The sequence below is a fragment of the Bos mutus genome, chromosome 21 (genome assembly GCF_027580195.1).
Source record: "Bos mutus isolate GX-2022 chromosome 21, NWIPB_WYAK_1.1, whole genome shotgun sequence".
NCBI classification, from domain to species: Eukaryota; Metazoa; Chordata; class Mammalia; order Artiodactyla; family Bovidae; genus Bos; species Bos mutus.
The window spans coordinates 60084151-60372508 of record NC_091637.1 but is presented as its reverse complement, the minus strand read 5'-3'; the positions used below and the strand labels follow the sequence as shown (position 1 = coordinate 60372508).

The 288358-nt window shown below is 41.5% G+C and overlaps 4 protein-coding genes and 2 pseudogenes across 10 annotated transcripts; 3 read left to right on the top strand and 3 right to left on the bottom strand.

The window, feature by feature from the left end:
• Positions 1-6812: 6812 nt before the first annotated feature.
• PAPOLA (poly(A) polymerase alpha) lies at positions 6813-56018 on the bottom strand. Of its 4 annotated transcripts, none has more exons than XM_070357914.1 (22): positions 55796-56018; positions 44094-44279; positions 43625-43691; positions 41035-41116; positions 39180-39289; positions 38676-38729; positions 35798-35909; positions 35104-35193; positions 34875-35013; positions 32951-33023; positions 31494-31614; positions 30458-30542; positions 25868-25921; positions 25218-25337; positions 23989-24098; positions 21453-21574; positions 18341-18483; positions 15914-16014; positions 15498-15718; positions 11741-11803; positions 9809-9883; positions 6813-7784 (listed from the first exon to the last, which is right to left on the bottom strand). In XM_070357914.1, the coding sequence occupies exons 1-22, from the start codon at positions 55801-55803 to the stop codon at positions 7689-7691; spliced, it is 2232 nt and encodes a 743-aa protein (XP_070214015.1). In that variant the 5' UTR covers positions 55804-56018; the 3' UTR covers positions 6813-7688. The 4 variants fall into 4 exon arrangements, with proteins under 4 accessions (XP_070214015.1, XP_005903732.1, XP_070214016.1 ...); XM_005903670.3 differs by having other exon boundaries at positions 44094-44267; positions 55796-56017; XM_070357915.1 differs by lacking the exon at positions 11741-11803.
• A 15540-nt stretch (positions 56019-71558) lies between these two features.
• On the bottom strand, positions 71559-139378 carry AK7 (adenylate kinase 7). The gene is made up of 18 exons (XM_005903673.2): positions 139221-139378; positions 131390-131578; positions 123703-123811; positions 114772-114866; positions 106912-107022; positions 102590-102670; positions 101951-102039; positions 99862-99952; positions 98094-98171; positions 96454-96603; positions 93327-93455; positions 91996-92128; positions 84188-84316; positions 83886-83954; positions 79666-79863; positions 74881-75101; positions 72524-72682; positions 71559-71984 (listed from the first exon to the last, which is right to left on the bottom strand). Exons 1-18 carry the CDS (start codon positions 139323-139325, stop codon positions 71946-71948), a joined length of 2175 nt encoding a protein of 724 aa, XP_005903735.1. The 5' UTR covers positions 139326-139378; the 3' UTR covers positions 71559-71945.
• Positions 78652-79652, top strand: LOC102280994 (small ribosomal subunit protein eS19-like; annotated as a pseudogene).
• Positions 126195-129247, top strand: LOC102281284 (large ribosomal subunit protein P1-like; annotated as a pseudogene).
• Positions 139379-142659: 3281 nt separating the features above from the next.
• GSKIP (GSK3B interacting protein) lies at positions 142660-165272 on the bottom strand. Of its 4 annotated transcripts, XM_070357909.1 has the most exons (4): positions 164478-164493; positions 154510-154664; positions 149084-149342; positions 142660-144549 (listed from the first exon to the last, which is right to left on the bottom strand). In XM_070357909.1, exons 3-4 carry the CDS (start codon positions 149339-149341, stop codon positions 144388-144390), a joined length of 420 nt encoding a protein of 139 aa, XP_070214010.1. In that variant the 5' UTR covers position 149342; positions 154510-154664; positions 164478-164493; the 3' UTR covers positions 142660-144387. The 4 variants fall into 4 exon arrangements, with proteins under 4 accessions (XP_070214010.1, XP_070214012.1, XP_070214009.1 ...); XM_070357911.1 differs by lacking the exons at positions 154510-154664; positions 164478-164493 and adding an exon at positions 165151-165272; XM_070357908.1 differs by lacking the exon at positions 154510-154664 and having other exon boundaries at positions 164478-164579.
• ATG2B (autophagy related 2B) lies at positions 164718-245948 on the top strand. Its single transcript, XM_070357913.1, is given in 42 exon segments — positions 164718-165313; positions 173145-173307; positions 176643-176795; positions 177490-177592; positions 180946-181108; positions 181897-182076; positions 187474-187570; positions 188066-188251; positions 189246-189400; positions 189491-189596; positions 190306-190567; positions 191806-191956; positions 192658-192750; positions 192889-193077; positions 195097-195370; positions 196859-196961; positions 201158-201353; positions 201643-201785; positions 206754-206911; positions 207302-207474; positions 207932-208082; positions 209281-209480; positions 210043-210123; positions 211328-211434; positions 211591-211683; positions 212232-212302; positions 213200-213279; positions 213538-213708; positions 216262-216403; positions 218636-218838; positions 219591-219817; positions 220648-220756; positions 221678-221872; positions 223702-223803; positions 231432-231510; positions 232586-232793; positions 235741-235810; positions 236111-236193; positions 236804-236925; positions 237514-237668; positions 238322-238471; positions 241004-245948. Coding segments are annotated over 42 exon segments (6240 nt in total). The 5' UTR covers positions 164718-165151; the 3' UTR covers positions 241235-245948.
• Positions 245949-288358: the final 42410 nt, after the last annotated feature.

The following is a 288358-nucleotide window of genomic DNA, read 5'->3' as shown; positions in this document are numbered from 1 at the left end:
CCTGGAGAATCCCTTAGCAGAGGAGCCTGGCAGGCCATATTCCATGAGGCCTTGCAAAGAGCTGGGTCAGAGAGAATTTGAAAACATTACTGAATAGACAAGAGGAAAGGGGACATTATTTTAAGTTTCTGACCTCACCTTATTATAGATTTACTTCCCCTTTATCTCAACTGCATTATCCTTTTTAAAAACTACACTGTTAGCCATTTCAAAGGTCTAAGCTATTTCAAACTCTTCTGGAAATACAGTAAAATTTTCAACCTCTCCCACAGCCTGTTTGCTTAACAACAATCAAATCCAAAACTCTTCATAAAAGTACTACAAGGCTGGGACTTCCCTGGTGGTCCAGCGTTTAAGCATCCACCCTCCACAGTGGCAGACGTAAGTTCAATCCCTGGTCGGGAAACTGAGATCCCGCATGCCACAGAGCGACTAAGCCCGCGGGACTCCAACTAGAGAGCCTGTGTGTTTCAACTACTGAGCTGGCGCACTCCAGAGCCCGTGCTGTGACAAAAGACCCCAAGTAACAAAATGATGGGACAAAGACCCAGTGCAGCCAAACAAGTGAAAATGAAAAACAAGAGTTCTGAATTTAAAATTTTTTTAAAGTCTTGGCCAGACTACAAGGCCAAGAAGCTGTTGATGGCAAACACTAGGATTCCCCATAGCTCGCCTTTCTTCTAGCCACCATAGCGTCTATTTTATAGATTTCAGTTTACAGGGCTGTGATCAGAACCAACCCTGGGAAGTCTGGCCAATGAACCTTCTTGGGAGATCCAGGGGACACCAAGAACAAACCTGGCGATGAGAGAACAGGCTCTCAGACACCCTGTGGCTCAAGGAAGGCTCGCTGTATCAAGGGCCCTGCAAACACCCATCGTATTTCCTCCCAAATCAAAAGCAAGTCCAACAGAACAAACATGCAGGAATCCATTGTGAAGGAAGTACAGATAGGTCAGAACCTGCTTCTAAAGATAACAGTAAGATTACTGAAGATCACTTAGAGGGGTGGGGTGGGAGGTGGGAGGGAGGGGACATATGTATATTTATGGCTGATCCATGATGATGTATGGCAGAAATCAACACAATAATTGTAATTATCTAATTAAAAATAAATTTAAAAAAAAGAAAAAGATGGCTGCAGATTAAGGGAATCACTGTGAGCCCAATCTAAAATTTTAACTACTGCCTTGCAAAGGCAAGGATGAAAGAGGGACTCCTCCCTCCGTGGAAGTGGATGAGCCTGTCATGAGTACAACGAACTAGATGCCCCGTTAGGTTCCTTCTCTGAGATCTTATCAACACATTGAAAAAAAAATGAAAGCCTTGTGATAGATACACATACTTCGAATTCAACCGTTGACTGGCACAGGCAAAAACCATACTTGCAAAATTAACTTTTTCAAAAATTTTCATTGTCAAGAAACTAAACTATCCACATTTTGGGTTATTTATTTAACAAGACAAAGGCCACAACAATACAAAAGATAAGTCTGTCCAAAACAGTCACATATTCAGGAAAACTAAAACAGAAGACATGTAACCTAGGATGATTTCAAAAACCAGCAGCAGAATCTCTATCTTTAAAGGAGTGTTATAGAGTAACAAAAATTCTCATGGACTCTCAAGGAGACCACACAAAACAGAAAACAGCATAACCAAATACCACTCACTCAAACTTACTAGAAGTGATAGATGAAAGATATATACAATTATAATCACTATGACCAAGATACTTAACATCCCATAACCAATACTTAATGCAGCCAGTGCTTATTCTCAAGACCATCAGAGACTTGACTCCCTTAAGACTTCAAGGACTTAGGCTTTCTGTAAGAACCTTAACATTTTCTAAATAAAACCTAATTTTACTAAATCAGATTAGAATGAATTATGAGTGCTTTTAAGAGTTTGCAAAGATAATTATTTTATAGTTGGGAAGTGTGTAACATTCACAAATATATTTGTCCTGAACATGCCACAAACATAGATTAAAAATGGAAATGTGAAACCAAGTCTAAATTAAAGAGCTGCAGTAACCTAGGAGTACACTAACGCTCCTTCTAATAGTCTTGGCATAGGGTCCAGGCACGGTCGGCTCGCCGCTGGGGGCGGCTTTCTTGGCTGTGAAGGCAGATCATGCCCTCTGTCACTCATGGGGAGTAGTTCTGCCCAACTGTCTCTTCTCGACAACTTTATCATCAATCTCTTTATTAACAGCTCCACTGCAGTCAGAAAACGCAAACAAGGACCAGTCTTCATGCCAGATTTCTGGAAATCACATAGCACCAGGCAGCACACAGTGTGAAAGTTTGTAAGGAGGGTGTTGTGCCAAGAGAAAGACAGCATCCATGAGGAATAAGCACAAAGCTGGGACATTTTACATTATTATATTAAAATACACTACCCACTTTCTTATGCCTAAAATCCTGAAAAGAACCTACTCAATATCCACATTTGTGTACAGGGACTGGAAAGGGGCACAGTAGTGATGTAAGATCACTTTACTTCCCAGAGATAACTTTGCTATTCTGCCTTTCCATAAAATTGATAACCCCTTATATATCATGATTAGAAAACATACAGGGCTGAGACAAATGTCTGCAATGACCTGAATGAAACTCATAAAACTGACATTTTTGAACTTAAAACACGTATTTGGGGACGGAAATCTGCTGAATCAAAAAATAGCACTAATTAACGGAAGTGTTGCTAAACAGCTTATTTGTAAGAGACTTTATATATACATTTTTTTAACTGGGTCATAATCACATGATTAATATGAAATTTAACACACCCAAGTTAAGTAAAAACTGAGTATAATGTCTGGTAGTTCTAAATACTGAGATGCATGGTACTTAGACTAAGTGATACTTCATCACTGCAAGTATTAATTACATGACACTCAGCCCACGACATAAACCCACCAAAGATCAGGATTTACCTTTAATGATTTTCCCTTTTAATCTGTTTTACATTTCAATCTATTGACAAAATTGTTTGAAAAATATTCTAGATCTATAAGTAAAACAAATTTTTATGTTTTTAAGATTCTGATACTACAACTGAATTTACACTGTTCTAAATAATGCATTTTGCTATAGTGTGTCTTAGGTAAATTGTCTTAGGGCTGTGATGTTTGTGCTCAGGTAGAAAAGGACCTGAGTGTTAAGTTCAAGGCAGGGTCAATCAGCTCTGGGGCTTCTAGAACTGTTTATTCTGTAAAGTTGAAACAAAACCAACAAACTCTTTCCCTGGTCAATTCTGGGACCCATTAAGAAAAACTGTGAAAGACTTAACATAAATCCATTCTTCCCACTAAAAAATAAAAATAACACGTGTAAACAAAAACTCTAAGCTGGGTGGCAAGGAGGAAACTATTTTTGATAAGGCATTATCTTGTACCTTGGGAATATCATAGTAAAAAATATAAAGCTTTGATTGGAGCACACACACCGACTGTTCTGTTCTTCATTTCACCTATTAGTGAAATTTGAAGAGATCCAAAACAGGAAAAAAGTGACTACATAGCCTTATTTACATTATTGTAAAGTATGACTATTTTCAACATCAACATTTTAAGTATTAGGTGGCTAAACTCGATGAACTCTAAACAAAACTGTGCCCACTGTAGATGTGGTCTGCAGCTATCTGAAAACATGAAGCATTTAAAAAGATGACCAAAGTACAATTACAGTCACAAGCTTTCACACAAATGTGAGCTTTCTGAAACAGGAACTTGTGCACAACCGCAACTCTACCCGTTCAAGCAATGTCCTACGAACTGAGACGGGACTAGGAAAGGAACAATGTACTTAAAATTCCATCCCTTTCAGCAAATGTGTATGGTCTGATCAGCTGTAATGAATTTCCCAGAACATTAAGACAAAAGCATGTCTCTAAGGAAGAAAAGCTGAAGTTGAAATGACTTTCCAAGTATTTGAAATCATTTCTAGAATTAAGTACATAAAATCACTTCTGCAATACACGGCTCAGAACTACTGATGCCATCGTTCTTGGTGCCAGAAGCTACATAAAATGTCACAAGAATTTTTAAACTGACAAGTACGGAGAAAGGATGAATAAATTGATTTTACAAATGAGAAACATATCACACATAATTAAACAGACCACTTGTCTCTGTATGACTGAAGGTCATGTTCATTACAGAACACACAATTCCCCCCCTCCCCCCGCCCCCGAAGTTCAGGTCTGCAATTGAGACAGCATCCGTTTGTGATTTTGGTTTGAAGAAAAGCTAATAGAAAAGAAATAAAGTGGAGAAGTTTTTTAAAAAAGCAAAACATACAATTCAGGGTAAAAGGCAATTAATTTTCCTTGTACTATTCTTTTATTTTAAAATAGGCCAAAGTATATCCAAAGGACTGTTCAATGCCTTTTTAGGTAAACAGTTTATCTTTTTGCTTAAGTGCACTGAAGTGCACTAACAGTTAATATTTCCAGGGCTTGGTCTAAAGTTTGTGTATATTAATGATTTATCCTTTCATATATCAATTACTACTTGGAGCTGCTGATCATTTATTGCCACCTTGAGTGCAGCCAGAATTAATACTATGCAGAGCTCTAAAACATTTTTCTGTGTGGAGAAAAAAAACAGAGGTATTAATTAGAAAAATACAAACTTTATTCCAGAATATACTCAGAACCACAAAACACATTTTCAATGATCATTTTACTAATTCAGCAAGATGCATGAAATGTCAAAAGGCTATGTGGGTGATAAAACTCACAAAGTTGCGATATCCAGTTCCATGTTAGGTGTCTTATCAAAGTAGGTATGGTAAGCTCTATTCTGTAGGTGTTAACAATGGAGTCAAGGGTAATTTTTAACAAGTTTCTCTTTTACTGAATAGACCCAAAAGTTAAATGTTCCTTAATAAAAGGTTATTCCACACTGCATTTATTATTTTTACATATAGTAAAGGTATTAGAATCTGGAGTTTCAGGGATGAAAATATGCACAACTGCACATCCTTGAAATAATTTAACATAAGGATGTCAATCCCTCCACTCAAAGCATCTAAGATAACCATACCCAAAAGCTGACCATCACATGCACACAGAATTCATTCCTAATCCATAAATTATGTATGCCTTGTTGACCATTTAAAGATTTACGAAAAGTAGAATCTGATCTGCGTTTAATAAAATGAGAAACGCAGGCTCCTCAATTCACTGAATAACAACAGTGCCACCTGCTGACATTGGAGATAAAGCAGCAGCTGCTCCGAAAACCACCAGCTTTGAAAGGAAGCACAGCAGCGGCACGTACACTGCTGACTACATGGAATAAATACAAAGAAAAGAGATGGTGTCTGTACAAACGGAGACAGTATTTTGGAGGATGGGTCAGCTGAAAATTAATTATCAAGTACTATATTCATGTTTTCCTCCCTAATGATCAATTATATGAAAAACAAATACCTGATGTGAGATGTCAATTATTAGGCTGCTACTAATGGCAAAAATTAATCAGATATAGAGCTTTCTAAAAGTAACCAAAATTAAATTCTTCAGCAAATCTTCATTTAGAGCTATACTCTAACTTACAAGTAGCAATAATGGTATCACTGAAAAAACAAAAAAATAGTCAGTCAAAAGAAACCAGCCAACTGTGGGATTGTGCTGTTTTTTTTTTTTTTTATTGTGTTTTCAATGGAGAAATACATCATCTGTTTACAAAATAGCTCTTGAAAAATACAAGGAGTACAGATACTATAAAACAAAGCAAACTCCAGTCATGAGACACTACGTACATCATGCGAAAGCAACAGTCTGATCTCCAGGTTATGAAAACTAGAATTAAAAAGTCACTACACAGAAAAGGTCCAAGTTCCCAGCTTGGCAAAACTTGGGTGCAGTTACATGAAACGTTTAATAAACTGAATTCTTTTTCCCCAATGTGTAAACAAAATGACAAGACTAAATCTGTGCCTGGCAATTTCGATCTAACTCTGAAGCTACACAAAACACACAGACACCTTGTAGACTTCACCTGTTAGTCTGACCATCTTATCTTCTTAGGCGGTGGGAGGAAGGGCAAGCTGACTGTGCAGAGCAAAGATGCGGGAAGTAGGAATACTGTATACTAGACATTACAAAGTATGGTGAAAAGAAAGCCTCAATTAATGCATAGCCTAAGGGGGAAAAGACTACACTCCAACTTTGGAAAATTAATTTAGAGGGAACGGGGAAGAGTTTAAGTAATTGCAGTTTAACATGAAAAATGCACATGTGATAGAATGGAGCACAATGGAGGATCATAAAACATGCTCACCAGAAAAATGTTAGGTTTGTTTTGTCCAGATTCAGAAAGAATAAGTTTATCAACATCTGGCTTCCCTCGTATATTTGTGAAGATGAATGCTCTGCGGCGTAATTATGAGGAATTATCTACTGATAGGATAAAACAAAATGGAAAAAGGAGTAGAGAGCTGACTAGACGTCAAGTGCTTGCTAGAAATGATTTTTAAATATTTCTGCATGTAAAATTTACTGACAAGTTTTGGTCAACCATTTAAAAATAAAAATTAGTTTAAAATTCTTGGAGAAAATGCGTTTTTGCCCACGTTTAATATTGAAGATCAACTCTACTATAGACAGGAGTTCTGTGGAGTGTACAAAATTCCTCATATTCAGAGATCAAACGGCCATCCAAGATAGATACCATGTTTCACAGGCATTATTTGTAGTCACCCTAAAGTTTCAGCCATGGGACCAAAATTTAGTGTTCTGTGCCATACAGCCACAGAGTCACTGGTTTCACATCATGGCTTAAGAAAATACTGGCATTTTGTTTATGAAAGAAGTCCTACCTTACACATACAAGCAAAAGGGGTGGGGGAGGGAAGAAGAGGGAGGGAGCAAAAAGCTTGGTTTCAAAGACAACAGATTGAAGGCAAAAGAATATGGAGCTTTAAAAAGCTCAAAGAAAAATATTCGCTGGCTGATCGCTGATTTGTATGCACTCTAAACAATTCTATAAATAAAACCCAATATCATTTCTTAATCATGACCCCATCAAAACGAAGTATTTCCTAATTATTCTTTCAATGTCAAATATATACCCTAGTGTTGACATTTCATTTTTAAAGGTTACAGCTACCTCAGAGGACTGACCTAGATGTACTCTTATCCTTTCTCTGAAGCATAACAGTACATCACTGCGCAACGGCATCTGATTTGAAGACTAATGGTAAAGGAAATGCTTCAGGAAAAAATGAAAATCCATCAAGCTGAAAATCTAAAATTATTTCTACTTTCTAATAATAATAATAAAAAATACATAAAAGTGCATCATCAGAATAAAGAATTCTTATGCCAGTTTGTATTGCAAATTTTCCAAACAATGCAGCAAACATAAACCCAGTTCAGATGTCAATTATGAATACAAATATAGCTTGAGGTTGTTTTTTTTTTTTAAAGGCAGTAATTTTTTGAAATAGTTAATGCAACTGTTGCTAACACAATAATAATAGTACTCCTGGCTTCACATACTAACCTGGACTTCCGATCAAGTGCTGATTAGCCCAGTAAGGGAGGTCACAAAAAAACCCTCAATCCACTTTCAGTCACGTCTAGTCTTGCACCCTCCGTTCTCCTTTTTTAGCATTTGAAGACAACAGGTTGAGTTGGCAGACACTGTTTCTGGACCCCTGAGGTTGTTTTTACCGATTCAATCTCAGTTTTATTGAATTCTTGATAACAGGAATAGGGTTTGCAGGGAGAGCAGGGATATCAGAAAGGTCTGTACTGGATGTTTTCTGAGAATAAAAGCAAAGAACACAACACTGTTCAAAGTACTGTAACTTATCAATGAGATTGATTTTTCACTGCTCTACTTCCTAAGAAATGGAGAGGACCTTCTCATAAGAATTAAAATCTTAAAAACACTCTAAAATGTTGTTAAAATGGAGCACAAAAAAACATGACTATTACTACAAAATTGTTTTAACACTTGTAGAAATTTTCAAATAAGGAACAATATTTTGCTAACATTTTAAGCAATATACAAAAACTAAGTAAGTTCAAAAACAGCTTTAATAAACACAGTCCTCCAAACAATAACCTATCATACACTTATTAAGTTCATGTTAAGTTAGAGCACTAACAGTCATATATTAACTGGCACTGGAGCACCACCATGTGGAAGAATACTTAAAGTTCACTTTACACACAGGAGCAGCAGTAGCAGTTAACAGTGAATGTATTATTTTCTGACTCTGTCAATTAAAATTTAAATCTACTGAGCAACAATTTGATTTATTCAAAATTTAGGGTGGCTTTATTATGTTAAAAACAATTACTCACAAAGCCTTTTTTAACAACAACAACAAAAAAAGATGGCATTTTTAATTGTTTTATTATGGAAAATTCCAAACATACACAGAAGTAGAGCCTTATATAATGAATGCTCGTGTATTCATTACCGACTTCATCAAAGCCAATCCACTGTTCTCCCACCTTTACTCCCAGATTATTCTGAAGCAAATCCCAGAGAGCCTATCATTTCTTCTGTAAATATTTCAAGTTTATCTCAAAGATTCATTGTTAGACACAGTCACAACATTAATACCTCCCTTCTATCACCAAATAAAGAGATTAAAAAAAATTTTTTTAATCGACATAACTTTTTATATTATATATATAACCTGGTGATTTTTCTCTCAATGGTTCTAGGGATCTTTTCATTACAAAGAAAATTCTAATTCCTTATAAAAATATCTAAAAGGCAAACACCCAAGGGTATGAATCACTAGAGGAATGAAGTCAACAAAACAAACTATGAAAACAGTTCCCTAGAGATTAATGTGGCTAACCTAAATGCATGCAGTCACAATCACAGAACTGAATTTTGATAAATAAGTTTGTCTGTGTATCAGTATCAAGTACAACACTTCCTAATGTTGTTGGAATTACTCCACGCCACCCCACAAAATTTTTACTAGCTAAAGGCTATGAAAATAAAACATTTCAGAAAGTAATCATAGCATTTATATATCAAGAAGAACTATGAAGGTTAACAGCCAACAAAAACTCATCTTAAAATTATCACATTAAAATAACTCTGAGCCACAAAGCAGCGTAGTTCCACTGTCTCGTCAGTCCCGCAGCGTCACTGGCAGTAGCTTTGTGGAAGTTAACCAGTTTAATGTCTACTTAAAGGAAGTATTTACTTTATGTCAGAGCCTGACTTAGACTTTGGAGTATATTCAGTTTGAAAGGATTCGAGAAGAAAACAATTAATTATTTCACAAACAAAATGAAGGTTCACAAATTAATGAAAAGAGTCCAAGTGTCTACTGTACACAAGGGACTGTCACAGCAGAATTTCTAGGACAAATGAAAAAATAGCTTTAAAGAACTATGCATTACACTAAATAATTAACTGAAAAGCAGAGGTGAAAAGTGAAGCAGAAACACATTTTGAAAATAAAACATTTGAAAAGCAATCCATGAAGAAGGATTTTAAGTTCTAATTTAAAGTTCACTCTCTGACTTATAACAAAACCTCCAGGTGAAGACGGCATATTGTGCAGTGAGGATTTAAATGATCTGCAATGTCAAATAATATAAAAAGGGGATGAGTTAGCATCCTGACTGTGCAAAAGAATGGTTTCATCACAACCAGTGCTCCACCTCTGAATACTATAAATATATTTGTAGGTGAGCACTTACTTTCAGAAAGATAATTTCAATAAACTTCTGATGTGGTCACTTTAATTCATTATACGACACTAATCTTAACAACATTTATAAAGTTCCCCTTGCTTTTTGCACTTAGTACCTGAGAGGCCAACAGAGAAGTCGCTGTCTGAATGGTTTCTGATTGAGTTGTACTTGTCTCTGTATCAAGTTGTTCCTGTGAGACAAAGAGGACGGGGGAGGAAAGAGACTTAAAAAAATGACAAAAGAACATAACTGGGTTTGGTGGTTAATAAAAAAGACAAATTGGAAGACAGGAGGGATCAAGAGAAAGATGTGACTACATTACAAAACCATCTATCACATCAAATGGTTAATCATCAAAAGAAAAAAACAAACCTCATAGGTTATTTATTTAACCATTTCAGATACACATGAATTTCTATTTGCCTACGTAAACTTTATAAGGCATGGTCAAAATATCTCATGACTTTCCAACCAACTTCAACCTGGACATTTTAAACAAGCACTCATTAAAGACACATATATGCATATTATGAAATGTTGCCTGGACAATAATTAACAGAGTATAAACCCAAGCTCAGCTTAAGCTATGTGAATAAAATAAAACCAATTCAGTATTATTAAATTAAATTACCCAGAAGCACAAAACTGTTCTAAGGCCTTTAATTAAAAGAAGAAAATGTCTCTAAAACAGTCCTCCTTCCTTTTGGTTTCTATTCCCCTTCTCAATAACCAATGCACTGATTCTATTTGAAAATCATCAGAAAATACAGGGTGAACTGTGTCACTCCACTGCCCTAGCCTTTTTCAAAGCAGTGCACAAAAAATAACAGAGATATGCACATGTAAGTGAAAATAAACATACAAAAATGTGAATTTTCTGTAAAATATATACAATAATAAAACTACAAAACACCAAATTTCTCCTGTGACACTGAAAACGTTAACACCGGAGTAGAAATGGGAGAGCGCAGTCTCTCTGCAGCATAACCTCAGCAACACATACTGACTTTAAAACATCTGTTTCTCCCAGGAATTCCTTTCATTAATTTATCCTAATAAAATGAACAGAAATGGATGGCAGGTATTTAGCTACAGTCAACACTGTAGAAAAGGGCCAAGTTCCCTTTTTTAACAGAAACAATTGCTAACAATAGGCAACTAGTTGAATAAAATAAGGTTTAAAGCCTTAAAATAGCATTCAATGCAGCTATAAGTAGTATCTGCAGATGACGCAATGGCATAACTATTTTTCTGCTTTACAGAGTGAGTAAAGATTTGAAAGCAGAAGGCACTGGTATATGTAGGCACAAACAAAACCTATAGACACCAAAATAATATTTGCTAACATATCGATCTGGATAATATGCGGGTAAGGAGGAAGATTTGCAGTTTTTCTACAACTAGGAGAAAAAAGTTAAAAGCCTCCAGTACACTTCAATTTCTGAAAAAAATTATATTCAAAATCTAATACTTGGCTACACCAGTCTTTCCCATCCCATCTACCTTGATTCAAGCCCCCTGCATCCCAGGTTCTAGCCAGAGCTGTGTGCCAAAAACTGGCTCTGTAAATATACCACACTCTCACCTCAAGAGTGAGATGCCCTTCTCATCTTGTACTACCCTAAACCCTATGAATCCTTCAAGGATCACTCCAAATACTGTGTTCTCCCTTCTGTGATGTCTTTATTATTTCTGCAGTCTTGCCTCTCATCACCATCACCTGCTTTCATTTTAATGTAATCAACCACATCTACCTCTTACCTTCTCTACTTAAATACAAGTTCCAATACAGGCAGGAACATCTCACTATTCTATTCCATTTAGTGCCCACCAGATACCCCCACATCTAGGAGGACTTCATACACTTGAGGAATTCAATTTCGATGCCATAAATGAGTATTAAAAAGGAACAAACACATCTCTAAACACAATACTGAAAACAACCTAAAGCCTATAGAACAAAATACAGTGCAGTACTCTGAAGACATTTCTATCGCATCTTCTGTACTCTTAACTGTTTATGAATTCTGAGGCTAAATTAGTATACCTTTGTTTCTGTTTTATCATGTCCACTCAAAGCAAGACAGTTAGCATCTTCACTTGTTTCATCCTGTTTTTAAAAAAAAAAAGCTTTATTCTCTAAAATGAAAATTTAGATTGTTCTTTGCCAATGACTTATAAAAATTTTTAAAGTATAAAATAATTAACCTGTAAGATCAAGTTTGTCCTTAAAATAGATTACTGGTTTGCTTAAATTTTTTTTTCATGTTAACAAATTAGGCTTTAAAAAGAACATGAGGAACACTGTCATTGTTAATCAGTCATCGACAGAAGTATATTCCCCAAACTATGGAGTTCATAAAACACTTTACTTGTAAGGAAGAGAAAAAAGAGCTCACTGATCAAACATAGGAACTTGGAATACTATCACCTCCTTTTTGGGAGATTCATATATATTAGTACATAAAAGGTTCTGAGAAGCTCTAGAAAGACTATCTCTTTTTAACTTTCCCAAACTTAATTTAACCACAGAATCCCCTTGGCTTAGTGTTTAACATATTGGAGGAGGCCTGAAAAATATTCTCTTCAGGTCTTTTTTTCCTCCCTAATTTACTGTAATTCTATTTAAAACAATTTATTTTTGGTAAAGAGGAGAAATGAGAAACCAAAAATGGCTGTACTTTCTCACTCCTGTAGTGAGTGACTTGGAATAAACATCACTTTCCTAAGAAAAACAATTTTGACCCTAACTTCTCTGCTCTCCTTAGTAGGCAGAAATAAAATTTATTTGTAAATGTGGCTTTAAAACAAGACATAAGAAACACAGCTAACTTACAAAGTAGAAAGGATTTAACACCAGTATCAACCCATTCCCTTGAGGACTTTATTTGTATCCTGCAAACATACAAACTTAAAAAATAGTAACTTAAGTCACAACTGGGAAAATTTCAATACCTGACTGGCTATGTGACACTATAGAATTATTATTACTTTCAGTAAATATAAGATAGGTGTATACATATATATGTATACATACATATACACACACATTATCAGTATATTTACCAATATAAAATCACACACAAATATTTACGATTGAAATGACATTCTTGGGATTTGCTTCATAACAATGGGAAAAAGAGTAGATTTGTAGATGAAACAAGACTGGCCCTGAGTTGTTGACTGTTAAAAGCTTAAGTAACGCAAACATAGCTTGTTCATTACAATTTCGTATATGTTTGAAATTTTCCATAACATAAAAAAATTATGTATATACATATATACACACATATATACACACAAAGCATTTAGCCATAGAATCCAGGTGATAAGGCAAACTTTTTCTATATTTATTTTACATTTCTACCAAAAAGATTTAGCATATGATAAAAATTAAGCAAAAAGCAAAACTAAATTACCTGACGATACCTAAAATATCTGTACACGTGTTAGTATATTATTGAGTAGGCCAGTGTTTGATTCCGGTTTACTCAAACCTCTAATACTAAGGACTCATTAACAAATAATGAAACACCTAGTAGGAGACCTTCAAAAATCAAAGCATTTGTAACAGACTTTTTCACCTTTAGCACCATGACATTTAGGCCTGAGTTCTAATCCTTACTCTGACTTTCATTAGTTTTATAAATGGGAAAGTTATTGAACCTCAAGCTCCTCTTCTGGGAAAGGAGATGATCTATGAGAAAACCTAAAATTCTAAGATCCATTCATTATCTTAAAATTCTACTTCTGTTAGTCAACTCCAAGAAGTTGTCCTAAGTAAGATGCAAACTGTGAGAAAATACATAGAACAAAAAATTATAAGGGGGACAGGGCAGCGATGAATCTGTATTTCTAAAGATACTTAAAAAAAATCAATCAAGGATCTTAGGATCTTACTTACAGAGTTGAATAAACAAAAACTACTAAAAAAAATCAATGACACAATCACAGGCATTTGAGTGCTCACTAGATATCTGACTGCTCATCTTTTTCTAGGTAGACTTTTTTTCCTTATACTTTCTTTCCTGTAATTATTACCTTTTAGATACATGATTTTAAAAATACTAATGAAATAATATGACTGAAGTCTGAGTTTTGCATCTAAATAATCCAAGTACAGGCGAAATGGAAAGCGAAAAGAATTAAGGGTACAGGGACTGTCTGAATTCACTACACCTGAAATTGCATGATGGGTACTCTTGTATATATTTGAAGTCTTATTTAAAAATTAAATGATCTCTTGTGTGTATTTATATTTTTCTATATGAAGTTAAAAAATTCTATATTCCTATTGCCTCTCTAAACTAGACGTGAAACAAGAGTATTTCCTACCAAGGTAAGCACAAATGGAATTTTAAGTATTGTGCTGATACATATTTTGGAACTCTTACAGGGAAAGGAATTAGGCCATTAACATGAAGCAACAGAATGATAGGTATCTAGAGTTATGCTTACACATACCTTACAGGCACAAAGAAACATGAATTGTGAAATGCTTTGACAACTCCAAACAAGCACCACTAGACAGAAAGTGGTATTACGTCAAAACTACATTCTTAGGTTGCTGCACAACAGTATCAGGTAGAACCGGGGTCTTTAATAAAAACATTAGTAGGTCTAATTCTTGGAGAGTCTAAATCAGTATATTTGGAGGAAGCCCTAAAATCTGTATTTTAAAAAGCAAAATCAAAACAACAAAATCTGAAAAACTGAGGCTGAAAATCAACTTGCCTTGAGATAATTACAGAGACAGATGTGTTTCAGAATACATGGTACCAAACATGATATACTATACCCATTTTTCATTCTCATTTAGCATTGTCAGAGTGACAAAATTCATTAAATTATTCATATTTAGTTAACAGTGACTGTTTCCAAAAAATCTAAACCAAAAGGATTCAGATGAAGCTTGGAATAACACTTTTAGAGACAATAATCTTTCACCATTAAAAATCAAATCACTATGTAAGAGCCCTCCTTTCTTGCCACCGTTCTAAAGAAACTTTCATGTAACGAGGAGGTTCCTAAATAACAAGTTATCAGCCAAAAATCTTAACAAAATTGTTGTCTTGGGCTGTCATCTCTGGGACGATGGTGAATGCCTCATTAACAGGAAAACACAGTAATAGTGATTCCAGGAAACAATGAAAGTATGTTACAAGGTTACTTCTATTTTAAGATAAACACCAAAATCAATGTACACTTTTAGCAGTTTTCCTAAAACTATCTGAGACTTTGACGAGGTAAACCAACCACTATGAAAAGTGGAAGTACTATTAGAAAATTTCCTAAAGGGCTGGAGGATATAATCACAATCATTCAAGGTACCAAAACTAATCTAATATGGCAACTTATGGCCAGGCATTCAGTAAGAATTCCCTGAGAACCTCTCAGTGACCCTTTGATACCAAGTACAGTGCAGAAGCTCCAAAACTCCACCTGGAATACAGAATACAGAAGCAGAAAATTGTCTGCAAAGGGGCTGCTGAAGAACTGGTACATGTGAAAGACACAGTCATCAGAGAGCAATATGTGAAGATGACATGCAAACCCAGGCTCAGGTGCGTCATAGCCTAGGCATGCCGCAGAAGTTTAAACAGGAAACACAGCTTTATGCAAGAGTTAGTTACTGAAAAGAGTGGGAAAGCGTAAAAGAGCAAACTACAGCACTGAAGCACCATCTAAAATGACCGAAAAGCTTTCCTCCTCGCTGCTTCTAAATCTGGGCTCACAAGGTTTTCTCCCACTGGATATTAAAACAGGCAAGGTAGTTATTCTCAAGACTGACTAAATATAGATACCTCTTCTGTTTTGGTTTTCTTGGGGCTCTCTTCTTTATGAGGTGAGGATGTCCTCTTGACTCCTACTATAGGATTAGGTATCTTTGCTGCTGCATTTCCTGAAGGTCTTGGTGGTGGGTTTACCAGACGTGTTGAGGAAACAACTCTGGAGACCGTAGGCTTTGGTGGTGATGAAATGGCTGGTTGTGTGGCAGTTTGAGGAATGCTTTCACTCGATGTACCTAAGTAGTAAGTATATAAATACACAAGCGCTAAATTACAGAACACCAAGTTACAAGTTTTTTATTTTAAGTCTACAAGGGAAAAAAAAAATGGTATTAAAAAACTAAATTCAAACTACTTAACAAAGCCATTTTTCAAAATGAAGGCCAAAACCAAATATAATGTAAGTATTTCCTTATCTGGCATCTCCTTACCCCCTGAGCTTTCACTGGAATTTACTTGTGGCAGAGAAACTTCAGTAGCCTGTATGTTGGTCACAGATGCTGCTGTTACAGCTGGAGCAGGACTGTTTCTGCTAAAAATGGGGAACAAAAATTAAAAAGTGAAAAAGAGCAAATAGAGATAAATAAAACTCTAACAAAATCTAATATGTGAAGTTATTTTTAAAGTAAATGATTGATTCTTTTATTTCTCATACATATGTATACATCAGTAACTAACTTTGACCAAATATAATCAACAATCAAAAGCACAGAAACATTTTAATGCAGTGCTGCTCAACAGAATTTCTGTAACTATGATCTATGTCTACCCTAACCAGTATGGTAACCACTATACACAGGCAGCTACTCTGCACTGAAATACAGCAAATGGGAAACAAAATATTTGATTTCATTTAACATTAATTAAAGTGGCACATACAGCCAATGACTACCATATTAGAAGAGCTAAAAAAAAGACCTGTTCTTGTTTGATTTAGGGTAACTGACTTAAATGATTTGGGGTATAAAAAAATGCCATCAAAAGCTGTAAAACAAGAAAATGGTCTGAGAAATAAGATTCGATGTGCAAAACCTAAGGGTTCATGAAATCCTAAAAGGCCATCCAGTGGTCCAGATAAACAACAAAAGATCTCAAAACCCAATCTCTCCTTCAGTGTTCCGGATCCCACTCACCCTTTGTCTCAGGAAACTCAAATCACCCCCCTCCTTCACTCTCCTATCTCTAACTTTTCTCTCTCAAATAAATCCTGTATCTCTTGTGGTTATTCACTCTCCTTCCACTACAACTTACACTCTCCAACTGCTGAATGCCACGTCAAGGTGGGCAAAACTAGAGGACTTGGATTTTTGATGCTTACAAGACATGCACAAGCAGCGAGAGCAGTCAGCTTATTAAAGTTTTGAGCTCTCTGGTACATGGGAGGACATGAAGTCAAGGGAGTGGGTGATGCCACACCCTCAAAGCGAATACGGAGAAGGCACACAGGACCAAAAGAGAGCCCTGAAAAGGCACAAGCATCTAATGATTAAACAGAAAAGAAAAACAGAACCACCACAGATGCAAGAGAAAACCTGAAATAAAACAGCAAAGGACAGTACATAATAAATAGTTGAGCAAAGATCTATTTTACATACATGTGAAAAAACTCAAAGTACACAAAGGTTTTTATACAACTTCTGAAATTCTTACTAAAATTTTTGCTTCTTCACTCAAAAAACAAAACAAAAAAAAACAGATGAAACCATTAAAAATACAAATGTGGAAGTTAATGCTGTACGAATGCAGAATTGCTTTAAAACTGTAAGATTTAAGGACCAGGTTAATGCCCAAAGACTTCAGATTATGTATGACTGGCCTAAAAACACATCACACATTCAAAGCCAAAGAGAAAAAAACTAAATCCCCATCATCTATTGCACCTTGGCATTTTCTATTTCATGCTAATCCAAAAATTCACCCCAATCTGCATCTTTGCCACTGGCTATTATTTAACAATATACCTTAACAATTTAATTATTAAAACTCCTCTTTTCAAAAAAATAATATATAACATGCATTTAGAACAGTGTTCCTGGTTTAAGTATCAACTCACTAAACAAAGTGATCAATGTAACCATCACAATTTAAAATACCAGCAGCCCCCTCAAAATCTACAATAAACAGCTCCCTTTGAAAATACAGTAGTATAGCCATTAAAAAAAAATCTGCAATGATACACTATGAAGATTCACAGAAGTTAAACATAAATATGGCTTTTTCGCTCTAATTTTTGCCACCACAGCCATGTTTTTTCTTCAAGATAAAAATGTTCAGCTGCTTTGTGAAAGATGCTCAGTCATGTCTGACCCTTTGCGACCCCATGGACTATACAGTCCATGGAATTCTCCAGGCCAGAATACTGGAGTGGGCAGCCGTTCTGTTCTCCAAGGGGATCTTCCCAACCCAGGGATCGAACCCAGGTCTCCCGCATTGCAGGCAGATTCTTTACCAGCTAAGCCAAGAGGGAAGCCCCAAAATACTGGAGTTGGCAGCCATTCCCTTCTCTAAGGGGATCTTCCCGATCCAGGAATTGAACCGGGGTCTCCTGCATTGCGGAGGATTCTTTACCAACTGAGCTATCAGGGAAGCTGCTTTACATGCTCTTAAAGAGACAATTCTTCAAAAGAAATTTCCACTAAAAAAAGCGCACACAAATCTTCTCTGGAAGATCTCCAGTATTTTCAGATATTTACCCCCTGCTACATAGGTGATAAGCATCTCCAGGACAGAAATGTGATTGCGTCCCTCTTTCTGGTTCTCCTTAGCACACCGTGTAGTTCACCACAGGCAGTAGGTATTTCAACTTAAGAAACTGGTTATTCTAACAGCCACTCCACTTCCTTTCCCTTTTTCCTTACCCCTGAGAGCTGCCAGAACTGTTCAACGGACTGGTCTTCATAGCACTAGTAGGTGAAGGCACAGACATGCTGTTGTCACTGTCCATAGACAAGTCGAGGCTGCTATCATTCAGAGGTGTCAACTTGACGCCTTCTGTTGAATGCTGCAATTAATACAGTATTTAGTCAATTATACCTTTATGTTATCCAGATCTCTGAAACAGGAACATCTTTTACTTAACAGATAAATGACTTCTACTGAAAAGCACAAATCAATAAGGTTAGGATAACCAGAAGTGTCATGCCAAAATATAAAAGGCAGATTTGGGACACATACTTTCTGACTTCTTGGGGTCCTCGATTTAACTACAGTTCCTTGGGGGGTGGGGGGGAGGAGGAATGATATATATTAAACATACACACCATGTAAGACACACCTCAAATTAAAAAGGACTTTAATATGAAAATACAGGTAACTTAAGTCATAGGACTATAAACACACACACGTCAACAGTAAAAGATGATAGCAACAATGAATATCTCTGGTTAGTGGGATTAGAAGTAATTTTTTGTTTATAGAGTTCAAATTGTTCTACAACAAAGATAAAAAATGTGTTGATTCTTTAAAAAATTATCAAGTAGTACAGTTCAGTGCCTATTCCTAGTTATTTGTACAAGCCTCTCTGAAAAGCAAGAGATTGCCAAAGCTCTATCTGCAACTTAGGATTTTAACATGGTATATTTAATAGTATAAATTATCCTGTTAAAATAAAACCAAAAATAGTTTCCTGAAAACGTAATGACCACATGTAAATCCAAATGTTGGTCCTGACTCTTAACAAAGTACTCAAAAACAGTTACTCATTGCAGGAAAACCAAAAGCTAAAAAGCTATAAACAGTACTAAGGGATAAAAGTTGATTTTAAATTAACTTAAAGTTTCTGTTTCTGCAATCAGCACTATTATAACATCAAATTCATTTCATTTTTTTTCAGAACACTTTTAGTTTGTGTTCACTCACCTACAGAAACATTTTAATGGAAGTAATTTGCATTATTAAAAAAAACCCATACCCCATATGTATGTACGTGCCTGTGTGTGTGTACAATGCATGTATACCACTCCAATTCCCAAATGACAAGATAACCTAGAGTGAATGCCTCAGAGATACCACTTGTGTATATTACAGATCAATAATGACCAAGTGGGGAAGATGAGATTTAACCATCATCAAAGAAATACCAACCAGACACTTAGTATTTGTAATATAATCTGGATAAATGGTCACAAAATTGAAAGCACCCCGAAAAAGCAGGTCACAAAAGAGTAGGTATCATTAAAAACCTCTTAAAAAATGCACATGATCTGTGGTTACATACATGCACTAAGAGTCTGTATAGATATACACTAAAATATTGAGACAGGTGAAATCGGCAGTGAGATTATGGTTAAACTCTATGTGATACAATTTTTGGACAAAATAAATGTCTGATCACTAATGATACATTTTATAATCTAGAAGATTTTATCTAGGTACTATCTTAAGTAATAGAATAAAAAATTAATTTACTTTAATTACAATCTAGTTGTTCCAAATATAACACTGCCATGTAAACAGGAATTCTAAAAGTCTTTAATCTGAATTAAAGGTTTTAATTCAGTTTTTAAAGGTTCAGGAAAACCTAATTACCTCCTTTATAAATATTTCTATTTCACTAAAATGGCTAAGCATGGAAGAACATAATCTAATTATGCACATTCATTTCTAAAAACACATAAAATGTTTATATATTTTCGTATGCAGTAAACACACATGCAAGTATAGTTGCTTAAACCCATTAATAATGTGACACCAAGGTACAATCAGAAGACAAACTTTTATTTTAAAAATAAAATAATTTAATGATAAATTATACGCTAATTTTATGAAAAAAATAATAAGCTCAATAATAGGAAATACATTTTGTCATGTTCTAGATTTGATAATTCATGAGAAGTAATAAATAAGTGTGTAGAAAGGCTTTAATATAATGCTATTTTAAAAAATGAAATATACTTTTATGCATTTTACACCTAAAAAAATAGTACCTCTATGTTATGAATGATGATGATGGTGGTGGTAACAGAAACAAATCTGAGGATTACTAGTTTTACAGGTTTAGGTACATTTTATCCTCACAGATTACATAATAAGGTAGGTAAAATTACCACAGTTCTAAGGCAAATCAAGAACATGATATTTATACACAACTTGCCCAAGTCTCACAGCTAGGAGGCAGTGGAACCTGAACTTGAACTGTGTGTAACTTCATTCCTTTCTTCCCAATCCCAGGCCCAGATAATAAACCACCATCCAGAACGCAACAGTCCTTATCCTCTAACACATCCTTTTATTTTGTATTGTATCTTAAAAAATATATTGCAAACCTATATATATATATATGTGAATATCTGTACTTTTAACCCAATATATGTACCTCGAGCTCACGTATTTTCACTGCTGTATTTCATTTTAAAAATAAGACACTTTGGAAACCACTTAAAGTAAAAACGTTATTTCTGCACTAAAATTTTAATAACTATAATAAATCCAAATAAGAAAAACATGGCTAACAAAAGTTATCCAACAGGAAGCATCAACAACAGAAGAACGTACTACAAAACATTACATCTGGTTACCACTGCCAGTCATCTTATAATAACTTCTAATTTTTAAATAATACACACGTGTAATTCTTATAAAATAAAATCATTTTCATTTAAAAAGTCATATAATTTACTTGATCTACATATTATGTAATTTAACTTTCTTTACTTTTCAAAGGAAAGTACATACTAATGTGTGATGTTAAATTGATAAGAAGAAGAGATTTCTGAAGAGAACACAAATATATATATAAAATAATGCTGTGAAGTACTTCAACTAATCTGAAGTCTAAAGGAAGTTATGTGAAAGAAACTGATTAGGAGCAAAGTTTCACGTAACGTAATTTCCCCATATAAGAGATTTTCAAAATGCTGTGATCTATATTTCAAATACAACTTACTGACTGAGCCTAAATTCTGAAATACTGATAGGCTGGACACATAAAACACTGATTAGTAATGCCTTCTAAGTACTTTCTAAATTTACCTTTTTCTTTTTCTGAAGCACATGACTAGGCAGTAGTTGATGGAGTTGCTTTCTTTTTACATGCATCGCAGCAATTTTCATGTCCACCTCAAACATCTTGCTGTTTATTGCTTGCCTATAAACTATACAAATTAGGAAATTGTTACAAGCAAAAGAACATGCAATAAAGGCAGTTAAACTCATTCAGGAGAAGCTATTCTCAAGTAGGAACCCGTTCTTCGTTAATACTGCCTATCAGTAAAATTATCTGGTCAAAATGTCATCTCTGATCTGACATAATTCATTGCCTGAGCAAACTCTAATAAATGTCTTTTACCACAAGGTATACATAATGAATAAAAAGAGACTATATTAATTCTTCCAGTGTATTAACTCTTAGAGTAATAAGAGTTAACTCCTCAAGGAGTGACAATTGGGGAAAAGGGGTTTCTTAAATTCATACTTATTTATGCTGCTGCTGCTGCTGCTAAGTCGCTTAAGTCGTGTCCGACTCTGTGCAACCCCAGAGACGACAGCCCACCAGGCTCCCCCATCCCTGGGATTCTATTTATGCTAGTAATATATAAAATTCTAGACCAAGTATGTAACAACTGCAACAAAACAAAAGTCAGAAGGTACCCAAATGGAAAATATCATATGTTCTTGACATGGGGAATATAGCAGGAAATAAGAGACCAAAAAACCCTCAAACTTCATTCTAGTGGAGAATAAAATGTAATGTATATTTCATATCAGATGGGTGATAAGTGCTATGGAGGAAAAAACTGAGTAGGGGAAGAAGACAGGAAGCTTAGCAGGCAAACAGATTACATGTGAGTGGAGACTCACATCAAAGTTGGTAAATAAGCTCAGAGTACCCTGTGGGATCCTTTCTAGGAAGCGCAAACACTAAGAACAAAAGGTCCTGAGCATGCTTGGGATGTTTGAGGAATGACAAAAAGGCCATGGGGAGAAGGGAAAGTAGAAGATCCATAAGCCCTTATCTGTAATCCTAAAGTCCCCAAAGACAAATTCTGATCTGAACTATTTGTACCTATACTGTATGTAAATATTATATAGAAATATTACTGTCTTTGACTATAGAATGTTGCTCCCCACTGGAAATATTATTACTTTATTACTTTCCTGACCTCAAGACACATGGATAAAGGATTCTGAACTTATTATAAGTTTTATATATAAAGAAATTATATATATGTGTACACAATTACAAAGAAATGAGGTCAAAGTCATAATGGGAAGACTAGGTCACATAAAGGCTTGCAAACCACAGTAAGGATATGGACTGATTCAGAGGGAGATGGGTACGCTTTTAGTAGGTGAGACATGATTTAGCTTAGTATCATCTGGATGCTGACTGAGAACAGATGAAGGGCAGAATAAGAAAATTACAACAATGGCAGTGATCCAAAAGACCAGTGATAAGAGGCTTGGGTAAAAGCAGGAGAAATAGCAAATAGTACCAAGAATCTCAATGTACTCTGAAAATAGGGACAAGATTTTTTTTTTTAATAGATTAATACCAAGTATGGGGAAAACAGGATTCAAAGACTGTAAGATTTCTAACTTGAGCAACTGTAAATTCACAGCTGCCAGATCTCATTTCTCACCTGAGATTAAAAAGATTTAATGCTAAAGGAGACAAGGGCAAGAACTTGAGCTTTCAACATGTTACATTTGTTTTGTCAGAAAATCCCACAAAGTATTCCATTAAAATGTTTCAAGATACAGGACAACCAAATATTTCTTTCCCCAATATTTCTTTAATATGCTATAAAATCTTGATGGAGCATAAGTACAAAGTGTGATAAGCAGTTCAACAAGGTATAATGCACAAAATAAATTTTCTAGTCCAAGTATCTCTACATGATTTGTTACTTCTGTAGAGCCTTAGCTTCTGCTAACTACTTCTAGTAGTAAGGTTTTAGTTAAACCATACTACCTTGTATCTCAGGTCAATCCAAAATGTAACTCATACTGCATTCCCTAGTCATGAACTGGAGAAGGAAACGGCAACCACTCCAGTATTCTTGCCTAGAGATTCCTCATGGGCAGAGCCTAGAGGGCTATAGGCCATGGGGCCGAAGAGTCGGACACAATTGAGCAACTAAGCACATTCATGAATTAAAACTTGAGTCTATAATTCACAGGATAAATAACCTCATTTCACCAAAGTTTAGCTCCAAAATTTTCTAAGGTTCAGGACTATTAAGGCAATCAGACACAGACTCAGTCTTTTAAGAGAATCAAATACCCAGGCTATTTCTAATTTCATAAAGTAATCACACACAACTTAAATTTAAAGTGGTTCAACTGTTTAATTTTAGGTATACCACAAAAGAAAAAAATTATTTAATATATTAGACATTACTGAAACTAATACCTAATCCAAAAATATTAAGGTTATTTTGATGATCACTGTAAAATATTCCCAAGTAATTACAAATTCCCAAGTTATTACAAATTCTACTATGGTATACATGAAGATGATTCAAATATGCAAGTATATGTTTTGATTATCCAAGGAGAAATATACCTGTATCTGTGAAAGACTGAATATCATAGGTGAGATCAACACTGAGATTTTCAGAGTTTTCTGTTTTTTTAAACACTAACCCAATCACCCACATCGTGCGAAATTCTTCCCTGTAAAATAAAGAGTATTATAATAATTTATAAGGATTTCATGAAAACAGTTATCAATGTGCTTCACAACCCAATGTACATGGAAAAACTCAGAATACAAATACACAAGCAAACTAAGTTATAAACCAAATTCCATCAAAACTCAAATTCCTCCTCTACATCTGCCCTCTGTATTTCTACTGTTTTATAAAAAACTGGAGTCCTACGACAAATATCCTCTTCATTATCTATGTACTAACAGAAAGTGTTTTTAATGATCAAAAGTACCAAAGGCACTTCCAAGAAAGTTACATAAATTAATGACAGTTTAGAAAAATCTGAAACAAAACTAGTCTAGATATAAAAATTTAACTAGACCTTAATATGTAATTCCTGAAACTTTTAAAACTCAACTGAAAAGGTAGCATGAAGTCTGACCACAGCATAACAAGAATAATAATGGGTGATTCAGCTACTTTTGAACATTTAATGATACATCTATTGAACGGATCGGTCTTTTTAATGATTAAGATTGCAGCAACAAAAAAAATGTATAAAAAACTCAAATGGCAACTCTTTTACATGAATGCAAAAGAAATTCATCTATAAAAACAGTAATAGCTATTCTATTACACCACCAACTTAAGTGATCTATTTACCAATATTTTTCAATCTTTAGTACTATACCTTGAAAAAAAAGCTATTAAAACTTCCCTCGCCCACCAAATAAAGTGGTTATAGGCAAAGCAGAATTTCATATGCTTAATAAAACTGCAACAATCAAACTGGAAATTGACCTATAAAAGATTCTTAAAATAAAGTGGGGCAGCTTTTAGTAACTTATGTTTTTAAATTCCCAGAATCCACCACAAAGCAAATTTTTGCAAGGTCAAATCAAAGCATTTTCTCTTTGTAAAAAAAATAAAAAAGCAAAGATTGATGTTTGATACAGCAGCTATTCTAAAAACCACTCTACAAAAAGGGGAGAAGGTATATTGCTAAAGTGAAGAATTGGAACTCACTGGTCTGACCCTGATGTGCTCAAAAGAATAGTGACTCGAGTTATTAAAAACTGCCTATAAAACTTCCATGAGCAAAAGCTGAAAAGATGGGGAATCCAGATTTTAAAGAATTGCTTACTTGTCGGGATTTTCTTTGGGTGCTGGAAATGACTGGGGATTCACATGAGCCAGTGTAATAAACTCATTCTTCTCCAAACTTCCAACCAGGATTCGGATTTTTGATTCCACCAAGCCCACCCTGAACAAATGTCACTCATTATTAATGAAAATTATTTTTTAATTAAAAAATAAAACAAAATGCACAAAGTCAAGTATGTTTGTATAAAGCTATAATATGAAGATAACTTGAATACACGAGGGCAGTTCAACTGTCTCAACTCCCATAGATAAAATTAAAACCTTATGTTCTAGCTCAAAAATAATGAAGTAAAAACCGCAAGAAGCAAATCAAGTCACATTTCAAACAAGGAAGGTTACAAAAGACATCCCCAGAAATATTTACAGACAAAAATCAGTAAACTAAAAGAAAGCACTTTAAATACAGTTAAGAAATAATACATGGATCTCTATAAGAAAAAAAAAAAAGTTGTATACGGATCTCCAAATTTCTATACTTCCATTAAAACTTCCATTTAAGTAGTAAAGCTGTATTTATGAACAAAATCAAACTTGATGTTTTAAGGACTTCCATCTCCTACTGTGTTCTGGGGCTATCTGATTCGTTCTGAAGTATTTTTTTTGTTTTGTAAAGTCTAATCTTTTACTCACCATTCTAGGCGTTGTTTTTCAGTTGGTGCACTTGCTAGAAGTACAATATAATGCCTTTGAAGATAAAGACAACATGCTATTTATTTCATTTAAGTGCTTTGTGCTGGATATTAACACCATAATGTAATAAGCTTCGTGACACTTATAGATCAATTCAGCAAGAGAGAATTGCAATTTCAGTTTGCACATAAAATCATAAACACTAAATTCCACAAGTTTAGCAACTACTGGGCAAGTTTAATTCTTCTGTAAAAGAAAGTAATTTTACGAAAAATTACCCCCAAAGCAGCTTAATTCAAAAACATTGACTAAACATCACTGATAATTTGGTTCAATGATTCTAGTGGAGTGCCTTATCTTTAAAGAGCCACCTCACTAAAATATAACCCATTAAAGCAAAATTGCTTTGATGGAAATAAAGCACCAAGGCTTTAGCCACAAAAGCAGGATCACTAAATATACACACACTACATCAATAATTTCAAAAATAGTATCCAATACATTATGCTTTTTAATTCAAATTAAAAGGTAGCAAAAAGTAAACAATACTTAAGTCATGCCTCATCATTTTCTTCAAACAACACTATGAATTTCTATAACAAAGAAGCAGACATCATTAACATGAGAGTAACAAAGTAATATGATTTCTATGTGGAATTCAATACCATTCAAATTGGAACAAAATCAAGTTTTCATTTCAGAAAACATGATCATGACCAAGTATCTATTTTCAAATGTTTTTGAAACAAACTATTTAAATCTAAAGTATAACTCAACTTCATAAGACTGAAAAAAAAAAAATTCAATACAATGTACTTTTCTACAAAATCCATTAAAATGGTGACAGAAGTTAAACTTCTCACCAGAAACTTTACCTCAAAAAGCAAACTGACATCATTACTGAATCCAGATACTAGTTGGAAAAGTCAAGAGTATGACCACAATTTTAAATAAACTTGATGTAGAAACTTAAGGTTAACAGAGATAATACACATAAATATGAAAACATGCAGAGAGAAAAGTAAATATGCAGTCCAACTCCAGAGACCAATACTTTCTTTCCTTCACCAGTTTAATTTGTTCAGCAATTATTTAGAGCAAACCAAACATACGAAACACACACAGATGGCCCAAATAAATAGAAGTCAAAAGTCACATAAAAGCACTAAAAGCTCATGCATTTTACGTATACAGAAAATTCTCTTAGGGCCCTACATGCTCTTGTAAGTCAAACAAAACCCTAATAAGCTCAGTAACCTGAGTTCCAGTTTCCTGGGAGTTTGAGAATGGACAACAAACTTTATGGAGGGGGGCGGGGGTGGCGGGGAGGCAGGGGTATGGAGAAAAATTGAAAAGTATAACAACTTGTAACAGGAGAAGACAAAGTATAAAAAGCAGGCATGCACACAAAAACTCAAGAAGACAAAGTTGTCCGGGTTCACCTATTAGGACAAAACTCAGATCTCCAAATCACTCTAGCACCACACTAGTGAAACAGACGCTCTTAATGACCATCTGAGTCTTTAACAAAAGCTTAAATGATACAGTGTTTTCTATTTATGGCAAAATATAAATTCACTTGAACATAATCTTGTTGGCAATTAAAAGTTTAAAGTTCTAAAGCTTAGAGAGTTCAACTTTGGTTCTTACTGAAAGCCAATGGGCCAGGGCAGGGGAGGGGTCTACTCTGCACATGGTTTACAATAAAGGCATCTGTTTAAATATAGCTGAAAGTGTTAAACCACCAACAAGTATGTACGCTGAAGTTAAATGTTCTTGACTCAGCCACATTTAAGCAAATATGAAGTGGGAGATATAAAACACAGTAATAGAAATAATCTGCCATTAATAAGTTTCCTATCAGAGCACAGAGACTAAAAATAGCTCTAAACTTAGACTATATTTAATTTTGTTGCTGCTTCAAAAAATACTATCCTCTATTTCACAATGTCATGATTGTGCTTCAGGTACTACAATGGAAAAATGCAAAAATGATTAACTTTTCCCCAGATTTAAAGATTATCAGTTTTCAATTAAAACCTAACTATAAAAACCTACCACATACTGAATTAAAACCTCTTTAAAAACACTTAATTTAGTTGTTCTTATTACCTCACAACTATTCATCCCCCCAAAAGCATTTTTTTAGGTAGGTTTCCTGGCCATTTCATCACATGAACATTTTCCCTGGGTAGGTAACAACTCCAGACATTATACCGAAAATCTAATTTATCTCTTTAGCAAAAATCCTTGCAGTTCCATCTTCAAGTAACTCAGGTTCAAGAAATTATAGAGTTCATTGCTCTTAAAGCTTTTAACACGTTCTGAGGCTAAATTATTCTATACATACAGACTCCTTGAAATGATAAATCATTAGTCTTATTCTTGAGAACATTTAGTTTTTTTCCCCTAATACCTTTCCTTCCTTGTTTCCTAAGGAAACTGAACATCTGAAGTAAGTCTTCACACTTCCTATGTCAATAGTGATTTACTTTACTGCTGGTTACTTATGTCAGCTTGAGTATCTTTACCGGTAGAACATGAAAAGTATTTTCTTAAGACTGTAAAATTCCACAAGGCAATGTTATCCCTTTTCCACAAGCTTTCTAAGACAAATGAAAATTTCCTTCCTGGTTTTCTCCCTTCCAAGAAAGGTAGGCAGGTAGACCACAGATGACTTACAATCCTATACATAACAAACACAACACTTTCAGGATATACTTGAATAAGCTTAACCAACTTTGACAAGAAAAAACTAAGCGGTTCAATTCAGTTGAACAGCTAATCTTTGGAGTATTTCATATAATATAGTAAAAGAAAAATTCAAACCTGGGAATACTCAGTCTAATGATAACAATTACCAATTTTTTAAGAGGAAAATTTTTGAGAAAAATTAAGACATAAGTGAATTTGGTATAGGTAAAATCAGCTGCTTGTTGTCATTTTTTCAAATCTTTTTTCCCAGGGCTCACAGCTGAAATTATCTGATACAATTTCCTCTATTTGTTGCTACATCCTCATTTCTATGTTTCAAGTTGCTTTTAATAACCTAAAATAATTTGTTCCAAGAGAATTCAGTGAAGACTATCAGTCAACAGACCACACCTTACATGTACTACTTGGCACACGTTTTGAAGGATAACCTTAAAGTTTTAAAAGAAAGATTAAACAAGTGTCAAAACACACACACACACACACACACACCCTTCCAAGTTCTAGTAATACAAATTTAAATAGATGACAATATCAAGATTTGTTCAGCTTCAACACTAACCTTTCTTAAAGTGAAAAAAGAGAAAGAAACCACTTAAGTACGTACTTAGAAGAACTTCATTCTACCCACTTCTCATTCCTACAAGAAAATGGGACAAAAAGAAGAATCTATCTAGCTTCATCTTGGAGTTTCAGGGATTAAGAGATGCTGATACTTCTACAAGATCAGTTTCTTTATTCTCTTTACAAGTAATCATGTGCTCTCTCATGCCAGTTTTTAAAGTATCAAAATATGTTTATTAGTTTAAATGTTCAAAGGTACTTGCTCAACAGTGGTTAAAATAAAAAACGATGCAAACTTGTCCGCCAAATGGAAAAGCACAACTTATGGGGAATAGTAAACAAGAACATTCAATGTTACGCTATTTAAAACTTTTACTGACAATGCAGTGCTCCCAGAACACAACAATTAAGCTGGCTCCGTTATTGCTTTTTCATGCAAAAGATACAGAAACAAAACACAGAGACATCATGAAGGTCATCATTCTTATTTTTAATTGGGGAAATAGCATAAAGCAATCTTGCTTAGGTTATTACAAAACACAATCCAACATAAGATCAAATGGTCAGGAAAGTTTCAGGCATTAAAGAAAAAAAATTTTTTTAAGTGGGACTTTGGCAAGTTTTCAGCTCAGGGCAAATAAAAGTGCAAGTCCATTTTTTTTTTAAAGTCAGATTTATTATAACTTACAGTTTTCATCAAAACCAACACAATCAGGCTATTAACCTATACTGAAGTATTAAATCATTATATTAAAACCATTAGTAAAAAATATGACACCCACTGAGAGTCCATGAAAATATTTGTAGAAATACTTGAGGGGCTTTATGAACAGTAAGGGGAAATGGTAGGCCAATCATGTGCTGTAACGACTGCAAACATTTTGCTGACTACATATATTGACATATTATTAGCTCTGCCTGTGTTATAGAAAATCTTAAGAATAAGCTTCCAGAACTGGATGAAAATAATTACTTAGAAGAGAATATTAACTACAGATTTTAACAGTTCACTCCTTTGCCAAATTATACAGATTTAGAGTTTTGGTGATGACTAGCAAACCCTCAGAACTGATGTTGCTACAAATGCAGAAATTCGGTTACATCAGGCAGCAAAACTGTAGGGACTACACTGTACCTTGACAAAATAATAGTATGTTTTCTAAAACAGTATGCCCTTTGTAACAAGAAGAAAACTTGTATACATGTTTAAAGCAAAATTCAAACTACATTAGTCTAGCAAGAGATGTCACATATGCTACCATTAAAATCAATATTTAAGAGAGCAACATGTCCGACATGCCTTAAAATACATACTTGTACTTTTGAAAGAAGTTTGGAGCTTCAAAAAGTTTGGACCACTCTGCCTTACTCAGCAAAATTTCATCTGTGATAGCAAGACCTAAATTAAAAACATATTAAAATATTTGCATGCTTCAGTCTAAGAATCTAGAATTTTAAAGATCTTTTAAATATACCACATGCATTCATTATAATCCTAAAATCATAATTTTAACAGCAATTTTAGTCTACAGACTCTACAGCATAAAGATTCTTACATACGTCCACTCTTTTCAAAAACAAAAAAAGCTGGAGAACTTGAGATTCAGGTTTCTGGAAAATTGCCATTACTTTAAAATGCCATGCTCATAGAATGCCTCTCTCCTAAAACTGAAGCACTTGAGTTACCCAAGAAAAAAAAAATTTTTTTCCATAGACTTTCCTGCCCTTCTAAAAAAATTTCCTGTAAAAGGACAGTAACATCTTCCCATGAAGAGCCCCTTTAGACTACAAAAACAACTTTACAAATCTGAGTTTGAAGTTGGTAGTCATACAGCTGATTCTATTTCCTTGACTTGTGTCAAATTAAATAATCCAGTTCAAGCTACTTCCCTCAAAGATCATTTACCATAGCTACTCCTTCAAATTAGCAATACTCATAGGATTCAGAAGTTTAGAGGTTATTCTAAAACAGTGGGCAGTGTGGCCAAAATCCTACTCAAAGCTTTTTCCAAGTATACAGCCTGCTAAAAGCCTCTCATGTCAATCAATGGAGAGAAACTGATACTATTTAAAATTTCACATGGCAATAGTATGGCACTAAATCATAAAAGGCCCAGCTAAGGACACAGCTTTAAATGTTAAATCTTCCAATATATAATTAAGAATAAATTGCTTAAAAGAAATTAAACTGAGTTTTTCAAGTTAATTCTCAAATATAATCTGTAATTAATAACACCAGAATCCACTTTGGTGAATGCTTTCTTCCATTTAATTGAATACCCGATTACTGGGTGAACAATGGTATGTAAATCCTTCCTGTATAAAGGAGAGCATAAGGATAAACACTTACCTTGTTTAAACTCCTCAACCATGACCATCCGTGTTGAAACGGACACATTGTACGTGGAGTTCTGTTGTGGGTATGCTGGTGTAATTATAGGCATAAGATGGTACCTATCACTGGGGTTTACCTACATACAACAACAGCCAATCAGTTTCTTCAAGTACATAGTCAACAGATACTTGGACTTTTTACCCCTTGTTAAACTGAACCAATGATTAAATTTTATTTCATTCATAGCTGGAGTTGAGAAAGAAAAACCATGTAAAGAGACTTTTTTTTTAAGGAATTCTTTACAGAAACTGTGACTTGGTCTTAACTAATGGGTTGTTTCAATCATTTGGGCATGACTACTCTGGTGACTGTACTAGAAACAGTGAGCCTGTTGAGCAAAATAAAGGTTCTAACTGGCACCTACTGATGTTTAGTTTTTCTTTTGTCAACAACAGAAATAGGGATGCACACACAATTACATTTTTGAGAAACGTCACATTACAGCATGTTCTGTGTAAAATGAATTTTAAACAAGCTGGAAACTTAAGTCTTTAATATACCCTTAACTTATCAGGAGTAGCTTATTAACACAGGGTACAACTACATTATCCATGTTGGTATCATTTTAAAAGATAACAAAACAATTTAATAACTATTAATCTTAATCCATATAACTAATGACGAAAGTGGCATTTTTAAACAGAAAAAATTGTAAATTCATATCCTTCCCAAATTAAATTGTCTTGAGGTTTGGAAAACCTGAAAATATACAACCTGATGTCATTAACAAGGCTTAAAACTGAAAATATTTTTGATACTATAATGAAAAAATAAACAGTGTAGATAAATAGAATTTTATAAACCTAGAAAGCCTTACAAACCTAAATTTCTTTTATCCATTAATAAAGTGCATGTTGTTAACATTTAAACTGAGTTAGCAGTGAAGGTCATAACTTCCAAAAAAGCAGAATGGAGGCTCCTCTTCAGCCCAACCATGCTTTTGTAATCTGATTTCGCCAAACCAATTTTTACAATTATATCATAGTAATTGAAGTGATATTGCTTAGACGTTATCTGTCATGATTAAACATTAAGCAACAGTTTTCCTACAATAACCCAATTTTAACAGAATATTTAGATCGAACAAAAAAAAATACAGGGATTTTTAGTATCCTTTTATTATTATTTTTTTAAGCACAAATGCCCACACAACTTTGACTTACAAGGTAGTTCTATATATAAATTGTTAGTGACTTTGATATTATAAACTACGTACAATTAAATGTGGTTCCAGGGTACATAATTATGCTTCTCACACCAGAGGACAATTCTAGTTGAGATTAAAAAGAAAGTGTGATACGAACATGTCCACTCATACGTAACAGAATGGGAAGTCTCCCTCAGTTTATGCAGATGACTTCTACTTGTTATTGCACAGTGCGAATTTGTAGGGGAAAAAATAATACACTAACCCTTGGGTCCCATACAGGCAAATTAAGATTGCATTCTTCAGGCTGTTTCAATAGGACTGGATTTGGCCATTCCCTGTTTAAAAAGATTGTAGCACTTGATAAGACTATTGGATATTACCATCTACACGTATTTTGCTAAACATACAGCATTTGTGAATGTGATTCTTCTTCATTCATTTTGCATTCTTGGTATATATAACTTTTTACTCCTCTGTCGACGTTAAGACTACTTGGATTAATTTTTTTCTATGAAATTAACTCCAACCACCTGGTAGCTTTCTCAGACTTAAGTCAAACATCTTCTCTACCTCTCAAAGAACGGATAAAGCACTATTCAAATTAAAAAGTACCACCCCAAGACAATCTCATGTGTTTATCTCAAAGTTGAACAGGATAGAATCTCCCATGAAAAGACAAAAATCCTATCTTTATGCTAGCTCCAAAGACAACCCAGGATGAAAAGCTAATTCGTTATAGGCAAAGGAGTATGAATAATTATAATCTCTATCTCATGACTTAAAGTTTATTAACATGAATATGAGTAATGATGTGAACACACTGTTTTAAAGATGTGTCCTGTTGAGTTAGCTACTTCAGTCTTTATATAAGAGAAAACAAAAAAACTGGAAAACATTTGGCACCTTTAGTATCAAGATTGTTGTTGTTGTTCATTCACTAAGTGGTGCCTGACTCTGCAAACCCATGGACTACACCACACAGTATCAAGACTAGCTTCTTAAAAATATTATTTGCTATGTACGTGCAGCATTAAGAGAAATTCTGACATTTTTCTCACCAATTTTGGTTATATATAATTAAATGCTATCAAATCCATAAATTACAGGGTGTGTTCTGAAAAGTGTGACAAAGCTCTAATTATAAATTATCTCTGAATAATTCTAATTTTTATAAAACTTACTAAAACACCATTTTAGAGGGACAAGGTAGAGAAGTTGACACAAATAGGGAAGACAAAGCTTTCAGATCAATTTGATTAAAAACCAAGAACTCTAACCTGTTGGGTCAAAGCAACTAATATGAAATAGCAATCTTTTATCTTACCTAAATAATGGCTGACAAATGTGACCAAGCTTAAATGAGGAAGAGCTTTAAAAAAACCTTTCCTGGGTTAATAATTTCAAAGGGATAATCAACTGCTTTTCAAGCACTTATAGTTACCCTTAAAAGCCATATAAACATTTATATCTTTAATATTCTACCAAAGATAAATGGGCAGCTAAAAGCAAAACAAACAACCATGAGAAACTAACGGTCTACAGATTTAGAAGAATTCAAAGAGTAAATGTGGAGAAGGCAATGGCACCCCACTCCAGTACTCTTGCCCGGAAAATCCCATGGGAGGAGGAGCCTGGTAGGCTGCAGTCCATGGGGTCGCGAAGAGTCGGACACGACTGAGCGACTTCACTTTCACTTTTCACTTTCATGCACTGGAGAAGGAAATGGCAACCCACTCCAGTGTTCTTGCCTGGAGAATCCCAGGGACGGGGGAGCCTGGTGGGCTGCCGTCTATGGGGTCACACAGAGTCGGACACGACTGAAGTGACTTAACAACAAACAACAAAGAGTAAACGAGGTGGGAAGTTTTATCCAAAGTAACTAATATCCCAACCTATCAACTCACTGGATTTTAGCAAACATTACAGCTAAAATTCAGAGTTTATTTGGAGAGTAGGTTTACACATGAAGTACAAACAGGACCTGCCTTACTACCCTGGGAAAGCTGGCAAAAGGAACAGAATTAGGCTTGTCACTTTATATGCAACACGATCTCCCCAAGGCTATCTACACTGCTACATCGTGAACTTAAATTTGAATCTGAGACCAGCTGCAGAAATGTCATAGAAATAAGACTAAACTTCAGTGTCTACAATCAATTTTATTTTAATATAATCTAAACACATACCATTTAGAAAATACCAAGAAAAATTTATGTACAAGAGTTGATGCTATTGCATTTGGATAAAGCTGGCAAGTTCTTGCTACTAGCATAGCCCAGGAAACACCACCGAGGAAACCTAATATATTGGAATAGATGTTGTGGCCTGTTGATAGGGAAAAGCAAAAAGGAAAAGTTAGTGTTGAACCAAAGCTTAAACATGTTTAATAAGCTAGCCAACAAATTCTGAACTCACGTTTGGCCCACAGTTTGATAGCTCTCAGGGTTAACCTGAAGTTGTCAATGTTTGGTACTAGATGTAAAATTTCATCGGTTACCCTGCAACCTGATTAATAGGAGTAAAAAGAAAAAAAAAAAATCATATCATCAAAGGTTTAATGAGAGTATTTCTTTTAAATTTTCTGAGACTAATGTCAAATTAAATAAAAATCTGCTTCTAAAATCAGTAATGTTAATAAAGAGGCACTACAAGCACTACCCTAAACCAAAGAATCTGAACTGTACTCCGCTTCATCGCAAACTTTCAACCCAGAATTAAAATGTCTTCCAGTTCAGACACACTGAGTAGAGCATGATCCACTTAAGTTTCTCAGAACTGTTCTTTAAGAGCACTGTTAACAAGCAATGTTAAAATAAGTGTTCAAATGCAGCAATAGATGAAAATGTTATGAAGGTTATTGGGATCAAATGTCAGACAGTATTTAAAAGTTCCAGAGAGCAAAGAAATAATAGTGCAAGACATCGATGAGCACAACAAATTACTAGATATCTCACTGCAGTCTAACGATTAAGTAAAAAGCTCGTTTTATATGACTCACTACAGATAATCTATAGGGCTATTAAAAGCTTCATTACAAAACCTGAGTTGAAAGCCATTTCATATTTGACCAAAACTGCTATTATGTAAAAGGAAGTAGGCTTTTACATACCGTTAAGACTTCTGATACATCTTATATCTAAATTTTTAAGCAGACTGTCATCTCTTAAGTCCAAGTCTTCTGGAATAGTCTGCAGTGCTAATCTTGCAAACAAAATATCAATCTAAAACAAAAACAAAGTTTAAGGATAAATGGAAAGAGGCAGGTAGCAGCACTCTTAGACTCTGTTAATGATGGCAAAATTGGTCAGGTTATGAGCTTTCAGAGGAATATATTGTGGATGAATCTTCTCAAAACTCAATAATCGATAAATGACCTACATATTCTTAAGGACACAAAAGAAATGTGGTATTTTCATCCAGTTAGTCATTTGACAGGAAAAATGTCACTATGCAATGTTTTGTGACAAGAACTTGGACCATCTTGTTTTGCCAAAATGATGTATGATGATACTCTTTAATATTTTTTATTGTTTGTGTGTCAATGTTTGAGTTGAGGTTTACTATGTTAAAATTCTTGTGAACACTTCAAATAAAGTTTTTTTCTTATTAAAAAAAATAAATAAATAAAAGACTTTCTCATGAAAAAAAAAAAAAAAACAAACAAAGTTTAACATTCCATATCTGTCAAACTGTTTTTTGAACTTTTAATTTTATACAGGAATATAGTTGATTAACAATGTTGTATTAGTTTCAGCTGTACAGCAAAGTATTCAGTTATACATATGCATGTACTACTCTTTTCCAAACCAGTTTAAAGACATTTCTTTTAAAAAGAAAACACTTAATACTCCTTAAAACCAGAATCTTTTCATCAGCTGTTAACATGATAATTCCAAAAGTTCAAACAAAATTCTTACCATAGGTATTTTAACCAGATCTTAAAACATGGTAATACTAAACTGAACTTTTATAAATAGTTACTTGCCATTTTAATCATACTTACTAAGTTAAATTCACTGTCCTTGCTAAATGCATACATACTGGATTACTTAGATAACTGGTTTAAGTTTCCATCCATTAATACATGAACTGTGTATTGATTATATGCTGAAAGGTTCCCAAATATAAGGCTAATATGATTAACTGTGGCCCAAATAAACATGTCAGGAAGCTTCTTGTATTTATGAACTTATGTATTTATAATATTAGTCTATTTCTCCAACTTAGTTTTGACTAACAGAAACAAAAACTGGCTAATTTTGAGGTCTATTCATAGAATGCTACTGACAAAATTGGTTTTTTTCTCCTTTTTTCAAGGAAAGATGGAAGCAAAAGAAAATTTGGCAAAGATTTGGTAATTATTCCTGAGGGCATGATTTCATGGTTCCAAACTCTGCTGCTAGAGAAACAAGTCTTTTTATAAGACTACTTTAAAAAGAGCTCACTGTGAAAAATCATTTAAACATGCACCTACCTATAAGATCAGGAAAAAAACTACACAAATCAAGTTTTTGGTATAGTCTAAATTTTCCAATGATACAGATACCAAAATATAGTATCTCCCCCAATTTAGACAGAAATAATAAAGACTACAGACTTCCCTGGTGACTCAGGCGGTAAAGTGTCTGCCTACAACGGGGGAGACCGAGATTCAGTCCCTGTAAGATCCTCTGGAAAAGGAAATGGCAATCCACTTCAGTACTCTTGCTTGGAAAATCCCATGGACGGATGAGCGTGGTAGGCTACAGTCCATGGGGTCGCAAAGAGTCGGACACGACTGAGCGACTTCACTTTCACTTTCAATAAAGACTACAGGCTCAGAGGAGGGAAAAATGTAAACTCAAAAAGCAACTCACTGGTAACAAACACATGAAATATTTCAACTAACCATTTGACTTTTGTCTCCATTCTGAAAAATTTACACAATGAGGCGGGTCTCCACCAAAAAAAAAAAATCTTGGGAAAACAAGGAATCACCTACGTTACAGGTTGTTTTTTATATTTAATAAACTGACAGTAAGTATGGCTCAGCTGGTAAAGAATCCGCCTGCAACGCAGGAGACCTGGGTTTGACTCCTGGGTCGGGAAGATCCCCTGGAGAAGGGGAAGGCTACCCACTCCAGTATTCTGGCCTGGAGAATTCCATGGACTGTATAGTCCATTGGGTTGCAAAGAGTCGGACACGACTGAGCGACTTTCACTTGAGTAAATCAAAACTGCCTGAACTTGATAATCCTTTACCAAATTTAACATTTTATGTCAACTTATTAGTCATATATATTAGGCACCGTATGCAGCAATTACAGAAACCACTTTTTCAAAAATGAAGTATTATCTTTCTAGTTTGTAAAACTTGAAAACCACAGTTACTGTCAGTGATGCTCCAGCACCATCATGTGTGCGGAAGTAACGTGACAAATACTGAAGTTGCTGCACTGTCAGCTTTGCTGCAGCTGCTGTCACAACACACGCTGAAAACAGCAAAGAAAACGGCACACCACCTCAAGAACCTAAGCTCAGGTATCCTTCTCTATCAGAAAACATTTCAGCACACATAACACCAGGTCACAATTTTCTCTCAACTTCTTACATATTTCACTTAAATGAAAGTCAAGGAAAAGTTCTATTTGCAAAAACACACTGTTATATTGCTTTCAGTTCAGTTCAGGAGCTCAGTCATGGCTCTGTGACCCATGGACTGCCTTAGTGAGATTAAAAGTACATAGAATCTGCATATGGAAAACCTATCAAGGAAACTGTTCTGCAGCAGCATTTCAAAGTCAGTACATTTTTGTCTGTATTTTAACTTCTAGTTTCACAAGTCTCTTTTTTTAAAAAAGACTAAAAAGAACAGGTTACCATTTCCATTAAAAAAATTCTTATTAATATCACACCATCTCACCAATTACAAAACTCTGAAATAAATCAAGTTTTTAACCTGTATCTATCAAAATTACAATAGTAAGAACTGTCTATTTGAACCTTACCTCTATCCCATCAAAACACAGTTTGATAACTGGTACAAATGCCTCTTCAACAGCCTGTGAGAAAATTAAGTAAGTTTAGTGTCTCTGAAACTATACATTAGAATTATACTAGTTTTAGTACACTTAAATAAATGCAATACTTAAAACTGTTTAAATATAATTTACCATAATGACTGACACAAACTAGGTTCTCAATAAATACTTTAAGACACTAGAATCCTAAATCAGACAAGCCTTGGTTCAAACCCTTGATCTCTGCTACTATGATATATGATGGTGGCCAAGTTGCTTAGCCTCATTTCCTACTCTGTACATGAGATTACAGATTTATAACTTTTAGACTGCTGTAAAGAATAAAATACAAGCATGTATTATCTTAAGCTTAAAAAGGTCTGGCAAATTACAAGAGTTCAATAAAGTTGATGGCTACACCATAAAAAACTCACGCAACTGACTAAACTGACTTTTTTAACTCCTCCCCTTTCACCCAGAACATTTACGTACTCTTAAATCTTTTACTTCTTCCTGTAATTTCAACTTATCATAGAATGAGGTGAAAAAATCACTTCGATCAACATGTCTTGGTGCAACACACAATGCATCAATATCAGCACCTAGAAAAAAAATTAAGCCCCAACTACTAATTAGTATTACAAGAAAATTATTTTGCACCTTATCATGGCAGTATTTGACAGTAATGAGCCTCTAAACTGCACCCCTTTCCTTAAAAAAACAAAAAGAAAAGCTACCAGTCAGTATAATAAAAACATGACCTTAATTGATGGGATATATTTTTTCCTAAAGCAACTTCTATTTGCAGTGGCCCAGGTCAACTGGGAGTCAAAGAAACCTGACTCAGATGGGAACTTTTATGGTAAGAGAAGGAATTAGTCAAGAATACATCCAATATCTTGTTGTCACTAGTCACAGCCATGTTCATCAGGGAAACAAAAAGCATACAGTTCCTGTCTGTACATTATGACTGCTGCTTCCAGGCTCCTACCTGCACCTAAACGGGACCTATACACTGCAAGAAGCACCATCGGCAAGAATACAAAAAGGCAGACCATGGTAAGATGGTTGCTATTAATTTAGGACTTGATAGAAGGCCAGCATTGAGTACTTAAGGAAGCACAAAAAAAGATGATCAAAACCAGTAACTGGGGTCATAAACAGAGGAGATCAATATGAAATCAGGTCAACATGGTCATTTTCCTAAAAGACTCAATACCTGAGGCACTAACTCTGAAGGCAGGACATCTGGCGTATTCATGAAGGGAGAAAAGAACGTAAAATTCACAGGACACATCCAAAGCAAATGCACTGCTTCCAGCACAGAGTAGCAGGAGATGGGGAGAAGGAATAATGCCACAATACAGAGAATACTAGACTGGCAGATAACTTTTTCCAAAAGTCTTTACTGAATTTGTTACCATACTGTTTCTATTTTATGCTTTGGTCTTTTTGGCCAGGATGCAGGTGAGATCTTAGCTCCGGCATCCCCTGCACTGGAAAGCCAAGTCTTAGACACTGGACCACCAGGGACTGTCCCCTGCCAGATAGTTTTAACAGAGGGTAGTGGCTAATGGTTGAAAACTACAGCCTCAGACTGCCAGAGTTAGAATCCTAGCTCTGCCAGGAGATGGCTGGAAGCAATTGTTCAAGTTGTATTGTCTCTTTAAGTCTCAGACTCCTATCTGTTACATAAGAATATTGAAGAATAAATAAGATCATTAAGACCAAAAGCTTACTAACTACGCTCAGTTTAAAAAAAAAAAAAAAAAGACCTCAATAATATTCTCCCCAACAGGGGGGAAAACCTACAAATGTGACTAAGAAAATATTATTAGTGATTGATACTGACTGAAGATAATTTTTTTGGTTTTTTCCTTAAGTATATTCCATGACTTTGTAATAAAAAGGACAAGGAAAGACATGGATTTCCCCCCCCAAAACTTTAATTCATTTTTGTTCTGATTTCCAAACTGATATTCTTCAGGTACATCAAATGATATACAGAGCAGCACTGCCCCAAATCACTCCCCAGTGGCAAAACCTGTACTTTATGTGCACTTTCTAATATGATAGCCACTAACCACATGTGGTTATTCAACAATGAAAATATGGCTAATTCTACTAAGAAACAGAAATTTATTTTACTCAATACTACATTGAAGAGTACAGGTATAGAAGGCATCACTTTATATCATTCTTCTTATCAAATTTAGGCTTCCTGAAGTACTTCCATACAAACCTAAGTTGTATAATACACCATAAGTAACTGAGATGGATGTGCTGTTACAATTTTTTTTTTAATTTTAAAAGTATTCTTTCTCAAGATAATTAAAACAGTATTTACCTTTTGTATGTACTCCTAATCTATAAGATCCAAATGTAAAAATTTTCCCACCAACATTTTCAATTACAGATTGTGGAAGATTCTGTTGAAGCAAACAAAAAATTAGTTATTTTGCCAGTGGAGCACAAAGGTAACTATTTCAAGTAACACTGTACATTAGACAAAAAAAAAAAACACTTTCCATGCAAATTTATACACAAGGTAAATGAACTATAAGCTCTATAAAATACCAGGCCTTCACAGATCAACCTAACTTGAAATTTAAGCAATTTTCAACTTTTAATCAGTGCTAATATTTTGCCACATTTTTGGAAACTGAATTATAACTTATGTAACTTCTTTATAGAAGATGGTGGTCGAGGAGATCATGTGATTCCACAGAAGCAATGTTAGAATCACATATTTTAATCATGACAAGGTGTGCATTAAATCATGAATGTGAGAATACAACAGTACATTAGACTATAAAATTTTACTGTATCAAGAGTGACTTTAAAGTCAATAATGCTACTCTTAATAGTTCAGTAGGATGATTTAATAGTTTAGTGGGATGATTCTGAGAAAAACGAAACTTACTGATTTTCATTTTCCTGACCCTGGCACTACCACACTATGGAGAATACTTAACTGCCCTTGGGGATAAAGATAATGTCTCAACATACACACACACAAAATCTTCATGTGTGCTAGGTCATTGTTTCTCTTTACTTTCTAATTCCTCAGTTCAGTTCAGTCGCTCAAGTGAAGTCTTATTCAGTAGCAGAACATAAAAAAGACAACTCTTCCCCACCACCCTTTCAAAAGCAAAGTAACCAAATTGTTACTTCATACTCCAAAAATCCTAAACACAAACTGTAACAGGCTCAGGGACTCTCTTGTTCCTTAATTAATACAACATCACAGAAAAACAATTGAAAACCTTTTTTTTTAAGTGTCAGAATACAGGATGGCAAATAAATCAAACTAAGTGAAAATTCAAATTTTATATAAATTTTCCCCAAAATATTTATAAATTAATTGTAAGTAATACATTAAAAATTCTCTACTGATTTAACTGGAGATATTTTTGGTTGTCACAATTTGGGGAGACCGGACAGAAGCAGTGCATTCAGTTGGAAGAGTGCTACTTTTAACATCTTCCAGCATAATCCCCAGAAAAGAACTATATAAGGAATTCCCTGGTCATCCAGTGGTATAGACTCTGCAAGGGCACAGGTTCAATCCTGGGTTGGGAACTAAGATCCAAAGAGAGAACTATGTGGTTCAACTGTATCAACAGTGTCAATATGAAGAAATTCTGCATCAAGTCTTAAAACCAACAAAAGAAATGGCCCCTAGGAAAAGAGACATGAAAGATCAAACCTGTAAAGCCTAACCTCTCAAGTCCCATTCTCTAACCAATTTACTACTGACAGCCTACAGAGAAAAGGACACAAGTGTGACTAGGAATGAGCATTATTTCACCAAGTGAAAGTCACTCAGTCACGTCCAACTCTTTGTGACCTCACAGACTATATACAGTCCATGGAATTTTCCAGGCCAGAATACTGGAGTAGGTAGTCTTTCCCTTCTCCAGAGAATCTTCTCAAGCCAGGGACTGAACCCAGGTCTCCCACATTGCAGGCGGATTCTTCACCAGCAGAGCCACCAGGCAAGCCCATGAAATTAATTTCATTAATCCAAATAATTTTTCTTACCCTCAGGAAAATGAGGAAGAAGAATTATATCAAGAATTATCAGTTAATGAAACTAACAAGGTACTCAAATTACTGAAACAAAACTATCAATGAGTTGGAACTCTTGTTTCACATTAAATAAATCTTAAGTTTTGGCCTTGTCTACGGTTTTCAACTTAAAGGTCTAATAAAAACCCATTAAAGCAAAGCTGTGTTTTCTACACAATGACGAATCACAAAGTTCAATAAATGAGTAAAAATACTTAAACCTGCACATCCTTTGCTTTAGCTCAAAAGGAAGTTCTTTTCAAAATACATTTTTACCAAAACTCTATCAATGACAAATAGTACACACAGAATCCTCAATTTTGAATAATCCAGCTGCTAAAGTTTTAGTCAAGTTCTTGAAATATATATACATTTCCTTTACCAGAAGTCTAGTCATTGATTCAACAGTTGTATTATTTATTATGAAATATTAGAAACTCAAGGAATGTTATTATAAAAAACTAAATAAACTAAATATTCAGTTTGAGTTTAGTAACTGAAGGCCTAAAAATGCTTACTGTTGCAGAATTCCTTAAAAGGTAACAAGAGTCTTGAATATTTAATATACATATTTAATACATTTTTTTAAAGCACCTTTTGGGGGAAATAATATTTCTGACATGTGTAAGTAATCACAGAATTTCAGCTTTGAAGTGTTCAACCAAAATGTATTTATGAAATCACTGAATTTAATCCAGTTTTTCCTGTTTTCAAAATAGCTAGACACCAACTATAAATTCTACTGTCAACAGTCTAAAACAAAAGATTCTAAACATTCAAGACTCTAAATTCACTCAGTAAGAATAGATAAGATAACTGCCATGTTCAGCTGATAAATTTCTTCCCATACAATTAAGTCACCTTACCTTGCTTTCACTGATTTCTCGTATCCACTCTTTTACCAGGTTATTTAATTTTCCCAAAATTAAAATCCTGTTGATAGAGGATATCAGTCAAGTATCAAGTTGTTTGTTATTCCAGATCACTTTTAATATGTGGCTTCCTAAATTTTGACCAGTTTTTAAGTTATCAGAAAGAAAGTTTACATGTAGCTACCTGTAGGCACTGTTACACTGGACAAGACAATCTTTCGGCTAAGCAAGGCATTCCTCTTTCTGACAATGCTTTAGTACTATACTAACCAAAATTACTGCAAATCATAATAAAGGAAACAGACCTTTATATAGATGGAAAGTTTTTTTGAGGTATCATTCTTGTTTGAAACAGATATATACTGGGGCGAAAAATTCTCTCAGTAAAGAATTCCTCAAATTAACCTACTATGTCAATAAAAAATTGTCCCTTAAAAGAAAACATAAACATACACACACTGACCTGCGCTGCAGTTCCTCTTCCTCTTCAAAAACCCCGAAGGGCTTCAGAGTCTCCACCAGCTTCTGTGTGAGCAGGCAGTCAGTCTCCTTGGGGGCTGCTAAGCTGATGGGAGAAGTAATGCCATAGTGCTTCTGTGGCGGCTGTGTTTGCTGTGATCCCTGTGTTGTAACTGGACTGCAAACAGAACTGGATAAAATTACTGCCAAAAAATTTCCACAATTTGAAACAAATCAGCATAACTAGAAAAAATGCATTTCTACAGAGTTGATTCACTCCAAAAACATGTTTTAAAACAAAAAGTAATGCAAAAACTAAATGACCAAGAAGAAAACTTTAGTTCTCCTCCCACTTCAAGGATTTTAACTTTGCTACTATCTAAACATCTAAATAAATTATGAATATCCGATCAAATACATTGCTAGAGAAACTGCAATCAAGGATACAGTGAACTTCTGAGAAATTTCACTTCGTGAAAAGAAGCCAAATCTGTTAAATTGTTATTTCTAAAGAGATGAGATAAATACAAAAAGTTTTACCAACACAAGAGATTCACCAAGTGGAACTTAACATCTGACTAGCAATGAATAAAACTCATAGATAATGAGGCAAATAACAGAAAAGTTACTTGGAGGGGGAGAACTATAGTCACACTAAACTAGATTTACACTTTAACAATGATTAGTCAAATGTTTTTCTGTTTTAAGAGAAATTCTAGATTTTTACAAACCAACAGGGTTTTAACATAACTAGTGAAAAGGTCCAGTATGTTCTAAATGGTTTAGGAAATTAACCTGACTCAATTTTTCTGTGTGAAAGCAATTCTTGTTTTTGTTCCCCTCCCTTTATAAGTCAATGGACAGGGATTCTAAAGTAGCACAATTATTAACTAAAAACTGCCTGGTCAAATAATGTACAAAACCAGGTAAGGAGAAAAAGCTAACATTTGAATCAGGTATTTACCCTAAATTCTGTTCTTTAAGAAATAACTTATTTTATATACACAGACATCTCTATTTCTTTCCAAGTTCTAAATATATATATATGTACATATATATATTTAAATTTAAGTGCAATAGCCTACTAGAGCAATAAGGTGCAGGAATCCTATGCGGCTAAGTCCCATTATGCATTTATTCACTACTGTCCTGGGTTCTGGTTTATACTAGGTGGGACCCTGTCTTATACTGTCTTCTGATATCAACATAATACCTAAGAATGCCAGGAAACCCACAGTGTTTATTAATTAGTCAATAGGCTGTACAGCATTTACAAGTTATGCATTGTCTCAATTCTAATTCAGATCTTACAGTAACATTTGCTGAATAAATATGAATCAGATTTATCTCTTATAGCAATTAATTTATGTCAGATCACTTCCTCCTAGTAACTTTAATATAAACTCCACTGCTACACAAGACTATGATGTCAATTCAGAGCTGGGGCTCCACGTGAGCACCAAGCACTGTTAAAAGACTAAATATCTCATATTATGATTAAAATATAGAAGTTAACCTAAGTGGAAATACATTTATAGTATCTTGGTTAATACATATTTTTGTCAATCAACAAATAGCTATCCTCAGGTTCCATAAAACTGACATAAAAAAGGTAGCCCTCAAAACTGCCCAACCATTTCTTCCCACCATGCTCTAATAGATTCCAGATAAATTACATACTAAGTGTAAAAAAATACACTTACCACATATCTTAGCATAATTAAATTCTCGTGCATTGTTCATTGCTTCATATGAGTTTCTCCAAGTAAACTACAGCCCTTCATGACCACCCCAGGATTATAAATATTTTATAAATGATTTTAATGTAAGTAAAGCCAGAAAAGAAAACAAATATAAAGTTCATTCTAGCCAGATTTGGTTCAAGCAAGTAATGAGAGCTTTCAAGTCAAGTATAAACTGAATTCATATTTTCCTAACTTAAACCTCTACTGATTTTTTTTTTTTTTTTTTTGAGCAAGTAATAGTTCATCTGCACTCTTCTTTTCTCAAGGGGCTAAATTCATTACCAGTTGAGTTTGAATATCACCAAAATATGGGTGCCCATTCTCTGTGGCATTAAGCTTTCTTGGCAGACTCATTTTTTTCTTTCTCAATATTCAGGTTCTTCATTGTCACACAAAAAACAATGCTAGGAAAGTCCACTGTCTATTTCAATTATATTGCCAAAAATACTGGATATAGGCTCAGATTTTTAAATTCACACCAAGTAAGCTCAGACTTCTAAATTCACACCAAGTTTGCTTACTTTAATTGGGGGGAAAAATGTTGACGTCTACATTAGTTTCCTTATTAACATTCTGATGGGGAAACAAATCATACCCCAGCTGTAAATGTTTATTCAAAATGTAGTCACATCATAGAAGATAAACCACATTTATTTGACTCATCTAATGCAACAAAGAACATATATATCACCTATCTCTATATGTGTACATACTTAATACAAGTTATATATAGAATATGTACTAACTCAAGAACATGCATGAAAGAAATAAAAATAAATCACAACCAAATGAAAGGAAAGAAATAAATACATGTTCTGAAAGGTACAAGACACCTATGCCTCCAATAAAAATAGCTTAAGCTTAGCCTAAGTAGCTAGACTAGGAATTTTAGGATGCCAGATTCTCTGAACGTCTGAAATGTAGAAACATTAGCTATGATTGAATAGAAGAAGTCAAATTTTTCCATTTAATTTTAACATTAGAAATTAAGGAGAGGGACAAAATTTAAGGATCTTTTTTGCTGTCTTGTTTCTAACAAAGATAATATACACATTCTAATATTGGGTAATTTGAAAAGTTCTCCTTTACAGAATTTCTCCTGGAACCATACACCAGACAGCTAGCTATCAATCCCAAGAATGCAAAAGCTCTTCCTGAAATTCTTGAGCACAGGAGCCACCTGTCCATGGTCCATCACTTTTTAGAGACATTTTTACCAATATGCAGTTTTCTTCCCACTTAACTATTTAAAAAAAATAACTTCTACAATTATATAAAACAATAAGGAAAAAAACTAGATACAGAGCCAGGGTATTTGTGATCCATTAAAATGTCTTTCTGGTTTTCCATTTAAATATCAAGAATCCTTGTGCTTTTCCTGAATAACTGGTTCACTTTCATCTCATGAACATATTTGTGTCTACCTTTAGGCTACTGCGGAGACGGCAATGGCACCCCACTCCAGTACTTTTGCCTGGAAAATCCCATGGATGGTGGAGCCTGGTAGGCTGCAGTCCATGGGGTCGCTAAGAGTCGGACACGACTGAGCAACTTCGCTTTCACTTTTCACTTCATGCATTGGAGAAGGAAAGGGCAACCCACTCCAGTGTTCTTGCCTGGAGAATCCCAGTGACGGGGGAGCCTGGTGGCTGCCGTCTATGGGGTCACACAGAGTCGGACATGACTGAAGCGACTTAGCATTAGGCTACTGCCTGAATTCTTACAGCAAAACTGATGGTCATCCTGCAAGTTCTCTGCAAAAATCCAAAAATCACTGTACTTCTTTAAGAACTATTTTAGTACCCTAATTTCTAGTTTTATACCTCTGCCCTGATCCATCCTCTTCATCCACCTTTAATGTAAACATCTTGCCAGCTTTCAAAATATGACTAAAGCCTTTTTAAATCTTAATCCTTTCTGGATCAGAGCAAGACAGAAATTGTGCCCTACCCTTCAAAATTACAAAGGGCTCTCCCAGTGGCTCAGTGGTAAAGAATCTGCCTGCCAATGAAGAAGATGAGAGTTTGATCCCTGGATCAGGAAGATCCCCTGGAGGAGAAAATGGCAACCCACTCCAGTATTCTTGCTTAGAAAGTCCCAAGGACAGAGGAGCCAAGGTGGGCTAGTCCACCGGGTCACAAGGAGTTGGATAGGACTGAGTGAGTGAGCTCACATGCACAAAATTACAAAGGGCAGCCCAACACTCCTTCCCCCATTCTACTGTTTTGGGGGTCAGGAGGGAGGAAGAGAGCATAATACTAAATATTTTCAGAGTTCTCTCTTATAACATACGGGCATTTTCTTTATAATATTTAAAATAATTTACATCAAGGCAAAGCTTGCAAATGACACATGCCCACCTTTATTTTTTTCTTGTTTTTAAACTTCAACAACATTTTATGTAACAACTCCATTCCAATACTTGTTCTGACTCTTGGCATCTTGGTCCCACTTCTTCTATTCCCTGACTATGCCAGTCTGCCATACACACTGCCTACCAAACATTACCCTCCTAAATCAGGGCTTCCTTAAAAACCACATGACTTCTGGTGTAAAGGCATTCAAAACTGGGTCCACAAAATCTGCTCTCAACCCAAAAGCAATCTGATAAAGAGAAAGCAGGCCTGATTTCCCTTCTACTAGTTACGCTGCTCTGATTTCACCTCTGCCATTAGTTGTGTCACTTTTATTAAGTTGTACCTCTGTGGAGTCATTAAAGCTCTTCTCTGCTTTGGATGGCAAACTAAAAACTTAAATACTGTAACACATTTATGTCAAAGAGGACCAGTGTAATGCTCTGTGATTAGAAAATTAAATACAAATCATGATTTACAGCTTTAGAGCACTGGTAAAGCATTCAAGGTTATCTATCAAACTTCATTAATCCAATTTTCCTAAAAGCACTTTTTCCTCATTTATTTTTTCCAAAAAACTATATTACTAGGCTGAAATTTACTGAATTAGGATCCCAAATATGTATGAGAGACAATACTAAAACCAGGAATACAAAGATAGTCTCTATCCTTAGTGACAATCTCAAATTTGGTCAGGGATTCAGATCTTTAAACAACAGATGGGTGCAAAGTAAAAGCTTACAATAAATAGTACAGAAAGAATCAAGGCTATGCCAAAGGAAAAGGATAAGGAGGTGTGCACTCTCAACAACTGGAGAACTGGAAAAAAGCAGTCTCAGCAGATAACACACTAACCGAAAGGACAACAAATCACCAGGTGTTTTCGGAAATGGTTAATATTTAACGGCTTTCATCTCAATTTAAACAAAGCTCAAGCTACTGATGGATCCCTGCCTCCTCATATGGGACATTTGGAACTGGAGACCCATCATATTAACAGGGCCAACTGCCTCAAAATGTAGATACTAGTCAACAGAAAACACTCAATTCTTGTTAGTTTTAGTCAGTAAAGTTAAAACTGAAAGCTTAACTTACCTTCCTTGAAAATAATCAGATAAATCACAATAACATGATATATATATCTTTATATATAATCTTTAGGTGTAAATTATATAATTTGCTGTTTAAAGGCCTTAACGTAAACATAATGTGTCCACTCGAGCAGGATAAAAGGACACTGAACAAAGTAAGAATATGCGATCTCTGTAAAATATCTGAATGTGCACTAAATATTAATTCTTAGCAGAAATAATACAATCTACTCTTTCACAAAAAGTTTAAAATATATTTAAATTTTACTAGTACCTTAACAGTCAAGCTTACAGTATTTGCTAACACATTATTCTAAATGGCTGTATCACCTTCAGCCTGTGTAAGAAGTACTAAATATAGTTAGAACCTAACTACAATCTTAAAATATATAGTCCAGGTGGCTCATCCAGCCAATATTTAGTAAGCATCAGAGCACCTACAGATGAAGCAATAGTTCACCCTCAGGGGGAACAAATTATGATGAATTCCAAGGTCAAACTTTGGAAATAAACGGTTGATTATACAGAGAAAAGCACTCATTACTGAATTGTAACAAAGGCCAGGTATTTCCCCCTCTTTCCTAAGGGCACTTCTAACTGTCCCTTTGCCGTCTAAAAGGGGCTAGAAGTAAAAACAACAAAAATGGCCAAATCACAGCATTCCTGCATCAGTATTTGTCAAGCATAATTTGAAAATGAGGGAAATGTAACTAGAGAATCTAAAAAAATTTTAAAGTGTATCAGAAAAAAATATTCAACAATGTATTATATCATAGTATTACATAGTAACTCCAGGATACCCAATTTAGATGCTAATAACCAAAATGACAGGAACACTATTCTTAAGTAAAACCTTAAAAACTACAAAGACTGTAAAATACAAGAATCTGGTTTCTGAAATATAGAGGGAATAGAAATTTGAGAGACAATTCTGTAACAGAAGAGGAATAAAGATTATCTATTTTAAACTTCTACATTTTCTTCTTCCTCAAATCCTTAAGTTTTCAAATCAAAATGCTATAAAATTCTGCAGACCTGCAATCCAAAGACTGAACAAGTATTTTTCGAGAACCCGATCTTGAAACTTAAGTATACTTAAGACACATCAACAGATGCCAATTGAGTTGAGGAAACACCAAAAACGTACACAGATGCTACAGTTCTAGGATGAGGATGAAACATGGAACCCAGAGTCGAATTTGGTTCCAATCTACAACTTAGGGAGCTTCCCCTGTGGCTCAGCTGGTTAAGAATCCGCCTGCAATGCGGGAGACCTAGGTTCGATCCCTGGATTGGGAAGATCCCCTGGAGAAGGGAACAGCTACCCACTCCAATATTCTGGCCTGGAGAATTCAATGGACCACAGGGTCACAATCAGACATGACTGAGCAACTGCCACATTCATTCATTCATTCATTCAAGAACTAATATCTCCTGCAATGGGGCTGTTTCATGAGTCAGAAACTGAGACTGTACAGTCATTTAAAAGCTGAAGTATCAGGATGATGAACATACCAAATAAAAGACAAGTCTCTTCCACCAACCAAAAGTGAAAAATAGCTGGGACTCCAACTGGCCTCATTTTGCCTAAAGTTAGCTTTTATAAACTTGCCTACATGCAACTGAAGGTGAAATTTAATTGTAATGTTAACTTGAAGTAGTTCAGCTGCCAAGAAATGGAATATTCTGATAAAACATTTTAAAAGATGTTTTCAAGCTAGAAGGCTTAAGGGGTGGTGGTGGAGGGCAGTCAGAGAGTAGGAAGTGAATAGGCTTATAAATTTACCCAGATCCAATACTTTCCCTCCCAATTTCTCCATCAAAATAGCATGAATTGAAAACATGTTTACAGTAAAATACCACATGGGCTTTCCCATGGCTCAGTGGTAAAGAATCCACCTGCAATGCGGGAGACGCAAGCTTGATTCCTGGTGCGAGATCCTCTGGAGAAGGGAATGGCTACCCACTCCATTATTCTTGCCTCGGAAATCCCATGGACAGATGAGCCTGACAGGCTGCAGTCCATGGGGTCATAAAGAGTCGACATAACCGAGTGACTAAACAACAATTACATTTCAAAACCATAACCAGCATTATTAAGCAGTAACCAGCTCATTACAAAACCTCTAAATCTTAAAATCTGGTAATCAAAAACTCTCAGACGTCACCCTTCTTAAAGATTACCTAATACACTGTTTTTCATTGACAACAAAAAACGTCTCTATATCAGGTGTGTCCATTCCTCCAGACAGTTCAAAACCCACCAGAGATGCCGCGCTGACACCACCATTGCCAACAGCAGCCTGGGACAGCTGTCAGCTGTTACTATACATCCGCAGTTCTCAAACTTTTGGGTCTTAGGACTCTCTTACAACTCATGAAGACTCAAATAAGCTCAAGTTTACGTGGATTACGTCTGTCGCTGTTTAGTGCATTAGAGATTGCAACGGAAATTTTAAATGCCAATTCATTTAAGTGACAAGAGATCTATCATATGCCAACGTAAATGATTTTTTAAAAAATAACTGTTTCCTAAAACCAAAGATTTAGTGAGTATAACACTATTCTACATTTTTGTAAATCTCTTTAATTCTGGTTTAATCAAAAACAGCTGGATTCTCATATCTGCTTCTCCATGCAATCCTTTTTGATAAATTGTTTTCGTAGATGCACAAGAAGAAAATGGATTTACACCACTGTAAGTGGAAAGAAAGAGTATTTTAAGTCTTTTCAAATAACTGTGGATATTCTTCTTTAATACTACACCAAAATGCCCCAAGTGGTAATTTCTTAAAGCCTAGTTACAATATGAAAGCAGAAACCACAGCAAAAAAACCCTTTGTATTCGAGTATTAAAATCCATTGGTCCATCCTGCACTTACACCTGCCTTCCAAATGTTGACACATTTTTAAAAAACCACAGTATTTTTAAAGTGTTCATTAATATCACCATCAAATCAGAAATATTTTTAATTATTGGAGGCTGACAAGTTCACAATGGCAGAAACAAGCATTACAAAATTCTAAGTTTTGCTTGAAAGCTCAAATTTTATCACTGACTACATTGTCAGTTGTTTTCCCTAAAGACAGACTCCATTTTTCAATCAAATGCTAAGCTGTCAAGTACGAACATCATGGTTCATCACTTGTTCTTTGAGGTATAAACAGAACTCCATACGAAAAGCACTAGCTTAGCTCACAAATCAACCAGGTGAGCTCTTCACAAAACCACCATCCTTCTTTCTAGCAGTTTAATGTGTACTTTCCATTTTATCACAACATATTTAAAAGACAAATTCAAGGGCCAAGAGTCGTAGTAAAATTAAAATTTTTACTGCTTCATCAAGGACTTTTTTTTTTTTCAAACTGTGTGTCTGTGTGCATGGGTGCAGTGAAATAACATAACGACAACTAGAAGGATACGGCACCTCTGCCTCAATTCTTCCTAAAGCACAATCATCATTACAGCACCGGTGCAAATATCAACAGACTAAAAAAGACATAACACCTCAACCCTGTGAACAGTTTGGATTTTATGTACTCTCTAAGGATCAAAGACCCCCAACGTCCAGACTTCCATAGGTCACACTCTGAAAACCACTGCTACACAATATTACTATCCACCAAATGGTCCCAGTTCTAGCTCTTATCGCTACAGGAAACTACTCCAATTCCCCTCTTTTTGGTGACAACTCCAAGTATCTGGAAGAAAAGCTATTGTCTCCCGCAAACTCTTGCTAAATATCTCTTCCAATAAAATCCTAAAAATGTGGCATGAATATTAAATCATTGATAATGTTTATTCTCCTTGAAGTCTTTTTCATTACCAGTGATAGCCAGAAGTGAGCTGAAAAATAAATAAAGATCTGACCAGCACAGAATAAGGCAGAAATTGGAATATAGTTCCCATACGGTATTATACTTTATATTAATGCAGTGGCTCTCAACAAGATTTTGGTCCCCAGGGTACACCTGGCAACATTTGGACACATTTGTGGTTGTCATTACCAGAATATGGGGAGTGGGAATCCTGAAATCTAGAGGTCAGGGATATTGTTAGACACCCTACAATACACATGACAGAATTATCAGCCTAAAATATCAATAGTACCAAGATGAGAAATACTGTGTTAATGGATCTAAAGACTATCAAAAATCTTGGAAACTTCATCACCATGGCTCTTAAACCATGTCAGCTTTTCAAAATTATATGTGCAATTAGGTATGCTTTGGGACAATATATGGGAGACTTGTTCACAATGTTTTCTAATGATTTTCTAATGACCTAACTTCAATAATCTGTTTTGATTTTATCCATTCTGACAACTTATCTATGGTCTATACCTTAACCCCATCCCCCATACAATTTTAACAGCCATACTGAACATGTAACTGGAAGTCAAACACAATACAGTTTGAAAATCACAATTCAAAACATGAAATAAAATTAGTGACACCAAAACATGAAAAACAAAGCAAATTAATGGGGGGTAGGGAGCCTATTTAACTTGGCTGTCTTTGGCCTTTCCAGTTTATTTCAAAAGGGCTATAGTACACTTAGGGTTAAAAATAAAAGAGGGACAGCTAATGAATATCTGTCCACATTTCAAGAAACACACTAGAAAGGCAATATCCATGTGTGGGAATCTGCTGCCTTCACTGTGTCTCCCATTTTAAACATTTGAACTAACTTCCCAAGAATCTGAAGCACTTAGGTCTTTAAAAGAAATGTATACTTCCCTTCCCCAATGTTGGGAAAAAGTAGGTATAAAAGAAATATCAATTTCTAAAATAATTTCATTAAACCACTTTAAGAACACATTTCGTATTACTGGTCAATGTTTAATACTGACATGATGGATTATCAGAAAGAGAAGTCCTTTTTCAAAAACAGCAGTAAAATGTGAGCTAACACAGAGTCACATGGCATTATTGCAAACATTAAGGTTGACTTTAATAGCTGAATTGAAAAATGCCACAAAAATCCTGCTAAGACTCGGTTCTCCTAGTGACCCTTTTTATCGTTCCATAAAAGGAAGAAATCAATTAACAGGGACCTTGCAGATTACAAGACTCTAGGTCTATATATTTAATTAAAACTAACAAATATTCTCATTACAGAAATAATATGCGATGAGCCTCTTAACAAAATGACTGGAATGGGTGAGAAGGAGCGTGAAATTCTTTTCTAAAATATCGTGTAAAGTACGACAGGTGTGTTTAATGCCTGTTTCAAAGTTAGAGCCTCACCTGTAAAGAGAGACACACACGTATACGTACATAAATAAAACTGTAAAACTATAATCACATATATTTGCAGAAAAGTTGATTTTACTAAAAACAAAACCTGAGGCGCTACAGTAGGTGTCAGAAACCCTAAAATTTCTCTTCTGCCTTGAAGCAAAATTTCAAGGGTCGATTACATGCCTGGGGGCTACAACGAAGAGAACGCCTCAGCCCTTCGTTTCTTACCCTTGAATCTTCAAAAATGGAAGAAATGCAGTCTCACTATTTAGGCCTCTGCACTGCTGTGTATATACGCAGGGAAAAAAGGCTGTAATCTTTCTATCAACAATGAGTTCTCAAATTACATCCCAGTCTTTCAAAGAGAAAAAGAGAACTTAAAAAAAAAAAAAAAAACAAAACTCTACAAGGGAAAGAAAGTAAAGGATGTAGGCCTAGTAGGATTAAAAGCCGAAGACGAACTACATAAGAAAAAGTCTACCATCAGAAAAACAAAAAGTTATATCACTGCAGATGGAGAGAAACGGAAGCAGGAAGAACTCCGGCGACCCTATCAAAACAAAACCGGGAGAGCAATACGTAACGCAACGCCTTTCGATGGGGGCGCCCGGGAAAATACCCCTTTTCCGGGGACTGGAAGACTGGAGGGTATTGGACCGGGTGGAGGGGAGAGAGGTTCCAAACAGCAGGGCTCGACGCTCAAAACTGGGTTGGTTGGTTTGTTTTTTAACTCGTGTTCATGCAAGCTGGGACGTGGAAGTGGGTTAACACTGGCGCACGACGTGGGCCAACTTGGAAACGGTGAGGAGACGTAGGCCGGGAAGAGAAGCAGCGGAATGAGCCCGCCAGGCGCCGGGGTGGGGGCGGGGGGGCCAAGCCCGAACCCCGAGTGCAGACCCCGCAAGGAGCAGGGCCTTCCGCCCGGGCCGCTGGCCACCGGGTTTTTTTTTCTTTTTTTCCCTCTCGCCTCCTTTCTATTATCGGACCAAGCGCGAGCAGTCGAGTTAAAGAGGTTCCTCCGGCCCTTTCCGGAAGGGGAAGGCCCCCGGCCCGACAGCCGCCAAAGCCAGGAAAGGAGGTGGGGGTGGGAAGCGGGAACGGAGCACAAGGGGGAAGTGAGGCGGCGGGCGGGAGAGAGGAAACAGGAAGAGCCCCAGTCCTGCCGGCCTCCCCCGCGGGGCGAGGACCCGGCTCCCGCGACCCCTCCCCCTCCCCCGACGCCCCCCAAGGCCCAGTCGGCAAGCGAGAGAAAACAGAATACAAATCACTTACAACGGCATCGTCTCCTGCGCCGGCACCGCCCAGTCACTTCCCCCCCGCAACCGCCGCCACTGCCGCCCTGGGCATGATCCACTGAGGCGGGAGGGAGGGGGGCGGGGGCCTGCCTTAGCCCTGGGTCCTACCCCACTCCCGCACCCGCTCCCGCCGCTTTAAGCGCTTCTCCTCCTTCCCCTTAGTCCTAACATGGCGCCCGAGCGCTACCACAGCAACGTTCTAGAATCGGTGACGTCACCACGCACGCCGGGCGCGCGCATGCGCGCAGCAGCCGCTCGACGCCGCGAAGCCTCACGGGAAGGGTAGTTTAATAGCCCGCTGGCGCCCCAGCGACTTCCGGCTGGCGCCCTAGAAACTTCCGCCCGGATCCCTTTCCGCGATTGCAGTCCGGGTGAGGGACAGGGTGAGAAAGGCGAGGAGTTTTTTCTCTGAGCGACGGAGGGGAGCGGGTGTCCCCTCTTGCCGGGCCGGTCTCGTCGCCTATGCGGCCCGGACTGCGCGCGCCAGGGCCCGGAGAGGGGCGTCGCTTCTGGTGCATTGTGAGGTCGCCCAGGTCTCGCCGCCCGAGGTCGCGCTGCTACTCGGACCGGTCGGTGGAGGCGCTTGGAGGGGCCCGAGGCGCCCGCGCGGGCCCATCACCTGCCCCGGGTGCCAGTCGAGCGCGGGGCTCCGCACGGTGTCACTAAATTGTAACAAGTCACTCAGCCTGTCCTTACTTTTCTGAAGAGTGAGTGTCTGCCTGCTTCCCAGGGGACTGGCGCCTGTTGAATGCGGTAATGGACGAGGGGTGCTTGGCATAGCCAGCAACAGAGAGGGGCGCAGGGTCACCGCTAGGACTCTCCTGCCCTGATAGACTCAGTTTAACTCTGCGTGGGGCCTTGGAGTTGTTCTGCCCACTCATGTGTACGCAGGCGCTCGAGAAATAACTGTTGAGTGAATAGAAGTTTGAAGGCTAGGACTCAGATGACCGCGGCTTCGGGAACACGAGCTCATTTTTTTTTTTTTTGACAGCTGGGCCCTGGAACTCACTAATAAAGCTGTCACTCAGTAGAAACGTAGGTGGCCGTAATCCTTGGAATGATAGCAAAGGCCTTTTCGCCTCCAGTTTCCCCAAGGCTATGTTTTTTTCAACCCATCTGTCCCTAAGCGGTCACTACTAATCTCCAGCCAAAGTTTCAGAAAGAATGCCCCAGACTGACTGGACTCTGATTCTCCTTCCTTCGAATTTAGAACGCATTCCAGAGGGTCACACAGAGCTTAATGGAGGGCAGGGGAGCAGTCAAATAGGGGAAATTAAAGTTCTAAAGAGCAGTCAAATAGGTAAAATTAAAGTTCTGAATTCTTTAAACATGTTAATATGCCCTTGTAAATTCTCAGGAAGTCTAACCAAAGATTTCCCTTTTTTTCACCAAACGTTGAGTGGGATTGGAAAACCACAAGGGTCTAAAACCCACATTGTCCAATAGGGTAGCTGTTTGTCACAGGTGGCTTGCAAACATGTGAAATGAGGCTAGTCCGTTTAAGATATGGTGTAAGTACAAATCACATGTGATGTCAAGAGATAATAGTATGAACAGAAGAATGTGAAATACCTCACAGTTTTTTATATCTTGATTTAAATAGAATGCATTAAAAATATGAAAATTCCAACTGTTTCTTTTTCATTTTTAAAATGTGACTACTAGGAACTTTGCTGGTGGTCCAGTGGGTAAGACTTTGTTCACAGTGCAAGAGGGCCTGGATTCCATCCCTGGCCAGGGAACTAGACCCCACATGCCTCAACTAAAGAGTGCATGAAACAAGTGACAGCTAAAGATCCTGCATGTACAACTAAGCTCCAGTGCAGCCAAATAAACAAACTGTGACTGCTACAAAAATATAAATTACATATGTGGCCCTCAATTGTACTGAGTAACAGTAGCCTGGAGACAGACTTGTGTTTTATTCCAGTTCTACTTGTTAGGCCTTAGCTCTTGTGGCTTTAGTTGGGGGCCCAGTAATAGACTTGTCTTTAAATTTTTTGAAAATCTAAGCTCCAGTGAAATTAATAACATGTTTATAAGTTGCTCATAAAAATGGGCACTGATGATGGTCAAATACTGACCCACTTAACCTTACATTCTGAATGAGTGGGAGCAGATAAATATGTGAATGTATAAGGGAATTATAGAATAAGAATAAAAATAGATCAGTTCAACTTTAGATACTGTGGTCAAACAGTCTTTCAGAGGAGACAACTGTTGACTTGAAAAAGATGCACACCGTGAGAGTTAAGTTTTATTTGGGGCCAAATGAGAACTGCAGCCCAGGAGACAGCACCTCAGATAGCTTGAAGAAACTGCTCCAAAGGGGTAGTGCGGGAAGGTCAATATATGTGATTTTGGTGAAGGAGGAGTTTACACAATCAAGCACTTAATCTTACGAAAGGTTTTCTGTTAGTCAGGAGGAGCTGATGTCACCAGGAGGGGATTTAGTACTTTTCTAGATATGAGGAGATGCAAGGATTGGGATCATGAAATCAGTTCCTGAAAATAACGTTCTACAGACCTGTTCCACCAGTTTCCCTGGAGCACGAAATGCCTCATTCTCCACCCTGAACTCCCTTCAGATCCTGTTGGAGGTCAAGAGCTACAGCAGCAAAGGGTTCAGTCCTGCAGAGGCAGCCGGCAAGTGCTTCTGGCAAGGGCCAATTTATAGTTGACATAATCTTTGACCTGAGACCTGTAGCCTTTCTGAAAGATTGGGATCTTTTTGTGAATGGGGAAGCCTTTGAAAGTTATAAAATGGGCAGGAGATTGTTGTTCAGTGGCCAAGTCATTTCCAACGCTTTGTGACCCTACGGACTGCAGCACAGCAGCCTCCCCGGGCCTTCACTGTTTCCCAGTTTGCTCAAATTCATTTCCATTAAGCGAGAGATGCTGTCAAACCGTCCCACTCTCTGCCACCTTTTGCCCCCAATCTTTCCCAGCAACCAGGCTCTTTTCCAATTAATCCAATTTGAGAGAGATTTAGGCATTGTGGTTAATCCTGGTTTAGAGGTAGCAGGGCAGGAATAAAACAAAGATAATTATGAAGGTTCTAGGAAGGGGACAGAACAAATGAAATAGGAAACAAGATAACTGAGCCAGGAAATAAGATTATGAGAACGGTTTGATATGGGTTGATTTTGATGTGCCTTTGGGACCTTCAGAAAAGTCTGAAGCTATTGAAAACACTCCAGGAATTGAGATGTAAAGGCTGGAGACAGATTATAAACTCTGAAAACAACTGATGGTGTCTTGGAATCCTATTTCAGTTCTGGAATGGCTTTGCCTCACCGGGCCACTACAATCTAATCCAGCTCATATTTCACAAGTGAGTAATGAGCTAGGTGGTCACAAATCCTCAATTAAGGATGTAGTTTGAGCCATGAAAAGTGGAGAGTGAGATAAAGCCAATTATCAGTGTTTTGGTTAAGACAATATCTGTATAGTGTTAGCCTTGCCTTGCATGTCCTTGGAGCTCCAGCCCACTACCTCCAGCTGCTGCCGAAACTGCTTTATTGTAACAGCCTGCCCCACGGCCTGCTTTCCACCAGCTGCTAAGAAGAGGGGGAGATGTTTTTCTACCTGAATCTTAAGTATCATTCAAATTGCATTTTCCACACAGTGTCCTGGTGGGAAGATTCCCAGACTGGTTCTTTTAGGTACATCGGTTCAGTTCAGTTCAGTTGCTCAGTCGTGTCCAACTCTGCGACCCCATGAATAGCAGCACGCCAGGTCTCCCTGTCCATCGCCAACTCCCGGAGTTCACTCAAACTCACGTCCATTGAGTCAGTGATGCCATCCAGCCATCTCATCCTGGGTTGTCCCCTTTTCCTCCTGCCACCAGCATCAGTCTTTTCCAATGAGTCAACTCTTTGCATGAGATGGCCAAAGTATTGTAGTTTCAGTTTTAGCATCATTCCTTCCAAAGAACACCCAGGACTGATCTCCTTTAGAATGGACTTGTTGGATCTCCTTGCAGTCCAAGGGACTCTCAAGAGTCTTCTCCAAAACCACACTTCAAAAGCATCGATTCTTCGGCCCTCAGCTTTCTTCACAGTCCAACTCTCACATGCATACATGACCACAGGAAAAACCATAGCCTTGACTAGACGGACCTTTGTTGCCAAAGTAATGTCTCTGCTTTTGAATATGCTATCTAGGTTGGTCATAACTTTCCTTCCAAGGAGTAAGCGTCTTTTAATTTCATAGCTGCAGTTACCATCTGCAGTGATTTTGGAGCCCCCCAAAATAAAGTCTGACTGTTTCCACTGTTTCCCCATCTATTTCCCATGGAGTGATGGGACCAGATACCATGATCTTCGTTTTCTGAATGTTGAGCTTTAAGCCAACTTGTTCACTTTCCACTTTCACTTTCATCAAGAGGCTTTTGAGTTCCTCTTCACTTTCTGCCATAAGGGTGGTGTCATCTGCATATCTCAGGTTATTGATATTTCTCCCGGCAATCTTGATTCCAGCTTGTGCTTCTTCCAGCCCAGCATTTCTCATAATGTACTCTGCATCTAAGTTAAATAAGCAGGGTGACAATATACAGCCTTGACGTACTCCTTTTCCTATTTGGAACCAGTCTGTTGTTCCATGTCCAGTTCTAACTGTTGCTTCCTGACCTGCATATAGGTTTCTCAAGAGGCAGATCAGGTGTTCTGGTAGTCCCATCTCTTTCAGAATTTTCCACAGTTTATTGTGATCCACACAGTCAAAGGCTTTGGCATAGTCAATAAAGCAGAAATAGATGTTTTTCTGGAACTCTCTTCTTTTTTGATGATCCAGCGGATGTTGGCAATTTGATCTCTGGTTCCTCGGCCTTTTCTAAAACCAGCTTTCACATCTGGAAGTTCACGGTTCACATATTGCTGAAGCCTGGCTTGGAGAATTTTGAGCATTACTTTACTAGCGTGTGAGATGAATGCAATTGTGTGGTAGTTTGAGCATTCTTTGGCATTGCCTTTCTTTGGGATTGGAAAGAAAACTGACCTTTTCCAGTCCTGTGGCCACTGCTGAGTTTTCCAAATTTGCTGGCATATTGAGTGCAGCACTTTCACAGCATCATCTTTCAGGATTTGAAATAGCTCAACTGGAATTCCATCACCTCCACTAGCTTTGTTCATAGTGATGCTTTCTAAGGCCCACCTGACTTCACATTCCAGGATGTCTGGCTCTAGGTGAGTGATCATACCATCGTGATTATCTTGGTCATGAAGATCTTTTTTGTACAGTTCTTCTGTGTATTCTTGCCATCTCTTCTTAATATCTTCTGTTTCTGTTAGGTCCATACCATTTCTGTCCTTTATCGAGCCCATCTTTGCATGAAATGTTCCCTTGGTATCTCTGATTTTCTTGAAGAGATCTCTAGTTTTCCCCATTCTGTTGTTTTCCTCTATTTCTTTGCATTGATCGCTAAGGAAGGCTTTCTTATCTCTTCTTGCTATTCTTTGGAACTCTGCATTCAGATGCTTATATCTTTCCTTTTCTCCTTTGCTTTTCGCTTCTCTTCTTTTCACAGCTATTTGTAAGGCCTCCCCAGACAGCCATTTTGCTTTTTTGCATTTCTTTTCCATGGGGATGGTCTTGATCCCTGTCTCCTGTACAATGTCACGAACCTCATTCCATAGTTCATCAGGCACTCTATCATATCTAGTCCCTTAAATCTATTTCTCACTTCCACTGTATAATCGTAAGGGATTTGATTTAGGTCTTACCTGAATGGTCTAGTGGTTTTCCCTACTTTCTTCAATTTAAGTCTGAATTTGGCAATAAGGAGCTCATATCTGAGCCACTATGTACGTATGATCTTAGGTACATAGTGCATGCAAATAAAAAAATAGAGGAAGTTTTAAAAATATTTATTTAATTGGTGGTCCTAATGGTAAAGAACTAGCCTGCCGATGCAGGAGACTTAAGAGATGTGGGTTTGATCCCTGGGTCAGGAAGGTCCCCTGGAGAAGTAAATGGCAACCCACTCCAGTATTCTTGCCCGGAGACTCCTGTGGACAGTAGGGCCTTACGAGCTACAGGCGGTAGGGTTGCAAAGAGTCGGAGTCTTAGCCATTGGACCACCAGGTAAGTCCCATGCACAGAAAATATTTTTTAATTTCTTCACCTATTGAGGACTACCTGGTTTGTGTTTCTGTGTTATTTAGGAGGTGATCATTGGAGACACTGTGTGATACAGAGATTTTTAAAATCCAAATAATAAACTATAATGACTCATTTGGCTACTACTGGTGTATACTTTTTACAATTTCAATCAAAAGGCAGATTTATGAGTCACTAAAGTCAAAATAATAGCAAGCACTTCCATCTAATAGTGCTGTACTCTTGAGCTATCTTTTCATTAAATTCTCACTCCCCTTTTAGATGTTGATGTTTTGAAGAATGTGTCTTCTGTCATTTGCATAAAAGGAAGGACTTCCAGGAAAGACAGAGGATGGTCACATCACAGGTCTTGTCTGAGTCCCTTGGCCACCAAGCGTGGGTTCTTGGCTTTGAGCAAGAAAGAGTTCAAGAGTAAGCCACAGTAAAGTGAAAACAGGTCTATCCAGGGAGGATAGACACTGCATAGAGTGTGGGCCCTGTCAGGAGGCAAGAGCAGCAGGGGAGTATGGGGGTTGTCAGTTTTTGTAGGGGTGGGTAACTTCATAGGCTAATGAGTAGGAGGAGTATTCCAGCTATTTGGGGGAAGAGGTGAGGATTTTCAGGAATTGGGCCACCGCCCACTTTTTGACCTTCTGTGGTCGTCCTTGGCAAGTCATGGCACCTGGGGTATGTCATTTAGCGTGCTGATGTGCTATAGTGAACATATACTGAGGTCAAACTCAGGTGGAAGTCCGATCTTCTGCCTTCTCGGACCTGAAGTGAAGTCGCTCAGCCGTGTCCAGCTCTTTGCAACCCTGTGGACTATAGCCTCCCAAGCTCTGTCCATGGATTTTCCAAGCAAGAGTACTGGAAAGGGGTGCCATCTTCTTCTCCAGGGGATCTTCCCTACCCAGGGATCAAACCCAGGTCTCCCGCATTGTAGGCAGACGCTTTAATCTGAGCCACTAGGGAAGTCTTGGACCTAGTTGATTCTAATCAGGTTATGTTGTGGGCTGTGTCATAGGTCATTCTTTTAAAAGTTTCGCCCTGCCCGCTTCCTGTCTCAGAACTGCAGTAGCACTTTAATTAGAACTGGCCCAAACTTGTGCTTCCTCTAGTCTCTGCCTCTCTCTCAATAGTTCAGTCATCCTTTAGGCTCAAAACAAGTCAGTTTCCTGATTTCTTCCTTTTCCTCACTGCCCATACCCAATCCAACCTCAAGTCCTACTGGTTCCACCTCTCAAATCCACCTGACATCCAGACTCTACTCCTCTGCCATCACCCTAATCCCTGGTAGTATGCTGCTAATGCTAAGTCGCTTCAGTCGTGTCCGACTCTGTGCGACCCCATAGATGGCAGCCCAGCAGGCTCTGCCATCCCTGGGATTCTCCAGGCAAGAACACTGGAGTGGGTTGCCATTCCCTTCTCCAACGCACAAAAGTGAAAAGTAAAAGTGAAGTCACTCAGTCGTGTCCGACTCTCCGCAACCCCATGGGCTGCAGCTCCCCAGGCTCCTCCGTCCATGGGATTTTCCAGGCAAGAGTACTGGAGTGGGGTGCCATTGCCTTCTCCCTGGTGGTATAGTGGATAAGAATTCGCCTGCCAATGCAGGGGGCGTGGGTTCAATCCCTGCTTCGGGAAGACTCCCCATGTCGCAGGGCAACTAAAGCTTGTGTACCACAGCTACTGAGCCCTCATGCTGCAGCTGCTGAAATCCATGTGCCTAGAGCCTGTAGTCCACAGCAAGAGAAGCCACTGCAATAAGTAGCCCTCACTCCACAACTGGAGAGCAGCCCCTCCCCGCTGAGAGAAAAGCCCTCACAGCGACAGAGATCCAGCACGGTCAAAAAAGAAAGCAAGCAGGTGTGCTTAACCCCAAAACCAAACAGGCTTGCTTAGCAACAAGACCAGGCTGCAGATGCAGGAGACATGCCCCAGAACAAGGAAACAGTGGTGGCAGGAGCCCCACGTCCTACCCACTGAGCTCAGTAAGTTAATGATCCCTAAGATACACTCCCTGCACACATGAAAAGGATATTTTGTAGACCTAGCTTTGTTGTTTGTAGGAACAACAACAAAAAAACCTCCCCTGCCCAACCTGGAGGATACTGACTAAAAAAGATGTACAACTTCAGAATTGAGAGTTAAGTTTTATTGGGGACAAAATGAGGACCGCAGCCCAGGAGGCAGCATCTCAGACAGTTCTGAGAGACTGCTCCAAAGCGGCAGTGGGGGAAGGCCAATATATAAGGATTTGGTGAAGGGGGAGTTCAGTACCATGAAGCACTCAATTTACAAAAGGTTTTTTTGTTAGTCATGAGGACCTGATGTCCCCGTGAAGGGATTTAGTGCTTCCCTAGATATGAGGAGACTGAGGATTCAGATCATAAAGTCTGTTCCTAAAAACATCCACCTATCTAAAGGCCTGTCCCACCAGAGTCCCTGGAGCACAGAGTGCCTCACTCTACCCTGAACTCCCTCAGGGGTTGTTAAGGATCAACAGCTATAGCAGCATGGGGTTCAATCTCCTTAGAGGCTGATGGGAAATGGCTTTGTTGTTCAGTCTTGACAGTGCTCTTGGTAAGTGCCAATTTGTAGCTGACAAAGAGGAACTAATGATGGAAGCATGATGTCTACTCAAGAATGATGAAAGTTCCATGATCATGTTGACAATGCTCTCTTTAATCTCTAAAGATAATTTATAACTGGTGTCTCAAAATTGCAAATCTTCAGCCCTTGTAGTTCTGATCTATAACTGGCTTTTTTTTTTTTTTTTTTTTGGCCAACTGTCAAAAAAAAAAAATGACAGAAAAGTTTTTCTTCCTCTTCCCACTTTTCCCTTGATTAGAAAGTGTAGCCCTGTAGCCTCACTGTAGAGATTGCTGGAGTGCAGCAGTCTCTCGCCTGCCTGCTTGTAAGCCTCAGTTCAGTTCAGTCTCTCAGTCGTGTCCAATTCTTTGCCATCCCATGAATCGCGGCACGCCAGGCCTCCCTGTCCATCACCAACTCCCAGAGTTTACCCAAACTCATGTCCATCGAGTCAGTGACGCCATCCAGCCATCTCATCCTCTGTCGTCCCCTTCTCCTCCTGCCCCCAATCCCTCCCAGCATCATGGTCTTTTCCAATGAGTCAACTCTTCGAGTGAGGTGGCCAAAGTATTGAAGTTTCAGCTCCAGCACGAGTCCTGCCAATGAACATCCAGGACTGATCTCCTTTAGGATGGACTGACTGGATCTCCTTGCAGTCCAGGGGACTCTCAAGAGTCTTCTCCAACACCACAGTTCAAAAGCATCAATTCTTTGGCACTCAGCTTTCTTTATAGTCCAACTCTCATCCATACATGACTACTAGAAAAACCATAGCCTTGACTAGACGGATTTTTGTTGGCAAAGTACTGCCTCTGCTTTTTAATATGCTGTCCAGGTTGGTCATAGCTTTTCTTCCAAGGAGCAAGCATCTAATTTCATGGCTGCAGTCACCATCTGCAGTGATTTTGGAGCCCAAAAAAAATAAAGGCTGACACTATTTCCACTGTTTCCCCATCTATTTGCCACGAAGTGATGGGACTGGATGCCATGATCTTAGTTTTCTGAATGTTGAGCTTTAAGCCAACTTTTTCACACTCCTCTCACTTTTATTAAGAGGCTCTTTAGTTCTTCTTCACTTTCTGCCATAAGAGTGGTGTCATCTGCATATCTGAGGTTATTGATATTTCTCCCAGCAATCTTGATTCCAGCTTGTGCTTCATCCAGCCCAGCATTTCTCATGATATACTCTGCATCTAAGTTAAATAGGCACAGTGACAATATACAGCCTACATACTCCTTTTCCTATTTGGAAGCAGTCTGTTGTTCCATGTCCAGTTCTAACTGTTGCTTCCTGACCTACATACAGATTTCTCAAGAGGCAGGTCAGGTTGTCTGGTACTCCCATCTCTTTCAGAATTTTCCACAGTTTGTGGTGAGTCACACAGTCAAAGGCTTTGGTGTAGTCAATAAAGCAGAAATAGAGGTTTTTCTCGAACTCTCTTGCTTTTTCGATAATCCAGCAGATATTGGCAATTTGATCTCTGCCTTTCCAGCTTGAACATCTGGAATTTCACAGTTTATGTATTGTTGAAGCCTGGCTTGGAGAATTTTGAGCATTACTTTATTAGCGTGTACTGCTGCTGCTGCTAAGTCACTTCAGTCGTGTCCGACTCTGTGCAACCCCATAGACAGCAGCCCACTAGGCTCATCTGTCCCTGGGATTCTCCAGGCAAGAACACTGGAGTGGGTTGCCATTTCCTTCTCCATTACTAGTGTGTGAGATGAGTGCAATTGTGCGGTAGATTGAGCATTCTTTGGCATTGCCTTTCTTAGGGACTGGAATGAAAACTGACCTTTTCCAGCCCTGTGGCCACTGCTAAGTTTTCCAAATTTGCTGGCATATTGAGTGCAGCACTTTCACAGCTTCATCTTTTAGGATTTGAAATAGCTCAACTGGAATTCCATCACCTCCACTAGCTTTGTTCATAGTGATGCTTCCTAAGGCCCACTTGACTTCACATTCCAGAATGTCTGACTCTAGATGAGTGATCACACCATCGTGATTATCTTGGTCATGAAGATCTTTTTTGTACAGTTCTTCTGTGTATTCTTGCCACCTCTTAGTATCTTCTGCTTCTGTTAGGTCCATACCATTTTTGTCCTTTATTGAGCCCATCTTTGCATGAAATGTTCCCTTGGTAGCTCTCATTTTCTTGAAGAGATCTCTAGTCTTTCCCATTCTGTTGTTTGCCTCTATTTCTTTGCGTTGATCACTGAGGAAGGCTTTCTTATCTCTCCTTGATATTCTTTGGAACTCTGCATTCAGATGGGTATATCTTTCCTTTTCTCCTTTGCTTTTGGCTTCTTTTCACACCTATTTGTAAGGCCTCCTCAGACAGCCATTTTGCTTTTTTGCACTTCTTTTTCTTGGGGATGGTCTTGCTCCCTGTCTCCTGTACAGTATCACAGACCTCCGTCCATAGTTCATCAGGTTCTCTATCAGATCTAGTCCCTTAAATATTTCTCACTTCCACTGTATAATCATAAGGGATTTGATTTAGGTCATCCCTGAATGGTCTAGTGGTTTCCCCTACTTTCTTCAATTTAAGTCTGAATTTGGCAACAAAGAGTTCATGATCTGAGCCACAGTCAGCTCCTGGTCTTGTTTTTGCTGACTGTATAGAGCTTCTCCATCTTTGGCTGCAAAGAATATAATCAGTATGATTTCGGTGTTGACCATCTGGTGATGTCCATGTATAGAGTCTCTCTTGTGTTGTTCAAGAGAGTGTTTGCTAGGACTAGCGCGTTCTCTTGGCAGAACTCTATTAGCCTTTGCCCTGCTTCATTCTATATTCCAAGGCCAAATTTGCCTGTTACTCCAGGTATCTCTTGACTTCCTACTTTTCTTTCCAGTCCCCTATAATGAAAAGGACATCTTTTTTGGATGTTAGTTCTAGAAGGTCTTGTAGGTCTTCATAGAACCGTTCAACTTCAGCTTCTTCAGCATTACTGGTTGGGGCATAGACTTGGATTACTGTGATATTGAATGGTTTGCCTTGGAAACGAACAGAGATCATTCTGTCGTTTTTGAGATTGCATCCAAGTACTGCATTTTGGACTCTCTTGTTGACTATGATGGCTACCCCATTTCTTTTAAGGGATTCTTGCCCATAGTAGTAGATGTAATGGTCATCTGAATTAAATTCACCCATTCCAGTCCATTTTAGTTTGGTAATTCCTAAAATGTCGACATTCATTCTTACCATCTCCTATTTGACCACTTGCAATTTACCTTGATTCATGGACCTAACATTCCAGGTTCTCTTTAGTTACTTAGTATTTTCAATTAAAATAAGGATCAAAAATAGTGCAGTGAATTTGCAGCAACATGGTTAGACCTAGAAATTGTCATAGTGAAGTAAGTCGGACAGAGAAAGAGAAATATTGTATGACATCCCTTATACGTGGAATCTAAAAAGAAATGATACAAATGAACTTACAAAACAGAAAGAGATGCAAAGGCTTAGAAAATGAACTTATGACTGCCAGGGGGAGGGAATAGTTAGGGAGTTTGGGAAGATCATGCACAAACTGTTATATTCAGAATGAATAACCAACAAGGACCTACTGTATAGCACATGGAACTTTACTCAGTATTATGTGCCAGCTTGGATGGAAGCAGGGTTTGGGGGAGAATGGATACATGTATCTGTATGGCTAAGTCCTATCGACATTCACCCGAAACTGCCACAAGGTTGTTTATCGGCTATAGTCCAATACAAATCAAAAAGTTTAAAAAATAAATAAAATTAAAGAGTAAGAAAAAAAAGTGAATAATAAAAATGGGGACAAAACAGTGCAGTGAAGTAAAAGAAAAGTTGGTAAGTTGGATATCATCAAAATTAAAAGTTTTGTGCATTAAAGGGCATTATCAAGGGAGTGAAAAGACAAGCCACAGAATGGGAAGAAATATTTGCCAATCACATAGCTGATAAGGGTGTTCTATCTAGAATACATAAAGAACTTTTAACAATTCAGTAACAAAAAGATAAACAACCCAAATAAAAAGTGAGCAAAAGGTTCAAATATAGATTTCTCCCAAGGACATACACAAATGGTCATCAAGCGCATGAAAACGTACTTAGTCACAATGTGACACTACTACCCACCTGCTAGTCTGGTAGTTCCCCCAATAAGTCAAACAGAATTACCTTATGACTGTATTTCTACAGCTAGCTTTCTACCGAAAATTGACAACAGGGGTTCAAACAGGAACTTGTGTTCAAATGTTCACAGCAGCTCTATTCACAGCAGCCAAAAGGTGGAAACAACCCAACTGTCCATCAAGGCATGAATGATTAAACAAAATACAGTCTATGTGTAGAGTATAGACACCACTATAGAAAGGAATGAAATACTGATACATACTACAACATGGATGAAGCTTGGAAACATGCTAAGTGAAAGAGGCCAGACACAAAAGGCCACACATTTCATGATTCTCCAGAGTAGACAAATCCATAGAGACAGATTCATGTTTGCTAGAAGCTTGTGGCGAGGGGATGATGCAGAGTGATGGCTGGTGCAGGGCTTCCGCTTGGGGTGATGGAAAAGCTCTGCCGCTAGATGGTGGCGATGAGTGGACAATGTCACAGATTTACGCAGTACCACTGAATTGTACACTTCAGGATGGTTGCAATGATAAATTTATGCTGTGTGTATTTTGCCTCACAAAAACATAGTGTAAAAAGTGTAGTGCAGTTATATTCAGATTTTATTATTTAAAGAAATGATACATGTCATTAAAATAAACGTAGGCGTGCTGCGGTCCATGGGGTCGCAAAGAGTCGAACACGACTGAGCAACTGAAATGAATTGAACTGAACTGAAATCGATTTCTCATCCAGTGTAGTTATGGGAATTACGGGATTTTTAGAGCTGGCAAGGGTCACCGGGATTATTTATGCCTTCATGCAAAGATGGGCTCGATAAAGGACAGAAATGGTATGGACCTAACAGAAGCAGAAGATATTAAGAAGAGATGGCAAGAATACACAGAAGAACTGTACAAAAAAGATCTTCACAACCCAGATAATCACGATGGTGTGATCACTCACCTAGAGCCAGACATCCTGGAATGTGAAGTCAAGTGGGCCTTAGGAAGTATCACTATGAACAAAGCTAGTGGAGGTGATGGAATTCCAGTTGAGCTCTTTCAAATCCTGTAAGATGATGCTGTGAAAGTGCTGCACTCAATATGCCAGCAAATTTGGAAAACTCAGCAGTGGCCACAGGACTGGAAAAGGTCAGTTTTCTTTCCAATCCCAAAGAAAGGCAATGCCAAAGAATGCTCAAACTACTGCACAATTGCACTCATCTCACACGCTAGTAAAGTAATGCTCAAAATTCTCCAAGCCAGGCTTCAGCAGTATGTGAACCGTGAACTTCCTGATGTTCAAGCTGGTTTTAGAAAAGGCCGAGGAACCAGAGATCAAATTGCCAACATCCGCTGGATCATGGAAAAAGAAGAGAGTTCCAGAAAAACATCTATTTCTGCTTTGTTGACTATGCCAAAGCCTTTGACTGTGTGGATCACAATAAACTGTGGAAAATTCTGAAAGAGATGGGAGTACCAGACAACCTGATCTGCCTCTTGAGAAATCTGTATGCAGGTCAGGAAGCAACAGTTAGAACTAGACATGGAACAACAGACTGGTTCCAAATAGGAAAAGGAGTACGTCAAGGCTGTATATTGTCACCCTGTTTATTTAACTTATATGCAGAGTACATCATGAGAAACGCTGGACTGGAAGAAACACAAGCTGGAATCAAGATTGCTGGGAGAAATATCAATAACCTCAGATATGCAGATGACACCACCCTTATGGCAGAAAGTGAGGAGGAACTAAAAAGCCTCTTGATGAAAGTGAAAGTGGAGAGTGAAAAAGTTGGCTTAAAGCTCAACATTCAGAAAACGAAGATCATGGCATCTGGTCCCATCACTTCATGGGAAATAGATGGGGAAACAGTGGAAACAGAGTCAGCCTTTATTTTTTTGGGCTCCAAAATCACCGCAGACGGTGACTGCAGCCATGAAATTAAAAGACGCTTACTCCTTGGAAGGAAAGTTATGACCAACCTAGATAGCATATTCAGAAGCAGAGACATTACTTTGGTAACAAAGGTTCGTCTAGTCAAGGCTATGGTTTTTCCTGTGGTCATGTATGGATGTGAGAGTTGGACTGTGAAGAAGGCTGAGCACCGAAGAATTGATGCTTTTGAACTGTGGTGTTGAAGAAGACTCTTGAGAGTCCCTTGGACTGCAAGGAGATCCAACCAGTCCATTCTGAAGGAGATCAGCCCTGGGATTTCTTTGGAAGGAATGATGCTAAAGCTGAAACTCCAGTACTTTGGCCACCTCATGCGAAGAGTTGACTCATTGGAAAAGACTCTGATGCTGGGAGGGATTAGGGGCAGGAGGAGAAGGGGACGACAGAGGATGAGATGGCTGGATGGCATCACTGACTCGTTGGACGTGAGTCTGGGTGATCTCCGGGAGTTGGTGATGGACAGGGAGGCCTGGCGTGCTGTGATTCATGGAGTCGCAAAGAGTTGGACACAACTGAGCGACTGAACTGAACTGATATGGTAAAGTTATTTTGTTAAGAATATTCAGCTACTTTCTAATTATCACAGATGTTAAAAATTATTCATCCTGTTACATGAATTTTTATACCAAGAAGTTTATAATTGTCTCTGCCTCACAGGTTGGGTGCTGATCTTAAACTCAGAAACCACCTTGCAGAAACCAACACTGTTTGACTTCCTGTGATTCAAAAAGCAAAAACTGTTCTGATATATTTTCATTTCTAACACCATTGGTGCAGGGGCCATAACAAGTCACATAAAATCATTAGCTCACATGTTGGAATAATATGTAGTCTGACTTTCTTCATGCTGTAAATTGAGTTACTTTGAACATTATCATGCAGAATACTCCGATGAAGAGTGAAATAGTAAATCAGCATTTATCCCATGAGCTATACACAGATACACCTTAACAATTTACCTCTCAAATGTGGTTTTAATTAGGCTTCCCAGGCGTCACTAGAGATAAAGAATCTGCGTGCCAATGAAGGAGACACAGGGGACACGGGTTTGGTCTCTGGTTTGGGAAGATCCCCTGGAAGAGGAAATGGCAACCCATTCCAGCATTCTTGCCTGGAGAATCCCATGGACAGAGGAGCCTGGCGGGTCACACAGTCCATAGGGTCACACAGACACGACAAAGCAAGTTAGCACGCAAGGTTTTAATGAAGTAGTGACTCATTACCATAGGGCTTTTTATGATTTTACTTAATAAAATATTTGATTGCAGGAAGAAAGAAAAGAATTTCCCCAAAACTAGAAAAGCATTTTTTTTTAAAGCAGTTTTTCAAATTACTATGTTAAACTCATCTTGAGCTCGGCAAAGCACATGACATGATATCTTCATAGTTTTACTGCGTTTCAGGATTATTCTTGAAAAGATATTCTGCCTATAATTGAAAAAAAAAAAGTCAGCAATTTAAAATGTATTATTTTTTAGAATTAATAGTACATTAGTTTGTACTATAAAAGTGAAAATTCATTGTACTTAAAAATGGAAGTTGAACAAGGAAATGACAACCCTCTCCAGTATTTTCTGCTGGGAAATCTCATGGACAGAGGAGACTGGAGGACTGCAAGTCCATGGGGTTGCATAAGAGTTGGAAGCAACTAAATAAGAAATAGTCCTCATTATTAACATAGTTTCCATTACTTTAATTCTAGACATTTAATAATAAAACAAACCAACACTTAAAAACATAAAAATGCAAATATATAAACTTTTTACTTTCAAATGAGTAATAAAAGTCTTATAAACTATGATGAAACTTATTATAAACTATTATAAACTATGATGAAGGTATTAAAGGCTATTTCCAAAATAACCAGATACACAATTTTTCTGTCTCAATTGGTTTTTCATTTATATTTGGGCATATTTTATTTTCAAATTGATATTTAAAAAAAAAAAGACACTTAAATCTCTTACCAGAAAATCAACAGGATCATCAGGTCTGACCTTACAACACTCATTCAGACCCTGCATAAGTGTTGGCATAACATAGGTCATTAAATAGTTTCTCAAGGGAATAGACTGGGCCTCCAATAATTCTCTTTCTTCTCTTTTCACTTCCTCTAGTCGTTTATTCTACAAATAGAACATTGTGGGTAGGGTAAATAGACAGAAAAAGAAGAACAGTTTCATACAACTCACCCCAGAGTCCACTAGAAGTAGCAATGTTCATTACGTTATGATAAAGATGGTGTTTCCAATCGGCAGAGAAAAGATGTAAATGGTGTTTTAACAAGTGCATGGTCACTTAGAAAATAATAAACTGGATACCTATCTCACTTCTTACACTGAAATAATTTCTAGCTGCCCAGATCAAGCAAAGTGAGAGAAAGAAAAGAAGGAAGGAAGGATCATAGAATTGTAGAAGTCTAATAGAAAGTCTAGAAGGTATTGGTCTGGTGGGCTTGTGTTTATGCCTTGCTCAGCATCCGGTCCCTCTCTCTCAGGACTAATAATTCCAGATTTCCTTTGAGAAATCTCCCTTTTCAGCCTAGGGGATTGGGTGGGGCTTAAGCACATCAGTCCAGCCTACTCCTGGACATTAGTTAAACAAAAGACAGCAAAAGACATTACACAGACAAAGATATAAAATATACATTGCTTTAGGCTTCCCTGGGGGCTTAGTGGTAAAGAATCTGCCCACCAATGCAGGAGACACTGGTTTGATCCCTACTTCCAGAAGATCCTTTGGAGGAGGGCAAGGCAACCCACTCCAGTCTTCTTGCCTGGAGAATCCCATGGACAGAGGGGAAATAAGTGCAAAGAGTACAAACCATAAGTGCAAATTCATTTTTGAATGAATGTGGCCATGCTGCACAACATGCGGGATCTTAGTTCCCCCACCAGGGATTGAACCCATGCCCCCTGCAATGGACGCTGGAAGTCTCAACCTCTGGGCTGCCACGGAAGTCCCAAAGGGGGAAATTTAAATGTATAGAAAGGGATATGACACGTTATGCTGAGGGGCAGGTATTGAACTTTAAATATGGTGCCCAGGAAAGATCTTATTAGACAGACTTACTTTGACAAAGACTAAAGGCTTCATTTCGGAGAAGGCAATGGCACCCCACTCCAGTACTCCTGCCTGGAAAATCCCATGGACGGAGGAGCCTGGTGGGCTGCAGTCCATGGGGTCGGTGAGGGTTGGACAGACATGACTGAGCGACTTCCCTTTCACTTTTCACTTTCATGCATTGGAGAAGGAAATGGCAACCCACTCCAGTGTTCTTGCCTGGAGAATCCCAGGGACGGGGGAGCCTGGTGGGCTGCTGTCTATGGGATCACACAGAGTTGGACACGACTGAAGTGACTTAGCAGCAGCAGCAGAAAAGGCTTCATTTAGCAAAGACTCAAAAGCAAGGAGGAAGTGAATCACACAGGTGGCAAGTTGTTTAAATGACCTTAGAAGGAGCCAGGTCACAGAGGACCCTGGGGCCCACAATAAGGAGTTTGTACTTTCATCTAATGATGATGAACAGTCTGTGAAGACTTTAAACAGAGAATGGCCGCGGTGGGTCTATATTTTAGATGGACCGCCAGGCATCAGCAGGGGGGCAGACTGGAGATGGAGGGGGTGGAGCTGGGGAGACAAAAAGAAGGCACCACGTGAGTCTAGCACCCTGGTCAGCAGAAGTGGAGCCCTGTGGGTGGATCTGCGTGTGGTTTTTGGAGGCAGAATAGATAAGAAGACTCAGTGGTGAGAAGGAGGGTGAAATGAGGCTGACCACCCAAGTTAGATGGGTAAATGGAGGGAAACCAAACGAAATCCCCAGATTGACAATGCCGCCAAATGGTACACTTTTGCAGCAGTACTGTTCATACTACATCAGTGGCTCATTGGTATTTTTTTTAACTTTTTTTTTTTTGGCAGTGCTGGGCCTTTGTTTCTGTGTGTGGGCTCCAGGGCCTCGGGCTCAGTGATTGTGGTGGACGGGCTGAGTTGCTCCATGGCACGTGGAATCTTCCGGGACCAGGGGTCAAACTTTGTGTCCCCTGCATTGACAGGCAGATTCTTAACCACTGGCCCACCAGGGAAGTCCCAGCTGTTTTTACTTAGCAAAAGACCAAGGGCATGTTCTTTTAAATGGTACATAGGAAATGAATTTTTTTTAAATGATATATATGAGAAAATAAACAACAACAACAAACAACAACAAAATCGTTTGGGTTATTTCCACGACATTTCTCTATTAGGATGGGAAGCGCTACAGGCCCGGATGGCTTTGCCAGCGCCGCACCCCGCACCCCCACCCCACACACGGGCACACACTCACCCATTCCTCCCAGCGGGCGATCTTCTCAGCAGTCTCCACGGCCTCCTTGTGCTCTCTCTCTGCCTCCTCCATGGCCTCCCTGGCCAGCCGTTCCTCAGCAGCCTTCCGCTCCTCTTCCGCCTTTTCTTCATCCGTTAAGCCATAATTTCGAGGCTCCCCGACCTCCTTGATGAGCTGTTTGATGGCAAGTCTGTTCTGAGCATCTTCAAGTCTTCCTACATCTTTAATTATTAGGAGAGAGAAAGAGACCCACACAGACTTTTTCATAGTCTGGTCCCTGCTCACAATCTATCCTGAGACCAGACTCAGGAAAAGTCTTCATTACTGTAATCCTGTGATGGCGAATTGTGTAAATTACTATATGGGGGTTTCCTTTTTGAGTTTACCAGCACAGTCTAGAATTTCTGGCCTGACTGGCAAATATCAAACTGGTCTCTGAGAGTTACGGGGAGCAAGCCTGGGGCTCAGGTCTCTGAGCTGTGACACCTGCCTCTGATTTGAGTGGATGGATGGGGGTGTGGACCTCCTCAAAGGAGTGAGTTCTCCACCCTGGGAGGCATTTAAGCAAGACTAGGGCACTTCACTCAGGGGGATTTCCGCAAAAGGAAGTCCTGCACCTGGATGTGGGCGGAGAGGGGGCTGAGTGACCTCCAGGTTTCTTTGGTCTTCTGTTTCTGAGAATCAGTGATGCTGGGATACATTTTCAATTCATTTTTTTTTTTAAATTAACTTTTTCAGTTTGCCTGATTGAATCAGAAAAAGTCCAAACTCCAGAATATGTGACTGATGTTAACAAGAAGACCAGAAGGAGAATGAGAAAAAAGAGGAGGAGGGGGAGAAGGGGATCTGGGAGGGGAAGGGGAGAGTGGGGAAGGCTTGCTGACAACAGGAAGTTCCTCCCTGCACAATTCACTGAATAGTAAATTCTACACCAGTCTCGGGGCTTGCTTGGAAGGTCTCTGCACAGAAGGGTGAGCAGTAGGTGCATTTGAGAGCTAAGCGCCTCCAGCCCTTCCTCGGGAGTAACTGCTCACCAGCCGCCAAGCACAGCCACTGCTGCACTCCCCGCCCCCCGTGTTTGGACTGTAGAACCTTGACCTAGGCTAGAAGCACTGCCAGGTTCCAACATGGGACGAGGGGAAGAACGGAGCCAAGTACATTGGTCGGTGGGTGGAAACAAGCCCATCAAGAAGCAAGACCAAACCAAAAGACACACACACACACACACAAAAACTCACTTCCTGGTTGCCTGAGCTCTGACATTTCAATGCATTTCTCCTTGGCTCCCCTAGTAGAGCATTACACCCCTGATGTACTTGAAAGATAGAACACTGCTGCCTCCAGGAGTACTTCTGCCCTGACCTTGGGAAGGATGAATGGAGGATTAGCTGGGGCGTGCGCACCTGACCCAACCATGACCTCCCATCTGCTCGTCTAAGTATGTACAATTAGGATGGAAAGAGACACATCTAGCTACGGGCTTGGCTCCCAGTGTTAACATGGAAACTTCAGGGCTGTGAGGCAGCCTTCATTTACCACGTGGGCCAGAGAAAGGAGAGAGACCTGGTTCAAAGAGCAAAAGAGAAAAAAGATGCGGAGCGGACATCCCTGGCAATTCAGCGGTTAAGACTCCTCACTTCCAATGCTGGGGGCTCAGGTTCAATCCCTGGTCAGGGAACTAAGATGCTGCATGGTGTGGCCAAAAAAATAAATAACTAAAGGGCAGAAAGAGATGCTGAGAGAGAAGTGGGGTACAGAGGTGCAGCGACAGGACGCAGGTGCCAGCATCCTTCCAGGGCCCCATTCAAGACCCTCCAGAGTCTGGGCGCGTTCCTGACCTTGACGCCCTCCCCTATGCCCATCGCTGGGATACATTACACCCCTTTGCTTTTCCCTTGTCTCTGGTTGTGAGTGTGAAGATGAGGCCAAAAGTGACGGGCACGGAATGAGGCAGAAGACAGTGATCACTCACTCATTCATTCCACCTCATCATTTCTGCCTTGTTTCTCCCTGGGGCTCTCCTCATCATTCCATAAATAGTTTTTGGGGTTTTACTGAAAAAGATGACAATCACTACTTTTATGAAGTTTGCTCACCACTCCTTCCAAGTTCTCTGGGTAAATCGTGTAAACTACTTCCCGTATTAGTAGGTGTAGAATCCTTAGCTTCTACCTATAGAACTTGGTGTGCAACGTACACAGGCCTGTCCAGATGAAGACAAAATCCAATCACTTCTGAGGGTGCAAAACAGAGCAGAATTTGCAGACTGATAAATGTATTCTCATTTCATAATACACATCACTTTCTGCCTTACTGTTGTACTAATAATAAGATTAACTACCAGCTGTTGAACTTCGCCAATGTGCCAGACACTTCCTATCTCTAATCCCCACCATTAGTCACAAGCCAGGGATTATTTTCCTATTTCACAGATGAGAATACTGAGGCAGAGCTAGAAACTGGAATCAGCTCTCCTGCTGACAGTTTCTGTCAGCTCTAAGCCTCCCAGTACTCCAGGACTGGGATGTGTCCCAGCTGGTTTGAAGGGATGGAGAGAGGCCTTGGGAGGCCCCAAAGGTCAACCTGGGCACTAAGCTGCCATCAGATTAGCAATTTTTTTCAGCAAACCCGGAGGAAGCAGAGGTGTCAGGATCCAGAAAACCAGAAAGGAAGTTCAGTGGTTCACTGAGCCAAGAGGAGGAGAAACCAGCCACAACAGAAAGGATCTGGAGGTAGCAATGATGAGGCTGTGGTGAGGCTGATGAGACAGCATGCTCACTGCATGCTTGCTGGGTGCTCAGTTCTGAGTTAAGTGTTTACAGGAAACAGGAGGAATGCGATGAAGAGCTATTTGATTTCTGAGTAGCTAAGAGTGAGTTAATGCCTAGACAGCATACCAAAAAGCAGAGACATTACTTTGCCAACAAAGATCTGTCTAGTCAAAGCTATGGTTTTTCCAGTAGTCATGTATGGACTAAGAGTTGGACCATAAAGAAGACTGAGAGGTGAAGAACTGATGCTTCTGAATTGTGGTGTTGGAGAAGACTCTTGAGAGTCCCTTGGATAGCAAGGAGATCAAACCACTCAATCCTGAAGGAAATCAACCCTGAATATTCATTGGAAGGTCTGATGGTAAAGCTGAAGTTCCATTACTTCGGCCACTTGAAGCAAAGAGCTGACTCACTGGAAAGACCTTGATGCTGGGAAAGATTGAAGGCAGGAGGAGAAAGGGGCAGCAGAGGATAAGATGGTTAGATAGCATCACCAACTCAATGAACATGCTGCTGCTGCTACTAAGTCGCTTCAGTTGTGTCCAACTCTGTGTGACCCCACAGATGGCAGCCCACCAGGCTCCCCTGTCTCTGGGATTCTCCAGGCAAGAACACTGGAGTGGGTTGCCATTTCCTTCTCCAATGCATGAAAGGAAAAGTGAAAGTGAAGCTGCTTAGTCATTCCGACTCTTAGCGCTCCATGGACTGCAGCCTACCAGGCTCCTCCGTCCATGGGATTTTCCAGGCAGGAGTACCGGAGTGGGTTGCCATTGCCTTCTCCGCAATAAACATGAGTTTGAGCAAACTCCGGGAGATTGTGAAGCCTGGCGTGCTGCAGTCCATGGGGTCACAAGAGTCAGACACAACTTAGTGATGAAACAACAACAGCAACCAGGGGTGAGTTGGCCAGTCTAAAGGCCAGGAGGGGCTTTGTGAAGAACACCAGTGCAATGCTATGGGAACAGAAGGCAGCTCCCAAGGATGCTGGGGAAATGGCCCAATGCAGCTGGCAGCAAACCATGTAACTTTAAGTACCCTTAAAAAATGCCAATTTGGGGACTTCCTGATGTTCCAGTGGCTAAGACTCCTCACTCCCAATGTAGGGGGGCCTGGGTTTGATCCCTGGTCAGGGAGCTAGATCTCACATGCCACAACGAAGACCCAGCATAGCCAAATGAATAAATCAAATATTTTTTAAAAATCCCCTTTCCCTGGCTAGCAGTGCAGAGGGCGCATCGTGCCTGGAGTTACTGTAAAAGACGTGAAGCCGCAGAAGTGCATCAGAACTCCAGCAGCCTTCCTTAAGAGGTCCGGGAAGCTGAAAGTCCCTGAATGGGTGGACACGGTCAAGCTGGCCAAACATAAAGAGCTTGCTCCCTACAATGAGAAGTGGTTCTACATGAGCAGCTGCCACAGCCCGGCACCTGTACCTCCGGGCTGGCACCGGGGTTGGCTCTGAAACCCAGATCTGTCGGGGGTGGGGGGGGGGGAGCATCAGAGAATGCTGTCATGCCCGGCTACTTCGGCAGAGGCTCCAAGAGTGTGGCCCGCCGGGTCCTCCAAGCCCTGGAGAGACTGAAATTGGTGGAACAGGACCAGGATGGGGGCCACAAACTGACCTCGTGGACACAGAGACCGGGACAGAATCACACACAGGTGGCAGCTGCCAACAAGAAGCTTTACAACAAACGATACCGGGTTAATCAATTGCCTCATTCGTTAAAATAAAAATAAAAGCCAATTTGGTAAAATAAATAATGCCATTTGGCATTCAACTTCGTAATACATCCACGTTTTCGTACAACATTAACACTCCCCACCCCCCACCCACTCCACTAAATCCTCAAGTAGACAACTCCCCTGTCTTTTCTTGTGACGTCCTGGGCCCTAGACACACACTTGTACTGTCCTCCGCTCCCCCAGCCCTATGACAGGCATGCCCCAGGCTGGCTGGGGGTGCAGACACTGGGCAGTGGTGCTCCACGTTCACTTTATCCTTGAGTTTATTTCGTACCTATATGGATTGGGTGGATTTCAAGTTCGTCGAAATAGTTGAGGACAGTCTCGTCTTCGGTGTTGACGTCCCGGTAGTTGCTCAGAGCCCGGAGGAACCGGTCCTGGCTGTAGTGGGTCCCTGTCACGATGCTCTCGGGGAGGTTTATCACCCGCTCCTTGAGGAACTCGTCGGACGCATCCAGTGAACACACGAACTCTGGAGAGAAGGAGCTTGTGAGTTCACACAGGGGTCCTGGAGCCGGCAAGCAGGTGCTGGCAGACCCGCCACTGCTCAACCCAGACGTCTGGTTACCAGCTGGGAAATCCTGTTGCCACAGAGGGCCTGGCCAATTGGCCTTCTTGCTGCCTCTGGTGGAGGACAGATACAAATCACCATGTTTCCAGAGACCACCCCCCCAGTGAAGCCCATGCGCACGTGCTCAGTCGCTCAGTCGTGTCCGACTCTTTGTGACCCCATGGACTGTAGCCCACGAGGCTCCTCTGTCCATGGGATTTCCTAGGCAAGAATACTGGAGTTGAAGGAGGAAACAGACAGAGCTGGACTCCATCTTAGGCCAGGCTGAGAACATTAGGCTACACGCATGGTCACCCTCCCACTGCACTCTGAACTTTGTGCCCGGTGTCTATAGAAACGGCATACCAATGGGAAACCAGACCCCCTGGATAAAAGAGCCTCAGGACTTGGACTTGGACTCTCCGTTGCCTAAAAGAATACACTAATTATCTCTGTAACAGAACAAAGTCGTAAATTCCATTATGTTTATTGGGATATGACCACAGTCCTATTGATAAATGTCTACTGTTTATCTAGTCTTGTGACACATGATGGAGAAGGCAATGGCACCCCACTCCAGTCCTCTTGCCTGGAAAATCCCTTGGACGGAGGAGCCTGGAAGACTGCAGTCCATGGGGTCGCTAACGGTCCGGCACGACTGAGCGACTTCACTTTCACTCTTCACTTTTCACGCATTGGAGAAGGAAACGGCAACCCACTCCAGTGTTCTTGCCTGGAGAATCCCAGGGACGGGGGAGCCTGGTGGGCTGCCGTCTATGGGGTCGCACAGAGTCGGACACGACTGAAGTGACTTAGCAGCAGTAGCAGTGACACGTGAATCATTGGTTAACTTTGATCGTATCTCTTTTTTACCTTGTCCAGACTAGTTTCAAGGAATTTGGGGAGGTGGGTTTGAGCAAGTACATGTAGGGTATATAAGGTTTTCACAAAAACTGGTACGGGTCCTTGGCTAAGAGGAGACTCTGCCTTGGGCCCGCTGGCGTAATAAACTGCACTCCACTATCTGCATTGTCCTTCTGAGTGAGTTTGTTTCCTGGAACGCGTGGCTACAACAGAGTGGGTTGCCATTTCCTCCTCCGGGGGACCTCTCCCACCCAGGGAGCGGCTCCCGCACTGGGCACACTCTTCACCTCTAAGTCACGTGGGAGGCCCAATTAATGGGCATCTTGTAAAATCTATTGTTTTTCTTTCCCTTCCTCCGTTTCTTCCTTTCTGCTTTCCTTCCTTCCCTCTTTTCAATAAAAACAGCAAAAATTGGGAATTCCCTTGAAGTCCAGTGGTTAGGACTCCACACTTCTCCTGCCAAGAGACAGGTTCAATCTCTGGTCAAGGAACTAAGATCCTACAAGCCATGTGGCATGGCCAAAAATTAAAAAGCAGAAATTGTCAATCCAAATCTCTAATAACCCTGTGATACATCTGTTGTCAGCTGCCCAGTCAATTGTCACCTTGATACATTTCCAGCACAATATCACCATTTCCCAAAGAGACTCACAGCTATGAGCAAAATGCTCTGATGGCCAATTTGCCAAATTAATATAAACAGGGACTTCCCTGGGACTTTAATTTTTCATAGATCAACCTATTTGCTCACTTCATGCTATGAAACATCTATGTTCAGTATAACACAGTCAGTGCTTATCGAATATTTGACACATGGATCATTATTAATGACAGTGAGCATTTCATCCACCCCTCAGTGCACACTTCACGTATGCAAGCCAACCGCCCCTTTTATGTAACTTACATACCAAGTCAGTATTTCTCCTGCCTTTACTCATCCCAGGGCCAGGGCCAGGACCAGGCAGCTAGAGACCAAAGCCCACTGCAACTACTCATACTAGTCAATCCCCTGCCTTTCCCACAGTAATCTCAAGAGAGGCTGAGTCCTAGACTTTCCCCTGCCTCCTGACCAACCCTGGTGCTTCTCCCAGTGGCCCTGGATGGTTCCCACACTCCCTTCTCTGGGGAAATATGAGGAATAAATTCTTCTTTCAATGGCATTAGCCTCTCATGTCTCTGTCATTTCCATTAATTAAAATCTCACAGTTCAAATGAGACAATGATCTGATTTTTTTCAGGAAGAGAGAAACTAATGACAATTTCTTTTTAAAAAGGGGGAGGGGGCTAATTGAAAAGAACAGACTAGACATTCCAAAGAGATTTCATCATGGATGTGTTTGGACCCTACCCGGCAGAGAGCAGCCCCGTGGATCAGGACTAAGAACTGCATATCTTTTTACCTCTTGTGTTTCCATTTTCTTATCTTAGGGAGGGGTTTCATTCGCTCTGGTTTTTGGAGGCAGTGGCATGAGAAGATATGAATCTGAATTCAAGCCCTCACATTTACCAGCGAAGAGGGCTTGGATCAGTCTCTGGACTTCAGGCTCGGGATCCGGTAAACAAGGGAGTAATTCCTGCCTCCCAAGCTCATGGAGAAGCTCAATAAGCTCCCCTCTCGTATCCTTCCTGTTACGTGGCAGATGGTGGGTTGAGCTGAATTTTATCCAGCTGCCTCAGGGAGAACAGGAGGATTTACCATGGGGTTTAGAATGAATGCCTATCGCCCAGAAGTGCTAAAGTCTCATAAACTGGACAGATGGGCTTATTTAGACCAGTCGACTTTACTTTTTAACCTTTCTGGAGGCAAGTACAGAAATTAATGGGAAACCTAAGAGAACCCATTCCTCTGGCATTTTGTGATCCTGCCTCAGGCAAACAGTATATATCCATCCTTGAGGATGACTGCTCCCTGATGTCTCTGCTTCCAGAAGCTTCATCACAAGCTGTGCCTGGGCCAGGAGGAGGAAAGGAGTATAGCTGTGAATTGTCTCTCTCGGGGACTTTGACACAGTGAGCAGCCTCTTCCAAGCTACCTCCCTGGGCTAAGAAAATAGCTATTCTTATATTTATCATATGACCGGAACTTGGTTAAACCTCATGCAAACTGACTTAAAAAAAAAAAAGAAGAAGAAGGAAAAAACTTTTAAAGTTGATGGCGGAGTCACAAGAAATGCCTGCTAGGTACTCAGCAAATCCTTTTTCATGGGACACATTGTTGATACTTCTCTTTCAAGGGTATGTTGTGAGAGCTCTGGGTAAATACCTAAAAGGATAAACTTGTGGTGGTTAGGGACCCGAGCTGCTTCTTCCTGCCCAGTCTCGATTCTGGATTCTGGATGTCTTCCAGAAAAGACAATGGCATGGCCAGGACCTAAAGCAGAGCAGGAAGGAAGGGCAGTGACCCAGTCCCTGGCGGTCTCACCAACTGACAACTCTCCCCAGGACACTGTAGAGCACAGGGAATAGAGGCAATATTTTGTAATAACTACAAATGGAGCACAATTTTAAAACATTGTTAAATCAAAAAAAAAAAAGAAAAAATTTTTTAAAAAGTGAATCAGAACTTCCCTGATGGTCTGGTGGTTAAGACTTCACCTTCCACTGCAGGGGGTGAGGGTTTGATCCCTAAGATCCCATATGCCTCATGGCTGAAAAACCAAAACGCAAAACAGAAGCAATGTTGTAACACAGTCAATAAAGACTTTTAAAAAAATTGTGAATCACTATGCTGTATTATGCTATATACCTGAAATTTATATAATGTTGTAAATCAACTATATCTCAAGTTTTAAAAAAGTACAGAAAAACAAAAAAGAAAGGAAGTCAGGGCACCAACAGATTGGCTAACTTTTCTGCTCTGTCACAGAAGGGAACAGCAGATATGAATGTTCTCATAGGGACTCTATCCATTACCCCCAGTGCATTCTTTAGGTTGGAATTTGATATTAAGGATATTGCTTTACTTTTTTCCTGATACAAACAAACCTACTTTATCAACATAAAAAATGTTGTTGTGGTACAAAAGAGATATCAAATGACGTTCCTTTAAATATGACCTTGGAGAAGTAGCTTAAACTTACCAGGTATGATTAGTTTATCATAGGGAAACATTTTGCCTCTGCCTTCTTCTTCCTCCTCCTCATCCTCTTCTAGTAAAACAAAATATACATCATTGAATTCATTACATATTATTATGAAGGACAGCTCAAAAATGTAAATGTTTTAACTGAGTCACTCATGAAAACTAGCTGTAACGAGGAAAGCTTGTATTTTAGATATAGTCCCTCTGATTTTTTTAATTGTGACCGTTATTACTCTGAACAATAAAGTTGCAACTTATCTGAATGTAAACATTCAAAACAAAAGGAACACCCACACTTACGGCTGAACAGGTCTTTGGCCTGATCATAGGTCTTTGGGAATCCATCCAAAATGTAACCTTGATTCCTGCAAGGCATGGATTTTAGCTTTTCTTTCATAAATCTAATAATATATTGATCTTCCAGGCGACCTGATAAAAAGAAAAAAAAAATTACCATGCAGTCATATTCTACATATACAGGTTACATTCTAAAGTGACCTCAAAAATTCTTGTGTCGTCAAAATTACTACTGAAAAACTCTTATCTTTGCATTACAGTGAAAAATATGTGGTTCTGTATTTAAACCATGACACATGAATTCTAACGCCCTGTAAAGTAGGAGAAACTAAGGAACTCGTCTGCAAGAAAGAGTGGAGGCAAATGCTGATGTGTGCACTTTCAGATTTGTTTTTTTAACCGTGGTCACAACTTTTGGATGAAGTTGAAAGAGCAGTTAAGTGGAGAAATCCAGAGTGTTCTCCCTGACTGGCGGGGTTTACTCAATTCTATTTTGATATTATACTTCTATGCTTTGATACATAATAAAAAATGCTTCCATTGTGAGAATTCAGTGGGATGGTATTCATGCATCCTGCTGCCACATGATTTATTAATAGCACACGCCCAATAAATATTTGCTGCTTTTGAATAAAAATCAAGCTTGATCCTGACCCTTAAAGGCACCAGCCCTCTGCTCCCTGTCTCTTCCAGTCGGCATTTCAGACCTTGACCCCACTGGACAGTTTTCTCTCCAGCCTTGAATGTGGGATTCCTGCAGTTGCTTGGGGAGGCAAAGGAGGGAGGAGTTTGTCCAAAAACTGTCACAGTGTTTCCAAGACAGTATGATGTAACTTCTCTAAAATATTCATCTATCCTTCCATTGTTAACTGTTGAACAGCTATCACTTCTAAAAAACAGCCCTGCCTTTATATGGCTTAATATATACATTATGGTAATGCAAGTTTTGGAGAAGGAAATGGCAACCCACTCCAGTGTTCTTGCCTGGAGAATCCCAGGGATGGAGGAGCTTGATGGGCTAGAGCCCATGGGGTCCCAAGAGTCAGACAGGACTGAGCAACTAAACAACAATGCAAGTTTGGGGAGTTTAGAAACTGATCTCTGAAACTCTTCCTGGTGCTGCTGCTGCTAAGTCGCTTCAGTCATGTCTGACTCTGTGCGACCCCATAGATGACAGCCCACCAGGCTCCCCCATCCCTGGGATTCTCCGGGCAAGAACACTGGAGTGGGTTGCCATTTCCTTCTCCAATGCATGAAAGTGAAAAGTGAAAGGGAAGTCGCTCAGTTGTGTCCAACTCTTAGCGGACCCCATGGACTGCAGCCCACCTGGCTCCTCTGTCCGTGGGAGTTTCCAGGCAAGAGTACTGGAGTGGGTTGCCATTGCCTTCTCCGGAAACTCTTCCTAGGGCAGCACTATACTTTCAGCTTATCAGTGGATGTATAATATAAAATAATTTGAAGCCTTTTTTATTATTCAATGACAACGAGATGATCTAATGAAAACAGCTCTCCTTTCTTCCACCTTTCATTGTCACACAAATCATTAGGTGGTAATTGATTCAGAAAATAATCGCGTCTTTCAGAAACTTAAATATTATGGCAGAGACAAAAAGATAAAGATGTTATTTAACATAATGAAATTCCTCAAAGTGATTTGACATTCCTTTTCAGTAAGGTTCACAGTGCTGTCAAGAAATAAAGCCACATTTTAAAAATGTCAAGGATCCACTGATATCCAAAGATGAGTTTTATTTAAACAGTATTTCCAATTCTCAAAAGCTTCCCTGATAAGGAAAGGCACATACTCAGAAATCTAGCTTCAGCCTCCTCTGTGGCATCCCTTGGTTTATTTCAGGCAATGAGCTTGGCCATTTGTTCTGTTTGTTTCAGAACTAAGCGTTCAATATGCCAGAAGGGGGCTTGAGCAGCAGTTTATTTTATCTTTATTTTCTGCACTGGGTCTTCGTTGCTGCACGTGGGCTTTCTCTAGCTGCGGCGAACGGGGACTGCTCTTCGCCGTGGTGCACGGGCTTCTCACTGCGGCGGCTTCTCGTGGTGCGGAGCACGCAGTCCAGGCATGTGGGCCTCAGTAGCTGTGGCACACGGGCTCAGTAGTTGCGGTGCTCAGGCTTAGTTGCCCCAAGGCATGTGGCATTTTCCTGGACCGGGGATCAAACCTGCGCACTCTGCACTGGCAGGTGGATTCTTATCCACTGTGCCACCGGGGAAGCCCTGAGCGGCAGTTTATGATAACCATGGAATGTGAGTACACAAAGGGCCAAGTCCAGGTGCCTTTCTCTAGAGAACTGTGACCTCCTGGAGATACAGCCATGACCTTGGCTGGCCCGGGGCATTTTGGAAGGTGACAGTTACTTCTGCTTTAAAATAAATGAGCACAGCCCTGCTGGACAGGCCTTAAAACACCACACAGCTTCATTGTTTTCTGTTTTTGTTAAATTTTAAGTCTGCCTTTCAAATAACAGTAATATTTAAATGCTAATATTAACCCATAATTATAACTGCTAAAGACAGTTTAAACATAGATAGCGGGGAGACTTCCCTGGTGGGCCCGTGGTTAAGAGAGACTGCAATTCCATTGCAGGAGTCGCCAGGTAGTTCCCTAGTTGGGGAACTAAAATCCTGCATGCCACGCAGTGCAGCCAAAATACAGGAAAAAGAAAAAAAAGGTTCAACAAGGTCTTTAAAATAATCCATGCATAACAGGGTTCAATTCCTGGGTCGGGAAGATCCCCTGGAGGAGGGCATGGCCACCCACTAAAGTATTCTTGCCTGGAGGAAGCTATGGACAGAGGAGCCTAGTGGGTCACAAAGATTTGGACACGACTGAAGTGTCTTAGCATGCATGCACAGTAGAGACACTACAAAGTTGATACATTTACATATTTTTCTCACCCTGTCCCCAACTTTTTAATTTCAAACCCACAGAAAAGTTAAAAGGCCAGTCTGCCGATCACCTGGAATCCCACCAACCAGATTCAACAAATCCACAATGCAAAAAGGATCTAGAACTAGTTAGTGAATTCTGTGGTTTAAACAAGTCCTTATTTTGGCTGCATAGTCAGGGATCAACGGGAGTGGAATCACGAATTGATAAGAATTCGGAGGTGCCTCCCTGCAGGACTGTGAGTTCTGTCTTGCTGGAGTTCTTAGACTCAAATGATGACACACTGGGTCAGGTGAGGACTTCTGCCTCTTCATGCTATGAAATTTCCAGAGGTTTGCACCATGGGTTCACAGGTCTTCTTTTGTTTAAACGTAACCTGGGTCTGTGTTCTAGTTTCAGGTAAATGTGAATAGGAAGGAGTTTTGAACAAGCTTGAAGAAAAAAGCACTTTCCTGGGGTTACGGGGGACTGACTGGACTATTGCCATCTTGTCAGAAGTGAGCGGGTGGGTGGGCTGTGACAGCGGGGAGGGTGGGCCTGTGACAGCGGGGAGGGTTGCCTCCCTCCCTGTGCATGCTAAGTCGCTTCAGTCCGACTCTTTGCAACCCTTTGCACTGGAGCCCATCAGGCTCCACTGTCCATGAGATTCTCCAGGCAAGAATACTGGAGTAGGTTGCCACTCCCTTCTCCAGGGGATCTTCCCGACCCAAGGATCGAACCCATGTCTCTTATGTCTCTGGCACTGGCAGGCGGGTTCTTTACCACTAGCACCAACTGGAGACCCTGGCTACTAATCCAGTTGGCCTCTCCTGCATGCTGGGATAGATTGAAGGCAAAAGGAGAAGGGGGTGGCAGAGGATGAGACGGTTTGATAGCATCACTGACTCAGTGAGTGATAAATGTGAGCAAACGCTGGGAGATAGCAGAGGACAGAGGAGCCTGGTGTGCTGCAGTCCATAGGGTTGCAAAGAGTCAGACGTGACTTAGCGACTGAATGGCAACAACAGCATCAGTGGGAAGAACAGAATCTCCTGCCAAGGACAGGCCCTTCTTGAACTTTGGTGACGCAATGACTGCTCTCAACCATAATTCTTGTTCTGTGTGGTCACCCCCACCGGGACATGAAAAGAGTCCAGTCAGTACTTCATGTCACCCTGTTTACACAAAGTTATTGGATAAGACTTTCGGGTCTTTGCAAAGACCAACTATATGATCCTGTCAATAAACATTGTCCCGTGTCTGTCTGGTTCTGGCCTTAGACCCCAGGCTTACAGCGTATGTACACATGACCACGGTCACCTGTGGATTCCTACAAACCCCAGGCCCCACCCTTCCAAGTGGCCTTGCCAGACTTCCTCCACAGGTGTCCTCACAATGGAATGTCTTGTTTTGCTTTCTTCCTCTCCCCTGAATGGTAAGAGCCGGGACACTGCAAGACTCTGAAACCAAGATAGGGATTCCCCACTGTCACAGGCGAGGCAAAGAAGGTGAAAGTGAAAGTCGCTCATTTGTGTCCGACTCTTTGCGACCCCATGGACTATTCAGTCCATGGAATTCTCCAGGCCAGAATACTGGCGTGGGTGGCCATTCCCTTCTCCAGGGAATCTTCCCAACCCAGAGATCGAACCCAGGTGTCCCACTTGCAGGCGGATTCTATACCAGCTGAGCCACAAGGGAAGTCCAAGAATACTGGAGTGGGTAGCCTATCCTTTCTTCAGGCGATCTTCCCGACCCAGGAATCGAACCAGGGTCTCATGCATTGCAGGAGGATTCTTAACCAACTGGGCTACAAAGGAAACAGGCGAGGCAAGGGCAGTGTCATATCTTAAAGTGTTGACCTGTGTTTTCTGCCCTTCACCTCTGGGATTTTAAATTCCATTTCCTCCACACCCAGCCCAGCCAGAGCAAAAATTCAGACTCAGATAACCAGCTGGTATAAGTGAATGCTCAGTGTTGTTCAGTTGCTAAGTTGTCTCCAACTCTTTGGGACCCCGTGAACGGTGGCACACCAGTCCTTCACTGTCTCCCAGAGTTTGCTTAAACCCGTGTCCATCGAGTCGGTGATGCCATCCAACCATCTCATCCTCTGTCGTCCCCTTCTCCTCCTGCCCTGAATCTTTCCCAGCATCAGGGTCTTTTCCAAGAGGTTGGCTCTTTGCATCAGGTGGCCAAAGTGCTGGAGCTTCAGCACCAGTCTTTCCAATGAGTGTTTAGGGTTATTTCCTTTACCTCTGGGAAATCTCTCTGGGATTCTGACTTTCATTTCCTCCCCATCTGGCCTGAAAGTGAAAGTGAAGTCGCTCAGTCGTGTCCGACTCTTTGCGACCCGGTGGACTGTAGCCCACCAGGCTTCTCCGTCCATGGGATTTTCCAGGCAAGAATACTGGAGTGGGTTGCCATTTCCTTCTCCAGGGGATCTTCCCGACCCAGGGATCAAACCCAGGTCTCCCACATTGCAGGCAGACGCTTTAACCTCTGAGCCACCTAGGTGTGGCCCCACCTGGCCTACATCAAAGCAAAAACCCAGACTCAGAAAGCTAGCTGGTTTAAGTGAACCCTCAGTGTATGCAGAAAAAAGCATATTCTCCGCCCTATAGACTGGACTGGAGTGGCCTGGGGGCAGGCCAGGAGGAGGTGGAGGGTTAAAACAGAGTTGGGAGGAGGGTGAGGAGTCCCGAAGATAAATAGCTAGTAAGAAGAGCATCTGGAGGGACAGTACGGGGAGTGTCAGAAGACCAGAGACAGACGGCAGCCCAGAGCTGTGCCCCAGGGGAAGGCGGTGGGCGGTCCTCAAGGGGAGAGCCCTTTTGCACCTTTGTCCTCCTTCCTGCAACACAGGAGACGCAGGTTCGATCCCTGGGTCAGGAAGATCCCCTGGAGAAGGAAATGGCAACCCACTCCAGTATTCTTGCCTGGAAAATCCCATGGACCGAGAAGCCGGCTGGCTGCAGTCCATGGGGTTGCAAGAGTTGGACATGACTTACTGACTAAACAACCACCACCTCGTTCCCTAATCCCCACTTGCTCCAGCCCAACCTTGGGGGATCAGAAACTGCCACCAGCAAGGTGGAAGGAGTCAGTAAGAGGAAAGAAACCAAAGGCGCTTGATAGGATGGGAGGGGAGGAACTCTCCACTGGATGAGAGTTCACACTTGTGACACTTTGGACTGGCCGGGAGCCAACGCTTCTGTACCAGCTGGTATAGAATCCGCCTGCAATGCAGGAGACCCTGGTTCAATTCCTGGGTCTGGAAGATCCCCTGGAGAAAGGATAGAGGTTAAAGCGTCTGCCTCCAATGCAGGAGACCTGGGTTCGATCCCTGGGTCGGGAAGATCCCCTGGAGAAGGAAATGGTAACCCATTCCAGTATTCTTGCCTGGAGAATCCCATGGACGGAGAAGCTGGTAGGCTACAGTCCACGGGGTTGCAAAGAGTCGGACACGACTGAGCGACTTCACTTACTGACTGACTGACTTACCCACTCCAGTATTCTTGGGCTTCCTTGGTGACTCAGCTGTAAGGAATCTGCCTGCAATGCAGGAGACCCTGATTCGATCCCTGGGTTGGGAAGATCCCCTGGAGAAGGGAAAGGCTACCCACTCCAGTACTCTAGCCTGTAGAGTTCAGTCCATGGCGTCGCAGAGTCAGACATGACTGAGAGACTTTCACTTTCACAGCCAATGCTAGTATTACCCGTTTGATGGAGGATCTCAATTATGTAAAGATGAAATGGTTTCTATTTTTCTAACTGCTGCTGATGCTTTCCTGCCTGGGTGGCAAGCTTCCTTAAAGACATCTCATTTCAAAACCTCATTTATGATTATTTGGCTGGAATGACCTTCTTAAAGTATGAACAAACAGAGACGCCATTTACTTATTATCTAAAAGCTGCAGTGGGACCAGCCTGAAATTCCATTCCAGGGCAAGGGAAGAATGAGTACAGAGTTTACGTTTAAAGGGACACTTAACTGCAATGCATGTGTTCAACAAACTGGTTAAAATTATCATGTGAGTGAGATAATTTTTCTGTTTATTTGTATTTCTTCCTGAATGAGTGAATCATTGGCCCAAGTTTTTCATCCATGTTTTCCTATTCAGGACTTAATGATTTTCTTATTATTTTATTAACTATTAACTTTTCGTCATATTTGGTGGTAAATATTTTTTCCTGATATGTCCTTTGCTGTTTAATTACAGTTTTTAATGCTTTACAAATACTTATGACTACTTTGGCCACCTCATGGGAAGAGTTGACTCATTGGAAAAGACTCTGATGCTGGGAGGGATTGGGGGCAGGAGGAGAAGGGGACGACAGAGGATGAGATGGCTGGATGGCATCACTGACTCGATGGACGTGGGTCTGGGTGAACTCTGGGAGTTGGTGATGGACAGGGAGGCCTGGCGTGCTGCGATTCATGGGGTCGCAAAGAGTCGGACATGACTGAGCGACTGAACTGAACTGAACTGACTGATGACTACACACAATTTTTTGAAACTTAGGTAGTTCTTTCCCATCAAGTTTTTTTTATCTTAAATCAACTCTGAATATTCATTGGAGGGACTGATGCTGAAGCCGAAGCTCCAATACTTTGGCCACCTGATGCAAAGAGTTGATTCACTGGAAAATCCTGATGCTGGAAAAGATTGAAGGCAGGAGAAGCGGGCAACAGAGGATGAGATGTGATAGCATCACCAACTCAATGGACATGAATGTGAAAAAACTCCAGCAGATAGTAGAGGACAGAGGAGCTGAAAGTGCTACAGTCCACGAGGCTGAAGAGTCAGACACAACTTAGCAACTGAACAACAACACAAGGTTGTTTTTATAACAAGGGCAAAACCCACTGTCACAAGACTATCACTGTCACAAGAATATGACTGTTACAAGAATATCACAGAATGGTTACCTGCGTTCTGGTCCATGCTTTCCTTGATGCCTTCCAAGAGCTCCTGAGCATCCTCCACATTATCCTCCTCTTCCTCCTCTTCACCTTCTTCTTCTCCTCCTTCTGTTACATCCTTAGGTGTAATGATTGCCTCCTATATATCACAAAGATATTCAAATAGTGTGATGTCCTGCATTGATTGGCTACTCTTAAACCTTATGGCAAATGATCCTGGAAAAGGCTGGTACCCAAACAGGGGAGGTACTCAAGGACAGGCATGCAAAAGTGGTCAAGATGCTTGTATCTATGGAGACGGATGAGCATCTTGTGGGTTTCTTACTCTCTTTTAGATGAGTAATCTATTTCTGTGCTAATGCCAGAACCACTTAAGAATCAACACTCTCTCTACCCACGGACACCACCTAGTAAGCATCGTTGAGTCAGACATGACTTAGTGACTAAACAAGAACATATATCCAAAAACCATAAAAACATTAATTTGAAAAGATGCATGCACCTCAATCACAGCAGCATTATTTATGATTGCCAAGACAGGGAAGCAACCTAAGGTCTATCAACAGATATGTATTTATATCACATGATGGAATACTACCCAGCCATGAAAAATAATGAAAATTTGCCTCTTGCAATAAATGGGTGGACTTGGAGGGCATTATGCTAAGTGAAATAAGTCAGACAGAGAAGAACAAATACTGTATGATATCACTTATATGTGGAATCTAAAAAATACAGCAAACTAATGAATATAACAAAAAAGAAACAGACTCAGAGATACAGAGGACAAACTAGTGGTTACCAATGTGGAGAGGGAAGAGCGGAGGGGCTATGTAAGGGCAGAAAGGTAAGAGGCACAAACTATTATTTCTAAAAGAAGATACAAGGGTATACTGTACAACACTGGGAGTATAGCCAATGCTTTATAATAACTGTAAATGGAATATAATCTTTAAAAATTGTAAATCACTTTGTACATGTGTAAGTTATACAATATTATAAATCAACTATACTATACAATTTTTAAATTGTACAACTATACAGTTTTAAAAAGAATAACAAAACCGCCAGTCAACAGAGAGAATACAAGATATATTTTGAGCAACAACTAGAGACAGACAAAAGTTTAAAGTCCACCCATGAAAGATGCTTCCACCTTACGAAGGAAAACCCTTCGAATTCTGTGTTTTCATAATAGGGGCTGACAACAAACTCCAGTTAAAATAACAAATCTCTTTGAAGGATGCCACAGAAGATCAGTGACTTCTTAATTATAAGACTAAGAAAAGGCATTTTTAAATTATTGAAATCCCCAATAAAGTTGCTAAAATTGTTACCAGTTTCGCTATGGCTTCAGAGATGACATCTTTCAATTTAATGTGGTGCAGTTTATAGTATTTGGCTAAAACTTCAGCGACGCTGGATTTTCCCACAGCAGGAGGACCGAGAATGCAAATCTTGATCGGCTAAAAGAGGAGAAAAGGGATGACACAGGGCCTCTGAATGATCTGCAGCTAAGCGAGATCTTTATTTCAAGGATCAGCCCTTTGAAGTCTCAGGATTCCGCAGGCCGGTTCACTGCTTCATCAAGAGCCCAGAGTCACTTTCTCTTGGTGTTTAATGAGCATCTACTATGTGTCCTGATCTGCGCATGGGGGACAAGACACAGCAAACTGTGCTCAGGAGCACCCTAAAAGTACTTAAAAACAAAAAAAGCAAAGTAGTTGAGCATTACACACTACAATTTCACCTTTGCAGTGTTACCCCTGTAAAGACAGCAAAGACAGAGAAGTTTCTAGTCTACTCTTAGAAAGTGCTTAATTTATTGCCTCTTGAACATTGTTTCTGGATTAAACTTGGTCTTGAATTATCTTTTCCTTTTTAAACCAGTTAATTTATTCTAGTTTTTTTAAAAATACACCCATTAAAAAAAAATTTCCTCTGCTGAAAAACTTGCTTGGATGCTAAAGAAGCTCACTACATTCATAACTGGTGAGCAAATGTTTATTTCTAACAGAAATAAAAATATCGGTGACAAATAAGTCATTTCTTTTGAAATGGTTCAAATGGTTGTGAAACTGAAGCTTGGTATTTTGCAAGGCAAATTTTCAAAATTTTAAATTAAAAAAAAAATCATGCCAAAGAAAAGAAATTTCCATGGGCAGAGTGTCCATGTGCTTAAAGCTTACAAAATTTCATACATGGAGTTGATTATCATGATTACTGCTATCATTATTAGTACTACTACTATTGTTATTACTATTTGTCAGGCTGTGAAGGGAGTGAGCAGAGGCCCTGCAGGGGTGCTGGGTAAGGTGTGGTGGACATGAATGATCTCGTCTGCTCAGGGGCAGGCTCTCAGGGTGATGGCGATGACCAAGGTGGTGGGCATGGAGAGGGTAGGAGTCAGCAGAGCAACACTGGAACTGAGTCTTGATGCACAGAGCTGGGCTCCGAGGGGCACATGGTGCCTTCACCAAGACGTGAGGGCCGGTGGTCAACTGGGCAGGTTCACCTGCCTGTGTCACCCACACACCAAGAGCGGATCTGTCTCCTGGCGTAGGGATGCTCACCTTGTGTGCTGCGTGCTAAGTTGCATCTGACTCTTTGTGACTCTATGGACTGTAGCCTGCCAGGCTCCTCTGTCCATGGGATTTTTTAGGCAAGACTACTGGAGTGGATCACCATTTCCTCCTCCAGGGGATCTTCCCAACCCAGGGATCAAACCCATGTCTCCTGCGTCTCCTGCACTGAAGGTGGATTCTTTACCCGCTGAGCCATCAGAGAAGCCACCTTATCAGGGTACAAAGCAGGAGCTGGTAGTTTACTCGTTTATAATGACAAGTAGGGTTGCCACTGGGCTCAGGACTCTCCAAGGGCACGTGTTTGGTATATTACCCCTCAAGGCAGACACGTATAGAAAATAGTTTGATGAGCTTTGATCAGAGTGAGGAGAGTTGGATGAATGGACTGTTAAGTGGCAATAGATCAAGGTGGCTGAATGCACCTGGCTCTGCACAGGGCCGACTTTGCTTTGTTAAAGGAATGGGATTGTGGGGGCCATTGGCTCAATGCCACCGGCATGGCACTGTCTACACTGCCCTCGGTCGTGTTTGCTGTTCTATGCTGCCATGCTCACCAACGCCCCAGGGATGGACAGACTCACTTTAATCTTTAGGTATGCTTACTCCTTCTATCATATTCTGTCCAGTTTTGCTCATCAGAAACCACATGGTCTCTTTAAGGTGTCTTGTCCTACCTCCACTCTGACTTGGTGTTGTTCTAAGTTGACCCACAGATGACAACACTAGTCTAACCTCTTGAGTTGCTCTGTGCTTCAGGACAGTCTCCAAGGACAGCCATCGTGGGTGTCTCAGATGCTTAAAAGCATCATCGTTTCTTTTGCAAATTGGTACATCTTTTACTGATTCTCAACAAGGCATCATTTTCCAGAGAGTATGATTTTTAGGCTACAAATGCAACTCTGCTGGCTTTTGTTCAGTATTTCCATGCACAATGGCAACCTGAGGGCACCTGTTCCTCGTGGACTGTAGTTTTCTAAATGCTTTCTCCTGTCATATTCACTCTCATCTTGGGAAAGCCTCCCTGTGAGAAATCCAAAGATCTGGGCAAGTGCTGCCTTTACTTGACTTCAGAGATGGAGCTGTGGAGGCTCCACAGTTCGGCCGTTCAAGCTAAGTTGGCATCTTAGCTAGTCTGAATCCCTGACTAGCTGTGTGACCTTGAAGAAATTGCTCCATCTCTCTGAGCTTTGGTTTCCTCATCTGGAATATGGAGATAAGAATATCTACGGAAAGTTGTGATTGCTAAAACGATCAGAAGGGCCTTCTCTGCTGATTCAGTGGTTAAGATTTTGCCTGCCAATGCAGGAGGCGCAGATTCGATCCTTGGCTGGGGACCTAAGTTCCCACATGCCTTGCGGCCAAAAAACCAAAACATAAAACAGAAGCAATATTGTAACAAATTCAATAAAGACTTTAAAAATGATCCACATCAACAACAAAAATCTTAAAAAAAAAAAAATTAAAATGACCAGCAAATCCCCTGGCCAATCAGAAAAGATCAAAGTAATCATCAGCCTTCCCTACCTCCTACCTACCCAGATGGATACCCAGGTGAAACATGGACCATTGAGGGACCTGACATCTTCCCTTATAGAGACGGCTCTGTGACACTCAGTCTGGGGCTCACTATCATGTTCAGTTGGTGTCAAGCACAACGGTCATCAGTGTCAACTCAAAAATTTTTAATATTCGATTGGCAAGTTTCCAACAGAATATAGATGCGGATTGTTAGACCTGAACAACGGGTGAGACCTGATAAAGACCTTGAATTTAGAAATTCAGACATGTGAAAGAAAAGTACTGCCGTTGGTGTAATTACACCAAAGCCTCATGTACTTTGCTTAAATCAGAAGCTTAAATAGGAAGTGGTTATAGTTACCAATAATCTTCTGCTTTGCTTGTACTCTTTGAGGATGCTGTTGATATTTTCCACAAATCCTGCTTGAGCGAACCATCGAATGTTAAAATTCTCCTTCACAAAGAGTGCTTCCATCCTCAAATTGACCAGTAAGTGGTCAATATTCTCTTGCTAAGAGAGAAAAGGACGTCAAAGACTTGTCTCCTGCCAGCCCCCTCCCCCGACAGTTATAACAAACCTAAATCACCGAAGTTATTGAAGAAAAATACGGACGCATTTGCTAAACATGAATGTCAGTGAAGACAGCTCTAAGTTTGATACTTTGGCCACCTGATGGGAAGAGCCAACTCATTGGAAAAGACCCTGATGCTGGGAAAGATTGAAGGCAGGAGAAGAAGGGGATGGCAGAGGCTGAGATGGTTAGACAGCATCACTGACTCAGTGGACATGAGTTTGAGCAAACTCTGGAAGATAGTGAAGAACAGGGAAGCCTGGCGTGCTGCAGTCCACGGGGTCGCAGAGAGTTGGACACGACTTAGCGACTGAATGACAAGTTTTGACAGAGCACCTGCTGTGAGACTCTGTGACCCCAAAGTCTCCCCACACTTGCTCTCTTGTGATGGGCGGTGTCCTGCCTTACACAGTTACACAAACAAAGAGTAGGGAGAGGGACTCCCTTGGTGGTCCAGTGGTTAAGGCTCTGTGGTTCCACTGCAGGAGGCATGGATTGGGCCATGCAGTGTGGCAAAAAAAAATAAATAAATAAATGGTAGAGAGATACTAGAAGTGCAAGTGGAAGATTTCTTCCTTTAAAAAAAAAAAGGTTTTTTAAAATTCTACCAGTTTTTTGAGCATTGCAATCTCATGGTTCAAAATCCAAAAGAACAAAAAGTACAGGGCAAACATACACACTACTATATACACGTAGATAACCAACAAGGACCTAGTGTGTCATACAGAGAACTCGACTCAGTATTTTGTAATAACCTAAGGGGGAAAGAATTTGAAAAAAAATAGATATATGTATATATAACTGAATCACTTTTCTGTACACCTGAAACGAACATCACAATGGAAATTAACTATACTTCACACTTAAAAAAAAATAGTAGAGGGGAAAAGTGCCCCCTTTGGCCCCAGTCACCATCCACCCAGTTCTGCTTCTCAGAAGCAAGCAACGATATCAGTCCTTTCGGAATCATGCCCAGTCAACTCTTTCGCTAGAATTTATTTCGTAAAGGAAGATTATATCCTAAAACAAGCTGGAAGAATGCACTGCATGGTTAAAACTGTCCTCTTCTTGTTGCAGTGATGAGATCAGAAATTCAGCCTCCTCTTTGAACTTTAGAGAGGAGCCAAAGAGAACAGCATGCAGTGTTTGTATAGCATTTTATACATTAGACAGCTTTCAAATATATTTTCTGATCATGATCTCTGAAGGATTTTCAGAGGGAAAACAAACAAACAAAGAAAACAAAGAAAAAAAAAAAAAAAAAACAGGCTCACAGAAGAGAAGAAGTTGCTACAGGTTAGAATTTCCACTGTAAAGGAGGAGCTGAAATGAACCCGCAAAGCCAGATCCTCTGACTCCAGATCTCTCAAGAAGCAATACCTTCAGGAAAAGAGTAGGAAAAACACAAAAAAATCTCTCATATACTAACTGTTAAGTCCTTGGTTAGGAAAGCATTTTCCTTGGGTACTTTCTGGATTTTCCCAGGGCCAGTACTTTTACTGATGCACTGTTAGAGAAAAATAGAAATATTATTTTGGTTGACCTGTAAGATTTTGATGTAAAATTTCTCAAACAAATGCAAACATAACTGAATACAAAAAAAATCTGCAAAGCAACAGGGGAGAGCCCTGAGGACATGAACTGGTTTATTAGTTCCACACAGAGCAAAGGATCCTCACGGCACAACAGGAACTGGACACAGAGATGAATAAAGCCCGATCCCTGCCCTCAGGGAGCTCCCAATCTGAAAAGGGAGAGACAGACGGGTACTCAGATGCTGGTGTGTAATGTCTGATGTTAGGAATATGGAAACAAGGTGCTGGGGCTGCAGGGGAGGTGGGGTGGAGGTAGCGAGGGTGCAGAGGAAGAGGTCTGAGGTGAATCTTTATTTACTTGTTTTGGCCACACCTTTCAGCATGTGGCGGGCTTCCCAGATGGCTCAGTGGTAAAGAATCCACCTGCCAATGCAGGTGACACAGGAGACATGGGTTTGATTCCTGGGTCGGGAAGATCCCCTGCAGTAGGAAATAGCAACCCACTCCAGGAAAGTATTCTTTCCTGGAGAACCCTGTGGACAGAGGAGCCTGGAGGGCTATAGTCCATAGTGTGGCACAGAGCTGGTCACGACTAAGCGACTGAGCACACACGCACTCGGCAGGAAGTACTTCCACCATCAGGGATCGACCGGCACCTCCTGCAGCGCGAGCTCGAGTCCTAGCCCGTGGACCAGTACGGAAGCCCCTGAGCTGAACCGTAGAGGTGAGTAGGGGGCAGTTCCCTGGCAGCTCAGTGCTTAGGATTCCGCACTCTGACTGCAGGGGGCCCAGCTTCCGTCTCTGGTCAGGGAACTAAGATCCCACATGCTGCTCTGTGTGGGACCCTCCTCCCATAAGAGATGAGCAGGGGGTGCCCTGGGGAGGGGCAAAGGAAGGCTGCACTGGCTGAGCCAGCTGGGCCACAAGGTGACCTTTAGCCAGAGCAGCCTGGAGAGGAGAGGAGATCTTCAAAGATCAGAGCTCCTGGAAGCTGCCAGTAGGTTTGGAGAACTTGACCATTATCAGTACTCTGGGGCACAGGTCACAGATTCTAGTAGTCCGGTGTGTGATTTGTGTCTGAACCCTACAGTGGCCTTTTCTGCTCCTTTCCGTGCATATACTGGGGAGAGACTATCATGGTTGTAATTTCCCAGCATATGTATGCTGCTGCTACTGCTGCTAAGTCGCTTCAGTCGTGTCCGACTCTGCGACCCCACAGACGACAGCCCACCAGGCTCCCCTGTCCCTGGGATTCTCCAGGCAAGAATACTGGAGTGGGTTGCCATTTCCTCCTCCAAGCATACATATACTGCAGATGCAAATAGTAAGCTTCGGTTTTGTTGTTGTACAGACCCGTGGACTGTAGCCTGCCAGGCTCCTCTGTCCATGGGATTTCCCAGGCAAGAACACTAGAATGGGTTGCCATTTCCTTCTCCAGGGGCTCTTACTGATGCAGGGATCGAACCCAAGTCTCCGGCATTGGCAGGTGGACTCTTTACCACTGAGCCACCAGGGAAGCCCAAGCTTGGGTTTAAGGATATTCTATTTTAGGCCCCACCCCCACCCCACACCCAATCTTGTTAGCACCTCTGATTCCACCTTGAGGGGCTGGGGTAAAATGATTTAAGAGATGCCACCCAGCCTGGGATGACACGGCTATACCTTGACAAAGTCTTCCAGGGTGTGAACTGACTCGTCCACAGCCACCAGGTAGCGGAGCTTCGGCACGTGGTCTATGATGTTCTGTATCACTCTGCAGACCCACAAGGAGCATCATCCCCAGAGGGAGCAAACACAGGAGATGTTTGTTTATGTGAATAGGATTCGCTGATTGCTACCCCCATCACTCTGCAGACCCCCAGGGAGCATCATCCCCAGAGGGAGTAAATACAGGAGATGTTTGTTTATGTGAATAGGATTCGATGATTGCTACCCCCACGGGCCAGGGCTTTGACGATTTAGTGGATTATCTCACTTTCATTTTCCTACAAGGTCAAGGTTGGAATGATGGTCCCCAGGCTACAGAGGAGGAGGCTGGTAAAGAGTTAAGTGACATTTCTTGGGCTGAAGAGTTACTGGGAAGGTAGAAGGGCCAGGATTGGAAACCAGATCCATCTGCTTACAAGAGTAGCTGAGCCCTGTCAGGACTTGTGTCGATGAAGTCCGTTCACCCACTACCTCAATGAAGTCTCATGACAGTGCTTTGGGGAAGGTCTTTCACAAAGTAAGACATGAATTCACAGAAGCTATGACTCCTTAAGTCACATAGCATGGAGTGGCTTAGACTTCCCACCTTGGATTAATAATGAATGACGGCCAACATTTCTGAGGGCTTAATGCCATCAACCCTGTGCTGTGGGCTACCCCAGGTTTTACCCCACTGAATTCTCACAACACTCAAGTAAGGCTATTATCATCCCCATCTCACAAATGAGAAAATCAGACCCAGAGAAGTTAAGCAACTTCCCCAAACTCACACAACTACTGAGGCAGAGCAGGGATTTGCACAGATGAAAAACAATTCCCAAGAAACAACAGTGAAGAGAAGATTGTCACGGGACTGTGGATTCTACCTCTATCGTGGTTCCCTTTCTAGTCAAATGGAAATAAAACAAATGCACCTGTCTAAATCTCTATTTCATATTTGTTTTATATTAATTTCACAGAACATTGCCTCTTTTAGCTTCTTCCTTTGTTAAATATTTGACAATCTTCAAGAAATTAGCAGGGAAAAAAATTCTACCAAAAGGGCCCCTGAGTCCTTGTGTAATGGGAATAATTTAATTAATTTAATAATGTAAGATGCTTTCATATCTTTAAAACTTGATAACGTGGTAATGTAAAGTTTCTGCAGAAAAGAAGAGTCTGTCTCAGCCTCACCGTGTTCAGTGTTAATGTGGCCTGGAGCAGATTGAGGTTTTGAGTGGAGTCTGAAGCTTAGGGAATCCTTCTTTGAGAATAGTAATGAAGATTAAGTTTAGGGCTGTGGAAGGGACCCACGCAGGGGAAGGGTCCTGAAGTTTAAGTCTCATTGTTTCCCAGTAAATACTGCCTGGGATTGGGACTAATTGACTAATGGAGAGAAAGAGAGGGATCTAGAAACCAGAGAGGGGGAATTCCCTAGCAGTCTAGTGGTTAGGGCTCCACACTTTCACTGCAGGGGGCATGGGTTCTATCCCTGGTCAGGGAACTAAGTTCCCACTAGCCACATGGCCAAATTTAAAAAAGAGAAGAGAGAGAGAGAAAGAAAAAGAAACCAGAAAGACTCTCAGAGAGGCACTGGTTCCTCCTGTGGGGTGAGCCAAGGGGATAACAGAATGAAGCTCTTGGAACTCGAAATGCAGGTGTGATGAATTGCAAATAAATTGAACCCATCTCTTACCTAGTGTTTAAGTCAGCATGTGCAAAGAAGGATATGGGGATCTGGGGATACTCTGTGAGTCTGAAAAACACTGGAAGATGTGCAACTGTGCTCCTAGGGTGGACTTGAACTTGAACTTGAACTTGCTGTCGGAAGTGGGGAACTCTTAGATAACAGACACTATTTCATCAGACACTATTTCAATAGTATTTCATCACTATTTCATCAGACAGACACTATTTCAAAGTGGAGCTGATAAAAGTACCGTTTACTTAGGGTTGCTGTGAAGAAGAAATACAATAATACGCATGAGGATCTTAGCACTTGGTAAGAAACAAACGCGTCGGTCAGTTAATTCTAGGGCAGTCACACAGCTGGGAGAACACTTACCCTGCTAGATCAAGAACGTGAATGGCTGGAATGACATTTGTACCATCTCCAAACACTGGTAATGCAGGGACTTCACCCAACCAAGCTAGCTAAAATAAAATAAAGAAAATCAAAAGCATTTTTCCCCAGTTCCATGTGCCTGACTATTACAGCTCACAAAGACAGCCATAGTTGGAGACATCCAAAAAGATCTATGTAACTGATGAGGTAATCTCGTCCAGAGAGGGTTTCGCCTAGTCAGTGGGTGGGGAGTTGGGAGTGCTGGGTTGAAGAAAGGGAAATTCTGGGGAGACTATCTCCATGGGGCTTGAGGATCTCGTGGTGGACGAGAAGGAGGGAGGAGTTGGGCTTTGGTTGGTGTAGCTGGGTGCAAGGTGGCCCACTTTTCTGATATGGGGCCCCGGGAAGAGCTGCAGATTTTGGAAGTGACCATAGATACAGTTTGGATTTGTGAAACACGCACGTTGAGGTGCTGGACCTGCAGAGGGAGAGGGAGTTCCACTGGACACTGATGGGATTGAATGGCCCAACCCTGGGAAAGATTTTCTTTTTAATGAAAAATAAATAAATTAGAAAAAAATAAATATTTAGAAATTTGCCATCTTAAAAAAAATCCTCATAGTTATAGAAAAGTCATACCTTAAAAAAAGCATGCAAGATGCCTCCTTCCATTCCATACTGAAGTCCAGCAGCAACTACATAAGTGGCGAATTTTCTGACCTATGAGATAAAATACAAAAGAAAAGCTAAATGTAGTATTATAAATTGCAGTGAATCAGATTATTTTAGTGATTTTTTTTTAAATGAGCAGTTTAGTAAGTCTCATCACCTCTTTCAAAAACTCCTAACATATTTTGTGTGCCTGGCCTCTTGTTAATCCTTCAGCTGATTAGAGCACGCTCATTGGTGTCCGAAGTACAATTATCAGTACAGACACCCCCCACCCTACCACCACTGAGATTCGATTTGGGGCGGCTGGATGTTGCTAAGTTGAAGAGAGAATTGTGAAATGAAGATGGAACCCAAGTGAAGATGGAACCCAAGTAGAGATGGGAACACCCCCCAACCACCACCACCAGTATGAGAGAACTGGGGTCTTTGAGTGAACTTTGTGAAAAGTGAAAGTCGTTCAGTCCTGTCTGACTCTTTCCAAGTCCATGGACTATACCGTCCATGGATTTCTCCAGGCCAGAATATTGGAGTGGGTAGCCTTTCCCTTCTCCAGCGGATCTTCCCAACCCAGGGATTGAACCCAGGTCTCCTGCATTGCAGGTGGATTCTTTACCAGCTGAGCCAACAGGGAATTGTAATTGATCTATGTTCCTGTACAACTGGGCCAGTGGATAAGCAAGGCAAGGGCAAGGTGACCAGGTCCCCTAGCTTTTCCTGCCTGTCCTAGAGAACGTGATAACAAAAGTCCGCAAAGGATTTAAAAAGCTTATGAACTTGCCTCAAAATGCTAAATTGGCCCACTGCTGCTGCTGGTGCTAAGTCGCTTCAGTCGTGTCCGACTCTGTGCGACCCCACAGACGGCAGCCCACCAGACTCCCCCGTCCCTGGGATTCTCCAGGCAAGAATACTGGAGTGGGCTGCCATTTCCTTCTCCAAAATTGGTCCATAGTCTGGTGTTCATAGTATAGTTTGTAACTATGAGTGTGATGGCTGCTGATGTGGTGACAGTAGATAAATACTGGACAACCAGCCCCAGGAACACAGTGACCACGTCTGTTTTGTTCATGGCTGTGAGACCAGCTCCTACCCACAGTGCCTGGTACACAGTAGGATCTTAACGGATGTGAGTTACAAGATTCTTTCCAAGGGTCTATCTACTTGATGAAAAACACTAGGTTAAAGAAGAGTTATTAGGATGAACACGTTGGCCAGAGCAACCTTATTTCCTAATTGTTCAGAAAAGAGTGGCTAACAAAGCTTGGGATAATTAATAGAGGAATGGATAAAGATGTGGTGCATATATACCATCGAATACTACTCAGCCCTAAAAAAGAACTAAATAATGCCATTTGCAGCTAGAGATAATCATACTTGGTGAAGTAAGTCAGAAAGAGAAAGACAAATACATATGATATCACTTACACATGGAATCTAAAATATGACCCAAATGAACTTATCTATAGAACAGAAACAGGCTCACAGACATATAGAATAGACTGTGGTTGACAAGGAGAAAGGGAGAAGAAAGAGGGGTGTACTGGGAGTTTGGTGTTGGTAGATGTAAACTATTACATTTAGAATGGGTAAACAACAGATCCTACTGTATAGCACAGGGAACTCTGTTCCATATCTTGTAATAAACCATAATGGAAAAGAAAATAAAGAATGAATGCATGTGTGTGTATACCTGAGTCTCTTGGCTGTACAGCAGAGATTGGGACAACACTGTATATTACCTATATTTTAATCAAGAAAAAATTTAAAAAGAAAAATAGGGACAAAAACCCCTAAATTTTGATTGTGTCATTTAGAGCATGGGACATATGTCATGTTCTTATAATAAAAAAAGATACTAAGATGATGCTATTTCTCCATTTTATTTATTTATTTATGGCTACATTGCACAGGCACTCCGGATCTTAGTTCCCTGACCAGGGGTTGAGCCCATGCCCCGTGCAGTGAAAATGCAGAGTCCCAAACACTGGGCCGCCAGGGAATTCCCTTATTTCTCCATTTTAGATTGTCATTCACATTCCCTCGTAGCTCAGTCAGTAAAGAATTTGCTTGCAGTGCAGGAGACCCGGGTTCGATCTCTGGGTTGGGAAGATCCCCTGGAGAAGAAATGGCAACCCACTCCAGTATCCTTGTCTGGTAAATCCCACGGACAGAGGACCCTGGTGGGCTGCAGTCCATGGGGTCTCAAAGAGTCGGGCATGACTGAGAGACTAACACTCACTCCCATTATTTTTGCATGTGTGATCATGCCTTCTCAACCAGTGATCAAGAAATCATGGATTTTCCATTGGGACAGGTTTAATATAATATAGGATTTGGAGCTGGAAGAAATTTAGATTGTCTAGTCTAAACCCTTTTATATTGCCTGCTGCTGCTGCTGCTAAGTCGCTTCAGTTGTGTTCGACTCTGTGCGACCCCATAGACGGCAGCCCACCAGGCTCCCCCGTCCCTGGGATTCTCCAGGCAAGAACACTGGAGTGGGTTGCCATTTCCTTCTCCAATGCATGAACCTGAAAAGTGAAAGTGAAGTCGCTCAGTTGTGTCCGACTCTTAGCGACCCCATGGATTGCAGCCCACCAGGCTCCTCTGTCCATGGGGATTTTCCAGGCAAGAGTGCTGGAGTGGGGTGCCGTTGCCTTCTCCATTATATTACCTACTTAACTCCAAAAGTTGAATGACTTGGCTAAGATCATAAGTTAATGGATTAGGATTCCTAATATCATATTTTTTTTCTTCAAATGTTTTATATTCACAGTGTTTGTATCGCCAAAGTAAAAAAGAAAAAAATTTACTAGAAGCACAGTTTTGGGAACAGAGTTCCTTGTGTAATATTCTCTGAGACCACTAGGTGTCGTCTTAGAACTATAATTACCTACCATTACTGACGGTCTCGTGACTATGGGAAAATAGCAGTGGATGAAAACTTAGAGGTTTGGGGGTTCCATACAAATGTACGTAAGTTAAATGAGGCTAATGATAGTATCACTTAATTCACAACGTTGTGAGGATTACCTATGAGGTATATGAGGATTACATGAGGTACTGTAAGTAATACATCTGGCATAGTGCCTGGTACACGGTAAGCAAGCTTTCAATTTTTAGCTTGTTATTGTTTATTCATCACCAAGGCATCCCTGTCATATAATTTGATATAGAGAAATTAAAAATTTTACAATATATGGATTTCAAAATGATAAAAATTTTCTGCAAGAGAAGGCTAACAAGCTATTATCTTTGTTGAATTCTCAGCTAGAGGTATGTCAACAATCAGTGACATACATGTGTCAAGATGAACTCTATTGAATGGTGGAGTTTTGGAGTCAGGAAAAAAATAACAAAACCCACAGGCTTTGGTGTCTGATGGATCCAGGTTTCAGTCACAGCTTCCTACCACTTGACACCTCTTTCCCACAAAGTCTGCATTTGTGAAATTAGAATAATTATGTACGTACACAGGGCTTTCCCTGTGTGGCTAAAACTCTATGCTCCTAACGCGGGGGGCGGGGGCGGGGGAGGGGCGCGGCTGGTGAACTAGACCCCACATGTTGTTGCTGTTTGTTTGCTAAGTCACGTCTGACTCTTTTGTGATCCCCACGGACTGTAGCCCATCAGGCTCCTCTGTCCATGGGATTTCCCAGGCAAGAATACTGGAGTAGGTTGCCATTTCCTTCTTCAGGGGATCTTCCCGACCCAGGGACAGAAACCATGTCCCCTGCATAGGCAGGCAGATTCTTTACCACTGAATTACCTGGGAAGCCCCAAAGTGGGAATGAGGAAGAGGAAACTGCATTTTCCCCTTTTCCCAGACTCTATCTCATTTATTTCTTACAGCTACTCTGAAAAGTGCATATAAACCTCATCTTAGAGGGAATTCCCTGAAAATCCAGAGGCTAGGATTTGGTGCTTTCACTGCCAAGGGACAGGGTTCAGTCTCTGATTGGGGAACGAAGACCTTGCGCATCACACACACATTCCCACTCTTGAGTTATTTGCCTCTTCTGGACCTTTCGGATCTACACTGGGCTCTGCTGAGGACCCCACACAAGGCTTCCATCCTAGGGGGCTGGGCCAGAAGTTGGGCCAGGACACGGCCTCTCTGAGGGAGCCTGAAGCTTGGAGGTCTGTGAGTGTAAGGACGTGGGACCTAAATGCAGAGAGAGGGAGCCAGCTAAGATATGTATGCAGAGCATGTGGAATGGTCCTGAGCAGGGGCATTGCAAGCAGGTCCCAAAAGAGCTTTTCCTACTCAAAAGGTTCTACTACTTGAGACTTACGTTTTTCCCAAATTTGAGAACCATTTTTTCAGCATTTATGTGGTCCAGAAAATTAGGATGTTGCTTTCTTCTTCGATAATCCTCTTCAGTAAATGGGACCTCAGAGTCATCCTATGAGAGAAAAAAGCCCAGAGTCCATGCATTAGCACGATGGGAACTTCTAAGCCCCAAGATGCTAGGGAAATCTGTACCATAGATTTCAGTTTATCCCTTTGATTCTCCAGGAAGAATTGCTGAACTGTCCCTCCAAGGGACTGTATAGGAATGTGAGTTGTGGAGAGACCAAGGGATGAACAGCTTAGTAGACTGTCTGGAAATATTTTTCATTCCTGATTCTTAGGATAAATTGATATCCTATCTGATGAATCCAGTTTTTAAAGCCTAAGACAGAAACTTGTGCAGGGTATGTTATTAACATGGAATTGACTTGAGGGAAAAGCCAGTATGGAAAAGAAGAAAAAAAACTTTCCTTTAAGCTCAAAGTGTTCTAAAAATTACTGCTTATTTCTACAGTGACTTAACTTCCTTGAAAATGTTTCAGCTAGTTAAATTCTACCTTTTTTTTTTTTTTTTTGACCACACCTCGAAGCTTGAGAGATTTCAGTTCCCTGACCAGGGCTCAAACCCAGGCTCCTGGTGGTGAGAGTTCTGAGTTCAACCACTGAACCACCAGGGACTTCCCCAAATTCTATCATTTACACTTCATCTAAACAGAATTTTAAAATTTAAATGTCTTCTTTTATTCTGTAGAGACGTGATTCTATAAAGACATTAGAAAAACCTCATTTCTTAATAGTTCTTGACATGCATGTAGTTTCATTTATTCTTTTAATTTTATTTATTTTTGGCTGGGCTGGGTCTTCATTGCTTTGTGGGCTTTTCTCTAGTTGTGTCGAGTAGGGGCTATTCTCTGGCTTTGGTACTCGGGCTTCTCATTGCCACGGCTTCTCTTGTTGAGGAACACAGGCTCCAGGGCACGTGGGCTCAGCAGTTGTGGTTCATAGGCTTAGTTGCTCCTCGTCACGGGGAACCTTCCTGAATCAGGGACTGAACCCGTGTCTCCTGCATTGGCAGGCAGATTCTGACCCACTGAACCACCAGGGAAGATCCCTGCAGTTTCATTTTTAAAATCTAAATTGTGAGGCTTTTTTTTCCTTCTTCTTCTTTTCCATACTGCCTCTTTCCCTCAAGTCAATCCCATGTTAATTAGAAGATACCCTGTGCAAGTTTCTGTCTTAGGCTTTAAAAACTGGCTTCATCAGATAGGATATCAGTTTGTCCTAAGAATCAGGAATGGAAAATATTTCCCGACAGTCCACTGAGCTGTTCATCACTTGGTCTCTCCACAACTCACGCTCCTAGAGTCCCTGGGAGGGACAGTTCAACAAAAACTTCCTGTAGAATAAACGGAGAAACTGAAATCCATGGTACAGATTTCTCCCCAATCCATGCAGATTTAGAGGTCCTAATTGGAGTAGGATTTCTGATATTTTTTTTTGACCGAGCTGCACAGCATATGGGATCTTAGTTCCCTGATCAGGGATTGAACCAGTGCCCCGTGCCATGGAAGCACACAGTCTTAACCACTGGACCTCCAGGAAAGTCCAAGGATTTCAAAAAATACAGTCTAATCAAGCCTTCCAATCACATCACATTGCTCTAAGATAAATAACTGGACAAAAGCATCTGAGTCCAGGGCTTATCCAAAATTAATCAGAGAGGAAGAACAAACACAAGGATGAGAACCCTGAGGCATAACAATTGTTGGCAGGTTTGGGAAATGGGAAGGAGGGCTGAAATGACTGGAGCCAAGCTGGGGATTGGGAGAGGAAGAGGTAGGCAGTGCCAGGCTGCCAGGGTTTGTGGACCAGGTGAAGGAGTTTAGATTCATCCTAAAGGCATGGGAAGGCATGGAGGATTTTCAGCATTTTAAGCAGGACTATAACCTTACCGACTTAATGGACATGAACTTGAGCAAACTCCAGGAGATAATGGAGGACAGGGAAGCCTGGTATGCTGCCGTCCATGGGGTCGCAAAGACATGACTTAGCGACTGAACAACAACAACAATAGCATGATCTGAATTATATTTGAATAAGATCACTTAAGCTGTTTGTTGGAGACTGCCTTGGAAGGATGTGATGGCAGCTGCCAGTTCCGAGGACATCCTGGTAGCCCACAGATACAATGAGAACAGGATGGATTTAGGAGACATTTCGGATGAGGAATTAACAGAACTGAGTGATGAACTGACTGATGGATGGAAGGGAGAGAAGGTGAGCAGTGGACATGGTGGACACTACTGGGAGAAAGACTGAGAAAGAGTGAGTTTTGGGGGAAGATCCAGTTAGTCCACCCCAATTCTGTGTCCATAGTAGATACTCAATGAACACATGTCATCTAATTAGCAGACCTCTTAAATATACCCAGGGACTCCTATGTAGGACTGCCAGATAAAATAGAGGCTGCTGCTGCTAAGTCGCTTCAGTCGTGTCCGACTCTGTGCGACCCCATAGATGGCAGCCCACCAGGCTCCCCCGTCCCTGGGATTTTCCAGGCAAGAACACTGGAGTGGGTTGCCATTGCCTGCTCCAATGCGTGAAAGTGATGTCGCTCAGTCGAGTCCAACTCCTAGCGACCCCATGGACTGCAGCCCACCAGGCTCCTCCATCCATGGGATTCTCCAGGCAAGAGTACTGGAGTGGGGTACCATTGCCTTCTCCACCCAGCTAAATTTGAATGTCAGATAAACAAATATTTTTTCAAGTATGAGTATGTCTTAGGGCATGAGATACACTTACGTGACACATTATTTGCAGTTTATCTGAAATTTAAATTTACCTGGGTGTCCTGTATTTTTAGTAGCTACATCTGGCAATCCTAGTCACAGCAGATCTATAATCAGCTTTGCTTTCAGGATGGACTGAGTGCCAGCATCTCCCTGGTCCTAGTGACAGTGACATGGTGGCCAGCCTGCCGAACTGACCTTCCTGCTCCCTGTGACTGGCTGCCCAGTGCCCTCTGGGCCTTGTAGCACCCTCAGTCCTTACGGCAGTGACAGAAACAGTTACGTTTCAGGTGACCTGGTTCTCTGGTCACAGGTCTGGACAGCCAGTCAGTGTCTCCCCTGCACTCTGAGACTAAGACTGGGCCACCCTCTCTGGCCAGCTGCACTGGGCCCGTAAGGTCTAGCCAATCCTGGGCTGCAGGCTTCGAGCTGTCATCTCCAATTCCTGGTTGGGACTGAGATCTGGTTTGTACATTTCGAAACTTCCCTACCGATTGTGGGGCTATGTTCCCTCTAGTCCTTAAATTTCCCATGTTACAAACAAATGACAAATAAAATGTCTTTTAAACTTGCATCTTTCATACAGGTTCTAGTCTCTTGCAACCATTTGTATCAGTCGCTCTTCCAGTAAGTGATGAGTCGCCGTATTGTCGGCATAAAACCAGGACTCTTCTATTGTTGTGTATTGATGTGTGTTGCCATTTCTGGAAACTGCCTGCCTTATTAACACCTCATTACAATCAACAGGCTCACTGATAGGCCTCATCTTCATAGGAAGCAGAGAACTGACTCTGTAGTCATCTCCCTTTTCTTCAAGGACTTTGGGTGAACCTGTTGTCCGCTAAGACTCTGGGGGACCCTCTTTTTAATCGGTCATTGTGTTTGACTCCCCATGTGATCACTTGCTGGACTCTTTCCCCCCTGGTCATTATTCTCTTTCTCCCACCTGGTCCGTATGTGTGATGACAGATCCCATCTGCTCTTCTGGGCTATCTAGTTAAGCCAATGTCATCTCTGGTCCCCCCCTTCACTCAGTATAAAAAACCAAATACATAGCTATACTTTTATTACTATTTTTAAATTTTTGGTGTTACCCCATGGCATGTGGGACCTTAGTTCTGCAACCAGGGATCAAACTTGTGCCCTCTGCATTGGAAGATGGAGTCTTAACTGCTGGACCACTGAGGAGGTCCCTATACTTCTAAAACAGATACTATGGAAAAAACCTGGGTATATTAAGATTCTCCAACTTATTAAAATTGTATAATATTTACAAATGAAAATATTCTACTTACCCTTTTGTATTAAAACTATCTTAAATGCACCATAAAGAAAGCTGAGCACAGAACTGATGCTTTTGAACTGTGGTGATGGAGAAGACTCTTGAGAGTCCCTTGGACTGCAAGGAGATCCAACCAGTCCATTCTAAAGGAGATCAGTCCTCAGTGTTCATTGGGAGGACTGATGTTGAAGCTGAAACTCCAATATTTTGACCACCTGATGCAAAGAGCTGACTCATTGGAAAAGACCCTGATGTTGGGAAAGATTGGGGCTGGAGGAGAAGGGGACGACAGAGGATGAGATGGTTGGATGGCATCACCAACTCAGTGGACATGGGTTTAGGTGGACTCCGGGAGTTGGTGATGGACAGGGAGGCCTGGCGTGCTGTGATTCATGGGGTCGCAAAGAGTCAGACACGACTGAGCAACTGAACTGAACTGAACTAAATGCAGTTTTGTATTTGTTTAGATGTTTTTGGCTACAAATAACAAAAACTGGAACTCAAAATGTCCTCAAAAGTGCGAGGAGGCATTGTTTCCCATGAGTAACATCCCCAAATGGAGCGCCTCCAGGTGTCGTGCGATGGGCATCTTCTCTGCCCTCTGGACGCCTTTTTCAGCCTGTGGCCCTCAGGGTGTGGCCTTCCTCTTCAGGCACAGAAGATGTCAGCAGCAGTTTCAGGTGTCAGAGCCAGGCACGACAGCATCCCCAGAGGGACGAAGGCTGCATCTTGCTTAAGTCTCCCTTCGTTAGGGATGAGCCCTTCCCTGAGGAGCCTGGACTCAGCTGACTTCCTGGGCTCAGAGCTAGACGGCATCTCCCAGGCTTCCTTGCAGTTGGGTGTGGCCACATGACTGGATAGAACTGGAGTTGGAACAACAGACCGGTTCAAAATGAGAAAGGAGTATGTCAAGGCTGTATATATTGTCACCCTGCTTATTTACCTTATATGCAGAGCACATCATGAGAAATGCCAGGCTGGGTGAAGCTCAAGCTGTAATCAAGACTGCCGGGAGAAGTATCAACAACCTCAGATATGCAGATAATACCACTCAAATGGCAGAAAGCAAAGAGAAACTAAAGACCCTCTTGATGAAGGTGAAAGAGGAGAGTGATAAAGCTGACTTAAAACTCAACATACAAAAAACTAAGATCATGGCATCTGGTCCCATCACTTCATGGCCAATAGATGGAGAAAATGAGGAAACAGCAGCAGATTTTATTTTCTTGGGCTTGAAAATCACTGTGGACTGTGACTACAGCCACGAAATTAAAAGATGCTTACTCGGAAGAAAATCTATGACAAACCTAGACAGCATGTTGAAAAGCAGAGACAGCACTTAGCTGACAGGGGTCCATATAGTCAAAGACATGGTTTTTCCAGTAGTCATGTATGGATGTGAGAGTTGGAGCATAAAGAAGACTGAGAACTGAATAATTTATGCTTTCAAGTTGTGGTGCTAGAGAAGACTCTTGAGAGTCCCCTGGACGGCAAGGAGATCAAACAAGTCAATCCCAAAGGAAATCAACTCTGAATAACCATTGGAAGGACTGACGCTGAAGCTCCAATACTTTGGCCACCTGATGCAAAGAGCTGACTCACTGAAAAAGACCCTGATGCTGGGGAAGACTGAGGGAAAGAAGAGAAGGGGGCAACAGAGGATGAGATGGTTGGATGGCATCATCGACTCAGAGGACATGAGTTTGAGCAAACTCTAGGAGATGGTGAAGGACAGGGAGGCCACAGTCCATGGGGTCGCAAAGAGTCGGACATGACTGAGTGACTGAACAACAACAAAAAATCGTTTAAAAAAAAAAAACAAACCATGGTGGGAGGATGAGAACATGCCAAAGGGACACAGAAGCTAACACTGGAGCCATTTCCCCATATTTTCTTTGGAGGAACCATCTCTTCCCCACTCTTGGCCTATTTAGTTCAGGAGGCTGATCATTCCTGCCTCTAGATGTAGGTACATGATCCCAGGTCTGGTCAATCAGAGTTCTCCATTCCCCCAGTCTCAGTGACTGATTGATGGTTAGGCCTGTGACGTAAGACCTGGAAGAATGGCATATTCCAGAGCTGGGAAGGGATATGGCCTAAAGGGAGAAGAGAAGTAAGCTCTAGGGATATAAGCCTGGGAGCTCCTGGGGGCCAGAAGGAGTGGAGACCTTACCCGAGAATAAGCCTAGAGGAGAAAAGAAGCAATTGAAGGGAGAGAAAGAGTAGGTTAGTTCTGAGCACTGTTTAAGCCCCTAGATACAGCTGAACCTGAAGCCCATGGTCTGACTACCCAGTTATGAGTCAATAAACCCCCCTTTTGCTTAAGTCTGTATGAGTTTGTTAATAACTGAAGGAGTGAGGACAATCAATCAAGCCAGTGAAATGATCAGCCAGTCAAGTGACCAACGACTGTTTTGTAGCAGACGCTTTACTAGATACTCTGAGGGCTGGAACTCCAACAGGAATAAAGTGACAGGCCTGCTCCTTGAGGCGATGGCAACCAAGTGGAGGAGGTGAGTGAGATTCACAAGGAACGGACAGAAACCCTCCGGTTCCTGCCCTCGAGGACCTCTGCGTCCACTGAGGGAGAGAGAATTAAACAAATAAATGACCTCTGACGCAAGGAGTGTGATAAATGCGTAAATACTTCCTTGTTATAAATAAAGCATTCCACTGAATCAAACACGTGCCTTTTTCCCTCCCCATTTTAACATCTCTGAGATTGGAATGTGTCCTGTCATCACTGGCTTATCACAACATGCTCAGCCAGGAAGCATCCGCCGTGCCGTCCTCGTTGGAGCCCGGGTCACCTTGGGGTCGCCTTGAGCACATATCATCTTTATACTGACTTAGGTACTACGCATGTTGGTCTAATTGCCTTTTAGGATGTCTTTTCAAAGATTATAGTGTGATTCAGTACTGGGATGAAAAGGCAGTTCACAGGCACAGAGGCATGGAGACAAAGCAGCAAAATCTGATATCAGCGGACAAGTCTGATGATATCAGCTTTATAGGAAAGTGTGTGCTCAGTCGTGTCTGAGTCTTTGCAACTCCACAGACTGTAGCCTGCCAGGCTCCTCTGTCTATGGGATTTCCCAGGCAAGAATACTGGAGCAGGTTGCCATTTCCTCCTCCAGGGGATCTTCTCTACCCAGGGATCAAATCTGTGTCACCTGGGTCTCCTGCATTGGCAGGCAGATTCTTGACCACTGCACCAGCCCAAGAATCAAACCCTTGCATTGGGAGTGTGGAGTCTTGGCCACTGGACCACCAGGGAAGCCCCTGAACTCTGAGTTTGAAGAAGTTTGGGGAATACTAGAACCACTGAATTTGCTTGTATTTTTGCTTATATTTTGTATTTGCTTATATTTTCCCTTTTAATGTATGCATGGGAATATACACGATAAAAATATAGGTACAGGTTAAGTCTAAAAGAGCACGCTTTTAATACATTTAAAATAAAAAGTGATAAGGTTTGTTATAGTTGGACAGGCAGCATTTTCCTCTTCTTTCTCAGGGCCTTCTAAAACAACGTGGCTCCTTGGAATGGAGTGGCTTGGAGCCCATGAACTCTCAGTTCAGTTGCTCAGTCCTGTCCGACTGTTTGCAACCCCAGGCTAACATGCAGCACACCAGGCTTCCCTGTCCATGAACGCTGCGGAGTGCTTATTAAGGGGCAGAGTTCAGGAGTGTAAGCACATTGAAAACTGTAGAAAGCTCTTTCCACGTGCGGATTACAAGGTACGGAGGCAGCAATGCTGCACAGAAGAAAAGCTAGCGCACTACTTACCGGGTCCAGGGGTTTGGACCGCGCCCAGGTCATCACCGTGGAGACCAAAATAAACACCTTCCGCTTTTCGAAATGGCTGGTTTCTTCATTCAGGGCTGCGGAGCCAAAAAGCGGAGTGGTTACTTGGATCCATGCAGAACGTGTTAAAATGCTGTGCACTTTTCATTACCAGTCTGACTTGAAGTGACTTCTCTTTCAAGCAGCGACTTAACACCAGGGGGCGCCCCCTCTGACGCCTCACTGCCCCTCCTAGTCTCTGCTCCCGGCCGCCTCCCTCCAGCCATCCGACTTCCTCAGCGCCCAGCTCACAGTCCAGCCCCTTCCTATTTCCTGGCCTGCAGCTGTGTGCTTGCACCTTTAGGAGGGCCCGTGATACTAGTAATTAAAGCTGACATGGTGGTGTTTTAGTCGCTTAGTTGATGTCCTACTCTTTGCGACCCCCATGGACTGTAGCCTGCCAGGCTCCTCTGTCCATGGGATTTCCCAGGCAAGAATACTGGAGTGGGCAGCCATTTCCTCCTCCAGGGGATCGTTCTGACCCAGGGATGGAACATGCATCTCCTGCATTGCAGGCAGATTCTTTACTGACCGAGCCACCAGGGCATGAATGGCAACAATTCATGGGCTTTAGTAAATAATTCCTGGTGTCTCAAATGGTAAGAAATCTGCCTTCAAACCAGGCGATTGGGTTCAATCCCTGGGTTGGGAAAATCCCCTGAAGGAGGGCATGGCAACCCACTCCAGTATTCTTGCCTGGAGAATTCCATGGACAGGGGAGCCGGGCAGGCTACAGTCCATGGGGCTGCAAAGAGTCAGACAAGATTGAGCAACTAACACACACATGCACTGAATTCTTACCATCAGGAGGTAGATGCTAACAGCTCTGTTTTTATAGAAAAGGGAAGGGAAGCACACTTCCCATTTGCCCAGAGTCATGGAATGAAGCCGTGGGACAGAGTGCAGTTCTAGAAGCCTGGTTGTCTGGCCTGTGGTCCCCACTATGTCTCTTCTCGGGCTTCATGGAGAGTAGAGTGGGAGGCCTGAATCAGAAGGCTAGGCCTCTCTGTTTTTTAAAAATCTTGAAAAAAAATTTAAATATAGCTAACTTTCAATGTTATGCTAGCTTCAGATGTACAGCAAAGTCATTCAGTTGTATCCATCTATACCTATACAGCTTCCCTGGTGGCAAGTGGTAAAGAATCCAACTGCCAATGCAGGAGATGCAGGTTTGATCCCCTGGTTGGGAAGATCCCTGGGGAAGGAAACGGCAACCCACTCTAGTCTTGGTTGGGAAATCCCATGGACAGAGGAGCCTGGTGGGCTATTGTCCATGGGGTTACAAAGAGTTGGATACTCTTAGCAACTAAAAATAAAACAAAATCTATATCTATAAATTCTTTTTTTCTTCAGAATCTTTTCCATTATAGGTTATTATAAGACCGTGACTATGGAACCCTGTGCTATACAGTAGATCCTTGTTGTTCATCTAGTTTATATATAATAGTGTGTACATGTTAATCCTGAACTCTTAAGTTATCCACCCCCCACCAATCCATAACCATAAGTTTCTTTTCTGTGTCTGTGAGTCTATTTCTACTTTGTAAATAAATTCATTTACATTTTTTAGGCTTTCATGTATAAGTGATATCTTGTGATATTTGTCTTTCTCTAACTTACTTCACTTAGTATGATATTCTCTAGGCCCATCATGTTGCTATAAATAGCATTATTTCAATCTTTTTTTTTTTTAATGGGACCAGGCCCTCTCATGATTTCACATAAAGCAGTGCTATTCAGCTTAAGTCCTTGTGGAAAGAAGTAATTTTTCACCCCCCGAACTGTCCCTGGCTGGGGTAGAGCAGTCCATGAGCGGTGGCTAGGGGCTGTGGGTGGAAGGTTTTGGTAACACCTCAATGCTTGATTATGAACAATATGTAGACACTGGAATTTAGAATAGTGGTGGATTGGACCCATGAGTATTTGGTATCCAAAAGGCTTGTTATTTTCCAGGAGGGCTCTCCACACATTTAAGCATTGGAGTGGAGTGGAACTCACTGTCGTGTCTGACTTTTTACAATCCATGGACTGTAGCCCACCAGGCTTCTCTGTCCATGGGATTTTCCAAACAAGAATACCAGAGTGGGTGGCCATTTCCTCCTCCAGTGGATCTTCCCAAACCCAGGATCAAGCTCAAGTCTCTTGAGTCTCCTGAACTGGCATGCGAATTCTTTACTGCTGAGCCACCGAAGAGTTCCCCATGAAAAGAATTGTGGTATCAAAGTTTGAGAACCTGGGGCAGGCGATAGATGGGTCCCTGGGGCAAAGAGTTGGAAATTTGTTCTCTGTGATCCGATGTTGTTGTTCAGTTGCTAAGTCATGTCTACTCTTTGCTACCCCATGAACTGCAGCACGCCAGGCTGCCCTGTCCTTCACTATCTCTCTGAGTTTGCTCAAACTCATGTCCATTGAGTCGGTGATGCCATCCAACCATCTCATCCTCTGTCACCCCCTTCTCCTCCTGCCCTCAATCTTTCCCACAATCAGGGTCTTTTTCCAATGAATTGGTTCTTTGCATCAGATGGTCAAAGTATTGGAGCTTCAGCATCAGTCCTTCCAATGAATATTCAGGGTTGATTTTCCAGTAGTCATGTATGGATGTGAGAGTTGGACTATAAAGAAAGCTGAGCACTGAAGAATTGATGCTTTTGAACTGTGGTGTTGGAGAAGACTCTTCAAAGTCCCTTGGACTGCAAGGAGATCCAACCAGTCCATTCTAAAGGAAATGTCCTGAATATTCATTGGAAGGACTGATGCTGAAGCTGAAACTTCAATACTTTGGCTACCTGATGCAAAGAACTGACTAATTTGAAAAGACCCTGATGCTGGGAAAGACTGAAGGCAGGAGGAGAAGGGGACGACAGAGGATGAGATGGTTGGATGGCATCACTGACTCAATGGATGTGAGTTTGAGTAAACTCTGGGAGTTGGCGATGGACAGGGAGACCTGGCGTGCTGCAGTGCATGGGGTCTCAAAGAGTCGGACATGACTGAGCAACTGAACTGAACTGAACTGATTTCCTTTAGGACTGACTTGGTTTGATCTCCTCGCTGTCCAAGTGCCTCTAGATAACAGACCACCTATTTTTCTCATTCTTGAAGTCAGGAGACCTCCCTTAGTATGCACAGGATGCACAGAAAGGCTCCCTGGAGGTCAGAAAGGGAGGGGGCACCACACTGCAGTAAGTGATGCTCACTACCCATGGGCCTCTTCGGTGGATTCCATCTTGGCTGAGAGATGTGCACGAACACATGGGAGGATCCTGAGATACACCAAGTATGGACTCTGAATCTGGCGAATCAGAATGATTCCACTTGTGTCTATCCACACTTACTTGTACTCTTTCCTCCTAATAAGCATTTTACTTGTTTCACTACTCTCCATCTTCATGGGAATTCATTTCTGCAAAGCCAAGGGGCCAGGGCCTTGTCACTGACCCCTGGTCTAGTGGCTAGGACTAGATGCTCTCACCGCCTTGATTGACCTCAATCTCTGGCCGGGACCTGAAACCCCACTCCAAGCCTCTGCAAGCTGAGGCCACCCTATCAAACCTACCATGTTCCCGTGATGATTAGTGAGAGGGATCCTACAAGGTGCTGAGGCTCATCTGTTATAGCAGGAAGTCAGTGGTTAATGTCTAAAATTCATAATCAAAGGACATCAGTGCAGGCATTTTTGTGTGTGTGTATTAAAAGGAACAAGTGGGTTAAATGAGGTTCCTTTGGGGGAGTAAGGATGGGATGGGAAAGAAATGCACGAAATTTTTTTTTTTCTTCTAAATCCTCCTGTGCTTTTTTAAATTTTTGAAATACGTCCAGGTTTTATAGCAGAAAAGAATTAAAATTTAAAGAAAACTCTGAGTATGTATTAAACAGAAAAAATCAATTTCCAAAGACCAGCACAAAATGAGAACTCAGTAAACATTAGGTCTGATTATTATTTTAGGTGGTGCAATTATACATCATCTGTCGATATTTGCAAAGGGACAAAATGTGGGGAGTAGGCAATTATAAAGCTCTGTTCTGAAATATGACACACTGCTCATGTTTTTGATTTGTATCTGAATGAAACTTAGGCCCACAGTGATAAATGAGACATCAAACATTCTAAGCTCCTGAGGACTTCCGCACAACCCAGAGAGAGTACTTTCCCATCATTATTTCTCTGAATATGGTACAGATATTTCTGAAGCTTCATTCCATTTCTTTGAACATAAGCCAAAATACAGTTTTTCTATGTTCTTATTCAGGGGTTGGCAAGGTACTGCTTGTTTTTGTAAATAAAGTTTTGTTGAATGGAACTTCCCTAGTGGCCCAGTGGATAAGATTCCGTGCTTCCAAAGCAGGAGGCCTGGGTTTGATCTTTGAACTAGATCCCCCATGCTGCAACTAAGACCTGGAGCAGCCAAATAAATAAATATATATATATTTTTAAGTTTTATTGGAACCCAGTTCATTCATTTACTTTTTTGTCTATAGTTGCATTTGTGCTACAATGGCAGAGAAGTTGGCTTGAAAAGCCAGGAACCTGGCCTTTTACAGAAAAAGTCTGCTGACTCCTGGACTAATCTGCCAAAAATGAAGATATTGAAGTGTAAGTGATAGTCTTTCAGCTGTGTCCAACTCTTTGTGACCCATGGACTATATAGCCTGCCAGGCTTCTCTGTCCATGGAATTCTCCAGACAAGAATACTGGAGTGGGTAGCCATTTCTTCCTCCAGGGATCTTCCCAGCCCAGGGATAGAACCTGGGTCTCCTGCATTGCAGGAAGATTCGTTACAGTCTGAGCCACCAGGGAAGCACCTAACATAAAAGTAAAAAATACTGCAAAGCAAGGTGCTCGTGTCTTTTTCGCTGTCCTCCTGGTCTAGAATGACAATTCAAATAAGCTCAGTTGCTCTGGATTTAATAAGGATATGAATTACAAAGCACAAAATTGCTAAACATCACTTTGTTCCTTAGAGTTTATTACCTTTTTCAAACCATTTAAAACATGCAAGTGTTCTCTGCAACCCCTTCCCAACCCCTGCTATCAGGGAACATCTGTTGAACTGAATCGAATCCGCAGAGTTAGAAATAATTCCTCTTCTCCTAAAGTCACATCTATCTTGTGACACCTTTTGTATCAACCTGCCATTCTCTGTCCTGCACAAAAGTTTCTCCTGAGTCCCGTAGCTCTCCCGTGGGCCTACAAAAGTCTTGAGGTATCCCTTTTATTTGTCTTTGTATCTTCCCAATACATTCAACCCCACCTCCTTGAGCAGTGTCTGTAGAATGAATAAAGGTTAAATTTTGAACGTTAATGTTTCATTTCTTTAAATGATTAAAAATATTCTATTCTTTGAACACACAGACCAGTGGAATAGACTAGACAGCCCAGAAATAAACCCACACACTTATGGTCAGTCTTCGACAAAGGAGGCAAGAATACCCAATGGAGAAAAAGACAGTCTCTTCCATAAATGACACTAGGAAAACTGGACAGCTACATGTAAAAGAATGAACTCAGAACACTCCCTAACATCATATGTAAAAATTAACTCAAAATGGATTAAATACCTAACTGTAATACTGGAAACCATAAAACTCCTAAAGGAAAACATAGGCAGAACACTTTTTGACATAAATTATAGCAGTATTTTTTTTTTGATCTGTCTCCTAAAGCAAAGCAAATAAAAGAAAAATAAACAAATGGGACCTAATTAAATTTAAAAGCTTTTGCACAGCCACTAACAAACTGAAAAGCCAGTGTACTAATGGGGAGAAACTATTTGCAAATGTAAAAGCAATAAGGGGTTAATGTCCAACATATATAAACAGCTCATTCAACTCAACATCAAAAAAACCAACAACACAATTTTTAAAATGTGCAGAAGTGGACAGATATTTTTCCAAAGAGGAAATGCAGATGACCAACAAACACATGAATAGATGCTCAGCATCGCTAATCACTAAGGAAACGCAAATCAAAACCACAGTAAGATATCACCTCACATGCGTTAGAATGGCTGTGATCCAAAAGACAGCAAGTAACAAGTTCCGGCGAGGATGTGGAGAAAAGGGAACCCTTGCCCACTATTGCCAGCAATGTGCACTGGTGCAGCTGCTGTGGAAAACAGTGTGGAAGTTTCCCAAAAAACTAAAAATAGAACTATCATATGACCCAACAGTTCCACTCTTGGGTCTATATCTGAAAAAACAAAAACACACTAATTCAAAAAGATACATGTACCCCCTGTTCACAGCAGCATTATTTACAATAGCCAAGATATGGAAGCAGTCTAAAGTCCTTCAACAGATGAAGGGATAAAGAAGAATTCATATAGATAGATAGATATTTGTCTGTGTGTACATTGGAATACTGCTGCTGCTGCTGCTGCTAAGTCGCTTCAGTCGTGTCCGACTCTGTGTGACCCCATAGACGGCAGCCCACCAGGCTCCCCCGTCCCTGGGGTTCTCCAGGCAAGAACACTGGAGTGGGTTGCCATTTCCTTCTCCAATGCATGAAAGGGAAAAGTGAAAGTGAAGTCGCTCAGTCGTGTCCAACTCTTAGCGACCCCATGGACTGCAGCCTACCAGGCTCCTCCGTCCATGGGATTTTCCAGGCAAGAGTACTGGAGTGGGGTGCCAGTGCCTTCTCCGACATTGGAATACTACTCAACTATAAAAAAAGAATGACATTTTGCCATTTGTAACAACATGGATAGACTTACTATGCTGAGTAAAATGAGTCAGACAGAGCAGGACAAACACTGTCTAATATCACTTATATGTGGGATCTAAAAAATACACAAACTAGTGAATATAACAAAAAGGAAGGAGACTCACAGAACTAGAGAAAAAACTAGTGGTTACCAGTGGGGAAAGGGAAGAGGGAGGGGCTAGATAAGGGTAGGGAATTAAAAGGTACAAACTATTAGGTAAAGTCAAGGCTATGGTCTTCCCAGTGGTCACGTACGGTTGTGAGAGCTGGACCATGAAAAAGGTAGAGCACCAAAGCATTGATGCCTTCCAACTGTGGTGTTGGAGAAGACTCCTGAAAGTCCCTTAGTCAGCAAGGAGATCAAACCAGTCAATATTAAGGGAAGTCAATCCTGAATTCTCGTTGGAAGGATTGATGCTGAACCTGAAGCTCCAGTATTTTCGTCATCTGATGTGAGCAGCTGACTCATTGGAGAAGTCCCTGATGCTGGGAAAGATTGAAGGCAAAAGGAGAAGAGGGCGTCAGAGGATGAGATGGCTGGATGGCATCATCGATGTAATGGACATGAACTTGAACAGATTTCAGGAGATGGTAAGGGACAGGGAGGCCTGATGTGCTGCAGTCCATGGGGTCACAAAGAGTCAGACACGACTAAGCAACTAAACAATAACATTAGGTATAAAATAAGCTATAAGGATATATTGTGCAACACAGGAAACACAGCCAACATTTTATAATAATGGCAAGTAGGGTATAACCTTCAAAAATTGTGACTCATAACATTATACACTTTTATAATATTGTACATCAATTTTGGGCTTCCCTGTAGCTCACAGTAAAGAATCCTGCAGTGCAGGTAACCTGGGTTCGATCCCTGGGTTGGAAAGATCCCCTGGAGAAGGAAATGGCAACCCACTCTAATATTCTCGCCTGGAAAATCTTGTGGACAGAGGAGTTTGTCGGGCTACAGTCCATGGGATCACTAGAGTCGGATACAACTTAGTGACTAAACCACCACATCAACTATCCTTCAATTTAAAAAATTCTCTCCTTCAGGAGTACCTGTTGCTAAATTAATTTAGCAAGGAAGCCATTAGACTGAGGTGGCCCTAGCACCTTAGCAGCCTCGATGAGCAAACCCAAACCTAAAGAAACTAATCACAAATAGTCGATAGACCCTCCCAAATAAGGGAAATGCTTTCGCTGCGGCCAATCAAATAATTGCATGCTTCTGGCTTTTCTCTTCCCTGGTCACCTAGATGGTAAAGAATCTGCCTGCGATGTGGGAGACCCAAGTTCGATCCCTGGGTCAGTTAGATCCCCTGGAGAAGGGAATTTGTTCTTGCCTGGAGAATTCCACAGAGGAGTCTGGCAGGCCACAGTCCATGGGGTCACAAAGAGTTGGACATGTTGCTGCTGCTGCTGCTAAGTTGCTTCATTCGTGTCCGACTCTGTGCAACCCCATAGACGGCAGCCCACCAGGCTCCCCCGTCCCTGGGATTCTCCAGGCAAGAACACTGGAGTGGGTTGCCGTTTCCTTCTCCAATGCATGAAAGTGAAAAGTGAAAGTGAAGACGCTCAGTTGTGTCCGACTCTTAGCAACCCCATGGACCGCAGCCTACCAGGCTCCTCCGTCCATGGGATTTTCCAGGCGAGAGTATTGGAGTGGGTTGCCATTGCCTTCTCCCAGTCGGACATGACTGGGCGACTACTACTTAAGCTGTAGCCAGTCAAATAATTGCCTTGCTTCTGGGTTTTCTCAGTCTTGCCCCTAGTTTCTCTTAGTGGATCTCCTAACCACTTGGAATTTGGTGCTGCCCAACATGAATAGATTCTTTTTTTTTTGTCTGCCTAGCCATGGGGATCTTAGGATTTGAACCCGGGCTCTTGGCAGTGAAAGCACACAGTCCTAACCACTGGACCTCCAGGGAATTCCCAGTATGAATTGATTCTTGCTCACATAAACTCTTAAATATTTTCATATGCCTCTGGGTATGTTGTAACATTATCCATAGGCACATCCACTAGTTTGATCTCACTTCCTGTTTTAGGTAAATTTCAGATCAGTTCTCCCCTGGTTCTAATTTGCCTGGTGTTCCTGGGATGGCTCTTTGGTAAGGTATATGGCATGAAAGTCCCGCCCCTGGAGATCAAGGGTGCATCTCACTGACCAGAGACTGCCCAGATGGCTTCCTCCGCTTGCTGGGGGTTCTCAGTGATGTTATAAATGATAACATCACATTCCAGCAGGCGCAAGAGAAGGTCTTCTTGAGAGATGCCCTGAAAAAGAAAGTTGACAGTAATTTGTTGCAAGAAGCAATGTCACCTTAATATTTAGATGGGAGTGACAATTTCCAGATGAGACATGCCGCCTGGATAGTCCCCCAAGAAGAAAAAATCACAGAAGGATTTTTTTTTTTAAATTTAAAATGAAATCTTGGCTCTCTTCTGTGTGTAGTTTTCAAATAACAAAGTTTATGAAAATAGCCGGGAACAGATGAATAAGAAAATTACATAAAGATCTTAGGTACTATTTCTGCCTTCTGTTTAAACCGTGATTCAGGAGGGAAGAATTAGAACACACTAGAAGAAAATGTGTGAAGCATTTAAAACAAACTCAATCTTTGAGGAAGTTTCTTTGAGCCGTTATAGATCATGAATGACTCAGAAGTGCTGATAAGTGATTAATGTGGATTATTTCAGAATCCTCAAGGTGGAACAAACCTGGTCTCAAAATGTAAGGTAACTTATCACAGTTGACAGCTGGGAGTATTTAAAAAATACAGAATTAAAAAAAAAATTTACTTATTTTTGGCTGTGCTGGGTCTTTGTTGCTCTGTGGGTTTTCCTCTAGTTTGGAGAGCGGGGGCTAATCTCTAGTGGCCATGGGCAGGCTTCTCAATGCACAGGCTCTAGGGTGTGTGGGCTTTAGTAGTTGGAGCTCCTGGGTTCTAGAGTTCTGGGCTCTGGTTCTCCATGGGCTTAGTTGCTCCGTGGCACGTGGGATCTTCCCAGATCAGGGATCAAACCCGTGTCTCCTGCATTAACAGGTGGATTATTTAACCACTGAGCCACCCGGGAAGCCCCACAATACAGAAACTTCTAATGTTAAAAAGAAAAATTTCTTATATGATATGAAAGTAACTTTGACGATCATTGTGTTTAACTAGTTATTCCCTGCTGTGTGGTGCCAGCAAATTTTGGGAGTACCGTACCGAGGGTGGGTATCAACCATAAAAGGACCAGGATTTGCACTGGCTGCTATTCCTCCTGTCTCAGGGGTCAGATATTCCTCCATAGATCCTTGATTGGTTGCATGAGGGCAGGACACTTCAGATCAAACTTGATCTCTTTACCACAACTTCTGGAGAATCACAAGAGGGGAGAAGCCTTTCATCAGAGGTTGTGTGCGTGTGTGTGTTCAGTCGCTAAGTTGTGTCTGACCCTTCGATCTCATGGACTGCAGCACAGTTAGGCTTCTGTCCTTCACTGCCTCTGGGAGTTTGCTCAAATTCATGTCCCTTGAGTTGGTGATGCTATCTAACCGTCTCATCCTCTGCTGCACCCCCCGACCCACCCCATCTCCTTTTGTCTTCAATCTTTCCCAGCATCAGGGTCTTTTCCAATGAGTCAGCTCTTCTCATCAAAGTATGGGAGCTTCAGCTTTGGCATCAGTCCTTCTAATGAATTTTCAGGGTTGATTTCCTTTAGGACTGACTGGTTTGATCTTCTTGCAGTCCAATGAACTCTCAAGAGTCTACTCCAGTGCCATAGTTGTTAAGCATTAGTTCTTTGGCGCTCAACCTTCTTTGTGGTCTAACTCTCACATCCATACATGACTACTGGAAAAACCAAAGCTCTGATTAGATGGACCTTTGTTGGCAAAGTGATGTCTTGCTTTTTAATACACTGTCTAGGTTTCTCACATTCTTGTTAAATTCAACAGCAACATCCTAGCTTCTGGTGGTTCCCTGGCAATATTTGGTGTTCCCTGGCTTATAGAAACATCACCCACATCTTTACCTTCATCTTTACATGAAATTCTTCCTATACTCTGTCCAAATTTCCCCTTTTTTATAAGGACACTGAGCATACTGGATTAGAGACCCACCCAAATGACCTCCTTCTAACTCGATTTCTTCTGTAAAGACCCTATGTTCAAATAAGGTCTCATCTGGAGGTCCTGGGGGATTAGGACTTCACATATTTTGGACAGGATTCAGCCCATAATATCATCCATTTGATTTCTTTTCTGGACTGAATGTGCAAGAGAGAAGATACTCTGAAAATCCTGATTCAAACATGGATTTTTGGAACTTCCTGGCTGGCCAGTGGTTAGCACTTTGCACTTTCAGTGCTGAGGGCCTGGGTTCAATCTCTGGTCAGGGAACTAAGATCCCACAAGATGCACATTACAGTAAAAAAAAAAAAAAAAACAACTTTTCTTAAAGAAACAAAGATGGATTTTCACCTTGTCAACAGCATGACAGGAGTACACCACGGTCCTGGTATACCTGGGACTTACCTACAGTCAGCAAGGACACAGTGAGAAAGATTGGGGGATGGGAAGAAATTGAAGCCACGTGTTCCTGACACAGTGTGTTCTAGGTCTCTTCCAAGACAAAGAAGATGAAGCATCTGTGAGTCCATGAGAGCATGTGAGATGTGTCCAGAAGAAAACATGTACACCCGGTAAGTCACAGTTGGACTGATTTAAGCTGAAACAGGCACATTTTCAAGAGAATGGTCATCCTATCAGATATGTGCATTCATTTGTTCCCCCAATAAATAATTGTGAGCACTGATTTTGACCCTAAGGAGAAAGGCAAAAAATGACTGATGTATGACTGTTGATAATATGGAGCATTGGGTGTGCGTGTCTTGTTGGCAAAATTTTAGCAAAAAAGTATGGTCTAATGTGGACAAGGATGCAACTAAGCACGTGAAGCTTTTGTACACAGTAGAAAAAGGTAACCTGCTCTTGGACAAATGATGTGGTGCCCACTCCAGGACACACTGCAGCCAGCAGAACACGGTTCAGCCCCTACTCACGGCCACAGCTGAACATCCTTGTGCAGTGGGCAGCCTGTGCATTCTTTCAGGGCAGCCCCCAGTGTAGAAAGGGCTATCATAGAGGTACATCTGAGCTCTGATGGACCAGGCGAGTATGTGATTATGACTCATAGGGACTGACATTTGAGCTGGGCTGACAGGGTGAATACAAGCTCCCTGAGCAGAGCCTAGGAAGTTCACAGACTAGCAGGCCATTTGCTGAGCCAGGAAGAAGCTCCTTTCACAACCTGGGCCAGCCTGCTATCTTCCATTCTCCACTCTGTCTCACCTTTTATGCCATATTTGCTTCTTCCCTTGGCTCCCCTAGAATCCAAGCTCTAGCTATACTGATGTTTTCTGTTCCAAAGCACACCATACCCTCACCTAGGTGTTCCCTTACCTGCTTGGTAAGTTCTACTCAGCCCTGCAGGCTCAGCCTCAGTCCCAGCATTTCCAGCAGTCCCCAAACTCCAAAAAGGAGGGCCAACTGTGTTGGATCTCCAGATCAGAGGAGCTGGGATGGGTCTCGATCTGCGGGATGGGGAGAAGTTTGGAGCTCACTTGTCTGGCTCTCTAGATAAGACTGAAAACTCAAACTGACCTTTGCAGAGTGCTCTGGACACGGCTGTGCGCATACCTCAGTCATCAAGTCACCGTCCTGCCTGGAGCTGCTAGTTTAGATCGAAGAGTCCCTGCTAGTCTGTGAGCCCTGCAGTCATCTTTGGGCCTTTAAAGTACTCCAGGGACATCCCTGGCAGTCTAGGAGCTAAGACGCTGTGTACCAAGGCAGGGGGTGCCGGTTGGATCCCTGGTCAGAGAACTAAGATCCCGCTTGCCGTGTAGCAAGGCCAAAGAAAGAAAGGGCTCAATACTAATTCACTGAATCAAATTCAGGTATAAATAGAGATCAGTGGTGAGGACCTGAACCAATGCAATTAGCCAGGAGAATGGAAAGGAGACATTCTTTAGAGAGCTATTCAAGAGATGAGTTGAGGCCTCCCTTCCCTCAGCTGGGGTAAGCTTCTCGGTCTTTCCGGGGAAGCTAAGACCGCGTTAGAGTGAGACCGTCGTTTCCCCCTGCGCTAGCACCGTGCCTGGCACCTGGGCCGAGCGCTCGCCCTCACCACGGCCTCGGTCTTGGAGCCCATCAGCGTCTACTCGGCCCTCATCCTGCATGAGGATGAGGTGATGGCTGCAGAGGATAACAATGCCCTCATTAAAGCAGTCAGTGTAAATGTTGAGCCTTCTGGCCAGGCTTGTTCACAAAGGCTTCGGCCAATGTCAGCATCCGGAGCTTCATCTGCAATGATGGGGGCGGGGAGCGGCAGGGATGGCAGGGGGCGGGGCTGGTAGACCTGCCCCAGCAGGGGGTCCTGTCCCCCCACCCCCACCACTGTTGCCCCAGCTGAGGAGCAGAAAGCAGAAGCAAAGAAGAATCTGAAGAGTCTGATGATAACATGGGCCTTGGTCTTTTTGACTAAGTCTCTTTGGTAATACATCCAATAAAAAGCTGAGCTCTTAAAAATTAGAGAGAGCTGGGTTGAGGATCTCATGACCAAGAGGATATGAGATGCAGTGGTGCCAGCAAGGACGTCACCAGCCATCCGGCTCTACAAGGATGAGGTCATGAGCTATTGCGCTTGCCGACCTCCAACACCCCTGAACGGAAATCAGCGGGGAGGTCAGGAAGGAGGCATCTCGTGCTCAGGGAAAAACCAACAGAACAGGCCTTCAGAGAGATAAGTATTTTCAGGAGAAATTTTTATGACCCCATTATCTTGCATGTTCTAATACCTAGAAAAGCACCGAAATCAGTAATGGAGACATCTGCTCCTCCTGACTAGCAGCGACATTTTACTGAGATGTGTTAATTGCACATACTTAATTGCATGTGTTTAATTGCACTTACTCCCCCTTCACTCAAATCACATACATACTGCTTTGACTGTGTGGATCACAACAAACTGGAAAATGTTTCAAGAGATGAGAATACCAGACCACCTAACCTGCCTCCTGAGAAACGTGTGCAGGTCAAGAAGCAACAGTTGGAGCCAGACATGGAAAAACAGACTGGTTCAGAATTGGGAAAGGAGTACGTCAAGGCTGTATATTGTCAGCCCTGCTTATTTCACTTACATGCGGAGTTAAATAAGCCACCTTAATGCCACCTACATCTTTGGAGCAGGTCCTCAGAGCTCTCTGTGTGTTTCTCAGGTTATAGTCGTCAGTAAACCCCAAATAAAACTGAACTCACAGCTCTCACACTCTGAGTAGTATTTTTTTTTTTCCAGTTAATAGTAGGGAGGCAGAAGCCCACAGCAATACCAGGCTCACAGCTGTGATGGGGGCAAGTGCATGATGAATGGTATAAAGGACACTTGGTTGTCTACAAACATCCATTCCCTCTTCCTCTTTCCCAACAGATCCCGATTTTTGTTAAACTACTCCCCTTCTCAGCCTGTGGGAAATTAACTTCATCCTCTAACTTCAAGTAAGGGCCTTACTAATTCCAGATAAGAGACTGGTTCAGGAACAGGCAAGTGACTCAACTGCAGACAGTGAGTGTGGGGTACTGCTGGAAAGTTCACCCTCCTTTCTATAAGAACTTCTGAAAGTTTTCTTCATCAGGGTGTGGCTGTGTAGGTGTGCAGAACCCTGGAATGCTGCAGCCTTGCTGCCAACCTGAGGAATGAAGTCACCCTCAGAGAAAGACAGAGCCAAGGAAAGGGCTGGAAAAGGGCTACCATCCCTGGATCACACCAGGCCTGAAGCAGGTTCTTCCTTGAGATCACCAGCCACATAAGCTAATGAATGTCCTTACTGAATAAGCCAGTTTACATCACCCCTTTCCCCACTATGACTCGCAACCCCAAATAGTCCAAAGAGATACAGACAGTGAGGCCCCTAACACAAAGCAGGGCAGAGTGGTTTTGTAGAGGAGTGTGAGAGACTTCGTTTTGGATATGATGATGTAAAAGTGCTGCCGGACATCTGGGGAGAGGCTACAAAGCAGTTGGATGTGTGCTCAGTCAGCAGGGCTGGGAAAGGATCAGAAAGGCACTGTCTTGAAGCTGAAGCTACAGGACTGGATAAGAGTTAGGAAGAATGCCTGTTGGGGGGGGGGAGCTCTGGAAAAAAACATTTAAAGAGAAGGAGCGGATGCACGTGGGCAGTCAGCCAGGTGCTGCTGCAGGGAAGTGGGGAAGAGAGACCATGGCCAGGATACGTCCTGTGAAGGGGTGCGGGCTGGAGAGTGCAGGAGTGAGGCCTGTGAGGGTGCTGAGCCCTCTCCCAAGCCCAGTGGTGGCAGGGCCAGGGGCAGAGAAGAGGCAGGAGGTGTGTGTGTGTGTGTTTCCCAGTGGGAAGATGTCAGCATATGTGGAGTAGAAAGAAAGAAGTGGCAAGTGAAGACACAGAAGAGGGCTTCCCTGGTGGTCCAGGGCTTCAGACTCTGCTTTGCAATGCAAGGGACACCGGTCAGATCCCTGGGCAGGAAGAGCCCACATGCCCCGGGGCAACACAGTCTGTGCATCATGGCTACCGAGCCAGCACTCTAGAGCCCAAGAGTCGCAACTACTCAGCCTGCACACCCAGAGCCTGTGCTCTTCGACAAGAGAAGCCACTGCAAGGAGAAGCCTGAGCAACTAGAGAGTAGGCCCCCACTCGCTGCAACTGGAGAAAGCCTGTGCTCAGCAAGGAAGACTCACCACAGCCAAAAATAAAACAAATCAACCTTTTAAAAAAAGAAAGAGCCAGAGAGGGTGAAAAGGGGTTAAGTGGTGAAGTTCCCAAAGTTGGTGGGAGGGGATGCATTCATTCAGTTATGAGTACTTATTAAGGGCCAGTGCTGTCTGTCACCATTCACGGATACACATGAGAATAAATGGGGTGCTATGTCCACATTCAAGGAACAGATAGTCATAGTCAGAGTCAGTGTAATCCACAATAGACACATAATAACAATGGGGTGTAAAAAGTGTAAAAGGATCTAGACGGGCAAAGAGCTCAGAATCTATACTAGGAGTGGGGAATCATGAAGGGCTTCCTGGAAGAGACAACATTCTGTGTTAAAGCATGAAGGATATATAGGGAGGGAAGTGGGAAGCCTATTCCAGGGCTCAGAATGTGCAAAGCTGTCCCTTAGGATCTGGAGAATGGCAGGCAGGGTGATGGGAGAGGTTAGCCTGGGAGGGCTGCCCTCCCTGGAGGTACTTAAATGTCTCAGGATGAGGGTTGTATAGACTCTGTTTTTTAAAGGCAGCATTACTTCTCAATAAGACAGCAATGTAATGGTATGTTGCTCTCCAGTGGCTTATTACCAAAGGAGGTGTCTTTCAAAATAACACCCTTCATGGTCCAGAGTCATGTTAGGGTGAGGCAGGGCAGAATGCATTTTAAACACAGGATAGAGAATTTTATGAGTCTGAAAGTTCAAGTGAGATCCACACCTTCTAACCTTCTAAGAATATCTCATTTATATCATTTAAGTTTTTTGCTGCTTTTTCCTGGAGGGGATGGGGGGAAGGGGGTGCTCCCTGCAGCTTGCCAGCCCAGGAATGGAAGCTGTGCCTCCTGCCGAGGAAGCTCAGAGCTTCCTGGACCACCAGGAAGTCCCTGTAGGCAAACCTTTGAAGTGGAGAGATGAGAGGTGTTCGTCTCCATCACAGGGAGACCTGCTCCCTCCCACCTTTCCCACGGTCTCACGTTGGCAGGAGAGAGGAGATGAGAAGCAAACACATCGGCAGGGCATTTGAGCAGAGGGTGGTGCTTTCCTTTGTCCCCTCTTAGCAGCCCCCCTGGACTTACACAGTAGGTCTCCACAGCAAACTCGGGTCGGGGGATGTCCAGCTTGGAAACTGTGCCCACGATCTGGAACGTGCCTTCCTTCAGTTTGGCCATGGAGGCTTCTGGCATCGCTGATTTATTTTCATCGTCCTCTTCCTCCTCCTCTGTAATTTCTTCAAGTGAAGCCCCGACAACACAGTTAGAAAGAAACTGCAACAGAGAGAAATTTCCTGAACACTAAGAACAGCTCAGAATGGAACCAGTATGAATGATGATTCTAAAAGCTGACCTTTATTGAAGGCTTGATAGTGGTTCCACTTGTGCAAAGCCAGAGCTTTTGACACTGGTATCTCACTGAAACTGCTTTAATTCCCACAAGAATACAGTGAAATGGGTACTATATTATGAGTCCCCATTTTATAGGCAGGGAACTCAGGCTCAGAGAGCTTTAAGAGCTCATTAATGACATATTTAAAAATTTTTTTAAATTTATTTGACTGGGTTAGGATCTTCAGTTGCAGCATGCAGGATCTAGTTCCCTGACCAGGGATAAACTCCAGGGAACCTGCATTGGGAGCACGGAGTCTTAACCACTGGATCACCAGGAAAGTCCCTCATTAAGGATATTATCCTGCACTAGCAAAAGGCGGAGCTGGGCTAAATTCACCATGATGATTTTGTCTAACAGAAATGTAGACACGTGATGGGATCTGCTTAGGGAACTCAAATTTGCTAGTAGCCACATTAATAAAAATAAAAAGAAACAGGTGAATGTAGGTAATGCTTAAATTTTAAAAGAATTTAAGTATGTTTTAACTCAAGGTATCCAAGTTATTATCAGTTTAACATACCAATATAAACATTACTGAGATATTATATATTCTGTATTTCCCACAGGAAGTATTTGAGATTTGATGTGTATTTTACTCTTACAGCACAGATCCATTTAGACTAGACACGTGTAAACATCCAACAACCGCATGTGGCCAGTGGCTATGAATAATGAAAGAGAAGGAGGTTGGCAAAGTTTCTTTTCTTGTGTTTATAAAAGCTATCTTTGTGAGTGGTTTATGCAATGTTCATGAGTTTCATATATAAATAGAACTAATTTTAATTTATAGATTAAACATATAATTCTTAGATTAAACATATGTAAATAATCATGATGATATTACTTCTTGGGAGTAAAAACATTACAAAACCAAATAAACAAAAAGTCCTTCCCCACTTATTTTGATTAAAAAAAACAAAAACAGTCCAAGTTAGTAGGCAAGATGTCAGGTTCAATCTCTTATTGGAACATATTTTTCCCAAATATGACATATATACTTTTGTTTACCTCTCAAACATGCAACTTCAATTTTATTATCCCATTTCACAGACGAGGAGACTGAGGCCCAGCAGTAAGCAATTTGCCCAAGATTGCATGGGGAAGGAGGGGGTATGCCAGATCTTCTGATACGATATTCTAAGTTGCACGGTTGCCACATGGCCCCTTTCCAGACTGGAGAAGGGGCTGGGGTGCATGGTCCAACTGAGGTCAGGAGACATGGTTTCCACGCCTTTTTTTTTTTTTTTTAATGCTTTATATTTCTACTCCCATGTTGCTTAGTGCAGACAATGCAATTACTTGTAATTTGAGAAATTCAAGTCCTGCTTTGTTTAGGAATAACCAGAAAATTCTGTTATTGATCAGCTTTTGAAAAAATCTCTACAAACTAAAAGTTTTATTATAAAAATATGCTGTTGTAAAAAATAATCAGTGATCAAAATGGGGTAAAGTAAAAGGTTAAATTCTCTTCCCTCCCTCCCTCCTAATTTCAATCATGTCACCTCTATTTTTAAGTACTCCAGTGGCTATCATTGTATTTAGAACATAAACTAAATTCCTGACAAAAGCCCCACAAGTTGTCAGTCTTTATGCTTGACTTTGCTTCACTGGGGCTTCCCTGGTGGCTCAGCTGATAAAGAATCTGCCTGCAATGTGGGAGACCTGGGTTCAATCCCTGGGTTGGGAAGATCCCCTGGAGAAGGGAAAGGCTACCCACTCCAGTATTCTGGCCTGGAGAATTCCGTGGACTGTATAGTCCATGGGGTCGCAAAGAGTCGGACACGACAGTGACTTTCACTTGCTTCATTGAGCTTCCCTGAGACTCAGTGGGTAAAGGATCTGCCTGCAATGCAGGAGACACAGGAGACCCTGGTTTGATCCCTGGGATGGGAAGATCCCCTGGAGGAGGAAATGGCAACCCACTCTAGTATTCTTGCCTGAAAAATCCCAAGGACAGAGGAGCCTGACAGGTGTAGGCCAAAGGGTCACAGAAGAGTTGGACGTGACTAAGCACACACACTTTGTGAATTCACACAGCAAATACTGATGAAGTGCTGGCTTTGTGTGAAGCACTGCTTAGTTGCGGGGCAGGGCCACCTTCTGACTTTCCTCCATAAAATATATTATTAATAAAAATGAAACTTTATGACTGTATTTTTATAAAGACACACAATCTTTGTTGCTAAATTTTAAATTTGCTTCCTTCCAATTTTTTTTTTTTTTTTTTTTGCTTCCTTCCAAATTTAAGAGAAATTAAAACATTTTTATGGGCCCCAAAGTCCCATGGGTCCTGGACACGGTGACTGCTGTCCCCTGGGGCCCCTGATTCACTGCACCCTCGCCACTTTGACCTCTGCAACCTTTGCTGTGCCCTGTGGGAGCTAGTTCCTCGGGCTGGACCTTCATTCTGTACATGTCAGATTAAATGTCACCTCTCAAGAGTGCCCTTCATGCAACTCTATTTAAAGCAGCCACCCTCTCCTCCCCAAGTCTACAATTTCTATTCTCTTTCCTGCAGAGTACTTAGTAGGGATTGAAATATCTTGTTTATGTTAAAAATTATTTATTGTCTATTTCCTTCCAGAGAGGAAGGAGCCTCAAGGGCAAAAACTTTGTTGGGTCTTATTAACTGTGAATGCCATTTAGTAGGATGTAATGAATAAATGCAGATGACACCACTCTTGTGGCAGAAAGTGAAAAGGAACTCAAAAGCCTCTTGATGAAAGTGAAAGTGGAGAGTGAAAAAGTTGGCTTAAAGTTCAACATTCAGAAAACGAAGATCATGGCATCCGGTCCCATCACTTCATGGGAAATAGATGGGGAAACAGTGGAAACAGTGTCAGACTTTATTTTTTGGGGCTCCAAAATCACTGCAGATGGTGACTGCAGCCATGAAATTAAAAGACACTTACTCCTTGGAAGGAAAGTTATGACCAACTTAGATAGCACATTCAAAAGCAGAGACCTTACTTTGCAAACAAAGTTCTGTCTAGTCAAGGCTATGGTTTCTCCTGTGGTCATGTATGGATGTGAGAGTTGGACTGTGAAGAAAGCTGAGCGCTGAAGAATTGATGATTTTGAATTGTGGTGTTGGAGAAGACTCTTGAGAGTCCCTTGGACTGCAAGGAGATCTAACCAGTCCATTCTGAAGGAGATCAGCCCTGGGATTTCTTTGGAAGATCAGATCAGATCAGTCGCTCAGTCGTGTCTGACTCTTTGCGACCCCATAAATCGCAGCATGCCAGGCTTCCCTGTCCATCACCAACTTCCAGAGTTCACTGAGACTCACGTCCATCGAGTCAGTGATGCCATCCAGCCATCTCATCCTCTGTCGTCCCCTTCTCCTCCTGCCCCCAATGCCTCCCAGCATCAGAGTCTTTTCCAATGAGTCAGCTCATCGCATGAGGTGGCCAAAGTACTGGAGTTTCAGCTTTAGCATCATTCCTTCCAAAGGAAGGGCTGATCTCCTTCAGAATGGACTGGTGTCACCGTCTGCAGTGATTTTGGAGCCCCAAAAAATAAAGTCTGACACTGTTTCCCCATCTATTTCCCATGAAGTGATGGGACCAGATGCCATGATCTTCGTTTTCTGAATGTTGAGCTTTAAGCCAACTTTTTCACTCTCCTCTTTCACTTTCATCAAGAGGCTTTTGAGTTCCTCCTCACTTTTGCCATAACGGTGGTGTCATCTGCATATCTGAGGTTATTGATATTTCTCCCGGCAATCTTGATTCCAGCTTGTGTTTCTTCCAGTCCAGGGTTTCTCATGATGTACTCTGCATATAAGTTAAATAAACAGGGTGACAATATGCAGCCTTGACGTACTCCTTTTCCTATTTGGAACCAGTCTGTTGTTCCATGTCCAGTTCTAACTGTTGCTTCCTGATCTGTATACAGATTTCTCAAGAGGCAGATCAGGTGGTCTGGTATTCCCATCTCTTTCAGAATTTTCCACAGTTTATTGTGATCCACACAGTCAAAGGCTTTGGCATAGTCAATAAAGCAGAAATAGATGTTTTTCTGGAACTCTCTTGCTTTTTCGATGATCCAGTGGATGTTGGCAATTTGATCTCTGGTTCCTCTGCCTTTTCTAAAACCAGCTTGAACATCAGGAAGTTCACAGTTCACATATTGCTGAAGCCTGGCTTGCAGAATTTTGAGCAGTACTTCACTGGCGTGTGAGATGAGTGCAATTGTGCAGTAGTTTGAGCATTCTTTGGCATTGTGTAAAAGTGCAGCACTTTTACAGCATCATCTTTCAGGATTTGGAATAGCTCAACTGGAATTCCATCACCTCCACTAGCTTTGTTCGTAGTGATGCTTTCTAAGGCCCACTTGACTTCACATTCCAGGATATCTGCTTCTAGGTCAGTGGTCACACCATCGTGATTATCTGGGTCGTGAAGATCTTTTTTGTACAGTTCTTCTGTGTATTCTTTCCATCTCTTCTTAATATCTTCTGCTTCTGTTAGGTCCATACCATTTCTGTCCTTTATCGAGCCCATCTTTGCATGAAATGTTCCTTTGGTATCTCTGATTTTCTTGAAGAGATCCCTAGTCTTTCCCATTCTGTTGTTTGCCTCTATTTCTTTGCATTGATCGCTGAGGAAGGCTTTCTTATCTCTCCTTGCTATTCTTTGAAACTCTGCATTCAGATGTTTATATCTTTCCTTTTCTCCTTTGCTTTTCGCTTCTCTTCTTTTCACAGCTATTTGTAAGGCCTCCCTAGACAGCCATTTTGCTTTTTTGCATTTCTTTTCCATGGGGATGGTCTTGATCCCTGTCTCCTGTACAATGTCATGAACCTCATTCCATAGCTCATCAGGCACTCTATCTATCAGATCTAGGCCCTTAAATCTATTTCTCACTTCCACTGTATAATCATAAGGGATTTGATTTAGGTCATACCTGAACGGTCTACTGGTTTTCCCTACTTTCTTCAATTTAAGTCTGAATTTGGCAATAAGGAGTTCATGGTCTGAGCCACAGTCCGCTCCTGGTTTTGTTTTTGCTGACTGTATAGAGCTTCTCCATCTTTGGCTGCAAATAATATAATCAATCTGATTTCGGTGTTGACCATCTGGTGATGTCCATGTATAGAGTCCTCTCCTGTGTTGTTGGAAGAGGGTGTTTGTTATGACCAGTGCTTTTTCTTGGCAAAACTCTATTAGTCTTTGCCCTGCTTCATTCCGTATTCCAAGGCCAAATTTGCCTGTTACTCCAGGTGTTTCTTGACTTCCTACTTTTGCATTCCAGTCCCCTATAATGAAAAGGACATCTTTTTTGGGTGTTCTAAAAGGTCTTGTAGGTCTTCATAGAACCGTTCAACTTCAGCTTCTTCAGCATTACTGGTTGGGGCATAGACTTGGATTACTGTGATATGGAATGGTTTGCCTTGGAAACGAACAGAGATCATTGTGTCATTTTTGAGATTGCATCCAAGTACTGCATTTTGGACTCTTTTGTTGACCATGATGGCTACTCCATTTCTTCTGAGGGATTCCTGCCCGCAGTAGTAGATATAATGGTCATCTGAGTTAAATTCACCCATTCCTGTCCATTTCAGTTCGCTGATTCCTAGAATGTCAACATTCACTCTTGCCATCTCTTGTTTGACCACTTCCAATTTGCCTTGATTCATGGACCTGACATTCCAGGTTCCTGTGCAATATTGCTCTTTACAGCATCGGACCTTGCTTCTATCACCAGTCACATCCACAGCTGGGTATTGTTTTTGCTTTGTCTCCATCCCTTCATTCTTTCTGGAGTTATTTCTCCACTGATCTCCAGTAGCATATTGGGCACCTACTGACCTGGGGAGTTTCTCTTTCAGTATCCTATCATTTTGCCTTTTCATACTGTTCATGGGGTTCTCAAGGCAAGAATACCGAAGTGGTTTGCCATTCCCTTCTCCAGTGGGCCACATTCTGTCAGATCTCTCCAGCATGACCGGCCCATCTTGGGTTGCCCCACGGGCATGGCTTAGTTTCATTGAGTTAGACAAGGCTGTGGTCCTAGTGTGATTAGATTGACTAGTTTTCTGTGAGTATGGTTTCAGTGTGTTTGCCCTCTGATGCCCTCTTGCAACACCTACTGTCTTACTTGGGTTTCTCTTACCTTGGGCATGGGGTATCTCTTCACGGCTGCTCCAGCAAAGCCCAGCCATCCCACGCTGAAGGTCAGGAAGGGTGGCGGTGAGGAGATACCCCTTGTTCTTTGGAAGGAATGATGCTAAAGCTGAAACTCCAGTACTTTGGCCACCTCATGCAAAGAGTTGACTCATTGGAAAAGACTCTGATGCTGGGAGGGATTGGGGGCAGGAGGAGAAGGGGACGACAGAGGATGAGATGGCTGGATGGCATCACTGACTCGATGGACGTGAGTCTCAGTGAACTCCGGGAGTTGGTGATGGACAGGGAGGCCTGGCATGCTGCGATTCATGGGGTCGCAAAGAGTCAGACACGGCTGAGCAACTCAACTGAACTGCACTGAATGAATAAATGAATCCCATCCACCAGAGGTGATAATAGTTAAATGTCCTGTGTATCCTTTGAGACATTTTCTGTATGTAGATTATCTATCTATCTATCTATCTTCTTTGGGCTTTCTAGGTAGCACAGTGGTAAAGATTGTGCCTGCCAATTGCTGGAGACCAGGGTCTGATCCCTGAATTGGGAAGATCTGCTACAATAGGAAATGGCAACCCACACCAGTATTCTTGCCTGGGAAATTCCATGGACAAAGGAGGCTGGCGGGCCCCAGTCCATGGAGAGCTGGCCACAACTGAGCACACACACACACACACACACACACACTCATATACACATCTTCTCTATATTTGTATCTTTTTGAAAGATACAAATAATTTCATACTACCGGCTTCTCTGGTGGCTCAGTGGTAAAGCATCCGCCTGCCAATGCAGGAGAGGTAGGTCCCATCCCTGGATTGGGAAGATTCCCTGTAGAAGGAAATGGCAACCCACTCCAGTATTCTTGCGAGGGAAATCCCATGGACAGAGGAGCCTGGCGGGCTATACAGTCCATGGGGTCGCAAAAAAACTGGACACGACTTATCAACTGAACAACAAACACAACCCCTATCTTTTTGACGTTTTGTTACTGCATTTGGTTTTGAACTTTATCCGTCACTTTCCTGCTTGAGACTCCTCAGCGGGAGTGGAAAGAGAACCTGGTTAGAAGCCGGAGATCTGAGCCCCCAGCTCGCTAAGTAGTCTTGGGCAAGCCCCCAATTCCTTCTGAGCTTCAGTTTCCGCCCCTAAACAAGGGAGAAACCCGGACTGGACCGGCTGTCTCCAAAACCCTGGTCTTCCAGGTCGGGCGCTGGTCTAGCCTGGAGGCGGACTGGGGAGCCGGGGCACTGCCTGTGTCCCGGACGATGGAGGGTCCCTTAGGGGAGACCCTGAAAAAGTCCGCGGCTAAGGTGCAACCGGGTTTGAGGGCCTGGAGCCAGGACTGGGGGAGCTGGGGGCTGGGGTTCAGCTTTGACCCACCGCCGCTTACCTTCCCGATGTTTCTGCTGCTGTATGAGTCCAGCAGGTTTATAAACACCCTCTGGATCCGGATAGCTTTCTCCGCAGGGGCAGCACTTTCCTCTTCTTCAGCCATGGTGGGAGCCGCGCTGGTTGCTAAGAAGAAAGCGTCCCTTTGGTTGCCAAGGAGGTGGGTGGGGCCGCGGCCCTAGAACCTCGGAGCCCAGGCGGCCCTTCCGGGGCGGGGCCTAGGGCGCGGGGCGGGGCCTCCGCTTTCCCGCGCCCCGAGTTTTCCCCCGCTAGGGCGCAGGGCTGTCCCGCCGTGTCCCCTCCCGAGAGCTTGCAGCTGGGGCCCCATTCTGCTCTGCTTCTTGCCGGTGCCGTCGGGCTGTGCGTGCCCTCTGTTCCCTTTCCACTCTTTCATTCGAAAACTCCAGAAACACGTCCCAGTGACCCCCAGACCCGGAGCACTAAAGATATTGATGAATCAGAGGAGAAGGTAAAAAGTCCGTAGCCTAGGCCTTCCCCGAAATGTTGAAGTGAATTAACATGCCCTTTGTAGGATGGTCTGATCCGGAGGGTTTGACTTAATCCTCTACTGCAAAGGAGGGCTGTTGCCATGGAGTTTCAGGGTCAGGACCCAGGATCCACAGCGAGTGTGGTCCCCACTGCTCTTGCCAGTGGTGGTAGTCCACTGGGCTTTAGAGGTTTAGCAGTTCCGGGGCTGCAGTGGGGGTAGCTGGAGGCCATTTGTGCTGGGATTCACCCTCTTTCACAAAGGGATAGAATGTAGACTGCCCTTTCCAAATCAGGTTGTACATGAGGTTGCCGCCGAATTAAAAAGATGTTAACACAGAACCACAAGGTCATGGTGGACTGAATATATAGCCTGTTATCTTAGACTAGGAGATATTTTTGTGCTTTAAATATTAACTTCTTAAATGTAAATATGTAACACATGGTTTTTTTTTTTTTTTTTTTTTAATGTTTCCTTGGTGGCTCAGATGGTAAAGAATCTGCCTGCTGTGCAGGAGACACGAGTTTGATCCCTGGGTTGGGAAGATCCCCTGGAGAAGGGAATGGCTACCCAGTCTTGCCTGGAGAATTCCATGGACAGAGGAGCCCGGCACAAACAGTCGGACACGACTGAGTGGCTAACACTTTACTTTCTCTTAAAAAAAAAATACTAATTGCCTCAAAAAATGGAAATGGCCAGGGAGCTGGACAGCCTGGGGATTCTGGACACTTGGGAGACTTGGCTTCGACTTCCACCTCGGCACTTATTTGTGGGAGACTGGAGCCAAACTTTTAACCTTACATGAGCTGTTAAAGTGACTATAAAACAGGGGTGAAACCACCAACCTAACAGGGCTGTCAGGATTAAATAAGATATACGTAAGCATTTTCTGAAATGTTCTCCAAAAGTGAAATTGCTTTTTTTTCTGTGATGCTAAAGCACACTTGCACAAATGGGAGCCTTTTCATTCCTTTTTTTGTCCCCTCTCCCTTTCCTTTTTATACCTTTGTCTCATTGAAACTTATTTGTTTTGATAACACTTTGAAATTCTGGAAACAATTTGGGAACAGCTTGCTCACAGCAACATTTTTTTTTCTTTTTAATTATTAAAATGAAAGTGCTGTCAATTTAAATGTAAAAATACTCTTGCAAGACCAGTACAGAACTTGGAATAAATATTGTTCATTTTTTATAAAGGCCTGTTAGATGGAATATTCTAAAATTCACTAGATGCCTCATTTCCGGATTTTCAGTTTGTCCCAAATGAAATGCTGTTAAGCAGGTAAATACTTTTATTCAACCGGTCATGCTACTATAAAATATTACTGACTTGTTTCATTCTGTTTACATTATGGTAACAGGTAAATGAGCTAGTGCCATAGTTACAAGGGGATGCCTTCCAGAGAATTGTATAGCATATTGGTAGGTTAGGAAAGGAGATACTATTGATCAATTCTATTATGCCAGTTATCTTTTACTATTATTCCTTTTAAAAAATATATTTTTAGTTTTTAAGTATAGTTGGTTTACTGTACAATCTTGTTAGTTTTAGGTGTATAGCAGTGATCCAGTTACATACATAGATTATTACAAGATACTGAGTGTAGTTCCCTGTTCCTTTCCTCTTCAAAATTAGCTTTCACACAACCACAAAGTTCCGGGGATGCTTTTATTGACATACTGTATGGGGATGATTGACGGAGTCAGAAGACCTGGGTTCTAACCTTCCTTTCCTGCTCACAGGTAGGCTGCTGAGCAAGTGCCACAATCTGTCCAAGTTTCAGTGGAACATGTCATACACAAATGAAGGGGTAGAAGGCAGAATTCTGAAGTTAAAGTGGCACATATCAGAATCTCCGTGTTTTCCTATCCTGTTCCCCTGTAACAATCGGACTGCGTATTTTGTGGTTTTTGAACACTGGGGGAGAGAACAGTGCAGCGTTGTGTCGGAAGATGCGAATGAAGGCTCAGAACTCCGGTAACTGCTGCTGAGCTGTGTGGGATGTGTAAAGATTGATTCTGGACCTGGAGGAAAGGTGGGAAGAGTTATCATGGGAAATGAGGTGTGTGCATTCTCTTCACAAACATACTGCCCCTTCAAGGATCCTGGGAGCAGGTTCAACTCAGCACAACTTGTGCTTTTGCTAGAAAGCAGAGTTCTTCAGCTGGTTTGGACACCATCGTCTGTTGCATTTCCCCTCTCTAATTAGTATACTTAAGGTAACGTAGAATATATGCAAAAGAAAGTGAAAATAACCTATCTTACCGCCTAGTGATTACTATGTTAACTGCAGAATATTTTTTATTCCATTTTTGTTATGTATACAATTATTTTCAAATATTTTTAAAAGCTTATTTTTTTCCTGTAGTATAACTTTCCCCAATTTTTAATGGCTGCATATTTTTCCATCAAGAGGATCTGACATAGCTTAACCACTTTTATAGAGACTTCTCAATTTTTCATTAGTGAAAATGACATCCTTGTTGTATATATTCTGCTGAATCATGTCCCTGTTCTAGCCTGCGAGGCTATTACCAGCATGTGATTTATAAGCTTTGTAAAGGCTCTATTACCAGTATCTTCCAGAAAGGTTTCACCAACATAGCCTCCATGAGAAGGTAACTGTGTGTCCTTCACTAAATCTTTATTGATATAATTTAAACTTGACACATTATTAAATTATTAGATAAAATGACTCAAATAGCTAAAACCTATTTTCCTTTCCTGAGTTACTGGTTTGATTGAATGTCTTTCAAGTGGCTACTGGACATTTGTATATTTTCCTGAGTTGATCATATATTATTTGCCCCTTATTCTCTTTCTTTTCTTTATTGATTTATAATAGTTACTTATCTGGAGGTTCTTTTTCTTTTGGAAGTGAAATTAAGGCTTAATTTATCTGGTTAAAGTCTTTAAAAAACCTAAATAAAATGAAGGATTTAATAACTAGTGGAGGTTTTAATATCTGTAGTTTTATTAATGTCTTCTCTCTCTGTTGCTCTTTCATAGTAATAATCACTTCACAATGAAATGGAACATCAAATTCAAAAATGGAAGCTCTTGGAATCAAATATTTATCACAAAATGAACACTTTCAACTTTAAACATACAATCACTTTTCTCCATACTTAACTCAAAATTAGTAAACAGAATTTTATTCAAACTGTACAAATACCCTTTACATTTAGCCTGAGATTAAGCATGAGAAAGTTCAAGCTGAAGTTAGACTTCATTACCCAAACACTTAAGCATGTGAAAATAAAGCTGAGGATGAATATTCATTTGTCAAACATAATTTAAGCATTCCAATGAACTCTGACAATGAATAATGACCCAAACCAAACTTTAAACTTGCTCTGGTCTACATGATCTTCAAGAGTCTAAAATACTATTGTTTAATAATGATTTATAAAAGTCTTCAAATGACAAATTATGAAGGTATGTCCAGATGCAGAATTTTAGTTCAACATTTGTATAGCTGCTGCTTTGACTAGTATTAAAAAAACAACTTCCCAATTCTTAATATTCAACATGTACTTGAAAAGATGTAGCAGCATGGTATAGTTTATTATAAATATTAGTACCTGTAATAAAATATAAAATACAGAGTCTCCCTTTTTCAAATAGTAAGTCTCTGAATGCTTCACTCATCCTTTGGTTTCAAACCTATACAACGCGCTCATGTGACATTGTAGATTTTGCATCGAGACAGAACACTGTACATCTGTTGGGAAGGAGGGGTGCTGTGGGAATACCAAAGCACTACATCATAGAAAGTAAACGCTGAAGCAAAAATACTTTCTGAATATATACTGTACATCATGTAAACAAACATTCATAATAAGAATCAACACAGGCCAAAATATCATTTTCTAGGAAATCAGAATCTCCTTTCTTTTAAATCACACACGCTGAAGATGCTTTTTGTTAGGAAGAGAATGGAGCCTGTTCCTGTATTTGTTTATGTGCTTAAATATCTTGGAAACAAGTAATTGTTACATTCATTTGCTAACGGTTTGTCCTCTTCGTTGGCTGGCTGTTGCAAACAAGGAATACAGTACTATTTCAGTACTTGTTTTTCATGTAAATACTAGCTACGTAATATATAATGAACTCATTTTTATCAGTCCATATTAATAATATAAATAGATTCAATGAAGCAGTGAATTTAAAAATTTGTGCCAGGGAAACTAGTTGATAATTTGTTTCCAATAAGGCTAGTAGCAAGATAATTACTACAAAGTTAGTCTGAGCTAGTAGTAAACCCCTGATTTAGCGAGCTGAATCAAAGTCTGAAGTTAGATAATTTTATTTCCTCTATTACTGTGCAAATCTAGAATTTCCTAGGTAAGAGAGAGCGCTGGCAGCCTCAAAGTCCTGTAATAAGCTAATGAAATACTGCTTAGGTTTCTGAAATGCAGAGATACTATATGAAGAAATCTGAATGTCTTAATGATGGTGTCACAGAAGTGACCTTAGGATTTCTATTTCCTAAATGAATCAGAAACTAATAAAGACAATTCATTGATCAATCATCAATCAAAAGCCTACATGTGAAGCAAAAAAAAATAAGATACAAAATCAAAGATGCATTTTCTGCTATGACCATATGCAGCAGTTTCAAGCTGTATGTCAACCTTGTGTACCAGCAGCAGCGCCCTCTAACAGGAAAAAGCTTAGTCATGACTGTCCCTCTCTTTTCAAAGCTTCCAGTCTTTGAAGAAGCGCATTTCCAAATGCTTCCCGGTACGCAGGGCTGAGCGTATCCAACAGGGAGTAGACTGTTTCGTGGTAGGGAGTCTGTAAATGATCGTCCACCTGGTCGAAAGCATACCCTACCACCTATGAGAAAAATGCAACAGTGAATTAAATAATCAGATTTCATCTTGGTACAGAAAGCAAAAAAAACACAAGTTTTTACATGAGTCGTTCTCTAATGACATTATGCATTTCTCAATCAATAGTTAGAATACACATATTTTAAATATCCATTCAACCTATAATATTTAAGCAATTTATAACATAAGGAACATCACCAGCAAAATGCTCTACCATTTTTTTCCTCAAAAATTAAAAGGTTTGATTTACCCACTCTTGATCCTGAAAATCATGAGAAACGCTGGTCTGGAAGAAGCACAAGCTAGAATCAAGATTGCCGGGAGAAATATCAATAACCTCAGATATGCAGATGACTCCACCCTTATGACTGACAAGGTCATTTATGAGAAGGCATTTATGACTAAAATGCCTCTTGATGAAGGTGAAAGAGGAGAGTGAAAAAACTGGCTTAAAGCTCAACATTCAGAAAACTAAGATCATGGCATCTGGTCCCATCACTTCATAGGAAATATGGGGAAACAGTGTCAGACTTCATTTTTTGGGCTCCAAAATCACTGCAGATAGTGACTGCAGCTATGAAATTAAAAGACGCTTACTCATTGGAAGGAAAGTTATGACCAACCTGCTGCTGCTGCTGCTGCTGCTAAGTTGCTGCAATCCTGTCCGACTCTGTGTGACCCCATAGACGGCAGCCCACCAGGCTGCCCCGTCCCTGGGGTTCTCCAGGCAAGAACACTGGAGTGGCTTGCCATTTCCTTCTCTAGTGCATGAAAGTGAAAAGTGAAAGTGAAGTCGCTCAGTCGTGTCTGACTCTTAGCGACCCCATGGACTGCAGCCTACCAGGCTCCTCCATCCATGGGATTTTCCAGGCAAGAGTACTGGAGTGGGGTGCCATTGCCTGCTGCCAAGTCGCTTCAGTTGTGTCCAACTCTGTGCGACCCCATGGACTGCAGCCTACCAGGCTTCTCTGTCCATGGGATTCTCCAGGCAAGAACACTGGAGTGGGTTGCCATTTCCTTCTCCAATGCATGAAAGTGGAAAGTGAAAGTGAAGTCACTCAGTCGTGTCTGACTCTTAGCGACCCAATGGACTGCAGCCTACCAGGCTCCTCCATCCATGGGATTTTCCAGGCAACAGTACTGGAGTGGGGTGCCATTGCCTTCTCAGATAGCACATTAAAAAGCAGAGACATTACTTTGCCAACAAAGGTCCGTCTAGTCAAGGTTATAGTTTTTCCAGTGGTCATGTATGGATGTGAGAGTTGGACTATAAAGAAAGCTGAGCGCCAAATTGATGCTTCTGAACTGTGGTGTTGGAGAAGACTCTTGAGAGTCCCTTGGACTGCAAGGAGATACAACCAGTCCATTCTAAAGGAAATCAATCCTGGGTGTTTATTGGAAGGACTGATGCTAAAGCTGAAAATCCAATACTTTGGCCACCTCATGCGAAGAGTTGACTCATTGGAAAAGACTCTGATGCTGGGAGGGATTGGGGGCAGAGGAGAAGGGGATGACAGAGGATGAGATGGCTGGATGGCATCACCAACTCGATGGACATGAGTTTGAATGAACTCCAGGAGTTGGTAATGGACAGGGAGGCCTGGTGTGCTGCGATTCATGGGGTCACAAAGAGTTGGACGCGACTGAGTGACTGAACTGAACTGATCCTGAAAATACAGAAAGAGTTGAAAAAGCTATACAAAAACAGTATTTCATTTTCATAGTCTAAAACATGTTTCTACATAATTCTACATATACTGAGGGCCTTTTATAAAGGCACTATAATAATTATATTTACTATAATTAATAATTATAATACCATGGGGCTTTTTTATTCTTATTTAAAAAAATTATTTATGTATGACGGTGCTGAGTCTTCACTGCTGTAAGTGTGTTTTCTCCAGCTGCAGTCAGCAGTGGCTACTCTCCAGTTGCAGTAAGCAGGCTTCTCATTGCGGTGGCTTCTCTTGTTGCAGAGCACACGCTCTAGGGCTCCTGGGCTCCAGTAGTTGGAGCACACTGGTTCAATAGTTGTGGGACATGGGCTTAGTTGTCCCATGGCATAAGGAATCCTGTTGGATGAGGGATGGAACCTGTGTCCCCTGCACTGGCAAGTGGACTGGACCATGAGGGAAGTCCCTATTAGTTCATACTTTTATCACTATTTATGTGATTTGGGCTTTTTTTTTTAAATAAAGAATTCTAAAATTTACTTACAGTTTTAATTCTGGTTTATAATTAGTTATCTGAAATGCCACTTTCATGTTACTAATACATGACTTATCTGCTCAATTCTGTGAGATAAAAGGCAATGCTATCCTGTGTGTGTGTTTTTCCTGTTTGTTTTTTCCTTTAAACACAGCTAAAGCTTTTTTTCCAACAAGATTATAAGACCTATACCCTGGTTCACCAGCACAGTGTAGGGCAAAATCAACGTCGGATTTGCTGACTTCACTAAAGCCTGTGAATTCCTCAAACTCTAAATTTTTATGACATCTACTCAAGCCATAGGAGATGGATGTTTATGCTAGAAACAGAAGCAGTGCTGTTGTTTCTAATGAAAAGCAGAGGCAGACACCTAAGGAAGATGAACTGCACCACTGTGAACCCATGCACACTCTGTCTCAGTCCAGTCTACAGCATACTATGATTTTGTTTGTTCCTCTCTTATGCCTGGTATCTGTGGTCTTCCTGGGAACAGGGATCATGTCTTATTTACATGGTTTGATGTCTAATTTCCGACACAGGATAGTTACTCAATAAATGTCAACTGAATCAGACAGAAAAAAATAAATATTTGAGTACCTACATGCCAGGTTTTATAACTGACCCAGATCTTTGTGCACACTTTATTCACATAACATCCCCCAAATCTTTTTTCAGTTTTTGTTTTAAATCTCCAAGTCACAGATAAAGAAGCAGGGACTCAGGCTGACTGACTCACCCAAGGTCACTAATTCACAAAGATTTCTAACTGTCAATAAAACCTTTCCTACCTTACCAGAATTAAACAGCGTCAGAGAAAATTAATTTACCTAGGGTTATTTATTTCTACTTTTGCTTTGCCTATTTCTATTTAAGGTCCACTTCTAAACACTGCAAGTTTGGGGTACAAATTTAGGGATTTAGGAAGGGAAGCATAAAGATTAGTTAATTCCAGGATTATTCTCAAAGCCAAGATGCAGTTGTGTGGGAAATGAGAGTAGTTACAACTCGGCTTTCAACGTAAGTGAGCCTCCACCAGGGGACACACAGAACATGTGACTCACACACATCTTAGGGAAACCGAATCCAGTGAAATAAAAGAGATGTTCACATGCTTGTTTAATGTATCACATGACATTCTTACTTGCTTAAACCATGTGCTCTACTACTTCATGATCCTGTGCAACTTTGGGAGAACTACTCTTAATGGATTTAGAAACAGAAAAGTCAGAGATTTCTGACCAAGCTCGAGGCTATTTGTTTATTTAGGATGTGCTGTGTGACTTGCAGGATCTTAGCTCCTGACCAGAGGTTGAATTTAGCTATGAAATCACTGAGTCCTAACCACAGGACTGTGTGGGGAATTCCCAAGGTTAATTAGTAAAGTTAAATAGACATTAGTATTGGAGGAGGAAATGGCAACCCACTCCAGTGTTCTTCCCTAGAGAATCCCAGGGACGGCGGGGCCTGGTGGGCTGCCGTCTATGGGGTCGCCGAATCGGACACGACTGAAGCGACTTAGCAGCAGCAGCAGCAACATTAAACTAGACATTTCTAATGTTCATTCCTTTGTTCCACAGGTTAAAATTAAAAAAAAATTTTAATAAAAAGTTATTCTCAGGTAGTGCTTTCTATTATTCTAAAGTCAGGATTCTGGTTTAAAGGATGCAGAGAGGTCGTTCTGCCTAGAAAAGCTTACATGTAATAAATGGAAATTTATTCTTGGAAATTTGGAGGCAGAGCATTCTGCTGTGACTTAATTCTGATCTAACAGCTAGTGAATGGCGGAGTCAAGTATGATCTATCTATTTCTCTATGCATGGCTGAGCAGCTTGTGTGATCTTACTTCCCTGACCAGGGATCAAATCCGAGCCCCCAGCAGTGAAAGGGTGGAGTCCTAACCACTGGACCACCAGGGAATTCCTTCTAGTATGTTGTTTTAGTAGAAGAGATATTTATAGGAGGTGGAAAAAGATTCAACACAATGACTGAAAAATTCATCCAGTGCAGAGAATGCATAATTCTGGTAGACATGCTTAGCAAGAGATAAGAAATCTGTTTATTCGGGGGAAGACAATTATAACAAAATACTCAGAATCAAATCTGTTCCCCTCTCCCCCCCCAAAAAAATCTATTCTTATGTTGACTGAAAGACTTCAGAGTTAATAAAAAAATTCCTAGGGGGGAAGAAAAAAAACTCTCTTAAAAAAAAAAAATCTTGGAAACTACTGGGTGTCAAGTTCTCACCTAAAACTCTTTCTCATTCCCTGATTCCCGAACCTTTTGGATCAAGTGGTAAAGATTTTTTCTTTCTAAAGGGAAAAGGGACTTACCCTGAGCCCTGCTTCAGTGAGCTCCAGGCAGTATCTGTTCCTTTCTCTTGTTTCCACATTGATATAGGCCACATCGTCTGCACAGCGCAGGGTTTTTGAGACAAACATGGTGTTAACAGCAAAGAGAACATCATTTACAACTGCTTCGGCTTCCAGCCTCATGTCTTTCATATCAGTTCCTTCAAAGCCATTAAGCTCAGCTTCTTCTTCAAATCCTGACACGCCACTCAGCTCCATGGGATTACAGTCTGTTTCCATTCTGCAGAAAACGGGGTATGAAACAGGCTTATAAAAAGATATTCACACGTTAATGTTTGATTAAAAAGCAGTTGTGCCTTGCAACTGCCATTTATTAGAAAACATCATAATGAGCTAACAATTTTTAGGAAAAATATTGCCTAAAACCATTTTCAGTAGTTTTTCATAGCACAACTACAGATACTTATAGGTTAAAAAAAAAAAAATCTTCTCCACTTCTTCCCAAAAGGTTAACCCCATATTGGTAAGAATTCAGAATATTAATTTTTAGCTATTTCAAACAATGCCAGTGTAAAAATCTTAGTACCTATGTTTATGAATGAGAAGGATGTTTAGAACTGGACTGCTTTTAGCTATTTCAAACAATGCCAATGTAAAAATCTTAGTACCTATTTCTTTATAAATGTGAAGGATGTTTAGAACTGGATTGCTGAGTCAAAGTACATGCTCATTTTAACCTTCGATAGATACTGCTGATTCACCTTCAAAAAAGGCTGCATGATTGATACTCCACCAACAGAGTACGAGGGACTGAGTTCTTTTTCACGGCACCCTTTCTGACTCTTTTTAATATTTGCCAGTATGAGAGACAAAGAATGATGTCTCATTGTTTGAATATGCATTTCCTTGATTAAACAACTTTTGGGGTATTTATAAGATTTTATTTAAAGTTATTTTTTATGGTATATTTTTAGTTCCAAGATCATATAGCTGTGAAAAAACAAAACAAAACAGAAATGGTAATGAACTAAAGTTGCCTTAAGTCAGAGCTTAAGTCTTTACCTACTACAGGACACTCAATAGTTCCTTTTGTGACTTCTGGATTTGGGGTTTTGCCTAAGAAGCAACCTGCCCCATTCCATGATTATATTTTAAAGCCCTCTAAATCATCATCTTCTGAATTCTCATTCTCTATCTCTGTAGTTAACTCTCTGATTGGTCTGGAATTTATTCTGTATAGCTTTTATTTTCCAAGTGGATAGCCTACTGTCCCAACACCACTTATTGAATAACTACTTTTTTTTTTTTTTTACTGTTTGCTTGAATTGGCTCATATATTATACTTTCAAAAATATTATTTCCTGTGTTAATTTGATCCAATATTATTGCCAGTCTGCTTCTGCCTCTCTCTTCTGTGACTAGTGGAACAGTTGAGGACTGTTAAAAATTCGAAATATATGAATAAGTGAATGTGAAACTGCTTTGGAATGTAAAAACAGCTTTTCAGAATAAGATATAATTTCTTTTTACCAGTAGACTTTATGAAAGTAAATTAAGATTTTATTTTTCTATATGGATTAAGCATCCACTGTCCTAACTGTAGGACGACTCTTCAACTTGCTATGAACATTTACTTGTACTGTTTGTCTATTACTTTACAAATTCCATCCCTTTTCCTAAAGTTACCAACTTGTGCTCTACTTCTGTAGTGTTCAAAATTAGTGGTTCTCAACTGTGGCAGAAACCCCATCTCAGAGAAAACTGAATCAAAACCTCTGGGAGATATTTCTGGGTATTTTTTCAGAGTTTCTGGGTGATTCTACTGTCAGGCCAATGCTCTGAATTATTAGCAAACCTCTTAAGGGACTAGAGTTTCTTAAACTGCAGGTTATTTGCATATTATAAAAGTCAAAACTATTTGCTAAAGACAGTTTATGATAAACTATATGAAGCTATTTCAAAAAACTACTTAGCAAATGCACAAATAATATAATCCTTCAACTCTATTTCAAGTAATGATATGTTGTAACTGGCCCTTTATCTTGTTTCCCACAACACTTGACAGAATTAGTCACTAACAATACAATTATAAATTTATCAATTATTGCTAGAGGAATTTGTCAGATAACTGAAATCTCACATTGACTTACTACATATGAAAGTGAAAATATTTGATTTTCTAAAAATCTCTCCCTTCTCTAGAAATAATCATTATATTCCTTAATATTTTACTTGGCTTTACGTATAAGAAATGAGCCCATTTTTTTTTTCCCCACAAAGTCAGGTTTGAAGATTTTGAAACATGCCTGTCTACTATAAATCTCTCAACATCCTGAATGCCAGACATCTTTATTTTGCTCAAGCAATCAAGTATCTCAATTACAGATGTCAGAAATAATAACTTACATGAAAAGGATGTTTACATGAGAAAGCTTGACAACAACCAAGCTTTTAAAGAGTCTAATTCATCGCAACTAGGACCACGAGGACACGGAAAGCTGAAGACTCCAGTACTAGAATGTAAGAAATCCTCACAGGCCAGTAAAGCAGGTCATCAAACTGTTGTGGAGTACTTAGCACCAAGGGGGCAAAAAAAGAGAAAGACACCTTTCCCAAGACTGTAACTTAGATGTTTCTCTGAAATGCTTCTGAATGATGCATAAAAGAGCAGACATATCCAGAACTTTCGATGGTACATATAAATCAATAGATTTTCATACTGAAGCATTATATAAGTTAATAACATTTTAAGCTATCATTATTTTAAGGTATTATTACAATTATCTTTTGTTGGTCATGACAAGCTTTTGATTATTCATCAATATCATTTCCCCTTCCAAATAGTACCCAGATTTTCCAAGTGGAATTATAATACCTCCCCTTCTCCTACTGAGTAGAGTAACCAAGAAATTTGAGCAAGATTGACCCCAATCCCATTTGAAGACTGTCCTGAACTTAACACACAGAAATCTTCCCAGTCACTTTCATGCAGAATAGTTGGCAGCACCCGGGCCCGGCTGCTCCTGGTACACACCCCAAGACGAGGGAAATCTGAGGATGATGCTGACAATGGGGAGAGAACAGAGGCAAGAGATGCACAGAGAAATGAAGCCACAGCCCTGGATGCTGCCCAGTCTTCGCACTTTTCAGTCTGTGCAGCCAATAAATTCCTGTTACTTTACTGGCAACTGAAAGCACACTGAATTAGGAGCCTCCCCCAAATGAAAAGCACTCATAACCCAGCACTTCATCAGCTTTACAAAGAGGTTTAAAAAAAAAACCCAAAAAACAGAGCCCTGGGCTTCCCTGGTAGCTCAGTGGTAAAGCATCAGCCTGCCAATGCAAGAGACTGGGGTTTGATCCCTGATCCGGGAAGACCCCACAAGCCACGGAGCAACTATGCTCGTGTGCCACGAGTACCGAGCCTGTGCTCTAGAGCCCAGGAGCCACAGCTACTGAGTCCACGCACCTCAACTACTGAAGCCTGTGTGCATAGAGCCCGTGCTGCACAGTGAAGCCACCACAATGAGAAACCCATGCACCGCAACTAGAGAGAAGCCACTGTTGGCCACAACTAAAGAAAGCCTGCTCGGCAACGACGACCCAGCACAGCCAATAAATAAAATTTTTTAAATATTTTTTAAAAAAGGAACCCTGATATTTTTGTGCCTGTTATGTAGAAAGTGCTTAGTGAAAGCTTTGTAGAATGTGAGTATCAACATGTATATTAGTTTCCTATTGCTGCTGTAACAAATTACCACAAACTTAGTGACTTAAAATACAAATTGTCCTTGGATTCTGGAAGTGTGAAATCTAAAATCAAAGTGTTAGCAGGGCTGCAGTCTTTCTGGAGCCTTCAGGGGAGAATCTGTTTCCTTGCCTTTCTAGCTTCTAGAAGCCACCTGCATTTCTTGGCTTATGGTCCCTTCCTCCACTTTCAGAGCACATCACTTCAGTCTCTGGTCCTGTGGTCATATCTCCATTTTCTCCTGTACTCCCTTTTATATTGGGCCCAGCTGAACATCCAGCATATTTCCCCAGCCGAGGCTTAGGGTTGGTGCTGCTGCTGCTGCTGCTGCTAAGTCGCTTCAGTCCTGTCCAACTCTGTGCGACCCCATAGATGGGAGCCCACCAGGCTCTATTCTTGGGATTCTCCAGGCAACAACACTGGAGTGGGTTGCCATTTCCTTCTCCAATGCATGAGAGTGAAAAGTGAAAGTGAAGTCGCTTAGTCCTGTCCGACTCTTAGCGACCCCAAGGACTGTAGCCTACCAGGCTCCTCTGTCCATGGGATTTCCCAGGCAAGAGTACTGGAGTGGGTTGCCATTGCCTTTTCCGAGGCTTAGGGTTAAGGAACTACAAAGTTCCTCTTGTCACAGCAAGTAGTAAGTCACAGTTTCCGGGGACTAGGACGTGGACATCTTTGGGGAGGGGGGGTCGTCATTAACCTGCCTATCATTGTCCATATCCTATAAGCAGGGAAAGGAGTATACAGGTAGGCAAAGAATCTTCCTTTTCTGACTTTCCTTTTTGGAACAGTCGTAAGTTACTTTCAAAAGGAGTACCTGTCCAGTCCACTGCCTTCTTTGGGAAGGTTCCTTACTCACAGGTTTCATGACCTGTATTCTGTTAACTCCAGCACCATAATCACAGAGAAACGTACTGGGGATGCCTGTTTTACTTAAGGGCAACATTTTGAGGCTTGTAAGGGGTTTATGAATTGTCCTGAATCAGGAGCTCTGTTCAATCATCTGATTTGGACGGTGACTGGCTCATCCAACCAGATCCTCTCTAGAGTGAACAGAGAGCCAAAAAGCATGAACTCAGTGTGTGATGACAGGAGCCATGGAAGCGCAGCAGGGAGCCTTATGGATGGGGCACTAGAGAAGAAGTTTCTACATTTTGATTATGCATCCCAGTAACTAAAAGTATTTTGAGCAGGTACCTCATTATATGTATTTTTATTTATATTTACTACTACAATTAGCCTATCAAAACATAGAAATATGGATTTAAAGAGAAGGTAAAAAGTTTCACATTTCATATTTACATATGAAAATTTCAAAAATTTCATATTTTTACCTTCTCTTTAAATTCATATTTCTATGTTTTGAGTTCTTTACCTGTGCTGTCCAACACAGTAGCTACCAGGCATATATGGCTTCTACTCACTTGAAGTCTTGCTAGAGTGACTGAGGAACTGAATTTCAAATTTTATTTAATTTTCATTCATTTAAATTTAAAAAGCCAGTGGCTACTGTATCAGGTAGCACAGGACTAGACCTCTGTGAATACTTGTGGATAACATAATGAATTTGTTGTTGTTCAGTTGCTAAGTCCTGTCTGACTCTGTGACCCCATGGAATGCAGCATGCCAGGCTCCTCTGTCCACTATGTCCCAGAGTTTGCTCAGATTCATGTCCATTAAGTCAGTGATGCCATCCAACCATCTCATCCTCTGTCGTCCCCTTCTCCTTCTGCCTTCAGTCTTTCCCAGCACCAGGGTCTTTTCCAATGAGTCGGCTCTTCACATCAGGTGGCCAAAGTATTGGAGCTTCAGCTTCAGTATCAGTCCTTCCAATGACTATTCAGGGTTGATTTCCTTTAGGATTGACATTGTTGAAAAAAATCAATAGACATAAGGTACTAAATTCAGCTTATTTTATATATGAGTAGCAAAATTTGGAAACAAGCATATTAGAAAATCTATCTTAGCTATTCTATAGAGGGAAATTAAGCACCAGTGTTTCAAATGGTAAAAACTAATGAATTACTTCTAGTTTTTAATTCTTGTCAATTTAGACTCTATGTATCCAGCATTTTTCTAAGCCTTAGAAGATTAATTATGTTCACTGATAGTTTACAGCCTCATTTGGGATATATGACAAGCACATCAAATATGTACACAAATATTAATGCCATATACATGCAACATAATTATAACATAAGAAATGTATAATTAGAGAACACAATGACATGCCTTGGTTCTACTACAAACTTACCACTAAACATGTATAAACTTGGGCTGGCCATACAACCTCAAAGGATTCATGGTGTTCTTGTTTATAGAACAAGGGGGAATGAACAGGAAATTCTTGACTGTTTTTGAGAGCTCTGACATTCCATGATTTACTACATAATTGTTAGTTACTATGGAGCTTGACTCATGAAAGAGGTCAGTCAAAACTGGGCTTGAATGGGCACAGATAAAGAGATATTAATAGGCAGAGAAGACTTGAGAGTTGTGAGGGATTCTTCAGAGGGAACAATGCATAAGCAAAATCCAGGGAGTGCCAGGAACTGTAAGGAGACTAACTTAGGTAGTCTACAACAAGGAAAATGCTAAGGGAATAGTAAATGTGAATGGCCCAATTTGAGAGGGAGCTAATGCCTAAAACAACAGAATTTGATTTTTATATAATTGGCTGTTTTAAGCTCTTGACAACGGGAAGAGTGGTGTCTTTAAAGTAGGTTTCCTATAAGCAACAAATAGTTTGGTCTTGCTTTTTCAAACTGATAACTCTACTTTTAATTGGACTGTTTAGACCATTTATGTTTAGTATGATTACTATGATTGATGCGGTTACTATCTCTTTTGCTGTTCTCTATCTGTCCCACCTGTACCTTATTTCCTTTTCTTATTTTTCTACTTTTGAACTGATCACTTTTTAGGATTCTATTTTAAACCTATTGATGGCTTTTAACTTTTGAATGTTTTTGGTGGTTGCTTTAGAGTTTACAGTATACATCTTTAACTTATAATATCTTCAACTGTTCTTTTATTTAGAATTAACTTCTTAGTTGCTATTTTTTTAAAAAATTTATTTTTATCTGTGCTTATTTTTTACTCTCTTTTCCTCTTTGTGTTTCACTTTGAACAGTTTCTATTGCCATGTATTCACATTCTTTTCTTTTTTTTTTTTTGCAGTATCTAATCTCTTCTACTTGGGTCCTTTTTAAAAAACACAATTTCCATGTCTCTTCTTAATTTGTTCAATCTTTTCTCTATTTTTTGAATATATGGAATAATTGTAATAAATGTTTTAATGTCATGGATATTTCTGGGTTAGTTTCAACTGATAGTTTTTCTAGTTGCTATGGGTTGTATACTGCTCTTTACACGCCTGATATTTTTTGACTGGATGCCAGACTTCACGGATTTTACCTTGTATTTGCTGGATATATTTTTTTATTCCTATAAATATTATTGAGCATTGCTCTGGGATGCAGTTATCTGTGAAAAGCTTGATCCTTTCAGGTTCTGCTTTTAGGCTTTTTAAAGCAGCAGCAAAACTGATTTAGTCTCTGGTTAATTTTTTCCCCACTGTGGTGGTAAAACCTTTTTGGGTACTCTACCTGATGGTCTATGAATTATGACATTTTTTTTCATTCTGGGTGAGAGGAACTGGAACTATCGCTGGTCCTGTTTGAACTGTGAAAATTCCTCTAATTCTTTTGGGTAGCTTCTTCACACCTAGTTGTTGATCAGTGTGTTTAGCTGCAGACTGGAAGGGATCCTGTGTACATATCCATGGCACTCACTAAGAAGCTCTCTACCATCTAATACTCTTTCCCAGCTGCCTGGCCTTCCTGGACTCCTAGCTTCATATCTTCAATTCAAGTAGACCCCTGGGTTCTACCTGGGCTTCTCCTCCCAAGGCCATGCTTAGGCATTCTCTCCAGGCATCACTGTCCTTTGCTGCTTAATGTCCAAAATCTTAAGACCATTGTTTCACATTATTTCTGCTCACTGTTTTGATTCAGGTGGAAGCGTAAATCTGGTCCCTGTCACTTTATCTTAGCCAGATGTAGAATCTTATTACCCAGTTTTGAGCTAATTTTGCAATCTTTTTTTAAAAATTTTATTTATTTGGCTGTACTGGGTTTTAGGTATGGCATGCAAACCCTAATTGTGGCATGTGGGATCTAGTTCCCTGACCAGGGATTGAACCCAGGCCCCCTGCATCAGGAGCTCGGAATCTTAGCCACTTCCAGGGAAGCCCCTGCAGTCTTATTTCATCAGTTCTTTCATTGATTTTCGTCTCTCTTATATGACTTTGAATCAACTTTACCATATTGTTTGTTGTTTCATCAATGAGTTAATTACATTTTTGACACATGCTTACTATATATTTGTATAAGACCCATACTATTTTACTTAAAAAACTGTATTTTAACACTGCTTTAAGACTTTTTAATCCTTCCAAATTCAGCTCTGACACATGTATTTTAGGATTCTCTATCTGATCTTAAGGTGGAGTTAACCACTATATCCTGCTTCCTTTCTGTACATATCATACTTCATGGCAAATGGAGGTCTGTGGTATGACTATCATGAGCACAGTGTCTGGCATAAAGCAGGTCTTCAATGAATACTTTCTGGATGAATAAACCAAAGAAAAAGTACTTTCTGCTTTTCAAGCTATAGTACTTAAGTTAGCTCCATGACACTGGGCAAAAAGCTACAGGATAAACATGGTAGACACTTCTGGAAATATGTATCACTGTTAAAGTAACAATATTATGAAGTTTGATGCAAAATTGCCTAAATTTTAAAGCAAATGGCAGTTTCAAGCCATGTCCTCTTTAGGTTGGGCTTCCCTGGTGGCTCAGGGTAATGAATTCGCCTGCCAATGCAGGAGACACGGGTCAATCCCTGGGTCAGGAAGATCCCCTGGAGAAGGTAGTGGCAACCTTCTTCAGGATTCTTGCCTGAGAAATTCCATGGATAGAGGAGCTTGGCAGGCTACAGTCCATGGGATTGCAAACAGTCAGAAAGATTTAGCAACTAAACAATAACAACAAAGCTAGTTTAACCTTTATTTTCCATAACACATAACATTTAATGTTTTCAAGAGCTCTGAGATGTTTATTTTGAAATTAAAAAATTTAAATCAGTATCACTTGCAGCATTACTAACGCACAGTACTTGTAATTTAGATAAAAGCGGCTTATTTTTCCATTTATACACTCATTTATAAAATTACTCTGCACCCTACTTTCAACAAAGACGCACATACACAACCTAGTCATAATAAAAATCAAGCCGAGTGCTTCAGCTGATTAAGGAAGAAGGTGAGGGTAAAGAAATACATAGTGTTCATTTGAGAAGTTTTTTTTTCTCTCGAGATTTAATTTAATTAGGCAGCTCATGAATCAGGCAGAATTCCATCTGGCAACGAGAAGTACACTCCTGGAGAAGTTTTTTTAAACTGTAAATAAGCAACCAAACTACAACCCCATAAACAACCTTTCCTTCAAAAACAGAAACTAAATGAGATTTCTAAGAAAAGACTAAAAAATGAATGCGTAACCACCAAAACCAAGATAACACTGGGAACTAGCTTTTTGTTTTTATATAACCCTCTAGGTTATATAGAGGATTGGTACTATATTTAAGGTACATTCTAACTAAAAGAGATTTATATCTAAAGAGATAGAGAAACAGAAAACCTCTTTGTTTTCCATTTAAAATCTGGCTGTTTACCAGACTCTGGGCAATATTCTGTTGCCAGCACCTTCAAAAATTGGAATACCTTACGGGCATTTTAATCTGGTACATTGCATCACCTTGCATAAAGTTTCCAAATGATTCCTTATAACATCATACATAAATTATTTAGGAACCAGCTCTTACTTCATCCGTTGGTATAATTTGGGGGCTGTGTTAGCAGTTTGGGGAGAACTCATGAAACTAGTTATCAAGATATCTAAAACCAAGATATCAAGATCACAAAGTTCTTTATTCTCCACTTCTTAATTCAGTAGACTTTGTTTCATCTCAAATTTACAGCATCAAAGAGCCAGCAACAGACTGTAGATTTTTCCTTGATGGCAAAAGAACGGGCCTAGAAAGAGTCATACATACAGCACAATCAAAGAACAGAGCCAGAAGGATTTCAAGGCAGTGTACAGACATGAAACTTACATTTTGAAAGAAAGTTTGATTTTCCAGTTGCCATTACAACAGTCAGCTGAGGGCTAGAATGTAATATCTTAATCATGATCACAGTTGACCCTTGAACAACACAGGTTTGAACTGCACATGTCTACTTATGTGCAGATTTATTTTCAATAATAAATACCACAGTGCTACATAATCTGTGCTAAGTGAACTGGTGAATGTGCATTGTATATTTAGAGAACTGATTTAAGTTATGGGTGAATTTTGAATTTTGGGAGGGTTGGTGTTCCTAACCACAGTGTTGCTCAACGGTCAACTGTACTTTTATTTGTCTCACACGTCACAGTCTGGAAAAATCCTCTTGTGAACAAGAAGTGGCCACATGGTGTGATGTTTAAAGGGCTCTTCTGAACAGACTGATCAGGGCTGGAATCTCAGCCCTGTCACTTGTTTGGAGACTTGGGGAAAGATCTTAATCCCTCTAGTCACACATTCCTCCTCCCTAAAATGAAGCCAAAAGGAGCAACTACCTTAAAGGGATCCTGACAGAGCTAAATAAGTGACTATGCGGAAAGCGCTTGGCATGGTACTGGGCACAGTAAGCAAGAAATATTATCTGTTAACTATTATACATTAAAAATAAAAGTACTTACATATCTTTAAAGAAGAAAGATTGACCTTTTTAAAAAAATAAAAATATTTATTTGGCTGCGCAGGTTCTAGTCGCAGCATGTGGGATCGAGTTCTCTGACCAGGACCATACCTGGGCCCTCCACACTGGGAGCTTGGAGTCTTAGCTACTGGACCACCAGTGATGTCCCAAGGCTGACCTTTGACCTAAGCTCTTTGACTCCAAGTTCAGGGCTCCTTGGGCTTCCCTGGTAGCTCATTCGGTAAAGAATCTGCCTGCATCAGTGTCTCTCTGTGGGAGAGGGAGAGGGTGGGAAGATTTGGGAGAATGACATTGAAACATGTAAAATATCATATAAGAAACGAGTTGCCAGTCCAGGTTCGATACACGATACTGGATGCTTGGGGCTGGTGCACTGGGACGACCCAGAGGGATGGTATGGGGAGGGAGGAGGGCGGAGGGTTCAGGATGGGGAACACATGTATACCTGTGGTGGATTCATTTTGATATTTGGCAAAACTAATACAATTATGTAAAGTTTAAAAATAAAATAAAATTAAAAAAAAAAAAGAATCTGCCTGCAGTGCAGGAGATCTGGGTTCAATCCCTAGGTTGGGAAGATCCCCTGGAGAAGGGAATGGCAACCCGCTCCAGTATTCTTGCCTGGAGAATTCCACAGAGCCTGATCACAAAAGACTCGGACACGATTGATGGACTATCATTTCCACTTTCAGGGCTCTTTATAGTATGTGAAGTGGCTATGGCTTTGGCCTCTTGTGGCTCTGAGAAGCATGTGACATGGAACACTACCATCTTACTCCTGTCACCGCAGGCACAAGTCTTAAAAGGCCGAAATCATCTCAGCTTTTATTTTACATGTTAACATGGATTCCTTGCAAGGATGATTTTTTTGTCATAACCATTCAGCCTCTGGTATGTAGCCTCTGACCTGTCATTACAATGTTTGGTTGCTAATTACTTTCATCACCCTCACTTAATTAATGATTAACTGTTAACATTTTGTGATAGTTCTTTGTCTTTGATAAAACATAAAACGCTGTTAGGATGAGTTTGTACCCTATTTGAGCTAGAGGTAGAATTAACGACAGATCTTGAACCTTAATAATTTATGCTGAATTTCTCCTAGGAAGCATAAAACGGACCCAGCAACACACTTAACACTCTTAAGACAGTATGTTTGTTTTTACAAAATCTCCCAGTTTTTATTTTCCTTTTCTGATATTTGAAATTTCACACATTCTGTGGACAGTCTGAATGTAATTCTATATTCCAAAAAGAAATCAATTATTTAACATTTCAACTTGAAAAAGTAAACTCTGTCCATTCATCAAAAGTCTGGTTCAAACCTCCCCAAATCTTGACTCCCTGTCAGGCGGGCTCCTGCACTTTCATATTATTTTGTTTACTCTGCTTTTATGGGAAGCATTAGAATTATTCATAAGTACAGTTTTTTATCTTTCAAATATATCCAGAATCCAACTGTTTTTTTCCCATCTTCACTTCTACAGCTCTCACCCAAGCCACTGTCACTTCTGCTGGGAAGTGAAAGTCTCTCAGTCGTGTCCAACTCCTTGCGACCCCATGGACTTATACAGACCATGGAATTCTCCAGGCCAGAATACTGGAGTGGGCAGCCGTTCCCTTCTCCAGGGGATCTTCCCAACCCTGGGATAGAACCCAGGTCTCCTTCATTGCAGGCAGATTCTTTACCAGCTGAGCCACAAGGGATGCCCTCAATCATTGCAATATCTTTCAAACTGGTCTTGCTTTTTCATCTGTGGGCCTCTTACCTCCATATAAGTCTATTCTCAACACAGCAGCCAGCATGATCTGCGAAGACTTTAGCCAGGTTATGGCACTTCTTTCCTCAAATCCATTCACTGACTGAGTAAAAAGGCAAAGTCCTTATAGAGACTGCCCCCTCACCCCCAAGCCTCCAGCTTCTCCTCTTTCCTTCACTACCTCCCGAAGTTCCTTGAGCTCGCTAAGCATCTCTTGCCATAGGGCCTTGCACGCTATTCCCCCTGCCCAGAAAACTCTTCCCGGCATCACCCACCTTGCTCCCCAGCTTTCTCTAAGTCTCTGCCAAAATGTCACCTATTAAACAAGAGAGGCCTTCCCTTACTCCCTATATAAAAGTGGCAAACCTATCTCCTCTCCTTTATATTATTTTTTTCTATAGCGTTTACTACTGCATATATTTGTTGTTTGCTTCCCCCTCCTTCAATAAAATGTAAGCACTCCACGAGGGCAGGGACTTAATCTGGTCAATGCTGTACCCCCCAGCACCTAGAACAATCCCTGGCACACAGTAGGCAATCGATAAATATTTACTGAATAGAGGAATGACCCCTTCACTACAGATCATAGCTCCCTGAATTCCTCTGTACCTTTTTCACATCACCGATTGTGAAGACTTTCACTCAGTGGACCCTGAACAAACATTTAAAACTAAAGAACAAAAGAACTGAAGTTACCAAGAAAAGAATGCGTGGGACAAATCTACAGAGAATGCGGGGGACTAGAATCCCAGCACCTACACACACTGGAAAGCACAATGGTTCTCAAATGAAAAGATGGTTGTGGAAGGGGAACCAGAGCTTTCCCCACCTGCCAACATTTCTGGGCTCCATTAGTATTTCTAAGGCAATTGTGAAAGCTATCCTGTCTGCCTGCAGTGCGGGAGACCCACGTTCAATCCCTGGGTTGGGAAGATCCTCTGGAGAAGGAAATGGCAACCCAATCCAGTACTTTTGCCTGGAAAATTCCACGGACTGAGGAGCCTGGTAGGCTACAGTCCATGGGGTCGCAAAGAGTTGGACAAGACTGAGCAACTTCACTTTCACTTTCAAGGCAATTGTGAAAGTTATCCATGTGTAAATAAAATCTTAAACCAGTATTCTTAATTCACTAATCTTTTTTTTTTCCTTTCCACAGTTGGTATTTATTAATGAAACCAGGATCCTTTTAACTCAGACAGGACAAATCAACAAAGTGATGGCAAATTTACAATCATTTACTAAAGCTTACTTGAAGCAGGCCTTGAGGCAACCATCCCAGCTTTTAAGCTCTCTTCTAATGAAGTGATAGATTCTGAAATACCAAATAATTTAAGCAAAACCAGGCCTCTAAGAGAATTTATAACTTATTAAACTTTTTACACTCTGAAAACTAGAACCTCTTAGTGACAATCCCACAAGACTTTCCAGTAAGTTTATACAATTAGTTTCCTCTGACAGGTTATAAGACAAACATCCAGTTTGCTTGAGTTTTTAAGATATTTATTTATCTGGCTGCATTGGGTCTTAGTTGCCACACATGGGACCTTAGCTTCCTGACCAGGGATTGAACCCAGGCCTCCTGCACCCGGACCAAGGAATCTTAGTCACTGAACCACCAGGGATGCCCCCAGACTGCATTGAGTTTTAAAAGGATATTTCATTTACCCCACCTGAATAACCAATAAAGACATAACTTGGCAAAGGGAAAGAAGGGTTTAATTTACTATTCTTGATTAAACTGCATGTATCAAGCCTGGTTTCTTAATTCATACATTCATTTTTACATGCTCATCTTACTTCCTCCAGTTCTTCCTTGAGTCTGTGCTCGTGACCACACATTTTTCCTTGTTATTCCTGATTTAAATCAAAATAATGGGTATCTTCCCATTATTTTGGCTCAGTGGTCAAGAACCCACCTGCCAACGCGGGTTCGATCTCTGGGTCGGGAAGATCTGGAGGAGATGGCAACCCACTCTACTATTCTTACCTGGAGAATCCCATGGACAGGGAAGCCTGGCGTGCTGCAGTCCATGGGGTAGCAAGAGAGAGGGACGGGAGCGACTAAACAACAACAATCGGGACCCTACGGAAATCGTTTAAGCATCCTAACAATCTCTGGAGATAAGATATTACTAACACGCTTAAGAAGAGGGCGTCAGAGGATGAGAAGTGGATGGCATCACCGATGCAATGGACATGAACTTGGGCAAACTTCGGGAGATGGTGAGGGACAAGGAGGCCTGGCGTGCTGCAGTCCATGGGGTCGCAAAGAGTCGGACGCGACTGAACAACAACATGCTTAAAGTTGGCAAGGACTCAGACAGGGCGGGCGGTGGCCGGCTCAAGGAGCTTCCTGAACAAACGCCGGGCTAACAGGCGCCGGGCACAGGGTTCTAACCCGGGACACCTGGCTTTCGGGCCACCGAATACCGACCGACACACGCAGGCCTCCTCTGGGTGGACCAAGTTGGGAGCCGGCTCCGCCTCTGCAGGAGTTGCCTCCTAAAAGGCAGAAACACGATTGCGCAGACTGCCAGACCAGCACACGTACTTTTGCCCAGGTCTCCGCGGGGTCGGAAGGCTTTGGCATGGATCCGAGAAAGCGGTTCTGCCCACAAACGCCTCGGAAACTCAAGTTTTTGGGTGAGGGATGAATAAAGCGCTTTGGAAGCTGCAAGCCACCAGACAAGACGGTAGAGAACAGGAAGCTTCGGAAAACAATACCTGGACGAGGCGGGCGACGAATAACTTGCTGACAACGGACACCGGTCAATAACTGGGGGTAGGGTGGGGGGGCAGGGATGCTCCCGAGAGGCTGCAGCCCTTCCCCGGGGAACCGGCGGCGCCCCGAGCGCCCGTTTCCTGCGTCCAAGTCTAAGGTGAGCGGGAACGGCCCAGGCCAGAACCGTCCCCAGAGCCCCCTCAGCCCGGGCACAGGACCCCCTTCTGCAAGCCGTCCCCTCACGGCCTGGTCCTCCGCGCTGCGTCCCCCTCAGAAGGCCCTCGGCTCATCCCCGAAGCCCTCCGACTCGGTCGGCCGGTCGCCAGACGCCCGCCGCCGGCCCCAAGCCCGCTCACCTGCACGCCCCAAGTCCTTCGTCTCCTCCCTCCCCCGGCGTCTGGAACCGACCCGCGGCCCCGCCCCCTGCCCTCCCAGCCCTCGCCCCGCCCCCTCGGAGCCGGAACTGCTCCCTTCCGGGCCCTTTTCCCCGCCTCCCTGGCCCCCCAGTGTGGCGTCACTTCCGCCTGTGCCCGGCGGCGCGCCGGCTGTCCGGGTCTCGCGCACGCGCCGCGCCGGGAGCGTCCCAGAGCCGGGAGCGCGCGCCCCGCGGATGACAACAAATTCGTCGTGCGGGCGCTGTGGAGGTGTCCACCTCACTGTGGCCTTAGGCCCTGCCGTCTCCCCGCGTGCTCTCTTGTACCCTTCTCTACTGCCGCCAAGGACCCTCCTCGGAAAACCCCCCGGGCTTGGGGCTAACGGGGACTCCTCCGCGACTTGTCCCCCCCAGGCCTAACGCGAGCGGCGCCGCACAGGCGATGGGGTCGCCCTGAGGGACGCTCGGAGCCGAACGGGCATGGAGGGGCCTCCCCGGGCTTAGGCTTCGCCGAGGCCTGGGCAGGCCGGCCCCGGGATCCGAGGCGCCGCCACCAACGCCGCCGCTGCCCCCGCCGCGGCCTGGAGCCGGAGCCTGGCCGGAGCCCCCAGGCCGGAGCCGCCCGCTGCCCTGCCAGCCCAGCTGCCAGCCCTCACCATGCCTTGGCCGTTTTCGGAGTCCATCAAGAAGAGGGCCTGTCGGTACCTCCTGCAGAGGTACCTGGGCCACTTCCTGCAGGAGAAGCTGAGCCTGGAGCAGCTCAGCCTGGACCTGTACCAGGGCACCGGGTCCCTCGCTCAGGTCCCCTTGGACAAATGGGTAAGAGGTGCTGGCGGCCAGCCGGGGTGGAGGGAGGGGGACACAGTCTCCTCCTCAGGGCGATCTGAACCAGTGTCATCGAGGACGTGTGACGTTCCGTCCCTCCCTGGGTGTTGTTTGGCTCCAGGTAGGGTAGGACTCCGAGAAATGTGTTAACAAGTGTCGTTCAGTCCGTTTCTAGCAAGTTTGCCCTTCCAAATCACGTGTTCCAGAAACTTAGCAGAGGTAATGGAGTCCACACTGTGGCAATCAGTGGAATCCGTGGTTTGGGGTGGGGGGTCTGTGAAGCTGGCTGAAAGGAGTCCGTGGAAGGAAGTGACCCGTGCTCTGCTGCCCCTTTAGGGTAGGAGGGCTCTTGGGGTTGTGTGCGGACAAGTAGTATTTCGTGGGATGACACTCCCCAGAAAGACCGAGGGTGGGGAGGACCTGTGGGGATGTCAGAATGCCTGGGGTATTCCTTTATTTATTTGGGATTGGTCGCTTTCACCCCACGGCCTCAGTCCAGCGTCTGGCATTTAGAAGAAAGTTAGGTCTCCTTTGCCGGTTTGTTTGCTTTGGATCCTGTAAAGGCCAATCGCACGATGGTCGTGTGGCCCTAATAGGGATGCTTGGTTGTGCTTGTTTGCTTCACTGTGACAGATCGTAAAAGCGGGTGTTGCAAAAGCGCTGAAGCTGCACTCTTGTGTTCTGCTTGCCATCCAGAGGTTGTGAATTGACTCATATTAACAGGTGCTTCATGTATCGTTGTTCCTGCATCCGTGTGCTCAGCGCATAGTATTTTACTTCATGTGTATTTCAGCTTTGAGTTTGGCAAGAATGAAGGGGTTCTCCCAAGTTTCCAAACTCTTTATTTGTTCCCCTAGAGTTTGCTGCTCACAGTTTGAATTGGTTTTACTGTTCTGAAGTATCACTGTTCTGTTACTATTCTAAAACCTTTCCAACAGGGTTTACATTAAGGAAATCATCAATATAGGTGACTTTTCTGTGGTAATTGGGCAAAAGAAAAGGAAACTTTTTTTCTTTTAGTGTAAGTTGTGTAAAAAGCTCAAGTGTTTTGTCTTTTCCTTTTATTTAAAAGCATTTTAACAGAGTAATGACTTTCTTAGTCATAGAAACCCAAAAAACTCACATTATGGTAACACCTTATTGACTGTTGAATGAATTTGTACTGTTATAAATAAGCATATAATTTTATCAGCAAGTGGATGACCTCAACTAGGGAGAGGACACACAGAAGAGTGGGAAGAATCCTGGCTTGAGTAACAGAAGAACCACGTCCTCCTCCCACCCTCCCAGGCCAGCCCATGCTGCCACAGTTATCATGGTGACAGTGGGTATAGTAATTCACCTGAGTTCAGTAAATATTAATGGAGTATCCTCTCCTCGCCAGGCACTGTGTCAGGGAACTCCATTGCCGTAATTCTTACCAAAAGATAGGGATTCTGATGAATATTTTAAAATTCATTGACCTGTAAGTCTGTCCTTTTGGTACAGTTATGACTAGGCTATCTTGAAGGAGAAGGTTGGACATTTATTAACAGTCTTGTTTAGGTCAAATGACTTTAGTGCATTATTTTTTAATTTTTAGTATTCATTTATTTATTGAAGTATAGTTGACTTACAGTGCTGTATGTATGCATTATTCTTTAATGACTTTTCATGTTAACCCTGTAAGATGGGTATTCATATTTCCATTTTACAGATGGAAGTAAATAATATGCCTGAGATTATTATATCACACATATAGCGAGGGGAATAGTGAGAACTCAAGTCTAATTCCTAAGCCTACTATTTCTTCATTAATCACATGGCTTCAAGCCAAGGAAGGAGCAGTTAATATAATTGAGCATTTGTTTATTTCAGGCACTGTCTGGGCACTCTCATTTGTGAGGTTTTATTTAATCCTCATAGGAAAATCACAAGTGGTAATATTTGAATTTTGCAATTTGACTTCAGAATCATTGGAAAAATAACTTATGGTTGGACTTAATCCGAAGGTGATGTTTTATTCTGCTTCTTGAAGGTGAAGAATATGCCCAGCCAAAATGATAATGTCGAATAAAATATCCAGTACACACTGGCTGTTGCTGATTTCTTTAATTATCATGTGCTGTGTTCATGACTAAGATAAATCCTGGTGTGACATTTAGATATACCTATTTAAACTTCTGATTCCAAATTCATTTACTTCTGACATTTGATTTTAATGACTTTCATGATTGAAAAAAAAAGATACCTCACAGAGATTCGTAGATCCAAATGGGGGAATACTGTCACTGACAACGTTCTGAGGTTTCAATTCTCAACTGTCAGTTATGCACAAGATTGTGTTGAAATCACTTTTGACATTCCCTTCTTCCTTGATCTCAATCAATTATTCTTGCTAATTAGTTGGATGATGCTACATTTATATATGTATATATTATAAACTTTAAAACCCCATTTTAAGAGCTTTGTTCAAAATACTTTAAATTTATTGAGATAATTTTTCATGTTTTCAAACCTTTGTAACCTGTCTAGATGATGACTTAAAAAATAGGGTTTTAATAGATATTTTTTCAGCTACAAAATCATATAACAGTGGAAACATTTCCAAATGTAAATTTTAAAAATGTTCTCCATAGTAGAAATACCCTTTCAGAAGCTACTTTTCTCACTCATTAATGAAGTGGTATCTTTACTTTTAAATGACAGATTGTGGGCTGCCAGACTCACCCTCTGCAATGGTCCACACTCTGTCTGTGGAGTGTGTTTCTCTCTAAATTACTTTTTACCTATCAAAAAAAAAAAGTTATGTTTGGTTTTTTGGAGTATAACTGCTATTGGAGTATAATGGCATATACTACTGATAGTCAAGTGTCATCACATAAAAGGTAAGTGTATTTAAAATTCTAATCTTTGTGAAGAGGAAAATTGCTTATTATCTTTAAAGTCAACTTCTAAATGTTTGATCATAAGAAAATCAGAAACTTACTGTCATTTTCTGTCTGTCACAGAGATTCTACTGTGTGAAGGTCTGTTTTTTTATGTAGACTGTATGCTCAAGTGTCAGTGCGTTGAAATGGAACATCCAACCAAGGGTGCCGCTCTTCACCCTTCCCATTGTCTTCTCTTGGTGCGGTCTGGTGTGAGGCCTGAGGCAGAATGCAGATATCTATTTGTATATTAAGTATAGTACCACTTTTACATCTGCTCTAACTTTATTTGAATGGTGATGCCTGGGTTTAAACTAGTAAGGATGTATTCTTTTCCGAGTTAGTCTTATGATACGTATTAAAAAGAAGCGTACAACTTAACTGTTTGCTTTTCTTCTTCTGCCAAGCGCACCTTAAATTCCTAATAGTGCTTACCATTGTGCTAGCTAGGCACTGGGGAAGACAAGGAACAATAGTTGGCATAAAGTATTGACTTCGTACCAGGAACCACGTTGGTACCTTTACGTGTTATTTCATTTACACTCACAGTAACCTTGAGAAATTGGTGTTTTCCCTGTTCTATGGATGGGGCTTCCCAGCTGGCACAGTTGGTAAAGAAGCTGCCTATCAGTACAGGAGACACAAGAGATACGGGTTCAGTCCCTGGCTTGGGAAGATCCCCTGGAGTAGGAAAGGGCAACCCACTCTACTATTCTTGCCGGAATGGTTGCAGCGAGTTGTACATGACTGAGCATGCGCTGGCGGGCGGGCTGGTTGTTTTATGGATGAGGAAATTGAGACTCATGTTAAAAACTTGTCCAGAACCACCCAGCTCATAAGTGACTGAGCTACTGTGTTTTGTTTTCTTTTTTTTGAGCTACTGTGTCTTAAAACTACTATATACCTTGTCCATTTTTAAATTGACTTAAAACGTTTTCATTATAAGTTTAAATGTGTGTGTGTCTGTTGTGTCCGACCCTTTGCAACCCCGTAGACCACAGCCCACCAGGCCCCTCTGTCCATGGGATTCTCCAGGCAAGAACAGTGGAGTGGGTTGCCACTTCTTCTCCAAAAGGAACTATAGAAAGAAAGAAAGTGAAGTCACTCAGTCATGTCCAACTCTTTGCGACCCCATGGACTGTAGCCTACCAGGCTCCTCCATCCATGCAATTTTCCAGGCAAGACTACTGGAGTGGCTTGCCATTTCCTTCTCCATATAAGTTTAAATAGTTGAGGATAATTTTTGTTGTGTTGTAAATACTTATATAATAAAAATATAGTTTTTTTTAACCCAGTAAGATCTAAATTCCCACCATTATATATATAAACATATTTAAACAAGGTCATCATTAGTAGCTGGAAATTTAACAGTGTATATTTTTCTGTTGAACTCATATGTCTGTTCAACTTCTCTGCACAATTTTTTCATAATTCATGTATTTTATCCTAATTCATGTATTTTGTTCTTGTATCTTTTATTGATCATGCTGTCATTTCTCTATAATAAGACATGTAACTAAATTTAAATTATCATTGAAAATTTTTGTCACAAGCTTTCTTTTGCATTAAGTGAATATTTTTCTAGTGTAACATTTTAATTCCCACAATGATTTCTTCACTATTTTTTCTTTTTCTTTTTTTTGAATTTTTTTGGTCGTTTAATTGGTTTGCTCCAGGACTTACCATGTTGATCTTACCAGTATCTCCTTCACATATCATTAAACTTTTAAGTATTAAATTTTTCTTCTGGATTGTTTTGTTATTACAGTTATAAGTGCAGTTGATCAAAACAATATAATATATTTTACATTTGAATAACTAAACATAAGAACTTTTATTAGAAATATATTTATTGATGTTTTGGGTGTGTTTTCTCCTTTCCCCTGCTTTCTTCAGGTATCCTTGGATGAATATACTTACAACTAGAATTTGATAGGGTTCAGCATAAATTGCATTCTAAACTTTTAAGATAGTCATAAGCTTGAGAAACACTTGTCATTAATAAGTAGATGAGAATTGTAGGGATTTTGCAGTAACAAAATCACTTAGTTCTTTGATCTTTTTTATGGCAATGCCAAAAAATGTGTGTCAAATGGGAAAAGGCCAGAAGACTTAATTGGTGGTTCTGCCTGAAGATTTTTATATCCTAGACAGTGCCTAAGGGATGATTCAGGAGGGGGAAAAGATAGCGCGTTTTTTTGGCTCAGTGGGAGAGGGGGACTGTACAAGGGAATGTGGGAAAGCGGACCCAACCCCATGCCGCTTCTCAGAAGGTCCATTTTAGGAAAGAACATATTTGGAGATTGCGTGTGTGCTCTGTCTCTCAGTCATGTCCTGCTCTTTGCAACCCCACGGACTGTTGCCCTCCAGGCTCCTCTGTCTGTGGGATTTCACAGGCAAGAATACTGGAGCGCCTTGCCGTTTCCTCCTCCTGGAGATCTTCCCAACCCAGGGATGGAACCCAAGTCTCCTGCTTGGCAGGTGGATTCTTTACCCCTGAGCCACCAGGAAAGCCCATTTGGAGTTTAGGGATCTGGATACTTATACTTTAAAACCAGCCAGGCTCATGTACTCTTTAGGAAATCTGTAGGATCACACGAATACCAGTGTGAAGAAAGCCTGTTAAAGTAGTAACCTCCAGTGAAATAATGTGTGCCATTCTAAATCTCCACATTCAATGTGAGCTTTGTAGATGAAGAATTACAACACTACCCTTATGCAATATGGCATACAGAAAGCATCTTCATGTAGACTGGCATTTGATAAATATTTATTGCTTTAATGTAAAAGTATATTGTCTGTTAAAAAAAACCCATTTAATTATTCTTCTAACTGTGTTTATATCCATCTGTCGTCCTTCTGTTGTAGTTAACCCTTTACTGAAATTGCTTTCAGTGGGATCACCTAAACCCTGTCACTAAGTTCAGTGGACATTAAAAAGGTCTTTGACTTCTTGTAGTTTTTGTTGCACTTGATCATTCTTTATGTTATGTTTCCACAGTTTTCTGGGACAAGAGTTTCTCTTGATTTTCTTTCTACTTCTCTGCTTATTATTATTTTGTTGTTGTTCACTTTGCAAGTTCCTTTTTCTTGACTTGTTTCTTAAATGTTGGTGTTTATCAGGATTCTGTCCTAGGTCTCTGGCCTTTCTACTCTATGTTAGTTGTAAAAGTCTGTCTCTCCTCACTCCTGTGGCTTCATTTACCTTCTGTGTTTATAAAGCCCCTCTGTATAACAGGCCCCCATGGCTCTCCTGAACTCTAGACCAGAGCACCCGCTTGTGTCCTGGACATCTCCACCTGGGAGTCTGCTCAAATACACTCTCTGGAACTGAGCTTCTCACCTCTCCCTCCCCTAACTCAGTACATGGCATCACTGTCAAAGCCGTTGCCCAGGCCAGCAACTTGGGAATTATTTTTGATTCCTTCTTTTCTTTTCCACTCATTATGCCAGTTATTTCTACTTCTTAATATGTTATTAAAAAAATCCATCCACCTCTTGCTCTTCTCATTGTCCCTATCCTTGCCAAGCCAATTTCTCTTAGTTTCTGTTATTTGTAACAGCCTTTCTGCTTGAGTTTTGCTTCCTCCTGTGAGTGGCCCATGGGATAGTTCTTTTCTCATCATGGCGCCCTTGCTTAAAACCTTTCAGTGGTTTCACATTGCCCTTGAGATAAATTTCAAACTCTTTAACATTAATTACAAGGGTTTTTGGATCCCGCTCACCCTTATCTGTGTAGCCTTATCTCTGGCTCATCAGCCTGGCATTCTACACTGAAGCCTAAAGCAGCTTTTTCCCTCTGCCCAAATACTCTTGTGTCTCAGATATATGTATTTGCACATACTGACCTCTGCCTTTCTTGAATCCTTCTACATGCTACTGTATCTGTCTGGACCATTGTGTGCAATTAACTCCTCAGCTCTTTGGTCTCAGCTTTAAATAGCACTTCCTCAGGTGGCCTGCCTTGAATCTCCAGACTAGGTTCTTTTACAAGCTAAAGTAGTACAGTGTATTTCCTCTGTCATTCAACTCATCACATATGTCTTTCGTAGTAAGCTATTTTGTCAGCTTACTGAGGACCAGGAATCATCTGTGTCTTGGTCTCTGATTTCTTTATCCTTAGTGCCTGAGACATGTATAAACGTATTTGTTGTTCAGTCACTAAGTCGTGTCCACCTCTTTGTGATCCAATGGACTGCAGTATGCCAGGTTTCCCAGCCCTTCACTGTCTCCCAGAGTTTGCTCAGACTCATGTCCATTGAATTGGTGATGCCATCCTGCCATCTCATCCTCTGTCGTCCCCTTCTCCTCCTGCCCTCAGTCTTTCCCAGCATCAGGGTCTTTTCCAGTGAGTTGGCTCTTTGCATCAGGTGGCCAAAGTACTGGAGCTTCAGCTTTAGCATCAGTCCTTGCAGTGCAGATTCAGGGTTGATTTCCTTTAGGATTGACTGATTTGATCACCTTGCAGTCCAAGGGAGTCTCAGGAGTCTTCTCCAGCACCACAACTCGAAAGCATCAGTTCTTTAGTGCTCTGCCTCTTACATCCATACATGACTATTGGAAAAACCATAGCTTTGACCATATGAACCTTTGTTGGCAAAGTGATGTCTCTGCTTTTTAATATGCTCTCTAGGTTTGTCATAGCCTTTCTTCTAAGGAGCAAGTGTCTTTTAGTTTCATGGCTGTAGTCACCATCTACAGTGATTTTGAAGCCCAAGAAAATAAAATCTGTCACTCTTTCCACTTTTTCCCCATTTATTTGCCATGAAATGATGGGTCTGGATGCTTTGATCTTAGTTTTTTGAATGTGAAGCTTTAAGCCAGCTTTTTCACTCTTCTCTTTCTTCTTTGAGTAAGTTAACAGTTTTACTTTCTTGTTCTTGTGATTTCAAAATGCACTTGTTTTTTCTCTTTAGTGTCTCAATGAGATCCTGGAGTCAGCAGATGCACCTTTAGAAGTCACAGAAGGATTCATACAGTCAATTTCTCTGTCCGTTCCATGGGGCTCCTTGTTGCAGGACAATTGTGCACTGGAAGTGAGGGGGTTAGAAATGGTCTTCCGACCTCGACCCCGCCTAGGTAGGTGTGTTAGGTATTTCTGTTTGTTTCTATTTTTACTTTTCAGAGATTGGGAAAGTAGCCTAATTGCATTAAGTTGAGTATTTAATTTAGTACCTTGCATGTATTTGTAAGATTCTCAGTAGGTAAAATTTTAGGATGTGGCCCATGTAGGGGGGTGGGTGTGATTGTATCTTCAGAGTTATTTCTCTCTCTCCTTACCCATAAGAACTTTAGTATATAGATGATTGGTTTAGTTATTGGTTACCAGTTATCTAAAGTGACATATGCTTTTTTTTTTTTAAGTATAGTTGATTTACAATGTCAGGTATACAGCAAAATGATTCATTTATCTGTGTGTACATGTTCTTTTATATAGATCTATATATTTTTTCAGATTCTTTTCCATTGTAGGTTATTATAAGATACTAAATAAAAAGTGATTTATGTTTTCAAAATTCAAAGTATTGTGCCAGAAGCAAGGAAGTGCTCAAAGACTGATGGAGAAATGTTAAAAGGACACAGGATTGGGTTTGAAGGGGCTCCCATTGGCCAAGTCTGGAAAATTTGAGTATCAGAAAGGATAATGACAATAATGAATTATAACGCACTAAAAGAAAAACCAAAACCCAAAGTCCATGTTACTACGAATAGGTAAATAAGTACGTAAGGGGGGAAAGAAGAAGGATTGCCACTACTGATAAACATATAAAAAATAAAAGATGGAATATCACCATGTTTTCAAGCACCATAGTAGAAATTAATGCAGGTGAGGATCATCAGTTGATGCTGACACCATTCTGAAGGGTTGAGGATCTTGATATTTAGACAGTATCAGAATATCTCCTTCCATTTACGTATTATTTGCAGAGAGAAAAAGTTTCTTCTCAGTGGAGAAAATTGACAGTCACCACCGTAACTGAGTGAGCAGACTTGATCTCATCATCAGTGGGTCACACTGACGGCACATGTGTTCTGAGGTGATGGACCGAGAAGGAGGGGCTCACTTATGTACTGTTCTTGCTAAAAGTGGTTAGTCTGAGTCAGACACTGAGGAAGCAGTCAGGCAAATCCAAAACGAGAGAAAGCCTGTTAACTAGCTGGTTGGTACTGTTTTTTTTTTTTTTTTTTTAAAGGTTCAGTTATGAAAGACAGTGAAGGTAGAGGAACTATTTAGATTAAAGGAGACTAAAGACTTGATAACTAATTGCAATATGTAACTTTTTTTCTTTTTTCCTGTGGAGGGTATGTTGAGGTAGGTGGGAAGATTGGGGTATTGAATGTATGGTGGTGATAGTGGTGGCTTAGTAGCTAAATCGTGTGCGACTCTTGCAACGCCCTGGACTGTAGCCCGCCAGGCTCCTCTGTCCGTGGGATTCTCCGGACAAGAATACTGGAGTGGGTTGCAGGATTCTTGCTTCCTCCAGGGGATCTTCCCGACCCAGGGATTGAACACATGTCTCCTGCATTGCAGGTAGATTTTTCACTGCTGAGCCACCTCACTGAATGTATATAATATATTGTGTTGATGTCACATCACTTGGGTGTGTTAATGGTACTGAGCTTTTGCAGGAGACTGATCTCATTCTTAGGAGTTACATGCTCCAGTTGTTAGGGATGAGTGTTACAAAATCTAGTTTAGCGAAAGCTTGTGTGTGTGAGTCTATGAGTGTGTGAGTGTGTGTGCACGTATGTGTAATCTTGATGAATCTAGGTGCAGGGTATGCATTGTACACATCTTAGGACTGAACATTTTCAAAAGAAAACTTTGGGAGGGAAAGTTTTAAAGTAGTAGTAAGCCGTTGTTCACGAGTATATACACATAGTAGCTTTAATTGTGCATATGATGGGTTCTGATTTATCAAACCTGGATATTGTGCTTCTTGCATGCCAGATGCTGTTCTGAGTAGTTTACAAGTAGTATCCTCACAATAACTCTTTGAAATAGATCCTTTTAATTGTATTCATTGGACTGAATAGGAAATTGATGCATAAATTGTCATTTAATAACTTGACCAAGGTCATAGCTAGTTAAGTGGAGAAGACAGGGTCTGGACCCAGGGAGTCTAGTTCTGGACCGGCTGTTCTTACCACTGTGCTGTGCTGTGTACTGGACTTACTGAAGAGTAGTTGTCTGGCATGTTATAAGCTCGTAAGGTTGTGATGGTGAATCATCTTAAATTATGAGCGTAAATGCTTCCAGTGACAATTGATGTTTGTAAAGATGTTATGTTTGAAGAGTTATGATCCCAAGTTTTGCCTAAAACATCTGTGCATGGAAATTATTAGTAACCTGGTATTTAATTAACAAGAATACTTTATATGTTAACCAAGCTGAGGAGACATACTAGTACATTTCTATGGAAAGTGAAATATTTTACCCTTATTTTAAAAATATTTCATTAGAAGGACTTTTAACTTTAATTTTAGAAGGCAATAATTCTAGTAATCTCTTGTCAGTTTGTTTTAGATAACATAAGGAGGTGTGATAGAGTTCTTTTATAAGGATATACCTGGAAAGGACTTTACACAGTTTGTGTGTTCCTTCTCCAAGGCTGCTCTTCTGGTTTGTCTGCATTTATACTAACCTTCTAAAGCCCACGTTGGCTGCTACCTCTACTTTCCGCTGAATTCCCTTAACTAGAAGATTTAGCCTCTTCTCTTACCTGATATGATATTTTCTGTTGAAACTCTGTGGTTGTCTATTAATTCTTCTTATTTATATCTCGTTTCTTCCACTATCTTGTAGTCTCTTTGAGGGCAGATTTAATAATTATTGTATTTTTCTACCCTATAAACGGAGTCAGCCAACTATGGCCTGCAGATCAAATCTGGTCTGTTACCTGTTTTTATAAATAAATTTTTATTGAAATATCACCTGGTGTACGTATTCACTCATTCATTAATTCTCTCTGGCTGCTTTTGTACTAGAGTGAGAGAGTTGAGTAGTTGTGATAGAGACCATATGGCCTCAAAGCCTCAAATATTTGTTATCTGATCCTTTGCAGAAATTTTGTTGACCTCTGTTCTACAGCATTTTGAACAATACCACCCATATAAAATATCCATTAAATACTTGAGTAAATATGTGAATAAGTATTTGGCAGATATATACCATGTAATGAGAACATGTGTCTCAACTTCTTTCTGTGATTTTTTTCCTCCCTTCTTGGATATTATAAGGTGATGTTTAAATCTCAGGAGTAAGTTCTAGAATACTGTATCCCTGGGTGATACCATGATGCTAAATATCTCTTGGGGGATTAAGAACTTATTAGTTTGAAATGTGTAGTTTTAAGGAATGGCTTAGTTGTAACCATGAGAAGTTATTGAGGATTTGTCTGTATTTTCTGCAGCATCTGCTTCTGAGCCCATGTATTGGTCAAGCTTCATGACCAGCAGTATGCAACTGGCAAAAGAATGTCTTAGCCAGAAACTAACAGATGAACAAGGAGAAGGATCTCAGCCTTTTGAAGGACTTGAAAAGTTTGCTGAAACCATCGAAACAGGTTTGGCATTATTGAGTATTTAAAAAAAGTTTAGATTGTATTTAATAATTTAGTACCTTGATTTAGTATGTATTGTGTAAGAAAAACTCATTGGAGTAGTTTTTTAAAAAATTGCTATTCTTACTTCAGAACTTTAGAATTGAAGTTATTTAAAAAATTATACAGTATTTGGACTTCCCTGGTGTCACAGTGGATGGAAACCCACATGCCAATGCAGGGGACATGGGTTCAATCCCTGGTCCAGGAAGATTCCTCATGCTGCGGAGCAACTAGGCTGCTGTGCCACAGCTCCTGTGCCCGTGTGCTGCAACTGCTGGAGCCCGTGCTCTGCCATGAAGAGTAGCCCCGGCACGCCCCACCTAGACAGAGTCTGAGCCCAGCACTGAAGACCCAGCACCACCAAAAGCAAACAAATAATTTAAAAAATTACACAGTATTCAGTTTAATTTCATGTTGTTTTTTCACCCTAGTTTCTCCTTTATTTTATTACGCTTGCATAATGAAGGGATTAGAATTCAACAGACAGTGTTAGTCACTGCCCCAGGCTGAGATGTAACACGCTGTATGTTCTCAGCCCACAAAATATTTATTACAAAACTCAAAATTTGGGGCTTTTTTTTTTAAGGTACGAAATTCAACTTTTATTTTGTAAGTTCTTATTAAACTAATTTAGTATTTATTTGGTTTATTCTAGTACTAAGAAGAGTAAAGGTCACTTTTATAGACACTGTCTTGAGAATTGAACACGTGCCAGAAAATTCCAAAACTGGAACTGCACTTGAAATTCGAATAGAAAGGTAAGACTTCTTATATCTGAAAACAAATTACCCAGTTCTCTTCTTTATAAATAATAAGATCTGACTCATCAGATTCAGGATACTTTAGGAGATTCAGTCAGTCAGTCAGTTCAGTCGCTCAGTCGTGTCTGACTCTGCGACCCCATGAACCGCAGCACGCCAGGCCTCCCTGTCTATCACCAACTCCCAAAGTCCACCCAAATCCATGTCCATCGAGTTGGTGATGCCATCCAACCATCTCATCCTCTGATGTCCCCTTCTCCTTCTGCGCTCAATCTTTCCCAGCATCAGGGTCTTTTCAAATGAGTCAGCTCTTTGCATCAGGTGGCCAAAGTATTGGAGTTTCAGCTTCAACATCAGTCCTTCCAATGAACACCCAGGACTGAGCTCCTTTAGGATGGACTGGTTGGATCTCCTTGCAGTCCAAGGGACTCTCAAGAGTCTTCTCCAACACCACAGTTCAAGAGCATCAATTCTTCTGTGCTCAGCTTTCTTCACAGTCCAACTCTCACATCCATACATGACCACTGGAAGAACCATCGCCTTGACTAGACGGACCTTTGTGACAAAGTAATGTTTCTGCTTTTTAATATGCTGTTAGGAGATTAGATGTGATTATATTCAGTTAATATATTACATTATTTCAGAGTAAAGTGTTGTTCTCCAAGTTCTGTTCCAATCCAGTTATTAAAAACAAAGTACCAGTTGGGGTATAACTATTTGAATATTTGAATTCACAAAGTAATTCTCATTTAGCTGATACCAAGTCAAAATAATGACTATTTGAGTGATACTAAATTTAAAGTACCCTGTTGGAGTATTTCAGGTTTTTCATATGAACAATGTACTATTTAGATGTATCTCATTACTGTGAAAGGATTTTTGCATTGCTTCCTTTTATCTATTTGCTGCTTTAGGCTAAGACTACTGTTTTCTTGGGGGATTCTGTGAGGGTATTTTAAGGTCAGTATGTACAGTAGAGATTAGTTAAAAAGATATAAATACATCACTTTTAGTTTTCACTGTATGACCACCTGGAACTCCTATAAATAGACCTAAAACAGGGATTGATTTACATACACACTGCAGAGTGTTGTTTTGAGGTTATGACTCTTCACCAGTGTCTTAATGCCACATGAACTGCCAGCAGAGATGAGCAGAGTGAAGTATGTACACTGAGCACCAAAGACACTTTGTTTGTGGATATGTTGGGAACCTTTACTGAGCTTTAAACAGATATGTTCTGATTTCTGTCTTTGACAAAATATACCTATTAGTGAATCAGTTACTGTTAACAGATCTTTGAAATTAAGTTGCATTACCTTAAAATGGTGTATTTAAAAAGTATCTAAAATCTTCTGCATTTAGAACAGTATTACTTTGGAAACAATGACAGATTTTATTTTCTTGGGCTCCAAAATCACTGTGGATGGTGACTGCAGCCTGGAAATTAAAAGACACTTGCTTCTTGGAAGAAAAGCTATGACAAACCTGCTGTTAAGTCACTTCAGTCGTGTCCGACTCTGTGCGGCCCCATAGACGGCAGCCCACCAGGCTCCCCCGTCCCTGGGACTCTCCAGGCAAGAACACTGGAGTGGGTTGCCATTTCCTTCTCCAATGCATGAAAGTGAAAAGTGAAAGTGAAGTCGCTCAGTTGTGTCTGACTCTTAGCAACCCCATGGACTGCAGCCTAATAGGCTCCTCCGTCCATGGGATTTTCCAGGCAAGAGTACTGGAGTGGGTTGACATTGCCTTCTCCAATGACAAACCTAGACAGCATATTAAAAAACAGAGACATCACTTTGCTGACAAAGGTCCGTCTAGTCAAAGCTATGGTTTTTCCAGTAGTCATGTACGTCTGTGAGAGTTGGATCATAAAGAATGCTGAGCGCTAAAGAATTTATGCTTTCAAATTGTGGTGCTGGAGAAGACTCGAGAGTCCCTTCGACAGCATGGAGTTCGAGCCAGTCAATCATAAAGAAAATTGGTCCTGAATGTTCTTTGGAAGGACTGATGCTGAAGCTCTAGTACTTTGGCTACCTGATGCAAAGAGCCAACTCATTTGAAAAGAAGATGGAGGGCAAGTGGAGAAGGGGATGACAGAGGATGAGGTGGTTGAACAACACCACCAACTCAATGGATGTGAGTTTGAACAAACTGGGAGATGGTGAAAGACAGGGAAGCCTGGCATGCTGCAGGGCACACAGCATGTGCTGCACAAAGAATCAGGCACTACTTAGCTACTGAACAACAACAACAACAGTTTAATTTAAGCTGAAGATGAGTGGTAAGGACTCATAGAATAGTTACAGAAATTCAAGCAATGACACATCACACTCGTGTTTAGAGTCAAGTGCTGTCTCAGTGTTTCAAGAGATGTTTGTGAGAGAGCACAGGAATTATTTTCCTTGGAGCTAACTTTAGGAAGTTATTCATTTTTTCCCCAAATTTAGGAGCCTCAAAATAGTACCTTCTTGGGGTTAATTTAATGTTTCTTCATGAAAATATTTACGAGAGTAAAGCATGATAATGCTGACACATATGTGATAGGTATATTCTAAGAAGAGCTAACACTTGAAAAATTTCTTTAATTTCAGCAGCTGTGTGTATTTCTTTTATTTTATTTTATTTTATTTTTAAACTTTACAAATTGTATTAGTTTTGCCAAATATCAAAATGAATCCGCCACCGGTATACATGTGTTCCCCATCCTGAACCCTCCTCCCTCCTCCCTCCCCATACCCTCCTTCTGGGTCGTCCCAGTGCACTAGCCCCAAGCATCCAGTATCGTGTATCGAACCTGGACTGGCAACTCGTTTCATACATGATATTATACATGTTTCAATGCCATTCTCCCAAATCTTCCCACCCTCTCCCTCTCCCATAGAGTCCATAAGACTGTTCTATACATCAGTGTCTCTTTTGCTGTCTCGTACACAGGGTTATTGTTAGCATTTTTCTAAATTCCATATATATGCGTTAGTATACTGTATTGGTGTTTTTCTTTCTGGCTTACTTCACTCTGTATAATAGGCTCCAGTTTCATCCACCTCATTAGAACTGATTCAAATGTATTCTTTTTAATGGCTGAGTAATACTCCATTGTGTATATGTACCACAGCTTTCTTATCCATTCATCTGCTGATGGACATCTAGGTTGCTTCCGTGTCCTGGCTATTATAAACAGTGCTGCGATGAACATTGGGGTACACGTGTCTCTTTCCCTTCTGGTTTCCTCAGTGTGTATGCCCAGCAGTGGGATTGCTGGATCATAAGGCAGTTTATTTCTTATAATTGCAAATAGGTCTTCCTAAGAGTTTTATGCAAATGCTCTTTTTGTTTTTAACTTTCAGAACCATGTACTGTGATGAAACTGCTGACGAGTCCTCAGGAATTAACGTACATCAACCCACAGCTTTTGCTCACAAGTTACTTCAGCTCTCTGGAGTGTCTCTCTTCTGGGATGAGTTTTCTGCGTCTGCAAAATCCTCCCCAGTGTGTTCAACTGTGCCAGTGGTAAGGAAAACAAATCAGAGAAGCCAGAAAATGAATTCACAGATTTTCAGAAGGTTTACTTGAGGACTATTAAAATTTCCTAGGATGTGTGATGTGTACTGATGGGTTTCCTTGTGATCTGAGAGTTAACACAAATATTCAGTAATGGGGACATATATTTCAGATTTAAAAATACATTTGTAAAAAAAATACATTTGTAATTAATGCCATTTCTACCAGAAATACATTTGCTGTGTATTAATTTAATAGAGAAACATTGGATTTTATGTCCTAGGGAGAAATGGCATATTAACATCTAATATCTTTTTTATAATAAAAACAGGCAACTAAGCAATATTCACATTTACCTTCCATGATGCATGTATTGTTGAAAATGTTATGTTACAAGTCATATCTTGTAAAAATTTTATAATTAAGGAAAAAGAACTGTGTTCATCCCTTCTTAGATTGGAGAGCCCTTTTATAAATCAATCACCTCATAATTTGTCTTTTACTTTATTTCACAAATCATATTTTCTTAATTATTGGATGTATATTAAATTTTCTTATTATGTAATTTGAACAGATGCTGTGCTTTTTTTCATAAAGTACTTTTCCATAACTTGCCTTTATTAAGCTACTGTGCTATGTTTTATGCTAGTTCTGCAATACTGGTTTATCCATTGTCACAATATAGTTGTCACGTAAATACTGTATTCTTCTTAAATTAATAGTCGTGTTTTACATCTCAGTTTACTTACACTAAAGTATTGGAAGAAATTACATTTTTTCTTCTTGCGTTACTGTAGGAAACAGAGCCAAAGCTGTCACCTAGCTGGAATCCAAAAATTGTTTATGAACCTCACCCACAACTAACAAGGAACTTGCCAGAAGTAGCACCTTCTGACCCAGTGCAGATAGGAGGGCTCAATGGTAGGCTGGAGTTGAGTCTCACATTGAAACAGAATGAAGTACTTCCTGGAGCTAAGGTCAGTATTTGTTTTATTTTCTGTAGATAAAGTAAACCTGGAGGCATTCTTTATGCTGTGGCCCTCTGACTGGTTCACATAGACTGTCCTGTGACCAGGTTACCCACTGCCTTGGAGTCAGCATTTTTACCCGCATTTGGTGCCTCTGTCTGCATATCTTGGAGTTCACCTGAGGCCCACCTTTGCCCATCTGCTGCAGCTCAGGGTTTGAAACTGTCTCCTGTGCTCAACTTTCCCCCACTTTGAAAAATGTTCATTAGTTCAGATAACTAGGAGTTTCTTAAAGAATCATTTTCATCATGAAATTAAAAAGTTAAAAGAAGGAGAAATTAAGAAAGCGTGTTAGCTGAAAGTGAAAGTTAGTTGCTCAGCCATATTCGACTGTTTGCAACCCCATGAACTATAGTTGCCAGGCTTCTCTGTCCATGAAATTCTCCAGGGAAGAGTACTGGAGTGGGTTACCATTTCCTTCACCAGGGTATCTTCCTGACCCAGGGATCAAACTTGAGTCTCCTGCATTGCAGGCAGATTCTTTACCATCTGAGCCACCGGGGAAGCCCCCATGTTAGCTGAAGGAGATGTTTAATTATGTGTATATAAAACTATCCACCTATGTGTATTTTGAACAGAATGTCCATGTTTATAATTGTATAATATTTATGAAAAGAGATGAGTTTTTTCCATAATGTTGCATAGCTTGTAGAAGTCACTGTAAAGACAACTGTACCTCTTTCTTAGGGAGCAATACTGAACAGTCTGGAGAGTCAGGAAACTTGAATTTTTTTAGTTAGTTAATTATGTGTCTTTCAGGTTATTGTTTTCAGGTTCTTAAACCTAATTTTCCACAGTTTATTGTGATCCACACAGTCAAAGGCTTTGGCATAGTCAATAAAGCAAAAATAGATGTTTTTCTGGAACTCTCTTGCTTTTTCGATGATCCAGCGGATGTTGGCAATTTGATCTCTGGTTCCTCTGCCTTTTCTAAAACCAGCTTGAACATCTGGAAGTTCACAGTTCACGTACTGCTGAAGCCTGGCTTGGAGAATTTTGAGCATTACTTTACTAGCGTGTGAGATGAGTGCAATTGTGTGGTAGTTTGAGCATTCTTTGGCATTGCCTTTCTTTGGGATTGGAATGAAAACTGACCTTTTCCAGTCCTGTGACCACTGCTGAGTTTTCCAAATTTGCTGGCATATTGAGTGCAGCACTTTCACAGCAGCATCATTCAGGATTTGAAATAGCTCAACTGGAATTCCATCACCTCCACTAGCTTTGTTCATAGTGATGCTTTCTAAGGCCCACTTGACTTCACATTCCAGGATGTCTGGCTCTAGGTGAGTGATCACACCATCGTGATTATCTTGGTCATGAAGATCTTTTTTGTACAGTTCTTCTGTGTATTCCTGCCACCTCTTCTTAATATCTTCTGCTTCTGTTAGGTCCATACCATTTCTGTCCTTTATTGAGCCCATCTTTGCATGAAATGTTCCCTTGGTATCTCTCATTTTCTTGAAGAGATCTCTAGTCTTTCCTATTCTGTTGTTTTCCTCTATTTCTTTGCAGTGATCGCTGAGGAAGGCTTTCTTATCTCTTCTTTGGAACTCTGCATTCAGATGCTTATATCTTTCCTTTTCTCCTTTGCTTTTTGCTTCTCTTCTTTTCACAGCTATTTGGAAGGCCTCCTCAAACAGCCATTTTGCTTTGTTGCATTTCTTTTCCATGGGGATGGTCTTGATCCCTATCTTTGGCCACCTCATGCGAAGAGTTGACTCATTGGGAAAGACTCTGATACTGGGAGGGATTGGGGGTAGGAGGAGAAGGGGACAACAGAGGATGAGATGGCTGGATGGCATCACTGACTCGATGGACGTGAGTCTCAGTGAACTCCGGGAGTTGGTGATGGACAGGGAGGCCTGGCGTGCTTCGATTCAAGGGGTCGCAAAGAGTCAGACACGACTGAGCGACTGAACTGAACTGAACTGAAACCTAATTTTACCATATAATCTGTGTAAAATGCACTTTAGGAAAATATCAGGATTTATTCATTTGTATTTTCACAGATATAACTAGCTCTAGACATTTGACTGACTACTGTATGCCAGAGCCTGTGCTGGTTGTTGGGACATAGAAATGAAAGGAATGCAATCTTTGTCTTAATAAAAGTATAAGAGGCATAGACATGGCTGTGGGAATGTGTAAGAGGGAACCACTCTATACATGTGAACACACATAAAAAACTTTTCAGAAGATTGAAGGATCCCTGGAACTCTTTCTCCGAAATGGAGCACCTGATTAGAGTTGGAGGGGGAGGAAGGTGCAGATTGAAATGTTGATGTTCCTATTACTATGATTGGTTTTCTTTTTTTTTTTGGCCACATTACGTGGTTTGTGGGATTTTAGTTCTCTGACCAAGAATTGCACCCCGGTCGACAGCAGGGATTGAGCCTGAGTCCACAGCAGTAAAAGCCCAAATCTTAACCACTGGACCACCAGGGAAATTCCCTGATGTTATTCTTACTGATTATCCCTCCTCCTCTTTGATTACTGTTCTGTTCTCCTTCAGTAGAGTTCAGTTCAGTGGCTCAGTCGTGTGCAACTCTTTGCGACCCCATAGACTGCAGCGTGCCAGGCTTCCCTGTACATCACCAACTCCCGGAGTTTACTCAAACTCATTGGTGATGCCATCCAACCGTCTCATCCTTCTGTTGTCCCCTTCTCCTCCCATCTTCAATCTTTCCCAGCATCAGGATCTTTTCGGATGAGTCAGTTCTTTGTATCAGGTGGCCAAAGTATTAGAGTTTCAGCTTGAGCATCACTCCTTCCAAAGAATATTCAGGACTGATTTCCTTTAGGATGAACTGGCTGGATCTCCTTGCTGTCCAAGGGACTCTCAAGAGTCTTCAATACCACAGTTCAAAAACATCAATTCTTCTGCGCTCAACTTTCTTTATAGTCCAACTCTCACATCCATACGTTACTACTGGAAAAACCATAGCTTTGACTAGATGGACCTTTGTTGGGAAAATAATGTCTCTGCTTTTAATATGCTACCTAGGTTGGTCATAACTTTTCTTCCAAGGAGCAAGTGTCTTTTAATTTCATGGCTGTTCTACCTCAGGTGGTATGAAACCCTTTCATAGGTCTTAAGCCTCTTCACAGCATAACAGGATGGAATGGTTAATGGAGCAGAGAGCCACGGGTATGTGTAAACACTACAGGAATCCTTACTCTGTGCCAAGATCCTTGGGAAACTGAGTACATCCATGCCTCTGTAGAATGCATTTTCTAATCCTTTAAGAAGGAAGAACCATGGCGATACCTTCTTGGGTTGTTTTGGTTAATTATTGCTAGTTCTCAACATTTGTATTTTTGATTTTTGTGCATATCCAAACTTATTGCACATTATGAACTGATTTATATAAATGCCTTTTAGGTGTTACTTTTGAACATCTGTGTATTAGGTGACAGATGAACCTCTGGAACTATTAGCCAGGGTTTAATATTTGGAGATAACTCTTCTTGCCTATATGGTAATTTTTTTTGTAGCAACTGGAATATTTGAGTACATTTTGTTCTTGATGAAAATGAGTGCTAAACAGAGAAATTAAAGTTCTGAATAGCAGCATCCAGAAACAGACCTCCTGAACTTTAGTCTGTCTCTTTGCACTTAAGTCTTTCAACTATGGGATCAAAATGTTACGAGAGATTTCATGTTACTTTTTCAGTTCTCTGAGACTATTCACCACTCAAATTGTGTGTAAGTTTGGTGTTTCACATATTTAGTTTTATCAGATGTCTTCAGAAATACATTATATATGAAAATAGGGCCCTGCCTCAATTGAATTTAGAGACATTTTGTTTTAATTGCTGTGTTACACTGAGTTTGAAATTTGAAGCCTGACATGCTTCAGTCCATTGGGTCACAAAGAGTTGGACACGACTGAGTGACTGAACAACAACAACAAATTTTAGTTGTTAAAATGTTTTATATTTCTATTTCTAGAGGAAAGTTATATGTACTTTTTTCTTTGTATGCCAAACTCAGAATGACTAATAATGACATATTTCTATGACAATTAGAAGTGAAACTCTTAATCATGTATTCTGAAAGCATATTAGAGACTATGTTTTCAATGCTAAGAAATTAAAAATCAATTTTTAAGCTCAGCATATAATCACAAAGAGATTTCCCCACTGTCCCCAGCCATAACTCCTTGCTGATTTAAGGACTGGGAAGTCAGCAGTCAGTAAGGAGCCCCGTAAAACCAGTACTTTGTGGGTCAGCCTAGGTTAAAATCCTGGCCCTGAATCTGTTATATGGCCTTGTGTGAATCAATTAATCTTTGTGAACCTGTTTTCTCATTTGTAAAACAGGAAAACTACTAAGAATTAGAGGAAATAAAATAAAAACATCTAACACAGTGTCCCAATACTCAAAAAAAGGTGATAATAATGATTATTATTGGAGAATTTGTTGCTTTATGAGTTATACCATGGAAATTTCTCAAAGTCACTATGTAATTTATTTTATGTTCTTAGAATCAGAAATTTGTTTTTCTCCTGTAAAAGATGCCATATCCTGAATATAAGTGTTTTCTTAATTGAATTATTTTTAAATTGTAAAATGGCATAAAGATCATAGGAGTCAGTATTAACATTAGGACTAAGAAGAGACGAATGAAAAGTAAGGCAGGAATATTTAGCTTTTCAGAATGTGACTTAGGGAATAGAATGTTTGTTTTTGTCAGAGTGTATGCTACGGAAGTCAAGAGTGAGAGTGGGATTGGGCTTTTATTTTTAGAAGGAAAGACGGACAAAGAGGTGGAAAAGAGAAGGGAATTCCACATGAGCATCCTCTCTGCTGTGGCTTCATGTCAGTGGAGAGAAGGTTTCGTGGGCATTTGGAGGGGCACACTGTTGATAGAGAAGGTCCTTGCTGTTCTAGATAGGAGTGTGATTGATCCATGGGCAAACTTAGGAAGGCTACATTTATTTGTCCTTGGTTTGAATCAAGCTTTAAAGATTGTGATTTGAGTCTTTTGAAACTATAATGGGAATGAATGCTAGATTGTTGCTATCTTTATTTTCTTGGAGACTATGTCTTAAGGCCTCCTCAAGCACCTTAAATACTCAGAAAACTCAGAGACACAAAGAGTGACATTGGTCTTTCTGACATGGAATTTCTCAGGAGGATTTTCCCTCTTAAAATAAAAGTTGATGACCTTATATGTCTTTTCATTTAGATTGTGTGAATTAGTAGAGAGAATCTGAGGTGAAGGAATCCAAGGCTAACTAATTAGTATTCCTCTCGGTGTTCTGAAAAATACTGGGATTTATGGTGATGAGTTTATAAAGAGTGTTCATTCTGAGTAGTTTCCTTTCTTTCTTTTTTTGAAGCTGGATATTGATGGGCAGATAGACTCTATACATCTGTTCCTGTCACCCAGGCAGGTGCACTTGCTTTTGGACATGTTAGCAGCTATTGCTGGGCCAGGCAAGTATAATTGTTGTTACTTCTAGTTCTTTAAAAAAATTTAGTTAAAATATACAGCATAGAAATGGGAAATTATATTATTGTATAGGAATGTATGAACTTAAAGATGTATTGTGAATTAGAATCCTCAGTAGTTAAATTTGATTCTTTCAAATTGCATTATGATGCAACAGATTAGCATTCAGACTGACTGACTTCCTTGGTTGGAGGTAGTACTTCATACAACTGAGAAAGTATAATTGTTAAACTCAGTAAACAGCACACACTTAAAAAATTTTTAATGACATGTATATTTAATAACAGATAAGATCTTGTGATTCCTAGCTAGCTGTTTAGAGCTATTGCCTAGATCTCCGAATAACATTAAATACTGGTGGTTCTGCACTGACTGGTACTAAGTTGCCATTGGCATTGGATAAGTGGGTTGGGAGAGAATGCTTAGTTAAGTAACTCCAAATTTAATTACTCTTTTGCTTTTCTTTTGTATACACATAGAAAATTCAAGCAAAATTGGATTAGCTAATAAAGATAGAAAAAACCGACCCATGCAGCAAGAAGATGAATATCGAATTCAAATGGAATTGAACCGGTATTATTTGAGGAAAGACTCCCTCTCTGCCGGTGTGTCCTCAGAGCAAAGCTTTTATGAGACAGAAACGGCTCGTACACCTTCTAGCCGGGGTAAGCAACTCAAAAACTTGACTCTAGATTGATACATCATCATCATAGAGCAAAGTACATTTGACTTTGGCCGCCATAAAATGGAGTTGAGTAATGAAAAAACCAACGGTCTACACTTTAAGAACGTTTAAATATATAAGTTGATCGAACCACAGCTTGACAGTGACTGGCACACAAGTGGTGCGGGATCCTTTTTTGATTGTGTAGTCTTCTTTTGTAAAACATGATCTATTCTAAGGAAAGTCAATTAAAAATGTGGGTTTACGCAAAAGATAAAATGGGAATAATTGTTCATTTTGTCAAATTATGTGCTTACGTAATGATTTACAGTAGATTCCTTTAAATAAAAACCTTTGTCCATTAATCTTTCTGTCAGTTATATGTAAATAAACAACATAATGTTTACCCAGTTTACTTTGCATTTATAGGTGTGTCTTAATGTGTAAGCACTAATACAAATCAATTTAAATAATAAGAATCAATTTCAATATGGAATGTTGACCTAAGTAAAAAATTAAAATCTATTCAAGAAATTTTGGCCATAACAAACTTCATTTGCCTGAAGGTAAAACAATTTGCAGAAAGAAGTAAAACATAAATAGAATTGTAAATAAAATTTACAACTCTTTTTTTTTTCTTTCAAGAAATAGCTGTATCCATGACACCAGAGATTACAAGATACTATCTGAAAATCATATGACACTTAATGACATCACATTATACCACGTGAAGCAGCTTATCATATATTTTTTTAAAAAGTTCACCAGTGGGCTACCTTAACGTTTTGTTAATCTATGTTCAGCTGAGTTTTTACTATGACATTAATATCTTGAATGCAAAGAAGTGACCCCATTGGAAGTAACATAAAATTTAGAACATCACTATATCTCAGATGATCTGAGGGAACAATATACATTAATATATGTGAAGATCTTATTTAAATATGTGAATTGGTGGAATTATAATAAAACTGACAAAGTTTAATTCTCTCTAGAAGAAGAAGTTTTCTTTTCCATGGCTGATATGGACATGTCGCACAGTCTCTCTTCTCTTCCACCCCTTGGGGAACCCCCAAATATGGACCTTGAGTTATCATTAACTAGTACATATACAAACACCCCAGCAGGATCTCCATTAAGTACTACTGTGGTAAAGTATTTAATTTTTTGTTCTGTTCTTTAACAAGTTACTTCTAAAATTTTACACCTTATTCATATGCTTAAAAAAATTACACTTTAGCTTCAGCCAACATGGGGAGACTTCCTTGATCATCATAAGGAACAGCCAGTCAGAGGATCAGCGTTACCCTCCAACCTGGTTCACCCAGCATCTTTACAAAAGACTGGTATGTAAGAAAAAAGAAAAAAAGACATTTGTTGATAGTTTCCACTGGAATCTAAAAATAATTATTAAAAAAATATGCCATTCTACTGATTCTTTTCTCTTTCTTCATAAATATTTTTTTGGTGTAGACCTTTTAACAAAGTTTAGAAAGAAAATGAAGCACTGTTGAACAATTCACTATGAAATGTTTTAGAACAGTTGCCTATTCATTGTATTCGTGTATTAAATAATTTAGTAAAAAGTACACCCTCAGTTTCATATTATTATTATAATTTAGGAGTCTCAATCAACTGGTCTAATTTTTGTTTCTCTGTTTACACATCCCTTAAAAGAGAACCTCAGGTTTCCTTTTGGCAAAATTTAATTGAAATAGACACAGGATTAAAGGAAAATTTGATGAGCAGCTTCTAGTTAATCTCTGACTTATTTCCACAGTATAGTTTTATTAATTCAAAAGTTTTGTTTGTATTGTAGCAGGGTTTTTTTTGTACTTCACATATCAAGGATCTTGCATATCAAATGTAGAAAGATTACAGTTTATTATTTTCCTTTTTTAATATCACTGAAACTGTGTGTGATCATATGTTTTGAAGACTAAAATCTCAAGTTTAGTTTTAAAACTAACACATGAGTAAATGTTTTATAGCTTTGATATAATGGATTGTTTACGTATTAACTTTCTAAATATAATTTTAACACATGTATTTCAGCTCTCCCCTCTAGGTCTGTTTCAGTGGATGAATCCAGGCCTGAACTTATTTTTAGAGTAGCTGTGGGAACGTTTTCAATCTCTGTGCTTCACATTGATCCTTTATCTCCACCTGAATCATCACTGAATGTTAATCCATTGACACCAATGGCGATAGCTTTCTTTACTTGTATAGAAAAGATTGATCCAGCACAATTTTCAACAGAAGATTTTAAGTCTTTCCGAGCAGTATTCGCAGAAGCTTGCTCACATGATCACCTTAGGTAAACTCTTAAATTTGTTAATAATCCTTGAAAAAGAACCAGATGTGAATTTTACATTTATCTATCTACCTATCTCCATTTGTTTTTTTAAGTCACATTTGATTTGTAAATGAGTGGAATGAATGAGGATTTCTTGCGATACTGTAAGATGTTTACCATAGACTCTCCCATTCAGGTTATTTGGCATGTGAAATATATAGATGTAAGATCTATTTGTTTGGAGTTGTCTAAGTTATCTTTAGCTCCCTGAGGTGCTCTTCTCAGGTTTCTTTGACCACATTTTGCCATCATTCTCCACTGACACCATTATGATCATAAAAATAGTTCTTACTGTCACTGGCGTAGCGGAGATGGCAGTGGTGGTGAGAGTAGATGGACTAGAGAAAAGGGACTCGAGAGTGATTCCTGTGCCACTAACCGTTGGGTGGGGAATGATAACTGAGGCCCATCCTGAGCGTGGATGCTACATTTTCAACTTCTGCTTAAAAAAAAAAAACTAAAGCTATTCAAATAGCCACCTATCTTTCCATAGGTTGAGTCCTAATAGATAAGGAGATAACGAAATGTATACTATGTGTAATATTGTTAGCATGTAACTACTATTTTAACTTCAAAGTAGCCTATAAATTGTCCTGTCATATATAATGACTTAGGGACATATATTAATATTTTTAGAAAACACTTTGGGCTTTTGTTTTATCTTTAACTATTTTAAGTATTAAAATTAATAGGTTAAAACCATGATATTTATAATAAAACTGCAAAAGTGTTTTTTTTCCTTCCCATTTTGGACAGTTGCAAATATCTACCAGTAGGAAATACAATAAAAGCAACAAAAGCTAGAGGTAGGCCTTCATTTGAGTTTTACTGACTTTAAAGTTTTTAAAATACTGCATGATCCTTCTAGATATTTTTAACAAACTATATGCATATGTTTTCCAGATTTTAAAGATACTTTTCACTGCAGTGTAAATTTTAAAATGTAGAAGAGGGAAGGACAATGTTGGGGGAAAAAATCCTGGATAATTTCCTATCAACAGATATGATTTTTTATCTTATATCAGGGAACAGGGAATTTAAAGTAATCTTTCTGATTAATATCCTTAAGAATATTAGTTATTACTAACTGTTTGAACTTGGCAGCACAGGTAGGCATTAACAGCTGTACAGTATTCTTTGACACATCATTTAATCTAGAATTATACGGAAACTCTCAAATGCTGCATTTTTTATGACAGATTTATAGGCACTGGCATCAAAGTGTCCTATGAACAAAGACAAAGATCGGCGTCCCGATATTTCAGTACTGATATGTCCATTGGGCAAATGGAACTTTTGGAATGCCTGTTTCCAACTGATTCTCATTCTGTTCCTCCTCACTATACAGAGGTAAATGCTGATACTTTTCCTTTAGGGTTATTCTTTGCATCTGTCTTGCTTTTTAAGAATTGTGTGAACAGCAGTGATTTTCTTAAAAAGGCATAGGAAGTTGTATCGGCAGAAGTTTATTGTGTGTGTTTGCATTTGTATTTTGTGGAAACAGATTTTTAAGTGTGATATTCAAGGCCACTATTGGAATGTGTTACATTTTTAGAGTTGACTTGTTCTAGAGTCAGACAGGTTTATGACAGATGATTTAATTTCACTCATTTTTCAAGCATGCTTAATTTTAGAAGATTCTATTATTCAACAAATACTATTGAATGTCTACTATGTGCTAAGCACTGTGCAAGATAAGTGGAATATCTTGTGCTCATTTATTATTAATCTTATTTTTTCCCCTGTCCTTAATAGCATGTCCTAGAGAAACTTAAAAGCTATCAAAGTAACATTTTTATTGCTTTTACCTTGTCCTGGTGACTTATTTTCAATGTGTTTTATTTGAACATTTGCATACATTTTGCAAATGTGATGCTGAAGATTGCAGAAGCTCACTAGTTTGTGTAAGAGTCACATTGCTGGTAAGCGACAGAACTGAAGCTTAAACCAGCCTTTCCAACTTCAAAAAACTCTCCCCACTATTATATTATCACCTCTGTTAATTCATCTTAATATTGTACATTTAAGTTACCGTCCTCTTTGTTTTTAAGCTTTTGATGTTCCATTCCAAAGAACGAACTGATTCTCACCTCCCTGTGTGTCTTCAGCTTCATTATAAGCATTCTGAGAATAAAGGACCTCAGGTAAGAGGTCTTTTTGTGTGGTCACCACCGGTAAATTTTCATTTGATGTCTAGTGTATCATAGTCACAAGGATTTAATTTTATAGAATTATCAGTGATCATATTAATTCTTTCTTTTTCTTCTCTCTTTTTTTTTAAGGCTGGTCAAGCAAGACTTAGTTCCATTCCTCAGAAGGCAGAATTACAGGTTAAGTTAAATCCAGTGTTTTGTGAGCTGGATATCAGTATTGTGGACAGGTTAAATTCCTTGCTTCAACCACAGAAACTCACTACAGTGGAGATGATGGCATCGCATATGTATACTTCATATAATAAGCATATTAGTTTGGTAAGTGTTTCAAAAGTTGCAAATACTCATCATAATTATAACTAGCTAATAGACTTATTGAGACGATTTCTGAGTTAAGTAGTCTTAATAGATTAAGTAGCATTTGTTATTAAAATAGCATTATATGTAATAATGAAAAAATGGAAGCATCTTTTATGTCTAGGTAGTAGAATAGCTGAATGAGTTGTGATCGTGTACTGAATGGGATGTTATGCTGCCTCTTTAAGTGACAGTTACGAAGAGGGTATAGCAACAGGAAGACGACTCCTAAAGAAATATGAGGTGAAAAAAGTAGAATACACATAAGCTTCTATTATAAATGTGTAAGTAAGATCGTGTAGAAAAAGACTGAATGGAAGTATATACCATTCGGTAGCATCGATTACAGTAGAGTAGTAGAATTAGATTTCCTTTTCTGTGTTTATCTGAGTTTTATAAACTGTGACTATAATATCCTCACAAAACTTCATTTGTTCACGCCTATAGTGAACCGCTTGAATCTCCTATAAAAGGTAGCCCATATCATGTAGGATATACTCTTGAAAATGGGAGCATCATTTATCATACTGTGTTACTGAGCATCACATTGTGTCACTTTTACTTAGATCTGGTGCCTGGTGTCTTTTCTAAGCAAAGCAATTACGTCAGATTTGCAAGATGTCTGTTAGGAATTTTAGGGCTATGCACAAATAGAGACAACTTTGGCTAAAAGGAAAAGATAGTTTTCTGTGTATTGCCTCTCCCTTAATTATCAGTGGGTATTCACATTAAATCAAGATTCTTTAACTTTTCTTGCCAACAATTGCTAGTTATTTTAAGTTCTGTGGGTTAGTGTCTGTATTTGCTGTTAGCCATAGATACGTTGGAATGATGATTTAATCTCTTAAGCAATTAAAAAAATTTTTTTAATTGAAGTATAATTGCTTTACCGTATTGTGTTGGTTTCTACCATACGACAGCGTAAATCAGCCATAAATATGCATGTGTCCCCTCCTTCTTGAACCTCTCTCTCACCCCCTCCCAAACTTCTGGGTTGTCATCCAGCACTGGGTGAGCTTCCTGTAGTATACAGCAACTTGCCACTAGCTGTCTGTTTCACATATGGTAATGTGTATGTTTCAGTGCTACTCTCTTGAGCAACTTTTGCTGAGAGTGGGGATTAATATATGAAAGTCATAATAGGGGAGAGAAAGAATCAGATCAAGTCTTAGCATAAAAGCAGAACTTTCTAATCTAGGCTGTCAGAGACTGATCCATGAAATTGAGGAGTGTTATCATCTACACTGTACTCTGGACTAAAGCTTTACAAGTTGTAATTCATTGCAGAGAAAAAAATATGAATAGACTTTTATCTGAAAGGCATGTACTTTGACTGTTTTGTTATAATGTGGCTTTAAGTCAATGTTGCATGCATGTTTGGGCTTCTAAGGGTCATTTGATGGGGTCATATCCTTGGGTTGGATGGGAGCTCAGAGTGAGTCATTTAGGGAATATTTATTTCAAACCTTTGATGTGCCAGGCTTGGACTTAGTTCTGGAAATACAAGGATGAATCAGGAATGGGCCTTTGCATTTGGCATAATTCACCTGATTTTACATTGGAGTCTTTGAAATAGCATATTGGTGGGGAAATCCTTCAGATTGAATGCTCAGTTCTGTAGTGATTTTTAATCATACTGAGTTTTTTGATAAGCTAATTTACACATTGCCCCTTAGTCTGTAGTAAAATATTATATACATCTAACGCACCTGCATCTTCTCCTTTGGTTCAGTTTTTATTTGAATTAATTTCTTTATATGAGGGTGTAACTTTTGCCAGTAGTTATGACTTTTGTTGGTAGCTGTTGCATTATAAATTTCATTACACTAAAGTAATATAGTACTATTAATTGTATTTTAATGCATTAACCTAAATGAGGAAATAGTGATTATATACATCGTAATGTTAAATGCCAGTGTCATTTGTGTTTATTTGCTTAATTTAACATTTTGGCATATTTTTGATGTTTTTGTATTTCAGCACAAAGCTTTCACTGAAGTATTTCTAGATGATTCACATAATCCTGCAAACTGCCGGGTATCAGTACAAGTTGCCACGCCAGCATTAAACCTTTCTGTTCGCTTCCCAATACCTGATCTTCGATCAGATCAAGAGAGAGGACCATGGTTTAAGAAGTCACTTCAGAAGGAGATTCTTCATTTAGCATTCACAGATCTAGAGTTTAAAACTGAATTCCTAGGAGGATCAACCCCTGAACAAGTTAAATTGGAACTTACCTTTAGAGAACTAGTTGGTAAGATTGACTGTGTCTTTAAAAGAGTCAGAATAGAAACAATTGCTATTGAAACTTAAAGTAAGAAGTATATGATAGTCCCCAAATATAATAAAATTAAAGGACATATGTTAGAAAACAAGAGTAATGACTGTTTTCCATTATTGTATACAAATATGATATAGGTCAGTTTTTTAAAAGAAACTACAGTGCATGAGAATTTATTCACTTTGTGAATAATAGTGCTTCAACGGCACCCCACCCAGTACTTTTGCCTAGAAAAATCCCATGGATGGAGGAACCTGGTGGGCTGCAGTCCATGGGGTCACTAAGAGTCGGACACGACTGAGCGACTTCACTTTTACTTTTCACTTTCATGCATTGGAGAAGGCAATGGCACCCCACTCCAGTACTCTTTCTTGGAAAATCCCATGGACGGAGGAACCTGGTAGGCTGCAATCCATGGGGTTGCTGGGAGTCGGACACGACTGAGCAACTTCACTTTTACTTTTCACTTTCATGCATTGGAGAAGGAAATGGCAACCCACTCCAGTGTTCTTGCCTGGAGAATCCCAGGGATGGGGGAGCCTGGTGGGCTGCCGTCTATGGGGTCGCACAGAGTCGGACACGACTGAAGTGACTTAGCAGCAGCAGCAGCAGCAGCTACTTTTAAAAAAGATTTATTTATTTTTGGCTGTGCTGGGTCTTCATTGCTGCATGGGCTTTTCTCTGGTTGCGACGGGCAGGGGCTACTCTCCAGTTGTGGTACACGGCTTCTCACTGTGATTGCTCCTCTGGTTGTGGAGCGTGGCCTCTAGGTGCATGAGCTTCAGTAGCTGCGGCACATGGGCTCAGTGGTTTTGGTGCACGGACTTAGTTGCTCCAGTAGCCTGCCTTTCAGTACCACCTACCACTTTCTTATTGTAGGGTTAATAGTAGTCAAAGTTTTTTCACTGTCACTCTATTTGCTGTGTGCTGAACACTGCACACACCTGATCTTGTTTCCTTTAATCATCATAGTTACAGGAGGCTTGTTATTTCCAATTATTTTTATCATATGTGAAGAATCTGCAGATGTCTTAAGCGGTACGTCCCAAGGTCAGTGTAGTAGATGGCAGAGTCAAGATTCAAACCCAAGTCTCATTCTAGAGCTTGAACTTTGAAGCATCATACTAATCTCCAGTGAGTTTTCTTTGTGCAGTGGTGATCGTAAGTGGCACTCAGTAAGTGGCAATTACTATATTTAATATGATTATGCACCTTACACCATTGTTAACCATCAGTGCCTAAGAATTTGAGTTTGTACAGAATACAGCGTCTTTAATTTATCTGCTCATCCTGTCTCCTCATGTGTACATGTGCAGCAGAAACAAATGCATACATGTTGTTGGACTTAATGTGCACCATGTCCCTGATTTAGAGGATCTGTGCTCATCTAAGGAAGCAAGTATCTTTTCTCTTAATGTGGGAGAAGAAATGCATTTCCATTAATCAGTCTTGTTTTATTAGGGTCATTCCAGGAAGACAAAGGAGAACCATCTATTAAGTTTTTCCATGTGGCTAGTGGAGGAGATGGAGATACAACGTCATCAGATGACTTTGACTGGCCGCGGTGAGTAAGCCAGTGTATATGACACACGCATTTAATGAGACTTCTCTTTTAAAAATAAGTTACTGTAGCTTTTTTGACTGACATTTTGGCCATAAATTTAAGCTAAAAGTATCCAGCCTTGATGAGAGAACCCAGAGGAAAATGGAAAAATTAAAGATATGTAGTGAGTACTACTTTATCAGAGGTGACTGTGAGATAACTGGCAGAGATGGACATACATAGTGTGTTCTCTGCTTCAGGTTACCCAGCCTAATTAGATGGACAGAAGAATCATTAACCATTCTAAAAATAGTTCATTTTTATAAAGGGCTTTAGTAGAAGAGAAATCATACAGCACTGTTTGGTTAATTGTCAGATGAATTTTGTAGTCAGCGGTTATTTCAGAAAAGTGTTTTCATATCTGGGGAGCTTTTTCAAAACAGATTCTTGGGCCCCACCTTGAGATTATGAGATAGAGCCTGTGTATCAGTATAGTTTAAAAATTATACCATGTGTTATGTTCATAGCAGTACTATTAAAAATAGCCAAGACATGGAAATAGCCTCAATGTGCATAGACAGATGAATGGATTAAAAAAGATGTTCCACCTGTATACCTTCGACTACTCAGTAAAAAAGAATGAAATGATGCCCTTTGCAGCAACATGGATGGAACTAGAGATTGAGATACTGAGGGGAAGTAAGTCAGAAAGAGAAAGACATATCATATAGTATCACTTATAAGTGGCATCTAAAATATGACACAGATGAACGTATCTAGGATACAGGAATAGACTCAGAACAGTCTTGTGGTTGTCAAGGGGGAGGGGCATACAGGAGGAATGGAGCGGGAGTTTGGGATTAGCAGATTCTATTATATACAGAATGGATAAACAAGGTCCTACTGTATAGCACAGGGAACTGTATTCAGTATCCTATGTAAACCATCATGGAAAGAATATACAAAAAGAATGCATGTACATGTATAACTGAATCGCTTTGATGAACAGGAGAAATTAACACAACATTGTAAATCAACTACACTTCAGTGGGAAAAAAGTATACCTGGTGATTCCAGAGTGCAGTTGGATTTAGAGAACTACTGCTTCAGGATTTCTTAGGCAGGAGAAATGATTTTTTAAAATTAAATTAGCCTGATAGTGGGCTTCCCCAGTGGTTGAGCGGTAAAGAATCCACCTGCAGTGCAGGAGCTGCTGGAGATGCAGGTTCGATCCCTGGGTCGGGAAGATACCCTGGAGAAGGACATAGCAACCCACTCCAGTATTCTTGCCTGGCGAATCCCATGGACAGAGGAGCCTGGCGGGCTACAGTCCATGGGTTTGAAGAGACTCAGACATGACTGAATTGACTTAGCAGGAATGCAGCAGCAGGAATGATCCTTTATTATACTGAAAACTTAGTATGTGAATAAAGAAAACTGAGTCTATGAGTAAAAAATTACAGTGATCGTGGGACTCACCTGGCAGTCCAGTGGTTAGGACTCTGCACTTCCACTGCAGGGGATGCAGATTCAGTTCCTGGTTGGGGAACTAAAGATCCCACAAGCCACATGGTGCAGCCAAAGACAAACAAACAAAGCAAACAATTATGCTCGTTCCTGTGCCATTTTTCTGCCTGCCTTCTTCCACACCCCCATGCCCTGTGTATGAGACCTGTCAGACCCTAGGACAGGTATGTCAGTGCATGGCTGGTAACAACCAGGGGTTTTCATCATGAATGAATCTATTTCAGTTGGGTAATTTGAAAGCACAGTTCACATTAGCGTATCTATAAATTAGGAACCAGTTGTTTTAATTTATAACTAGTAGCAACTGGCACCGCCTTCTTAGGAAAAACAAGGGAACTGTTGTAGATGCAGCAGAGCTGATTTGTTTGAGAGTGCCGTGCCTCGTGGCGCAGGCTGGTGTGGTGAGAAGGAGACCACAGAGCCTGGTGCTAGTGATGTGCCGCAGTGGGTTAGGAAAGGACTGGCCTTACTCTGGACAGAAGCTCCTGTCTTCAAAAACTGTTAGCTCCTGATGTTTGGGGTTTGTAGCTGTAATAAAAACACCCCCAATTGCCGGGGTCCAGCCCTGGCTGATCCAGGGTATTCGAAGGAGAGATGGCATAGGTGACCTATTTATTTAGATATTTATCAAAGATATAAAGAGTAATAGAATGAGGATAGCTCAGTGAGGAAATTCCGTGGAGAAAAGAGGCTGAGTAGCTTGGTTTACGCGGGAGACCAATAAAACTTCAAGACAAGAAGTTTGCACCACTTATGTAGGCCGCAGGCGTCCTTCCGTTCTCCCGAAGGAGAGGAGACACTGAGGCCTCCCCGGTCGGATCTTAGAAGCCCAGGCGTAATTAGTAAGCATGGTGGGTTCCGCACTCCAGATGGAGACTCAGCCAGAGTGAGAGAGAGAGCGACATGGGGAGACCAAGTTTCGGTGAACAAGGGCCGCACTTTATTTTCCAAAGTAGTTTTTATACCTTAAGTTATGCATAGAGGATAATGGGGGAAGGGGTAGAGTCATGCAAGGACAGCAGTTCCTGATCCTAATCGAAGCCAGACTTTCAAACTTATCATATGCAAAAGTTCAGGTGATTTACATAATCTTCTGGCCAGGAGGCCTGTTAACATTTTAAGAAACTTATTTTTCTCTAAAGGTGATTATTCCAAAGTCAGGAGCCACCCTCCAAAAGCATTAGATAAAGTTGCATTCCTATAGGGCAAAGGTGTGGTGGGCTCAATCAAGAAAAGAATTAACTCAAGCGTCCAAGGTTACAAACATTAAAGCTACTACTTACACCAATTATATTAATCAATACACTGCCAGGGACACAGCAGGTAAGGGATATGGAGACTTAGCAGCAAACATTGGCCCAACAAGTGAAAAACCCTTTACCAATACAATTTCTAATCAATTTTTAACTGCTCAAAGGACTCTGTATTTAGACAGTTTAGAACATTTCATGCCTCTCACAGTTGGGAGGCTCTGAGCGATCTCATGTGGCCGGAAAAACCTATTCAGGCAGGCTAGAGGACTTCCAAAGGAGTATGTAGGTTGAAACACTATCACACCCAGGAACTTTATTAACTGGAGCTGTAAGCTAACTCTTTTTTCAGAGAGAGGTAGTGGGGGACAGCCACCCCCTCCTCCACCCCCGTAAAGTCAGAGGTGTAGGTGAGAGCACAAAGCAGAAAGTAGGCAGACTCTGGTTTTGGGGGTAGGTGCTCGAGAATTTCCAGGGGGACTCCTGAGGCTCGATCCCGCCTTTGCGTATGCCGAGCCTCCTTCCTCATGACCTTTGCCACAGGCGGAGTTCCTCACGCTGGCTCCCGGCAGTGATAGAATTCTAGTTGAGCTATTCCAGATCCTGAAAGATGATGCTGTGGAAAGTGCTGCACTCAATATGCAATATGCACTCAATATGCAATATGCCGGCTCCTGGCATCCAATAACACTAGCCTTTTATTACTGAAATTTCTAAAGGGGAAGATTACTCTTGTTATTGCAGTTCTAAAATACTCCCCTACCAATCTCTCCTTTTCCATTTGAGCAGTGTATATAAGATGAGGTTTCTTAGGTATGCGAGAGTATTCCATGATAGCCAAACAGCTGGCATGCAGGATTTGGTTTAATGATAATACATAGAATTCTAAGGTAAATGAAATTTAAAATTCTAAGGTAAATGAAATTTAAAAATTTTTTATTGATTTATAGTTGATTTATAATATTCTGTTGATTTCTGGTGTACAGCAAAGTGATTCAGTTACACACACACACATATTCTTTTTCATATTCTTTTCCATTACAATTTATTACATTGAATATAATTGTCCTTGCTATAAGTAGGAGCTTGATGTTATATATATTAGTGTGTATCTGCTAATCCTAAACTCTTCATTTATCTCTCCCCCACCTCCTTACCCCTTTGGTAACTGTAACTTTGTTAATGAAATTTTCAGTATCCCTTTTATTCTCAAAAGATGAGTGTTTCCGGTTATTCAAGTGTAAAATGTTAATGCCTTTCTTTTACTTGCTTATTTTATCAATTCCGCTTTTAAGATTATAGGAGTGGGTTACATTTGACATAATCAAACTTTACGCCTGTTGTTAATGATTTAATCAGTGGCCTTTGTGTTAGTTGTATACAAGTTAGTTTTGCAGTTTACACTTAGATCTTGCTTTTTAAAATCCTCTTTGCTGTCAGAATTGTACTAAAAGTGAACCCACCAGCCATGCATTCCATTTTGGAGAGAATAGCAGCTGAGGAGGAAGAGGAAAGTGACGGCCACTATCAGGAGGAAGAGGAGGGAGGCGCTCATTCCCTGAAGGATGTCTGTGATCTGAGAAGGCCAGCTCCGTCTCCCTTCTCTTCCCGTAGAGTAATGTTTGAAAATGAACAGGTAAAGTAAAAGTGTGAGCAAGCAACAACAGATTTGCCCCCTCTGTCAGATAGCCATGGTTTTAATACTTTATCTTTTAAAAAATACTTTGTATACAGTTTTTGCTAGATTTTTAGCTCCAAAATTGAATAACATATGTTTTTTTCCCCCCTTGGTTAAAAGTTACATGCTTATTTATTTGCTCACATACCATGTCATATGGGTAGGATAAGCAGATACTATTACTCTTTTAAATATAAAATGGTTATTTGATGCTTTTTTTTTTTTGCACTAAACTGTTATGTTCTAGATGGTGATGCCAGGAGACCCTGTAGAAATGACAGAGTTTCAGAATAAAGCAATCAGCAATTCTCACTATGTGCTGGAACTTACATTACCCAATATTCATATAACACTACCTAATAAAAGCTTTTATGAGAAGCTTTATAATAGGTGAGTTTAAACATGTTAATTTAAATCTTTGGGATTGAACTTTCCTGCCTCACTGCCTCTCTCCCACCCTACCTCGCTATTTCCCTCTTGCCTCTTTTCTTTTCCTGTTTTAATATTGTTGACTCTTCCAGTGTACTTTGTATGGTGTTGATTATAGAACCAGTACTGTTGTGGTGGGCTATTGTCACAGCAGAGTTTCCTAACCAGTGCATCTGGTAACAGGGTTTCTTTGTGTGAAGTATTTATTCCCTCCACCCTAGGTTGCCTGGTTGCCCTCTGTCCCTTTACTGCAGAGTACTGAGAAAATGCCTCTGTGTACAGTGATACGACAACGCACTGAGGCCTGTACAAGTATCACTGCCATTTTATAGCTGAGGAAACGGAGCTCATGGGGACTAGGTAAATTATCCAAGTTCTTCAGGGTCTATGATCTTTCTACTCTAGAAGGCCATTTATTTCAAAATACTTGCTTGGTATATATGTTTAAGGGTATTTAAATATGGTAAATTTAAGTTTTTATACACAAGTTATAAATTAGAGCTTCTAAGTTTAACCAGTCCTTTGGATTGCAAGGAGATCCAGCCAGTCCATCCTAAAGGAAATCAGTCCTGAATGTTCATTGGAAGGACTGATGCTGAAGCTGAAACTCCAATACTTTGGCCACCTGACGCGAAGAACTGACTCACTGAAAAAGACTCTGATGCTGGAAAAGATTGAAGGCAGGAGGAGAAGGGGACGACAGAGGACGAGATGATTGGATGGCATCACCGACTCGATGGACATGAGTTTGAGCAAGTTCCGGGAGTTGGTGATGGACTGGGAAGGCTGGGGCGCTGCAGTCCATGGGGTCGCAGAGTCGGACACGACTGAGCAACTGAACTGAACTGACAGTGATGTGAAAAGAGTTGGAAGATACTTGGACAGAGGGCCAAGAGACACTGGTGTAGAATCAGAGTCCTAGAGTCTTTGTACAAGGAGTGTCCCTCCTGAGAGTTTAAAACACACACACACACACACATACACACACACACATCTTGTTAGAATTAGAAACTCTTAACTTACAACTTGTGTATAAAAACTTAAATTTACCATATTTAAATACCCTTAAACATATATACCAAGCAAATATGTTGAAATAAATGGCCTTCTAGAGTAGAAAGATCATAGATGAAGATCTTGGACAGTGTACCTAGTCCCCAGCCTCAGAGGCTGGTTTGGAGCATTAGATGATATAACGTTTGGCAAGTTCTGAGAACAGCGCCTGGCAAAGAGCAAACACCCCGCAGCCCTCTAATATTGCCGTTCCCATCCACTCTGGCAGAGCTGAAAGGTGGCGATGTGGGTTTCTAGAAAAAAAGATGTCCTTAATGTCTGTTATTGTAGCTTCCCACATGTAAACAAGTTTTCCAAATTTTTGTTAATCTTGAAACTGCACACTGTTGTTTCTGCTATAGATTTGCATGTATGTGTACTCAGTCACTCGGTTGTGTTCAACTCTTTGTGACCCCCATGGACTGTAGCCCGCCAGGCTCTTCTGTCCATGGGATTTCCCAGGCAAGAATACTGGAGTGGGTTGCTGTTTCCTCCTCCAGTGAATCTTTCCAGTCCAGGGATCGAACCTTCATCTCTTGCGTCTCCTGCTTTGGCAAGTGGATTCTCTACCATTGTGCTGTCAGGGAAGCCTGCTGTAGATTTAGTGCCAAATAGGATTTGGATTTATACATGATCTAAAGTTAGGAAATCACTAATCTCTAGATCACTCTCCTTATTTTTTGGCTGAGGAGTGTCTACCAGACTAACTAATGTGCAGGGCTAAGACTGAGCAAAATGAAACAGTTAGTGCAAGGTCCAGCCCAGAGGTCAGAGGCCTTCATCCGCTTCTGTCTCCTGCACTGATTGAGCAGGTTAAATTGGGACATCAAAATTGTAATACACACCTGAAACATTGCATTTACAAATATTTGTTCATTTACCACCTCTTTTTAAAATACAGGCCCAGGCCTTTTTTGATTATGAGCCACTGGTTAGAATTTTTTTTCTTGATGTATACCCAAGGCTTTGGCTACAGCTATCAGTTTCAATTTCTTTAACGTAGAGTGAAAAAATAGTTTGAAGCCAGTTTGAGTGCAGAATCCTTTCAGGTTTTTAAGATGTTTTCCCTTCATTCTATATACTTAAAAGTCATCAGTTAGCACAGTACTGAATTAAACTGCTTACAATTGCATATAGCTGGTATGAGCGGATCTGGGGCCAAATGCAATGGACCCAAGGTGACTATACAAGGAGTATAGTCATTGGTGACTAGACGAAGCATACAGTACAGCTCTGGAGGCAGAAGTTCTTAGGTGGGCTGGGGAGTCGTCCACCAGCAGTAGACAGGTGGCATCTGAGGGCTGGTCAGTCTGGCAGCTGGGGTAGTAAATTGGCAAACTGGAGATCACCTGTTCATCTGGGGAGCTGGTTAGGTAGGGTTGCTTAAGAGAGCTTCTGTTCTCTCTTACTCTGCTCACTTCTCTGTCTCCCAGGCCCCTAGGGTTGTATAAATACTGCAGTGTTCCCACCCTCTGGATCATAGAAATCATGTATCTCAGTTACTCAGTATGAATTCTTTGCCCTTCATTTGGCTTCGTATTTACATTTTTTTATTTTAAAAATTTTCAGACATTCTCAAACTTATAGGAATGTTGCAGGTACAGTATAAAGAGCTTTTTATCCCCTCAATCATTTGAGAGTAAGTTGCTGAGTTTCTGTCCCTTCAGCCTTGAGCAGTTGAATGTGTATTTCTCACAAACAGGGACATTCTTCTACCTAACCATAGTTCAGCCATCAGAATGAGAAAATTAATATTATGCATTAACATCTAATTCTCCGACCCCATTAACATTTTGCTAGATGTCTCAGTAATGCCCTTTACTATATATAAAATTTAAAAATATCTTTCTGAGCAGGAATTATAACCAACTCTGCCTTTACTGCATACATTTAAAATAATGGTTTGTTCCTTTAGTCTTGGAGGAGAAAATGGCAACCCTCTCCGGTGTTCTTGCCTGGAAAATCCCATGAACAGAGGAGCCTGGTGGGCTGCAGTCCATGAGGTTGTAGAGTCGGGCATGCCTGAGTGACTGAGCATGCATTCCTTTAGTGCTCTCACTCTTCTTAGAAAGACAGTCTTAGATACAGGAAGATTTTTTTTTCTCCTATGTCAAAAGTCCTTTAGAATAGAATACAAAAAATTGTCTACCTAGTTTATTAAATCAGATATTTACCAAGCCTTCATAATGTTTCAGGCTCATAGCCACAAAACCACGGTGATATCTCTAAATATCTTAAATGTTTCCTTTCTTGATTTAAAACATCACTTAATGTATTAATGGTGTCAAGACTGTGTTTAGACCAAAATGTAAAATCATATGAAACTTAGGTTTGCAGGTCTCATACTACAAACTCCAGGTTTTATTCAAAGTAATAATTTCTCTTTAACCTATAGCTGTAGGGAATAAGGTAAAGGAAAATTTCCTGAGGAAATTCTTCATTTTATACTTTCACTGTTTCTTCATATAGGAGTTTAGACTACGACCTGGATTTAGACTCTTGTTTCTTTGTCCTGTGAGTAATGTGCCCAAGAGACGATGAGCCACATGAGTACCGAACAGACGTGGGCATCGCTGTCTGTGTCTGAGATGACATGCTTCTGCCCTGAGTGTCTGGTGTTCTTTACCCAGTGATGCTTCCAAAGACAGCCCTTTTGGGTTGGTATTGCAGTTTATGGAGAGTGACAGTACTCAGTCCTGGCTTGTACTTTCTAGGGCCTCAGAAGCTCAGGAGTTGGCCCAGGAAGTTCCCAAACCAGTGGCTTCTCGCAGGAAGGGGCCAGGGTTTGCGTCATCGCTTGTCACCTTGACTGGTATTCACACTAGGCTTTACGATGAGCCTGTGCTTTTGGCAGTCCTTCATGTGAGTCATCCGCTGGTCCTCCCTTCAAACCTTCAGTGCCCGCTGTGTCATGGCCACCGTGCTCGGCACATGTAAAGATGACTAAGGCACAAGTCCCTCTCTCTGAGGGGCTTCAGTCTAGGGAAGGGAAACAAGAAAATAGAGTATTCTAGGTGCAGTGACTACTGCATTATGCCTGTGAAGGATACTCAATGGGTCCAGGCCTAACAAAAATCTTTGTAAAGGGCATTGTAAGGTCTCGGTTTTCATGACAACGTGGAGGTGAGTGGTGGGGCTGGGGATATCTGAGAAATGACAAATATCTCTTTCAAAAAGTGGGATGTGATATTAGCCTGGCTGGACATGTATCGCCCCAGTAGTTGTCAGTATTAACTTGGCTGTTCTGTGAGTTAGAAGAGTTTCCTCTCTTTATTCCCTGTTCTATATGCTTCTTCATCTCATACAAATTTCCCAGTGAAGCTGTGCTTTCTCTTGAAGAAAGAAAAAGCAGATATCCCTAGAGACCATGAGCAATGGAAAGAACTGAGCAGGGAGCCGGACGTAATCTGGGCTCTGGTCCTGGCTCTCCCGTTAATTAGCTTTGTGACCTTGGGCAGGTCACTTAACCTTTATGAGGCAGTTTCTTCAAGTGTAAAATGAAAATAATTCTCCCTTGGCTGTCCCATAGGTTTGAGGCTGTAGTTTACAGAGTGTTTTCATATACATGAATAGTCTTCCTTTTGTTATTTATGTGTTTTTATTTTTAATAAACCTCCTTTAAATGCGTTCAGATGTCTGTAATTTGATCTGTATTAACACTGGTAAAACTAGGCAGATAGCTAACTAGGTATGTAATTGTACAGCTGCCTTTCTCAGTGCCCTGAAAAATATATCAATTATTTTTCCATTGAAAGAAATTTCATTTCACCCTTTAGAAAAATTGCTATTCATGTGACTTCTTAAAGGAGTATCCTGTGGTTTGCCTTTAGTTGAAGTAGAAGTTATGTATTTATTTTTCAACTTTTGTCTTCATAGGATCTTCAATGATTTGCTGCTATGGGAACCAACAGCTCCTTCACCAGTAGAGACATTTGAAAATATTTCGTATGGTATTGGGCTTTCAGTAGCCAGTCAGCTGATTAATACCTTCAGCAAGGATAGTTTTAGTCCGTTTAAATCTACAGTTCACTATGGTAATATATTTTAGATTTCTTCTGAATTAGAATGCCTGGTTTACCAGTAAACAAAGTAGTAACCTTTTAAATTGATGGATTTAAAAATGTTTGTTTGGTTCCCCATTTATAACAATATTTTATTATATCTTTTACCGACATAGTATTTTCCCATTTCTGTTTATTAATAATATTATTAATTAAATGTTATATTTATAGTGATAGTATATACACTGTCTGAAGTTCAGTGGTAGAGAAAAACATAGAAGGTACATTTTTATTATCATACCTGATTCTTTGTAAAAATAAACAGGTAAAATGAATATTCTTGTGATAATGTTCAAGTTTGAATGTCCTTTTATTTTAATAAGCTGTTAGAACAGCTGTAATTGTGCCATTTATTTCTCATAGATGAGGAAAGTGGATCTGAGGAGGAGACTTTGCAGTATTTTTCTACTGTTGATCCCAATTATCGTTCTCGTAGGAAAAAAAAACTAGACTCCCAGAACAAGAACTCACAGAGTTTTCTCTCAGTTCTTCTGAGTATTAATCATGGGTTAATTGCAGTGTTTACAGATGTAAAGGTAAGGATTTACAGATCTAAAGTGATTTTTCAAGTGCACCTCATTTTAAAACTACCATGATACACCCAGTCAGTCATTGAGGTAGTTTGAGGTTGTTTCAGTGAGTGATAAAAGTCAGTTTTTTGAGGTGTGCCATGATGACAGCAGCTTTGGAAATTTAGCTTTCATGGCAGATCAAAAGATAGACATTATATGAACCTTCTAAACATGGCAGTTGTACTCTTGAAGTGGTAACAGTAATTTACCTGTTGTAAAGGAGGATGCAGGACGGGATCATTTGGCTGAAGAGGCCTGACCTAGCATTTTTCATACCGCCATGTTGGATGGTTCAGGAACCAGACAGCTTTGCCGCAGTGGGGAGATCCTCCTGACCTGAATCAAGGAGCATCTTGAGGGTCCTTCTTACTTTTCTGCACTTAACTAATGACTTCTCTGTGTTTTCTGATCTTCTTATTAGCAAGATAACGGAGATCTGTTGGAAAACAAGCATGGTGAATTCTGGTTAGAGTTCAGCAGCGGCTCGTTACTTTGTGTGACAAAGTATGAAGGCTTCGACGACAAGCACTACGTGTGCCTTCACTGCGGCAGTTTCAGCCTCTACCACAAAGGTGGGGCAAGTGTGGAGAAGGTGTGCTTGTTCACTGCTGGTTAGACGCGTTTAAATCTTGCTTAATAAAGAAAATTTACTGAGAACAGAAATTGATATTAGAAATTATTTTCCATGGGGTGTCCTATTCCACTGGCAAAGTAATAATTATTGTAAATTAAAAGTTGGCTTTTATGTTCTTTTTTTGCAATGACTTTATTGAGATATAATTCACATTCCATGCAATTCACCCATTGAAAGTATACATTTCAGTGGTTGTTAGTATTTCATAGAGTTGTGTAACCATTATCATAGTCAACTTGAGAACATTTTCATCACCCCCAAAAGAAACTCTGTAACCTTCAGTTGTAAACCCCCGAAGTCCTGCAGTCCCCTCTAGCCTTAAGAAGTGTTAGTCACTCAGTCATGTCTAACGCTTTGTGACCCTGTGAACTGTAGCCCTCCAGGCTCCTCTGTCAATGGGATTCTCCAGGCAAGAAATCCCTCAGTCAATGGGATTCTCCAGCCATTCCCTTCTCCAGGGGATCTTTCCGACTCAGGGATCGAACCTGTGTTGCCTCAATTGCATGCAGATTCTTTACTATCTGAGCCACCAGGGAAGCCAGCCTTAAGAAACCACTCATTTATTCTCAGTCTGTATGGATTTGCATATTCTGGATGTTTCATGTAAATGGAATCCCACAATAGAAGATTTTTTGTGATTGGCTTCTTGGCATGATGTTTTCAAGGTTAATCCAAATGTACCAGTGTTTCATTCCTTTTTTACTGCCAAGGGATAGCCCATTTTATGGATATACCATATCTTATTATACACTGATCAGTTGATTATTTTCTCTCAAGTGGTATTTCCTTTTGGTAGTACATACAGAATATACTGGTCTTTCAGTACATTCCTTGTGTTACTTCATGAATAGAAGTGGGATACTTGGACATTCTTAATGTTTATCAGATTTCCCTATTTAAATGTAACTTCCTTGACATTTCAAATCTCAATTTTTTGTTTGTAAACTTGAAGATTCACTTATTCCAACATTAGTAGAGAAGAATGAATTATTAATGCCAAGCTAGTTCTTGGTCATTTTGCCTCCAGGGTTATGTTATGTTCAGTGGAAGAACGTGGATTTTTGTTGGGTTACAGAAGTTCGTGAGTTAATTTCATGTAATCATTCTGTTATATTGTCCCCTCATTGTGGATATAGGCATAGTGGATGGAGCAGTTCCTTCTACAGAAACACGACTGCCTAGTTCAACCCGCCCACATTGGTTAGAACCTACTATTTATTCCTCTGAAGAAGATGGCCTCAGTCGAGCTTCTTCAGATGGTGTTGGAGGAGACACTTTGAATATGCTGTCTGTTGCAGTTAAAATAGTGTCTGATAAATCAGAGTCCAATACAAAGGTGTGTATTTTATACCATCAAATACTTGTTCTTGATTTGATTCACTTCAATTTAGTCTCTCAGTCATGTCTGACTCTTTGCAACCCCATGGACTGCAGCACACCAGGCTTCCCTGTCCATCACCAACTTCCAGAGCTTGCTCAAACTCATGTCCATTGAGTCAGTGATGCCATCCAACCATCTCATCCTCTGTCATCCCCTTCTCCTCCTGCTCTCAATCTTTCCCAGCATCAGGGTCTTTTCAAATGAGTCAGTTCTTCACATCAGGTGGTCAGAGTATTGGAGCCTCAGCTTCAGCAGCAGTCCTTCCAATGAACATTCAGGACTGATCTTCTTTCGGAGGGACTGGTTTAATCTCCTTGCAGTCCAAGGGTCTCTCAAGAGTCTTCTCCAACACCACAGTTCAAAAGCATCAATTCTTCAACTCTCAGCTGATTCAAGTACTAGCTAATAAAAATGATTGCATAAATATAAGATATTTGTTTTCTTAGAAAAATTTTTCAAGTTTTGAACTAGAAGGTCGTGTAGGTAATAAACATACCTTTTGTGTTGTTCTGTGTAGGAGTTTCTCATTGCTGTAGGGCTAAAAGGAGCTACTCTCCAGCATAGAATGCTTCCTTCTGGGCTTAGCTGGCATGAGCAGGTAAGAGAGCTGGGAAGTATGTATTGATTTATTTTTTACTCTGTTAGTATGTACTGCACTTACTGAAGAGTTCACAAATCATAAATGTTCAGTGCTCATTGAATTTTCATGAAGTAAATACTCCTATATAAACATTGCCTCTTGTGTTAGAAAATAGGACATTATCACCACCCCAGAATGTAATTGATTTTTTACCTTAATGTTTGGTTCTTAAACATCTCAAAAACAGAGTTATCTTCTGTCATTAAAGGGACAGGACCAATACAGTGCCTGTCATAGAGGAAAATAAATGATGTGTTGACTTGCACTTATAACTGTATATTCTTTTTTTTCCTTTTTAATAACCATATATTCAAGTATCATAGTTTCAGAATTATTCCCTAGGCCAACAACATACATTGAGGCATTTATAAGGATTTATGTAATAAATTTCCAATGTAATAACTGTATTTGGTTAATTATATTTTTTCAGAGGAAACTTTGGGTAAAGTTCACTCTTCTTTACCTGAGAATAAAAACTGTACTCTATGTAATTCTTGTTCATTTTTCTTAGAAAGAGAAACCTTTTCTTTGCTTTTGGAAAATAAGTTGTTTTAAACTTAAATGCTTTCAGAAACATCCTGAAACATAAAGTGTATATAGAGAGGGGATAGAGAGATGGTTAGTCTGCTGGCTGTCGGTAAGAGAGAGATTCAGCCTAACCTTTTAATTTAGATAGAAATATAGGAGGGTAAATGGTGGTGAGAGGACTGGTTTTCAGACCGACCTGGGTATAAATGAACGGGAAAGGAACTTCTCCCCACAGTGGGTTTATAAAAAACCAGAAGGAGAGTTTTAAACAGACTTTAGGAAAAAAAATTTTTTATTTATTTATTTATTTTTTCAAAAAAAAAATTATTCCAAGCAAAATCATGTTGATGGTAGATTATACATACTTTTGTAGTTTCATAGGAGATGATTTTTCCAAGATCCCTGTAGCAGTGTGATTGTTAGATGAATCTCTTCATTTCAAATCCTAGTTTTGCAAATACTTTTTGAAGTAAATTCCTTCAAATGATGATTTTTTTTTCTTCTAACATTATGATTTTTCATTAAATGGTTGATTTTTTTATAAGCTATTTTATTTCATGTTGGTATTAAGGATATCATATCAAAACTCTTTTTTTCTTCTAAAGCAGGGCATTTTATATTTTTGTGATTATAGATTTTATACTTCTTGAATATTGCTGATGAACCTGTTCTGGGATATAATCCTCCAACTTCATTTACAACCTTTCATGTTCATCTCTGGAGCTGTGCACTTGATTATAGGTGAGTTCCTAAGTGGAGCAAAATAAAGTTTTACTCTTTAAGATATGTACTGAGTTTTGAAAAAAATATTCAGTAGAGTTAAGGTTCAAAATGCTCTTTAAAGGGGTTTCTTTTGTTGTGACAGACTAATGTTCTCTTGTTTCTGTGTCATATTAGGCCTCTTTATTTGCCAATCCGATCTCTTCTTACTGTTGAAACATTCAGCGTTTCAAGTAGTGTCGCCTTGGATAAATCATCTTCTACTCTCAGGTACCATATAAACCTCACTGTCCACTGAATGCAGCTGTTCAAAACATACCTTTAATTAAAGTCTCAATTGTGTGTTAAAAGCAACATTCTTTTACTGTTAGTCATGTTCCTTTATCTAAGTTTTCCATTTTTCTTTCTCAGGTGATTCATCCCATCTCTTCAGTTCATTACTGTATTTCATTTTTTAGGGTGAAAATTAACTCTTGAGATTGTTAGTTTACTTTTTAAAACATTTATGTATAAACTTCCTATAAGACTTGATGCACTTTATTTTCCTAATTTAAACTTTGTGATTTGGTCATCTATTAAAACTGCTAAAAATTTAGAATTAATTTGAGCAGATGTTTAATCTCAGTCACACCATTTAAATATTTGTTACTCATAAACAGTGAGTTTTAAAGAAAATGTTCGATGACATTTATAAGTTAGAGTCTTCATATGACTTTGATAACATTTATATGAGATAGAATGGTACAACTAAGTGATCATGCAGCGTATATTTGAGGTTAGTTTTTCAGGTCTTGATTTTATCTTTTTTTCCTCCCCAGAATAATTTTGGATGAAGCTGCTTTACACCTGTCTGACAAGTGTAATACTGTTACTATAAATTTGAATAGAGGTAAGAGTTAAAAAAAACAGTATCTAGGATAGATGAATGCAGTTTTATTTTTTGTATCTCAATATTTTTTAAATATTTTAACTCTGAAATAATGCCATGAAATTAAAAGACGCTTACTCCTTGGAAGAAAAGTTATGACCAACCTAGACAGCATATTCAAAAGCAGAGACATTACTTTGCCAAGTCATGTATGGATGTGAAAGTTGGACTATAAAGAAAGCTGAGTACCGAAGAATTGATGCTTTTGAACTGTGGTGTTGGAGAAGACTCTTGAAAATCCCTTGGACTGCAAGGAGATCCAACCAGTCCATCCTAAAGGAAATCAGTCCTAAATGTTCATTGGAAGGACTGATGCTGAAGCTGAAACTCCCAATACTTTGGCCACCCCATGTGAAGAACTGACTAAATTGAAAAGACCCTGATGCTGGGAAAGATTGAAGGCGGGAGGAGAAGGGAACGACAGAGGATGAGATGGTTGGATGGCATCACCAACTCAATGGACATGAGTTTGAGTAAACTCCAAGAGTTGGTGATGGACAGGGAGGCCTGGTGTGCTGCAGTCCATGGGGTGGCAAAGAGTTGGACACGACTGAGTGACTGAATTGAACTGAAGGGTCTTATCAGTTTGAATATTGTAATACCAGTTTGTAATATCACTAACATTGATGAAATGTATCAAATTATATATACTTAATTAATATAAGGCAAATTTTGTTTCTAACTGAAAATAAAGAGAACTGTAGGATTTTTGTAGGTTGAAGCTGTATTTCCATTATAAGTATTTGCAGTACTGCCTGCCACAAATTTTAAAGAAATGCTGGTTTTATTAGATGTCTGTTGGATAAGCATTTTTTAAAAAGTTATACTCAGATATTTTATTAATTAAAATTTGTTTAGATTATGTTAGTGTGATGGATATGGGACTTTTGGAATTAACCATAACTGCAGTAAAGTCTGATTCGATGGAGAGCAAGTAAGTTATTAAAATAAATAGATATTTTTACTTGAGTATTTTTATTTTATAGAAGAGGCTAAAAACATACTGAACTTTTTTCTACTTGCCTAAATTTGGTCAGAAATAGATAAAATATTTTAAAATTAAGATTGAGTTATTATAAATACATATTTCCTGTGGCAAAACAAATTATATTTTATTTAATGTAAACCTCTGCGAAATGTTTCTTCTCTTGTTTTGGTAAATGTTCTTATCCTTTTTTTCCCTCTTTCCTGTCCAGACTGAACCGCACTTTGAATTGCACTGTTCGAGTGACGTCGTCCATGTTAGAACGTGCTCAGACTCTTGTGCTGCTCTAATGAATCTAATTCAATATATTGCAAGCTATGGGGACTTACATGCCACTAACAAGGCAGACGTGAAGCCAGGAGCTCCTCAAAGAAAGGTGAAGGTACAGCCACCAACCATATTCTTAAGAAATCACTAGCCCTGCCCGGTTCCATCCAGATGAGTGGCATGGGGACATTAGCGAGGTCTTCTTGGCAGTTGTAGGGTAAAAAGGAAACTGAAAAATCATCTGTCTGTTCCTTAGTTTTAAGGCAGTGGGGCCTAGAAAGGTGATTCCACAGGCCTTTTGGGAAAACAGTTCTGCTGTTTGATGCTCTTGATTTTAGAACGTTCATCTTCTCAACCAGCAAACGTTTTCCCAGACTTACGTTATTTTTGTATGTCCTCAGGGAAGAAAGAAAACATTTATCATCATGCGAGAGCCTGTTATATGCAAGTTGTATGTAAAAATGCTATGAGAAAGTAGATGGCAGGAATTAGTATTATTACCAGAAGACTCATTTATGTGATATTCTCTTTCATGTTTGAAAGGATCCAATTTTGAGTATACTTTCTCAATGTGATTTCCTCTTACCCAGCACAGTCAACAGGTTAAAGGTTATTATCTCTATTTTGTAGATGAATAAGTCAAGACCCAGAGAATTTAGGGAATTTACCCTAATTAAGAGCAGATACAGCCACAATATGCCTGTTTCGATTCTCAGTTCAGGGCTTTCCTGTGCCCCTAGCTGTCACTTCTTTGCCCTCTATGTCCAGATTGAACAGTGTCCGGTTTGTTTAGCGTTTTCTGTTTTTCAGTGTTTTCATTCTTCTTCGTGGCCTCTTCTGTGGACAGAATTCTCAGCCCCCTCAGGTCAGTAGTCTCCACTAACGATCTGACAGGCCTCGTGTCACCTTTCCCTCAGGCTGATCTTACTCCTCATTTAGGTGACACTTCTGTTTTTGTTTCCTTGTTCCTGCTATTGTCTCGTTGATAATAAAGTGATTGATGACATACTCTCCCTACTGGTTCTTCTCTTTTTAAAAATAATTTCCAGTTTTTTTGTTGTTGTTCAGTTGCTCATTTATGTCCGACTCTTTGCAGCCTTATGGACTGCAGCACACCAGGCTTCCCTTCATTGTCTCCTGGAGTTTGGTCAAACTCACGTCCGTTGAGTCAGTGATGCCATCCAACCATCTCGTCCTCTGTCGTTCCCTTTCTCTTCTCACCTTCGGTCTTTCCCAGCATCAGGGTCTTTCCCAATGAGTCAGTTCTTTGCTTCAGGTGGCCAGAGTATTAGAGCTTTAGCTCTAGCATCAGTCCTTCCAGTGAATATTCAGGGTTGGTCCCCTTGAGGATTGACTGGTTTGATATCTTTGCTGTCTAAGGGATTCAAGAGTCCTCCAGCCCCACAGTTCAAAAGCATCAGTTCTTTGATGCTCACCTTTCTTTATGGTTCAGCTCTCACCCCCACACATCACTACTAGAAAAACCACAGGTTTGACTCTACGGACCTTTGTTGGCAAAATTATGACTCTGCTTTTTAATGTGCTGTCTACGTTTGGCATAGTTTTTCTTCCAAGGAGCAAGCATCTTTTAATTTCATGGCTGCAGTCATCATCTGCAGTGATTCTGGAACCCAAGAAAATACAGTCCGTCACTGTTTCCAGTGTTTCCCCATCTATTTGCCATGAAGTGATGGGACTGGATGCCCTGATCTTCATTTTGAATATTGAGTTTTAAGCCAGCTTTTTCACTCTTCTCTTTCACCTTCATCAAGAGGGTTTTTAGTTCCTCTTGCTTTCTTCCGTAAGGGTGGTATCATCTGCGTTACTGAGGTTTTTCATATTTCTCCTTGTAATCTTGATTCCAGCTAGTGCTTCATCCAGCCCAGCATAGAAGTTAATCTACAGTTTATTAGAAATTATTTTAAATTATCCCTTCCAAATGGAGAAGGAAATGGCAACCCACTCCAGTACTCTTGCCTGGAAAATCCCATAGACGGAGGAGCCTGGTAGGCTGTAGTCCATGGGGTTGCAGAGAGTCAAACACGACTGGGCAACTTCACTTTCACTTCCAAATGAAATCTTTCCATTTTAGAGTCATGCTGACATTTTAAATGCATGATTTGGATTTAATGAATCCATAGTTCGTTAACATAAATTGTTAAGCATTGGTGCTAGAATTTAACCTCATGAACCACCATTTAGTAGATCTCCCCTCTCATATATTCCCCCTACTGTCTTTAGGTATATGTTTGTTCCAAGAAATGAGACTTGGCTCTGCAGTGGCTTTGCCTCCAAGGTGAAGGTCATGGCAGCAGTCAGATTTGAGCAGATCAGACTCTGCAGAGAGATCCCTTATCCCCCAGCTTCAGTGCAGCGTTTTTCACCTTTCTTCTCTTCTAATCTGTTACCTCTTCAAAATTCAGTTAAACTGTGCTGGCATTGAGATGATAACACACTTATTTCTATTTGCCAGCAGTCATTGGGGTGAAAACGATGATACTAAAGACTTAAAAATGTAACAGCTGTTGAGTAGAATATAGAAAAATGAACACGTTTCTGTTTCTGATGTTTGTATAAAACGTGGTCTATTTCCAGGACAAAATAACTTTCAAGTAGTGTGCTGTTTAGAGCATTTTCAATTGTTTCTAATTAGTGTTTTTGGCTGTAGGTAGATTCTGTTGGTCGGTCATCCTCACGCGGTCCAGTACTTCCTGAAGCAGATCAACAGATATTACGAGATTTGATGAGTGATGCTATGGAGGAGATTGACATGCAAGAAGCAGCTTCATCTGTAAAACCACAGTCTAATGGTGAGACAGACCCAGGACTTTTTCCCTGAGAGCTGCGATGTAGTTGAGGCTGACATTGTTTGCATTCTTACAGATTGCTCAATAAGTAACTAAAAGACAAGTCTGAGTTTTGGTGGGTATTTATTAGTCAGTCAGTTTGTGTTTATTGAGTATCTAGTAAATAAATAAATAATACTGGCTAGAGGCTTCCCTTGGACAAGGAAATGGCAACGCACTCCAGTATTCTTGCCTGGAGAATCCCAGGGACGGCGGAGCCTGGTGGGCTGCCGTCTATGGGGTCGCACAGAGTCAGACACGACTGACGTGACTTAGCAGAGGCTTCCCTGGTGGCTTAGCAGTAAGGAATCTGCCTGCCAATGCAGGAGATGTGGGTTTGCTGCCTGGGTGGGGAAGATGCCCTGGAGGAGGAAACGGCAACTCACGGCTAGTATTCTGGCCTGGGAAATCCCATGGACAGAGGAGCCTGGTGGGCTACAGTCCATGGGGTCACGAAGAGTCGGACGTGACTGAGCAACTGAACAACAACAACAACAGATTTTTATAGGAGACACAGATAAGTTGCAAGACAAAGCTTATGTTTTCTGGTAGCTTATAGTTTAGTAAAACAAACTGGTGCTAAACCAGACTGATGCTAGTATTTAGAATGATTGAGAAATGATCGAAGAAGACACTTCAAAAGGTAGTATATACTCTGTAATCAGTTTGGAAAAAATTTGGAATCCTCTCTTTAAACTCGTGAAAGCTGAGATGAGTTGGCTTTGAAAAAGTAGATAGGACTTAGGTGTGTAGAGTAAAAGAGAAGATAATTTTAGCAAGGTCATTAATGCCAAGAATCACAGATAGGCATGTGTGAGCCTTAATGATGTAGTAACTCAGGCTATTAATACTGTAGCAAAAGTTCCCTTCTTATTGAGAAGAATTAGCTAATAACATTAGATAATTGGGAGGTGCCAGATGGAGAATTCTGAAAGCCAAGTGAAGCGTCTAAATATTTTTGAAGTATTTATATAGAAAACATTTTTTTCTGTTTAGATGAGCATTCTAATTTCTCCATGTTGTGAAATCTTAATTTTAAAAAATTGTTTCATAATGTGATAAAAGTCTCGCATTCAATGTTGCTTACATTCTAATTTAGAATAAATCAGAGCTAAGGAAGCAAATGGGAATTTTTAGCTCCCTATGTACTAGGCATTATTTGTAATAAATGTTTGCAACTAACCTACTTATACTGGAAAGAACATTTAATGAGTATTTATTGAGCAGCTTCATTACCCAAGATTCTGTACTGGGTGCTGGGCACTTACAAGGGTGAACGGGTTCAACATGCTGCCACAGAAGAATTTAAAGTCTAATTTGTGAGCCTTGTGAAGCTAAGATGTCACCATATTCATCTTAGTGTCTTTAGTCCATACCACAGGATTTGGTTTGAATGAGTGAATGGGGAAAGAATTAATGTGTCTAATACGTGATATAAATGTGTAAAAATAAGTGTTCACATACAGATTTTTTTTTTAATTTTATTTTTTGGGTGCACCTCTGCAGCATGCGGGATCCTAGTTCCCCAGCCTGTGCCCCCTTCAGTAGAAGCAAGTCTTAACCACTGGACCAGCAGGAAATTTCCTACATACAGATTTTTGCACACATGCAACTTTTTGTCTTTATATTCAGATAGCTGATCTGTGTCCTGTTTGTGTATCCAGTGCCCCAAGGAGTCTTTTTATTGCTCAGAATCATTGCCTGGCTGAAGACATGCTCGGGAACTGTTCCAATCCCCCCACCCCCGGACCCCAGGTAGAGATTTCCCGCAGTTGTAGGTGAAGCACCACTGGGTGCAGTGATTTCCCTTCCCCTTGCTATATGGTCCAAGGAGAGTTTGTTCCAGAACGCCACCTACAGGACATAATTCAGTATGCAATTCTGGCCAAAGTAGAACTGCAATCAACACTCACTGCCTGCTGCCGAATTCCTGAACTTCTCTGACACTGAATAACTTTGAGGAGATGTCTGTAACTTTATGAGTTCATCGTTTGCTGTTTTCTTAGGAAACTTAAAACTTATTATTAGTCTTTTTATTAGAAGTCAGAAGATTATTGTAAGAAATAAATGAGATACTGTGGGGTAAGAGTGCTAACATAATGCATAACTGACTCATGACTAAAGTGTTTAATAAATGTTGTTATTATTGATGTTCCGAAATGTGCCGAAATTGACTGTTGTAATCTTTTCCCCTAGGTGTTTCTGATGAAAAATCTCAAGTTCAGGAACCATGTTGTTCAGACCTCTTCCTGTTTCCTGATGAGAGTGGAAACGTGTCCCAGGAGCCTGGCCCCACTTACGCCTCATTCACCCACCACTTGATTAGTGATGCAGTGACAGGCGTGCCCTCGGAAAATGACGACTTTTGCATTCTTTTTGCACCAAGAGCAACTGTTCAGGTAGTAAATTGATAACAAAATTAAAGTCTTGAAATAATGTTACAAATAGAAGTGACCAAAGGTCATCTGAAAAAGATTCTTTAGATTTTGTTAACTCTTCACAATTCAGAATTACTTGCTTTTGTAATTTACTGTTGATGCTTTGTAAATATTTGTTATACTTTACCCTTTTTATGACATGTCTGTGAGGGACTCGGAAGAATGCTATTTTTAAAATCTCCTGCATGGTTTATTGAACTACAGAGGAAGTGTGTAGTTTGTACCCTAAAGTACCTCTTCAGGATAATGAAATTAAATGGCAGAAGAGTTCTATACAGAGGTGTTAACACAAGAATTGGGAAAGATAAGATGTGGTTTGTGTGAAGGCTGATGGTTGACTAATAGATGTAATTTCCACTTTATTGTCATGCTTACATTTAAAAAGCATAGTCTGGATTTAATGAATCCACAGTTCACTAAACAAAATGGTTAAGCACTGACTCTATGCCTTTTTATTATCAAACAAGTAGTAAAAGCCAAATTGTAGACTATAAAAAATTCTTAGGAATGATTCACATAGAAGAGCAAATTCATTTTGTAGTGAAGGAAGCAAAGTGTATTATGTGACAATTATTGTCAGTATTTAGTGTCCACTTTATATAAGGAAATTATTCAAAAGAATGCAGAGTCAAGAAGTTCCCTTGAGAAGGGAATGGTACTCAATGGTTTCTACTTAGATAAGAGAGTATGTATTAACTGTTCCTTTGTCTTAGGAGAAGGAAGAAGAACCAGTTGTAAAAATAATGGTTGATGATCCAATTGTGATAAAAGAGAATTATTTTAGTCTGCCTGTTAAGAAGACAGATACGAGCAAAGCCCCGTTACACTTTCCCATTCCTGTCGTTCGGTACCTGGTTAAAGAAGTCTCTCTTGTTTGGCATCTTTATGGAGGAAAAGATTTTGGAACAGCCCCTCCTACTTCTCCAGCTAAAAGTTACATGTAAGTAAATTTCTACATACGTCTATTTGGCAGGCCAATATATTCTTTTCATTAAAAATACATAGGATTTACTCTTTCAAGAATTATTAATAAGTATGACCCAGAGCCTGTCTGTGTTCAAAAGGGAGAAACAGTTACATGAGCAAATGAGGGCAGTGAAGTGAAGGGTCTGTCAGGAGTTAGGGACCTCGCGTGCCCCTGGTTCTCTAGCATCCAGCACCCGGCAGGGTACCAAGCACAGAGTTGATGCCTCTGAAGTACCTATTAAAAGTGAGTGCGTTATCCTTTAGTTCTGAAAGAAAACTAGACAGACTAGGTGGAGACTGGGGGCAAGCGTTCTCTTGGGGTGGGAGGGTCAGAAAAGGCTTCATGTAGCGGGAACCTCGGACACAACATTGTGAGGACTTTTTCTATTTAAAAGTGCTTTTTAAAAAACTTGACACTTTCCTGTAATTCTTTTATGTATTAATTGGAATTTCTCGGACTTGTCTTCTGATTCTCAGGGGTTTCTGAAGTAATAGGAACTTAGAAGGAGGTCTCATTTCTAAGTCTGCCTGTGATACGCACACCAACATCATAGTTAGATTCTTCTGTACTTTTAAATACTTAGCAAGTAGATGATTGCTGTGATGACAGTAATAAAATGTATGCTCTCAGTGCCTCCAAGGTGTAAAAGATGTAGTTTAAATGTATAACAATACAGTTTTTGGCAATGTTTTGATAGGTCTGTAATCTTGTTTTCTCTTTTCATCTTGTTATTTTTCCTGATGTCATTCGTTGCCTTCCTTTGACTATTCCTTTAATAAAAGGTTTTATTTTTTCATTTATAGTAGTCCCCATAGCTCACCTTCTCACACCCCTACAAGACATGGACATAATATGGTTTGTGGGGGAAAAGGAAGAAACCATGACTTTTTAATGGAAATACAGTTAAGCAAGGTAAGATGGCATTTTAAAAGGAAAAATCCACTGAAGTAAGAGCATTAGTGACGGTTCTTTGGTTCTATCCTGCCCCCTGCCCTGTGTGATCTTGGAGCCTAAGTGGAAAAGTGCAGCGGACTTGTATAAATCTTACCTCTTACTCTTTTTCAGATATTCTGAAAAGATTTAGTTTTTGTTTTTCCAGGCTACCCTCCAGAGCAATGTCTCAAAGTTGAACAAGCACCAGAATCCCCCTGAGGACTTAGTAAAACACAGGTTGCTGGGTCCAGAGTTTCTAGTTCAGTAGGGCTGCAGAAGGGCCCATGAATTTGCATTTTTAATAAGTTCCCAGGTGATTCTGATACTACTTTACCCAGGACCACACTTGGGGAACCACCGCCCTGGAGTGTCTCTGGGGAGGCCTGCCATGGAATAAGCACACAGGTCAGGTCCGTGTGAACATCTAGAGACCAGGAGGGCCAGGCTGCCAGGGACACTGATGCATTTAATTCTGTCAGCTTGTCTGGGGTTCTGATAGGTGTCATATGTTAGGGTGCTTAATATGGCAGTGGTGACAGCTCCATATACTTAACTGTATCCTTGCCCCTTTTTGGAACTTGAACCTTGCCTCCAAGCAGTTTCATTAGGGGAACAAGATGATAATTTTATGAGTTAATCCTATTGAAGGTTTTGCTTGAAAAGGATGGGGATTTTACCAAGGTCAGATAGGAAATGTCAGTCAGGCTTATCCTTGTATGATCCAATACACGTGGATTAATAAGTAAATATGTGAACAAATGGAGGATTGTTACACTGTTCTCTGAAAGCGGAATCAGAAGCTGATAATTTAATGAAAATGTGTGATATTTTACATTTTAAAGAGAAAATCTGTTTTAAATAGAGTGTCGAGGTGGTTCTGTATTCTTTCCGTCTGTGAAGGTGAAGTTTCAGCACGAGGTGTACCCGCCCTGCAAACCAGAATGCGAGTCGAGCCTTGTGGAGCACCCGGTGTCCCGGCAGGTGTTCATCGTGCAGGATCTTGAAATTCGAGATCGTCTGGCAACGTCACAAATGAATAAATTTTTGTACCTGTATTGCAGTAAAGAAATGCCTCGGAAAGCTCATTCCAACATGGTAAAATTTAAAACTTCATATATTTTGTTGCTATATTTGTTTAGGAAAAGTATTTCTATTATATCTAAAATATATATAAATTATACCTATTATAACTGCAGAAGATTTGGGGAAAATTATGAGATTTTCATTTTACTATTAAAATCCCTTTTAAATATGCTGCTTAAAGTTTTATTTTTAAAAAATTATTTTGTGACTTCCCTGGTGGCCCAGTGGTTAAGACTTTGCCTTCCAACACAGGGTGTGTGTGTGTGATCCCTGGTCATAGAGCCAAGATCCCACATGCCTCACAGCCAGAAGACCAAAACATGAAACAGAAACTCTGTTATAACAGATTACCTGAGGAAAACCAGAAGTCCGTTGTGATCTACACGAAACACGTGCACAAGGAGCTCCCTTGTGGTCCAATAGTTTGGACTCTGAACTTTCGTTGCCAAGGGCCCAGGTTTGATACCCTAGTTAGGGAAATAAGACCCCACAAGCCACACAGTGTGGTCAAGCGCGTGACACACATACACACACACACACACACGATATTGACACAGAGGGAAATAAGACCCCACAAGCCACACAGTGTGGTCAAGCACGCGACACACACACACACACACACACACACACACACACACGATATTGACACAGAGGGAAATAAGACCCCACAGGCCACACAGTGTGGTCAAGCGCGCGACACACACACACACACACACACACACACGATATTGACACAGAGGGAAATAAGACCCACAAGCCACACAATGTGGCTGGTGCATCACACACACACACACACACACACACACACACACACGATATTGACACAGAGGGAAATAAGACCCCACAAGCCACACAGTGTGGTCAAGCGCGCGACACACACACACACACACACACACACACACACACACGATATTGACACAGAGGGAAATAAGACCCCACAAGCCACACAATGTGGTCAAGTGCAACACACACACACACACACACACACACACACACATGATATTGACACAGAGGGAAATAAGACCCACAAGCCACACAGTGGGTCAAGTGCGCGCGACACACACACACACACACACACACATGATATTGACACAGAGGGAAATAAGACCCCACAAGCCACACAGTGTGGTCAAGTGCGCGACACACACACACACACACACACACACACATGATATTGACACAGAGGGAAATAAGACCCCACAAGCCACACAGTGTGGTCAAGTGCGCGACACACACACACACACACACACACACACACACACATGATATTGACACAGAGGAAATAAGACCCCAAGCCACACAGTGTGGCAAGTCGCCACACACACACACACACACACACACACGATATTGACACAGAGGGAAATAAGACCCCACAAGCCACACAGTGTGGTCAAGCGCGCGACACACACACACACACATGATATTGACACAGAATTGTTAGCAGTGTTCCAGATTTCTAACTTTTTCAATTTTAGTAGCATAGAAATTCTCAGCTGAGGTCTTTCAGAAGAAAACATTATAGAAGTTACCTTTGGAGTATGGATCTATGGATTTAGATCCAGGGGCTTAGCAGACTCCTCTGAGACTGCAAGTACAACATTATCATTTGCTTTTTTTCCCCGCTAAAGAGAATCCGTATCTTTCATCAGATTCTTAAAAGAGTATCTGACCAAAAAAAGTTAGATTCCGGATTCTAAGGAAAGAGGGTAAACCGACTTTCTGTCTAATATAGGGACTAGATATAGCATGGTTTTCTTCTCTCTCTCTCTCTTTTTTTTTTTAATGGAAACAAGGTCATAATGTCATTGGAGAAAAACGTGTTTCTCTTTCTCGCCTTGCAGTTGACAATTAAAGCACTACACGTGCGTCCAGAGTCTGGCAGGTCCCCACAGGAGTGCTGCCTCAGAGTATCACTAATGCCACTTCGCCTCAATATTGACCAGGTTTGTATTGCAAGCAGAATTGCATGGAGGTATGATTAAATAGATATCCTGTGTTCAGAGTGAGAAATTTAATTTATTAGAATTATAATGTTGTTTATTATTTAAAGTTTATGGAGTTTGCATAATTAAAACAGACTTCTGCTGGTAAAGGACAGGACAGATTCATTCGGTGTTTGAAATCTGAACTGTGAGTAAACATTAGATGTTATCCTTCTGTCTCCTACTTGCTGTCTACGTGACAGAGCACTTAATACCTGCCTCTTACATTCTCTGATCTTTACACACATACTCCTGATGCAGATACACAGGTGTTTTCAGGAGATGGAAGGACTCCCTGATATATATTATTGAAAGGTATAGGGGGCTATAATCACAGCACCTGTAAAGGAATTCCTGGGCAAAATGACAAATTAGTAGATTGGCACTTAAACAGGTCACAAACAAAACAAATTTATGGAAATAAAGAAATTCATTTTCCTATATTCTAGCAAGCACCCCATCAAACAGTTCTGGGTTTTGCATTCACCCAGAGAGCAGTCTAAGGCATAGTTGGTGCCTCCTCTACAAGCTCTGTTCAAGGCCTCTGAAGACGGGATGCTTTGCAGTGTAGTGGTGAAAGCATGGGTTTGCGGTCAGACCTGGGCTCACATCTCAGTTCTCTTTTACTAATTGTGTGGCTTTGGGTAAGTAACTAACTCTCTAAGCCTCAATTTCTTCGCTGATAAAATGGAAAACATAGTACATTTAGCATCATTTTTTAAAACATGAGGATCGGAGAAGGAAATGGCAACCCACTCCAGTGTTCTTGCCCGGAGAATCCCAGGGACAGGGGAGCCTGGTGGGCTACCGTCTGTGGGGTCGCACAGAGTCAGACACGACTGAAGCAACTTAGCAGCAGCAGCAGCAGCGTCTGTAAACGGAGAAGGCAATGGCACCCCACTCCAGTACTCTTGCCTGGAAAATCCTATGGACGGAGGAGCCTGGTGGGCTGCAGTCCGTGGGGTCGCGAAGAGTTGGACATTGCTGAGTGACTTCACTTTCACGCATTGGAGAAGGAAATGGCAACCCACTCCAGTATTCTTGCCTGGAGGATCCCAGGGACGGCGAAGCCTGGTGGGCTGCCGTCTATGGGGTGGCACACAGTTGGACACGACTTAGGCGACTTAGCAGCAGCAGCGTCTATAAAACACTTACCTTGGTGCCTGGCACACAGTGTTAAAGATCACAGGTGTTACCTGTTACCGTCATTAACTGAAGCATATAACAACTGTATAAAATAAATGGAGTTTTTATAATGATCTGCTTTTGAAATAACAAAGCCTTCCTGTTGTATCGTATATATTGGTGTGAGCTCAGGTTTGGAAGCAGCGTATATGTTGGGTAATATTATTTGTTTGCTCAATAATATTGATTAATGCTGATTCACTATTTAAATAAGTAGCAGATATATCAGGAATAATCTTAAATGATGTTTATATTGTAAACAAACTATAGGCCTAGCTCAGAGAAAATGTATTGTGAAGCACAGACGTGTAGCACAACTTTACATTACTATGTGTAGCTTCTGAGCTGGGTCAGACTTGCCAGTGTGTACTTAGATTTATGTTTTCTCATTATGGTAACAATCTTTTGAAATCTGTATTTTAATTTAATTTATCCATATTGGCCTAGTAGGAATATGATGCAGTATTTATGGGAAATTCAGTCTGAAAAATCACCAGTGTGAGCAAGAATTTGAACAAGATTTATCTTTATGGCATGACTTTACCAGACTTAGTAAGCCCAATTTTCTCTAATAAGCCTTTTCTTTAATATTGAATGTTAATTTCTAATGTAGAACTATTAAACAGTATGATTTTAAAATGGAGAAATGTTAATCTTAGAAAAAAAAAATCAGGGAAATAAATGTTACGACTAAACTGAGGAGGAATGGGAAATCATTTCCCAAGATGTGAAACCTACGGAAACAAAGCCATGCTACAAATGTATGACTTAGTGAGGAATATTACAATACAAAAGAGTCCTTTCTTCTAAGACTGACATACTATGCCAAGCAGTCATTTGAATAGCAAGCCAAATTTGTATTTTTCTTTTAAAAACAAATCAGTTGATGATGATAATGTTTTGAGTAATATGTTTTTTACCAAGCATATCTCTGACTTTATCTTAACTGGATCAGAGCAACATGTTGTTTGCTCATGTTTTTAAAAAGCTGCATTGCTGTTGACATTTGGTGCAGTTGATTCCACAGCTCAGGGTACCTGTAGGACAGGCAGGACACTGGGGTCACTAAGATGGAGTGACTTCCACGTGGGGAGGTGAGGAGATGATGGAGGTTGTGTAAGTAGGATGCTGGAGATTCAAAATCTGAAGGGGCCAGATTTCCTGACTTTCTTAGTCTGGTGATCATTTTAGTATTGAACTGCCTGTAAATCTGTGTAGGGAAGACATCAGTTCAGTTCAGTTGCTCAGTCATGTCCAACTCTTTGTGACCCCATGGACTGTAGCATGCCAGGCTTCCCTGTCCATCACCAACTCCCGGAGCTTGATCAAACTCATGTTCATTGAGTTGGTGATGCCATCCAACCATCTCATCCTCTGTCGTCCCCTTCTCCTGCCCTCAATCTTTCTGAGCATCAAGATCTTTTCCAGTGAGTCATATTAATTCCAAATCATTTGCTGAGTAACTGTCCCAGGTCTGAACTAGGATGCTGGGAATACATAGATGAAGAAACATCCCTTCCTCAGAGATCTCTATGTAATAGAGAGAGTACCAAAAAAACAGAGGACTTTAACACCCTGTGATGAAGTAGGCATAAAGATAAGTCCCATTGAAAGAGGACTTTTAGCCTGGGCTGGGAGTTTGGAAGATGAGGGGTGATCAGGAAAGGCTTTCTGGAGGTAACACTCAAGCTGGTCCTAAGGAATGTGCAACTGTGAATATTTGTAAAGGCATTGAGGGCCTAATGCAGGTTATGAGATGAGACGTGAGGCCGTTGGGTAGGACAGGTGCCCAGTGGAGGTCGGAAATGGTGAGCATGTAGCAGCGCCAGTTTGCATGTTTGTGACTTTTTTCAGCATCACCTGAGTATGACATTGAAAGTAATTCTTTTAAACCTTAAGTCGTATCTCACTGATAGTAGCCTTTATCATAGGACCTTAAAGCTAGAAATAACTGTTTTATAGTTCAAGTTTAGTATAAATAAACCATACTTTTTAAAATTAAAAAAAATGATTGTACTGAGGTATAATTTATATATAATAATAGGCAGAGATTTTTAGGTATACAGTTTGAGTTTGACAGATATATACACTTGAGTAACTACCGCACCAGTTGAGATATAGAACAGTTTTTTTACTCTGCAAAATTCGCTTGTGTCCCTTTGTGGTCAGTCCACCATCCCAAAGCAACTGCTGATCTCATTTCATCACTGTAGAGCAGCTTTTTTTGTTCTACAGCTTATAAATGGAATTGTATCTGGCTTCCTGTTCTCAACATTATGCCCAGGAGATTTTTCTGTGTTGTAGCATGTATCAGCAGTCCATTCATTTTTACTCCTGAGCAGTGTTTCATTGTATGGGTACAACACTTGTTTATTCATTTACTTACTAATTCACAGTGGATTGTTTCCTTGTTTTTGGCTCTTAATGGATAAAGCTGTTATGAAATTTGAAGTCTTTTAATGGACATATTTTTCAGTTTTCTTCGGTAATGATAAACAGGATGTCTAGGTCATAGGGTGAATGTGTGTTACGATCATAAGAAGCTGCCAAATAGTTTTCCACAGTGGTTGTACCATTGCAGGTTCGTGGCAGTAAGAGATGAGAGCAACAGCTGCTTCATGCTCTGACCAAACCTGGTGTTGTCTTTTTAATTTTGGCTCTCTTATTTGGTGTTCATTGCCATTTTAATTTGGATTTCCCCGATGACTGAAGAACTGTACAAAAAAGATCTTCATGACCCAGATAATCATGATGGTGTGATCACTGACCTAGAGCCAGACATCCTGGAATGTGAAGTCAAGTGGGCCTTAGAAAGTATCACTACAAACAAAGCTAGTGGAGGTGGTAGAATTCCAGTGGAGCTATTCCAAATCCTGAAAGATGATGCTGTGAAAGTGCTGCACTCAATATGCCAGCAAATTTGGAAAACTCAGCAGTGGCCACAGGACTGGAAAAGGTCAGTTTTCATTCCAATCCCAAAGAAAGGCAATGCCAAAGAATGCTCAAACTACTGCACAGTTGCACTCATCTCACATGCTAGTGGCAGTGGCACCCCACTCCAGTACTCGTGCCTGGAAAATCCCATGGACGGAGGAGCCTGGTAGGCTGCAGTCCATGGGGTCGCTAAGAGTCGGACACCACTGAGCGACTTCACTTTCACTTTTCACTTTCATGCATTGGAGAAGGAAATGGCAACCCACTCCAGTGTTCTTGCCTGGAGAATCCCAGGGACGGGGGAGCTTGGTGGGCTGCCATCTATGGGGTCGCTCAGAGTCAGACATGACTGAAGCGACTTAGCACTTAGCACACACTAGTAAAGTAATGCTTAAAATTCTCCAAGCCAGGCTTCAGTAATATGTGAACCGTGAACTTCCTAATGTTCAAGCTGATTTTAGAAAAGGCAGAGGAACCAGAGATCAAATTGCCAACATCTGCTGGATCATGGAAAAAGCAAGAGAGTTCCAGAAAAACATCTATTTCTGCTTTGTTGGCTATGCCAAAGCCTTTGACTGTGTGGATCACAATAGACTGTGGAAAATTCTTCAAGAGATGGGAATACCAGACCACCTGACCTGCCTCTTGAGAATATATGCAGGTCAGGAAGCAACAGTTAGAACTGGACATGGAACAACAGACTGGTTCCAAATAGGAAAAGGAGTATGTCAAGGCTGTATATTGTCAGCCTGCTTATTTAACTTCTATGCAGAGTACATCATGAGAAACGCTGGGCTGGAAGAAGCACAAGCTGGAATCAAGATTGCCAGGAGAAATATCAATAACTTCAGATATGCAGATGACACCACCCTTATGGCAGAAAGTAAAGAGGAACTAAAGAGCCTCTTGATGAAAGTGAAAGAGGAGAGTGAAAAAGTTGGCTTAAAGCTCAACATTCAGAAAACGAAGATCATGGCATCTGGTCCCATCACTTCATGGGAAATAGATGGGGAAGCAGTGGAAACAGTGTCAGACTTTGTTTTTTGGGGCTCCAAAATCACCGCAGATGGTGACTGCAGCCATGAAATTAAAAGACACTTATTCCTTGGAAGGAAAGTTATGACCAACCTAGATAGCATATTCAAAAGCAGAGACATTACTTTGCCAACAAAGGTCGCCTAGTCAAGGCTATGGTTTTTCCTGTGGTAATGTATGGATGTGAGAGTTGGACTGTGAAGAAGGCTGAGTGCCGAAGAATTGATGCTTTTGAACTGTGGTGTTGGAGAAGACTCTTGAGAGTCCCTTGGACTGCAAGGAGATCCAACCAGTCCATTCTGAAGGAGATCAGCCCTGGGATTTCTTTGGAAGGAATGATGCCAAAGCTGAAACTCCAGTACTTTGGCCACATCATGCGAAGAGTTGACTCATTAGAAAAGACTCTGATGCTGGGAGGGATTGGGGGCAAGAGGAGAAGGGGACGACAGAGGATGAGATGGCTGGATGGCATCACTGACTCAATGGACGTGAGTCTGAGTGAACTCCGGGAGTTGGTGATGGACAGGGAGGCCTGGCGTGGTGCGATTCATGGGGTCGCAAAGAGTCGGACACAACTGAGCAACTGATCTGATCTGATCTGATCTGATGACTGATGATGCTGAGCATCATCTCATGAGCTTATTCAACACTTGTACATCTGTTTTGAAGTCTCTGTATCTTTCTAGTTTCAAAGTTAGGTTGTTTGTCTTACTGAGTTGTAGGAAAGATTGAGGGCAGGAGAAGAGGGCGACAGAGGATGAGATGGTTGGATGGCATCACTGACTCAATGGACAAGAGTTTGAGCAAGCTCCAGGAGATGGTAAAGGACAGGGAAGCTGGCGTGCCGCGTGCATTCTGTGGGGTTGCAGAGTCAGACACGACTGAGCGACTGAACAGCAAAAGAGTTCAGCATAAATACCACAATCAACCATTTGGAGAACATTTTGAAAAGCTGATGATTAATATATCTTTGTCTGTTGTTTGTAGTAAAAACGTATAAAAATCACTGCCTTGTTAGTTGTCCTTTTCTCTTTTTTTTGAAGGCAGTCATAGAGGCAAAACATTTATAGTATTAAAATATTGCCATTTGGTGGCAAAGGATAACATTTTATATACTATTAACATGTAATATTTGATACATGTATATATCATATCTGGGCTTCCCAGGTGGTGCTAGTGGTAAACAACTGCCTGCCAACGCAGGAGACGTAAGAGATGCAGATTCAAACCCTGTGTTGGGAAGATCCCCTGGAGGAGGGCGTGGCAGCCCACTAGTATTCTTGCCTGGAGAATCCCATGGACAGAGGAGCCTAGAAGCCTACAGTCCATAAGATCGCAGAGTCGGACATGACTGAAGTGACTTACCATGCACATGTACCATATATATAGCAATTTCTAATAAATGTATAAAATGTAAATAACATATAAACATCTACATAAATACATATGTGTAAAGAATAATAATGTAATGAACAATTCACCAACTTACTCCTCGACTGCAGAACCAGAATATTCTAATACTATTGAAGCTGTCTGCTTGTTCTTCAGTCCAGCCCCCAGTTTCTCATATGCAACATTACCTAAAAAAATACCTTTTTAGCATCCGTCATTGACACCTCTGACAAGTGTGATCAGTAGATCAGACCCTTTGGAATGCCACTCAGGCTTTCAGTGTGCTGTGGCATATTGTGACCCTGTAATTCACTTTCACGTTGTGTTTTGGTGCAGTTTTAATGTTTTATATTAATTTAAGATTGTTTTTAATGGAAAGGAAGAATAAGAAAGAACAGGCTCAGTTATTTAATTTTCATATTCTCCAAAATGGATTTGTCAGTTGCTGTGAAGCTGCTAATAATGGGCAAATATGGCTTGCATATACAACATCAAGACCAGTCCAGTTTCAGAAGAGACCACACTGAGTGGGTGATTTTATTTACTTTTAGTTTTTATTTTGAATATCATGTCCAGTGAAGAAAATGTACTCAGGCAATATAACATAGTGTTAAAAGCAGAAATAAGACATTAAGAACTTTTAAGTCACGTCTAAGTATTGAGTACTTGCTAGCTGCTATTATTATTGTTAGTAATACTACTGCTACCAATTCAGAGACCCAATGCCAAATAAGAAAGAGACTTCTATATTTCTATGAAAACTAAAATGTTCTTTGATTTAGAAATGGCCATTTAATTTCTAACTCATCTGTACATTAATTTCCACATCTATAAATTAATTTTCTGAGAGTTGTGAGAATTAACAAGGAAGAGTGAGAGAGAGAAAGGAATTGAGAATAGGCACAGTGCTGGCACTGGATAAATTATAGCTGTATATGAACAATGAGTGAAATGAGAGACTTCACGTTACTTCCTTTCACAGTTTTAAAAATAGCTGCACCTTTTTAAACCCTTTTAGTTATAATTACATCTCTCAATTTTAGGATGCCTTGTTCTTCTTGAAGGATTTCTTCACAAGTCTTTCTACAGAAGTAGAGCTGCTCATGACTCCAGATCCAGAAGGTATTAAATATGTAGAATCTGAAAAAGTCTGTAATGTGTACTTGGATTGATTTGATTGTTACGAGACCTTTTTGAGAATGTACTTACAGATCTTTTCTCTCATTTATATAAATGTGTTCCATGATTATTTTTCTTAAGTTGTGCATATGCAGTTTATGTAAAAGTACTGTTGTTCCCCCTTATCCTCAGGAGGTACGTTCCAAGACCCCCAGTGGGTGCCTGAAATTGCAGATAGTACCAAACCCTAAATGTACTAAGTTTTTTCTTTACATACTAGCCTATGACAAAGTTTAATTTATAAATTAGGCACAGTAAGAGACTAACAATAATAACTAATAAGAACAATTGTAACAGTATACTATAATAAAACTTAGGTGAGTATGATCTCTTTCTTTCTTTCAAAATATCTTGTACAAATTTAATGCCTTTTCCATCTTAGCTAAACACTTATCATGCACTGTAGCTATAACCTTTGTAGTTTGAGGTATGACAGCAAAATGGGCATGAATTCCTTTTTCCTTCATCACAGTTTTACAAATTTGTTCTTACTGTAGATCTTAGCAAGCTGAGCATATGGTTTTTTTTTTTTCCTTATTAAGAACTTTCATCTTTTCACTTAATATATTATGGCTTTTCTTTGGTGTATTGGAATTGCCAGCATCATTGTTCTTGCACTTTGGAGTCATTATTAATAAAATAAGGGTTACTTACCATAAGCACCGACCTGATAACCGAGACGTCCACCCAGTGACTCACGGGCGGGATATGCTGGACAGAGGGCTGATTCACCTTCCGGTGGGGCAGGGAAATGGTGCAAGATTTCATCATGCTGCTCAGTGGTATGCGGTTGAAAACTTAGAAGTTGTTTATTTCTGACATTTTCCATTTCGTATTTTTGGACCATAGTTGGAAAGTGAAACTAAAGATGGAGAGGGGGCTACTGTGAAAGATTTATCTGTAGCAGTAGTTATATTTATTAAACGAAATACTGTAAAACAAGTTAACTGTAGCTTGGTTTAAGTTGCTCTAAAGAAGCATATACCTAATTTTCCAAATGTGCACATTACCTTTTCAGTTAAAAAGTCTCCAGGGGCTGATGTCACCTGCAGTTTGCCAAGGCATTTAAGCGCCTCAAAAGAGCCAAATCTAGTTCTTTCTTTCCCTGGGCCAAAGCAGCCTTCCCCAAATGGCAGTGCCAATTCAGTGCAAGCGGTTAATGGGGAAGAAGAGAAGGACTTCTCTCCTGAAGAAGCGTTGTTTAGTGATCAGCCTGTGTTTTTTAGGTAAATCATTTAATTTTGATAACAAAAGACGTTATTTTAGAGTTTGAAAGTTGTTCTTTAACGTGTTTGTGTGACAGAAATCGTGGAATTACTTTAGCTTTTCTCTGCACTGGCAAATAATCAGTGGGTATGAGTCAGAATGACTGAAACGACTTAGCATACAAGTATGCATACTTATTTACATGGGGCTTCCTGGGTGCTGTCAGTGGTAAAGAATCCACCTGCCAGTGTAGGAGACACAAGAGATGCGGGTTCGATCCCTGAGTCAGGAAGAGGAAATGGCAGTCCGCTCCAGTATTCTTGCCTGGAAAATTCCATGGTCAGTGGAGCCTGGTGGGTTACAGTCCATGGGACTCTAAAGAGTTGGACATGGCTGAGCCCGCACAAACACAGATACACACAGACACACACACGTTTATACGTGGGCCCCCAACTTGCACCTTTCATTTACACATAATAACCCTGGCTCAGGACTCAGCCTCCTGTTGAACCTGTAGCAGAAATTTTCTCTTCACTTAGTCTCTTCCTTTTTCCTCTTTCTGTCTTTCTCTTCTGATCACTCTCAGAGCCTGTTGGTGTCTCCATGACCATGATGCTGTCTTTTTCCCTTACACACCTCACCTTCAGCACCCCTCCCTTTTCCCTTACGGGGATTTTCTGTCTGATTTCTCTGCCCTTCCCTATCACTGCTGTGTCTCTTGTGACCCTCTGTCCTCTGGCTAAGTTGGCATCATAGGGAAACCCAGGTCCCTATACTGCTGCTGGCTGCTGTGACTACAGCCAACCACTAGCTTGTTGTCTGTCATTTCCAGTTTCATTCATTCTTCCCTTCTTTCTTTCCCAGCCCTTGATGGTGGGGATGGAGCCTAGGATCTCTATCGGAAGGAAAGAGGTCAAAGATCAAAACCACCTCTGTTATGAGAGACAACTCCCTTCCCTGGTTTTCTGTACTCCTCTCCTGCTGACATCAGTGTTCCCCAAGTTCTGTCTTTCTCTCTAAGGTTAGACTTTAGGTATGGCCCAAAGTGGGCAGTTGTTGTCGTTCAGTCACTGAGTCATGTCTGACTCTTTGCAACCTGATGGACTGTAGCCCCCCAGGCTCCTCAGTCCATGGGATTTCCTGGGCAAGAATCCTGAAATGGGTTGCCATTTCCTTCTCCAGGGAATCTTGCTTACTTAGGAGTCAAATCCATGTCTCCTGCATTGGCAGGAGATTCTTTACCACTGAGTCACCTGGGAAGTTCTAAGTAGGCAGTACAACTATTTTAAAGTGTTTTCATGTTTTGAATATCTTGTGTATTGATGAAAATAGTCAGAAAATATAATAGAATATGAGAATTGGAAAGATCCTGAGATAGAGGTTCTCTGGTGATTCTTAACTTTTCCATCATAAAGGAAGAGCCTCTTTTATTATTTTCCTACTTTGCTTTTTTATTAAAATTTTTTTCTACCAAAAAACTGTGTATCCTAAGAAATAATTTGAACTCTCATTTTATATTAATCACGTATAAGCTGCCGATTTTTGTTTTTTGTGAACACTGGATAACCGTTATTAAAAAAAATCAAATCGTTACAATTTTGGTCTGAGAACATGGAAACTTGGCACTTTCTAATCAGTTTGTATAGCCTCACTTGCTTAGGTAAATATGTGTTTTTTCCACTAGACTACTTAATAGCTTGTAGATTTCTGTTTCTGCTCTCAAAAACTGCTGGAGTGCCTCGGACCCGGTGTAGTCCTTAGTGACGTGGTTTAGATTACTCACTTCGCTGGTGAGGAGCTTAATGCGAGAGAGGAGAGGTGACTTGCTCAAGGCCACACAGTTGCCAAGCCAGGACTAGAATGGAGGTTTTCTTAATCCCAAATTCAGTACATTTTCCAATTAATGACATAATAGTCTCCTCTCCTACAAACATTTATTCACTCCACAAATATTTATTGAACACAGTATATGTATGTCAGATTTTGTTCTAGGTACAGTGAACAGAGTAGAGAAAAATCTCTCTTGAGTTGAGCTTACAGATAATTAAGATATTTGGTCTACCCTGTTACATGCCTTGGAGGAACAGAGTGAGAAAGGTGACGCAGGTGTTGAGGGGCTGTTGGCACAGAACCAGATACAGACGGCTGTTTGGAAGATGAGGGGTGACCTGGACCCCAGACTCCTGTAGTCACTGATGTAGATTTAGCACTTCCTTTTTAGAGTCAGTTAAGGACTTTTCCAGGATGACTTGGGATAACTTAGGATATAACCACTGACATTAATTCTGTAATAAAATGTGTTTCAACTTACAATTTACAGTCCAACTTTTGGAAGCCAACTGCTTTTGTTTGATGTGTATAATTGTAATTTCATTCAGAATTCCCAAGTGTGTCAGTATCCCGTTTACAAGCATTAATTTCAAGAGTGTAAAAATTCACCAATGTAGATGGGGTTTAAAAATTAACTGATGAAGACACTTAGGCTCAGAGAGTTTAAATTACTTGCCTTGACTGTATCCCATATAACTGATAAAACTAGGGTTCATGTCTGGGTCTTCTGGAGGTTTGTTTCATCATGGAACTAAAATAAATACCTTAGCTCTTCTTTTTTACTTCTTGGTGATGATTATATTATTTGGTTTAATCTTGAAAGTTATTTTTGTTAGTTTACTCTCTGTATGAATTGAATACCTGCCAGAATAAATTTCTCTAACTTAAGTTTTGTTTAGTAAACAAGGAAAGGGTTTTTAAAATAAAATAAATAAAATTTATAAGATTAACATTGTTTAGTTGGTATATTGTCTTAAGGTATACGGCTGAAAGACATTCTCTTTTATTTAGATCTTAATATATCCACATTATTTATTTTGTGGTTTTTATTCTCCAGTTGAAAAGGTTAATTTACATCTAATTTCAGCTATTAGTAATTTTTAATATAAATAACTCCCCTTCTTTCTTTATCTTCAGAGAATTCAGATTCACATCAGAAGTTCCTATTCGACTTGATTATCATGGGAAACATGTATCAATGGATCAGGTCTGGAAATTTTGCACAAATATACTCTACAGAATTATCTCATTTGTTTTTCTAGTGGACTCAGTTTTTAGGAAACTTTTTCGATCGTAGTTTATGTGTTTGAAATGAAGTGTAAGATTTTAAAATTTAATTCTATTTTTAAAGTAAATATAATTTATTTAAAGATCCAAATTTTACTTAAGTAAATTTACTTAAGTAAAATTTGGATGTCAGTTGGGTCTTATAAAATACATATATTTTTTTGCTATACATATTTTAGGTGTTTTAGCTTAATTAGTGAATTTTTTTTTTATTTTAAAGGGTACATTAGCTGGGATTTTGATTGGTCTCGCCCAGTTAAACTGCTCTGAACTAAAGCTGAAGAGGCTTTTCTATCGGCATGGGTAAGTTGATTTATCATATGAGACTTTAAGATGTAGTTACTAAAGTTAGTTTACAACTAGCCAACATACGTAAGTTAATTATTTTACAATGTTATTTGCAGAGAGCTCATTTTTAGAGGATTTTTACCGGCTAGGGGCTATTTTTTTTATTCTGAGAGAATAGTAGCAGTTTGAAGAGAGCATTTCCCCCAAAAGCAGCTATAGTTAGGACTTTTTTTATAATTTCCCAAAGTTATAAATTAGCCTATATGGAAGTTCACAAGGTAATGGTCCTTAGTAGCTAAGAACTGTGTGACAATTAGAGACGTTGAATTAATCCTTTAGATGTTAAAGCTTTAGATGTTAAAGCTTTAGATGTTAAAGAAGTAAAAACAGTGGAAATGCACACTTGTATATATTACCTTAGCCTTTTATAGAAATTATTAGCATTACAATTAGGTTAAATGTATGTGTATACACACATATATATAGTAGAATTCAAAATCTATAAAATTTCATCCATGTAATTTGTAGATTTTTTTGTCTTAAGTAAAAAAAAAAAAATCCCCCAAACTGTGTAAACCTATAAATGTCACTCTTCTTCCCATATACTAATAGTCATTTTCTCTAGTTTGCTAGGTGTGGACAAATTATTCTCATACGCAATCACCGAGTGGCTTACTGACATTAAGAAGAACCAGCTGCCAGGAATCCTGGGAGGTGTTGGGCCTATGCATTCACTAGTACAGCTAGGTGAGTGTTCTTTTTTTAATTAGAAGATAATTTATTTTACCTGATCAGTGATTCTTTACCCTTTCGGGACTATGGATGCCTTCGAGAATCTATGTGAGGATCATCTTTCTAGAAAAATCTACCTGTTAGTGATACACAAAAAATGTTGCCTCGCATTTTAGGGGTTAAAAATCCTAGGGTTAGGATATAGCAGAGATTTGAGCTCCAGTGCTCCTGTTTTTCTTTTTACATGTGTTCTGATTGTGGTAAAAGTCACATAATATAAAACACACTGTCTAAACCGTATTTAACTGCGCTTCAGTGGCGCTGAGGACGTTCACGTTGTTGTGCAGCTCTCACCATCATCTGTCTCCTGAACTTTCCACTTTCCTAAACTGAACTCTGTCCCCATTAAACACGTAAGTCCTCATTCCTCACCACCCGCCTAACCCACCTCCGACATCTGCCAGTGTATTTTCCCACTCTGTGAATTGAGGAATATACATTGCCTGTTCTAGGCACCTTGTATAAATGGAAGCAAGCAGTGTTTGTCTTCACCTGCTGTACTCCAGTACTCTATTAATTTCTGCATGTTGACTGCTGTTCTAGTGCAAGGCCTCAAGGACTTGGTCTGGTTACCAATTGAGCAGTACCGAAAGGACGGCCGCATTGTCAGAGGGTTTCAGAGAGGGGCTGCCTCCTTTGGCACCTCGACAGCGATGGCTGCTCTCGAGCTCACGAACAGAATGGTTCAAACCATACAGGTAACTTTCCATAGACCAGCTTAATCTCCAGAAAGAGGGAGAGCCATTAGAAACACTTGACTTATCTTGGTTTTAAAATGGCACCATGAAAATGTATAAAATACTGAGAATATTTTATTTGTAATGACTTAGTATCATTAAAATTTTTTTTGATTAGCTGTCCATTGTTAAATAATTAGTAGAATAAAGTGGTGGACTACAGTGTCAAATTTGTTTGCCTGTTTCAGGTAAATTATAACTATTAAGTTAGCCAAAGATTTATTTCAGCACATTTATGTGGAGAGATCATAGCTGAATGTAATGAAGGCACTAGAGAGCTGATAGTAGTTGTATGCAGGTTTGCTAGTAAGTATTAAGCTCCAGTTGGCCTTACCCAGTTGTGCACAGACCATGCATTCTTGTCTAGCCTGGTAACAGAGTGTTCTCAGAGAGATGAGGAACTGAAAAAAGCTGCTCAGCGCAGATACTAATGTATACGTTAACGTTCTTGTTATAAAAGGAATACGTTCTGGTTGTAAAGAATTCTGTCGCTGCAGAATTCCTCTGCAGAATTCCTCTGCCGCTCCTCACTCCCCTTAGGAAGTGTGCTGCTGGAGCGTAACTCCCCAGACTTTGTTGTGACTCACTCTTTCCTCTCTGATGAAACGATCCAGGCAGCAGCGGAGACTGCGTATGACATGGTGTCTCCAGGCACCCTTTCTATCGAGCCCAAGAAGGTCAGGAGGTTCCCCCATCACCGGTTAGCCCACCAGCCAGTGGACCTGAGGGAAGGGGTGGCCAAGGCCTACAGTGTCGTGAAGGAGGTGAGTGGCTGCCCCAGGGGATGGACCAGGAGCAGTTTGCGTCCTTCCCTGGAGTTTGTCTAAAGAGCAGCAGGGCTTGGGCTTCGTTCTGAAGGACCCTAGGGTGGCTTTGGGACTGTTTTGCCACTGATGAGTGCAGATGTGTGTGTAGGGAAGAGGGGAGGGCTACGTCCTGGCCTGCAGGCTCTCAAGAAGACTAGCAGTCTCGTGGGAAGACTGGTCTCTTTATGGACAGAAGAAAGCAAGGGGTGGTAGAAACACACCATGAACTCACCAGGGAAGTTTACCCATGTTTGTATTTTGCTGTTTTCCTCAGATTTGTTTAAAAAGCAAAATTTTTTTTAGGTTAATCGCAAACCCTAATTCCGTTCCCATGCGTTCACAATCCTGAAGATGGTACATTTTTTTTCTGTGCATATTTTTATAGTTTCATATAAGTATGGCATCATAAGCAAATACTATTGTTTATATTTTAAAAGTTAGCATAAATGGTATCATATATATCTGTATATTTTGTCTTTAAAGATACATCCTTGTTGATATGTGTAGGTCTGATTTAAACTTTTATCGTGTTTCATTGTGTGAATATAGCATAATTTATTTATCTTTGTGTTGGTGGACAGTTTCCATTTTTTCCCCTAAAATACTTCTATTGGAATGTCATTTAAATGCCCCTTTGTTCACATGTGCAAGAGGTTGTTAAAGGTAGAACTGGTGATTTCTAACCGTTTGAATCCTGAGACTTATTAAACGTTGCCCGATTTATTAAGCATTGCCAGATTGTAGTTTAGTTGCACCAGTGAATCCTGGTTCTTTATGGATGTTGACAGGAGCATTCCCTCCCTGTCTTAATCTTTTTCTTTTTTTCATTGACATATGAGGAAGTTTGAGGTCATTTTACTTATGATTTGTGTATTAGGATTTCATTAACGATATTTTCCTCTGTCATATTCCGACAGACAGAAGTGCCTTAGAACAGTCTTTTACCTGACAAAAGTAACCTCTGTGGTTCCAAATGCAGGAAGACCATTGAAGTAAGGATATGTATTAGTGGCTAAATAAAGGCAAGGCCATTGGTCACCTCTCTTAAAAAGAGATTTAGTTGTTAGAATAAAGAGAGCTGATTACCTGTCAGTTCTGTTCCTATAGATGTCAGGATTGGGCCAGTTATCAGTAGACATGTTAGAAATCAGGTTTGTAAAAACGATCCTGGGCTTTCAGGCATAGCAGGGGCAGCTGGCAGCAGGATATTATAGCACTTAGGTATGTAGCACTTTGGGCTTCCTGGGTGGTGCAGGAGTAAAGAATCTGCCTGCCGGTGTAGGAGACACAGGAGACGATGGTTTGATCCCTGGGTCAGGAAGATCCCCTGGGAGAGGGAATGGCTGCCCACTCCAGTATTCTTGCCTGGAAAATCCAATCCAACGGAGGGGCTTGGCAGGCTACAGTCCATGGGGTCACAAAGAGTCAGGCACAACTGAGCAGCTAACACTTCACTTCACAGATTGTGAAAGTGAGGACTAGATTTGGGGCCAGGACGAGGTTCCTTGATTTCCCTGAGAGTGTGAAGTTCTTCTCTCCAGGCCCTTCACTGAAACCATCACAAGAGGACACTGCTTTGTGGCCCTTAGGGGTCCTGAGTTAGACAAAAGGGAGAGGTTTGAAACCCATACGTGACGACTGACCAGTGACAACAGCGTGACGTTTTACCACCCTGGCTCGACCTACACATTTACATAGTCAGCTCTAAAGCTCAGCAGTCATGATTATTTTCATGTCACACAGTTGTAAGAAGGATGAAAAATGCTACAAAAACTTCATTTGTGGTTATTAAACATGTTCCTGCTTTGTGTTCTCAGAGTTTTCTCTATTTAATAAAGTGTTCTATTTAGTCTCTTATCTTAATTGAATGTTCCAGTTATCTTTTCTAGTGCATAGCCAGTAGTTTAAAACTAATTAAATTATTTTATGGAGCTCAGTAGAATTAGGTTTTCCTGTTGCAGTTGAGTCACAGGAGCTATCGCCATGTTCATTTAGTGATTGTATTTATTCAGGAAGCTTTGTTTGCTAAATTTGATTTAACCAGAGTGATTAATTGTGCCAGAGAAGCTATTCTTGGAGTATTAACTATTTCCGTGCACATCCCTGTGTGAAACTGTAGTCTAGCTACATTTTCTGTATATAAGTGTCATAACAAAATGCTGAATTGTAATTGTCCCTTACTTTCCCTTTGGAGAAGGAAACGGCAGCCCACTCCAGTATTCTTGGCTAGAGAATTCCATGGACAGAGGAGCCTAGTGGGCTATGGTCCATGGGGTCACAAAGAGTCGGACACAACTGAGGGACTACCACTTTCCCTTAGAATTGTCATAAAAGTAATTATCCTGGGTTACCTCAAAAGTACAGTTTCTGCTTTGATTTCCGTTTGGTTACAAACCTGCTCTTGATGAACTCTATAGTTAATGTGTTACGAGATTATTTAGAGAGTCTTCTGAGCAGTGATTTACTCCCTTCTCTCCCCTCTTTCCTCAGGGAATCGCAGACACGGCTCAGACCATTTACGAAACTGCTGCTCGGGAACACGAGAGCCGGGGGGTGACGGGCGCCGTGGGGGAAGTCCTGCGCCAGCTCCCCCCGGCCGTGGTGAAACCTCTGATCGTCGCCACAGAAGCGACATCGAATGTCTTGGGTGGCATGAGAAACCAGATCAGACCAGATGTTCGGCAGGACGAGTCGCAGAAGTGGCGCCATGGGGACGACTGATGTTTCAGACGAGATTCTTGATGAAGACGAGGAGGGAGATGTGGAGCAGAGGGCCCCACCGGCGACTTCAGAGGGAACTCATTTACTGTTACCGCGCTCATCTCAGGAACAAAACCATTTCTTAGTGAGATAATATAGTATCAAAGCAACATGCAACCAAAACCTTTTGACATTTTAGGGCTAGTTGGTACCTTCCAGTAGACATGTTTGGTGGCTGGTGTCAAAAGTCCGTAAAGCATTTGCTGCCAAGTTAGTGGAATGCTTGCTTTTATTAAAATGACTGTAATCTTCCTTGTTACAGACAAGCTATCATTGGAAACCTCCTTTTACAGTACAGGGTGCTCAGAAACGTTTTGAGTACTTTGAAAGCACTATATTTATGTTGCTCCAAGGAGTTGATTTTTCTCCAGGTTTAAAGAGAATCACAGCTTCGAAACTTTCATTAAAAATGAGAGACAGAAGCCACAGGGAAAATAAAGCAAATAGGATTTTCAATATAAATATCAGTGAGGAAAAAATATCCCAGTCTGTTGGAGTTAGTGTTCACGCAGTCAAGAACGTCGTTTCCATTTGCTCAGAAAATCCTTCCATGGGAGTTTGAGAACATGAATGTTGCAGACTTGTTCTGTTGTGTTGCACTTTATTATGTGTGTGTGTGTGTGTTTGTGTGTTTAGATTAATACAAGTCATGTGCTATATTCTACATGTAATTTACAGAGTTACACAAACTATAAAGAGGACTAAGTCTGAAGGTTTTTGGCAAAGGAAGGTAACTCAAATGCAGTAACTTTCATTTATTCTAAGTATAATGAAAATGTGCATTCTGTGATGAACTGGGGCCCATATAATTGTTTATTTGTTCAAATTTAAGCAGGTATAGTGCAAGCTTATTAGGCGTATGTGGAAAGGGAGATTGAACGTGGTTTTTACTCTTTTGAAATTAGCCAAAAATCCTCCAAATATGCCCTAGTCAGCTATTTCGAAGCACCATTTTTACTTGGTTAACAATGTACATTTTGCTATTCTGTCAGGAATGAATAAAGTATTTTTATTTAAAGGTAAAGTTGTTTTATGCTTCCATGAATATTTTGCTTCTCTTAGAGCATATTCATAGATGCAATGCTAGGGTTTACTCCAAAATCCTTGGGAACACTTTCTCAAAATTGATTTTGCTTAATGTTAAGCAGATCATTACCTAGATGTGAGAAGGAAATGGTTCTCCAGAACTCTGTCTTTGACTTTAGATTAATCTAGCAGAAAGAAAACATAGGACTTTGTATTCATCCTCTATTTAAAGTGTCATGATGTGAACGCTCTCATTTCCTAGAATAGGGAGATGCATTCGAGTTGAAGTTGAATTTCAGAACTACTTTCAGTTTGGGGTTTGAAAAATGACATTGAATCAGTTTCATTCTTGAAACTTTCTACAAGAAAGCAAAAATCCGAACATTTAAAATTTGTAAAATTTTGTTAAGTAGCATGTAATTCTGTCTTGTTCTCTTTTTACTGCTGGAAAACTTGAAAGGCTAGTGCTCAGAAAACCACCTACTGAACCATCAGAGGACCATTTGTTACTGGAGCCCAGCTGGATGGAGCCCACCTAGAATGTGGTCCTGAGTACACACGAATCATGGCTGTTTACTGTATGAAACTTCAGCCTGCTTCTGGGGCGCTCTCTGGGCACCCTTGCATCAATCCCAGCATTTTCCCTTACATGGAACATGCTGGGTATGGTATCTGTGATGAGTAATCAAACTGAAAACCGCTCAAATTTAAAAATATAAAATCTCCTTAACTTTTAAATATATTTTCCATATTGTATCTAATTGAACTTAATTAGTATAGGGAGAAATAATCATCCTCTTCTCTGAACTCTGAGTTGCAGATGGACCGATTTTTTGACAAATTGGGTTTATAAGTCCCATTAAGCATATCTTTATTATGTAATTTCCATGGCTGTCTCTTCTGCCCTCCTGCACCTGCTTTTGATAGAATCTACCTGTGTGATCAGAAACCTTGTGTCTCAGAAAGATTTAGTGTCAAGGGTCTGTTCATTGTCACTTTAACCAAGATGCTGTTTACCTGAGGTGTTTACGTGGAAGAAGTGTGTGTGTTTGAACACTTTGCCATTGTTAAATATCCTTAATTTTTTTCTTTTTTAATAGCGTCTTTTCAAACTTTTACACCACGCCGATACAGTAAAGAGTGTTGGCAGGATGCTTGTGCGGCCAGGTCTGTGACTTACCAAGTGGTGACTTTGCCAAGGCATTCAGCTCTAAACCTCAGTGTCCCGTCTGTAAATGAAGGGGCTTCTTATGACAGCAGAGATTTTCAGATGATTGGAGCATGCACACGTGTGCGAGCAAGCATGCAAGTGGGAATGACGGTGTGGGATGAAGCACTTAGTCGTGGGCCCCAGGCCTGGGACACCTTGAATAGGTGGCATTGTCTAATAAGAGCCCTGGCTGCATGGCACCCACGGAAGCCCCGGCTCCTCCAGGTCTCTCATCTCTTAGACTAATGTGTTTGTGAACGGTGCCTTCAAGGCTGACCTCTTCATGGGGCAGACTGAGCATGTCTGTGTATCACTGCATTGAGTCTGTGTGTGTATCTCCCCGAGGGTCCAGGTAAGCAAGCTTGATCAGGAAGCATCAGTGAGTTTCAGAACCTCCCAGGGTTACAGGAACACAGTAAGACCGCCTTACATTATAAAGGCAGCAGGGGCCATGGGGACGTCTTCTCTTGATTCGGGTTGATTGGGATCCCCTGGTTTCCCTTCCTGTCTGTCCACAGATGGCTATCGTTTACAAGTACAGTGTCCGCTCAGCACTCGCCTTTTAGGACAGATAGGATGGCATACTTTTTGTAGATATCATAGCAAAGACTTCCATTTTAGTAAAGCTTGAGTCCAATTTGGATTCCCATTAAGCACATGTATGTAACATCAATATTTTTATAATACAGAACTCGAGAAAAAAAAAAATCTTCCCAAGTAGCCATGTGCCTAAAATGGCAAAAAGACAAAACACTAGTATCTCTTGCTCCTGCTATGTGTCACTTTTAAATGCTGTTGAAATAGTTTCAGTTTTAAGGGAATAACTTTTTAACCACCTCCTTAAAAACTGTGTCGTGTAGGTTTGGTGCCTTCGTTCAATTCTCGAACAGGCCAAACAACTACGCCCGCTACCTGGGGGCCACTTGCCACCCTCGGGCACTGTCGAGTCAGCTCGTGTGCCCCAAGCTTGCCCTTACCAGAGACGAGACAGGGCAGAGGTGGAGTTCAGCAGTTTTAAACCGGAAGTCCACACTTGCACTAAGTAGCTTTAGGATTAACAATTTATTATCTTAACATTAATTTAGATCTTATATATATATATATATAAAAAGCCACATGACCTGACTTAAGGATAATCATTTAACTCTGCTTTGCTTCAGTTTTCTCAGACCTTCGTGGGGTGTGTGTCCTCAGCTTCATGGGGACTGGCAGGGGTAGTGGTCTGTGGTGAGCAGTCTATTCCCTGCTTCCCTTCACGTCCTCTTGACATGACCTAAGACATGAGAGAAAACGTCTGTAAAGTTCTTTAAGCCTCTTGAAAGTAAAAGGCCCTATGCAAATACAAAGTGATACTTGGTATCGGCAGATGCATCAATTGGACGGACCCATTGGTACCAAATTGAATAAATCAAATACAAGTTTGTGAGTCTCAGGTTGAAAAGGAAAGTTGTTTAGAAAGTGTGTAGATAGTGAAGGGGGAGAAAAAAGATTTTTTTTTCCCCCTTACCACCAAGAAATCTTGTTTCTTTTTACTGGAAAATACAGTCAGTCTTTTCATTGAGAATAACTGAGTGCTTTAATGCATTTTATTTTTATCGCAATAGTTTCAGGATCATGCTAGGCACTCTGCTCCCTGTAATAGACTTTATATGCACAGTTGCAAGTCAGTTAGTTTTAATCAAAAGAATTTCCTTTTCATGGTAGTGTCTACAAGTCAAAGAGAAGGCCGTCTAGTAAATCACAATTAGTTTCTTTGTGGCGAGGGATAAGAAATTTATGTGAGTTTCAACAATTCATATTTTGAAATGTCAGTAGTTTTGAAAAACAGAGGTGTTACACATTTTTTTGCCTCCTGTACCCAGTGTCAGCCCCTTGGTTTCAAGCACGTAGCCTCATAGAAGACACCAGAGTGCTATCTGATGTATTATTTCAGGAGATTGTAGACTTGATATTGGCTGACTCAAGGACATCTCTAGTGCTGTGTGTGTTGGGAGGGAGGGGAGGTGGGGTTGAAATGGCAGCCCCTCCTTTAAGAGTATGTTTACTTTGCTGTTTCACATGTATTTTGTGTATATGAAATGGCAGCTTCCAATTTCTAGTTGGATTTGTCTTATGTTGTTTGTATAATTTGCCATCACACAGGACTGTTTGCTTTTCCATTGTGAAATTTGGTAGGGACTCCAGTTCAGCTCTTAATGTTAATCCATCCCGATTTATTTTGGACATTGAATTGATCTCACCACAAGTAAAAAACACGTCGTGTATGTTGACTGTCATCGTTGCTGTTTCCTCATGGAAGTAATTCTAAATGTAAATACTTTAAGAATACTGATGCTGTATGAGTATTTTTGTGGCAATGTTAACTTGTTAGTGTGACTATTTAAAGTATTATGAATTTAAGGATATTCTTGAAGAAAATTAAAATATTTACTCTTTGGAGTTTGCTTTAAACACTATGGTCTCTCTCCAAGAAATGCTCCCTGTATAAAAAACCTGTATAACATTTTTCGAAGCAGAGGGTAGGTCTGTGTCAGATCCTGTTCTTGGGAAATGGTCTTCCTCTGATCCCGGTACTTAGAGCTGACCTGCTACCAGTTTCTGAGATGTCAGTATATAGGGCATATTCTGTTAGAGTTTGCCAACCCTTCCCCCTTTTGGATATTAATTGCTGCATTAGTTGTTTTATCTCTAAAATGTAGACTTGCAGCAAACACATAGTTTTGGTCTTAGGGACCTAGATAAATACTTGAAAAAATCTGTTCTTTTTGGAGGAATCTTATTACTTAGGAATATTTTATGGAAATATTTAAAGACAATACTTTGAAAGATGCTCTGATGACAGATCTCATTACATGACCGTTCACTTTGCACCATCAGAGAAAAGTCATCAGTCACAACACACCTCACACATGACTTTTTTTTAAAACTTTTTATTTTACATTGGGGTATAGCCAATTAACAAACAATGTTGTGAGAGTTTCAGGTAGACAGCAAAGGGACTCAGCCATACATATACATGTATCCATTCTCCCCCAAACTCTTGTGAGAGAGAGGGAAGCGAAGCTTTGTGAGGTGCCTGCTGTGAGCCAGGTATTGTATTATTTGCATAACCTCGTAGCCCCTCTGAGGGGTGGTTATAATAGTCTTTGTTTTCCAGAGGAGGAGACAGGTTCAGAGAGGTCAAGGTACTTGCTCACAGTCTCTTGGTTTGACTCCCAAAGCCCATGCTCATTCTAGGATTTCATTTAAGAGGTGCAGTTGTCTAAATTAGTGAAAATTCTTCGCTAATAAGGAAACCAAGAAAGAAGTTTTGCTAAAAAGTTGAGGTTAAAGGCTCTTTGAATACTTAAGTCTGACAAAGTTGCTTATCCTGCATCTTCACCCCTCTCTCCTCCCCTGGTTGGGCTCCAGTCACAGTCATAAGTCTGGGAATGGGGCTAAATTAGAGTCCTTCCAGTTAAAGAATCTTGCCCTTGGGGCTGGTTACATTCTGTGGGTCTGTCCTGCACATTGTGAAATGTTTCACAGCGTCCTTTGGGCTTACTCAGTACATGCAGGTAGTAGCTCCTCCCCAGCTGTGTGAACCAAAAGGTCTCCAGACATGGCCAAATGTCCCCTGGGTGGCAAAAAACCCCTGGTGCAAATGGCTGGGTTAAAAGCTTCCCTGGTGAAAATCACGTGCAACCTGGAGTGAGAACAGTGCCTAAGAGCTTCCCCACGTTACGTTCTAGAATATTCTGCCTGGTTCCTCTTAGCTTAAAGATTATAATTTTCAGACAGGCCCAGCCACCCTCACCTCTTTACGATAGCACACACTCCTGTCAAGACACTTTGTGGCACATCTCTCATTTTAAAGTCAATGAGTGTTAAGTATTTGCTATGTGACTACTACTTTGTTCAGCCCTCAACAACATGGCATTCACATTTGCTATCAGCTGGAGTCCTGGCAGGGAGCAGACGGCTACTGAGGTGACTGAGGGCAGTGTAAGGAAGGGACTTAGCATAGGTGAACAGGGGCACAGGAGACCCGAAGCGCCTTGAGAGCTGACTCTGGGTCTTCCCCAGGCCTCAGGTCTGTGACTCAGGTGATGGCTGACGTTTTCCTGCTCCCCTTGGCTGCAGGAATGTGAGGCTCCTTCTCTTCCTCTATTCCATCCTTCGGGATACTGAGGCTAAGCCTCCTCGCAGGCCTGAGGGACAAAGCAGTGACTCACAGAACCTGTAGCTGAAGGACAGGGCTGCCAGACAGTGGCTGTGGCCTTAGGTGGAGCCAAGGAGCCAGAGGGGTGTGACAACTATTTGACCTCCTTGGGCTCCCGCCCTCCCATCTCCTGCTGGAGCTTCTCACAGGTTGAGCCTATAGTTCAGTATCTCAAGCTTATCCTGGCAGAAAGCACAGTGGAAAACAGAGCAGAGGGGTGGAGAATGGATCTGGAGTGGGGCAGATGAAAGCTGTCCAGCATTCAGACACAGTTTGCATTTATACCATTGTCTTCATTCTGCACATGACAACACAAGAGGCTTAGGATAAGTAACCTACCCAAAGCCATACAATGTGCTAGCGAACAAACAGTAGTCACTGATAACAGTTCAGTTCAATTCAGTCACTCAGTCGTGTCCTACCCTTCACAACCCCATGAACCGCAGCATGCCAGGCCTCCCTGTCCATCACCAACTCCCAGAGTTTACCCAAATTCATGTCCATTGAGTCGGTGATGCCATCCAACCATCTTATTCTCTGTCGTCCCTTCTCCTGCCCTCAATCTTTCCCAGCATCAGAGTCTTTTCAAATGAGTCAGCTCTTCGCATCAGGTGGCCAAAGTACTGGAGTTCCAGCTTCAACATCAGTCCTTCCAATGAACACCCAGGACTGATCTCCTTTAGGATGGACTGGTTGGATCTCCTTGCAGTCCAAGGGACTCTCAAGAGTCTTCTCCAACACCACAGTTCAAAAGCATCAATTCTTCAGTGCTCAGCTTTCTTTATAGTCCAACTCTCACATCCATACATGACCACTGGAAAAACCATAGCCTTGACTAGACAGACCTTTGCTGACAAAGTAATGTCTCGGCTTTTTAATATGCTGATGACAGATAAACCCCCAAATCCTAGCAGTTTAACAAAAAAAGTTTATTTCTCATTTACATCAAGTCCAGTTAGTGTTCCTGAATATCTGGCAGCCCTCCTCTAAGTGGTGATGGAGGAGCCCTGGCTCCTTCCATCTTGTGGCTCTGCCTCACAGGAGAGAGAGGAGACTTGGGCTGGAGACTTTTGCCCATGTTCTATTGGTCAGAATCCTATCATATGATCCCATCCAGCTGCAAGGGAAGCTGGGGAATGTAGTCTTGCTGTGTGCCCAGGAAGGAAATGGGGGTTGTTGAGAAGTAGCAGGACTCCTGTCCGAAAAAAAAAAAAAACACAACCTCAAAGTCGAGAATTACTTTTTATTTTGTAGCCTTTCTGAGCATTTCAAGCCTAGAAGACAGCCTCTCAGATAGCTCTGAGCGACTTCTCTAAAGAGGTATGGAGGGAGCCAAGGTAAATAGAAGTTTTTGCAAATACCAGGTGGTTGGACATCTAAAGATAGCTGTTAATTGAAGACAAACGTCTGAAGTTAAGGACTTTAGCAGTTTTCTGTGTGTGGGGTGGAAAGGTGTGAGAGTCTAGACTCCTTCGAGTCACTCCTTTGGTGTGCACCTCAGCTGTCTGGGGTCAGTGCCTGGTGTTTTCTCGCCCTGAGTTCCCTCGGGGTACACACGGTAGGGGCAGCCACAGTGGCTGCGGGCAAGGCAACAGACAAGGCAACAGGCAAGGCAACGGGCAACCCCTTTGTCTGCATCCTGCATTTCCTCACCGCCAGGGCAGCTGCAGCGACTAGGTGGCTGTAACACCGTTTGTTTACTGATCGGCAGGCAACATTTTCCACTCACACCCTGCTACATGCAGAGATTTTAATCAGAGAATGTCTGACTCCAGACCCGTGCTCTTAGCACATGCTCTGCTGGAATTACAATTCGTTACACTCCAAGGTAATTTGATACAACCAAAGTTGGACATTTTTTTTTCCCCCTGCTTGTTTGTTTACCTCCTGAAAGCAGTTCCTCATGGAGCAAACAAATTAAATTCAGCAAACATGGGCTGCGGGATGAGGCAGGATAGTATAATGTAATGGTTCTCAAAACTTGCCAGTATATTGGAATCACCCGAGGAGCTTTTAAAAATTCCAAAACCCAAGACCAATTAAATCACAGTTTAGCGTATTAAATGTCCTTTTTGAAGGTGTGTTTTTGAAGCTCTCCAGGTGCCTGCTGTGCAAGACACACTGGGGGCCACCGGAGTGGTGGCTAAGAATGTATATTTTTGAGTCAAACTGCCTGGATATGAAACCATGCTCCACTGCTTGTTAGCTGTGTGGCCTTGGGGAAGTTGCTGAATCTTTCTGTGCATCAGTTTCCTCCTCTATAAAATGGAGCTAATAATAGGATTTTATGAGGATTATCTGAGTTCACGTATGCTAAGTGCTTAGAATAGTGTCTGACACATAGTAAGCACCATCTAAGTGTTAGATATTATGGTTACTGTTTCCTGAATGCCGACTATGAGTAATGCCCTGGGGTAGATATGAAAGATAACGTGTGTGTGTGCTTGTTTTGTCCGACTCCTGGTGACCCCATAGACTGTAGCCCACCAGGCTTCTCTGTCCATGGGATCCTCCAGGCAAAAATACTGGAGTGAGTTGTCATTTCCTCCTCCAGGGGAATCTTCCCTACCCAGGTATTGATTGAACCTGCATCTCTTGTGTCTCCTGCATTCATTCTCAAGTGGATCCTTTACCAGTAGCGTCACCTGGCAAGTCCTATGAAAGATATGGTCCTCGACTTTGGGGAACTTGGAACCCCGAGAAGATGTCAAAATCTAATATAAGACAGATTAGACATGGCTAATTATTCCAGCCTTTTGTTCCGTATAAAATCAGTTTGTCTTGCTTCTGAGAAATTGGGTGGCATTTTATGAAGCCAAGGAAAGGAGAAGTCACTCAAAATAGTCTTAGAACTGGAATTCCTGATTATGAAGATGCCACCTGGTCCCCTCTTTCGCTGCCATCCAGACATCTGCTTTCCTGGCATTAAACACAGAGCCGGGGAAGCCTTGGGAAAGCCAGAGAAGCCAGTTCGCTTTTCAGCCTGATGTTCGGGATTGACTGGTTCCAGGGAAATTTGACTTGAAGGGTACATCTTGGGTAGCATGTGGAAATAAAAGTCAAGGAGGGTGCTGGAGGCAAAGTCTTTGCAGTTTTGGGTTTTCTGAGGAAAATGAACATTAGCACATCTTTACAGTAAGAATTTCTAAGGCTGTCAGAAGAGGGCAAAACATTCTCTTACATTTAGATTTCATTGAGGTATAAAGGAAAACATGACTGTTCACTGCCAAGTATTAACGTTGCTTCCAAAACCTAACGTGAGCCTTTGTCAGCCCAGATGTGACCTATTTATTTTTGAGCAATGAAGACCTCAAGGCTATGACTTGAAAAGCACTTAACATTTAGTAAAAGTTCTGCACAATCCCCGCACCCCTCAAAAAACTATGCTATTTAAAAAGCATTATCAGTATCATCAATACTGTCTGCCTACTCCAGTATTCTTGCTTGGAGAATTCCATGGACTATCTTAGTTCAGTTCAGTTCAGTTGCTCTGTCGTGTCCGACTCTTTGCGACCCCATGGACCACAGCACCCCAGGCCTCCCTGTCCATCACCAACTCCCACAATTTACTCAAACTCATGTCCCTCAAGTCGGTGATGCCATCCAACCCTCTCATCCTCTGTCATGGACTATCTATGGGGTCACAAAGAGGTGGACACGACTGAGTGACTTTCATTTCACTTCATTTCATCAATATCATAGCTCAATTGTTAGAGATTCTCTCTTCATATATGTAACAGAAATGTTATAATGAACATTTCTAAGGCCAAATAAATACCTCCCTTTATTTAAGTTTAAACTGGTTTTACTTATTTCCCCCTCACCCCACCTGTTTTCTTTTAAATACTATTTTCTTCAAAACTCTCCTTAATCTTTCATACCGGATTTCGAGTCATCTTTTTAGTCTTTATGTCCTGTTTGCTGAACTGGGGTTTCAGCCCACTGTCTACCCCAAAGACTGACCTTGAGCTAGTCCCCTAACTTGGCTGCACCTCAGTTTCTCAGTGGTTTTCATACTAATTGGGCTTCTCAGGTGATGCTAGCAGTAAAGAATCTGCCTGCCAATGCGGGAGATGTAAGACACACGGGTTCGATCCATGGGTCAGGAAGATCCCCTGGAAGAGGAAATAGCAACCCACTCCAGTATTCTTGCCTGGAAAATCCCATGGACAAGGATTCTTGGCCTTCCCCAATCAGTAGAAATTCAGGCAAGGCTTTATTGGGGCCCCTGCAGTCGCAGGAGGGCGTGAAAACATGCAACAGGTTTGCTTGCTCGCTCTCAAGCGGGGGCAAGCTTGTTCCTTATCTGGGGTGAAGGGTAGGGGTGTGTCCAGGGATCAAGCCGGAGGGCTGGTTTAGGTGGTGTGCCCCCCGCTTAGGTGTATGTGCAAGGGGCATCGCAGGACCCTGATTTTTCTCCCAACACCTTGTTTTTGCTCAGAAGTGGCAGTTGAATTTTTCGTCTTTTCTATCTTTTGTCCAGAATTTGCCCCACCTATAGCATGCATGCAGGTTTTTTTTTTTTTTCAAGCAGTTATTTTTAGTCCCATATAGTTTCTTTGTATTTTGTAGCTCAAAGAAACATTTTTCCTGGTGTAAGCTTTGCAACTGTAGGAAACATAAGAGATGCCGGTTCAGAAAGATCCCCTGGAGGAGGGCATGGCAACCCACTCCAGTATTCTTGCCTGGAGAATCCCATGGACAGAGGAGCCTGGCAGGCTGCAGTCCATAGGGTCAGACAAAGTCAGACACGCCTGAAGTGACTTAGCACACACGCAAGTTTTGCAGCACTGCAGCAAAGGGTCCAAGGTCCAAGCCTGTCTCAGTTGATCTGCACCATCTTACTTTATCTCACAGATGGATCACTAACGAGGGGAAACACGGAATCAATGATATGTGACATCCATTTAAAATTTGAATGGCTGTTGCCAATTTCCGTTTTGTAGAAGTTGTACCTACGTAAGTATCCACCAACAGGGCTCGAGAGAAATTGTTGTCTCTTCACATTTCGTGTTTTGTTACGTTTTGGAACATATCTGCTGTAACCCATTCAAGGACTTGGCTTTAAAAATTTGTGCAGAAACATTTCTGGGGAAAGAGTGCTCCTCCTTGGAGGCCAGCAGGGGGCGCCCGCTCCCCTTCTGAGTGGAGCTTTGATTTCTTGCATTTGCCCCACAAAGCCCCCGCAGCCCAGCTGAATCTGAGCAAATCCTGGCCCCACAAAGAGTGGGAAGGTTTTGGAAAAGTCCTAATTATCCCAACCCTTTCACAAGGCTAGTCTGTGGCAGCTTCCTGTTAGTCGAGGACATGACTTCAAATTAAATATAAAAATGTCATTTGATGTCACAATTAATTTCTCCCTGTAAATACCAGGTTGGGTGATAAAGTACACCCGGCCCCTCTCTCAATCCCCAGGGCTTGTGAAAGTTGCCAGTGTTCACAGAAAGTTGATAAGGGAATATTTGGGACCTGAGATAATTGAAACGTGCTTTATATTCAGATAAAGATCTTTTGTTGTGTTTTCCTTGCAAGGTGGGGGAGCGGGTACGTAAAAGTGAGTCTGAAATAGGAGCTTCTCTGCTGATTCATTCCTCTGGGAAAATGCAACCCCCATCCCCGAATCCCACTACTCAGGGCTGGGACTAAGTTGAGGCGGCCGGGGTCCTCCCCTTGGGCACAAAGTTTAAGAAGGGGGTCGTGTTCAGGGGCACTGCAGTGACCAAGATAGTAACTGAATGCCATGTGTTTTTTTTAATCAGTTAGGCTGTGCAGGGTCTCCGTGGTTGTGTGCAGGCTTTTCTATAGTGGCAGTGAGTGGAAGACACTCTTGGCTGCCGTGCATGGGCTCCCGGGTGTGGTGGCTTCTCTTCCTGCAGGGCGCAGGCTCCAGGCACACGGGCCTCGGTAGTTGTGGCATGTGGGCTCCCGAGCGCAGATTTAGTAGCCATGGTGCATGGCCCAGCTGTTTCACAGCATGTGGAATCCTCCCGAACCAGGGATCTAACCTGTGTCCCCTGAATTGGCTGGCGGATCCTTATCCACTGTACCACCAGAGAAGCTTCAGAATGCAATGTTTTTAAAAATCAGAATGCATGCAAAACACCCATGATGAACAAAGCAGGAACATTTTAAATAAAGACAACATGGCCCCTGCACCTCCCTCCTCATCTCAGTGGCCTCCCTCTCAGCCGAGTCTGCCGGATCCTGTCTTTCCTTAAAATGTGGTATTTTGCTCATTATGACTGAATCGCATTCCTGCCTTTTCTCCCTCTTTCCCGGTCTTACCCACCCCCCCACATCACAAGGCTGGCTATGGTGGGATGCAGGGAAAATGATACAGGAACAGCTACAAGGTGCGGGTGGAGGGGGGATTCATTGTTCAAACCCTGGGGAGTGATGCCAGAATCAGTGATGGCTAGTTGCTATCAACTGATGTCACTGTTTGGACTGGAGGACAGCCTCTGCTGCAGTGAGATTAGCAAACGCTGACCGTGTGTGCAATGCTGAGTGATTCTCTGTTTGGTGATTTAATTGTCCCAACGGTGGCATGTGTGGTACCCGTTCCCCAACCCCTTATCTCCGCTGGCCTTCCAGCCTCCCTTTGCACACGCTTTCCTAGGACCGTGGCCCCTCCCCTTCCCTTTGTTAAGTTCAGTCCTTCAGGGCTGAAGTCCTCCCCCTCCGAGAAGTCCCCCCAGTTTGCTAGCCTTTCCTTGAGGCCATTGTAGACATAACTGAATCACATTAGCCAAAATGTGGTTCTCAGCTGGGGATGGAAGGTGATTTTGCTCCCAGAAGACATTCGGTCACATCTGGAGACTTTGAGGCTGTCATACTGGGGACGGCGGGCGCTCCTGGCATCTAGTTGTTAGAGGCCTGAGACTCTGCCAAACAGCCTATGATGCCCAAGACGGCCCTCCCAACCAAGAGCTGTCTGCTCTAAGTGTCTGGTGTCAAGAACATTCATGCCAGCTTTGCCAAGAAGTTTTGTGGAAACTCTCAGGAATCAGATTTGCATTTCAGCATCAGTCTTCCCAGGTGGCCTAGTGGTGAAGAAAGTGGAAGTGAAGTCGCTCAGTCGTGTCCGACTCTTTGCGACCCCACGGACTGTAGCCTACCAGGCTCCTCTGTCCATGGGATTTTCCAGGCAAGAGTACTGGAGTGGATTGCCATTTCCTTCTCCACCTGCCAAAGCAGGAGAGGTAAGAGATGTGGGTTTGATCCCTGGGTCAGAAAGATGCCCTGGAGGAGGGCACGGCAACCCACTACAGTATTCTTGCCTGGAGATCCCATGGACAGAGGAGCCTGGTGGGATACCATCCTGCTGCTAATGCTGCTGCTAGGTCACTTCAGTCGTGTCCGACTCTGTGCGACCCCATAGACAGCAGCCCACCAGGCTCCTCTGTCCCTGGGATTCTCCAGGCAAGAACACTGGAGTGGGTTGCCATTTCCTTCTCCAGGGATACCATCCATGGGGTCGCAAACAGTCAGACAAGACAGAAGTGACATACACAGTAGGCTTTCATTTTTGGGGGATTGCACTGAGTCTTTGTTTCTTCGAGTCTGCTTTAGTTTTGGCGAGTGGGGGCTACTCTCTAGCTGAAGTGCCCAGGCTTCTCACTGCAGTGGCTTCTCTCATTGCCGAGCACGGGCTCTAGGCGCTTGGGGTTCAGTAGTTATGGCTCTCATACTCTAGAGCGTGGGCTCAGTCGTTGTGGAACACGGGCTTAGTTGCTCCACGGCATGTGGGATCTTCCCAGACCAGGGATTGAACCTGTGTCCCCTGCACTGGCAGACAGATTCTTATCCATGGTACCAGGGAAGTCTGAATTGTCCATGTTTTTATCCAAGATTTTTGGAATTTGAGTCCCTTGGAGTATGGGATGGGCAGGAAACTAGGAGCTGGGGTTTGAGGACAGTCCTGTTTTCATGTCTCAGTTCTGAACAAAAGGAGGCAACAAGAGTCAGCAGATGGGGCTGCCACGTTATCTTTGTTTCTGAGAAGACCTCGATCAGACAGTGTCACTCAGGCGTGTGGCCACAGTGGGCTTCTTAGTTCTGAATCCCAGAGTCAGGTGGACTTACCCACACAGGCCCAGGCGATGCTGAGTTTCCCCTTCTGGGGCAGAACCTCATGGCTAAGAGAAGCCCAGCGTCTGCAGACAGCACTTTCCAAAGAGTGAATATGGACGGGGGCACTGAGCTATGCAAGTTCAATTCTTTTTTTCTTGAAACTGGTCGATAAGCTAAGTCAGTTTTCTTCCTCAGAGAGGAGTTAAGGGCTGGGCAAGAGGCCCAGAAGTTGGGAACAACCCCTCCTCATTGAAACCTGGCGAATCAGTGAGGATGGGCTGGATTCTGCTCCAGTAACAAACATCCTCCAGCTCTCTGGCTTGAAACAGCAAGCATAGATTTCTTACTCACGTTTAACACAGGGCTGTCGGTAGGTAGTCCCTCAGGGATCCGGGCTGATGGACTCCACCTCTTAATGACACCACTGTCTGGGTTTGCTATAGCAGAGGAGAGGAGAGCTGTGCTCTGAAATGCTCTTACCTAGAAGGGACACACAGGTTGCCTTCACACTGGGCAAAGGAGTGCAAAGACAACACTTAACTCCAACAGGGTGAGGAAATTCAACCCTCCCACTTCCCAGAAGGATGGGAGAACTGGCACTGTTGGAGATCAGCAGTCATGTCTCTCCCAGGAGAGTGAAGAAGGACTTCCTGTCCTTCCCACCACCTCCGTCAGCACTGCTGCTGCTGCTGCTGCTAAGTCGCTTCAGTCGTGTCCGACTCTGTGCGACCCCATAGATGGCAGCCCACCAGGCTCCCCTGTCCCTGGGATTCTCCAGGCAAGAACACTGGAGTGGGTTGCCATTTCCTTCTCCAATGCATGAAAATGAAAAGTGAAAGGCAAGTCGCTCAGTCATGTCCGACGCTCAGCGACCCCATGGACTGCAGCCTTCCAGGCTCCTCCATCCATGGGATTTTCCAGGCAAGAGTACTAGAGCGGGGTGCCATTGCCTTCTCTGTCCATCAGCACTGGGCAAGGGCAATTCCACTGGAAAGACAAGGAGTTCTCAGGAAGTGTTTTCCAGGGAGCCACTTGCCTGGGCTGGAGGAATAGACATGGCGGGAGAAGAGCTGACTCTGACGCTAGATGCCGTGTGGATGGCGTCACCGGGAGAAGAGCTGGCTCTGACCCCAGACGCCGCGTGGATGGCGTCACCATGCGACAGGCAAAGCATTCCGGGCCTCAGTTTTTCCATCAGTACATTGAACAGGTTGCACTGGATGGTCTTTTCCGCATCCTGTGAACCCTCTGAAGAGAGGAAAGCTCTTATTTACTCTGCACCCCATGCCTCACACAATTATTGTTGTTGTTGTTTAGTCGCTCAGGGGTGTCTGACCCTTTGCGACCCCGTGGACTGCAGCATGCCAGGCCTCCCTGTCCCTCACCATCTCCCGGAGTTTGCCCAGGTTCATGTCCATTGCATCGGTGATGCCATCCAGCCACCTCATCCTCTGACACCCTCTTCTCCTTCTGCCCTCAGTCTTTCCCAGCATCAGGGTCTTTTTCAGTGAGTCGTTTCTTCACATCAGGTGGCCAAAATACTGGAGCTTCAGTTTCAATATCAGTCCTTCCAGTGAGTATTCAGGGTTGATTTCCTTTAAGTGTCCATACTGGACACTAATACGTGTAGTCAAAGCACTGAATGAATTACCTGCTCTGATTCCATCTGAGTTTGGGAAGGTCAGAGTTGGGGTATTCCCCAGTCCCCCATCATTCATTACACCTAATCCATTGTGGGGTTTGACTCCATCTGAGGTCAGCTCTGTGTCTACTGCACCTCCCTGCTCAACCCCTAGAAACAGAGCTAGCAGGTGACTGGCTGCTGACCGCAGGTGGGCCTGGTGAAGCTAGCCAAGACCAGCAGAAGAGCCACCCAGCTGAACCCAGCCCAAGTGGTCAGCTGCAGAACTGTGAGCCGAGGTGCTTGCTTTAAATCATTGTTTGGGCTTTTTTTTTTTTTTTTTAATGCAGCAGCAGATGACTGATACATTCTTCTGGCCATTGTCCTACGTTCTTGTGAAATGATCTCTCTGAAATGCAGCCTGAACGTGACATCCCTGTTCAGCATCTCTGTTGACTGGCATGGCCTTCTGATATCTTCTCTGTCCCAAATCTCCTGGAAAGTAAGCCTGGCCTCCTGCCCACTGCCTTAAATACTACCCCAGATACAGGGAGCTCTGCCACCATCAAGGCAACTCAGATGGTAGGATCCCTGGTGCTCAGGCCTCTTCTCTGACCTCCCAGTCTCATGGGCATCCCTGGTCTGGACCGAGCCCTGCTTCAGGAGTCCTGCTCACTGAGTAAGTTTCCACCCATCTTGGGGCTGGGTTTCCCGATCACTGAATGAATTTCCACCCATCCTTATCTGTGAAAAGAGGTTGAGCTTGATGATATTTTCTTTTTTAAAATGTTTATTAGATTCATAGATCCCTTGTACTCTTTACTCACCACCCACTACGGGTAACGCCTGAGTATGGTATGATATCACAGCCAGGAAGCTGACCATATAATTTTTCAGATTGCACCAGTTTGACATGCACTCATTTTGATGATATTTAAAGCCTCTTCTAGTTCACAGGAGGAAACTTCCCACCTGCTCCTCATGAAACCTGTGACTCATCTCCGGAGAACAAGAGAACGTCTGTGTCCATTGCAACACTTGGGAGACTCCCTAGGCTGGGATTTAGGGGGGCTTAGTGCTGCTCATTTTCCATGACAGTTGGGGTGATGGATGCCACAGGGGAGGGCAGCTGGCAGCCGTGGATTCACAGGACAGGCTCGAAGCTGGAAGTGGGCTGGAGAAGAAGCTGTACTCAGCCCTTCAGGAGAGAGAGAGAGAGAAAACAGGGGCGTGGAGCTGGGTGAGTGGGTCTTTTCTTAATTAATAGGTTCCATTAGCTTTTATTTACTTAATTTTTGACTGTGCTGGGTCTCTTGCTGTGCGGGCTTTTTCTCTAGTTGCAGTGAATGGGGCTCCTCTCTAGCTGCGGTGTACGGGCTTCTCATTGCAGTGGCTTCTGTTGTCGCAGAGCATGGGTTCTGGGGCACGTGGACTCCTAGTTGCCTGATCTTCCTTGATCAGGGATCGAACCAGTGTCCCCTGCATTGGCAGGTGGATTATTTATCACTGAGCCACCAGTGATAAAGCCCATCAGATGAATGGCTGATTCATCCGGCCATGCCAGGTGTGAGCCCTACAAGGTGAGCCTGGGCCTGGACCCAGGTGTGAAATACCCCAGGTGAGCACGTCAACGAGAGCCATGGGAACTCAGAAATATTCATTTCTCCCTCAACCTTGATCCTTTTAACGCAGGTAGGAATTTTTCTACCTGCAAATGAGTAATTGACCTTCCCAGCAGAAGGACAACAGAATTCTTACGGTGGGTTGGCCTACAGCTCCCCAGCTGTAGGAGCGAGCACTGTGCTTTGGTTAATGTGACAGGCGTCCCATAAATCATCTGTGCTTATCAGAGCCCCTGTTGACCATCTGCTGTTGAACTTCAGGTCAGTGAGCAATGCTGTGACTTCTCAGGCCAGCACGCTCTTCCATAGCATGTGGGATTGTTTTTTGTGAGCCCTGTCAGGATTTTTGAAGCCTCAACTTTAAATCAGGGCCCGAGAAAGAAGAGGACATGTTGGGGTCAGTGCACGAGAGACTGGGTCTTATTTTCTCTTTCCAGCTCTCCCTGCCTGCCTGGATGCTCCTGTCCATTCTGGCCACTATGCTGTTGGGGCTTTGCTCACTGGGTCCTATGCAGGGGCTCAGAAACTGCACTGCATTGGAGTCAAGCAAGCTGGCGGAGTCCAGCCTCCACCCTTGGGGAGGGAGCCTGCCTGTTGGCAGCAGCGCTGCTACCCAGCTCCAAAGAACTGACGTCCTGGGGAAGCCCCAGGAGGTCAGCCCTAAGAGGACCAGGCTTGTGCCTTGGCCTTGTCTCCTGCTTCAGATCCCGCCTTAAGCGCCTGGAAACAGCAGATGCTTAATAAACTTCAGCTGAATGAACAAAGGAGTGCAGACTCTGCACTGCAAGAGCTTCCAAGTGCTCAAGCGAAGCCCGAGGGTGGGGACTTTTTATGGAATTGAAATATTTGTTAAACACCCCCTGGTCCAGAGTAGATATGTGGGGAGGCAGGATCCTGCCTGTTGACCTAAATCCAGGCCCCCTGAACCTCTCTCTCTGCTCTCTAGGAAGCCAACAGGAGCTGGGCTGCCAATCAAAGGGCTGTCCCTGATGGCATAGTGGTCTGGCGGCCCACCCCCTGCCTGCCTCTCCATCACCAAGCTCCAGGAACACTGCCTCCTTGCCATTTCCTGAATGAACCTGGGTCTTCTTTGATGTCCCTTGAGGACAGCTCCTTCTCGTGCAGCAGGAGAGATCCCCTCTCCCCAACCCTTCCTTGGAGACTGTCCTTGGCACCAGGCCCACTGACCTCTCCTCCCCAGGCCCTTCTAGCACCTTGCCTGCCTGACTGCCCACCCCTCACCTCACTGGTCTTATCTTAATGAAAGTGAAAAGTGAAAATGAAGTCACTCAGTCGTGTCCGACTCTTTACGACCCCATGGACTGTAGCCTACCAGGCTCCTCCGTCCATGGGATTCTCCAGGCAAGAATCCTGGAGTGGGTTGCCATTTCCTTCTCCAGGGGATCTTCCCGACCCAGGGATTGAACCCAGGTGTCCCTCATTGTAGGCAGACGCTTTACCGTCTGAGCCGCCAGGGAAGTCTTAATTAATAGATTCCATTAAAGTTTACTTATTTATTTACTTTTTGACTGTGCTGGGCCTTTGTCGCTGTGCAGGCTTTTTCTCTAGTTGCAGCGAGTAGGGGCTCCTCTCTAGCTGTGGTGTGCAGGCTCCTTACTGCGGTGGCTTCTGTTGTCACAGAGTATGGGTTCTGGGGCACGTGGGCTCCTAGGTGTGGCTCCCCGGCTTTGTTGTCCTGTGGCAGGTGAGATCTTCCTAGACCAGGGATCGAACCAGTGTCCCCTGCATTGGGAGGTGGATTCTTTACCACTGAGCTACCAGGGGAACCCGCATGGCCACCCTTGATCCTTGCGCTATCCTGGGGTGGTCCCCCCTGTGGAATGTTCAGTGCAAACCTTCCTACTTTGTGGCCACAACCTCCTATTTTTCCTGCCTCTATCTTGCTCTGGATGCTCCCTTTAACCCCTGTCCTTTAACCATACCAGTGTCACTCTGCTTCCCTCATCTCCTAGGTTCATTTACTTCCCTAATTTAGCCATTTTCCATAGTACCACCAAAATCCCCAACACCCTTACTCGATGGCTGCCCATCTGACAAATCCCACCCCTGGAGCAGTCCACTGTCCACCATACCTGGGCCCACTGAGCTTGGCCAGAGTGATTCATTCACATGAGAAATGCATGCGGGCTCCCTGGTGGTCCAGTGGTTAAGAATTCACCTGCCAACGCAGAGGTCACAGACTCCAACCCTGATCCGGGAAGATCCCACATGCAGAGATGTAGCTATGCCCGTGTACCACAGCTACTAGAGCCCGCTCGCTCCAGAGCCCGTGCTCTGCAGCAAGAGGAGCCACTGCCACAAGAAGCCTTACACTGCAACTAGAGAGGAGCTCCTGCTTGCTGCAACTAGAGAGAGCCCTAGAGCAGCAATGAAGACCAGCACGGCCAAAAACAAACACACAAAATGATCATCTAGAAAAAATGCACACCTCCAGCCAGGCGCTCATAGCCCCTGAAACACCTCCCTGCTTCCCTCCTGCCCTTGACCATTAGAGATCCTCCCAACATCTGCTTCTCCTCAAACCTCAAACCCCTCCCTGGCAGCCTCATCCTTCCTTCCTTCCACCTCCTGCTTAACCTGTGAATCCTCCTGCCTCTGGGTCTGATTTGTTTCTTTTCTCGAGAGCACTCCTTTCCCCCATTTTGCTTGTCTTTTGGGGATTTTAGGTCTCTTCCTCCAGGAAGCCCCTCTGGATGGCTCCCTCCCCGCCCCCAAGGCTGGACGCCCCTTCCGTGTGTTCTCACCTGACAACGGATGCTCCTGCTCTGTGACGCTTTCCTAACTCTCATCCCTGTTGCCTTGAGCTCCTGGAAGGCAGACCCTCTCAGGGTCACCAGTGGGACCCTCGAAGCAAGAAAGGCATGGAAGCATTCAATTCTCTTTCACCCGCAGCCCACACTTCCAACCTGTGTGTCCCGGTTCTGCCTCCCTCTCTCCGTGTACCAGGTTCCTGTTGTTGTTTAGTCAATTAGTCGTGCCCGACTCTTTTGTGACCCCACAGACTGGTAGCCCTCCAGGCTCCTCTATCCATGGAATTCCCCAGGCAGGAATACTGGAGTGGGTTGCCATTGTCTCCTCCAGGGGATCTTCCTGACGCAGGGATCGAACCTGCATCTCCTGCGTCTCCCGCATCCGCTGAGCCCCCAGGGACACCCGTATCAGATTCTACCCCTTGTCAAACTCAGCTCACGGTTACTGCCTTTGCAACCTCTATTTTGGTAACCCTGGAAGGAGCCCATCCTCTTTCCCTCTGAACGCCCCAGGCACGGGTCTGTGTCACCTGCATGCGGTTTCTCATTTACTTTTTTTATACTGTAATTATTTTGATCTCTGTAAATTCCTTGCAGATAGGATCTCTAGCTATATCATCTCTCTGTTTCCTGGTAGTTAACCTAGAACATTTTGGAAGGACAGTTGGAATTGCAGTAAGAGATGCTTATTGAAAATTTGTTTCCTACCACTGTGACAAATTAACCATAAACTCAGTGACTTATTAAAAACAGCACAGATTTATTATCTTCCGGTTCTGGAGGTCAGGCCTCCAAAGCAGTGTCTCTGGGCTGCAGTCAGGAGGTCAACACAGCTGGTTCCTGCTGGAGGCTCCAGGGAGAGTCCATTTCCCTGCCATTTCATCTCTACAGGGCACCTGCAGTCCTTGGCTTGTGGACCCTTCATTGCATCCTTCCAACCTTCTCTGACTTGGACACTTCCGCCTGCCCTTTGTAAGGACCTTTGTGATGATACTAGACTCATCCAAATAGCCCAGGGTAACCTCCTCATCTCAAGATCCTTATCTTAATCACGCCTGCAAAGTCCCCATTACCACATAAACATTCCCAGGCTCCAGGGATGAGGTCCTGGTTATGTGGGTGGGTGGGTGGGGACATCATTCAGTCTACTGTTGCTGTCCAGTCACTAAGTCGTATCTGACTCTTTGTGACAGAATGGATTGCAGCGTACCAGGCCTCCCTGTCCCTCACCAACTCCCAGAGTTTGTTCAAACTCCTGTCCATTGAATTGGTGATGTCATCTAACCATCTCACCCTCTGTTGCCCCCTTCTCCATATTTATGATGTCAGTAATAATGGATAAGGAAGCCACACTTCCTGGCTCCCTACTGTGTTAATTCCGCCAGAAAAGTTGGAGGATCTCTGTCCTATGAGACGAGGCTACTGGAGCAAGACTCCCAGGAATGCATTGTTTATAAAGTTCCCAGACTTTGGTCCTGAAAAGCTGGCCCCAAAAGACATAAATTACTGGATTCAGGCAGCTGTTGACGAAAGCAAAGAAGTTGGCACATTGCAGGCCCAGATCGATGAAATTCTCCCAGAAGCAGCCTCTGACAGCCCTCACCTGGAACAGAAATTCCAGGAAGGCAAAGAAGTGGTAGGGCGCCCAGCAGAGCAGGAAGGTGGACACGAGGGTGAGGATCAGGGCGGTGGTCCTGCCCTCCCTGGGCCCTCCACACCTCGTCCTGCTGATCTGCCGCCGCCCCCGCAGGGCTGCCAGAATGTGACAGTTGAAGAAAACGATCGCAGCCAAGGGGAGGAGAAAACTCAGCAGGGTTAACTCCACCATCCTTACAAAGGGCCAGGCGTCGTGGGGGTACCGCAGCACGCAGGCGGAGACATTCAACTCTGGCACAGCCTTGACAGAGCGCAGCAGGAATGTGGGGAGACTCAGGAGGGCCCCCACGGCCCAGATGAGCAGACAGGTGCCCTGGGCCCGCCGCCGCCGCCGCTGCCTCCGGCTGGCCATGGGGTGCACCAGCACACAGTATCGGTCCTGGCTGATGGCCACGACCAGGAAGACGCTGATGAAGAGGTTGGCCTTGATGATGCCGTTGACCAGGCGGCAGAGGAGCGCTCCGAAAGGCCAGTTGAATTCGTTCCGGATGTTCTCTGCCCAGAAGGGCAAGCCCAAGACGAACACCAGGTCAGAAGCCGCCAGGTTGGCCAGGTAGATTTCTGCCGTGTTCAGACGCCGTCGGGCCACGAGGAAGACGGACAACACAAAGAGGTTCCCCAGCAGCCCGCAAAGGCAGATGGAGAGGACGCAGGTGGGCAGCACTCTGTGCAGCAGGGCCCAGGCTTCCCAAGCTTCGTCACAGGATGTGGCGTTCGGGGGCAGGGGCTGGCTCTGGTTGGGAGTCTGGAGCTCCAGGAGGGCCCAGGACGCCATCCACGGTGACCTGCAAGGAACAGCACACGGAGCATCACGCAGGAGGCAGCCTACTCTAATCTGTGACCTATCCAGTCTGCCTCCTGTTTTGGAAAATAGTTTTATAGGCACATGGCCACACCCATTCATTTACCTTTTGTGTTACAGAGTGTTTTTTTTTTTTTTGTAAATTAATTAATTTATTTTAGTTGGAGGCTAATTACTTTACAATATTGTAGTGGTTTTTGCCGTACATTGACATGAATCAGCCATGGGTGTACAGAGTTCAGTGGTTGCCACAGTGGCCATTTGGCTTGCAAATATTAATCATCCATTCCCTTAGAGCTTCGCTAGTGACTCACATGGTAAAGAATCCACCTGCAATTCAGGAGATCAGGGTTCGATCCCTGGGTCAGGAAGATCCCCTGGAGGAGGGAATGGCTATCCACTCCAGTATTCTTACCTGGAGAATTCCATGGACAGAGGAGCCTGGTGGCTATAGCTCATGGAGTCTCAAAGAGTCGGGCAAGACTGAGCAACTAATGACTAACACTTCACTTTTCCCTTAGAGAAAAAGCTTGCCAACTCTGAGTATAAAGGAAAAGATGACCAAGGCTTTGAACCCCAAGTTCAAATCCTGACACAACCACGTGGTGTGGGCTACTTAGACCCCCTGAGTTTTATTTTCCTTTTTGAAAATTGGAGCTAATCGTATCCTTCTTGTGGGATTGTGTCTAGAACTGTATCTATGGAACGCTTGACCTGGTCGCCTGGTTTAGAGGCAGCACTCAGTGGAAGGGGAGGATGAGTCTTATTTACAACCATACTATTATGATTAGCAGTGCAACAAATATTTAATGAGCACCTACTTTGTGCCAGCACTTTGCCAGGCACTGGAGATACAGGGCCCAGCCCCCTGAAAGTGGCAGACAGGAGACAGTGGTTGATGGCTGAAGACAGAATGAAGCAAGGAAGAGACCTGGCCAGTGGAGATGTTGGTCCATTGGAACTGGGACCAGTAGGATGGAGAGGGTGGAGTCAATAGTAGAAGATGTGGAGTTTCTGGGGCTTCACACCTAAAAATCCTCCCTCTGTTTGGATGAGCTAATATTTGCACAGTGCTTCAAATGATCTCTGGCTCTCCATAGGCACTTGCTACCTGTTAACTATTGTTATCATCTTGCTTATCCTTAGTGATGTTTGAGAGATCTTGAGCTGGGCACAACTCACAGTATCCAACATAAGATACCGTATAAGAGAGCTGATCTCCAGAGAGTCTCTTTGGCTCTGCAGACTTAGGTAATCGCTTTGTGACTCTGAGCCTGACTTTCCTCATCCAACCTTCTCGCTGTGACACTGAAAACCACATGCTGCACCATTCACATCAGGTCAAAACCACGGGTCCCTCCACTCATTCATCCACTGGACAAGTATGTACTGAGCACCCACTACATGCCAGGCACAGTTCTAGGCACTGGGACAAGCAGTAACAAACAGCCAACCTACCTGCCTTCAAGGTGCTTCTAGCCTCATGGGAGGAGACAGGAAGCTCAGTGAATAAACTCGTTAGCCCGGGACGGGCAGCCGTGGAGGCAGTGAGCCGAGGCCAGGCTTGAGAAATATTCCAAGGGTAGGACCACCATGATTTTCCAATTGTGTATGTGTCATGAGAAAGGAGGGATTGCATGATGCCTAGATTTTGGGCCTGAGAACCTGGAAATGGCAAATAGATGGGGAAACAGTGGAAACAGTGGCTGACTTTATTTTTAGGGTCTCCAAAATCACTGCAGATGGTGACTGCAGCCATGAAATTAAAAGACGCTAACCCCTTGGAAGGAAAGTTATGACCAACCTAGACAGCATATTAAAAAGCGGATACATTACTTTGACAACAAAGGTCTATCTAGTCAAGGCTATGGTTTTTCCAGTAGTCATGTATGGATGTGAGAGTTGGACTGTGAAGAAAGCTGAGCGCCGAAGAATGCTTTTGAACTGTGGGGTTGGAGAAGACTCTTAAGAGTCCCTTGGACCGCAAGGAGATCCAACCAGTCCATCCTGAAGGAGATCAGTCCTGAGTGTTCATTGGAGGAAATTATGTTGAAGCTGAAACTCCAGTACTTTGGCCACCTGATGCGAAGAGCTGACTCATTTGATAAGCCCCTGATGCTGGGAAAGATTGAGGGCAGGAGAAGGGGACGACAGAGGATGAGATAGTTGGATGGCATCACTGACTCAATGGACATGGATTTGGGTAAACTCCAGGAGTTGGTGATGGACAGGGAGGCCTGGTGTGCTGCAGTCCATGGGGTCGCAAAGAGTCAGACATGACTGAGTGACTGAACTGAACTGAACCTGGAAATATGAAATCGCCATCAACTGAGATGGAGATGATGGAGTGGAGACAGGGCAAGTTTTTTGGGGGGACAGTCAGGACTTGACCTGTGGACATGTGAGGCAAGCTGTCTGTTGGACATCAGGTGGGGATGTCAAGGTAGTAAACTACACAAGATTGGTGTTAAGAGACCAAGTCTGAGAGAGTGATACATCCTCATCCTTCGGAGGTGGTTTTTTTTGTTTTTGTTTTTGAAATTTATTACATTTATTTGGATTCACTGAGTCTTAGCTGTGGCATGAGTGATCTTCGATCTTAATTATGGCATGCAAACTCTTAACTGTGGCTTGGGAGATCTAGTTTCCTGACCAGGGATCAAGCTCAAACCCCCTCAAACTCAAATACTAGGAGCTCAGAGTCTTAGCCACTGGACCAGCAGGGAAGTCCCCATCACTGGGAGTTGTAATCACATGGATGGTATTTAAAGCCACAGGACCGGGTGAAATCACCAAGGGAGAGTGTAGGCAGAGAAGAGAACCAGCTGCTAGGCTGCCAGTTGACCTGTCAGCAGAGGACACGGGAAGTGAGGGGTTAGGAGGTGGCTTAAAGATGTCTGCGGCTTAAAGAGTTCTGACCTAGAGCATAAAGAATAATAGGAATGCTCTTATTTCATCACTGATTTCAGGGCATAAATCCACAGCGAAATATTTATTTTGTTATTTGGTGATACTTTTCAATTTAGCAATAAGCCCTTCTGGCAGCAACAAGCAAGAAAAGTTTAATGACAATTTAAGCCCTGAACTTCTGTCTCTCGGAAATTGATGATGAATGTGTAACTTGCACAAAATATTGACGCTTACATCACAAAGGGGGCCTTTAGCGATTTCTCTGACCGGAAGGAAACCCGACACAAAGCTGCTACTTCAGAAACTGTTATTTTTCAAAGATCAGCCTGAAAACATCAATTCCACTTTATCACTGCAGAAGATACTGTCATAGGTCACACTGGAAGGATGACTTTTCACTTAGAGCAGACGAGTATTCTTTACGTCAGCTCATTTTTAGCGTCATGTTATCTTGTACCCACACTACAATAGAAGTGATAGCTGGTTCATGAGAAAGCCCCGTAAGAAATTCACAGGCAGTGAAACGGAGCCAGTTTGATAACTGTCTTCAAACAGAAAAATCAGTCAATTTCAATCACGATTCAATTTTTTAATCCAGTTCATGGAATCAAAGCCAAAACTTATGAAAGTTCACCCTGGCAAAGTGAAACAATGGACATTTTTGTGAATGCTATTCTAAATTCAGTTTAAATTGTTCACATTGAAAAGAAAGTTGTGTTTTTCTGATGATCACACACATTTTGGTGGGGCCCAGTGTCCCAGAGAGAACAATACTCCTGCTAAAATAAGAGACCAGTGAAGCAGAAATGTACTTCCAACAAGCTGCAGTGCAGACCCAGTGTGTAATCGCATATAAATAATCTCATTAAGTGTGTGTGCACGCTCAGTTGCTCAGTCGTGTCAGACTTTTTGTGACCCCATGGATTATAACCTGCCAGGCTCCTCTGTCCATGGAATTTTCCAGGCGAGAATACTGGAGTAGGTTGGCATTTCCTCCTTCAGGAGGCGATCTTTCCAACCCAGAGATAGAACTCGCATCTCTCGAATCTCCTGCATTAGCAGGTGGATTCTTCTGCGCCACCTGGGGGGCCCCGAATTTCATTATAGTTGACAAGAGTTACAAAGTTTTACAGCATAAGTTTTGTGGTTCAGACTTACTGAACTACAAACTTTTGTGATGAAGTTGATGAGGAATTAAAAACAACTTTAGCATGTATTTTCTTTCTCTGCTGTCCTTCATCAATCAATTTTAGAAGACGTGGACTCTAAGTGCCCTAAAATGTTATTCAACTATTTGTTATAGCAGAGTTGAGAATTTTTGCTGAATTTGTTCTAAATCAATGAGGAACGCAGCACCAAACAACAGCTTCTAGAGCTTTAGCAGAGCGTAGTTAGTGAAAATGAAGCTTTATGCAGGAAATAATTGAAATGTATAGCCAAAGGAGGAAAGGAGAAAATGATCAAACTGAGAAGAGGTCAAATGACACGGAAAATTTAATTTTTGAGTTCTATAATGAGCTTTGGAATATCTCAATTTGTGGGAAGAATCTTTTCAATTGCAGAAGTTCATATTCTGTACAAAAATGAGATGAAATTGAGAAAGCCCATAATTTGCTGTATCTGAATTTGACAAAGCATTCAAAACTTTTAAGTAGCTACAACTTATTTGAAGATATGTGCTAAAAATATCTGTTGAAGGAGCTCAAATTAAGGCACCTGTGAAAATATCTGGGTTGAAATATTTACATAATTCCATATGCAAAGTATCAGACTTGAGAATAGCTTCTGCTTGGCAGAATTTGCTCAGAGTTTGTCAGATACCTCAACACCTGAAGAGAGACCATCTTCATTAAATGTATTCTGGTCCAAGAGAAGAGACAATTGAAGGTGCTTCATTTCAATTTATTAACCATAAAATTTGAAGAAAACAATTCAGGCAATTATATGAGACCATTCAAAATAATAAGACCATACTGAAAGAAAAATACATTCTTTTGAAAATGCCAGTGACATGTGAGAGTCAGGTACAAGCCTAAGAAACTGATTGCAGCACATAGATATGTACCCAAACTAATTATCTTGCTTAAAATATTTTGTAATGTTTAACATAAAGAAAATGTTTCATTTTGCTATTATATTTGTGTATGTATTTAGATATTTTGGGGGAAAAACATTTACTAGAACTACTTTATAACTCCATCAATATAATATTTATAACCTCAGATATGCAGATGACACCACCCTTATGGCAGAAAGTGAAGAGGAACTAAAGAGCTTCTTGATGAAAGTGAAAGAGGAGAGTGAAAAGTTGGCTTAAAACTCAACATTCAGAAAACGAAGATCATGGCATCTGGTCCCATCACTTCATGGGAAATAGATGGGGAAGCAGTGGAAACAGTGTCAGACTTTATATTTTTGGGCTCCAAAATCACTGCAGATGGTGACTGAAGCCATGAAATTAAGGGACGCTTACTCCTTGGAAGGAAAGTTATGTCCAACCTAGATAGCATATTGAAAAGCAGAGACATTACTTTGCCAACAAAGGTCCCTCTAGTCAAGGCTATGGTTTTTCCTGTGGTCATGTATGGATATGAGAATTGGACTGTGAAGAAAGCTGAGCACCGAAGAATTGATGCTTTTGAACTGTGGTGTTGGAGAAGACTCTTGAGAGTCCCTTGGACTGCAAGGAGATCCAACCAGTCCATTCTGAAGGAGATCAGCCCTGGGATTTCTTTGGAGGGAATGATGCTGAAGCTGAAACTCCAGTACTTTGGCCACCTCATGCGAAGAGTTGATTCATTGGAAAATAGTCTGATGCTGGGAGGGACTGGGGGCAGGAGGAGAAGGGGACGACAGAGGATGAAATGGCTGGATGGCATCACCGACTCGATGGACGTGAGTCTGAGTGAACTCCAGGAGTTGGTGATGGACAGGGAGGCCTGGCGTGCTGCAATTCATGGGGTCGAAAAGAGTCGGACACGACTGAGCGACTGAACTGACTGACTGACTGACTGAAGCAATTTGTTAGTGTGTGTGTATATATGCATATACATTCATACATACATAGTTAAATACATAATTTTTTTGAAAATAGATTTTTTTTTCTTTTTAAATTTGGCAGTGCCAAGTCTCAGTTGTGGCATCTGGGATCTAGTTCCCTGGCAAGAGATTGAGCCTGGGATGCCTGCATAGAGAGCGTGAATTCTTAGCCACTGGATCACCAGGAAAGTCCCTGAAGATAGTTTTTAATTAGAACTACTTTATAACTGGCTTCCCTGGTGCCTCAGGTGGTAAAGAATCCACTTGCAATGCAGCAGATGTGGGCTCAGTCCCGGCTCGGGAAGATCCCTGGAGGAGGGCATGGCTACCTACTCCAGTATTCTTGCCTGGAGAATCCCATGGACAGAGGAGCCTGGCGGGCTACACTCCATAGGGTCACATGGAGTCAGACATGACTGAAGCTACTGAGCACACACGCAAGCACTTTATAACTGTATTAATATAACTAATTCACTGGTGAATGTATATATACATATACATACACGACTGAAGTGACTTAGCCCGCATGCATGCACATATATATTGCATTGGCCAAAAAGTTTGAGTTTTTCTGTAACCTGAAAGAACTTTCTGACCAACCCAACCAATGTAATTTAATATGCATATTTTTTGAAAATAGCTTTTGATTGAACTGCTTTATAACTCCATCAATATAATACGATCATTGGAAGTGTTTTATAGTGATTTGCTATTGTAGCCACAGGAAAGCTACACACCCAGGAAACCTGACTTCTCAGGAACTTGGTGAGCACAGGCTCGCACCTCCAGCCCCCTTGTACCACACACACGGGTGGGAGCTGCCTCCTAAAACCTCCAGTGGGTGTCATGCCATTCCTTCCTGTGTGCTTCTCTGTTCACGCTGAGGAAGCTCTGTGTGCCACGGAAAGCCCGCATATCGCCTCACCACCATCTCCCCAGATGCTGGGGTGCAGAGTGAGGCCCTGGCATCAGACCTGACCATTCACTGGCAGCCACATGGGTGATCTGTGGGCTGTGCTGGGCTTTAGGTAGCCCAATCCTGACAACTTGCCTGGGAGGAGGATGGCTGTCTGTGCCCATTGTACAAATGAGCAAACAGAGCTGAAGAGAAGTGACTTGCCCAGGTTCACCCAGTGATGGGAGCCAGTCTGTTTTATGCATGGCTCTTCTTCCAGGCTCAGCTCAGAGTCCAGGCCTTTTTCACCCAGTGTGCTGTGACCATAAAGAGAACACACCTGGGGTCAGGGAGCCTGGGCTTAGGTCCTGGGGCCCCCAAACTGTGATTTGGGGCAAGCCAGGTAACTTCTCTGAGCCTCAGTTTGTTCATCTGTAGAATGGGAGTAACAACAATTATTATGAAGCGTCATGGTGAGGATGGAATGAGATCCAGCCTGTAGAATCCCCTTGCAGGTTGCAAACCATCCAATATGAAGCTCGAATAGTGATAAACCGCACAACAACAATAATCACAGTGATGAGTACAGTAGCAATAGTAGTACTACTAACGATAATGATAAGTATCCTGGTCCATCCAGTGTAAGCAGCGTCTCCACGTGGGCTACTCTGCTGTTGGAACACTAGGTTAGAAAGTATCAAGAGAGCCCTTTACTGCTTTTTCAGAGCTGTGGATCAGTTCAGGGGTTACCTGGCACCCCGCATACTAAGAAACTAAGCAACTAAATTCGGAAAGCTGAGCTCTGGGAGGCCTGGTTTCTTGGCAGTGGGATTCTGATTCATCTCCAGCCTCGGAGTCTTCACCCCCAAGAGGTTTAAGAAGGAGCTGGAAGGAGGGAAGGGGTTTGTTGTGGGCACCGAGAGAGTCCCCTGATCACTCTGCTTAGCTTCTCTCCCCTTCCTCCTCCAGGTCACCTTGAACATGTGAGACAGGAGGCTGAGTCCCCTCTGAAGTGTGGGACAGTGCAGGAAAGGGTGGCCTTGGGGAGCGGTGGATGGGGCCCGGCTCCTGTGTGCTCCTCAGGGACCACAGGGTAGCAAGAAGCAGGAGCTGCCCAGGCACCACCAGACCAAAGCTGGGGCCAAACCCCAGGGATGTGGGGTTGGCAGAACAACAGTCCACAAAGATGTTCACGTCCTGGTCCCTGGGACCTGCAGATATGTCCCCTTACATGGAAGAAGGGACTTTGCAGATGGGATTAAGAACCTTGAGATGGGGAGAAGATGCTGGATTATGGAGGTGGGCTTGATGTCATCACAGGTGAAAGTGGTTCCATTTATAAGTCAAACAGGGAGGTGGGGGACGGGGTCAGAGTCAGAAAGAGATTAGAAGATGCTATGAAGATGGAGAAGGGGCCATGGGCTAAGGAACACAGGCGGCCTCTAGAAGCTGGAAAAAGCCTCCAGAGGGAGCCCAGCCCTGCCAACACCTTGACTTGAGTCCATTGCAGCTGATGTTAAAGTTCTGACCTGCAGAACGGTAAGATAACTTTGTGCTGTTTCAAGCCACCGTGCGTATGTGCTCAGTTGCTTTAGTCATGTCCGAATCTTTGCGATCCCCTGGACTGTAGTCCACCAGGCTCCTCTGTCCATAGGATTCTCCAGGCAAGAATGCCGGAGTGGGTTGCCATGCCCTTCTCCAGGGAGTCTTTGACCCAGGGATCGAAGCTGCGCCTCTTACGTCTCCTGCCATTGGCAGGCGCGTTCTTCACCACTGGCACCCCCTGGGTTTGTGCTAATTTGTTCCAACCCCAGTTGGATACTAATACAGGGGGCAAGGCTTCACCACCCCCCCAGAAAACCAGGGGCTGTCACCTGTGCCACCTGCAGAGACCTCTTACTTCAGCCCGAATCTGACTGGCTCAGCAGACAGCCCCCTCCATCCCAGGGGACCCGGCTGTGTCTGTGGCTGCTGCAGCCACAGCGTGAGTCTGCTCAAGCCGAGCTTATTTTCAGAAGGGCTTTACCAGCTGCTGCCCATGTTTATGTAAAGTTGGCCAGAGAGCAGAAATCTTCTTTTGTTTGCTCCGAGTTTTAGCTCTGATATTTGCCTGGCACATAGTATGTGGTCAGAATCCAGCAGCTATTGATATTATTAGTCATATTTGATCCTAATTGAAAAACTCACAAGTGATACTGGGCAAATATGTTAGAGATGACTTATTCTGTAATTTCCATCTGGTATTTTCTGAGTTCCCCACACGAAAACATTGTCATGTGCTGCTTCTTCAACAAAATAGCCTCCTTCAAATTAATTCCAGTTTCAACAGTGAGGTGACGATAAAGGCATTTGAAATACAGACATAGATATTAAAGGATGTCAACCCAGTGACAACATAAGATACTGTTTTTTTATTTTGAATTTCTCTTTAATTTTCATCTATTAATTCAGCAAGAAGCAGTTCTGAAAAATAACATCATAGCATATCATTTAGCAAAACTATTCCTCAGTTTCATGCATTTTTCTCTTCCATTTCCTTTTGATTTTCTCAAACGTTTAAAGTTGAGGGAAAATGTACTAGAATCAAAACTTCAAAAAATTGTTCAATTTTTTTTACATGATGTAATCCTTATCTTTGAATATCTATATAACAATAGACTCATATTTTCAAAGGACAATTTTTGTAAAAAATAAAAGTTTAAATATTTTATGAATAGTAAACAGATATTTAATATTCATTATATTTTCCTTTTTAAATTTTTCAAGAAGGCTTCATCTAATTTAAAAAATCATAAAACCTTGATCATGTTCCACCACAAATGGCCAGATAACACAATTTCTCTTAGTAGAGAAGTAGGCTTATTTTGTCTAATATGTTGTAACATTGTAAAATCCTTATATGTTTGTTTCTGGCTATCTCCATTTTAACAAAGTAACCAACACAACATTTCTTATAAAGTTGAACCTGTGAAGTTATCTCCCTTCCCTCCCATATTTACGTGACATAAAATACCTTGTTCAATATAAGATGCTGTTTTCAATCCACAAATAACCCAACCAGCTATTAGTGTTATGAAATTTTGTAAGTGATCCTTGGAGACCAATTTGATTTTTATAAATCAGAATTCGTAGACTGTAACTGGTCAGAGTCCACATGGAGCTCTGATGGCTGTATTCAGCCTCTACATGTTTCGTGTGAGTTTGCGGTAAACAGCTGCTGGAAATAATCTCTTATTTCAAATGTTCTCTCTCCTCTCTTCTGGAAAAGCAGCTAAAACCCAAAGGAGGTATGGGATACAGGTCTCTTAAATTGATTTAAAATTATGTTTAAAAAAATACATCCAAAGAATGTTGAAAACTCTGCCAATTTAATTTGTAAAAGGAAACGTTTTTCTGAGATATGGATCTTCTATTTTACTTTTGTAAGAGAGAGAAAAAAAGATGCTCATTTACTTACTCAGGCAAAATGAAAGGGATCACAACTTCAGCTGGGCTTTCTGATGGTGAGAGCTGTCTTTGGAGATGTTTTCTGTTCTGGGAAGCACCGTGGAAGTGTGGTGGCCTTAAATTACATAACCCCCGCTCTGATGATGATGTCATTGGCTGGACTGCTGAAAAAATAAGTCTTTCAGATGGAGGAAGCAAACTGGGATTTTGAAATTAAAACTGCTTTGCACTTAGGGGCTGGCAAGCGATTACTCAGCTACCATCTCCATCTCTACTTTGTCAACATCTGGAAAGACCTGCGATCCTGCCCAAAAATGGTATAACGGTCAACCAGCCCTGGAAACACATTTTGGTATCACTGAGTCCCACAAGCCTCGCCGGGCACTGTTGGACACTGAGTGATGACTTGTTCTGTTCACACGGGGGACCTGAATGCCTGGGGTTCTGCAGCAAATTTCTTGGGAGCTGACTTGAATGCCTCCTTTTGAATTTTGATCATGAAGGGTGTGTTGCCAAGAATCCATCACTGTGGACCCCATTAAGCAAACAGCGAGCCACAGAAAGCTTGACTCATGTGGTATGCAGAGCTGAGTAAGATCAGATGCACTTTCCCCTAATCCTCCCGGCAGTTCTGAAGTCCGTTTTTGATGTATATTTGCAGATGCCAAGTTGAACCATTCAGGACCTCATGTTCAGACAGAAATTTCAGGCTTTCTTTCAGAGTCAAACCTCAAGAATCTTGGGCCAAATGTCAAATACTTTTTATTTTAGCTCCTAAAAATGAAAATGCTCTTAAGCTCCCTCTCTGATGGCAGGAGAATGCCTCCACTTCTGGGGAGTGACCCCCAAATCTCAGGCCCTAGTGCTCCCCAAACCCCAGTCCTGCCTTTCGGATGCTCTGCTTGTGTTTCTTGATGTGACCGTGAACCTGGAGTGTCTGGAGCAGAAAACGTCCCCTTTGTTTTCAGAATCTGGCCTTTTTGCCGCATCTCCTTTTTCTGATAATGACGTCTCAGTGGGGACAAACTGCACTTGCGAACTTGCCAGCGGTTTTCCCACATCGCCAGACATCTTAAACTTGTGGAGGCAGGTTTTGTAGTTTTTTTTTTTTTTTTAAGGGACACTCCATGAAGCAGATGTGTATTTTCAGGAGGAAGCTGGAATCTATCTCTGGGGAAAGACCTTCGTGTCAGGAAAGGTTTGAGACTATAAAGTCCCGAGGATGCCTGTCATCATTTTGGGGTAGATTTTGACCAGAGGAAGTTCCCCAAATCCCAGTGCTTCCTGATTAGTAACGTAAATAGGGGTCTCACCTGCCAGCCCTCCTAGCCACAGAGGGTGGTTAGTTTTTTCTCCCTTTGCTATGTGTTTAGACAGGACTGTTTCTGAGAAGCATCTGGTCTCAGGAGATGTCCACCTGCTCCAGCACAGGGGTACCCACAAGAGATGATGACACCAGTCTTGCCTGGAGGTGGGGCTTGCAGGCCCGGATGTGGCTTCATCTCATGCCAAGGACGGACCGTGGGAAGTGGCCTGTGTATGGCAGGGCCACATGGCCGGGACTCTCAGTGTGTCACAGGCATTAGAGAAGGCTGAGTAAGTGGCCCTGTGGCCCCAAGGTCTTGGGGACTCCACCCATGTGTGTGATGAAAAGTTTTCTAAAAAAAAAAAATGGATGCTCCCACAGTCACTCGCTTGCAATGCAAAAAGGGAAGTGGATTTCCCAGGAAGACAGGATTTCCTTCTGCCTCTAGGGCTGTGGGGTGCGGGAGCCTGAATCCTGAGTACAGGATGCAAGAACCCCACATGTTGGAAGGGACCACGGATTGCTGAAATGTGGAGAAGATGGGAGGAGGCTGACAGTGGTGTGACAGGGCCCTAGTGTGAGCTGCTTGGGGTGAAAGCCCCCTGGGTACTGGGACCTTGTGGGTATAGGTGTAGGTATTCATAAAAGCAACAGATAGAAATCATAAATACTAGTTTACATGGCTGACATGGAGACATCCTCACAGATATCCAAGATAAGTATAGGTAACCCATCCCTTAAAGGTCATAAAATTAATGTACATCCATGTTTACTAAAAAATAATTAGCCCCCATTTCATAAACCATAGAAATCACAATCCTCTGATCATTATATCAGAAGAATAAAGAATGCTTCAGAATTCCTGTAGTCTGTATTCTGATCAAGAATCATGCAGTGGATTGTGAAAGGCTTTGTTTAGACTGTTTGTGAACTTAATATACATTAATTAATAAAACTGACTTTTAATGTGCTCAGTCATGTCCGACTCTGTGACCCCATGGACCGTAGCCCGCCAGGCTCCTCTGTCCGTGGGATTCTCCAGGCGACTCTGTGACCCCATGGACCATAGCCCGCCAGGCTCCTCTGTCCGTGGGATTCTCCAGGCAAGAATGGGTTGCCATGCCATTCTCCAGGGGATCTTCCTGACCCAGGGATGGAATTCATATCTCTAGTGTCTCCTGCATTGGCAGGTGGGTCACTGATGCCACTGATGCCACCTGGGAAGCCCCTAAAATTATTTTAACAGGTTTAAAACGATTATTGCAACCAATTTAAAGTGATTGATTACAATAAGGGATGTCCCTGGTGGTCCAGTGACCACCAGTGGTTAAGAATCTGCCTTCCAAGGCAGGGTACGCAGGTCTGATCCTTGGTAGGGAAACCAAGATCCTACACGCTGCAGAGCAACTAAGCCCGCGTGCTGCAGCTGAGACCCGATGCAACCAATAAATAATTTTTTTTTAAGTCATTACAACAGATACCATCTTAAGGCACAAAGAGGCGGCCGGTGGAAGACCCAGGGCTGCAGTCCACAAACAGAGGATAGCCCGGCCAGCTGGGTGGTCAGATGACCTTCCCTGGGATTGTCCTTAATGCTAACATGGAGGGACCCCAGGCAGGTACGGTGGGCTCAGAAGACATTCGAAGCAGATTCAAGGAAAGGATGAGCTGGAGTTCGAGGTTGGGGACACACAGGTCATGTTCCCACCGTGACATCAAGTGTCACTTTCCAGCTCTTCAGCAGCTAAACCTTGGAGTCACTGGTCTCTTCTCCTTTCTAGTCAAATCCAGCAGCTTCTTCAAGGTCAAAGACTGGTATATTTCACCCAGCACATCTCTACGAATGACAACTATATGCTAAGCATCTGGGGTGGGGGTCCCCATTCAGTTCTTACAACATCCAGCATCTCTCTGACTGTCTCCACTGCAGATAAAGAAAGGAAAAGCACCACGGCGCAACTTCCCACCGGGATGAAAGGCAGTGCTCTCGTTTCCGTCCAGCTAGCGCGCTTCACCCCACCCGAGCATTCCTTCCCATCTGAGTTTTAAACACTCCTGCAATCAACAAGTCTGCAGCAAAGAACCCCAAACCAATCCCCTTGCTTTATGATTTTTCTCCTTTCAGTCTATTCTTGGGCGAGATGAATATTCCAGAAGCACTTAGATTTTGTCACTTCACCGGCCCAACTGTTTGGAATGCACAGGCTCCTTGTTGGTCCTGCTGTATCGCCTGGAGCCAGCCTCGACCTGGGTCTTGTTCCAGCTGACAGGGGTGTCCCATGGACCTAGTACATCTGGACTCGCCTACCTGTGAGCATTCGCTAGAAATCACATCCCAGTCCTCTGTCTCTGCTTCAAGTCCATCTGTCACTCAAATCCCACTGTAACCTTTGCTCCTCTGTGAGCACAGGTCTGGTCGCGTTTCCTCCTGTTCTGCAAACATGTAGGGAGCAGCTCCCTAGGGCCAAGTGCAAGCTGGGAGCCAAAGGCAGAGAAGACGGCTCAGTGTCCACCCTGGGTTGTTCACGCTCACACGGATAAGGCAGGCGTGCAAGAGACACTTGCAGCCAAGTGTGGCAAGCGTCATGGTAGAAGAGAACCCAACTGTAGCACCGGGGGTGGGAGGGCAGGAGGGGTGGGGTCAGAGTAAGGGGTCATGATGTCAGGGGGATACAAATAAAATCCTCCATGTAGGTTTACCAAAGCACAAAGACCGGGAAATCTATGGGGGAGACAGCTACCCACCTGTGTGTCCTGGGCATTCAGGCAGCCACAGGTGCTGCCCTGGCCTGAGTTCATGGCCATTTAGAAGCCAAGGGCTCTGGGCACTGGTCACCCTGCAGAGAAAACTCTGCCAGGACAGGGGTGCCGTGGACCAGGAATGTTTAAGAAAATCCACAGAAAACTCTCCATCCCCACGTTGGCCTTGCTCGAGGAGATCAGGTTCTCTTAGCTGGGCATTGGGCTTACCAGACCCTCCTCTTAGGGAAGCTGGGAGGATCCCAGGAGCTAACATAGCCCAGACCTGGCATGTGCTGGCATTCAGGAAGCCTCCCAGGGCAGCACTCGGAAGGGCCTGGCCAGAGGGGGCCGGCTATGCTCCTGTGTGTTGGAAAGCTGAAGTCGGACCATGGCGTGTCCTGTCTCAGGCCCAGGAGGACACTAAGATTGGACAGAGGTCCTCAAGGCCACGGTGGCCCGCCCCCTGCTGCATTTCTGAGTGCCCCTCTCACTGTCTCTGCCTGCTCCCTGGCATCCTTGCTCTGTATTTTTTTTAAGATTTTTTTTTTCATGTGGACCATTTCTTAAAGTCTTTATTGAATTTGATATAATATTCATTCTCTTTTGTTTTGGCTTTTTGGCCAGGAAGCATATGGGATCTTAGCTCTCCAACCAGGTATCAAATCCACAACCCCTGCATTGGAGGGCAAAGTCTTAACCACTGGCCCACCAGGGAAGTTCTTTCCTCACTCTGTCTTGAATAAGCCACTCGTCTCCTACCTCAGGACCTTTGCACTGGCCAGTCTCTCTGGCTGGAGTGCCCTTCTCATTGGGACCTGCATGCTCACTCCCTCAGGTCCTTGTGGTCCTCACACACCCACCCTTATCAGAGAACCCCTCCCTGAAATATCCCTCCTCCACTTGCCTGGCTTCACTGTTTGTTACAGTGGCTATCATCACCTGGTTCAACTCATCTGTTTATCTTTTACTTCCTCTTTCTCTCACCAGAATGTGAGCTGCGTCCAGCAAAGGGTTTATTGCTTTTGATTAAAGTCATGTTCACAACTCTTACAACAGGGCTCACGTGCTTAATAAATATTTGCTGAATGACTTCATAAACCTATTTATTGTGTTGGCCAGAAAATTCATTTGAGTTTTCTGCAACATCTCACAGAAAAACCCAAATACACTTCTTGGATGACACAATATTTATATACAAGAATATCAACAGCTTGCCTGTATATCAACATATATGTCCCAAATTACGTGTGGGTGCCAGGCCCTTTGTGGGCACTGGAGAGACCGAGATGAACAAAGCCCTCACTGGTTCCATAAACAGCTCTTGGTCTGGCTGAGGACAAAGACAGACAGACACCTGGGGACTATCCTTTGCAGAATGCAAAGTGGCAATGAAGTGCCAAAGTTCCGTGAGTGTCAAGACTGAAAGGATTTAATTCTGCTCAGGGGAGAGCTGGGAAAATTCGTGGCGGAGGGATATTTGAGCTGGGTTTTGAGAGATGAATAGGAGTGTGGATGGCAGGCAAGCTGAGAAAACCACTGTAGAAGAAAGGACCCGCAGGCATATCATAAATGCCCAGATACACCAGAGGTATTTGTGGAAGACTCACTTGGAACTTGGAGCAGAAAACCCAATTCTAACCCCTACCTCTGTTCTACCCCATTTACTTATTCTTTCTGTGAGATCTCATAGGTCCTACGCTGGGGCAGGCCCTGTGCAGGTGGCCCCTAAAGGCTCTTGGTTTGAGCAGAGAAGGAAATTAAACAGTTTTAGAGGGACTTCCCTGGTAGTAGAGTAGATGGGAGTCTGCTTGCCAATGCAGGGTACACAGGTTCGATCCCTGCTCCAGGAGGATCCCACATGCCTCAGAGCAGCTGGGCCCATGCGTCACAACTACTGAGTCTGTGCTCTGGAGCCTGGGGACTGCAACCACCGAGACCATGTGCTGAGCCACTGAAGCCCGTGCGCCCAGGGCCCATGCAACGGGAGAGGCCACTGTGATGAGAGGCCTGCGCACCGCAGCTAGAGTGGTCCCTGCTCACTGCAACTAGAGAGAAGCCACACATGACCGCTACGATCCAGCACAACCAAAACCAAATAAATAATACAAGAAAACAGTTTTAGATCTGAGAGAGTGGGTACAGAGGGGGAGGCTGTGCACTTGCCAGACTCTCCGAAGAGAACTGGGGGACCCAGACTGTCCTGGGCACGCTCTGACCCTCGGTTTCTTCATCTGAGACGGTGCCCTGACTACTTTGAGAGCTGTCTTAAAGATCACACATGTGCGTGAAAACTGTCAATATCACATTATATAGATGTTCACAGGATAAGATGAGTGCGTGTATGCTGATGTAGCGTTTCCCAGTTTTATGACTTTTCTCTGTGTAATCTTTGGGAAAGGACCAGTCAACCTAGATGCCTAACTGATCCACATGCATTGCAAAAAAATAGGGGCATGAAGTATCAGGTTGGCCAAAATTTAGGAAGGTTTTTCCATAAGATGTTCCCTAATGAACATTTTCGCCCAACCAATACATTCCTTTTCCTTAAAAACCCTGGAGTAGAAAATGGCAACCCACTCCAGTATTCTTGCCTGGAAAATTCCATGGACAGAGTAGCCTGGTGGGCTACAGTCCTTAGGGTTGCAAAGAGTGAGACATGACTGACCACACGTTCACGTTCATTCCTTAAAAACCAGGAGTACTCATTTGATGTTTTTAATGGAGACAGAGTTGATGTTGTGAGTGTTTATCTTTAACATAGATCATGTTGGTCCCCATAACTGGGGATGCTTCTCTGTGCTGCGAAACTCTGTGTACAGGCGAACTGAATGCTAAAGAGAATTTTCACCTTTTCTGCAAGACTCAGGATCATCCTTGACAGACCAGCAGACAGAGAAAACCACCTGTGATTTTAACTGTGATGAGTTCTAGAAAGAAACAGCTCAGGATGTAGTGTTCCACAAAACAGAGAGGGTGTGAGGGTTCATCCTGAGGGAGGTCAGGGAGGCAGGGGGAAAACTGGGAGAAAGAAGAGAAACCAATTGTAGAATTGGAGGAGCTCAGTGTGGGCAGAGGGAATGGCATAAGCAAAGGTCCTGAGGCTGCAACAGCCTGATGTGCATGAGGAACTGAAGAAGCAAGCGTAGAAAGTTGAACCGCTGGAGAGGAGGTGAACAGTGGCAGGGCCAGCCGAGACAGAGCCTTGAGTTCAGAGTTTGACAGAGCCTTGTTGAGTTCAGAGTTTCCCAGGTCTATGGCATTGCAGGTTGCAGGGGGTCCAAGGGATCAGGACCTGCAAAAGTGAAGGGAAGGAAGAAGGATTGGACAAAGGGAGAAGTGAGCTATGGGGAGTCTTAAGAGAAGCCTCTACAGACCCGCGAAAATTCCTGGATGGGATGACCCTTCAGAGCTCTCTGAGTTGGGGCAGGAGGGCTGGGCTTCCCTCCTTCTCTCAGCCATTGGATGAAGGATTCTCTGGAAGATGGCCTGATCTTGGGTGAAGAAGGGCTTTAATTGAGCAGCATCTCAGCAGCTGGAGTAGCAGCTCCTTCATTCCTTAAAGAGTGTCAGGATGGCACATCCCCCAGAAACAAGAAGCCACCAAAGGGTTTTAAACATTTGGAAAGGTCACCCTAGCTCCTGTGTGGCTAGAAGGGTTTAAGGCTGGAAGAGGAACCAGAGGTGAGGATGGATTTGCGATGTTCTTTGGAGGTAGAACCAGGAGAACCTGGCGGTGAATGAGGAAGAGGGAAGCATCAGAGATTTTTTTAGACGTGACTGGGCAGTACCACTTATGGGGATGGGGAAGATGAAGGCAGGAATGTGGTTCTTACAAAGACAGTCAAAAGGCTGGTTTTGGACTTAAGTTGAAAGTGAAAGTGTTAGTGGCTCAGTCGTGTCTGACTCTTTGCGACCCCATGGACTGCAGCTTGCCAGGCTTCCTTGTCCTTCACTCTCTCCTTGAGTTTGCTCAAACTCATGCCATTGAGTCAGTGATGCCATCCAACCATCTGATCCTCCGTCACCCCCTTCTCCTCTTGACTTCAATCTTTCCCAGCATCAAGGTCTTTTCCAATGAGTACGTAAATAATAACATCAAAATAGCTTAAACGTTGAAAGGGGAGCCCTGCAGCTATAGGAGAAAATGGGGGTCAGTACTGAGTGGAAGAGGAAGAATTTGGGCAACTAATGGGGAGCGGGTAGGGCATCAAAGGAGAGTTTCTCTTCTTCCATGATGGATCTGAAGGGGGAGGGCTCTGACTACCCTGAAGGCCATTCAGTAGTCAAGATGTCAGGGGTCTCATTGCTTTATCCTCCTCTAAGGGGACCAGTACTTTGTGAAAGAATCTGATTCCAAAGCAAGACCCCAGTCCTTGAGGTCTGGTGGGGAAATCTGGGTGGGCACGTCTGGCCAACAAGTCACCTCGAAGGGGTTTAAATCCCAGCTCCATCCCTGGTGAACTGGGTGAACTTGGGTCATTTCCTATACCACCTCCTGGGGGCTCAGTCTCTTTATTTTTTCTGGATTTTTAAAACCATTTTTAAAAATTAAAGTATAACTAATTTACAATATTGTGTTAGTTTTAAGTGTACAGTAAAGTGATTCAGTTTTATCACACATATCATATATATATGATTCAGGTATATATAATTATTTTTTAGATTCTTTTCCATTATAGATTATTATAAGATATTGAATATAGTTCCCTGTGCTATACAGTAGGTCCTTGTTTATCTATTTTATATACAGTAGAGGGATGTGTAATCCAAAGCTCCTAGTTTATCTACCCCCTCACCTGCCTTGGAGCCTCAGTCTCTTAATCTGTGAAGTGGGCCTCTTCTCCAAGTTTGGGGATCACAGGAAATGATGGTGACACAGTGGCCCTTGACCAGGAGCTGGTGGGAGTGTCTCTGATTTTATCACTTGCCTGTCGCACGGGCCAGTGGTAGCTTGAGAATGGGAAGGCTTTGTAAGGTCCACCGTCTCTGCCAGGACTGGGGGAGGAACCAGCAGGGGTGCCCGGCTGCCCACTGAGCGGGCCGTGCAGTGACTCCGCATGCAGGGAGGTGTTCAGAGGAGCCTCAGAGCTCATCTTGGGCCATCTTTCAGGCTTGTTGATAAACAACCTCCCACCAAGGTGGGCTTGCCACAGAGCTGCCAGGAAGCCGGGAGCCAGGCCCTGTGGCTACTTCTTAACCTGGGCTGAGGCTCCTGGAATCGCCTGCCTTTTGAGGAAGGAGGAGAGAAATGGGGCAGTCCCGATGGTGGGTCAGCAGAGACGGGGTGTGGAGGCCTATGGCACACTCGCTCTGGGGTCTGGGCCAGCCCCCAGCACACTACAGTACCTTGAGGGAGGCCTCAGTATCTTCCCCGTAAAGACATCTCTGAAATTCTGTAAGATGCTGCATCCCATTCGTTCTTAGGAAACTTCTATCACAAGCTAGCACCGCTGGCCCACAGGAAACCTGGAGAGTGTCCGCTTCTCGCCTCCATTGCTGGGGAAGGGCTTTGCGTCAACGGGGACCAGCATCTCTATGGTGAGCACTCGCTCAGAGCTGTGAAAACACCTGCAACTGGTCTCCTACAGCGGCTGGAGTGAGGTACCATGTGCGGGGAGGCTTAAGGGAGCAGGAATTTGTTCTCTTGCATGGCAGGAGGCCAGAAGTCCACAGTCAAGGCATTGGCAGGCTTGGTTCCTCCTGGAGGGTTGGAGGGGGAGTCTGTCCTCTGCCTCTGCACGGCTTCTGGTGGCAATCCTGACATTCCATCGCTCCAGTCTCTGCTTCCAACCTCTCCCATCTCTGTGTCTCTGTGGACCCTCTTCTCTCCTCATCAGGACTCTAGTCATTGGATTTAGGGCCCATCCTCACCCAGTATGAGAGTGAAAGTGTAAAGTGTTAGTCGCTCAGTCATGTCCATCTCTTTTCAACCTCATGGACTGCAGCCCGCTAGGCACCTCTGTCCATGGAATTTTCCATGCAAGAACACTGGAGTGGGTTGCCATGTCCTTCTCCAGGGGGTCTTTCTGACCCAGCGATCAAACCTGGGTCGCCCTCATTGCAGGCAGATTCTTTACCATCTGAGCCACCAGGGAAGGGTCTTCCACAAAGACCTTATCCCCCAGTAAGATAATATTCTAAAGTTCCAAGTGGATGTGAATTTGGGGAAGGAAGGAGACACTAACCTTCACAACACCTAAATCCTCATTTTATAGGCAAAACCCTCCAGAAGCTCAGATAAGTTAACCGATTTTCTCCAAACCCTCACAGGCAAGAAATCACAGGGTTGGTGCATGGATAAGGGCTCTGACTCCAAGTGCAGAGCAGTCTCTGCCAAGTTGGGGCCTCCCTTTACAGTTTCCAAAGCCTCCTTTCTAGAGTCAGTAGCTCTGCATGACATAGGTATACTTATTGTACTGTCTGCCCACTTCACAGATGAGAAAACCGAGGCCAAAGGCCAGTGTGGGGGAAATGAGTTGCGTGGTTTGTCAGGATCACATGGTGAATAGGTGGCATGGCAGGGACTCGAGGCCTGGCCTGCACGATTCTTCCCCTACAATCCGACATTATATCTCCGTGTAGGCTCAGTAAAAGAAGCCAGGCACAAAAGGCACACAGTGTGTGATTCCAACTCCATGAAATGTCCAGAACTGACAAATTTAGAGACAGAGAGAAAACCAGTGGCTTCCAGAGGTGGTAGGGAGGAAGTGACTGCTAATGGGTGTGGAGGGAGGAAGGCAATCTGGAATTAGAGGGCAGTGATGGTTACACAACGCTGTGAATTCACTAAAAGCCACTGGAATGAGCAAGGCATGGAAACCTTATCTCAGTAAATATCTCATTGTACGGTGTCAACCACCTGCCTCTGGGGAGGCGATTCTGCAGGAAGCAAGAACTCACAAGCCCCAGAAGACACAAAGTCTGTTTATTGGGGCAGAAATAGCCCAAGCTGAGGCTCGGATACCTTTCATGCATGAAGGCACCTCGGGAGCGTCCTCTGTGACAAAATTTGCATCCACCTGCCAAGTCACAAACACCCCAAGAGCAGGCTGGCTTCTGAGCACCTTCTTGAAGAACCACGTGGCCTGAGCAGGTTATTTCCTGTTTCCACATCCTGAACCAGCAATGGGACAGGCACCTGCCTACCTGAGTGGTCATGAAAGTCAAGTCTAAAAAGAGCTCAGCGATGGATAAACCACAAGGTCCTATTGTAGCACACAGGGAACTATATTCGATATCCTGTAGTTAACCACAGCAGCAAAGAAAAAGTAAATAAGAGCTCAGTAGAGGGTGAGATATTTGCGTGGGGCCCCTTGAACCTCAGCCAAAACCCCACAAACAAACCATTAAACTTTCAGCCATGGCTATTGCTAAACTGTGACCTGCTTGCTCAACTTGGACCCCTACATCCTCCCGGGGCTTGGCAAGAGGTCAGGGCTGTGTGAGGCTCTGCAGAAGCCTAGGGATGGAGGAACTAGGAAGTGATGGAATGTGTTACTGGAGTCTACAGATGGAGTCTGCACTTCCGAATCATAAGCGGCTTCATCACTGCTGGGAGCCGGCATCGCCAGCATTAGTTTCCATCAAGGCACCTGGCAGATGACAGACAGTCTGAAACTCTGGGCACTGGGCCCTCACCCTTTCTGGCCAGGGCAGACTCAGGACCTGGATCTATTGCTTGCTTCTGAGTCCACCAGACACCCACCTGGAGTTCTCCCCAGTGTATCAGCTCTCTGGGGGCCAAGAAGGGTCAGGAGATGAGAGACGGTCTGGCTACCTGGCTGGGAGCAGAGGGAGGTGGGAGGGCGGCTTTCTGACCTTGTTTCTACCTGCTCAGAGCCCTGCTCAGACCCCCGGATCCCAGACTTTCTTGAGTCACGCCCCATCTATGAACAAAGTCCCTTGATGAGTGAGCGCCCTTGCACACTTGTGGGCAGCTTTCTCCAAGCTCAAGGTCCCATTGGGGTCCAGGCAGGGAGGGAAGTGTGGGCACCAGAGGGGGAATGGAATACCTGCCAGACACTTGTGTCCAACATGGATTGAGGATAGGGAATGAGCCAGGGACTGAGGAGAGGGAAAGAGGCAAGCCAGGGGCCAGCTAATGAAGGGTCTTGTGAGCCTCGTTTTGGAAGTGGAACTTTATCCCAAGAGTGTTGGGACACTACCTCAACACAAATCAGCCATAGGTAGACATACGGCCCCTTCCTCGGGCACCTCCCTCCCATCTCCCTCTCCATCACACCCCTCTAGGTTGATACAGAGCCCCTGTTTGAGTTCCCTGAGACCTACAGCAAATTCCCATTGGCTGTCTATTTTACAAACGGTAAGTTTCCATGTTACTCTCTCCATACATCTCACCCTCTCCTCCCCTCTCCCCATGTCCATAAGACTGTTCACTATGTCTGTTTCTCCATTGCTGCCCTGTGAATAAATTCTTCGGTGCCATTTTTCTAGATTCCATATATATGCATTAGTATATGATATTTATCTTTCTCTTTCTGACTTACTTCACTCTGTATAATAGGCTCTAGGTTCAAGAACTGACTCAAATGTGTTCCTTTTCATGGCTGAGTAATACTCCATTGTGTATATGTACCACCACTTCTTTATCCATTCATCTGTTGATGGATGTCTAAGTCGTTTCCGTGCTCTAGCTATTGTAAATAGTGCTGCAGTGAACACTGGGGTACATGTGTCTTTTTCATTTCGGGTTTCCTCAGAGTATATGCCTAGGAGTGAGGTTGCTGCGTCATCTGGTGGTTTTATTCCTAGTTTTTTAAGGGATCTCCGTTCTGTCTTCCATAGTGGCTGTATCAATTTACTTTCTCACCAACAGTGCAAGAAGGTTCCCTTTTCCCCACACCTTCTCCAGCATTTATTGTTTGTAGACTTTTTGATGATGGCCATTATGAGCAGTGTGAAGTGATATCTCATCGTAGTTTTGATTTGCTTTTCTCTAATAATGAGCGATATTGAGCATCTTTTCACGTATTTGTTAGCTCTCTGTATATCTTCTATGGAAAAATGTCTGTTTAGGTCTTTTTTCCACTTTTTGATTTGGTTGTTCTTTTGGTATTGAGTTATATGAGCTGCTTGTGTATTTTGAAAATTAACTATTTGCGAGTTGTTTCATTTGCTATTATTTTCTCCCATTCTGAGGGTTGTCTTTTCACCTTGCTTATAGTTTCCTTTGCTGTGCAAAAGCTTTGAAGTTTAATCAGGTCCCACCTGTTTACTTTTGTCTTTACCTTCCATTACTCTAGGAGGCGGGTCATAGAGGATCTTGCTTTGATTTATGTCATCACGTTCTAAACATGCTTCTTTACGTGTATGGCCTCCCTATCATTGTCTTTGCCTTCTTAAAAGATGTCAATGGCTGAAGAGTGGAAAACAAGAATTGGGAGATGGTGGGATGGTGGTGGTTAATGTCAGATTGGGGAGACCGATAAGAGATGATGGTTAGACATAGAAAGAAACAGATAGATCCAGGAAACACTTGGGGGGGATCTAAAAAGGTACCAACTCACTAGGTGGAAGGAATAACAGAGAGGGTTGTTCTTCTTTACCATGAACCCCAGGTTTCTAGCAGAGATGGATGGATGCAGAGATGGAGCAGTGCCATTTCTGTAGACACAGAATGTAAATTTTGTTTGATGAATGACTGAATACATGAATAATGAAGGGGTCTCAAAATGGAGTGGGTGACGAGTTCCCCATCACTATGAGAATGCAAGCAGTGGTTAGACAACTGTTTGATCTAGACC

Excerpts from the sequence above, each read along its gene's own strand:
- GSKIP (XM_070357911.1), bottom strand. The coding sequence starts at position 149,341 with ATGGAAACAGACTGTAATCCCATGGAGCTGAGTGGCGTGTCAGGATTT. Across the intron at positions 144,550-149,083 it reads TCACTGAAGCAGGGCTCAGG|GTGGTAGGGTATGCTTTCGA; the intron begins GTAAGTCCCTTT and ends TTTTTCTCATAG.
- AK7 (XM_005903673.2), bottom strand. The coding sequence starts at position 139,325 with ATGGCTGAAGAAGAGGAAAGTGCTGCCCCTGCGGAGAAAGCTATCCGG. Across the intron at positions 123,812-131,389 it reads TTGCTGTGGAGACCTACTGT|GGCATCTCTCAAGAAGACCT; the intron begins GTAAGTCCAGGG and ends TTTCTTTTTCAG. Across the intron at positions 98,172-99,861 it reads CCCTGGAAGACTTTGTCAAG|TGCATCAGTAAAAGTACTGG; the intron begins GTATAGCCGTGT and ends TTTCTCTAACAG.
- PAPOLA (XM_070357914.1), bottom strand. Across the intron at positions 43,692-44,093 it reads GAAGAGGAACTGCAGCGCAG|GATTTTAATTTTGGGAAAAT; the intron begins GTCAGTGTGTGT and ends CTCTATCAACAG. Across the intron at positions 7,785-9,808 it reads CTTCTCTGTTGGCCTCTCAG|AAAACATCCAGTACAGACCT; the intron begins GTACTAAGTGCA and ends TTTTATTCTCAG.